This window comes from Aethalodelphis obliquidens, unplaced genomic scaffold, assembly GCF_003676395.1.
Source record: "Aethalodelphis obliquidens isolate GAN/ISIS:26980383/991018 unplaced genomic scaffold, ASM367639v1 scaffold6, whole genome shotgun sequence".
NCBI classification, from domain to species: Eukaryota; Metazoa; Chordata; class Mammalia; order Artiodactyla; family Delphinidae; genus Aethalodelphis; species Aethalodelphis obliquidens.
Window position 1 is genome coordinate 3529146 of NW_020837950.1, and position 288358 is coordinate 3817503.

At 44.0% G+C, this 288358-nt stretch overlaps 3 protein-coding genes, 3 long non-coding RNA genes and 2 other non-coding genes across 15 annotated transcripts in view; 5 read left to right on the top strand and 3 right to left on the bottom strand.

The window, feature by feature from the left end:
* Window positions 1-14523, top strand: part of SCFD2 (sec1 family domain containing 2) — a 411631-nt gene extending 397108 nt beyond the window's left edge. Inside the window, exons 9-10 of one of the 2 annotated variants that reach the window (XM_027102958.1) lie at window positions 7638-7892; window positions 14372-14523. In XM_027102958.1, the coding sequence (XP_026958759.1) occupies window positions 7638-7892; window positions 14372-14461 (345 nt within the window). In that variant the 3' untranslated portion in view covers window positions 14462-14523. Of the gene's footprint in view, window positions 1-7637; window positions 7893-10363; window positions 10491-14371 lie in introns of those variants that run through there. The other variant, XM_027102959.1, reaches the window with a different exon arrangement.
* On the bottom strand, window positions 3739-8631 carry RASL11B (RAS like family 11 member B). Its single transcript, XM_027102963.1, has 4 exons — window positions 7927-8631; window positions 7259-7315; window positions 6014-6090; window positions 3739-5222 (listed from the first exon to the last, which is right to left on the bottom strand). Exons 1-4 carry the CDS (start codon window positions 8066-8068, stop codon window positions 4752-4754), a joined length of 747 nt encoding a protein of 248 aa, XP_026958764.1. The 5' UTR covers window positions 8069-8631; the 3' UTR covers window positions 3739-4751.
* A 2102-nt stretch (window positions 14524-16625) lies between the features above and the next one.
* Window positions 16626-38920, top strand: LOC113618784 (uncharacterized). Its single transcript, XR_003432122.1, has 5 exons — window positions 16626-16881; window positions 25374-25490; window positions 32744-32819; window positions 33644-33691; window positions 36562-38920. It is a non-coding gene; the product is annotated as an uncharacterized LOC113618784 (long non-coding RNA).
* A 41141-nt stretch (window positions 38921-80061) lies between these two features.
* On the top strand, window positions 80062-202875 carry USP46 (ubiquitin specific peptidase 46). 7 transcript variants are annotated; one of them, XM_027102969.1, is made up of 13 exons: window positions 80062-80242; window positions 81329-81440; window positions 86215-86279; window positions 89669-89806; window positions 94949-95005; window positions 167196-167276; window positions 169771-169984; window positions 171396-171625; window positions 185415-185491; window positions 193045-193128; window positions 195232-195429; window positions 198593-198671; window positions 199511-202875. In XM_027102969.1, exons 8-13 carry the CDS (start codon window positions 171413-171415, stop codon window positions 199610-199612), a joined length of 753 nt encoding a protein of 250 aa, XP_026958770.1. In that variant the 5' UTR covers window positions 80062-80242; window positions 81329-81440; window positions 86215-86279; window positions 89669-89806; window positions 94949-95005; window positions 167196-167276; window positions 169771-169984; window positions 171396-171412; the 3' UTR covers window positions 199613-202875. The 7 variants fall into 7 exon arrangements, with proteins under 7 accessions (XP_026958770.1, XP_026958772.1, XP_026958769.1 ...); XM_027102968.1 differs by lacking the exon at window positions 80062-80242 and having other exon boundaries at window positions 80597-81440; XM_027102971.1 differs by lacking the exons at window positions 81329-81440; window positions 86215-86279.
* LOC113619340 (small nucleolar RNA SNORA26) lies at window positions 90058-90179 on the top strand. The gene has a single exon (XR_003432366.1). It is a non-coding gene; the product is annotated as a small nucleolar RNA SNORA26 (small nucleolar RNA).
* Window positions 117847-119832, bottom strand: LOC113618786 (uncharacterized). Its single transcript, XR_003432123.1, has 3 exons — window positions 119763-119832; window positions 119326-119462; window positions 117847-118620 (listed from the first exon to the last, which is right to left on the bottom strand). It is a non-coding gene; the product is annotated as an uncharacterized LOC113618786 (long non-coding RNA).
* On the bottom strand, window positions 118938-119059 carry LOC113619337 (small nucleolar RNA SNORA26). The gene has a single exon (XR_003432365.1). It is a non-coding gene; the product is annotated as a small nucleolar RNA SNORA26 (small nucleolar RNA).
* A 55642-nt stretch (window positions 202876-258517) lies between the features above and the next one.
* Window positions 258518-285407, top strand: LOC113619297 (uncharacterized). The gene is made up of 3 exons (XR_003432336.1): window positions 258518-258639; window positions 260122-260123; window positions 285368-285407. It is a non-coding gene; the product is annotated as an uncharacterized LOC113619297 (long non-coding RNA).
* The last annotated feature ends 2951 nt before the right edge of the window (window positions 285408-288358 follow it).

Here is a 288358-nt window from a genome sequence, read left to right on the forward strand (position 1 = left end):
ACCAGTTCTAAAGGGATTCCCCCCCCCTCCCCCCCGGCAGATGTCAGCCACCTGAAGGTGGCTTAAAAGGCCGAGCTGGGTGTTTACTGTGGTTTCTCCTCTCTCCGCCTGGGTCTGAGTGTTCACCCCCTAAACCCTGGCTGGTCAGAGCCAAAACAAGCACAGACAAGTGCAAGCCTTCTGCCAAGGACCTCATCAGCCACTCTTCATAGACACAATTGATAGAGGTGTACATACTCCTTAGCGATTGACTTCCACTTTTGTAAACCCTCCTTCTGGAGTCTGCTTCCCAGCAAACATAGCGGGCACGACAGGTGTTTGGAGGTACGGCAGCCAGGGGTTGTCCCCAGAGGGCTGGGGCCTATGGATAACGGCTCCGTCAACCCCAGACCCCTCCATTACAGCGTTACCCAATAACAAAGACTTCCATCAGGCTCGCCCCAAGACGACTATTATTTATTAAACCCCGGTCACCAGAAACAGAATCCCAACAACAAATAATCCAGGATTACAAAGATCGTCTGCCACTGCTGCCCAGGAAACATTAAGAGAAACTCCATCTCTATTTTAAGAGACAAAACCAGACGACGGGGGGTATGTGAGAGCAGAGGCGTGAGGGGTACTTGTCGGGATCTTTGCCACAATCAGCGATAACCCCCATCCTGTGCTCTTCTCACCGAATTAGGAGAGTCATGAGGACAATAAGAACTTTATGGAAGTTTCTCCTTTTAGACTCTGAAGGGAGTGCAGAAAACACCAGTTCTCCTGGGTTATTTATTGTAATAAATAAAGCCCTGTCATTGGTCGTGGCCACTGCCAGGCGCCCTGTCTTGAGTTACCGGCAGAGACTTGGCCGGGCAGCCCGTCCCCCGCTGGTGCAGCCCTGGAGTTACCCAACTGCTCGCCCCTGAGGGATCTGCCCAGAGGCTTGTGCGTTTGTCCAGAAAGCACATCTGCTTTCTCCCCTGCAGGGTGTAACATGAATGTCGGAATCCCGCTTTTCACCAGAACGAGGGGCTCACTCTAGGCAGGCCCGCAGCTCTCAAACCTGGGGCTCAGGGCAGCCCGGTGGCCGGGCGCTGACAGGGAGCCATCGTGGTCCCCGGCGCAGCGCCAGGCCCGCCGCAGAGTGTTCGGATGGTTTTGATTTGCGGCAGGGAGGAAGCTCGAAAGCCAGACATCTCGACGGACAAGGATCCGTTGCTGAGGCAGACGGGCTGTGGGCTGTGCTGGCCCCCGCCCCAGCCTGGACGTCTTTATTACTGAGCTGGGACTGCAGGCCAGTGTGCAGCAGGCTGATAGCAAGAGCAGATGTGGCCACGGCAGCCAGGCGGGGCCACGAGCCCAGGGTAGCAGCAAGGAGGTGGAGGGAAGCCCGACAGGGACCACGGGCTGGGCAGGGAGGGCCAGCGTCTGCAAGCAGAGGAGGGGAGAGCTCCGTGCGCTGGGGGCTTTGCTTAGAGGAGCCGGGGCTGGGCAGCGGAGGGCCGGCTGCCTGGCGTCTAGGCCGTGGCATCAGGCAGACGTGGCGGAGTCCTGGATCTGAATCTGCCACTTAGGAGCTCGTTCTTCTGAGCCTCCCTTCTCCGCATCTGTAGCAGGGACTGAAAATGGACTGTGGGGTTGGTGTGGAGAATGGAAGTTATTTCAAGTACCCCTACAGTGCCTGGCACAGAGGTTTTCAGAAACAGTGAATGTTACTGCCTGTGTGACCCCAGCTTTCATCTCTCTGAGCCTCAGTTTCCTCATCTTTAAACTGGCGGTGGAATTATTACCTTCCTTGCAGGATTCTTCAGAAGATTAAAGGAGATGGGTTATAATCTGGGCACACTGTAAATGCTCAGTAAATTCTGATTCCTTTCTCCATGCCCCTGCACACACTCACACAACCCTCCCTTCCCCTACCCAGCTGGGAGAAGGCCATTTCTCAGGGCCGTATGATTATAGAACAGAAATTAAAACCAAAGAGGAATTCAGAGTATGACGAAAGGGATGAACAAAGGTAAAGAAATATGAAGCTAAATTCATGAGAAGAAGACATGGTGTGTTCTGGAACTATAAATAGTCAAGTCAGCCTGAGACAGTGGACAGAACTGGGACTTGGGTGGTTTCCAGCCGGGAGTCAATCTCTCTCTCCCAGAATGGCCTCCAACAAACCACTTTATCCCCAGGGTAGACTGGAGCCCTGAGACCCTTTCAACGTGAATTTCTAAAATGAAACATAAGAGACCGAGTCCAGTGCTGTGGGGATGTGAGGGGCAACGGGGAAGTGCCAGGAGGTCAGGAAGGGCAGCTCACAAAGGAGGAGAGGCCTGCTGTGAGGTCTGCAGGCTCTTGGAGCAGGTGGAAAGGAGAGGAGGAAGCAGGGCACCTCTCATAGACAGAGGACGTCTGGCGCCGCTCAGCACCTTTGCAAGATAAAGCCCCCGGGACAATTCATCTTCTTTAATTCCAGAACATGGGTAGAAGAGCATTGGTAAGTATCTAAAGATGAACCTCTCACTCACCGGACATTACTAATATAGCCACACAGAATGAATGAAAACAAACGTGAACAGAATCTAGTCAGAGATCCTTGTCTCACTGCCTTTGAAATGAGACGTTTCTAGAATCTCATGTGAGCGCTGTTCCCTCCCTCACCCCCCCTCACCCCAACACCTTCTCAGCGGTTCGGTTAGGCTTGAAGTGTAGAAAATTGCTCTCCACGTAAGGAAGGTTCGGGACATCACCAGAAGCGCCGTCAAGAGCAGGCAGGACACTTACCCTGTGGGAAAACAGATTTGAAAATCTGGTACCATTCCGTAGTAGGCCCTCAACTATTCATTATGGCTGCTTCTCCTGGTCCCAAGGCCCCCTATATGTGGCAGTGGCCCATATATGAAATATTATAAAGGACTAAGAAAACTGAATATAGTCAGAAGACATTGATTCATGCCCTTTGTGTGAACTCGAGGACATCACTCGAAACTCAGAGCGTTTTTCTCATCTGTAAAATGGTCGTATTACCTCCCCCGCCCTCCCCACTTGTTTATCCTGAGGGTTAAATGAGATCAGGTGCGTGAAAGCACTACACAGACAAATATAAGGTGTGACTATTTGCCCGTAAAGGTGGTGACTCACTTAGCTTGTATGAAAGGTCTCCCAGGCTCGGATGGAAGCCGATGAGAGGCCTGGCAGTTTTAGCACATCACCTGGGGCAGGTGCTACGTGGGAGGGGTTCCTGAACAGCCCCGGATCAACTGCTATGAGCTTCTGCAGAATGAGAACAAAGTGCACTTTCTGAAAGCAGCATACCCAAGGAAGGTTCGCCGAATAGAGCACATGTGGAGAAACAGTGGTCTTGTGTAGAAGCGTGATCTTCACGGCTTAGCCAAGCAATCTCTGATCAACATAAAATATAGGGCCAGACATTTGTCTTAGGTTTACCTGGAGGATCAGGAAGGAAATGAATAGGAGATGTGCTATACTCTTGACTAGAAAGCAGCAAATTACAATTTACAACTCTCGCAGGCCGGGGCCTTTGACAAGTTATTTAACTTGTTTTCAAGCCTGTTTCCTCATCTGTAAAATGGGGATAAGAAGAGCATGCGCTTCAGTGGCTTGTTGTGAGACTTAAGTGCTCACCCCAGGAAGGTATCATGCCCGACTCGACGTGCCCAAGAAGTACAAGGTGCCGAGTAATACTTTGTCTGAAGGACAGAAGGTGAACGTTTCAATTAAGACCAAGTCAGGCGTCTCCTCTTTTAAAATGAGCTTTATTGTACATAAAATAAATTAATTACAGTTTAAGCCAAAAGCATGAGTGGCTTTTTAAAGTGCATCTGTGTAGGAGATTTGACGGTCACCCCTGCATCTGTTCACTCGCTTTAAGATAGTGTTTCCGTAGTTAAGCCACAACTCGGCCAGGTCTAGAAACAACCCAGCGTCATTGCTGTGTTTACACAAATCAGACCAAAATAAATGGACACACTTTGTTTTTCTGTACCTGATGCAACGATTAAAAAAAAAAAATTATACAGTCTCACAATTACTCAAAGTCTGGGGCTGAAGAGTTTGTGTTCTCAACCACTCAACACGTACCCAACTCAGCATACTCACCCCATGGCAGGAGGATGCAGGCCCATAAGCTTACACACGTCTGTATATATAACATTCGGCCCATAAACTCCACCCTTTTTAGTGGGGTGGGGTAGTATTTTCTCCTTGTTCATTAAAAGAAAAAGAAATCTGGGTATCCTTCAGGTTAGAAGGGCATTCTATAAGGAAGCGTATTCCAGAGACACATATACTCGCGTAAGAAAAGCAATTCTTCCTCTTGGGAGGAGGGAAAAAAAAAAAAAAAAGGAAAAGAAAGAAAGAAGAAAAAAAAAAGGAGGAAAGCCTGTGAATGCTTAATCCATTCTTTCATTCCCAACGTAAATCACATCAATATATTGGCTGAAATTACAACTGACTGTCATTTACAAGGTAGTTAACAAAATCCCCAGCGATCGTGCCCCGTCCCCACTCCGGAGGAAAAGACATGGAGGATGTTTCACGTATTCGGAGGGTGGCAGTGGGCTCGTTCAAGCTGCATCAGTTCCTTCCCCCTGCTCAGGACAACGCTTCCTCGTCTGCAGCAGTTCCATGGGCCCTCCTGGCCCCTCTGCTCCAGCCCTTCCTGGAACCATGAATAACGGCCAGCATCCAACATTCCTGCAGAACCTCGGGCCTCTTCCCGGGAAGACCAAACCCCCTCGAGCAGCTCGGCGTCAGACAGAGGTGACAGTCCTGACTTTGGCAGAGAGCGCTTGCTTGAACCTCCTCTTCAGGTCCTGCATGTTGGGGGACTTGGGCCTGGGGATGAGGGAGGTCCGTCGCTTCTCTGGCGTGCCACTGGGCTGCTGTTTGTGACTCACTTCCTTGCACAGCACGTGGAAAGCGCTGTAGACGTCGTTGTCGTTCTCGCTGACGGACACCTCGTAGAAGGAGCAGCCCAGCATGCTGGCCAGCTGCAGTCCAAGCTGAGGGTCCACCTGCCTGATGTGCAGCAGGTCGGCCTTGTTGGCCACGACGACCACAGGCAGCCGAGTGCCCGGGTGCAGCTGCTGCACGTGCTGGTGGAGCGGGCCGGTGAGTTCGTAGCTCTTGTAGTCGGTGATGGAGAAGACGATCACCACAGCGTCTGCCCAGCGGATGCATCTATTCAGCTGCTCAGTGCAGCTCAGGCCGTTCTCGTGGACCTGAAAGAGAGGGATGACGGCAAGGTGAAGGGTGAGGGCCGGAGAGAGCCCTGGCTCAGCTGGAGAGAGAATTCAAAAAGCCCTTAGCGGGAACACCAGATTGCAGGCCGTAAACAAGTTCTATCCCCCCCACGCTTCAGCTTTCTCGACAATATGTTGATCCAGCTGCATGGAGCTGGAATAAATAACAGAGCAGCTCACCACACTCGAGTGGAAAATTGACCTGCAGAGAACTCCATGCAGAGAGACTTTGTAGTTGCATAAAATGGGAAATTAACTGGCTAGACAGTAAGTCTGGGGAAGTAAAGATAGGAGCTGGAAGCATTTAAACCTGGATAACTGCCCAGTTCAAGAGGGAAAAAAAAAAAATACACACGCGCGCATGGCTCTTTGTCTACAGCGTAACTTTCCACCATATAAAAATGATTCCAAGTGTTTGGAGACTATACCTAGATGTTTGATTTCTAATGCCAAAAACACAAATGTAAAAACTGACCTTTTTAACCATAGCAAGGGCATTTTGCCAAATCCAAGTGTGTTTGGTTTGGTCTTTCCTGCTGGGTAGAATCCTCCTACGAGAAGATTTCTGCCCCTTAGCCAAGTCTCCCAAATTAAGCCAGGCTAAGACTGACCAACAGCCAGATACAACTGAAGTGTCAAACAACATATAAAAGCCTAGTGACTCCCCAAGTCTCTCTCCTCCTTCAGCAAGAGGTACTTTGGAAACAATCGAACAATTCCACGGCCAAGCAGACTCCCCTTTGATCTAGTCACATATCTCAGATACTCACCTGAATACCTGGAGTGTCTTGAACCTGAATAGCCAGGGTTTCACCTTCTATTTGGACTTGTCTGGTATAGAGATTACCTATAAAGGCAAAATTTCAAAAAACAAAAAGATTATGTCCTTCCTTCTTGTACAACTTTTAAAACATTGTGGGATATTTTTTTAACTTAGAAATTATAACCTGAACCAATGCACAAAAATATGCTGTAGTTTATTCTGTTTAATGGGCTTAGTTCAGATTTTTTTTTAAACAACTGCAATTTTAACCCCGTTTTAGCAGGTTTATTAAAACTAGGACAAAGCTTGTACATTTTTGGAACCTTAGCTGTCGAATTTTAAACGAAGGTTCCATGTTTAGAGAATTTCCGTGAAAAAAATTTTTCTTGTTCAGCATGTGTGGAATTTGTTTTATTTTAGTACTTATCGCTCTTTGGCATAAATTTATATTCTAGCTATTAGATATAATGGTTTGGTGGGCAAATATTGTTAGTAAATTCACAACCAACATAATCAGTTGGAATACAAGTGTAACATAACATAGCTGACTCGACATCAAAGCACAAGGCTGCCATGCCTTATCTTGGGATGGTTTATATAGTGCGTTCCAAATAATCCCCTGTAGGTACTTCATATGGTCTAAGGAATTAAACAATTTGCTAACAGAGCATAGGTAGAAAGTCCTTAAGCCTCCCCAGTGGACATTCTTAATCACAGGGATTGAAAAAGTGTTCTATCATTTATTCAGGAACTCTCCTCCTAAAATTTTACCATTTAGTTATTTTTCTTTGTTAAGAAAAGAGAACTTTAGGTTTACAACTGCTCTCCTTTGGCCTTTGCTTTAAAAGGTCACCTCTGAAAGGCAGCCAGCAGAGAGGGCGAGGGGTAGGGGGAGGAGCTGGCCATCTTTTTTTTTTTTTTTTTTATGACTTTTGCAGGAGTGTTTTGAAGGGAGAGGCTCTTGAGTACAAAGGGTGCTTCCAACTGGGGTCCCTATAGTTAAAACATACCAACGGGAATACTTTCAGGCACTTGATAAAATGATGAATGGGCTTGGAATGGAATGAGGCCAGATGGCAGTTATGGGAAGCGGGGGAGCACGGGACGGGGACAAGGGAAGTTGCAAGTGGCAGGATCCCAGTGCTCAGACTGTCACTCTGAAGGAACCTGCCTGGTAGACACTGAAAAAAAAAAAAGGGAACAGCAGTACTGGTGCAAGCTGACAGCATTTTCCTCAAATACATTTCCTCACCTGCATTTCTTTCATAGTCACCGATGAATCGTTTGGTGAGGAACCGGACCACCAGAGCTGCAGGTCAGAAAAGAGAAGGGAAAGAGAGTTAACCTTGGCACAAGAAGTTAGGTTGGTCTCCACCCCTCCCCCAACCTAAAAAGCAACTCTCAGAGAAAGCCAGCCGACCACCACGTGAAATTCCTACCCTGCAGCGACGGGGAGGGGGCTGGAAGGCGTCGTGAATTATGGCTCTGTCCAGCTGGATGGGTCATTTGGTCCACCACCATCCTCGGAGCCCGGCTGAGCCACACCTAAGCCTTCCCGCAGACAAATGTCTTTCCTAACCTTAAAGAACTCCAGGAGAGGTTACGTTCACTAACTCCCCTTTCTGTGCCAGGGACTGCCAGAGGCTCAAGAACCCCAGAATTCGAATCCCCGTTGTGTCGGTGGTGTAGAGGGTCGTCTGGCCCTCAGCAGTTTGTTTCCCTCATCTGATGAAGGAGGAGAGTGGAAACGAAGATGGCTGAGGTCCCTCCCGAGGGGCAGCGGATCAGTAGGAGAGGGTGGGCGATCCGGCTGCAGCTCCCACCTCTCCCCCACGCCTCGTTTAACCGCAACCCTCAGTGGGGGCCGCCCAACTCCAGCCCCAGAGGTAAGCGGGTTCTCGCCGGAGCGCTAAGACTCACCTGTCTTGCCCACGCCACTGGCGCCCACCACAGCGATCTTGACCAGGCGGCGGCCCGCCGCCCCCAGGCAGCAATCGGCGGCGGCTACGCTGCCCGGGGCGGGGTATTCGGCGATAGTGCACATGTTCTGAATGAGGCGCATCGCCGCTTCGGCAGGGGCTTCAGCGCGCGGGACGGGACCTGCGAGACAGGAAGAGGCTCGCGCTACGCAGGAGCGGGCTGGTGGACCGGGCAGGGGGCTCCGCGGTATTAAAAAAAAAAAGAAAGAAAGAAAAAGAAAAAAAGCCCCGGAGCGGGCGCGGCGGGAGACTCCGGCTGTCTCGGGTTCCAGGCTGGGACTGCAGCAGGGCTGCGCGCGCGCTGTTTTCTCCGGGGCCGGCCCCACCCCTTGTTTCCCGCGGCCAATCCCTGGGCGCCCTGCGCGAGGCCCCGCCCCCGGCGCCGCTCTGCGCGCGCCACGCCCCTGGGGTCGCCCAGAGCCAGTGCGGGGCCCCGTGAGGCTCGGAGAAAATGGGGCAGCCGGCAACAGGAGGCAACGGGTGGGCCGGAGCCGACGGCGCAGCCAATGGCGGCCGCCCAGGAGGGCGGCGCCGGGCACGGGCCGGGGTTCCGCTGCGCCGGGATGGGGCACGTGCTGTGGCTGCGGGGTTGGGGGCGCCTCGGTCCCGGGAAGCGGGGCTCGGTCTGGGGGCGGCTGTGGGGGATGCCTCTTGGCCTGTCTGCCTGCCGTCCCCGAAGAGCGCGGCCTTGGACCCCCATTAGCATTCCCAGGCATCTGCACCCGCCCGGATGCCCAGCCCGCCCGCCTGCCCACCCACCCACCCACTCCCCGCAGCCAACTGATCGGCCAGCTCCGCCCACCCTCAGGGAACCTGCGCCCGGGAGGCCGGGGCCTCGAGGGTGTGAGCGCTCGGGGTCGCCCGTCTGGCTGCCCGGCTTCGTGCCTGTCTCCTTAATTTGGGTCGTGATTGTACTGACTTGGGTGCATCCGGAGTGGCATCCTGGATCATAGATTTGGCTACAGTGGCAATCAGTAACAAAGACCCCCGTACCCGCTCCCCTGAAATGTGACTTTAACTTTGGGGAAAAATAAAGTCACCCAGTTTGCTCTAGCTCTTGTTGGCAGGGTGGCGGATCACTCACCCTCCGACAAGCTCACGTGAACACACATACGGTCGAGTGCATGTACAGCCTACCCAGAGGCAAATCTAGAAGTAATTATAGAACAAGCTTTCTAGCGCCTCACACGCACTCACACCTCCACCAAGAGCTGTGAAAAGGAAAGCAACAGTTATCCCAGCTGTCTCTGGATACTGACTAGATTGGGAGGCAGATATCAGAAAGGGTCTGCACTTAGTCTCTGGTTATGAGGAATGGCAAGTTTACTTAAGTGACTTGATGCCAATTTGCGCTCATAAAATCCCAAGCTCCACCCCTTACATTCTCACCACAGAAAGGCATCTTCAGTGGTAGGCTGAATTCCCCATCCAAGCAACATTATGTTGCTGGAACTGCTGTAAAATGTCACCAAACACTCAGGCTGACCACCTCCCCATTCCCTCCATCTCGCCCCCTCTCCTTCCCACCCTCCTAACCTGGTGGGCCCCCAAATGTTCCAGAGGCTTTTATCCTAAAGACAAATGACAGCAAACACTGTGGCACTGGGTCCACACCCACGTTAAAGGTTGAAACGTAAAAGTAAAGTAAACCAATTCCCTTATCTACACATGCCAGGCATCTAGTTTGACTCCTCCTTGCAACCTTGACTTAATTGACCAGGTATTTGACAGAATTTATGATGCAGACCCAGTTCAGACGTTGAGATGAACCCTCGGGCCTATCACGGTTTAGATGTTTGCAGGAATTCAAAGACGAAATAGGAGAGTAATCTCAAATGGCTCAGCAGCAAGTCTTCTAGGATGGGCAACATAATTAGCAAGGTGCACAACCTTAATAAACACGAGAAAAGGTTGACTTCTGGGGAGGTCACAGGAATGAAAGAAATTCAGCCATTTGAGTCAGAAGGGAAAAGAGTATATCCAAAATGCACTATGTTTTTCTGCATGGTTTAAATCAAACTTGAATTTTGCTCTTCATAAAAATTGCAAAAATGCACTATGTTTTTTGCCATAAAATCAAACTTAGCAAGACTATAATTACAGGTAACCATGTACTTTTCAACGCACCCCCCCAAGGAAAAAAAGCCTGTAATTCTGTCATGCTTATGTGGTAAAATAATTATGTCGTCTAAAGTTTTTGTTTAACTGCTTTTTACACACACACACCACACACAGAGACATGACGAAAGTTGTCAAGGGGAATTTTGCTTTGAATCATTTTAGCTTCTGGGGCTTGATTTTCAGTACCGTGAGCCTGTACCAAGCCTGTGATTCTTCCGTCTGAAACACGAAGGCTGAATTTGGTATTCTTATTTTAGGTCTAAGAGATCTGGCTGTGCTTTAAAGAACACAGAAAAGAAAGAAAGAAGAGAAAGATGGAGAAAATCTCTTCAAATTCCAAACGTCTAGCAAATAGCCCACCTCCATGCCACTCTGCCTCAGTGGACGACACGAGAGCTACCCCTTCTAAGAAATTCATAGAATTAATAAAAAGGAAGGGGAAGGGGCAGGAGAACTGATATACATTGAAGGCTTGTTTTATTTCAGGCTGTGGGCTAGGGATTCAGCAAACAAAAATCTTCTTTTACCTTTTACCTCTTCCTAAGAGGTAGGTGTCGTCATTACGTCCTGTTGCAGTTTTCTGTTGCTGCTTTAGATGTCCAAGATGCCTTCTTCGGTGACATGTCTGCATTTCAGTTGGAATGGCTGGAACAGCTGGGACTGGCCAGTATCTCTCCCTGCCTGCCTCCCACTTTGGTTAGCTCAGGCCCCCTCCCAGCATGGCAGGTGGCTTCCCTTAGAAGGAGTATTCTAAGAAAGGAAGCGGGAGCTGTCAATCTCTTAAGGCCAGTGCATGGAAACTGGCACAGCATCACTTCAGCTATATTCTGATGGTCAGTCCCAGAGCCCACCCAGATGAAAGGGCAAGGGGCATAGATCCCACCTTTAGAGGGGAGTAATGTCAAAGAATTTGTGGCCATCTGTAATTAACCACCCTTCCATTTTATAAATGAGGAAACAAAGTCTTGCTTTAAAACTCCTTCAGGGTCATATATCCTATAAAAAAACAGAGCCAAATCTGAAAAGGATGAGTAACACAGAAAATATCCGGGATGTTCACAATGAGATGGTCTCCTGTGATGCCATGCTATAGTGGTTAAACTGTTCTCTCTCTCTCGGCACCCACCTCTGGTTAACCTAACACACTAGAAGTGGAAAGGAAGGTGGGTGTGAACCCACCATTTCCTCCACACTTTTCTCAGCATCCCAAAGAACATAGGGGCCCAACAAAGGAGAGTTTGGGTCCTACCTTACATTTAATTTTCAATTATAAAAGAGTATAATGAGATTCTTTTTCAACTGATGGCTTTGAGACCACTGTTCAAGGCCACTGTTTTCGTTGCTTTTATGTACTCTGTATTGACACCCCTCTCCGCTTTTTTGAACTGTTTTCCTACAGCCTGGCACAGGGATTATTTACTGATGTCACTTGCTCAGATCGTTTTCCATTCTTTAGTGAGAGCACCTCAATTTTCCTTTGGAAAACTCCCCTGCCCCATTCTCATGTTGCTCTGATGATGGCAATGGGGTGATACCAATCCCTAATTGCAGGAGTAGATACCAATAAGCCTCAGGGATTCGTTCAGGGCTGGGCCAGTGAAATATCTCCCTGAGAGTTTTGTTTGTTTGTTTTTTGCGCTACGCGGGCCTCTCACTGTTGTGGCCTCTCCCGTTGCAGAGCGCGCAGGCTCAGCGGCCATGGCTCAGGGGCCCAGCCGCTCCGCGGCATGTGGGATCTTCCCGGACCGGGGCACGAACCCGTGTCCCCTGCATCGGCAGGCGGACTCTCAACCACTGCGCCACCAGGGAAGCCCCTGCCTGAGGGTTTTGCTGGGGGAAGGGGTGCTTCATTTGCACTGATGTTAATCAGCTGGTAGAAAGTGAGCCTGGAGCTCCAGGTAACCATCCTGCCACCATGTGGGGAAGTCTGCCTCAGAATGAAGCCAACCCACAAGAAAGCAAAGTTGACAGGCAGAGAGGCAGGACCCTGATGGCATCTTTTCTAGCTCTGCATTCAGCCATACCTCAAAACCCAGACTCACTCCTTGAAATTCCCAGTTACAGGGGTCAACACAGTTGCTTTCGAGATTAGGCTAGTTTGAGTTGGATCTCTGTCACCTGCACTGAACACGGCTTCACACACCCTGTTTGTGTGCAATTGTGGTCTCTGCACAAGCATCAGCAACATCCCTCATTCAGAAATCTGAGCTCAGCCATACCCTGCAATCTATAGAAATACGCACACAACTGAAAGGATATTAGTACATCCAGACAATGGAATATTCAGCACTAGACAGAAACGAGCTATCAAGCCACAAAAAGCCATGGAGGAAGCTTACATGCATATGACTGAGTAAAAGAAGCCAATCTGAAAAGGCTACATACTGTATGATCCCAACTTTATGACATCCTCCAAAAGGCAAAACTAAGAAGAGAGCAAAAAGATCAGTGGTTGCCATGGGGACCAGGGATGGAGGGATGAACAGGTGAAACACAGAGGCTTTTTAGGGCAGTGAAACTACTCTGTATGATACTACAGTGGTGGTTACATGTCTTTATACAATTGTCCAAACCCAGTTGTACAACACCAAGAACGAACCCTAATGTAAACTATGGGCTTTGGGTGATGGTGACGTGTCAATGTAAGTTCATCAGTTGAAACAAATGTACCACTCTGGTGAGGGATGTTGATAACTGGGGGAGGCTCTGTGTCTGGGGGACGGGGCACGGGCTACATATGGGAAGTCTGTACCTTCTGCTCAATGTTGCTGTGAATCTAAAACTGCTCGAAAAATAATCTATTAAAAATATATATATATATATATGAAAGGACATCTAGTCCAACTTTCTCCTGCAATATCCCTGCTAAGAGATTGTCCAACCTAATCTAGAATTCTTCCAGTGATGGGAAGTACTCACCATCCACAGCAGCACATTTATACTGAGCTGTTATCTTTTCTCCTAGAGCCCCCTTCCTGAAAGGCAGACATTGGCATCCTCACCAGCTTTCCAAACACCTGATCCATTGCTCCTTTGCCTTCCATAGTAGTTTGGAAAGGACTAAAGGACCGATAAGGGAAAAGGAAAGGTGCTTGCCTATGCATGGATGTGTAAAGGAACAGGAAACACCGGAGATGTGTCGCCTGCATCTTCACTAAGGATGACTTGTGATAGAGTTTTTATCATTCAATTTTAAAAATGAAAAAGAACCATGGCTCAGAAGCAGCATCTGGATGAAAGAGGGGAGAGAATTCATTTTGAGCTGCTCATTTTCTAAGAGCTCTGTAAGCGTGGAAATAGAAAGAGATAGAAGTAAGCGTAATGGAAGGTTTTCACCCAATGGCTCTGTGCACCATGTGTCGGATGTCTTGCAGTTCTGTGGATTCCGCTACAGAGAGCTATGCCTGGTACACAGTGGGGATGTGATGATTTTTTTAAATTGTCAACCTTCTTTTTAGTAGAGGCTGGGATGAAAAGTAGAATCACTAAGTTCAAAAGGCAAAGGAGGGAAGGCAGATTGGAACTCAAATAAAAAGAACACAACACACACACACACAAACACACACACACACACACACCTCTTGCCATTAGAAAGATCACCAACTGACCAGAACACTTTAACTTTGAAAAAAGTAAGATCTTTAAGTTCCTCGAATGGGCCTTCCCTCCCCTCCACATACCTTGGTAGGTTTCTATGGTAGCAAATGGCCCACACTCCCCCCTCCCTTTCCACGCTCAGGGAGAAAGAAGGACTAGTGTTCTACAGTTATATTCCCTTGCTACTCTATCAGGTTTTATCTTTCTTATTCTGGAAGGTTTCCTCCACCCTCTTTCTCTATTTCAATGTAATATATAAACTGAAGGTAAAAGAAAAAGTGGAAATAATTCTCCTTTTCATTCAGGGCAAAATCTGAGATTTTCTTCCCCTCTCAATGATTTAAGTCTTAATAGCCGAAGTCGTTTTTCTGGCAACACAGAAGACCTATTTGATAAGTAATCTGGTGGCAAGAACTCAGAATATATTCAAGTTTTAAACATTACCTGGAACAGCTAGTGAATTTTCACTGTGTTTTCACGGAGAGTAGGAAAACTCACAGGGCTCGTTTTCCCAAAGCCTTTTAAAACGTTGAGCATTAGGAACTGACGGGACTGCATTACTGATAAAGCCATGGTTAGGAGTTCTCGTCATTAAATGAAAGGTCTTAAAATATTGGAGCTAGACAGTGCTGACTTTCTCTGAGATCATTTCTTCTTCTTTTCTCCAGTGGAAGGAACCCTTCAAGCATACAAGGATCCTGCCGCTTCTCTCTCCAACCCATCATTTGTACAGAAGACTAAGGAGCCGAGAGGCATAAGTATCGGTCCCCCAGAAATGATTGCTCTTGGGACACTTGACGGGCTACTGGCATCAGGTGATACGCACAAACAGAAATGGTTCAGAAAGATTCAGACAACTGAGCCAATTGTTTAGCAGAATCTTTGGTTCCAAATTCCTCCGTAGATTGGACACATCTAATATTTGCCCTCCGACTTTCCCTTGGGGTGCTAGAAAGTTCACCTAAGGACACTTCAGGCCTCCTTATTTGTCTTTGCAGAGAAGACAAAGCCTCTCCTCACAGCCTCCACTCCTTAGCATAATGTTCGAAGCTAAAAGGAAATCAAAACTTCATACCTATCCACCTATGTTATGAGAGAACAAGCTTCACTTCCCTCCATTGCCTGAATCACCTGGATGGTGGAATGAAACCTTGTTTGGGGCCAAAGCCACTGATTCTCGTTGCTTTGTCCGGCTCTCAAAAATCACAGGAACCATCAAATCCTTTCTAAGCTCTCATCAGCCTCCCTGGCTCAGGGTATTCAGGAGTATCGAAAATATCATGGGTCATAGTGTGAACTATAGAAATGGGGCCCCAAGGTAGCAGAGATATGTGAGTTACTTGGTTTGTGAACGTGGAAATGGTGATGTGATCATTTCTTTAACAAGCATGAAATTCAGTCACTGCCTAAAAGCATTTTCATTCGAACGGTATTCTGTGAGAGTTTAGGATTTTCACCAAGACATCCGCATTGTTAATGCACCTCCCTTCTGATTGAAAAAGAAAATGGACAGCAGATGAGAAAAATTGGATGCGATCGTTTTTAGGAAATGCACAAATGACTCACGTACTCACTTGATTTGACAGGAGTACTGGTTTCTATATAAAGAAGCAACCTAGTCCCAAAATAGAGCTGCACATAGCAGAAAGTAGCTTGCAGAAGAATGACACATTCCAAGCCTGAGGAACATGCAGTTTGGTATGCCGGGGCATCTCTGCTGGGAATGTTCTGTGAGGTCCATTATTAATTCATTTGGAATGTAAAGTTAGCTGCTCCAGGATCTTAACTGTTTTTCAAGACAGGAAAACTCCCGTGTATTTTGAGACAATTCTTAACTGGCTTTAAAAGCAAACAACAACAACTTAACTTTTTTGCAAAGAATGTGTACCCCCATTCTAACTAAAAAATATATGTAGCTCAATGGTAAATAAATTATAACAGATTTTGTGCCATACATATGTTGAATGTCCATTGAGATTAGGCACATGAAAGGACCTGGTCAATTGTAAACGTTTAATCCTTTTATATCTTCGTTATGAAAATGAAGTGGAGTTCTTTTTCCAGCCTGGATTGTCCCGTGATCAATTGTTGGGAAGTCGTCTATTAACAGCTCAGTCAAATCCTCTCCCAAATCCCTCCTTACCTGGACCTGGATGAGGAGATAGGGTGAAAAGAGCCAGGCTGAAGCCTTTCTTGTGTTTATTTGCCATAACAGCCGAAAAGAGCCAGGAGCCAAGGCATTCCTCTCTTCCTATCTGCAGGCAAGAGATGGAACCATGTCTTCTGGATGAGCTAGTGCACTGCTTATCAACCAGACCCGCTGTGATTCTAGGGCAGAATGTGGCAGGCTCCCTGAGGTAACAGCGCACACCCAGCCCAAGAACATTGTGGAGAACAATTTCCAGACAGTTGTGCTGGACAGCAGCCGGCTCAAGAAATTCCTCATATTGGCCAAGCGGCATCTTAAGGGAGCCCTTCACAGCTTCTCCCTCATCATTATGAAATAGCCTGACCCACAGGAGGCCCTTCTGTGGCACGACCTGTCCCCCTGTCCCTCCATCCCTCCTTCCCAGTTCAGCCCCAGGCCCGGGGCCACTGGGCTGTGCTTCAACTCGCCGTATCCTTCACCCTTCACGCTACACTATTTGCTTGTTTATGGTCCAGCTCTGTACACTGCAGTGTAAACTCCACAGGAGTAGAGATGCTGTGTGCTTCGTTGCTTCGTCTCCAGAACCTAGAAGGGTAAATGCAGCACTTCTAGGTGTCGTGAAAAAGTCAACACATGAAAGAATCTGTGCATTTTCTAAGCACTGAGAAAAGAGGCAGTGGAGAGAGCCCGGGGAAGCTAGACCTGTGGACGGGGATGGCAGGGGAGTCAGGACCGGAGGGGGCACAGGGAGTGTGGGCATGAGAACACAGATGGAGAAGGGCTGTGGACGTGAGGCAGGCTCCCGGGCTGCACCACGCACTGGCTCAGTCTTTTCACTGATTCCAGGAGACGAACGAAGAGGATGGCTTTGCAGTCGGAGGCCACTGCCAGGGGCAGAAGATGGAGAGGGTGCTGTGGCTGGCCGGCTGGTGTCTTGGGAAGCAGAATTGAGGCCAACGGCCCAAACTGGGGGATAAGACGAGGAAACGACAGGGCGATGGTGAGGACGGCGCAAGGAGAACAGAACAGGTAGGTCACATCCACTGAAAATGCTTCGGGAACCAGAGGACCAGCTAAAATGAGATGGGAATAGGGAGGGTGTGGCTCAGGGAAGCAGAAGCAGAGGAAGGGGTGTGGCGTCTCAGGGAACCAAGGGGGTGAGTTTATCTGGGATTTGGATGGGTGGCTGATTCTGGAATCTACGTGGGAAGGATGTCGACAAGGAGGGAGAGTGACGGGGAGGGACTCCTGGACCTTCCTGGGGGCTGGCCACCATGCTGCACAGCCAGCGTCCAGTCTGTGCAGGTACAGACAGGCTGGCCCGTAAGCTCACGAGAGCAGGGACTGTATTCTCTGTGCCTTGCCCATACTAGGTCTCAGTAAATAGTAAAATGAATGAATAGAGCAGATTTTGTGCAGGAACAGGTCGGACTGTTTCCTGTTGTTCGCTGTCTCGTGTGGGTCTTATCCTGGTACCGAGGGGACTCACGTGCCTTCCCTGACAATGATACTACCGATTAGGCACATACCATGTCCCAGGCACTATTCCAAGAGCTCCATATGTATTGACTCAGTTCACTGTCACCACAAACACACAAGACACGGCTAATACTGTTGTCCCGCTATTTACAGACAGACCCAGAAAAGCTCAGTGGTTTGTTCAAGATGATACAGGTGGGAAGTGGGAAAGGCAATGTTTGAACCCAGACAGTCTGGCTCTAGAGCCCTACCACCCACAGCCTGCCGCCTGCCTCTCAGGATGCTCTACCGTCCCGCCTCTCCAGGGCCAAGTGCCTCTATCCTCAGCCTTCCTCTTGCTTTTTCATCTTCTATGCAACTTGCAGGCGGAGGGGCTTTATGTTTGGAAAGGAATGTGTGAAATGCAAGGATGAAGAAAGCAGCAGGTTGGGGAAAGACTGGAGTCCCAAGCTCTGTGTGTGTGTGTGTGTGTGTGTGTGTGTGTGTGTGTGTGTGGGCGCGCGCGGTGTGTGGTAGGAGCTACAGTTGTTAAAAATGTCTTCATATATATATATATATATATATATATTTTTTTTTTTTTTTTTTTTTTTTTTTTTTTTTTTGCGGTACGCGGGCCTCTCACTGTTGTGGCCTCTCCTGTTGCGGAGCACAGGCTCTGGACGCACAGGCTCAACGGCCATGGCTCACGGGCCCTGGCTCACGGGCCCAGCTGCTCCGCGGCATGTGGGATCCTCCCGGACCGGGGCACAAACCCATGTCCCCTGCATCGGCAGGCGGACTCTCAACCACTGCGCCACCAGGGAAACCCCTCATATATATTTTTAAAAATTACTTCTCATCTAACCCACCAGGGTAAGAGCACCCGACCACAGCTACAGGGCTGGGATTTGATCAGGATGTGAGTATGTCAGTTTAGGGTCAGAGCATAGGAAGTTGAGGACTGGCTAATCGGAAAAGCGAGAACAAAATGAAGACTTGCAGCTTATTCCCAGGGTGGGAAGAGGAAAGACTATCGCTTCTTGAACTTAACTTAAGCATTCAGTTCAACCACCTCTGCATTTTGCCCAGAAGTCTCAAGACCTGAAAAAGAAACCACAGTCAGCCCTCCATACCCAGGGATGCAAAACCCACAGAAGAGGAAGCCAGGCTGTATACAATATTTTATATAAGAGACTTGAGCATCGGCAGATATGGGCAACTGAGGGGCCTCCCGGGTACCGAGGGACTGTGTACTTAGAACTGGGTCGGTGGAGTGAAATTCAATTTAACTCCAACGATAAGCCAGGTACTCTGAAAGCTGCTTTAAAAAAGGAAAAGTGGCATTCATCTATTTCTTGGTGTTCTGCTTTTTCCACCTTCTGTCCTTCTATTACATAACATCAGCCCCATTCAGAGCAGAGATAATGCTTTACAATAGTCCCGGTGCTCAGTGACCAGAAGCACATTTGCTGAACACTGGTGGCTGTTGTCAAATGCCACAGCCCCACTTGAGCATTAAATCATCCGCAGAACCTTGGTTGCTTCGTGTGTCCTTCCCATGTGACCATTATGTGTAGGTAACAGGCTCCAGCAGGGGTTTAGAGGAGAGTATTCTAGTTTGTTCTGCAGCCCTGGCAAACATATGTTCACTTGTCCTCATCAACGTGATGCTGAAAAGTTGAAAAAGCCAGTGCTTTTAAAATGGTTTAAAAAGTAGGGGACTTCCATGTTGGCGCAGTGGTTAAGAATCCGCCTGCCAGTGCAGGGGACACGGGTTCAAGCCCTGGTCCAGGAAGATCCCACATGCCATGGAGCAACTAAGCCCATGAGCCACAACTACTGAGCCTGCACTCTAGAGCCCACAAGCCACAACTACTGAGCCCGCACGCCACAACTACTGAAGCCTGTGCACCTAGAGCCCGTGCTCTGCAACAAGAGAAGCCACTGCAATGAGAAGCCCGCGCACCGCAACGAAGAGTAGCCCCTGCTCGCCTCAGCTAGAGAAAGCCTGTGTGCAGCAACAAAGACCCAACACAGCCAAAAATAAAAGATAAATAAATTTATAAAAAATAAAAGAAGATACACCAGAAATATTAGGTATTTAACCATGAAGTAGGATTAGTCAAATTTATTTGCTTACATTATCATGTGTGTGAGGCCATGTGAAGGTCAATGAAATCATCTGGCATGATCCCTGCTCCCAGGGAATGTACAGGCTAGTTAGGAAGGCAAGATTTACAGAGGAAGGAATGGATGATATATTGTGATGCATACAAAGCGTGTCAAGTTGTACTTAAGGAGAAAGAGGAAGATCAATAGGGCTGGAGTGGCCATAGGAGACTTCTTAAAAGAGCTGGAAGTTGAGCTGGACTTTGAGGGATGAGTGAGATTTGGATGAGAGGGTGCATTTGAAGGAGGAATGAATGTGGCATCTTGGAGAGGGGTGGAAAAGGCTGCACTGACAGAAGGAATTGTGCCAGGATTGAGTGGGAACTTGGGTTGGATGAGTAAGATGCTGCCAGATGATGGAAGGATTTGGAAGCTGGAAGCCAGGGCGTTTAGACTTGTATTTGAACTTGCTAGTGCCCAAACCTAGTGGGGAACCTCAAGGTTCCAATAGGCACGAGGTGCTCTCACAGTAGGGTTTGAGGAACCAAAGGAAATAAGAGAAGAAACATTGCGACCATAGTTAACGTCAGAAATGGACCACAACTTAATGACCGACTTGAATGATTGTCCATTTCTGACATGTGTTTTTCTACAAAAAACAAAGAAGCTAAAACCACTGACCCTGGTGCCTTGACATTCTAGGAGCAAAAGTCCACATGCAGGATCAAGCAGGAGTGAAAGAGAGATAGGGGAGAGGGGGTAAAGGGAACCACAAATCTGCAGGAGGATGGTGAGGGACCCTAAATAATTGGCTGCTGGAGCAGAACGTGTCCGGAAGCTAAAGTAGGCAATCAGATTGCTTAAATGGAAAGCGGATTGGCGTGGGAACAGGATTCATCCAGAGGCTGATGCCATCCAGTCAAGATTTGTGAATAGAATGTAAAGGCAAGGTAGTGGAAAGGAGAACCTTGGGTGTTCAAGGAGAGAAGCCAAAGCGTGACCAACCAGGAGTGCATTCATCCATCCATTCGTCTATTCAGCAGCAAAATATTGGGTTGGCCAAAAAGTACGTTCGGGCAACGAACAAACGTTTCGGCCCACCCAATATATTGCGTGCAGTCGTTGAGTTGCCCAATTCCAGGGAGCCCCATTCACATTGTTTCTTGTATAAATGGCACCGCTGGAGCACCTTGTAGAATAAATCTGAATGGGGCCTTTGGAGCTGTGCCTCCACTTAGCCTGGATTGCGTGGCCATTATGTGTCAGGCACTGCTGTAGGTGCAGAAGTATTAGGTTCAGGGTCAAGTCCAAGAATAGGAACCAGCCAACCAGATCCTGCCAGACTCCAGGGACTGGGCCAGTTCTTATTTGTGCCCACTCATTCCTGTCCTCCCAATAGAATAGATCTGAAGAAGGCTGCAGGTGGAGAGGTGCCAAAGAGGCAGAGGTGAAAATTAAAGCACATTTATAGACAGATGCTACATTTACAAACTAGCCTCTACAAAGCCCCCAGGGGGTTGCCTTCCTTCCACGATGAAAGGTCAGCATGAGTACAAACAGATTCAGCCCCTCTGGAGACAGACCAGACACCTGAAATGGTTTGATTCTCCAGCCTGTGCTGTGGAATAAATAGCTTTACTCCCTCTGGAAGGCCAGTGGCGGAGAATAATTCCAAACCTGTGATGATACCTTTCTCTCTACCTCATTAAACACTTACTTGAGTGAGAAAAGTGAAGTCAGTAAAAATTTATGGACTGCTCTGCCCTAGTTTCTGCAAAACTTCAACTTTTCCTTCTCATCAGCTGTGTGATTTACTGAACATCAGCTAACAGTCACAAGCCTGGTATCTGGTGAGTGCAGGGAATAAATGAATGAAACCCTGGCTTTGGGGAAGTGGATACTACTGTCATGTTGATGGCTTATATAGTGGGAAGCTGGCTTCATGTCACAGCTGATGTCTAATTGCTTAAAACGATGAAGAGAGATTTCCATAGAAAGCCTGAGTCAGCAAAGCAATAGAAAGGCTGAGTCTTTTCCATAGAAAGCCTCTGCTCACAGCTGTCTCCCATTCCAACTGAAATCCCTCAGTCCTGAGGTCATTGTTGGAGATGGGGTCATCACAGTGTCAGCCTGTGATGCTGAAGAATAAGCCATGATGCCTTTAGCTGAGAGAGCAGAACTGGTCTCAGCTAAGGAGCAGAAGAACAACAAGGCTAGTGGAGTGGTCGTCATCTTATCTAGGGAAGATAGGAAAAGAATCTCTCTCTTCAAAGCATTCAGGATACTTCCTGCAGATAAAAATGACAGAAACTCAATTCAAACTGGCTTAAGGATCACAATGGAATTTCTGGGCTTGTGTAACTGGAAAATCCACAGGTAGACTTGGTGGGTTCAGGTATGGCTGGGCTCGTAGGCTCCAATAGCATCCATAGGTCCACAGGTCCCAGGCCAGCCTCTCCTCTCTTGCCCATCTTTGTTCTCAGGCAGGCTCTGGCCAGGTGGTTGTCCTTGGAAGCTCCAGGCTTACCTCAGCCACATAGCTCGCAACTCTCAGCTCAAAGGACAAACCTCTTTCCCAGCATCTCCAGTAAAAGTTCCAGGATTGAGTCTCATTGGCCTGGCTTGGGTTACATTCCCAACCCAAAGGCAATCATCTTGGCCAAGAGGATAGAAAATCATCAAAAAATCTACAAACAATAAATGCTGGAGAGGGTGTGGAGAAAAGGGAACCCTCTTGCACTGTTGGTGAGAATGTAGATTGATACAGCCACTATTGGAGAACAGTATGGAGGTTCCTTAAAAAACTAAAAATAGAACTACCATATGACCCAGCAATCCCACTACTGAGCATATACCCTGAGAAAACCATAATTCAAAAAGATACATGCACCCCAATGTTCATTGCAGCTCTATTTACGATAGCCAGGTCATAGAAGCAGCCTAAATATCCATCAACAGATGAATGGATAAAGAAGATGTGGCACATATATACAATGGAATATTACTCAGCCATAAGAAGGAATGAAATTGAATTATTTGTAGTGAGGTGGATGGACCTAGAATCTGTCATACAGAGTGAGGTAAGTCAGAAACAGAAAAACAAATACCGTATGCTAACGCATATATATGGAATTTTAAAAACCGGTACTGATGAACCTAGTGGCAGGGCAGGACTAAAGACGCAGACGTAGAGAACGGACTTGAGGGCATGGGGGACAGGGAAGGGGAAGCTGGGACGAAGTGAGAGGGTAGCATTGACATATATACACTACCAAATGTAAAATAGATAGCTAGTGGGAAGCAGCCGCACAGCACAGGGAGATCAGCTCGGTGCTTTGTGACCACCTAGAGGGGTGGGATAGGGAGGGTGGGAGGGAGACGCAACAGGGAGAGGATATGGGGATATATGTACACGTATAGCTGATTCACTTTGTTATACAGCAGAAACTAAGAAAACATTGTAAAGCATTTATACTCCAATAAAGGTGTGGGGGGAAAAAAAAGAACAAAATTCAACTGAGTAAAATTTAAAGATCTAAAATTAATTAATTAATAATAAACTGGTCCAGCCAGTTTTTATTTGAACCCAAAGAATAATTCTCTCTGTACTTCAGTTTTCCCTTCTGTAAAATAAGGTTGTTTAGAACATTTCTGAGGTCTCCTCAGGACTCTGAGGTTCCCTGATTCTGCAGCTACCTCTGGGGACCCTATAAGACATTGAGTCCAAGTGAAGATGAGGCCCCACAGGAGGAGCACTTGGGGTTGTTTCAGAGGCCTTGGCCTAAGGGTACATACTGTCAGATTGGGCTTAGAGGGCTAAGTACTGCTTGGCTGAATTCACAAGCCTGCTTTATTGAGGCATGACGTTGGAAATATTCATCAGTCTTAGGGCACAAAACCTGAGCAATAAGAACTGCCCATCAGCAGGGACCCGGGGTGCCACACGGTGCACGTAGGATGGCTGTCAGCCCTGACTGAAGTGCAGCTGCCCTGTCACTTTTCCCTCTTGCCACCCCTGCCAAGGCTTATCTCCCAGCGGCGATATCGGTCCCCACCCCGGCACCTGCCACAGCCTGGAGCCACCAAAGCCACCTGGGGCTTGTGGTTTGCCAGAAGGGTGACCTCTACCACCATAAGAGCCAGGGTTTCCGCCTCCAACATTTTGGTTCTTTCCTGAAACGAAATTTGAAGGTTAATTGTGATTGCCTAAGGGCATTGTAGCTTCTGCCACCTCCCTCATTCCCACATCATTCACCTTCTCTGCCACGGCTGCCACCATAACCACTGAAGTTTTTGCCCATCAAGAAAGTGGATTCTGTCAAAATCAACTCTTAGGCACCACCAAAGAGTCCACAGTGGGCTGGATGAAAAGTTGGCCAACACTCAGTCATACAATGCTCACCTCACTTCACAGCAGTGGGACTTCCGTGGTCATCCACAGTGTGGCCTTCCTGGATAATAACTGGTTGCACAGAACCATGGTCACTGAAGGTTACCAAAACCATGCCTCTCTCTCATGACCTTCTTTACTGTTCAAATAACCTCTTTTTTTTTTTAATTTTATTTATTTTTGGCTGTGTTGGGTCTTTGCTGCTGCGTGCAGGCTTTCTCTAGTTGCAACAAGCGGGGGCCATTCTTTGCTGCTGTGCATGGGCTTCTCACTGCGGCGGCCTCTCCTGTTGCAGAACATGGGCTCCAGGCACACGGGCCCCAGTAGTTGTGGCATACAGGCTCAGTAGTTGTGGCTCACGGGCTCTAGAGTGCAGGCTCAGTAGTTGTGGCGCAAGGGCCCAGGCGCTCCGCGGCATGTGGGATCTTCCCGGACCAGGACACGAACCGTGTCCCCTGCATCGGCAGGCAGACTCCCAACCACTGTGCCACCAGGGAAGCCTTTAAGGAAATTTTAAAATATTTTTCCTTGTGATGGGAACTCTTAAGGTTTACTCTCTTAACACCTTTCATATAGAACATACAGCAGTTAAATCATATTTAACATGTGGTACACGACATCCCTAGTATTTATTTATCTTATAACTGGAAGTTTGTACCTTTTGACCGTCTTCATCCAATCCCCTCTCTCCCCACCCCTGACACCCTTTCACTCTTTCGTGGCTACCACACACTATTTTGTCTCCTAAGAAGCTCAGACATGAGATTTGCACTTAACTGGATGCATTTTCCTCATCCTGAACACCCTGGTGTAACTATTCCACAACTTCATTGCTAAGCCTTCATTGTTTTAATCGGTTTAGAGTTTCATTGTATCTCTGTCTTTTTTTAATAAAGCAAGCTCAATTCCCAGCATAAATAAGTGGTTGAGGGAATATGAAGGAGTGGCTACCAATCCCTAAGAAAGAAGCATAAACAAAACAGAACCCCCATGCTCAAGTTTAGGTTGTAGGGATTGCATCCCATAGATTGAATAAGGTAGTTGATTAAGGTTGAGGGGGAAATAGGAAGTCAAAAGGCCTGGAAGAGCTATCCCCTTCCTCTTAGCCCGGCTGAGGACCCTCCTCCACCTAGGACGACAGTGTCCATGGGCGGCCCCCCACTTTGAGAAGGGAGGGAGCCTCTGGGAGAACATCAGATAATACAGGAAACCACTTCGCTGCCGTGAATGAGTCTTAGAGAATGAGACTGTATTTGTGGCAGACACTGCAACAGCCAGTCGCAACCCCCTGGCCCTCGCTCCTTTTGCTACAGAAGCAGAAAAGGGCAACCTCTACTTTCTCAGTCTCCTTTGCAGCAAGGAGGATGCAACACAGTTCTGGCCAGTGAAATGAAAGGAAGTGGAGGTTTGTTGAGTTTCAGGAAAATCTTTGGCTTTGATGCAGCTGGCACTGGCCTCTCTCCTAACTGGCAGAAGTCAGGATATGGGAGCGAAGCAGGTGGGGCGGGGGCAGGGGGAGGGGGGCACGTGGGAGTCTCTTCCCATCACTCTGTTCCCATTCTAGCAGTGAAACAGAAAGCAAGGCCATCAGCTGTGAGTGAGGACGTGGAAGGAGAGGTCGGGACACATACGAGGATCAGTGAGCAGACTCAGGACTGACCTGAGGTTCGTGGTCAAAGAGGTAAAGTGAGACCGGCCAGCATGGGAGGTGTTCTCCTCTAGCCTTGTTCATCGGCCTGCACACCGACGTGGACTAACATTTAAGTAGGGTTCATGTTTTGCCAGGGAACTACAACAAAAAGAGAGAGGCAAAGGGGTTGAGGGTTCTTGCAAGGAAGTGACCATAGACGTGGACCACGGGCACCAAATGGGGGATAGAGGCAACTGAGGAAGGGACGTGTGGTAGGGGGTACACTGCCTGTAGACTTAAGGGAGTCTCTGCCCCCCAAGGCCAGTGAATGGTGTGAGACAAGCCGTGGGGAAAGGGAGCTGGAAAAGTGGGAGGTGGTGGTCAGGGGGATGCTTGAAACTGAGCTGAAGGAGGAGGTGCAGTTGTTGGTCAACTGTTGATGATAAAGATGCGGTGTCCAGAGTGGAAATGCAGGCAGAAGAGATTATGCTCCCTCCTCCCTTGAAGTTAGATACGCAGACCTAAGGCCTGAAACCTCAAAATGCTAGCCTTCCAGGGACTTCCCTCGTGGTCCAGCGGTTAAGAATCTGCCTGTCAATGTGGGGGACATGGGTTTGATCCCTGGTCAGGGATCTAAGATCCCACATGCCGTGGAGCAACTGAGCCTGTGCGCTAGAGAGAAGCCCGCACACTGCAACAAAAGATCCCACGTGCCGCAACTAAGACCCAAGGCAGCCAAAATAAATAATAAATTAAAAAAAAAAAAAGAACTGAAAAAGTAAGAGAAATCTTAAAAAAAAAAAGTACTAGCCTTCTATTTCCCACCAAACTGACCCCTTAGAGCCAGTAATCGGAAGCTTTTCTCCAGAGCTTCACAGACTCTCTCCTTCCCTCCCTGTATCCCTATTAGCAAACTCCCAGCAGGAGCCCAGTTCAGGGGGCCCCCCAGCACCAGACAGGCAGCAAGATGGGTAAGGAGGACCCTGGCGGGCAGGGGGGCGTCATGGTAGAAATGGCAGCTTCGTCTCAGAACAAGGCGGGGACTCAGGAATTAGAAGAGGTTGCAAGAGCAGGTGGAGACATGCTCCCCTGGGCCGAGGGGGAGGGAAGCCAGGGCTGGGAAGCCCTCTCCTCCCTTAGCCAGGGGAAGGCCCCCAGTCTGAGGTGGAGGGGAAAGTAGAGGAATGGGTAAAGCTCTGCATGGCTCCAAAGGTTAGAAGGTGAAGGGCTGAGAGCCAAGCTGGACATTGTGTTCATAGTCAGGATTCCAGAATGGGAAGGAATCTTGGAGGCATTAAAGTTAGATGCACTGCACATAACGGAAGTCTTAGGGTGGACATTTCGGGTGGTCCACGGTACATGGTAATGGTCACTCCTCAATTGTAGGGTCCTGGGTTCACTTTCTGCCCACCATCCTACCTGTGGCCTCCATGCTAGTGATGGTATTTTGGCCAAGTTGCTTTATTTTTCTGAGCCTCAGTTTGTTCAGCTGAAGAATGGGACTAATTACAGTCTCCACTTCCTGAGGCTAAGGAGCAGACCAGTTAAGATAACGCATGAAAAGTGCTTTGTACCCATGCCAACACAATAAAGTTTCACCATTACTTGTTTTGTTCCCCTCTAGTCCAGTGCCGGGTATACAGTTGGAGCTCAGTAAATATGGAGCTCAACACATATTGCTTGAATTATCATTATTATCGTTATTATCGATGAGGCTTCACACAGTACTCACACACTATATCCAGAACCCACTCCATTACCCAGCACCTAGGAAGGGTCTCATTTCCTTGAGCCATCTTTATTTCTGGATGACCAGTTGCCAGAATTGGAACTGACCCAAGGAGCAATTGTCACAGAGCAGCTGCCGGAGGGTCCAGCCCACGTCAGCCCAGCAGAGCCCAAGGACCTCCTCGGCCAGACCAGACGCTGCTCGTGGCTTTTGTTCGCCTGTCAAATTCCCCCACCCGTCCTCCTCTGGGAAGAAAGAGCAGACACAGTTGAGTCCTTGGGAGGCCAACGCAGGCTAGAGGCTGGGAGCCTGGGAAGGAGAGCCAGGGGAGAGTCGCTGCAGGGGACCATTCTGGGGTGTTCGGCGCAGGCCTGGGAGGTGTTTTCCTTCCTTGTGCCATCGGCTGCGCGTCTGTGTGCAGCTCTCACTGGAGATGGCCTCCCTCCCTCTCTCCCAGAGTCACAGAGGGATTGTGGTGAGAAAGCTCAGGAAAGTCAAAACAAGCCTGGTGATGTGAAAACCATATGAGAACTTTCTGGGGCCCTAGGTCAGCCTAACGGGCCTCCCAGCTGTCACCGAGCCCACAGACGCTGGCCCTGTGTGAGGTGGGGGGCCCTGGCCCCGTCGCTCAAATTCAACAGAGACCAAATTTAAAAGGAAAGAGAGATGAGGAAGGCTGCCGGTCGGTCTCTCTTCTATCATCTCTGTGCTTCCAAGGGCTTAGCAACACAGTGATGCCAGGCCCTTTAAGTGATGCATAGTTATTGAGCGCTTCCTACCTGCCAGGCGCATCCACGGTGGGCCTCATTTCTCCTCTCGTTCCTTTCACTCATCTCAGGGTTTACCTGATTCCCGCGTCAAAGCTCAGGTCTCTGAGGTTTATGGAGGTCAAGTCACCAAGGTGACACGGCTAATAAGTGGTGGAACAGCCCGCGGGGGTTCGAATGCAGGCCCATCTGGCTGAAAACCTTGACCTTTGATTATCCGAGCTGCCTCCCTGGTGACCTTTTGGTTATTTCAAACAAATTTACCAACGTTCAAAATCTTGCGTCAAGGCGTAGCTTTCGGAATGTTCCCCATCCTAGAGAGAAATGGAGACATATTTTTCCCTTCCGGTCATATTATCTAATCTTTGGACAATACTCTAACGTACCAATTGTTATTTGTACCTGAAGTTACTGCACAGCAAAGCCTGTCAGGGTGGGAGGGGGATTATTTTCCAGAGCTCTCATTATTGTGATGTTAAAATTAAATGTTCTCTTAGAGCAACTAAAAAAAAAAAAAAAACCTAATTCAGAAAGTGAGATAAATGGCTGTGCAAGTATAATGGCTTGTTTTTCGGGTTCCCAAAGACCAGAAAAACGAGCTTGATGTACAAATACATGTGCAGACTTTCACCTGTCTATGATCTGCAATTATTTATACATCCAACATCTATCTTCTTGGGATGGTTTCTTGAAAATCATTCAAATCCATTTCAAAACTCAGCAAACTTTTGGAAGGCTGACCAGACCCAAGTGTTCTGAATTTTTTTTAATTGAAGTATAGTTGATTTACAATGTCATGTTAGTTTCAGGTGTACAGCACAGTGATTCAGTTGTGTGTGTATATATATATATATATATATATATATATATATATATATTCTTTTTCAGCTTCTTTTCCATAGGTTATTGCAAGATATTGAATATAGTTCCCTGTGCTATACAGTAGGTCCTTATTGTTTGACTATTTTATACATAGTAATGTGCATATGTTAACTCCAGACTCCTAATTTATCCCTCCCACCTCCATTCCTCTTTGGTAACCATACGTTTGTTTTCAATGTCTGTGAATTTCTTCCTCGTGGACTTTAGGGCTGGCAACCTGGAGATGGAGTTGCTTCCAGAAGCTGCCTGGCTCCCCTCTGGAGTCAGCTTGAGGCCTAATTATTTCAGGAGAAGCAAGGGTCTGCTTCAACTTCCTCACGAAAAGACTCATGAAGAGTCCTCCCACTTAACTAACATGAGGGAACGGAAGGAGCATCAGGGTAGGAACCAAAGCAATCCAGGCAGAGGACATGAAACAACCTAAATGCCATAAGGCTGGTTAAAGGTGTCCCTACACATCCAGACAGAGGGGCCCAGGCAGCTGTTGAGAATGAGCTGGATCTGTAGGGATTAATAAGGAACAATCTTTTGATTGTTTTCTGATTTGCAACAAACCTTTTTCTTGTACTCTTTTTTTAAAATGCAAACCAGTATATAATATCTACTTTTTTCTTTTAATTGGGAGTTATCTGTAGCTATAACTTTCTCTCTCTCCATTGTGTGTATACCTATATAAATAACTATATCTGTGCATGAATACGCTTTGAATAGCTCTTGACGGATAACTGGTAACAGTGATTGTTTCTGGAGAGGAAAACTAGGAGGCTTCAGATCAAGTTGAAAAGAACATTTACTTTTCACTCTACCCATTTATAGTGTTTGAATTTTAAAACTTTTTAAAAAGTATGGTTACCATTGCTAACATGGATTTGACACATATTACACACCACGTACTGTTGTAGCACTTCACATGTTTAAACACATTTAATCCTCACCATACCCTAAGAGGTAGGAACTCTTATTATGACCATTTTACAGATGAGAAAACTGAGGCACAGAGAGTGTATACCTCTAGTACGTGACAGAGCAGGCATTTGATTGCAAATAGAGAGGCTCCAAATATGCTATGCACGTACTGTGTTCAAAAATAATAAAGATGCTGGGGTTTTTTTTTTATGTCAAGTGAAGTTGTTGCAGCCATCTCAGACCTTGAGGGTGACACCACCCCTGGGTCCAGTTCTCAAAGAATAAGGGGTGGGTTGGGTGGGGTTTGGAGGGAGGTGGTGGTGGGGAGGACTGTGAGCCCAGTGCCTAGGTCCCCCAGCTTCTTTTTTTTTGTTTTTAATGTCTCTCTTTGGCATGAGGAGATATATATATATATATATATAGATATAGATATATATATATATATATATATATTTTTTTTTTTTTTTTGGATGTCGGGTTTCTGCTCACGGGCTTTCTCTAGTTGCAGCAAGCGGGGGCTACTCTTCATTGTGGTGCACAGCCTTCTCACTGTGGTGGCTTCTCTTGTTGCAGAGTATGGGCTCTAGGCGCATGGGCTTCAGTAGTTGTGGCATGCGGGCTTCAGTAGTTGTGGCACACAGGCTTAGCTGCTTCGCGGTATGTGGGATCTTCCCAGACCAGGGCTCGAACCCATGTCCCCTGCATTGGCAGGCAGATTCTTAATCACTGCACCACCAGGGAAGTCTCCCGCCCCAGCTTCTTATTTGAGAAGCTGGGGTTGATTCTCTAGCAGGCCTTGATCCCTACTATCCTATTGCTAATTTTAAAATACATAAATAGATCTTGCTTTCAGCCTTCATTATGTGAGCATACGAAGGGGGAGAAATTAACTGAGAGCCTCTCCTGGTCTCCAGTGGATGGATGGAAATTGAAACCCCTCTCCCCCGTTTTCCTCACCGCATTAAAGAAGCACATTGTGTTCTCTGAACCCGTCAGGGCTGCAGTGAGAATGGCACCCTCTCCAGAGTCACCGTAACCCTGAATCAAGTTGATTCACAGGCCGTCTGGCTGTGAACCCCACAGTACTCTATACTTATGCTCAAAGAGTACTAATTGCCTTGTTAGCAGACCTCCTCTCAAGAGAATGAAACTTAAGCAGAGGAATATCAGAGCGTGATTTCCAGAGAAGTGAGCTGATCCAGAAACTAATAGCATTTCCAGCAACCAAGTCGCCGAAGGCCCGCAGAGCAAATAAAAGAGCATTTTAATGGTATTGTCAAGAGGATACGACTTGTCAAGGCAGATTTGCAAACCGGAAAGGGGGCAGAGACCGCTCTTGTCTAGACATCTGATTAGCGAGAAACTGTAGGATTATGAGGAGTGTGGATTTTTCTGGCTGCCGTGTCTGAGGCGGTCAGGCTTTCTGCACACAGGGCCGGATGAGAGAAACCTTTGTCCCCAGTGGAAAACGCTGGCTGGTCTTCATCCTCCCTTGGGCTCTAACAGCCAGTTCGGGACCAAGAGACTGTACAGTAGGTCCCCTACCTACGAACCTTCAAGTTGTGAACTTTCAAAGATGCGAACGTGTGTCCACATGTCCAATCACATAAATTAGTTCACGTGTCTGGTGTACCTGGTCACCTGCGTGCATCCTCTACAAGTGGTTGTGCTTTTGTGTACTTTACAGTACTGTACAGAGTCCTGTTATTTGTGTGAAAAGTATTATAAACCTCTTACAGTACAGTACTGTGTAGCCGATTGTGTTAGTTGGGTGCTAACTTTGCGGGACTTAGGGACAAATTGGACTTACGCACACACTCTCGGATCGGAACTCGTTCATATGTAGGGGACTTACTTTGTTAGTTGATTTTAACCTGCTGCCGCTCGGGGCACTGGGCACTTGCCTGGGAGGGTCTGGGGTTCGGAGACGAGAGAATCACTGACGGGCACGTCACCGCTTCCTGCCCTTCCATCGGCAGTCCCAGCTTGCTGTCTGATCACGCTGCAGGCTGATCCCCTGGACTTGGGGCCTCTGTTCTGCTTAAATAACTGTCCAACCCCCTCACCCCAGGACACCATGGAAACCACAGCACTTCCGGGTGGGAATTATGGGTTGTGGGCTCAGACAAATAATCCTCGCTTGGATGGAAATGAAGTCAGGTGAATCGGGGGGTGAGTGTGTAAGGACTGCAGGGCCTTGGGTAATGGTGGGACCCTGGAGGTGACAGGTGGGTTCCTAAAGGAAAGGGGCTGGGAATCAGGAAACGTGAGGTTCTAGAACAGGTTCCTCACCTCCTCTAAAGGGAGGAAATTAATATCAATATCACGATTCCAGTCCCTGTGCCACCCGAGTGCTTTCTGCACAGCGCTGTGGGCCATCCCTGCCCGCAGCCCAGGGCTGCCTGCTTGTTCATGAAAAGTCACAGCCCAGCCCCGCATCAGCAGCAGGGACTACAGCAAGTGCGAGAGACGGGGCTGAAAATACAGTCGTTCCATCAGTCTGAGTCCAGCTAGGCAAAGAAAAGCCACTGTGGATTTCAAACAGGGAGTGCGTGCCGAGGAATTTGTTACAGGGGTGAGACAGTCCTGAATTGGCAACAATAGGAAGCAGCTACCACCTGAAGGCTGGGGAGGTGTGGGGTGAAGGGAGATGGGAGAACCAGAGCCGAGGCGGGAGCCCCCAGACAGGAGCGAAAACCAAAGCAGGCCTGCCTGGTGGGAGTTAGAATCATAGAGCAGCTACCACCCAGGCGGGGAGGGAAAGGGTATAAAAGTATCTTAGAGTTTCTCCCTGTGCCCTCGCCTCCGACCTTCTCCTGGCGTACGGTCTTCAGGGGTCTGGCAGGGAGAGTGGAACAAGGCAGCGCAAGTTGGGGCAGAGGAAGGGGGTCAGATATTCTGTGAACCAGTCTCCTCACCTCCTGTGCTCTGCCCTCTGCAACCACCAGAGTGAAACGACAGAATTAAATATTTGCGTAATTATTAGTTTAATATCTTTTTCACCTCCTCCACACCATCAGCACTGCAAACCCTGAGCTCCATGAACGCAGGGACGGCGTCGGCCTTATTCACTGCTGTAACACAGCACCCAGCATGGTAAGTGATTCCTAGCTGATTCTTTAGTGCACTTGTTAAGAATAATTGAATGAATGAATGGTTGTGTACTGCCCATCGTGCAAGCAATGGATTCTCAGAGTAGAGCCTGCAGGATTTAAAATCTAAAAACAGTAGCACTTAAACTCACCACACACTCCATAAAGTCTAGGAGATCACCCAGCCCCTAGGGCCGACCTTCCAAGAGCTCAACGTCATGCAACTTCAGTGGGATATTAGAATTTAAACAGCTCTTACTGTGTTACCAGGACAGAATTTTGCCCCTTGGTGAATATGAAATTATTTTGTAAATCACAAAATAATGCATTTATCTTAGAGAGTATAGTAACGTTCATTACGTTTTACACGAGTAAGCCCCGCTTCTGCATCTACTGAGAGTGCCACGGAAGGATTTTAGGGTTCCTCTTTTCTAAGACCTATTAACATCTAGTACAGATAGAAATTCCAGGGGATAACTTACACCAGTTACTCACAGGGAGAAATGATTAAGGGGAAGATGAGAAATTGGGTAGAGAGAAGGATTCAAAGAGAGAAAAGGAAAGGTAGCCTGAGTCGCTCACACATTCTCAGGAAGGAGGAGGTGACGTGGACCAGGTGACAGGAGGGCAGCAGGACAGTTGCCATGGTTGCAGCGGGTGCTGAGGGCCGAGGGGCCAGAAAATGAGAAGTGAAGGTAGCAGATGCCAATTAGGGCAAAAGCACAGCTGAAACTTGACAGGGTGGATTCAATCAGGGCAGAAAGGGACTAGCAAATTGATAACTATAACAAACAACTACAACAACTAACATCTGTTTATTGCTTTCAGCGTGCCAAGCAACCAGCTCCACAGTAATTCTCAGGACAGCCCTGCAAGGTAGATACAAGTATTTCCCCATTTTACTGGTAGGAAACCAGTAGATATCTGGTCTGTGTGTGTGTGTGCGTGTGCGCGCGCGTGTGTGTGTGTGTGTGTGGTGTTCTGTTTGGGGTTTGCAGCATCTAATCCTCCTTCCTAACCACACACTGGTTTCCTTGCGAGGAACATGGCAACTGGTCTCCCAGATGGTCCCATGAGCCTCCCCTTCTGGTATTCACACCCTTTAGGGTCCCCCCACCCCCATATTAAATAAGGCTGACCAATTCTGAGTGTTGCTGTATATTAACTTATTAAATCCTCCCAGTAATCCTATAAGGTAGGTACTAGTATGTCCGGTTGTACACATTCTTACAGAGGAGGAAATAGAGGTACAGAGAGCTTAAGCAACTTGCCCAAGATTGTGGAACTAGCTAGTGGTGGAACTGGGATTTGAATCCAGTTTTCTCACTCCAGAGTTTGTGCTTAACTGAAGCAAAAGTAAATGTGTTGAAGGAAACTAGGTTTACCCAGAACTGATGGAGAACCAGGCTGCAGTGGTTTCTTAACTCCCAGAAGGAAGGCATAGTCTTGCTGGATGCCCAGGTGCCCTGTGGTTTGCCCCCTCCCTCCCCATTCCATCACAGACCTCCTCGCCTGCCCCCCACCCAGCGCTGCTCTGCTCCAGCCTCCTTCCTCTGCCTGTAGCGCCGGGACCACATCAGAGCCCCGGCACTGACACTGCCTCCTGGAACCGCCCCCGATGCCCTCCCCACCTTGTCCACCCCCAGCTCCCTCTCCTCCTTCAGGTACTTTCTCAGCGAGCTCTCCCTGACCAGCCTCTCTAGGATTTTACCTTCTGCTTGCACTTTATTCCCCTTTCCCCGCCAAGGTAGACACTGTTGTCGCCGCACCCAGATTGTTTCCTGGGCCAGTGCACTCACCCCAAGCTGCTGTGAGTGTGGCCGCCAATGGCTCTGAGATGCCCTGCTTCTCTGGGGAATTGTCCTCTACCAACAGGCTCTGCCTTGGCTGAAAAGTTACAGCCCCTTCCTCACCCAACCCAGGGCAGCCCACAGCCAGGAAATGCCCTCACAGAAAACAGTGTTGTTTGCTATTACTGAAACCAAAGAACATATACTGCCCAGAAACCAAGCCCAGGAAGGTAACTAGGTCGCTGACGAGTCAATAGCACAGAAACTTCAAGATCTGAGCCCCACCTGACTGATTCCGCATCTCCAGTTCCTTAGTCACTCCTGGCTGGCAGCAATGCAGCCTTGCTGGAACACAGCCCTAAGACACCCCTGTGAAATGTGCCAGAATTAACCTCTAGAATGAGTTAGGCAATGGCCCTCAGCTGGCTTTGGCAGGGCTCCAGCTCAGGAAAAAAGGAGCTTTCCCCCTTGCCCGTGGCCGTTCCTATCTCCGCCACGCGTTCTGATCCCTCACCCCAATGAGGAAGCACAGCTGCACCTGGGTGCCTTCTACCGAGTACCTTTCTTCATCCACCTAGTTTTCAGATCCCATCTGGAGGCAGATGAATAGACTTCCCTTGTTTACCTTATCATTTGACTGAGACCTGAGTGGGCAGACTGTGGGAGGCCAGTAGTCCCAAGAGGAGCTGACAGATGCCTTTGGACAAACAAGCAAGTAAGCTGGGTTACTGGCAGATCATCCAAGATAGGGAGGAATAGCACACTGGGATCAGAAGCCAGCTTTCATAGGCTGGAGAAATTAGATGAGAAGGTGGAATGAGCTTGTGGGCGACAGCATTAGCAGTTCAAGACTCCTGGCTTGACCACCAAGGTCAGGATTTGTGCAAGTCCTGGGATGCATAGAGGCCTGAGGACTCATTTATTCCTTCAACATACATTTGCTGAGCACCTACTATATACCAGGTGCTGTTTTATCTACTGAGGATGCAGCAGGGGACAAAGCAGACAGAGTGACTTCCCTCCTGGATGGACATCTTAGTGAGAGAGAGATGGACAAAGTTAAATATATGTTATGTTAAGTGAGCACTAAGAAGAAGAAAAAAACAACAGGAAGGTCTTAGGTTGGGTTCCCTAGAAGCAGAGCCTGAGACAGGGATTTGGTGAAGGTGGGTTTTTTTGTTTTGTTTGTTCATTTATTTTGAGCGAGAGTTCTTAGATGAAAGGGAGTGAAGGAAGCAGATAATGAATGGAAAAAAGTCAAGAAGAATGTGGGCTTAGGTCTGATCCACGAGAGACTCTGGAGTATTCATATAACTCTTACACAATTGTCCCCACCTTGAAGCATGAAAGCCAGCACCTTGGGTCCCCTTATCTTTCAGTCATTGGCTGTGGGCTGCCCTGGGTTGGGTGAGGAAGGGGCTGTAACTTTTCAGCCAAGGCAGAGCCTGTTGGTAGAGGACAATTCCCCAGAGAAGCAGGGCATCTCGGAGCCATTGGCGGCCACACTCACAGCAGCTTGGGGTGAGTGCACTGGCCCAGGAAACAATCTGGGTGCGGCGACAACAGTGTCTACCTTGGCGGGGGAAGGGGGAATAAAGTGCAAGCAGAAGGTAAAATCCTAGAGAGGCTGGTCAGGGAGAGCTCGCTGAGAAAGTACCTGAAGGAGGTGAGGGAGCTGGGGGTGGACAAGGTGGGGAGAGCGTCGGGGGCGGTTCCAGGAGGCAGCGTCAGTGCCGGGGCTCTGATGTGGTCCCGGCGCTACAGGAGGAAGGAGGCTGGAGCAGAGCAGCGCTGGGTGGGGGGCAGGCGAGGAGGTCTGTGATGGAATGGGGAGGGAGGGAGCAAACCACAGGGCACCTGGACATCCAGCAAGACTATGCCTTCCTTCTGGGAGTTAAGAAACCACTGGAAGGTTCTGAGCAGAGGCCTGACATGATCTCACTTTCGTTTTAACAGGTTTGTTCTGGCGGCCATGTTGAGAGTAGACGAAGAGACCAAGAGTGGAAGCTGGGAGGCCAACCAGAGGCCACTGCAATAATCCAAGTGAGAGAAGAGAGAGGCTTGGACCAGGGCAGTAGCAGGGAGTGTGGTGAGAGTGGTCAGATCCTGGAAATATTTTGAAATTCAAACCAGTGGGATTTTCTGAGAATCTGAATATCAGGTTTGAGAGAGAGAAAGTCAAGGTTGGCTGCAAGGATTTTGGCTTGAAATCTTGAAAGATGGTTGCCATTAACTGACATGGGGAAGCTGTGGGTAAGGCATTTTCGTTTTCATGTTCAATGGGAGCTCCGTTTGGACATGTTGGTGTGTAATGTCCACTGGACACTGGACATCCAAGTGGAAGTGTTGAGTGACTTGGATATAATTTTGGGAGTCATGGGTGAAAAGATGTCACTCAAGCTATGAGATCATACAGGGAGTGGGTCGAGATGCAAAAGAGAAGGGGTTCAGTAATATTTGTCAAACAAAGCACGCTGGGCATGGGCCTCCCCACTGGACGTAGGGGTGTCTCCCTAATGGCCTGGGCCAGATCCATTCTTACATTCCCCGAGCACTCACCTGTTGCAGGGAATGTCACTGATCTCCAGAAGCCCCCCACCCTTGGTGTTTCAGAATCATAAATACAGGGATACTCAAATTTAAACAATCACATCAAAAACCTACATTTTCAAGAGAGATAAAGTAGGGGGTGATAATAGGTTGTATGAATGAGTCCCCACAGACCTGCTATCAGTCAAGCTTCACACACAGCCCTCTCGGGCATTTCAAACAGGATCCTGTCTGTAAAAATAAGGCCCCAGCTTTTATCAGTGCCCCTGTTGTTCAAAGGGTCACCGGTCCCCAAGCGGAGATATGCAAAGGTCACCTGCTCACACCACCCCGTGGGAATGTTACCTGCCAAGCTGCCCATCCAGGCGCTCTGTGCCGCAGAAGAGGATGAGAGCAGAGCAGGGAGGGAGGAAGCAAAGCTTTCTCTGCTTCTGGGCCCTGTCCCCCTGCACCACTTGTGAGTCCCGCCTGTCACTGAATTCTCTCCCTCTCCCAGTCCTATGCAGACGGAGGCATGCCATCACAGGAAGACACTAAAAGAGTTTGCCTTTTCAGAAATTACTCTAGTTTGGAGGCCTTTTTTAAAAGCACCTGTGCTGTGGTAGAAGGAACACTGGAGTGAGAGGCCCTCCATCCTGGTTCTGCCAGGAACCAGCAGGTTGGCTTCGGGAGCAAGTTTTACCTACTTGTGCCTCAGTCTCCTCATCTGTGAAATGGGTATCTGAGTGCCCCATGAGGTCATTCTGAGGGTTAAAGGAGTTGAAATGGGTAAAGTACACAGAAGAACGTCTGTCACAAATTAAGGTATATTTTATTTCATGTTGTGTTAGCAATAATATAGCTCTTGGTTGCTGTTATTATTGTTGTTGTTGAATTGACCCTGCCAATTAGCTTTGTGATCTTGGGCAAGTCGCCCCACTTCTCAAAGCCCTCAGGCTCCTGTCCTCGGAGGTGCTCTCACAGTAGTCCGTGAACAGCCCTCCCTTCCAGGCTCTGAGAGTGGGGAAAACTCCACAGCCGCACATTTGAGAGGCCCGGTGACCGCTGAGGCCCTTACAGGAAGTGTGATGGCACTGTCAGAAGGGGGGGTATCCGCACAGGAGGTGAAGGGGCTGGGAGGTGGCAAGGCTGCCCTCGCTCCCCTTACTCTGTTTCCCTTTCCCACTGGAACACGGGTATCTTCTCCAGTCCCCCCACTTCTCCTTTACACCCTGAGTCCCTGCAAGAGCTGTACAGAGTGCTCTGAACAGCCTATCCTGGTGGTGTTCTTTGTCTACAATTTCAAGAAAACAATCACATGTCATCTGTTTATTCCAGGAAACAGGTTCCGTAGTGACGAGAAGCCCCAAACTTCTGAGAAAGAGTCTTTGTTTACAACATTTGTAGAGTCTTGCTTATGTTTGCATTTCCCCTACTAGTAATAGTTTTGGCACTCCATCTCCTGCTGCATGCAAGTGCACTACCTGAGCCCGGGTGCACCTTGCCAAGTTGGAAGGGAATTGCTTATAGGCAGCCCGTAGGAATCGTTGGGTTCCTGGGGCTGTGCCAGCACGGGAAGAGGGAAGTAAAGGAAGAAAAAGTAAGAGAGCCTTGGGCTGGGAATCAGGAGCACACCCAACTGAGGCACCCCAGGCAAGCTAACCATTTGGCTCCTGACTCAATTAGAAAGAGTGCTTAGGGCTTCCCTGGTGGCGCAGTGGTTGAGAGTCCGCCTGCCGATGCAGGGGACACGGGTTCATGCCCCGGTCCGGGAAGATCCCACATGCCGCGGAGCGGCTGGGCCCGTGAGCCATGGCCGCTGAGCCTGCGCGTCCGGAGCCTGTCCACCGCAGGGGGAGGGGCCGGGGGAGAGAGGCCCCCGCACAAAAAAAAAAAAAAAAAAAGAAATAGCGCTTAATTGCTCATCTTAGCGGTACCTTCAAGAAGAGGTTTATTCCTCTCTTACATAAAAGAAGTCTAGAGGGCTTCTGTCGTAGCTCCACAAACTCTTTAGCTCTCTGCTCCACCATCCTAGTTCATTGCTTTTATCCTTCAAGTTTGCTCCATGATCCAACATGGCTGCTAGGAGCTCCAGCCATTACATCCACATGCCAGGCAACAGGAAGGAGGAACCAAGGAAGGGCAAAAAGAGCATTCACACGCTCTACCTTTTACAGAGCCTTCCCAGAAGTCCCATACAACAGCTCTGCTTACATCTCAATAGCCAGAGCTCAGCCACACAGCTGTTCCTGACTGCAGAGGACGCTGTGTTACCTACGGAGACACTGAGAGTGGTTTGAGGGAAAGGGGAGAATGAGGACTGTTAGTAGCAGCACAGCCTCCAGTTTTCTGTCCTGAGCAATTCTGCTCTGGCCCCAAACTTGCACACCCACGTAGCAAAAAAAAAACACTTCATAAAGCACCGTATTTACTTGTTGCTCAAATATTCCCCCAGAGAATGTTAAGATTTCTCCCATCTTTGTTATACTATACTCTCCTACAGAGGAATTCTAATAGAGTTTGTTCCATGTCAGAACATGTCTAAGGATGCTTTAGCTTAACAGCCATGTTTAAACTCCCCTCAACTCTTGGTCTGAGAAGTTACCTGGCTCTGACAAGAGACCTAGGACCTAGTCTTAGCAAAGACACCATCAGTCTGGATCCTTTATTCATTCAACAAATATTTGTTTAACATCTAACCTGCCCAAGACATTGCGCTAGGTATTGTGGACCTGGGAACCAACACATGCAATGTCAGTGCCCTCGCAGTGCTCACAGTATAGGAAATTCACAGGCACTGGTAATACATGATGGAGAGGTGCTGGGGGCCAAGTGTGTGAGGCTCCCTGGCAGTTCCTCGGCAGGTTTTTGACCCTATCCAGGAGTGTCAGGAAGGCTTCCACAGGGGTGACCTCCAAGTTGAGAGCTGAAGTTCAAGCAGGGGTTATTCAGACTGTGAATAACAAAGAAGTCACAAGATCAGAGGATGAAAGATCCTTGTGGCCACAGTGCAGAGGAGGAATTGGAGAGGGGCAAGTGTGGGGGCAGGGAAACCGGCAACGAGCCTGTTCCTCCATCCAGGAGAGCAGGAGAGGCAGAGGCAGCTTGGATGGTGAGAAGGGAGGCATACGAGAGGCATCCTGGAGGTGGCGTCCAGAGAACGTGGTGACTGGTTGGTGACGATCGTCTGTTTGGAACAGGAGGAGGGATCCAGACCTGAGGCGGGTTTCTGGCTCAGGGTTCCCGGCTTCAGAAGCTGGCTGGTGGTGTATCCCAGGGCTGGATAACACAGCGGAACAGGCCAGGGCCCGTGGCTGAAGCCTGCCCCTTCCCCCGCATCATGAGGAGTCAGGCATGTGGACACTCCGGCCCACGCAGCCCCTGCACACCACCGGTCACACGAACAGCTTCTCCTGAAGCAGAAAGCATCCTCTGGGGGACTGACCCGGCCCAGAGGCCTTCGCAGACTCGGGGAGAAGCGTGACGCTGTTTGAGCGGGGAATTCTAGGGCCTGGGAACATAAGGTGGTTTGGGGGTCAGCACGTCCCAGTGGGAAGGGGCACAGCCAAAAGTCAGCAGGAGAGGGGGGCCTCCAAGTGCCCTGGGGCAGAGGTCCCAGGACCCCGGGTGTAAGGGCAGGACCGGCCGGAGAAAGTAGGGTGCGAGGAGATACTGACTTTAGTGCTGGGGAGCTTGTGTTTGAAGGGTCTGTGGCGCTAACCAGGAGGTAGTCAGAGCTGTCATTCGGGGGCACAGAAGGAAGATTTTGAAGTCATATATCTGTCTTCGCACACTGGCTACCCTCAGCATCATGTATAAAACAGGGCTATGCTGGGCTATGGGACCTGCTCCCGGAGCCTCCTTCCTCCTCCGAGCGTCTCCAGGCCATAAATCAGCCTCCCCATTCCACTGCCCTGCCCCAGGGCTGGCGGGCCTCGTTGGGGCAAAGCCTGAGGAAGCCTGTCCGAGGGGCCCAGCCTCGCCCGATTCACCAGATTCCTGTAATCAGTTTGGTTACACAACAAAATTCAGATCAGAGTGAGGATTAGCAGAGGAAATTCGTGCACGGCGCTTTGAACTTCACAGATGAAAGCCCCCTCCCCCATTCGCACAAAGAAAGCCAGAGGTACGAAACGGGACGGGACGTGAACACATCTCCCCTACCCTCACCGGCCTCACTGCCGCCCGCTGCAGCCGGCCGGGTGAGCCATTGGCATCCCAGACGGCCTTCCCCCCGTGGCATTCCACCCAGGTCTCCCGGACGGGGGGAGAATGGATTCTTTCCTCAGCCCGCTGCTCCTGGAATTGCAGGCATTCGGTGAGCCGGCCCCCAGCCCTGCCTTCTCCGGGACTCCCGCGTGCAGCCGGTCCCGCAGAGTAACGGGGACATTCGCGTCCTCCCCACCTCCCCACCCCACTCGGAGTCCACAGCCCACGGCTGCACAGGGAGGGAAGGAAGAGGGCCTGGTAGGGGGAGGGGGCGTGCAGCCAGGGCAGCCCTCCCGGCGGATCGGCCTGCCGCTGGCGGGTGATTGTTCCCAGATGGAGACTGTTAAACCCTGTCGGCCTCAGATACACACTGAGCGCTACGTCCGCATTCCTGGGATGTGTAACTGCCCGGCTTCACCTTCTGCGGCCCTCGATTCAATAACATGTCAAGTTCCCTCAATCTCACCCAGAGCTAAAACCCTTTCACCTACTCCCAGTCTCTGCATTTGGAACGCATATTCGCTGTGGCTGTCTAAATATTTAAGCTGGGCTAAGGGGGAGATGTATGTAATTGGATTGATTACACTGAGTTGTCGGAGCTGAGTGGGTCTCACCTGTTAGTGCTGGCTTCATGATGAGCTTTGGAAGCCCAGAGTCATGGACTGTGCTCTCTGGGCTCTAGGACTGATGATCATGGATGCTGTCCCGGCGGTTAGCAGCCCTGGGTACCTGAGGGAGGAGCATGGCAATTCTGCTGATGATTCTTTACTTGAGGGCCTGGCTGCTGGAGGGATCCTGTGCCCTTGATTCCGCACTCGAGGTACCAGATCTGCCATGCTAGGAAGTGCATTCCACAGCCCTCTCCACCCTGACTTGGCATTGCCTCTCAGAGCTGTGATACTGCTCCCACCCTGGCAGACCCTTTCCACAGTGAGTCCTTTCTCTTTTACCAATCTGCAATAAATTAGGCTTTTATTCATACTGCATTGAATCTGCAGGCAGCAAGGATACCTGTGGCATCTGGGGCCCAGAGATGGTAAGTGACTTGCTCGAGATCACACAGCAATTGGCAATGAAGCTGCATCTATAACCCCAGACCTTTGACTTTCTATCTGTTATGGGTTGAATTGTATCCCCCGAAAGAAATGTTGAGGTCCTAACCTCCGGTGCCTGTGAATGTGACCTTATTGGGAAATAGAATCTCGGCAGATGGAATCAAGTGGAGATGTGGTCATTACGGGGACCCTGATCCAATATGATGGTTTCCTATAAGAGGAGGGAAATGTAGATAGAGGGCCACACATAGAGGAAAGTCAGCCACTTGAAGATGAGGCAGGCATTAGAATTACACAGCCACAACCCAAGGAACAGCCGGAAGAAGCCACTAAAACGGGAAGAGGCAAGGAATTGTCCTCCTGTAGGGGCTTGGAGGGAACATGGCCCTGCCAACACCTGGATTTCAAACTTCTAACCTCCAGAACTGTGAGAGAATACACTTCTGTTGTTTAAAGTCATCCAGCTTATGGTATTTTGTTACAGCAGCCCTGGGAAACTAATACATCATCCAATAGCATTTCTGATGTGAGAGGTGAGTGAAATTCTGGGTGAAATCGCAGCTCCTTGGAAGTGATGAGAGATGGCTCATTATGGGTCTGGACTCCTGATTACCTACCAGACCATGTTTAGTGTGCAAGTCGCCTTTGAGTAGGGCCTGGCACTCTGTACCTCCTCCTATCCGGAGGAGTGCCCTCCAGAGACGCCCTGGGTTCCTTATCAACTTCTGAACTTTAATTTACGGATTGATGTAATATTGGAGGACTTTTCCTTCTAATCCTTCTTTAGGCTGCCCAACATAATTCTGATCATTTGCATGTAAGTGGACTTCCCCTCTGAGGGATTTCAAGGCACTTATCAAATTCTGTGACCCATGGGAGTGGCCTCTGGGGTTAGGAATTCCTGGTTTACATCTACTCTCTGAGCTCACCCTGTCCCAATGACTTCATTAAACTGAGGCCTTTCATTTAGTGGACTTAGTACAGAAGATAAGAGCTGGCATAAAAGTACTGTGGCTCGGGCTTCCCTGGTGGCGCAGTGGTTGAGAGTCTGCCTGCCGATGCAGGGGACGCGGGTTCGTGCCCCGGTCCGGGAAGATCCCACGTGCCGCGGAGCGGCTGGGCCCGTGAGCCGTGGCCGCTGAGCCTGTGCGTCTGGAGCCTGTGCTCCGCAACGGGAGAGGCCACGACAGTGAGAGGTCCGCATACTGCAAAAAAAAAAAAAAAAAGTACTGTGGCTTAAGCTTGGCCTGACTGTGAGCTGGGGGTTTGGGCAAATGGATGCTTTGCAATTAACCTTAATGTTTTTCTTAATTCTCAAGCGCTGGCAATTTTCCAAGAATCCATGGGCCAGCTCCCGAGTCTGTGGGGTTTCTTACAGTCAGTTGGTGGTTTGCATCCAGGGGTGGCTGTGTTCGTGCACTAACACCCACAATACTGGTCCATGAGAACCCCTGAGCCCACTGCTTTCTGTCAGCCTCACACATTGGCTGAGGTCAGTCGCCCAAACCCCAAATCTCCTGGTCGCGTAACTTTGGGAGTAACTGTTCTCATAGACGTGTTCTATTTTCTTGCCTCACTCCTCTTCACCAAAGCTTCTTGTTTACTGTGGAATTGCTAGGAATCTAAATACATCAAGGGACAATGCTCCCTTCCCCATAGGCATGAGTTGAACTAAATGGAACCATACCTTTGCTTTCTTCCCAAACCAATGGGTAGAACCAATTTAAAACGTCATGATCATTCAGTGTGTGTGCAGAGACTCCCCTGTGTGTTTTAATGTTCCTCCTGAGAAGGACATAATGTTCTTGCCTGTGTTTTATCTACCAAAGGCAGGCACTGCACTGCAAAGGCAATAGGTCTAAACAACTGGCCACTGCTTAAACCAATTACAGTACAGCCACACAGCGTACCCCTAGGCAGCCACAGAACATCACGCTTTGGAAGCAAATTTAATGACATGAGAAAATGTTTGTGGTCTTCTATTAAGTGAAAAAAGCTGCTTACAAAACAGAATGTACAGTATGAAAACAATTATGCAAAAGTAGGTATATATCCATTGAAAATCTGGAAAGCTATACTCCAAAATGTAGACATCGATGAAATACTCAGGGCCATGAACACACAATGGCCAGTTTGTGCACCGTGCAAGAGCATCTCCTTGGGAGAACAGCAGTGGCTGACACCCTGGCACAGGGCTGGCCCTGCCGGGAAGGGCCATCTTTTTCTAATCATACATGGTACCATAGAGACTGGCGTTAGCTCTGGGAACATGAGTCCAAATTGTTTTCTATGTGCTTTTTCATGATTTCCCAAAGTTCTTCAATGAGTATGTGCTACTTCTGTGTCAACTAAAAACCATGATATATAATATAATCAATCTTAAAAAGATAATCGGTGGAAATTTGAACACTGACAGAATATTTGATGGTATTAAGGAACTATCTTTAAGTGTACTAATGATATTGTGGTTATATTTTTTAAAGACTCATTAGCTTTTAGAGATGCGTACTGACATGTATATAGATGAAATGATATGTGTGGGATTTGCTTCAAAAGAATACGGGAAGGGGATTCCCTGGTGGTCCAGCAGTTAGGACTCGGCACTCACCTCCAGGAGCCCGGGTTCAGTCCCTGGTCGGGGAACTAAGATCCCATAAGCCTCGAGGCATGGCTAAAATTTTAATTTAAAAAAAAAAAGAAGAATATGGGAAATAGTTAAGTGGGGAGGTGTATAGTATAAAAAAGAAAGGTCATGATTTAATAATCGTTGAAGCTGAATGCTAGGTACGTGAGGGTGTGTAATACATTTCTATTTTTGTATATGTTGCAAATTGCCATAACTTAAAGTTAAAATAAAGGTAGAAAACTATTTTAGGTTTTCTAAATGGTTTAGGTCACTGTGGCTGAGATTAACCTGGGTTTTCCCTTACCTTTGCTTCTGGAGAATTGTGCAGACCTTCTGCGTGCCTTCCTGAGTGTGCCTACTTGTACGGGGGTGTAGTGGCCAGTGAGGGCATGATGCCATCCTGCTTGGGGAAGCCAAGATGAAAGGCAACAGGACACATGCCACCTACCCACTTCTACCAAAGCCTCCAGGAGTTTTACATAGTAGTGACATTATCACCACCACAGCTGAAGATAGACAAATAGGTCCCATAAACTGGATTGTAACTAAAGTTTAACCCTTGACAAGAGCCATTACATATCTAACAGGTTTAACAATGCAAAGATGGATTACCAGCAAGTCCTTGTCTCCGCTGAGACAAAATAAGAGGAAAAGGATTAATTTACAAGTGCGAGAAATTGGATTTAGCTACGTGGAAAAAAATTAGTACAGGTAATGGAATGTTAAATACCCACAGGATTATTGTATCAGCTAGGAATGCTTTCAGCTGCAAGTAATAAAAAAATCTTACAGTGGTTTAAGCCGTAAGTATCAATACATTTGTCAGTTAACAAGGAGTGAACAGGTAGAAAATCTCAGGGTTGTTTCGCAACTATTGGTGATACCAAGATATGGAGAAGCCAGGTGCTTTCCATCCTTCTGTTCTTTTATTTCTTAAGCAGACATTTTTTTAATCTATAGACTTATTGCCTCATGGTTACAAGATGGGTACTGGAGCTTCAAACATCCCAATCTTAAATAACCACATCCGAAGCCAGGAAGCATGGGGAGGAGAGCAAGAGAAAGTTCTCCTGTGTAGCTCTTTTTTTCTTTTCTGTTTTTCCAGAAAGGAAAACTGTTGCTCAAAAGCCCTTCAGCAGTCTTGCCTTTGTATCTTATTGGATAATACTTGGTTGCCTGGTCACCTCAAGCTGCAAGGGAGACTAGGAAAGTGAGTACCTGTCTCTTTAAGGCCCTACAGGAAAGAAGAAAAGGATTGGGAGTGGCTGCCGTAATTATGGAAGAGAGCTATGGCATATCTGCCCTCATTATTGAAGCAATTTTTGCTAATTCTAGAAAAATTGAAAAATGCAGGCAATTACCTATAACCACATCTTCCAGAGAAATCCACTGATAATATTTTGGTGTCAGAGCAGTAGCTTTTAACGAAGTTAGATCTCCTTTATTGGGTACATGAAGATAAGTGGAGACAGAGCGGGTCAGCCCAGGCCTTCCAGGTCTTTCGCAGGTTTGTGAGTCAGGGTAAAAGGCTCAATCTTGACTTCTTCCATTCCTCAGGAATAGAAAGAGGGGATTCGGATAGACTTTATCAGTTATGTGTTGCTGTATAACAAACCACCCAAAATGTAATGGTTTAAAACAACCACCATTTATTATTGTTCATGTTTCTGTGGTAAGGAATTTGGGCAGGGCTCTGTGTGAAGACTCTACTTCATGTGGCATTGGCTCCTTCACTCCACCAGCTGCATTCAGCTGACAGGTCAGCTGGGCTGGAAGATCCGAGATGGCTTCACCCATCTGTCTGGAATGCTCCGTGCTTCTCCCTGTGGCCTCTCTGGATTCATTCTGTCTGGTCCTCCAAGGCCTCTCTCTCCAGGCGTCCTCTCTCTTTAGCAGAATAGCCTCGAGTTCTCTCCATGGTGGCTGCTCTTCCTAGGTGAAAGCAGAAACTAAAAGCGGCTTAAGGAATGCCTTGGAAGTTCCCGAATGTCATTTCCACCATTTTCTAATTAGCTGGAGCAAGATCCACGGGAAGGGAAATAGACTCTATCTCTTTTTTTTCCTCGTAGAAATGTGTTTTTTTGCGGTACGCGGGCCTCTCACTGTCGTGGCCTCTCCCGTTGCGGAGCACAGGCTCCGGACGCGCAGGCTCAGCGGCCACGGCTCACGGGCCCAGCCGCTCCGCGGCATGTGGGATCTTCCCAGACGGGGGCACGAACCCGCGTCCCCTGCATCGGCAGGCGGACTCTCAACCACTGCGCCACCAGGGAAGCCCTGTAGAAATGTTTTAAATTACGAATTCACATCATTTAATAGATATAGAGCTATTCCAGTTTTATATTTCTTCTTAAATGAACTTTGGTCGATTGTATCTTTCAAGGAATTTGTCCCTTTCATTGAAGATTTTGAATTTATGGATATAAGATTTTTTATAACAGTTCCTTATTATTCTTTTGATTCTGTATAACTTTTAGTGATGGTCCCTCTTTTATTTTTTTTTAATGAAGTATAGTTGATTTACAGTGTTGTGTTAGTTTCTGCTGTACAGCAAAGTAATTCAGTTATACATACATATGTATATATATGTATTTTATGTATATACATTCTTTTCATATTCTTGTCCTTGGAGGAGAGGCAAAGGGCTTGCCAGATATTGTCATAACCATCTTGGAAACAGTCTGCTCCATATTGCAACACATCTGCTCAGGGTTAGGGAAGTTAAAACACACACATAAGCAAATGCACTAAAATTCAAAACTCAACACTGTTTCACCTTTGGCAGCTCTGTGCCATGTGTGTATGTATATATGCACCAACTGTGACACTGTAATTCTTTGCAAATAGGAGCTTTCAGGTTTGTTGAGGAATCACTGTCCACCACTGATGAGAATGTAGGACTTTATAGCCTTAGCCTCAGAGCCAGAATGTCCGGATTCAAATCCAGCCACACCTCTTTTTTGTACGAGATTAGCATTTGAATCAGTAGAGTGAGTAAAGCAGAGGACCCTCCCCAACAGGAGCGTGCCACTACCCACCGCGCTGTCAAGAACCCGAATAGAACAAAAAGGTGGAGGAAGGGCAAATTTGCTTTCTCTCTCCTTGAGCTAAGACATCCATCGTCTCCTGCCCTCGGACATTAGCGCTCCTGGTTCTTGGGCTTTCAGACTCGGATCGGTCTTAAGACATCAGCCCCTTGATTCTCAGGCCTTCAGGCTCAGACTGAATTATACCATTGGCTTTCCTGGCTCCCCAGCTTGCAGACGGCCGATCATGGAACATCTTAGCCTCCATAACTGTGTAAGCTAATTCCTATAATAAATCTCTTCTTATCTACAACTCCTATCTCCATCTCCATCTATATACCTATATCTATTTCTATTTCTATTTCTATCCTGTTGGTTCTGTTTCTCTAGAGAACTCGAATGCAAGACCCTTAGTTGAATTACATCTGCAAAGACCCTTTTCCCAAATATGGTTGGTCACTTTCACAGGTTCCAGGGGTTAGGATTCAGACATTTCTTTCAGACATTATTCAACCCACTACACCACCCTATTTAATAACTGCAAAACTATAAACTCTCGTGCACACACACACACACACACACACACACACCAGGTCCTTCTGATACCCCTTATCCTGTTACTATTCCCTTATTTTCCACAGTACTTGCCACCTTCTAATGTACTCTATCATTTGCTTATGTATAAGGTTTATAGTTCTTCTCCCCTCCCACTGGAATGTAAGCTCACCAGGGCAGGGATTTATGTCTGTCTTATTCATTGATGTAACACAAGAATCTAGGCGTAGAGCAATGCTTGACACAGAATAGGTGCTGACTAACTTCTTACAGAATGAGTGAATGAATGAATAAATGAATACCATGTGTTACCGGGAGCCAGTCGCCCAACTAGCTCCAGGCGTAACAAGCAAGAGTCAATACATGTCTTTTGAATAAAATGAGGTTAAACAGTCTTGAACTTGCCCTTAGGAGAATCCTGGGAGATCCTATTGAAAAGACAGTGATTCCCTTCCCAAGCTAATTTGTCAAGTTTTTTGTTGTTGTTGCTTTTGGGTTTTCTTACTCATCAGATTTAGCTGCCCACTTTAGGAGCAGTGATTCTCTGTTGGTGATTCAGTATTAACGTGCTTCCTGAGCTGGCTGTGCTGAAAATTACTCCCCCCAAATTAGAAAAGGTTACATTTCTAGAGAATATATGTTAGTCTCTTAATAAGGTATAATTAATCACACCAAGGAGCATCATGACGAAACTAGTTTCCAAAGAGCAACGTAAAGCTGGATAATTATAAATCAGGGAGCTTGATGACTCCAGGATGCTGCTAGATGGGGCACTGATGGCCCAAGCTGAGCAAACCGAATCTTCCACGAAAGAATAAAGACGGGGGCATGCTCTGTACCTGGTTTCCAGGCTGCCGCCTCCCCCTTTGCACCCCGCTCTGACGCTCACTCTTGTTTGTCCTTTATAAGCTATGTTGGGGTATGTTTATTTCTTTATTTCCTGAAATAATGGCCTTTAAGACTAGAAAACAATTGGCTGCTGAGAATGAAGTTTTGGGGCCTGAGTTCTGTGTAGCTGTTTTGTCTTATCTCAGTTTGGTTTGGTTGTTTTCACCTTCTGCAAAGTTCAGAGCACAAATGAAGTCTTTAAATACAAATATATTTCTTATTTTTAGTAAAACAGTAAGAGCTGTTTTGAAGGGTATTTGGGAAATGCAGATGAGCAAAAAGAAGAAGTATTTGAAACAGCCTATAACCCCACTGCCCAGAGACAGCCGTGGCCATCGTTCACGCTGAGTCTCACCACCACCTCTTGGTATCTCATGAACTTCCCGCCCATCTCACCCCTTGTTCAGATATTTTAGGTGTGTTTAGGGCGGTTTAAAGATGGCATGTGCCGCAGGAGGCAAGGAGGCCGGTGACAACCAGCTGACACCCCCAGTGTTTTCTCCCACGTGTGTCCTCAACTCTTGGACCCACTCCTGCGGAGAAATCATCCTCCTGCATTAGTCTCGCAAGGATCAAATCACGGGCCTCCAGGAAGGGTGTGGCCCAGAGCCAGAGCTCCACCCTAGAAGACACACCGGTTCTAGATCTGTCTCAGCATTACTGTGGACCTTTAGCTTCCAGAAATCAAAGAATGAAAAGAACAAATCTATCCGTCATTCATTTGACAAATATTTACCAGTTGCCTACTCTGTGCCTAGGTTCACATTATCTATCGCTGCCTAACAAACCACCCCGAAAGAAAATGGCTTTACACAACTATTTATCATTACTTCTTATAAACGTGTCCTTTGGCTGGGCTCAGCTCAGGGGTCCTTGCTTTGGGTCTCACGTGGCTGCCATCAGGTCGTGGCTGGGGCTAGAGTTATCCAAAGGCTCATCTGGGCTAGACGACCAGGGCGGCTCCCTCGCACAGCAGGTGCCCCATGGACTTTCCCTCTCCCCTCACGTGGTATTTCACCCTCCAGGCCTTCTCCACTTGGCGTGAGCTTCACACAGCATGGTGGTCTCAGGGTACTTGCTCTTCTTACATGGCAACTGGCTTCCAAAGGTGGAAGCTGCCAGCCCAGTTAAGGCCACACCTAGAACAGGTACAGTGTCACTTCTGCCATAGCCTATGAGTGAAAGCTGTCACAGGGCCTACCCAGATTGAAGGAGGTGGAGAAATAGCTTCCACTCCTTGATGGGAGAGTGGAAAATCACACTGCAGAAGCGTACGTGGGATGGGAAATATTGTTACCAGCATCGTTGGAAACTACGATCTGCCACAGGTGGGCATGTACAGCCAGGGTATACAGCGTTGGGTCCCTTAGTCCTTAGAGCTAATATCTAGTAGTTAAGACAGACATTAAACAATTAACCATGCAATAAAAAATATATTTCCACATTGGAAAGCCAGGTGCCAGAAAGGAAGAGCATAAAAGAAGCTTGGTCAAAGAATGCCTCTCTGAATATGGGGCACATAGACTGAGACCCCAATGATGAGCAGGAGTTATCCAGGTGAATAGCATTCCACCCAGAAGAAACAGCGCATGAGAAAAAAGGAGAGTGGGGTTAAAATGTACGGATGAGAGAGGGATGCAAGACGAAACTGAAAAAGTAAGCCAGGACTGGGTCACGCAGGGCATGGCAGCCCTCATTGAGTATCTAAGATTTTTTTTCTTAGTGCAGTAGAAACCACTTGTTTTGTTTAGGTTAGGTTCAGCTGCAAGTGACAGAAACCCCAAATAGCAATCTATTAAACAAGGCAGAAATATATCACTTCCCCACATGAACTAAGGTTTGCATGATCCCTCAGAGGCTAGGATGACTGTCCACGGTATCAGGGACTAGCACCTTCAACCTTTCATCTGCCATCCTCAGGACAGAGTTTACCCCTACCTCATGGTTCAAAATGGCTGCTTGAGTGCCAGCTATCATATCTACATGGCAGTCAGCAGAAAGGAGGAGGGACGATATGTTTTCTCCCTTTGGGGATACACATCATTTCCACTTACTCTCATTGCCAGAACTTAATCATGTAGCCACATCTATCGGCGAGGGAAGCTGGGAAATAGTCTTTCTCCCGTTGCCCGCGTGCCTGGTTAAAAATTGGATGCGTTATTACTAAGAAAGAGGGGAAAATGGATATAGCAGTCTCTGCTATAGTACTGAAAGGTTTTAAGGAAGGGAATATTTCTAACATTGCCAAAACATGTTATAAAATAAGACACTGGTTTCTTTGTCCAGAGTCCTGAGTTCTACAGTGCCCCTCCCCCCCACTACTGTTCTCAAGGTGACCTTGAGAATTCCCTTAACTTCTCTGGGCCTTTGATTTCTCATCCACAAAAGGGAGGCTAGCCTGCCCATCGCATAAAATTGTTCTGTGAGCTGGTGAGGTAATAATTAATGGGCTTAGCAGGGGGTAGGGGTGAGTAATGGAGGATGTTAATTTTGAGAAATTCCCCATCTGTGATGTATTTAGAGATTTGGAAGCACCAAGGAAGCAAACAACACTCCATCTGTCTGATGTTCATCCTGTAACCCAGCAGCCAGCAAGAAGTCCTTAAGTGCACAGAAGTGCGATAACGTCCACTGTCCTTAAGTGGACAGAATTAGGCTGATATCGTCAGCTTCCTTGGAAATGCCAAAGTTAAACTGACTGGCTCCCTGAGCACTGAGCAGTCACGAGCCTTGGTCACAGAGCTCAGATTGCTGGTAAGTGACTAGAATGTCGTTTCCAGGAAAGCTGGACCACGCCACACAGAAACAGGATTTAGGATGAGGCGGTCTCTAAAACCTGGTTTAGAGGTAAAGTAGGGACAGAACTAGAGTTCATTGGTTCTTGTCCTGAAAGTTCCCCCCCACCTAACAATACAGGAAGATTAGCTGTTATTTATGGACTGCCTACTAAGCTAAGTGGCAGACTCTGGGCTAAGCTCTTGAAATAATTACCTCATTCAACACTCAATAGTCCAAAGAAGCAGGTGTCAGTCATGCCCCCATGTTAAAGATGAGGCAATTAAGGTCTAAGAGTCCACAGTTCCTACAGGCTAAGAGCGTTATTTGTTCCAAGAAGTCTGGCTCCAGAGCAATTGAATATAAACCACTAATTACCCTGCATCCAGCTACCTAAAGTCTTAAGATGCCTCACTTCCAAGCACACAGGTCTTGAAGGCCTAGTGTGTGCCAGGTCCTGGACTAGGTGTTGTACCGTGAAGACAAAAAACCAAAAACCAAAACCAGCGCTGGTCCTCAGGAAGTTTACAGCTGGAGAAGTACACCAGGTAAAGGCGCTGCTGGGTATGCTGAGTGGTTGCTGCCTACAGGGGAGGAAGTCCTAATCCATCCTGGAGACTGTGCTGGGGGCAGTCAGGGAAGGCTTCCCGGAGGAGGCAATGCATGAGCCACGTCTGAGGTCCCTGATCCAAACACACTTGACGTATCTGAAATAGTAGGCTTCATACTCACACACGTGTACACAGATATTACGGCTTTACACTTCACCCTTCTGATCCATTAGTCCTATTTTCCTAATTTATTTATAAACAGAGCTCCAGGGACCATTGGTAAGGACAGCTGGGTGGGCTTTCCTGAAACTCAGCCCCCAGGAAAGACTCAGCCCCCAGGAAAGGCTGAGCCTTTCCTGGGTCAGCCCATTTATTTTATCACGTTTCTTCTTAGGTTCCAGAAGATTTTGGAGCAAAAGGCAGCCTCACATAAGCATCCAGAGAACAGAGGCAGGCCCACACCTGGGCCCAGCCGGGCCCCTCTGGGCCTCCCTGCCCGGCCAGGCCCCGCACCCCGCTCCCTGCTTCCCGCCCATCTGAAGAGCCTGGGCCCCAGGTGTGAACCAGATTGTTCTTTCTGCTATTCACGTTTCTTCACCACAAGCTTGTTCTGACCTTCACTCCCATATTTTATCCCAGTAGTTGTTTCCATGGAGAATATTTTCTTCTGTTGGAAAACACAAGGCTTGAAATGGAAAAAAATTAAAGCATGTGTTCAATTTTCAATTATTTTCTGGGGGAATCCTACATGGAAGGGTCCATGTCCTGCATCCACCCATCTGAACATTCTTTCTCTTTTTGTTTCTCAGCAGGGGAAGGAAAAATGAGAAGCCTGGGATTTTAACCCGTTGCAAGCAAGAAAGATCCAGAAAGGGCACAGCAGGAATAGTGCAGGCAGCCTGGGTGATGTGCCTTGCTTCCTGAGAGGCACAGTATTCCGGATACTCTGAAAGCAGGTAATAGGTGCACAGAAATGTGGGCCTGGCACAGAACTTCTACAAACATGGGGTTGGCCAGCCAGGCTGATAGAGGGTGTACGGGGAGGGGAAGGGCTCTGAGGCCGCACCTTATATAGGAGGCAGAAAACTTCAGCTGTCCATATCAGAGATGGAAGGCTGGATATTAAGAGCTGTGGGCTAAAGCTGCCCCTTCAGATTAGAAAAAAGAAAAGATAAAGGGAGAGAGAAGACTAGAAGGAGGGAGAGGATGAATGGACAGAAGGGGGGAAAGAAAAAGCACAACCAGAATTTCTAAAACCAGCTTCTGTCAGAAATTCTTGCCACCATTTGTTAAGGATTTGCCATTAGGACTAGAACTCCGATGTGGCATCATGGGGTGATTAAAAGCACCTGAGTTTTAGAGGAAAGCAAAACTGATTTTTTTAAAAAAAATAAATTTATTTATTTATTTATTTTGGCTGTGTTGGGTCTCCGTTGCTGCGCGTGGGCTTTCTCTAGTTGCAGCGAGCGGGGGCTGCTCTTTGCTGGGGTGCATGGGCTTCTCATTGCGGTGGCTTCTCTTGTTGTGGAGTACGGGCTCTAGGCACACGGGCCCCAGTAGTTGTGTCTCGTGGGCTCTAGAGCGCAGGCTCAGTAGTTTTGGCGCATGGGTGTAGTTGCTCTGCGGCATGTGGTATCTTCCTGGACCAGGGCTCAAACCCGTGTCCCCTGCATTGGCAGGCAGATTCTTAACCACTGCGCCACCAGGGAAGCCCCGGAACTGATTTTAAGTCCTGACGCTGCTGCTTGTCAGCTGAATGAGCTAGGATAGGCCTCGTTTCCTCGAGAGTAAAAACAGGTGTGATAGTACCTGGTGGACAGGCTGTGTGCCCCACAGCGTGGGCTGTTCCGAGAGGACGCAGGTGGGCCTTTCCTCCCCTTGCCGGATTAGGAAGCCTGATGGCCTGGCCCGATGTTCCCTACTCCTCCCCGGGGAGAGGGGTCTCCTAGGAAGGCGTTTCTACCTCTGCTGGAGGGTCGGAAGGGGGCCTGAGGTGAGAAGGGCAGTGGCCCTGATGGCACCCGAAAAGGTAAGACTGTGCTGAGCGCGTGTGAGTGAAAACAGAGCTGGGGGAGGTGGGCGGCTATTAGGCTCCAGCCCTGCCCGGGCGTTTGCTGAAAACCACTGGCCCACTAGGTTCTCCCAAGCGAATTAGTTTTCTTCTCTTATCCCTGTTTATAGCCGCGTGATATGCTGGCAGTCACCTCTCCATTCATTTATAGCCTCTATTCCAGCCGTGGCATTCAGGCCGAAGCCCCTGTCTTCCGTTTCAAGGTTGATGGTGCTTCTGTTCTCTCTTCAGTAGCTGTCCCCTTCTGTTGGGCTACGTTGACGTGTGCTGAACACACTCTTTTGAGCAGGCGTTTAGCTCATATTCAGGTCTCAGAAGTGAGGCCAGTTTGCTGGGGGCCCGTGTGCACAGTCGGGTGTGTGCGTGCGTACACATGTGTGTGTGCCTCTGTGTCCTTCTCCAGCGTGGCCCCTCCTGTCAGCCCCTCCACTCTCTTCGCAGCCTCTCTTTTAATAAATTCATCCCAGTCCTTTGAAACATTTTATCTTTAAACCCACAAGAATGTTAAGATTCTATCTGGGCTTCAGGAATTATCTATTTTAAAAGTCACTTCCAATTGCATGACCATTAATGTAGAAACATTAACCTGTCTGAATCTTTCCAGTTGTTCAGCAAGCAAACCTAAATGTGTCCTTCTCCTTCTTTGTTTAGTAAGTTAACTAATCATTCTGGCATTGTCCTCATTTTCGATGTTAAGAAACCCCACAGTATCTTTCACACTATATCGGTTTCTGAAAGCTTTTAAAATGGCTTGTGAGCAGAAAAAATAAAAAAAACAAAAAAACCCACAAGTGACATTTTCCAAGATGGGCTTTAAAGATTATTCTCCAGGAATGGAGTTAAAAGAGAAAACTTATATGTAAGTAATTGCTTAGGAATGTGCCTTAATACAGCGATTTCTTAATGTGATGACACAGTCTAAATGTTCTGTTTGCAATTTCTTGAAACAACTTGCGGTACTTTTGTGCTGTGGAATGAGATACTTCTCTCCAATTAAGAGATTCTAGCTCCAAAGAGAAAAAGAATATAACGCCTATTTGGGGGATATCTCCAAAAGAAAGGAAAAGAAGAACTAAACCTTATTAAAACTTGGAAAATCTAGTGGGCTTAAATGAAATGGTTGAGTACAGTTTACCTAGATAAGAATATTGCGGTACAATGAAACTATTTTAGTCTTGGCTACATGAAGTACAGCTGTAACAATCTAACTTCTTAGAACCCTTGAGTACTTCACAGGGGTCTAGTATTTCATTTCACCTATTCAGGTATGCTGAATTTTTTTCATAACACTTATTAATGTAGCATATAAATAGGAAGGCATATTTTAATGTTGAGGCAGAGATTCCTTTTAAAAATGATGTTTTCTTATTATAAAAAGATACACAGAAAGTGACAGAGAAAATAAAAATCACCCATAATCAGACCATTAGGAAGAACTATTATTAACATTTTGGTATATTCCTTCTAGTCATTTTTCTGTGCGTGTGCATAAATAATGTAATTTTTCAAAATTGGGGAATGATGATGTGTATACAATTTTGTATCCTGCTTTGTCGTCTTTGTTGTTTATATTTAACATATGCTGGGAAGGTTTTTCCGTTTCATTATTCGTTCTTCTATACCATTAGTGCTGACTACGTAGTTTTCCGTTGTGTGAATGCACCATGATTTTTAAAAAAAATCAGTTCCCTGCTATGCATCACTTGGCTTCTTTCCTGGTTGTTTGTTTGCTTCTTTGCCATTACAAACAATGGTTTTGATAGGTCTTTGTGCACCTCCGTGATCAGTTCTCTAAAATAAAGGGTATGAACATTTGTAAAGCTGTTTATCCATAGGCAGAATTACCCTCCAGAAGAGCTGCACCAATTAACACTCACTCCAGGAATGGATAAGGATAGTGGGGAAGTCAAACGTGCAGACTGGGCTCGAACCTGGGCTCTGCCTCCCTCCCGTCATGCGATCTTGGGCAAATGATAGAAATTTTCTGTGCCTCAGACTTCTCATCTGAAAAATGGGGGAAACACATACATTTATGTCATGTGGCTATTTTGAGGATTAAATGAGAGAAAGTGCTTGGGCCTGGGATGATGGTTCTTCCACTCATCGATTCAATTCACTTACAAATCCTTAGTGAGTGCCCACCATGTGGCAGGCTCTGTTCTCGGCACTCGGGGTACATCGGTGAGCAAAACAGACCAAGATCGTGGCCTGAGTGGGAGCTCACATCCTCGTGGCAGGGAGGAGGAGATAGACAATAAATAATAGAGCTGAAAGAGAAATAAGTGTACGGTACTTTAGAAGATAATGAGCGCGCTATGGAAAAAGACAAGGCAGGGCAGCGGAAGGATTTTCAGGAATTTGGGGGCTCAGGTTGGAATTTTAAGAAGGGTAATCAGAAGAGGCGCCAGTGAGAAAGTGACAGTTGAGCAAAGATGTGAAGGGGGTGAGAGAGCAGACAAGCAGATAACGGGAGAAAGGCTCAGAGCAGGAGTGTGCTGGAGCCTCGGAGGCTGGCAAGGGGCAGTGTTGGTGGGGACAGAGGCGCGAGGGGGGAGGTGACAGAAGAGAGGTGGGGGGCAGATCACGTGGAACCTTATAGGACCTCTTCCCCTGCATGGAGTGGGGAGCTACTGCGGGCTTCTGAGCAGGGTAGCAGCATGAGGTGGCTTCCGTGTTGTAAGAATCACTGGCTGCTGTGTTGGAATAGACTGTATCGGTCAAGGGTAGAAACAGGGAGTCTGTTAAGGGGCCTTCACAGTGAGAGAGTATAGTGACTCCGATTATGTGGAAGTAGTGAAGGTGGCCCAACGTGGGCAGGTTCTGGACCTGTTGTGGAGGTAACACCAGCAGGATTTCCCACGGGTGTGAATTGGTTGTGGGGTGTGAGAAGAATAAGAGTCAGGGATTTATTCCATGGCTTTGACCTGAGCACCTGGAAGAAAGGAGTTGCCTTTCATTGAGAGAGAGAGATCAGGCGTGGGGTTTGGAAAGTGCTAAGTTTGAGGAATCAGTCAGACATCCAAGTGGAGACATGGAGAAGGCAGTTAGAAAGATGAACATTCGGAGCTTGGGAGACAGGGCTAGGGTGAAGATGTAACTTCCGGAGTCACAGGTATAATTTTTAAACTACAAGATGAAGTAAAATCGCCACGAAAACGCATTTGCCTAGAAAAGAGGAAAAGGTCAATGACTGAACTCTGATGATAACCCACCTTCAAAAGATTGGAGAAAGAGGAAAAAACAGCAAAGGAGAGTGAGAAGAGCCAGCATCAAGGTAGAGAGAAAACTAGAGGGTCTGACGTCCTGGAATCCAAGTGAAGAGAAAGGCTCAGGGAAGAAGGAGCGATCCAATGGGTCAAAGGCTACAAAGAGGTCAAGTTAGGAGGAGGACGGAGAACTGATGGGTTCATATGGATTCTGCAGCCTCTCCAGATGACAGCAGACTTGATGGAGTGGGCAGAACAAAAAGCCTGATGAGAGCAGGTTAAGAATCTTGAGTAGGCAAGAGTGAATGGGCTCCAGTGCGAAGTGGAAGAACTGGCTTTAGACGGGAGCGTAGGAAATTCCCCTATATTAAGATGTGGCTTCAGATGCCGTCAGTGGGCAGATGTGGTAAAAGGAGGCTGTGAACCTTCTCTTCTGATTGCCACATTTTCTCATGTACTTATTGAGTGTCTACTGCACTTGGCTGCCCATCAGATCATTTTGTCAGGTTCCCCACAGCTTTGACATGCCTTCACCTCTCTGGAATAACTCAGGAATGTTTAGAGGACTTATTAGGTTTCAAGGGACAGGGGTAGGGGTACCCAAAGAAGCCTGGAGGGATGGGCACGTTTCCAAATGCCTCCCTGAATACCTGGGCTTTTCCTGGGGTCAAGAATTTGAAGCAGTTACCCTATCATCCATTACTAAACATTGATAGACGCTTGTGCTAAAAATAGCTGTGCTAAAAATAAAAAGTCCCAGCACGTATCTGAATTTTGTCAACTAAACTGTCGACATCAGCATCTACATATTTGGAAACATCTGTACAAACGCTTGGATCTTTGGAAACATCAGAAACCTTGGCATCATTTGGCATTTTTAAAGCTTTATACTCCTGATCTAGATATTCTGGTTTCATGCAGACATAGCCAGGCAGTGTGAAGGATCCATTTAAAATCAAGTCTCTGTCTACAAAGGTCTGTTTCCATCCCCATACAGATACTAAGGGAGAGAACACAGTAATCACGGAACTATGAGAAACCAAATGTCATTGCCATTTTACCTTGATACTGTCCATGAAAATAAATATTCTCTTATATTTAGAGCTAAACCCGCTCACAAAATTTTCATTTCGTGCGTTAATTCTCATTCTAAACAGTTAAACTAGTTTGATGTCTTCTGTTACCTCAAGCAATTCCAAACCTTTCCTTCATCTTCTTTTTAATGTTTCATGAAATCTTAAACCTATTAAAATGCTTCCAGTGTGTACTCTTCATGGTTCTTGTCAAACCTCATGGTTAAGCCAGCTTTGTTTGTAATTGCCTTTGGATTATGTTACTGCAATTCATATGAGCTGTTGGATAAGACGCTGCAGCATAACTGACTGGAAATTAAATCCAAGGCGCTGCCCAACTTTTCAAAAACCTGTGATTCTTTGCAGTCAGTTAGGTATTAAACTCAGCTTCCTTTATTTATTTATTTATTTTTGCGGTACGCAGGCCTCTCACTGTTGCGGCCTCTCCCGCTGCGGAGCTGCGGAGCACAGGCTCCGGACGCGCAGGCTCAGCGGCCATGGCTCACGGGCCCAGCCGCTCCGCGGCATGTGGGATCTTCCTGGACCGGGGCACGAACTCGTGTCCCCTGCATCGGCAGGCGGACTCTCAACCACTGCGCCACCAGGGAAGCCCAGCTTCCTTTATTTATACAAGGTCTAATGTTAAAGGATAGGCAAATCTTTTATCCATTCTTCTTTATGACTTAAGAGCACTTTGCAAACTGTTGTCCCGTGTTTATACATACTTATTGTGTATAAGGTGCCACTCAGTGCAACGAAAAACAAATTTTTGGTAGTTGATTCAGAATCCTTGACACCTCTTTGTCCCTTTGGATGTTGAACTCAAGGATGTTTAAATGACTTTCTATATATGGTCTGATTCTATGTAAAAGGAAAGAGGCAGCTGGTCACCCTGCCAGCTTTTTACTCCTTCTTCTGTGGATCTCTCCAATATATTTTAGATGATGGGAGTCTTGAGAGTTAAAAACCAGTGAGGATGCTCATTGCTATAACTAGAGCATTGAAGCCCGTAAATGTTATTGTTATTTTTTTAAATCACACATTTATAAAAAGAAGAAAATAAAGATTATAATTATTAATCAGTCTGTATAGCTTGTATTAGGTAGGGTGCTATAACAACCCCCAAATTTCCACAAGACAGCACAACAGAAGCTTGTTTCTTGCTCATGTGACAGTAGGTGTTCTTCCCCACGGTCATTCAGGGATCTTGGCACCTTCCAAGTCAAATAGCCCCCGTTTCCTTGGAGTCCTCTGCACCTGGCTGACAGATGGAAGAGGGGAGCAAAAAAAAGGCACAGCCCATTACTTAAAACCCAACCCAGAAGTGACACAGCACTTCTGTTCACATCCCATTGGTGAGAATTAGCCATATGTCCTGATCTGGATGCAAAGGAGGCTGGGATATGTAATCCTTCATTGGGCAGCTGTGTCCAAGTAATAACTCTGAGCTAAGGAAGGGTTAGCCAGCCATCTATGCCACACTGTGTAATATAATCACATTTTAAAAATATATTCTGCAATGCCTCCTACTGTTAACATTTGGAATATAGCTAGCAAATTGGATCATACTATATACACTTACTATTTTATGACCTGGATCTTTCTTTGTTAACAATACATCAAATCACACATCTGTCACATGTATTGTAGATGTACATCACTGGTGTAAACAGAGCATCGTTGCAAGTAGCAGCCAGGCATTTGTCTGGTGTGTCTATTTGGTAGCCAGTGTCACAAAGACAGAGAACACCATGAGACTATATAGCATAATGGAGCGATTCAGGCTTTGGGGTCAAGCATATCTGGGCTCAGGTCCCAGTGCTTGCATTTGCTAACTTGTAATGATAAGGAAGCCCTTTCCTTAACCTGTAAAATGGGAATAGGAGACTTCTTTTACTAGGTTTCTGTGAGGGTTAGTGAAATAACTTATGCAAAGAACTCAAATACCAAGATGGGTGATAACCTTATTTTTTTAAACCTTATAAGTGACTTTAAAGATTTTCAAGTTTTTTAAGAAAACTTCTATATTGTTGGCATTTTGTGGCCTGGTGACATGGAGAAACATGTAAAGCAAGTTACAGACTGCATACGAGTCACCTGGGGATCTTGATGCTGATTCAGTAGGGCATAGGTTGGGCCAATGAAACTGAATTTTTAGCAGTTCCCCAAGGTGATTCTGATGCATGTTGTCCTTGGGACCAAAACTGAGAAACACGGATGTAAAGTCTCTGTCTAGGCAGTCAAAGGGAGACCAGCGGATGGCAAAGAATAGGAAAGCAGAAATCAAGAGAAAGGAATAAATGACCCAGAGTCAGAAGAGAAGTAAGAGATAAGAGGAGTATCTAGCACAGTATCTCAAGAGGCATTTTGGGTGAGACAAATTTTCATTGTATTGGATCATCCCAAGCATTGTAGATATTTGGCATCCCTGTTCCCTGCCCACTCAATGTCAGCAGTGTCTCTACATTTATTGTGATAATGAAAAATGCCCCACATTTCCCCAAATATCTCATGGGAGCAGAGCCACCCATGATTGAGGACCACTGAACTAGTCCAAAAGCCTCACCTTTTCAGATGAGGAAGTTGAGTTTCAGAGAGGTGAAGTGACTTGCTTATGGTCACACAGCTAATTGGTGGCAAGGCTTGGAATAGAACCAAGTACTCTCCTCCAGCTGAGGGTTTATTACCACCGTGTGGCCATATTACTTTAAAATGCTTTTTGCACAGCAAAGGAAACCATAAACTAGATGAAAAGACAACCCTCAGAATGGGAGAAAATATTTGCAAATGAAACAACTGACAAAGGATTAATCTTCAAGATATACAAACAGCTCATGCAGCTCAATAACAAGAAAACAAACAACCCAATCAGAAAATGGGCAGAAGACCTAAATAGACATTTCTCCAAAGAAGACAAACAGATGGCCAAGAAGCACATGAAAAGCTGCTCAACATCACTAATTATTAGAAAAATGCAAATCAAAACTACAATAAGATATCACCTCACACCGGTAAGAATGGCCGTAATCAAAAAATCTACAAACAATAAATAATGGAGAGGGTGTGGAGAAAAGGGAACCCTCTTGCACTGTTGGTGGGAATGTAAACTGACACAGCCACTGTGGAGAACAGTATGGAGGTTCCTTAAAAAACTAAAAATAGAGCTACCATATGACCCATGAATCCCTCTATTGGGCATATAAGCAGAGAAAACCATAATTCAAAAAGACACATGCACCCCAATGTTCAGTGCAGCACTATTTCCAATAGCCAGGACATGGAAGCAACATAAATGTCCATCAACAGAGGAATGGATAAAGAGGATGTAGTACATATATACAATGGAATATTACTCGGCCATAAAAAGGAACAAAATTGGGTCATTTGTAGAGACAAATGAATGGACTAGAGGCTGTCATATAGCGTGAAGTAAGTCAGAAAGAGAAAAATACTGTATATTAACGCAGATATGTGGAATCTGAGTAATGGTACAGATGAACCGGTTTGCAGGGAAGAAATAGAGACACAGATGTAGAGAACAAACGTATGGATACCAAGTGGGGAAAGTGGTGGGTGGGATGAATTGGGAGATTGGGATTGACATATGTACACTGTTGATACTATGTATAAAATAGATAACTAATGAGAACATACTGTATAGCTCAGAGAACTCTACTCCATGCTTTGTGGTGACCTAAATGGAAGGAAATCCCCAGAAAAGGGGATATATGTATACATATAGCTGATTCACTTTGCTGTACAATAGAAACTAACACAACATTGTACAGCAACTATACTCCAATAAAAATTAATTTTAAAAAAAGGTTAAAAAAATTTACAATTAAGAAACAACAGCAACAAAAATGCTTTTAACTGCAAGTCATAGAAAACCCAATTTTATCTTCCCTCAATAACAGGGAAGTTGATTGGCTCCCTTCACTGAAAGGCCAGAGATAGAACCCACTTTGGATGATCCAAATTCTGAGCAGAGATTCTGAGCAGAGATGTGGCATAACACTTAGTTCCCCAGACCTTCCCTAGAGTGGGGGTGAAGTTTGCTTATCCCAGGTTGTGTTGAACAGGAGTGAGTAGGTACCTGAACAAAATTAAGTTTCTGTTAGAAGAATGGACCCTCTGGGGCTTCCCTGGTGGCGCAGTAGTTAAGAATCCACCTGCCAACGCAGGGGACATGGGTTCAAGCCCTGGTCCAGGAAGACCCCACATGCCGTGGAGCAACTAAGCCCATGTGCCACAACTACTGAGCCTGTGCTCTACAGTCCGCGAGTCACAACTACTAGAGCCCGCGTGCCACAACTACTGAAATGCCTAGAGCCCGTGCTCCGCAACAAGAAAAGCCACCGCAATGAGTAGCCTGCGCACTGCAACAAAGAGTAGCCCCTGCTCATCGCAACTAGAGAAAGCCCGCGCGCAGCAACGAAGACCCAACGCAACCAAGTATAAAAAATAAAAATAAATTAAAAAAAAAAAAAAGAAGAATGGACTCTCCTGCTGGTTAGACCACCATCAGTGTTAATGATAATAACCTTGGCTCCTTTGCAGCTTATACTCTTAAGTAGCTATCTAGTCTATAACTATGATGCCATGTTTTTTTGGGTTCCCAGTGATTAAAGAATGTGCATTAAAAACAAAATTAGAGAGTAATTTTTTGACACATCAAACAATATATGGTTACATATCTGGTACATGTATCATTTCAGATTAGCTTTGGCTGTGTGTGACGAAAGACCCAAATAACAGTAGCTTAAAAGACAGAAATGTATTTCTCTTTTGACACATGTATGCAGCCCATAGTGCGGCAGGCCAGCCTGATAGGGTGTCTCCGCAGTCATCAAGGATCCAGATGTCTATCCCATTTATCCACCATCCTAAATGGGAGGCTCTGTGCTTCATGGTCCAAGTCGGCTGTTTGGCTCCAATCACTGTGCCACACTTCAACCTGCAGAAAGACAGGAAGGCCTGTAGAAGGGTGTGCTCTCCTTTTAAAGACATTTCCTGGGACAATATTAACTTCCACTCAAATTCCTTTGCCACACCTAGCTGCAACAGAGGCTGGGCAATGTGGTCCTTATTCTGGAGAGCTAAGACATTGGGAATTTTATTATTAAGGCAAAAAGGGAAAAGGATACTGGGGATAATTAGGAATTAATGCTACATATACATAAATAAAAAAACAATGAAATATAAGTTCTGAAAATTCCCATGACACTGATAAAATACATTTCAAGAATTACTCAACAATAGTCAACTACAGTAGTTAGAATTCTTGAGCCTCACTGGAAAGTTCATCCAAATAAAAATTAAAAAGTTCCAGCCAAGTAAGGAGGAGCCAGTCTACTCTCGGCTCCTTAAAGGTGCTTCCCTACCCCCTAATACTGGGCAGCTCCCCGCTGGGTGAGAAGAATCAACTAGTCAGAGATAAGAGTCAATGACCCGAACAAATAAAGGGGGTGGTTATCCAATTGTAACCTGGATGTAAGGTGGGGCTCATATTGCTAAATTAAACATTAAGCACATTCGAAGGAAAAAGTCTGAAGACCAGAAATAGTTAAAAAGTAACTCTAGTCATTGATAGTATTTTCAAAGATCAGTAACAGAGTCTGAGTCATATCCCACAGCAACACTTCCTTGTCATTAAGGGATTTTGTTTGCTCACATGCTGACACTGCTTCAGAATCTTGATGCTCTCCTCTTTCTTGGAAGCTTCATTCTCTTTTGTGTTTCCTCCCTCCTCTCCTGCCCTGTCACCCATACGCACTCTCTCCATGTAGAATCCCAAAGACCCAGAAATCAACAAATCAAGACACGACTCTCCTCAATGTGGGGCAGGGGAGAAGTTGAGGCAACAAAGCTAGACCAGGGTAGGAGAAGGGAACACAGAGCGTGGGGACACTCCCGCTGTATTAATCCTGTGTGTGACCACCACTCTTGAATCATACAGTCATAAGGACAGTCCTCCACCTGGACACCCTCGTCTCCTCCCAGAATGGAATAATTTTCTAGAAAAATATGAATACTAAAATTTATTCAGTGTGAAAAAGAAGATCTGAAGAGAATACTTTGTTAGTCATGGTTCCTATGTTCAAACAACAGAAAATAATTTAGCTTTGTTAAAATAAAAAATGAAAAAAGGATAGTGCAAGGAAAGTTACCAGCCAATATCTCTTATGAACATACCTACAAATAGCCAAAATGAGATATTAGTTCACTGAATGCAGCAATGAATTTTTTTAAAAAAGGATCCAAAGGTAAATCATGCCATAATTGGAAAGGACACCATGATACCACTAGGCACTGTTGTTCCTAAACATTCGATGCTATTTCTCATACCATTGCCACATGCAAACAAACAAACAAACAAACAAAACAAAAAAAAACCTCTCTAGAATGTCCTTGATTCTCTGTTCATTGGCTCCAGACTTAAAATCCTGGGCACGATGGTCCCCGAGCTGAGCCAAAAACACATTCCCAGGTCCTAGATGCTAGAGGGCAGAGGAAAGTGTATATCTGATTGTTTCAACTCTTACAATGGAATACAGGTCCTGCCTTTAGCCAAGATTCAAACAATAGGGAGTTCCCCAAAAGGAAGGTATTTCAGATGCTGGATGGCAAAAAAAAAAAAAAAAAAAAAAAAAAAAAATCCACCAGAACCAATAAATATTAAAGAAAATTTAAAAATTTCTTCCTCTCCCCAAAAGACAGCATGTTCAAATGGTTTTTATGGGTAACTTTTGCCAAATCATCAATTATACAATTGTTCCAAATATTTCAATTCTCCCACATTAAGCTATACATTCACTGCAATCCCAATCCAATTTCCTGTTAGATTTTCTGGGGAATTTGAAAAACTGATAATAATATTTATATGGAACAATAAATGTTTGAGAAGAGCCAAGATAACTCTGAGATAGTTGGGAGAATCACTCTTCAGGACATGAAGATGTATTTTAAACCTATAATAGTATTAGACACAATATCCATGGAAAAAGAAGGCAGCTCCAAAGAGACCAATGCTTTTGTAGGAACTTGGAATATGATAGGGTGGCTCTGTCTTCCCCTAATTACTCTGCGAAGGCTCCCTGAAGATGAGAGAGGGAAGATTTCAGGAGGCATTTGGTAGTTATGGGGAATTAAAAGTAATGAGGAAACTGGACACATTTTCTACAATTTCCAGTTCAAAAATCACCATGAGGATTTCCTTAAACCTTTATTGCAAATTCTTTCCTTAGTAGATAGATAGATACATAGATAGATATAGATAGATAGATAGATAGATAATTTAAAAGAATAACTCTTTTGACCCACTTCCCATTAAATAGCTAGAGTTTTATGCTGTGCTAGAGACTAAAAAATAATGAATGTATTTAAATAGGCTCTACTACATTGAGAAATGAAAAGTACCCAAGCAAAATGAATAGTGACCAAATGAAAACCTTGGTACAAGTCATAGATACTTCATTGATTTATTATATCACCAGAAAAACACTAAGTACTTGGGGGCATTTTTTTTTTTATCATTTTAGAGTAGAGAGAATTAACTGCTACAGATACAACAAGGAAACCAAAGGGAATATGAGTGCCAACTTCTTAAAACACAGAAAAGAAACACAGTATGTAGATCAGAGCTCTGATATTATCAGGAACACATCTAGCGACTGCATGGGAAAACCCTATTAAAGGAAGGATTGTCTTTGACTTTGGAAACTATTGGGTAAATGATAGTTATTATTTCTCGGAGAGTGGAACCAAGCTTACCACACCACAACAAAAGGCATCTCTTAGCTTTGATGTTCACGTATTTTACCTTGATAGATACAACAGCAAAAATCTTTCCATTTTCATGTTAGCCCAATCTGATTACAGAGGTCAGTCATCCCTTCTTACACCTTATTATTTTGTTTGTGTCTAAATTAATATTTTACTAAATCATGCGTTACAAAAAAATTAACAAAGTCAATAAAGATGAGTGTATCCAAAATTATCAAACAAACATTGATGTTCTGAAGATAGCTGGGAATATTAAACCTATGTAATCTTATTCCCAAAAGTCCTTAGTTCTTAGTTTCCCACAGCTCCGCCCACCGCCCCTCATTAAACCAACAGTATTCATTGGCTCCTGGAAAAGGCAAAACCCAATCTAGTACAGAAGAGACATTCTCAGCTTTTTCCTTCAAATTAGATTTTAAAAAGTTAACACTTGGATAATAATTTTCCAAGGGCTTGACATAACGTATCTAAGGGTAGTACTTCTGATAACATTAATAACAAAAATGTATTCATTGATACTTATGTCCCATACCCTGTTCCAAGTGCTTTACACATTTAATCTCTACCATAACTTTCTTATTTTTCTCTCCCATTTTAAAGGTGAGGAAACAGAGACCCAGAGGGATGCAGTAACTTGCCCTGGGTCATGCAGCTACGATCTAGTAGAGCTAGGATTAGAGCCCAGGCAATCTGACTACCGAGCTAATGCAGACCCCACTCCAAAATACAAAGACATAGATATGGTGGATAAACATAAAAAGAGCACTTTAAAATGGCCATCCTCAAAAGAAAGAAAGTTCCAAAAACAGAGGGAGCTTGGAGCTAGAACAGTGACCACAGCTTTGCCTGTCACTTCAGCCATGCATTTAATTGACTTCGCACAACCCACCAGGAGCCTTTTTTTCCCCTCTGACACCAGAACTAACAATGTTCTAGATCAGTCTACTGAGCAGCTCTGTCTGCATATTCTTTGTTACCAGTGGAGAAATTGAGTAAGCGCTAAGAAACTTTATAGCAATTTGACGTTGCTGCTACCTCTAGGTGTGTGACTTGTGGACGTATCTCAGTGAGCATGGTCTAGACCTGTCAGGAGCTGTCAGATTTCCGCCACATGTGAGGGAGCCGAGTATTAGGCATGCGCAGTAGAACCATATGACAATATGTGACATTTTGAGGCTAGGTTGTCAAGGGTAACACAAATGTGTATAAAAATCCGATAAAATGTAAGCATTTACTTACTTTTATAATTCATTATTTTTATAATCATTTTAATTTTTAATCAAGGTTGTTTTTTAACTTATTTGTTATTAACTAAATTAGGGAATTAAAATCTGTATTTTAAAAAATGTTAACCATTATTGATAAATGATGAAACAAGCTTTTCTGGACTTCTTTGTCAGGAAATGACACTGCTGTTCCAAATCCACTGGTAGTGGGCAGCCAAATGATGATGATGGAAATGATTCTGAAGAAATGAACACCATAGGATGTAACCAATGAGGGAAACTAGTAAACGGTACAAGAGACCTCTCTGTACTATCTGTGCAACTTCCTGTGGATCTATAATCATTTCAAATTAAAAATTTGCCTTTTTTTTGGCTGTGTTGGGTCCTCGTTGCTGTGCGCGGGCTTTTCTCTAATTGCAGCGACCAGGGGCTGCTCCTTGTTGCGGTGCACAGGCTTCTCATTGCGGTGGCTTCTCTTTTTGCAGAGCACAGGCCCTAGAGTGCACAGGCTTCAGTAGTTGTGGTGTGCAGGCTCAGTAGTTGTGGCGCATGGGCTTAGTTGTTCCACAGCATGTGGGATCTTCCCGGACCAGGGATTGAACCCTGGTCCCTGATTGTTCCCTGCATTGGCAGATGGATTCTTAACCACTGTGCCACCAGGGAAGTCCCCTAAAATTTTTTTTTAAAAACGAGCTTGAGTCCAGACAAGAGACTAGGAGACTACCCTTTCTGTCTCTCCCTCTCTCCACATATATACAAAGACAAAGTACACTAATCAACATTGAACAACTTGCTAAAATTTTAACATATGTATATATCCTTGTGAACATCACCCAGACCACAATATAGAACATTTCATTCACTAGAAAAGATCTTCATGTCCCTTCCCAGTCCATAGCCCTTTTCAAAGGGTATTCCAAGAACATTCTGTCCCAACTTCCGTCACCATAAATCACTTTTCTCTATTTTGAACCTCATATAGGTAGAATCATACAGTATGTTCTCTTTGTTGTTTGGCTTCTTTCACTCGGCATTTGTCTGCTAGATTTATCCATGTTGCTGAGGATATTAGTAATTCTTTTTGTTGCTAAGTAGCATCTCGTTCTATGAATAAAATATACATTATTTGCCCTTCCTACTACTGATGGATGCTTGAGCTATTTTCAGTTTGAGGCTATCACAAATCAAGCTGCTAAAAACATTCTCATTTTAAAAAAGAAGAAGAAGAAGGAAAAGGAAATGAACACCAAAGAAATAAGGTTTATTTCAGCTTTGGGGGCATATATTGGTCAGGGAAGCAAAGCCACTGTAGGTGTTATAGAATAGGGGATTTATTATAGGATTTAGATCTTAATGATTGGGGAGAGAGTCTAAAAGGTGGAGTTAGTGGATTAGAGAAAAAGGCACAAGCAGTTGCTCTGTGCCCTGGTGTAAGTAGACAAGTCTGTAATTCTTGAGAAGCTAAACATGCCGGCTATTGCAATGGGATCATAAAGAAGGAGCTTGTGGACAGGTCTGTGGGAAGCTGCTGTCTTTATGTAGCTATCCCTGCTGTGAGTCCACCACCAAGCATTTGCGGTGGGTCTGGGGGCTACTGCCAGCTAGCAGGACTAGCTCTGAAAGAGCTAGAGGCATACAAATGAACTTACTTACAAAACACTAATAGATTCACAGACACAGAAAACAAACTTATGGTTACCAAAGAGGATAGTGGGGATAAATAAGGAGTTTGGGATTAAACAGATACACACTGCTATATGTAAAACAGGTAAAAAACAAGGACCTACTATATAGCACAGGGAACCATATTCAATATCTTGTAATAACCTATAATGGAAAAGTATCTGAAAAAGAAAGAATGGATAGATAGATAGGTAGATTTAGGTATATATGTGAATCACTTTGCTGTACACTCTAAACTAACATGACATTGTAAATTAACTATACTTCAATTAAAAAAAAAAAAAAAAAAACAGCCGTAAGCAGAGCAAAGGAGAGCAAGGGCCTGCTGGAATCTGTGGACGACCTCTGAGTCTGTTTGTCACTGTATCTGACTGTGAAGACCAACATGAATGTCCATAGCAGCTTTATTTACAATGGGTGAAAAACTGGAAAAAAACCAAAGATCCACTGGCAGGTAAGTGGATAAACAAATGATGCTATATACGTACAATGAAATGCAACTCAGCAACTGAAAGAAATGAACACTAAGAGGTGAGGATACTGGAAGTATTGCCTGCATGGATACTGACATGCCATGAATTAAGATAGGAGTAGTGCTGGAGAGAGTATCAAGGAAGCAGGAGCTAAAATAGTTTTTAACTGAAGGGGGGAAACCTATGAATCAGTAGAAGATACCAACCGCAAACGGTAGCAGGTGGTAAAATCTGGGGAAGAGGGAGAAAGAGTGGCAGTGATACTCAGACACATGGGAGAGGTATGGGAGAAACAACAGCCAGCTCTGGAGAAGGCTGTAGGGCAGTGCCTTGGGGAAGATACCAATTGCATTAGATAAAGAAGGAGAAGGAAGTCTTCAAAGAGGATGGGCGTAATTTCAATGGTTATATGTATACATATATATATATATAGTTTTTAATTTCTGGAAGTTCTATTTGATTCTTCCTCGAACAGAGTTTAATTTTTAAAACTTTCTCTTCCTTTCTCAATTTTCACTTCATCTTTTATCTTTAAATGTTTATGCATCATGTATGTTCTGTAGCTAATAATGCCAATATCTTAAATTCTGGGAAGTCTATTTTTTTGTTAGCATTTTTGCTGCCTCTCGTTCTGAGGAGTCAGTTTTTGTGCTGGGTGATGTTTTATTGTGAGCCTCTATTTTATTGCACTTGATCTGGGGGAAACCCTGAGCCCAGTGGGAGGTGCTTTCCTCTACAGAGGCTTGGCCACACGCCTGGAGTCCTTTGCAAACTGTGAGCCGCATAACGTCAGTTCTGAGTTTGGGGTTCCCCCTGACTGCACTAGCAATACAAATTTACATCCCACAGCCGCGTGTTGGAGGTGCTGTCACTTTTCACGTGAAATAATTTTTTTTATTTTTTCTACCCAGAATAATGATAGAAACAAATGGTTCTCCTCATAACCTCAAGTGGCAGCAGCAGCAAGCAGGTGAGTCCTCATTCTCACTGAATGACAGCCTATCAAGCTCCCAGCTTTACCACAGGTTTTACTCTTGGAAAGTTTGGGAGAAGCAGGTTAGGGACTTGAGGAACTTAGCCATCAGGAAAAAGGAGCTTTAAAAAATGTATAGGGCTTCCCTGGTGGCGCAGTGGTTGAGAGTCCGCCTGCCGAGGCAGGGGACGTGGGTTCGTGTCCCGGTCCGGGAAGATCCCACAGGCCGCGGAGCGGCTGGGCCCGTGAGCCATGGCCGCCGAGCCTGCGCGTCCAGAGCCTGTGCTCCGCAACAGGAGAGGCCACAACAGTGAGAGGCCACGACAGTGAGAGGCCCGCGTACCGCAAAATAAATAAATAAATAAGAAATAAAAAATAAAAAAATAAAAAATGTATAATAAGGGAAATTTTATCATGGTAAGTTACTTGCCTCACCAAGTAGGATGTAGTCATGATAATCACATTGTAACTCAGCATGTAATTAGGCATATAAATAGGTAATTATAATAAAATAAACACTGACTATTCACTTAAACAAAAATTGTGATAGAACTTTACTGGGAGAGGACGTGAGAGCATGGGGATAGAAAAGTATTTGATGGTATCCCATCATCCATCATAGAATATCAATAGATAACGCCTAAAATGTATACCCTGGAAATAGTAATGGAAGCACACTGTTTAAAGGTATGGATGTAAGCCAGAAAGAGTTTCAGAAGAGGAATTCAGGAGTGGGCTGTGGTGTGCTAGAGCTGACTTAATTCTGGCTTGAGAAGCCAGCTGGGCACATCTCTTCCCAATTCCCTATTCAGTGGTATCACAGTGGGACCTTGAAATCAGTCATGGTGGGAGTATTTATATCACTGGAACAGAAAACACTATACATCAAAGCTTTTTTTTCTTTTTCCAGTCAGTCAGGTGCTAAACATTCACAAGCATGCCACTAAGGGCCAAAGAGAGACTCCTTTTTCAGTTATAAGCTTTATGGTACTATTTGGTTTTTCCAACTGTATACATGTATCATGATATTTTTCAAGGAGTAACCCATGGGGGAAGAAAGAAGAACAGAGCGGGGAGTTGCCTTATCAAACATCAAAACATACCATAAAACCAGTATAATCTAATCAGTGTTGTATAGACATAGTAATAAACAGAAGAGAAGAACAGACTAGAGAATCCATAAATTGACCCCTTTATATATATATAAAGTTATACATGATACAATGGTATTTCAGTTCAATGAGGGAAAGCTGATTAAGTAATAAGTAATGTTGATACAATTGTCTATCCACCTATACTAGTTTGCTAAGACTTCCATAACAAAATACCAAGCAGCTTAAACAACAGAAGTTTATCTTTTCACAGTTCTGGGGGCTGGAAGTCCAAGACCCAGGTGGCAGCAGCTTTGATTTCTCTTAAGGTCTCTCCTTGGCTTGAAGATGGCCATCTTCCTGTGTCCTCACATGGCCTTTTCTCTGTATACACAAATCTCTGGTATTTTTTCCTCTTCTTATAAGGACACCAGTTATATTGGATTAGGACCCACATTGTGACCTGATTTAATCTTAACTACCTCCTTAAAGGCCCTATTTCTAAATGCAGTCACATGTGGGGCTTAGAGCTTCAATATATGCCTTTGAGGTGGACACAGTTCAGTCCATAACACCACCTTAAAAAGTAAATCTCAACCCTTATCTTACAGAATAAGATAGAAAAACTTAATTATAAAAATCAAATCATAAAAATCTTAAATGATAATCCAGGAGACTCCATGTAATCTAGGGTCATGGATGTTTCTTAACCAAGTCAGGAATCTCATAAACTTTCATAAAATAAAAGTAGTAGACATATTGACTACATAAAAATTTTAAACTTCTCAAGGTAAAAGATATCTTAAAGTGTATCAGTCAGGAAACAGTGCAGGAAACACAACAACCTCAGGGTATTTCAAGAAGAGAGGCATTTAATATAGGGAATTAGTTGTTTATAAAAGTATTGAGAGAGCCAGGAGAACCAGTGAGCGTAAGGTGGCTGCCACCGTATGACTGATTTCAAGGGCACATTAACAGAGTTACAATCCAGATGTGAGAAATTTGTTGCTGCTACCACTACTGCCTCCTCAACTCTCATGATCAGGAAGCTGGTGATCAGACAACAGAATGCTAAGTAAGGCCACAAATATTCATGTCTCTCCAACTTGCTTTCCAGCAAAAATAGCACTTCTATCTTCCAGACCTTGCATGAGTACGTCTCATTGGTGCAATCTAATTCACATCACATTCCTAGCTGCAAGGGAGTCTGTGAAATGTGTTTTTCTCTTTCCAGCCCCTGTGATCAGGAAGTATTTAGAAAGGGTTAGGAATGTACTACTGTACATCAAATGACCTGACTATATCTAGGAAACAAAGTCAATTTAAAAAGCAATAGATTGAGGGTGGATATTACTGTTGATAAAGACAAAGACTTAGAATTTAATATATTATTAAGAGCTCTTCAAGATGGATAAGAAAAAGTTAAACAACCCAAAAGAAAAATGGCAAAGGATATGAATAGGCAATTCACACAAATGGCAAAGATAAAGAAAGAAAAAAAATGCTTAGACTCATATCCAAAATTAAGCAATACCAAGATATCACTAATACCCATCATACTGGCAAGAATTTTAAAGAGCAGTGACATATATTAATCATGGGATTTGGCAGAAGAGTATTTGAATAAGGCCAGGATTCATGTGAAGAAAAGAGGCACCATTCTAGCTGCTTTAATTAGAAACTTAATACCAGAAGTTATTATTGAAAGAACTAAGACAGTTGGCTCTAAGCTGGACCTCCAGTAATGATTCCCAGAAAACCCTGCTGAACTCACCACCAGAGGCACTGCTTTCTTTTTTCTTTCTTTTATGTGGCAGTGAATATAATGAGATAGCATTTCTGTAAAATTACAAGATTGTGTGTGCACACGTGCACGTGCATATGTCTGCGTAAATGTGTATCTGATTACGTGAGCTTGAGGAAAAACATGGAAGGATGGGTTACCGGCATAGGTGGAGGCATGGAAATGGGGTGGAGGGTTTGAAATGATATGAGTAAGAAGAGTAAGAAAAACGTCCATTGTTTTCAGCATGGTTCATTCAAAGTCACCCTCTCAAAACCTATAATTTAAAAGGCTTGTGTCCAAACATTGACCCGTAAGAAGACACCGTCATTCAGCCAAATATGGCATTGTGATTGATATGCATGACAGCAAACACTGAGCTAAACGATTTTTAAAATTTCCAGATGTTCTAGAATGGAATCTTTTCTATTCTGGAAAGCTATTTGGCAAAAGACATAAAACTTTCATATCCATTGACCCAGAAATTACACTTCTAGCGATCTAAGGGGAAATCCTAAGGAGATTTGGGTACAATTTTTGGTTTAAAGATGTTATTTTAGTATTAATTAAAAGCCAAAAAAAAAAAAGGGAAAAACGAACAATCTAAATGTTTAGGAAAAATTAATTTAATAGATCTATAGAACGGAACATCAAGCAACTACTAAAAGTAATATTTTTAAGTTTTACACAGGAAATTTGCTCATGATATAATGTTAAGCGAATAATAAAACAAGACGTAAAATTATGTACTGCATTATTTCACTATTGTTACAAACACAGAAGACCTTAAGGAGATACACCAAAATGTTAATGGAAATACACCAAAATGTTAATGGTTAACTAACTCCCTATATTAAATGCCTCTCTTCTCGAAATACCCTAAGGTTGTTGTGTTTCCTGCACTGTTGCTCAACGGCTGCTGCTGTAGCCTTCCAAGATTCTTGAACCATGATTAGCTCTAGGAAATAGATTAAAGATGATCATCACGGGCTTCCCTGGTGGCGCAGTGGTTGAGAATCGGTCTGCCAATGCAACGGACGTGGGTTCGTGCCTCGGTCCGGGAAGATCCCACATGCCGCGGAGTGGCTGGGCCCGTGAGCCATGGCCACTGAGCCTGTGCGCCGCAAAGGGAGAGGTCACAACAGTGAGAGGCCCGTGTACCGCAAAAAAAAAAAAAAAAAAAAAAAAAAAAGAACAAAACAATGACATTTGCAGGAACACAGATGGACCTAGAGGTTGTCATACTGAGCGAAGTAAGTCAGACAGAGAAAGACAAATATCATATGATATTGCTTATATGTGGGATATTAAAAAAGGCTACAAATGAACTTATCTACAAAACAGAAATAGAGTTACAGATGTAGAAGATAACAAATGTAACAAATGCATCGTTGCATTTTTCCTTGAGTTTCCCCAATACAAAGTGAAATTACCTTCGTATACTTTGTAGTCATCTTCTTCTGACCAGGAATCCCACCCCAGGCTAGTCTGATTAAAGTTGAGGGTATAGTTACAAAAGGAGTCATTTAACCAGCCCAAGATGTGTCCCCATCCCTCCAGGTTCTGAAGAGTCTGGGCCTCAGTAACCTGTGTCAAGGAGACCACTGCATACCCTGCCCTTCTACATCCTTCGGAAACAAAACTACTTCCATCAGTGAACCAAACTTCCTCAGGGTTTTGTAGTGGAGTATCGGTTAGATCGGGTCGGGGCAACAAGGAATGAAATATTATATCTTCACATTGATGAACTGGTAGACCTTCCTCAGGGAAGAGGAACAGTGTAGCTGGATTTAAAGAGAAATAGATCATGACACGTAGGTCTGGATTCTGCAACAGTAATGCCTGACGTTTGAGGATCCTGCGATCTGTGAGCCAGAAATGGCCTTTCCTTTCCAAGAGAGAGGTAACCTGATGGGAGGTATATACTGTCAGGGGTTGCCCCAAAATAAGCTTGGAGGCTTCTTCCTCCAATAAGGCCAAAGCAGCAACTACCCTAAGACAGCTGGGCCATCCAGTGACCACCGGGTCCAGTCTCTTTGACAGATATCCTACAGGTCTCCGGACAGGGAGAAGTTCCCGAGTTAAGACTCCTAAAGCCATCCCTTGTTTTCCTGCCACAAGTAGTTGAAAAGGTCTATCAGTTCTTGGGATTTCCAAGGCTGGGGCCTGAGACAGTAATGTCTTTAGCTGCTGGAAAGCTCGGGTTTGGTTAGGGCCCCAGAGCAGAAGTTCAGAGTCAGATTTTCCTTTCAGGGCCTCATAAAGAGGTTGTGCTTTTAGTCCATAATTAGGAATCCATAATCTGCAATACCTGTGAGGCCTAAAAAGGCTCGGAGCTGTTTTTGGGTAGCTGGCTCTGGCAGATCTAAAATCCCTTGTATTCTCTCAGGGGACATCCTGCGTTGCCCTGGGGAGGGGATTATTCCCAGATATTTGACTTCCTGCTGTGCCAATTGGACCTTGGACTTAGAGACTTTATAGCCTCATTTGGCCAAAAAGTTAAGGGTCTGGGTAGCATGAGTTAAGGCTCTCTCGTGGTCTGGGGAGCAAATAAGAAGGTCATCCACATACTGGATGACAGTCCCTTCTTCCAGGCGTAGATCTTGGAGGTCCTAGGCCAGGGCCTAGCCAAAAAGGTGAGGGCTGTCTCGGAACCCTTGGGGTAGGGCTGTCCAGGTGAGTTGTTGTTCTCTATTCCCTTCCCCACGTCACTCAAAGGCAAAGAGGTAGTAGGACCGTGGGTCCAGAGGTATGGAAAAGAAGGCATCCTTTAGGTCTAACACAGTGAACCAGAAGGCTGTGCCTGGGATGGTCCCCAACAAGTTGTACAGGTTGGGGACTACTGGATGGAGTGGGACAACTGCCTCACTGATAGCTCTTAAGTCTTGGACCAGTCTGTATTCTCTGTTTGGCTTCTTTTTTTTTTTTTTTTTTTTTTTCTGTTTGGCTTCTTAACAGGTAAGATAGGGGTGTTGCAGGGAGAACTGTAAGGAATAAGTAGCCCATGTTGTAAAAATTTGGATATGAGATGCTGCAGTCCCCTTGGGGCTTCTGGGCGAATTGGATATTGTTTCTGACTGGGGAAAGAGTTTGGCTCCTTTAAGGTGATAAGCACTGGGGAGGCAGTTATAGCTCCCCCTGGCATTCCATCGGCCCAGACCTGGGGGCCTACTGGCAACTCAGCTAAGGCTGGTGTGCCAGTCCTCAGAGGGGGCTGTGTCTCTAAGACTAAGAACTGGAGGGGTGTTACTGCAGTGGTTCCCCCAAGTAGCAGTCTGGTTCCCAGATTGTTCATGATGCCCCTACCTAACAGTGGGTGGGGGCATTCAGGTGTGACCAGGAAGGAGAGAATGTATATCCTTCCCAGTAACAATACAAAGGGAGAGTGAAAGGCCTAGTAGTAAGTTTACCCGAGACGCCTATAACCTGACAGGAGTCGGAGGAGAAGGGTCCAGAGAAGGAAACTAGGACAGAGTAGGCAGCCCCCGTATCCAATAAGAAAGATATGGTCCTACCTGCCACATCCAGGTTTGCCCTTGGCTCCAGTCCAGTAATACTGACATTAAACAGGGGGTCCATCTGGAGTGGAAGGCCCCTGTCAATCTAGGGCCATCCAAGGGGCTGCCCCTGGCCCCTCGGCCTTTCAGCCCAAGGGCTGTTGGCTACCCAATGGCCACTTCTTTGGCATTTTGGGCAGGGTATCTTAGGAGGCTTGTCCTTGTTGGGGCATTCCCTCGCCCAGTGGCCAGGCTTTTTGCAGACTCGGCACCGGTCTTGGCTTCCGTTGGGACGGGTCCGGGCTTCTCCGGATGAGGTTTGCCCCTGTAGGGCTGCCAATAATTGGGCCTGCCTATTTTTTTTTCTCTTTTCCCTCTCCCGAGCCTTGACCTCCTTCTCCTGGTCCCAGTTATAAAAGGTAGTGGTGGCTGTAGCTAGAAATTCATCTAGATTAACACTGAGCTCCTGCGTAAGCTTTCGGAGCTTCCTCCTGATGGCCGGTGCAGACTGGGTAAGGAACCTATCCTTTAAAATGGTTTTTCCTTCAAGGGAGTCCAGGTCTAGGTTGCTATATTTAATTATTGCCTCCCTGAGCCTTTCCAGGAAGGCTGTAGGGTTTTCATTGGGTTCCTGGCTGATGGCAGAAAACTTTGAGGAATTAATGGGTTTCCTTCTTCTTGTTTTGAGTCCAGCTTTTATACAGATTATAAGATGTTCCTTTTCCCATTGTCCATTGGGGTTATTGTAATCCCAGTAAGGGTCCTTATGGGGAATGGTGGTATCCCCCACAGGATATTTTGAGCTGGATAAATGGAGGCTGTCCACAAAGTTGCAGGCCTCCTTTAGGACCTTTACTTTCTCAGTATCTGATAGAGTTTGCTCTGAGATTATCATGACATCCTTCCAGGCTAAGTCAAAAGCCGAAGTTGTCAACGTAGTGGTCAGGATCATCAGAAAATTTACCTAGTTTCTGTCTGATGTGCTTTAACTCTAGAAGAGTAAAAGTCTTCTGAATGAGTTGGGGTCCAAATTCACCCGTTGTCTCCACCAAAGGGCAAATTCTAGGGGGAGGCCTTGTGGGAGTCAGATCTCCCAGGTAAGGCGTTAAGGGGGCTATCGGTGGCAAAGGGGGATATAGATGGAGAATGGGGTGGGTTTAGTGCTATCCCCAGGTTTAAAGATTTTCTCCCTATGGCTCTTATCTGGTTCAGGTTCCCTTTTAGCATGGCCCCGCTCAGATGAATCCTCTCGAGGAGAGGATGGGGGCTGTCTCATCAGGACTAGCACAGCAGAGTCAATTTTACAAGTCTTGCAGAGTTCTTCCTTATCTCTAAGAGCGAAATAGGCTTGAACATAGGGAATCTCACTCCATTTTCCTTGCCGTTACTGGCAGTGAGGACACGCAACATTCAGGGAGAGGAACAGACCATGTGCCAATGGTTCTGTCACCTACAGAGATTCTTTCACCTGGATGAGCAACTGGTTTTTAGGTAGAGGGAACACACCGCATTGAGGCTGTGTCACCAAGAGAGATTCCCTCTCCTTAACGAGCCGTTTGTTTGTACTCTCTGGCTCCTGAATCTCATAATAGCGTGGCTATTCCTTCTTTCCCATTGCCAGTGGGCCAAGGCTCCTATGCAGGTGATCAGGACCGTAAAGGCAAGTCCCTGGAGATTCCTGACAGGCTGGCGATTGGCAAGGTCTGGTAAGTGATGGAAACTGTTCTGGGTGGCTGAGGGGAGGAGGAGTTGGTTTTCCTTAGGGACCATGTAAAACAGATGTTTGAGACGACAAGGAAAAGAATGAGGGGATCCCAAATTAGAGCAGTCTGGCCAAAAAGTGGTGTATGGAACTGCTGGAAGTCCTCACAAATATAACAGATTGGGTGTTTGGGGCGGCCATCAGCCTGACCTATCCACAGAAGAAAGCTCCTTCGAGTCTCAGAAGAGGAAAAAAGGGCCCCGAAATGAAAGTGGGAAAAAGACCTCCCTGAGTCCCACTGTTGATCTCGGTTCTAGTCAGTGACAGAAAAAATGATTAGGAGGTCTAGTAAGCTGATCCAGAGAAAGGTGTGAAGCCTTCTCTATAGCCGTGATTCAAGGAAGCTCATCAGGGAGGTCGGTTTGACAGGAGAGGTGTAAACACTTAACAGAGTCAGAAGGTGGCAATTCGTCCACCGTTGCTGCCGGCAGTGGTGAAGGACGCAAGCGAGAGGCCGGGAAGGAGAGTTGTAGGAAAATAAAACAGCATTAGGGCCATTTCACGTTAGCAGCGACAGAGCAGTCCCTTCTCAGGTGAATGAGGCAAGGAGCAGAGGCATGTAAGACAGGCGGGGCAACTGTCATGCAAATGGACGAAACCCCGGGAAGGTGCTACTCAGCCGGCGGGCGTAATCCTACCTTTAGCGAACGTGAACGCGGGGAAAGCCGTAAAGCAGGCTGCGGGAAGCTGCAAAGCAGGCGCGGGGAAGCCGCAAAGTAGGCGTCGCAAACATACCTCTGATCAGGAAGCCGGCGGAGCTACTAGGCCGTGGCCCAAACGTACCGTTGCGGATTCGACTCACGGTAAGAGCAGTGTCACGGCGTGGACGGTAAGAGCAGTGTCACGGGGTGGACGTACGTTATAACAAAATAGCTTGAACCGAGGAGGTCAACGGAAGGCCCGGACCAGCAATCTCGGTTCACGATAGTAAGCAGAGAATTGCAAACTACCCCGTTAAGCTTAAGCACAAAGCAAAGTTTATTTAAGCATAGGTACACTCTGGGAGGGGGAGAGAGAAGGCGGGGGGAGGGGGAGGGGGAGGAGGGGAAGCGGGGGGGAGAGAGGGAGGGAGAGAGAGAGAGAGAGAGAGAGAGGGAGAGAGAGAGAGAGAGAGAGAGAGAGAGAGAGAGAGAGAGAGAGAGAGAGTGAGAGTGAGTGAGTAGGCTGTTTCTGAGAGCGGGCTGTTTCAGCGAAGTGAAGCAAGGCCAAAGCAAATTTTATCGACCCAGAGGTACACTCTAAGAGGGAGAGAGAGCGGGCTGTTTCTGCGAATGGAAAACAGCATTCCTATACACGCTTAAGGGTGCTTTTAAGGAGCATTTTGCAGGGAGGCGGGGGTGAGTGACAGGGGATCATTATTTGATTGACAGTCCCGAGCTATGTAACAAGTTTACTGCTGCGCATGCTCTCACCCTTGAATCGCTAAGAAACGCCCACGGGGTGGGGGTGGGGCGGCAAAACCACATGTAGATTTTTTTATAATTATGGTATAATGAGTTTGGGTTTACTATAGGTTATACGCCTGTCTGGTCTGGGCATGCGCAGCCGGGGGACCTCCCCTTGTGTTACCGTGCCCCTCTATTATCAGGATAAACTGCCCACCACACGACCATAGTTTTACCTGTCTGGGTGGTGTCAAGGGAGAGTCCCCAGATGACTGCGTGTGTGACTTGATTTCGTCTTGGTTTTCTCACCACTGTCACCTCCTTGCTGCTAATGTCTAACTACCTAACAAAAGTACTACTTCCACCTAGGTATATCAGGTTATAAATTAAGCAGAGGATAATATTTGTAAGAGACAGCCAGATATAACCAGAACTCATCGATGCTTGTGTTAATACAACATATGGAATAATTGTAGTTATGTGTGTGAATAAATTGGTCCTCAGGTTCTCTACCAGGTTTCATCCGTATCCTTTGATGAATCCTCTCTGGCATCTTCAGCATCCATGGCAACAATGAAACACATAAGCCAATATCATACCATGAAGAGCTGGCAAGGTAGGGCATTTGGGGGCATTTAGTACACTTAAAATTCATACCATATCCTTTAAGACATCAGTTAAAATTTTGTGAACTGACTGTTTTGCTCAAGATCAACATATCTACCATTTTGAGCATGTACTTATATATTAGGCACCTTAACTATGTAATTGCAGTGAATCCTAACAGCAATATTATTATCTCCATTTTATTTATGAGGAAGCTGAGAAGATGTAATTTGCTTGAAGGCACACAGCTAGCAAATAACAGAGCCAGGATTCAAAGCTGAGCCTGTCCGGCTCCAAAACTCAATCAGACTCACATCCTTATACACTCCCACTCCGACTGTACTAAAGCAAGTGTCCCCCCCATCCCCCCACCAACCTTTTTATTTTTTCTTTGCCATTTTGATACATTCATTTGCAGTGTGTTAAACTGGCTTTTTACCTAGACTTTGTTTGTTAATGGATGTTAATACTTCTGTTCTAGAAGTAGCTTTCCCTCCGGGGGCCCAGGAACATTTCAAAGCCACATTGAGCAGTAACAAATATTTTCCTTAACAAATTTCTCACCTAGTCATAAAGTGATTGTGGATGTTGCCAGTGTATATTTGTGTTTACATCCTGACTGTGAGCATTAGGGCAGGAAAACATCAAAGTTTTGTGGGTGACAAAGAATCACCTCTGATCTTCACTTCAAAGACAACCAAACAAACAAAAAAAGCCCTTCCCATCAACACCTTTGGGATTAATGTCAATTAAGCTTTCTCCTCAACTTGTCTATACAAGTATGCACGTTATAATGAATGAAGCTTGTTAAGAAACCATAAACCTCCTCTAAAATGGCAGTAAAATACCTACAGCACACACATAATTTTTCCTGATTATAAGAATTTTAGTAAATGGACCCTTTTTATGCCTTAGCCCTGATTCTCTAACCCCAATTTTAAAAAAGTGCCAATAAGGCCCCATCAAAAAGAGGGATGAGTGCTGTTTCTAAGCCCCAAATCTAAACTGACATTTTCTGTAACGTCTGCAGAACTTTCCTTCCTCTGCTGAGCCCACATCTAACTATTCCTCTTCGCCTGAGCACAAACTCAGCTTCACAAAGCCTTTTGTTCTGGATCTGGAACTTGTTCAAAATTCTCAAGTCTCAAGTCAGAATGGCCATCATCAAAAAATCTACAAACAATAAATGCTGAAGAGGGTGTGGAGAAAAGGGAACCCTCCTACACTATTGGTAGGAATGTAAATTGATACAGCCACTATGGAGAACAGTATGGAGGTTCCTTAAAGAACTAAAAATAGAGCTACCATATGACCCAGCAATACCACTCCTGGGCATATATCCAGAGAAAACCATGGTTCAAAAGGATACATGCACCCCAATGTTCATTGCAGCACTGTTTACAATAGCCAACGCATGGAAGCAACCTAAATGTCCATTGACAGAGGAATGGATAAAGAAGATGTGGTACATATATACAATGGAATACTACTCAGCCATTAAAAAGAATGAAATAATGCCATTTGCAGCAACATAGATGGATCTGGAGATTATCATACTAAATGAAGCAAATCAGAGAAAGACAAAGATCATATGATATTGCTAATATGTGAAATCTTAAAAAAAAATTATACAAGTGAACTTATTTACAAAATAGAAGCAGACTTAGAGAACCAACTTATGGTTACTTATGGTTACCGGGGTGGGGAGGGAATAGTGGGGGGGAGGGATAGTTAGGGAGCATGGAACTGACATGTACACACTGCTATTTTTTTTTTTTTTTTTTTTTTTCGGTACGTGAGCCTCTCACTTTTGTGGCCTCTCCCGTTGCGGAGCACAGGCTCCGGACGCGCAGGCTCAGCGGCCATGGCTCACGGGCCCAGCCGTTCCACGGCATGTGGGATCTTCCCGGACCGGGGCACGAACCCGTATCCCCTGCATCGGCAGGCGGGCTCTCAACCACTGCGCCACCAGGGAAGCCCCACACTGCTATTTTTAAAATAGATAACCAACAAGGACCTACTGTAAAAAAAAATAGAAATTTAAAAGTTAAAAAAAATTCTCAAGCCTACCTCCACCTCCATCTCTTCTGGGACATGGCAACCTGAGGAAGGAGGCCCTGCTCCTGGAACTCTTCTGGGGCTGGTTTTGTGTCTCATTTCTGTCTCCACAGTGCCCGGTGCTACCTCGACCACATCACTTACTGTCTGACCATCATCCATGAACTCTTGGAGAACCAGGACTATGTTTGGATCATCTTTGTATCCCAGGCACGTAGCCCAGTGCTCAACACAGCTGGTGCTCAGTTAGTGCCTGTTGCCCAATTAAGTGCATAAATGGAAGTGAGACCACCCTTCACCCATGAGGCTGAAATGAGAGTCCCCAGGAGTCTGGGGAAGGAGAAAGAGAACCCCTAGCGGTATATGTCATCTGGAGCAAGGACAGGCAGTTGGAGGATGTGATGCAGAAAGGTCAGAGGGAGGCAGAGGAAGTACACTTAGTAAGTAGAAAGGGGCTCATGAGGCACAGGCTAAGTTGAGGTAGATGATGAATGACAGCCGTTACTGGGCACACGCTAGAGCTTCAGGCCCCAGAGGGCTGATATCATTTTCCTTGTAATCAGTGTCGATGATAGATGCTATCCTTTTTAACTCTTCCCATCCAGAAGTGTTTGGCTGGGATTCTGTATTTCTGTATTATATATTTATGTGAGGTCTATGCTAATGTGGTAGTTCCCTCCTTTGTGTGATAAATGCTTAAAAGCTTCCTCAGTTGTGTACACTCATGACCTTCATGATGGGTCTGCCCAAAAAGGAGCTTGGTAAGACCCTCAGGCTGGATCAGATTACCTGTAAGTAGTCTATTATTGAATTTGATTAAAGGCATTATGAAATACCTTAAAATGGTTTTTAAACATTTTCAATTAAAATGCCCTGAATTTAATAATTCATTCAGTCAACAAATATGTGTTGAGCTTCAAGTGTGTGTTAGCTACTATGTTAGATCTAAGGAGATGGCCTCGTACAGCCCACAGTCTTAGTTAAAATTAAAGTAGGAAAAGTATATGTAAAAATGTTGCACTTTTCCCATTCCCTCTATACTTCTACAGCCACTGCCATGAAGAATACGGAAGACTGTGAACACAAGCAAAAGACAGAATATCCATTATTTTACATTTCGTCTGGGTTCTGGCATCTATAAAACGGGTGATTTCTCCTCTGAGTTTCTGAAATAAGATAAGACTTGATATGGGAGAATTTTATGAATATGGATTCATTTCCTTCATTGTGTAAAATTCATCTCAGAGTCCACATAACAAACATTAATAATAGCATGGCCAGAAGCACAAAGCAAATATGTTACATGGACTCAGTTGCAGTAAACAGAATTCACATCAGCAGCTGCAGCTCAGCTGGTCTCAGAGCCCTGGAGGTAGGGAGAGGCTGCCCCTTCCTGCTCTGCTCCTCCTTCAAACTCATCCAGGAGAGAAGCCCTTCCTTCCCTGGGGAAGAGGAAGGAAGGGAGCAGAGACAGACAAGCATGTTATTCTACTAGAAATACCTCCACCTGGAACCTATAGGCATAGGGAATTAAGCACTTCCCACTAACCAGCTATGTATTTTGAAATAGTTGATTTCGTTCCTTATGATTCTGACCTAGATTCTGTCTTTCAGAAACAAGTAAATCATAATGTGTATCTGACCTAATTGCTGAAATAAGGACTGCGTTCTCCTACAGTGATGTAGACCAGTAACCATTGCCTAGGATGGAAAAGATACTTTCTGACTAGTCAGAGCTCTGCAAAAGCACCACGTTTAAGAATTTTTCTTCCTTCATGTACCATCAATCCCAGGCCTGCGGCATCATATTGGGATTGATGGAAAGATCTCAGAGTGATCAACAATCATTCTAAAGCACATTATCACAAACTTCTCAACTGGCTTGACATGTAAACACGTGGACCATATCCTGACACGCCAACTTACTTCTGGCATGTTTTTTCCAGCAAGCTAGCCTCATTCAACATGGCTTTAATAATGTATTTCAGTCTTACTAATCTTACTGAAAATAACAGTTTTGAAAAAACAAATCGACCTCAATTTATAAGGCAACCCTTTCACTTCCTACTGTTTTGATTATCACTTGAAAGATTTATCTTATTCTCCTTTTGTTTAAATTTGGATACTGGAATTTTAAAGAGCAGCTGATAAAGTACATATTCCAGACTTTAAAGTTTTAGCCTAATATTAACTCGTCAGAAAAAAAAATCCAGCAGATTTTCATTTTTCATGAAAATATAGCAATAAAAAGGTATCTGCAGTTACAAAACAGGTCAAGGTCATTTGTGGCTCTCATTAATCTGCCCCTCCTGTGAAAAAGGCTAAAAGCATTGCCTACATTTTGCAGATGGAAAAAAAGCAGGTTCCATCTTGCTCTGGGTATAATAGCAAAGCCTGTGTGTGGTAGAGCCAGAAATAGAAGCTGGAGGGATTTGTGTTCCTTTTCTGATGTAGAACAGGACTCATCTGAAGCAGTCTCATTAAATTGTGCTACTGAAGAAGCAGGTCTGGCTCTTCACTCCATTTTCTTTAATAGAATTAAATAGTCCATTTTTTGCTGTACTTTCAATTGGATACCTTATGCTAATTAGTTTAACTGGCCAAATATAATTTATATACTACTTTCATAGAGTACATTGGATGCTAAGCATAATGGATGTTGACTAAAAATATATATTCACAACCTAAAAGTTGAGAGTTATGTATTATTTGGTGGAAATTTTTAGGACTTCAAGCCCGGAAGGTAGCAGCATCTCAAGTAACCCTGAGAGAACTGCTCCAAGGAGGCGAGGTAAGGGCCAGGACATATAGGAGTTTTGCAACAAAGGGCAGGTAGTCTGAATGTCAAAAGATTATTGTAAATTAAAGAAAACCAGATGTCTCAAGTTAAGGAATTTAGCGCTTTTCTATGCATAGGAAGATGCAAGAATCTGGGCTCACTGAAATCATTCCTTTGATATGCACCTCAACTCTCCGGGCCAGTATCCAGTGTTTTCACATCGGTGTTTCCTCAGGACTCACCATAGGGAGTGGCTGCAGTCTGATGGCTGCTAGATGGCAGGTATTCTTTTCCTTCTTGAGTTCCCTTGGGGCTCACCAGGTTACCTTCGGCTGCGGCTGCAATCGCTGATGACTGTGACATCCTTTATTTACTGACATGGCAGGCAATACTCCATTTCTCATGGATAACATGTAATTATTTTAAAGAGCACTTTTTTTTTTTTAAAGAAAAAGCAATATTTAAAATCCAGTATAATCAAATACTATAGGACAGCAAGTACCATTGTTCAGGTTCAGCTGGTCAACGTGCAACTTCTAATATGGCTATCAACATAATTCTAGATTTTCTCAAGAGTTCTAATTGAAATTCCACAATCAATCTTAGGGAAAAGCACCTTCAAAGTTACAGAAATTGAGAATTCCATGCTGCCATCCTGTGTCCACCATTTGGCCATTGCAGCTATGATTTCAGTTTCCTTCCCTAAGGTTATGTTTGTGTACACGTGTTGGGGAGGAACCTGACCCACTGTTTGGATGTGCTCACAATTCCTAATATGTTTACCAGCCACCTAAACTATTAGAGTGGCAGGAGAACAGCTCTCAAAAAATATTAGCAATATGTGGGTCCTCTGGTACAAAATGAGAAATCGTGTACCCAGTAGGTGGCTGAAAGGAGTAAATAAGCTAATCTGTGTAGAGCAGTTTAAGGAGTTCAGAGCATGTAGTGAGTGGGCAATAAAGGTTAGCTCTTATTGTCTTCAACATGCTGGCCTGAACACATGCCAGCCTTGCAAACATCAACTTTTACTGATCTGCATGTATACAACACATTGTTAATGAGCATTAATATATGGGCAATTTTGTGGTCTACAAGTTCTGGCAGCCACCAGCATCTCCAGATAACCCCGCCCTCCACACCCCAGTCCCCTACCCCCAAGCCCAGTTTATATCATGCCTATCCTGCATCTCTCTCCATCCCCATCCCTTGGCTTTTTGTGCGGAAATCACAGCAGCCTTCGTACATTCCCATCAATGCACTGAGCTCCTTCCTGGAGCCCACACTCTGCCCATGCTCTTCCCTCTACGTGGAACTAAACCCCAGGCTCCTCTGCTTTGCCTCATAAACTCATCTTCAATTTTCTGCTTAATCACCCCTTCCTCAACCTCACAGCTGAGTCTCTGACCTCCATCTTAGCTCTTAAGTGGTAATTTCACATTTTAAAAATGTGATTCTTGTATTAATATGTTTTACCCACTAGACTAAAAGTTCCACATGGGCAAGGTCCATGATTTGTTCTGTTTGTTTTTCTTTTTCTTACTATCTGTGTACCTCTAGGTCTACCACAGGGCTTGGCATATGGTAGTTCTCAATACACATGAGTTCTATAAATGAATAAACACAGCCCAACAGGAGGCAATTCCTTCCAAGGACTGCATTTCTCTCTTTCCACTTTATTTCACAATCACTGTTCCCCTCACCCCTGGCTTTACTCAGCTGTACTGTGAAAACACTCATGTTTTGGAAGGTAAAAATAGCTTGGGGAAAATAAAAGGTAATTTAGAAGGGAGAGGGAGGAAAAGAGACATCAATGAAATAAACAGAGTTATAAATGGGGCAGTGAATCAGCATAAGCAAAGGGCAGTGTGAATAGTGGTTACACCCATTTCTTGAGCCAGACTGAAGAGCAAAAGAGAGAAATTTGAAGAGGCAGGAGATAAAAAATAAATAGCCTGGGAGGGCTGAGGAAGCCAATAGGACTGGAGCCCAGACCAGAGCAGTGGGACTGGTGCTGCTCTGGGGGAAGGGTTCCCCCCAGCTGAGAGAACACTGGGAAGGATAAAGCAGGCTGCAGGCCTATTCAGGGCTGGGAGAGGAGACCTGGGAATCTGAAGGGTTTGAAGACCACTATCCCATCCCCATGACAGTTAGCCTCCTTCCCAAGCAGCCTCTCACTAGTGACTGCCACCAGGACTGTGGACCATGTGTCCTGCAGCCCAGGGCCATTGTCCTTGCCCATCTTGGTCCCCTCTGCAATATGGATCCAAATAGGACCCTACTCGGGATCTCTGGTAAAGAGCCTTCCATCATATTTAGTTATTTCTACAGTGAAATATATTTTCCAAAGCAGCACAGTAACGCTAGTCATGATAAGTTTTGCTTCTTTGTTTCTTAGTGCCATAAGGGGCATTTGTTCACAGCAAAGACTACTGTCTCTATCTTTAGTTTTCCAAGTTGTAATAAAATACTTAGGTTTTTCTCCTTATCACTTACTACCCTACGACATTTTATTTTTACATCTTGATTCTGTTTTTGTTCTCCACTAGAATGTCAAAGGCCTTTGTTTCGCCTTTTTAAAGACTAGAAGGGTGCATGGCACGTAGTAGGCACTCAAAATAAATTAAACTGTGGCATAGGAACGAGCAGCTCAGCATTCTAGGGGGTTGTGTGACCGGGAGCCCTGGACCAGGCGCTAACCTGAGGAGAGGATACAGGAGAAGGCCTCGCTAGGAGAGTTCTTGTGGAAGGAACGTTGGCCTGGGAGAACCAGATGCACGAGGGCTAAGGCCTGGGCAAGGGCCAGATAAATCCGGTTTCCGCGCGCGGACTTCCTGAGGCTCTAAAAAGCACGCTCGGCTCACAGTCAGCTAGCTCTCTCGCCGCAGCCAAAGTCGAAAGGCCGGGGGCCCCGCCCCTCTCGGCCAGAAACTTCCCTGGGATTGGTTGCCTACCCCACGGCCCTCCTCCCGTCCTGCCCCCTCCCCAACCGTCCCGGGGGTTGGCTGCCCGCCCCGCAGCCCTCCTCCAGGTCCCGCCCCACCTGCTGGGTCTCCGCGGGTCGTGGGTCTCTTTGTCCCATGGAGTTGGGTGGTGAGTGTTACCCTAGTGTGCGGTCTCTTGGCCTCTTGCGGCGGGGAGGGTTCCCGGCCGGTCCGCGGGCCCGGGTGGGGCTGGGCTCGCCTCGCGTCCCCTCGAGCTTTGCCCACCCGGAGCTCCGCTGCTCCCGGCGGCCAGAACGCAGGAGTAGAGCAGCCCTCGGCGGTCCGGGGAGGGGTGGGAGGGAGGGGACGGCAGTGCCCGTCCCGGGGCCGCGCGAAGCACACACACTGCGCCCAGCCTCCCGGAGGCTTCCCGGCCTGCTGGCCCGCGCGTGGTAACAAGTTTAGGCTTTGCTTCCCCAGGGCGCAGCCGCGGCTACTTTGCAGCGGGTTCGGGCGAGGCCCAGCCAGCGGCGGCAACAGCGGGTCTCGGACCGACCGTGAGCCTGGGGAGTTTGTCTCCAACGACTGCAGGTGCAGCGGCCTGAGTTCTAAGCGCAGGTATGTGCCTGTCTTTGAGTGAAATGAAATGACGCGGGCTCGAGCACGTGGTCAGTGACTACTGGAGGATTCCCAAGCACGTGTTTCCGCCTCTCCTTTAACAAAGGAAACGGACGTTCACAAGCAGAACAGCTGCTTCTAGTGGGTTTTCAGACTCGGTTAAAGAAACTGCTGAGGTCCACGGACGTTGACGAGAGAGGAATGCAGGAAATTGTAGAGAACCCTGTGAAAAACCCAAATCACCCTTTCTTGTGCCCTTTTAAGGTTGACGCAGTGCCTTAAGAGGCTAGTACAGAAGGGTAAAGAAAGTCTCCATAAAACCCAGAGAAGAGATTGTAGAACTCCTCTTTGGATCCTGTCTGGAGTCACAGCTGAACCAGAAGAAAATTTCCTTTCATTGTGAGCACCTTTGTGATATTTTTACACAGCTCCGAGCAGAAGCGATGGATTCAAACTTAACCTTAGCATTGATAGTACAAGTGTTGGTATTTGTCACTGAAGGCAGGGACAACCCACTAGAATGATATAAAGACTATAAATTGAGAACATCTAAATGCACCAGCTGACAAAGGTCATAAAGCCTCCAGAGTCACACTTCACTGGGTGGAAACAAGAGTTACCTCCTCCTGTCATGAAATATCTCAGGGTATGCAAAAACTCACCCCAAATGCTTTGACTCAATTTTGTCCATCCCTCTCCCAAAGATGAACGATTATGCAAATCTTTGTGGGTAGCTGGCTCTTGCCACCAGTGGATTACCAACTTCGCTGCCCCTGCCAAACCCTTATATGCCTTCCTCCCAGATACACCACAGAATCCTTTACTGAAGCATTGAAATTCACATTGTCCATCTCCTAGCCCTCAGATTACTCAGTTTTGACAAACCTTTCCACCTATATTGCCATGAGAAGAGTGGGATAGATGCAGGTATTCCAGGACCACCTTTTCCTTTTCACATACACCCCATAGAATATTTCTCATGTCAGTTGGACCCTATGGGATCAGACATGCCCCTGTGCCTAAGTACATTAACTTGGCTGCCACCCTGATTCACAAGCCAGTAGCCTTACACAAGTTTCCCCTTTTCACCTTTTTGTTCCCATGCTGTATCAGTTCTTACAAGTCCGTAAAACAACACCTCTCTACTCAATGACAGACCACCTATGAACAAGCCTGTTAATTACCCGTCCATCATCTTGTACCTCACCTTGTACCTAATACTCTTAAACCCCTCATGATAAAGAGCCATTCCACATGGTTACCTTACAACCATCGAGATGATTTCTAAACCACAAGAAGACCTCTTGGACATGTCCTTTAGCAAGCCAGACATGCTCTTCTATGTGATGGCTCTTGTAAACAAAATTTTCAGGGAAGCTGACTATCCCAGAGCAAACGTTTGCCGCATGCTGCCCACTAGAAAATCAGCCCAAGCTACAAAACTCATAGCTCTTCCTAGGGCTGATACACTGGCAAAAGGGAAAGCTACAAACATTTATACCGACTAGATAAGCCTTTAGAGTCTGTCAGGCTGTTAGCACACTTTGGCAGTTCCACAGATTCTTGACCTATGCAGGTACTGGTACTTATTATTTCCCAGTGTACCACCTATAAATCTTACCAAGTTTCTGGAGGGAACCACTGTAGCTCAGGGAGTCTTCCAAAACCCACACTGTCCTTTCTGGCACTCCAGGTGGACTTTTAGACTTACCTCCAGCCCTAGGCTCTTTTCACTGTTTAGTTATTGTCAGCATGTTTAGTGGATGGTCTGTGCTAGCCAGCTAGACATACTGATGCCACAACAGTTGTAACAAACTAGTACCTTGGCTTATTCCTTGTTTTGGCATTTCTTTATGAACTGAATCTGACGAAGGAACTTTTTTTTTTAATTTTTAAATTTTGCATACAATTTTTAAAGGTTACAGTCCATTTACAGTTGTTGCAAAATATTGGCTGTATTCCCCGTGTTGTGCAGTATATCCTTGTAGCCTACAAACCCAATAGTTTGTACCCTCCAGTCCTCCACCCCTATATTGCCTCCCTGCCGCCTCCACTGGTAACCATTAGTTTGTCCAAGGAACTCACTTTACAGCAGAAACAAATCACTTACTCACAAAGACTCTGAGAGGATATTCGTTAACATTTCATACTCCCTACCATCCCTTTTCCTCAGGGGAAGGAAGACCTTAAAATGTAGACATAAAAAAGAATGCCAGAGGGGGGAAAAAATCTATCTAGAAACTAGACTTACATGGCTAGAAGCATTATCCCTGGCCCTTATATAGATCCAGGATACTCCAAATGGATCCCTTTTGAAATAGTTTTTAGTCACCCCAGTGCCAGCTGGCATCTCTAAACCTTCCATTCCTGGATTGGGCAAGCAACATGGGGACTTGAGTGAACAATTCAGCACTCTAACTAGTTATATACAAGAACGTCTATACTTGGTGCGTCTCATCAACAGGTGAAAAAAAGCATGGTCCTCACTGACAGGCCTTGCCATCCCTTTCTTCCAGGAGATGAGTATACATCAACATTTTTAGAGGAAAATGTACATTGTCACCTTGCTGGGAGAGGCCTTAGGAAGTACCGCTAACCATCTACCCTGTCATCAGAATAAAAGTCCTCCTGGATTCACATGCGATACCAAGCTAGTTCCATGTCATCACCCCCCCCCACCCAGGACAATTTGAAGGCCATCCCTATGCGTGACCTCAAATTGAGGATTTCAAGAGCTTACTCAGGCTCCAGAAGCAGACGACACCACAGAGTAGACAGCTTTACCCAAGATCTCTGATCAAGAATTTTGTCTCCGTTTATCTTCCCTTGCAACCTCTGCCTGACCTGCAAAATTTTCTGACATAGAAATTTAAACAAAACCCTTCCTCTTTCAGTTACAGAAGGACTGACTGGAGGTTGCTTGTCTAAACCTATCCTCCCTCTGTTCCCCCACTACGGGCTCCCTTTCGGACTATGTCTTGCTTCAGCGAATTCTTACTGCTTTTTCAACAGTTTTAGCATGGCCACAACACCCAGTCACACCAGTCTTTCAGACCCTGGCCATCTTAACTAATCAGTCTAATTGCTGGTTATGTCAGCGTCTAAATAACGCACCAGAAGCTGAACTAGGTTTTGTCCCTGCCAGTGCAAGCACCTGGTGGACCCATTCTGGACAGTGGGTGTATGGAAGGCACTCTGCTTCCTCCTGCAGCAGAGTGACTTGGCATTGGGGAACCCCCATGGAGGCTTGAGGTCTGTCCTTCACTCAGGTGAGGGTATTGGAGGGAAAATTTTCTCTTTGCATTGAAAATAAAAACGGCACTGGACCCTTCCTAGGTAACATACCAAAACAATACTGTAATCAAACACTGGTTTGATTCCACAGATGACACCTTCAAATCCTCCAAAGACGTTATAAATGAGTTCCAGACTGATTATTATAATGATACAAATGTTTGCGTAGTCACTGGACAGTATTCCTGGCCTGCAGGCCACACAAATAGGACCTGGAACAGCTCAGCTGTTCCCCTGGTTGGTCTGCCTGATACCCCAGGCCACAAATGGGTCGACCAAAATTCTGGAATGACCTTTCTCGGTAGCTGCTAGAACCAAACTGAAGGTCTCCTCTTACCCGATATTTTGTAGCCTGTTTTGTTCTTACAGCCTGACAGAGGCACATGGGAAATGGAGATATACAGATGCCAACATAACTAATGACAAAGGCCACCATGGACACCGAACTCCATCCTGGTGGGTCACAGGTTCCACTCTGACCTTGTTTGTGAACACCTCTCGTCTGTTTATTTTGTGTGGCAATAAGGTATATAAAGGGTTCCCACCTAAATGGTCAGGGCGTTGTGGACTCGGCTACCTGGCACCTTCCCTCACTAGTTATCCCACTTTAAATGCTAGCCGGATTATAAACCTGGGCTCCTTCAGGCATGAAGTAGCACCGCATAGACGCATCCAACCAGACATTGTAGGCAAGCCACTCATGTATCGCAATACTGATTCAGTAAGGACCCTTTTTCCAAGCTTGAAAACTTCTGATCTAGAAGAAGCCATTCTGAACGTTTCCAAAGTCATGGAACAAGGATTCACTGGCACCCCGCAGACCTTGAAAGCACGTCCGTCAGGGGTTAGCAGTTTCACCTCTGTGCTCTGAACTCGCCGTCTCCTGGCTACACAGGCTGCCCAACAGGGAACACTGTGCCGTCATTGGCAGACAGTGCTGCTTGTATGTAAATAAATCAAAAGAAGTACAGGATAGTTTGAACCGTATAAAAGAACGGGTTGACATCGTACATAAAATGAGTGAAGCAAGAATTAATGGGACTGACCTCGAGAATAAGAGACTGGTTCAGTGAAAGATGGGGCTATGTGTTGGGATTTGCCCTTTTATGCTTATTCATCCTTGTTATCTGTGTTTTTGTTCGCAGACCTCTTACCTCCCGACATCTAATCCATGTGTCTCCACGGCAATCTCCCCAGCTCCTTGCCTGTGAAACTTCATGATAGGTTATAACAGGGAAATGAAGGGACTAACCTCACCAAAATGGCATAATGACTATTGAAACTGAGACCATCTGAACAAACAGCAGCTGCTGGGAAAAAAAAAACCACTAAAAAACCAAAAAATTTTCTCTGAACTTCCCTTTGATAAGTAAAGCAGGTCTTTCTAAGTATTCAGCTGCTGTAAGCCCTCTCTTGCATCAGGACCTGCCAAGGAACTGCGTAAATACATCCTGGGAGAACCTTCCATACTTTCCCACTGAGGCCTTAATACCGTTCCCCACCCCACCCCCATCCTATTAAGCTGGTATATAAATCCTTACTCCCTACAGCATGCTCTTGCCTACATGTATAATAATCTTGGCTCCTATTAATCTGTTAATTCACAGGCCCCCAAGTACTTCACCCTAAGTTGGTAAAGAAAAAGTTTTCGTCCCAGTAACACTTTTTAGACTTTTCTGGATACACCAGAGAATGTGTTCAAATACATAGGGGAATTTGGAAACCTTAATTTTGTTGGAAGGTGAAAGAATCCAGTGTACATGTACACAGGCTCTGTGGAAATCCTTTTAAATTTGACTCAAACTGTGTTTAATAACTGACTGAAAACTTTCTTTTTATTTCCCTTAGGGAGAAAGCTGTAGACCATTTAATCTGGGATGATCTGCTGTACTCTCCTGATTTTCCGTGAGCATTTAATCTACGGTCTAAAGGGTCGTTTGTCTGGTAATAGTTGTAGCTGTCTTATGATTATGGGCAGCAGCAGCGAGGGGGGCTGTAGGGACCAAGTGGAGGTAGCATTTATCGTATTGCACGTGTCACTCTGTTGCTCCTGTCCTTACATTATTCCGTTTAATTCTCACACAGTGTTCTTCCCGTTTTACAGATGAATAAATTGTAAGGGTAGATAACTTGCTAAAGATTATGCCATTACTGGGACTTCCTGGTGGTCCAGTGGTTAAGACTCCGCACTCCCAATACAGGGGGCATGGGTTCAATCCCTGGTTGGGGAACTAAGATCCCACGTGCCGTGCAGCGCAGCCAAAAAAAAAAAAAAGACTATACCATTACTGAAAATAAGAGCAAGATGCAGAACTGGTACCGAGTGTGCAACCTTTCATAGAGCAGAGGAAAGAAGAAAAAATACACAGTCATTCCTTGGAGATATTGCGGGTTTGGTTCCAGACCACTGCAATAAAGGGAGTCGCACAAATATTTTGGTCTCCCTGTGTAAATAAAAGTTATGTTTCCACTATACTGTAGTTTATTAAGTATGCAGTAGCAACATATCTAAACAACAATGCACATCCCTTTATTAAAAATAGTTTCTTGCTAGAAAATGCTAACCATCACCTGAGCCTTCATCAAGTCAATCTTTTTTGCAATAGTGACTTCACAGATCACCATAAGAAATATAATAATAATGAAAACGTTTGAAATATTGCGAGAGTTGCCAAAATGTGACACAGATGCAAAGTGAGCAAATGCTGTTGGAAAAATAGAACCAGCAGACTTGCTCCACACAGGGTTGCCACAAACCGTCAATTTGTAAAATATGCAGTATCTGCAAAGTGCAATAAAGTGAAGCAATAAAACGAGGTATGCCTGTATGTATACATACATATACTTAGCTTTGCAAAAAGACAACTGAAAGTTGAATATAAACGAACTAATGAACATTATAGCAAATTGACAACTTCACATAGAGAAAATTACTTCAAAAGTTATTTCAAGCTGTGCCGAAAAATGAACAGTATTCTGGGTACATCCTTAGAGGTGGGTTTATTGTTCATAGTGATATTGGTATCAAAAGAACATAAAATATGAAAACTGTTCCAGTGGTACAGGGCATAGTAAGAGGGGGGGCTCCTGAGCAGAAGTCCTCTATTGTTCCTTTCCTGTGTGTGTAAGCAAACAGTAGTTAAACTCTTGCAGTGAAACTAGAGAAACCATTAAAAGATGAGCGTTCTGCTTTCAGTATTGGGTATTTTGTGGTACCTGGATAGATGAGGGTCATGGGATGCTGAATTAGAGTGGCAGGAGTGTTCTAAGCAATTGGGGGAAGTGATCGGAAAAGAAATCTAGATTCTTGACACAATCTCAATTTTCTTCTGTAAAATGGAGAAAAACAGTAAAGGGTAGGTAGGCCACCACTACTTTCTCCGTGGCCTTTTTGACAAAAACTGATACAAAGTTTATTGTTAACGAATTTCCTTTCAGGAGAGGATTGGTAGCTACTGACCCTTGGAATTCAGTGCTCAAGGGTCACTTTTAAAGAGGTTTGAGACACACTAGATTATAAACTTATTTGTATACCTATTGTCTGTTCCCTGGTAGAATATAAGCTTCACGAGGACAGGCATATTTGTTGAATCACAATGAAGAGGGTTGTGGTGAGGATTAAGTAATGCATGTAAAGCTGACCTTGGGCATTGCTTAACTAAACGTAAGATAGAGCTCACTTACAGCCAATATGAGTAGCAGGTTTGAACTTTGGCACTGGTTGTTGTCAGATGTAAATTTCCAAAAACTTATGAATAAAGTTGATTATATGCCATTTTGGAGTTCTGATCATGGCTTACTTTGTTTCCCTTTTCAAGTGTTCGGGTACATTAGAAACCTTAATGCATATATGCAAATCTACTTATTCAGCCCTTGTTTCACACCATTGAGTTCTAACAAAGTTAGGAGGAAAAGTTGTGAAATGAGAGTGTAGTAATTGGAATGTTAGAAAATGTCTCTTGGAAGGATACGGTCTTATTCTGTCAACTGGCATGAGTGATTTTGAGGTGTGTTTAGCCACACAATATTGCATTAAAGGATATGCACCTTTTCTGCTTCCTTATGTAAAGTTTGTAGGGCATGAAAAGTTACAGAAAATAGTTTCAAAATTATTAATTAATTATTAAAATAATTAATTATTATTAATTATTAATTAATTATTAACATTTTTGATACTTGGGTCTTAAGTTATTTTGTAGGAGGGATACTCTCTTTCCATCATTTTGTAACAGATGGAGCACAAGATACATTAGTTGGCAAAAGAGTTTATTAGCCAACTGAAAATCCTCAGATGTTTTAACATTTCATTGAATTATTTATCAACATTTACCAAGACTCAATGAAAGATGCCAGAAAGCAGGGGCCATTGTAATCAATTCTGTTAGAATTAACAGTAATCCTTTGAATGATATTTGTTACAATGATAAATGATTTGAACACCTTAATCTACAAATAGAATTAAGATGGGAGACAGCTTCAAGAAGCACTTGAATTGTGTTTCACCAGACTACCAAATAGGGGAGACTTATGAAGGCAAAAACGGCAAGGTTACAGTTGTTACATAACTTGTTTATCAAGAATTATAGTGGGAGCTGGCAGGAAGTAAGGGTGCTTGTTAAATAAGGATTGATTGGGTTCTGAAATGGTTGCATGGTTACACGGGGGAACAACCTTGAGATAAGGTTGCAGCTAGCAGATGGTTTAAAAATGGCTGGTGGGAAAGAAGATATACAGATTGCCAACAAACAGATGGAAGGATGCTCAACATCACTAATCATTAGAGAAATGCAAATCAAAACTACAATGAGGACTTCCCTGGTGGCATAGTGGTTAAGAATCCGCCTGCCGAGGCAGGGGACATGGGTTCGAGCCCTGGTCCGGGAAGGTCCCACATGCTGCGGAGCAACTAAGCCTGTGCACCACAACTACTGAGCCTGAACCCTAGAGCCGGAGAGCCACAACTACTGAAGCCCGCGCACCTAGAGCCCGTGCTTCACAGCAAGAGAAACCACCGCAGAGAGAAGCTCGCGCAGCACAACAAAGAGTAGCCCCCACTCGCTGCAACTGGAGAAAGCCTGTGCACAGCAACGAAGACCCAATGCAACTAAAAATAAATAAATAAAAATAAAAAAACCCAAAACTACAATGAGGTATCACCTCACACCAGTCAGAATGGCCATCAAAAAATCTACAAACAATAAATGCCGGAGAGGGTGTGGAGAAAAGGGAACCCTCCTGCACTGCTGGTGGGAATGTAAATGGATACAGCCACTATGGAGAGCAGTATGGAGGTTCCTTAGAAAACTAAAAATAGAACTACCATACGACCCAGCAATCCCACTACTGGGCATATACCCTGAGAAGACCATAATTCAAAAAGAGTCATGTACTACAATGTTCATTGCAGCTCTATTTACAATAGCCAGGACATGGAAGCAACCTAAGTGTCTATCAACAGATGAATGGATAAAGAAGATGTGGCACATATATACAATGGAATATTACTCAGCCATAAAAAGAAACGAAATTGAGTTATTGGTAGTGAGGTAGATGCACCTAGAGTCTGTCATACAGAGTGAAGTAAGTCAGAAAAACAAATACCAGATGCTAACACATATATATGGAATCTAAAAAAAAAGAATCTAGGGGCAGGACAGGAATAAAGACACAGATGTAGAGAATGGACTTGACATGGGGAGGGGGAAGGGTAAGCTGGGACGAAGTGAGAGAGTGGCATGGACATATATACACTACCAATTGTAAAACAGATAGCTAGTGGGAAGCAGCTGCATAGCACAGGGAGATCAGCTCCGGTGCTTTGTGACCACCTAGAGGTGTGGGTTAGGGAGGGTGGGAGGGAGGGAGACACAAGAGGGAGGAGATGTGGGGACATATGTATATGTATAACTGACTTACTTTGTTATAAAGCAGAAACTAACACATTGTAAAGCAATTATACTCCAATAAAGATGTTGGGGAAAAAAAAGAAGAATAAAAGTGACCCTTTGGTTCTCCTGGTCTTTTTTTTTTTTTTCTTATCAAGTTGATTTCTTAATTATTCCCTTATGTACTCATCCATTTGTTCAACAGTCAGGAAACATTAGTTGAGTATTTCCCATGTGCCTGCCATTGTTCTAGGAGCTGAACATACCCCAGTGAACAAGGCAGACATAGGTTTACATTCTGTCAAGAGGAGACAGAATGTAATGTAATGTGTGTGTTTGTTTGTTTTTATAGTTTGCATGAAAACACACCTTCTGTAGGCAGGGTTTATTACCTTCTCACTGGCTAAAAGCATGAAGTTTTATAGTCTTCATGGACATTTTTCTTCCCCTTTTAGACATTTCTGAGAAATTAAAAGAGAATTTACAGAAAGGTACAGAAGTTTCTCCAGATGTTTGATGAAAACCAGCACATTTAGTGTTAGTGACAGAGCAAGTCTGGAGCCCACACAAAATTACACTTTGGAAAGTGCTGTAGTGATATGATTGTGAGTAGCTGGCACTACTACTCTGGTAAGCTACTTCTTGCAGTATATTGGGATTTACATACCTTTGCTGGGATTCAGTTTCCTTACTGTAAAATGGGAATGATAATAATAGTCTGTCTCATTGGGTTCTCATGAGAGTGCTTGAATTTTGCATGCAAAGTGTCAGAAAGTGCCTGACATACAGAAAAACACTTCCCAAATGTTAGTTTTTTATTTTTACCTTAAACTGGGGACTCATAAAGTTTCTTGGAGGAAGACATATTTAAGCTGGACCTAAAGGACAAGAAGGACCCAGCCTCGTGAAGATGGGCTGGAGAGAGTGATCTAGGCAGAGGAAACAACTGGTACAAGACTCAGGTGGGGCCGTTCAAGAGCAGAGACTGGGGGGAGGTGAGTGATCACGTGCCGCCATGGGAGCCTGACGAGGGATTTAAATGTTAAGAGCCAGAGAAGAGCAAGGGAGAGTGTTAAGCGTGAGAGTTGACCAGGTCTTCTTAAGATCTTTAAAAAGGATCACTCAGCTTGTCATGCAGAGAATGGATTTTTAGGAAGGCAAGGGTGGAACCAGAGAGACAAGTTAGCGGCAAGGCTATTTCAGAGGTCAAGGTAAGAGAGACTCTGAGCCAGGATCGCTCAGATGTCTTTTTTCTGTTGAGTTCTTCAAAGGAGAAATTGACTTTTCTTCCACTGATGTGTTTCAAAAAATCATTCTCTAATAATTCTCCATTAATTTAAGCTTTTACATTTAAATTCTTATTCTTCAGATTTCTATCCAGTTATCAAAATGTATTCATGGGTTTCCTTTATCCCTTTGATTTTGAAAACTCTTACACAGCCAGGTTTTCTGGTTTTTTCTTCTTTAAACTTCTTGGGGTTGTGCCTGTTTCTGAATTCTTCTAAATTGAAGTAGAGTTCTACTATACCATTACTAGTCTGTAATTGCTGCATAATAGGCTATAAAAGCTGGTAATAGCCCTTTTCTTTCCCATATATTATGTATAATATATATTATATTTGAATCCATTTATTTTTCCATTTAAATAATTTTATATTTAGTATTCTCTCTATATTTAATTAGAATTACATTAAAATCTAAATGCTATAATTTACACATTTATGCAATTATAAATTAAATAGGGTAAACAGACATATAAATACTTAGTCTCAAGTTTCAGATTTCATTTCTTATGCACCCAGTGATTCATTATTTTCTGTCTCCCTCCATCCTTTATGCTTGTAAACTCACTCTGTTCAAGAATATGCTATAGTTCTCCTGCTGTCCAATTCCTTTTTCAAAAGACTGCCAGTAATAAAGTTAAAAGCTAGCACAGAAATGGTACTTACTATGTAGCAGGGACTGTTTAAGCACTTTACATTTTCAAATCGTGTAACCTGTTCAACTCTATGAGGTAGATACTGTTATCATCTCCATTTTACAGATGGTTAGACTAAGACTCAGGTTAAATAACTTGCCAATTTCCACAACTACTAAGGGTGGAAGCCAGGGTGGGCACCAAGCAGCCTGCTCCAGAGGCTGTTCTCTGTAGCACTACCCAGTATACTTGATGACTAAACAAATATATACTTTATCTTTTGTTGTTTTAAGTATTATATATTTTTGTGACTGTTTTCAATTGGATCTCTTATTTTTCAGCTGGTTATGACTGGTTATACAAGGATCCTATTGACTTTCTTTTTTTTTCTCACCATTAACCTATTTTTATACCTCCAGGATTTTTTTTTTAAACCTAATTCCTTTGGATTTTCTAGGATTATCAATTGCATCACCAGCAAATAATGGTGCTTTTCTCTTTTCATGTGTAATTACATTAGCATGGGATTTCCAAAGCAATATTAAATAATTGTGTAAGTGGGAGCTAATTTTTATGCCTGAAATGAAAGAAAATGTGTCTAGTTTTATTATTAGATCTAATTGCATAAAAGTTAATTTTTGTATTCGTGAACGTATTCATTTTGTCTGATAGGAGCACACATTTCTGTACTAATGGTACGTATATCTGAGATTTCCCCCCGCCCACCGCCCTGCCAAACTTAAATTATAAGTGTAAGTGCTCTGGCTAGAAGACCTTAAAAGACCCTAAAAATATAAAGATGAATTTAATTCAGCTAAATTGGATTTGAAAGTATGGGAAATCTAAGTGTGATTTAGATATTGTAGGGAAAGGAAGAATACTTTAGATGAAACAGTGTTTACTAGCTCACTGTTTAGGGCACTAGTTCTCAAACTGGGCTACACATTGGGATCAACTACTAAGATTTACAAAAAATACTGATGCCTGTGTCCCACTCCCAGGTAATCTGATGTAATTGGTCTGGGCTGCAGTATGGGCACTGGAAAGTTTTTAAAACACCCCAGATGATTCTAATGTATGGCCAAATTTTATAACCACTAATTAGGGAAGACTTTAAACCTGTTTCTCACCCTGCACAAATTCTGGTTAAATAGGTTTGCATAGCCTAGTAGTAAGATATGCCGCTGTTGTATACCAATGTTCATAGCAGTGTTAGTCACAAGAGCCCAAAGATGGAAACAATCCGATACCCACAGATGGATGTGAATGGATAAACAAAATGTGGTATATACATATAATGGAGTATTATTCAGCCTTAAAAATGAATGAAATTCTGATAGATGCTGCAACATGCATGGACCCTGAAAACATCATGCCGAGTTAAATAAGCCAGATCTTGCATGATTCCACTTATATGAAGTTCCTAGAAGAGTCAAATTCATAGAGACAGAGAGTGGAATAGAGGTTACCAGGGGCTGGGAGAAGGGTGCGTGGGGAGCTATTGTTTAAGGGGTATAGCGTTTCAGTTTGGGGATGATGAAAAATTTCTGGAAATGGATAGTGGTGAGGACTGCACAACGCTGTGAATGTTCTTTTCTTAATGCCACTGAATTGTACACTTAAAAATGGTTAAAATGGTAAATTTTTTCTTATTGTGTGTGTTTTTTGTTTTGTGTTGTTTTATACAAATTTTATTTATTTATTTTTGGCTGCCTTGGGTCTTCGTTGCTGCACGTGGGCTTTCTTTAGATGCAGTGAGCAGGTGCTACTCTTCGTTGTGTGCGCAGGCTTCTCATTGAGGTGGCTTCTCTTGTTGCAGAGCACGGGCTCTAGGCGCACGGGCTTCAGTAGTTATGGCACACGGGCTCAGTAGTTGAGGCTCGCGGGCTCTAGAGTGCAGGCTCAGTAGTTGTGGTGCACGGGCTTAGTTGCTCCACGGCATGTGGGATGTTTCTGGACCAGGGCTCCAACCCGTGTCCCCTGCATTGGCAGGTGGATTCCTAACCACTGCGCCACCAGGGAAGCCCTAAAATGGTAAATTTTATGTTATGTATATTTCAGTACAATAAAAAAATTTTTTTAAAGTTGCCGGTGGTGGGCTATGGGCCACCTTTTCCAGCTGATTTTAGAGTGTTGATGGTAAGGAATGTGATACAGAGTGATTTGGTAATGGCCTTAATAGTTTGTTTGGTGGTGGTTTTCTCTCCACACCATTTTTGAAGAAGGTAGCTCTTTTACTTTCCTAACAATTGTTAACTGTTACAAAACCTCCGCACGTGTGCAGACAGGTAGAGGCAGTAAAACTGTAATCCGCAGTGCAATGCCGTGAAGACTATTGTGTGAGGATCCTTCTGAAGCAAACATCAGAAGAGTCTCTTTCACCCTCACACCTTTGATGTACTCCTGCCTGCACGTGTACACAGCAAACAAAGAGACATCGAGATCACTATTATGTGAGGCATTGAGCAAGAGAATATAATTTGTACTGGACTTGACGATGTTTCTGGTGTTCCAGAGAGAAAGGTGAATTGAAGTAAGTCTCTTTGGTATCTACTTTCATGACAAAAATGAGGCCATTTATAAACTGTCTTGACTGTTTGAAAGAGATGGATCACGATGTCAAAGAAAGGCCTTGATTTATGAGTCTGATAATCTGCCTGAGCAGAAGACAGGTGAGCTTTCTTAGCTTGGTTTTCCTATGCAAAGTAATGGTATCATAAATTCATCGTGGGTGCCAGGAGCATATTCAGAGTTTCTAAATTCTGAAAGATGTATTGTCCAGGAGATATGCTTCCTCACCAGGCAGAGGATTCTAGAACTGCACTGTCTAGAAGTGTGCTCTTGAAATGAGGCTAGTGCTACTGAGTATAGTAATTTCCTGTGGCTGCGGTAACAAATTTCACAAACTTGTTGGCTTAAAGCACACGTTTATTATCTTACTTTTCTGGAGGTCAGAGTTGGAAGTCAGTTTCACTGGGCCAACATCAAGGTGTCTGTAGGGCCACGCTCCTCTGGAAGGCTGTAGGGAACACTGTTTCTGTCCCTCTCCCAGCTTCTAGAGCTCCATTCCGTGCATAGGTTGGCTCAAGGCCCCTCCCTCCATCTTCAAAGCCAGCAGCATAGCATCTTGCTTCAGCTGTCACATTGTCTTTTTCTTCTGTTCTGCAGTCAAATCTCTCTCTTCCCTTCTTATAAGGACACCTGTAATTACATTTAGGGTCCACGTGAATAATCCAGGATAATTTCTCCATCTCAAGATCTTTAGTGTAATCGCATCTGCAAAGTCCATTTTGTTATATAAGGTACAACTAATAGGTGCTGGAAACTAGGATTTGGGTCTATTTGGAGGCCATTGTTCAACCTACCATACTGAGGACTGAATTTTTAATTTAGTTAAATTTAAATATCCGTGTGGGTAGTGGCCACCATATTGTATATATGAAACATGACATATGAAACATAAAACATTTCATCCTCACAGGAAGTTCTGTATACAGCATTGCTTTAGAAGACATCTAGCAGCCAATTCTAGATGCTTCATTTCATAGCTACAGGCCATCTTTTTTTTTTTCCAATAAATTTATTTATTTATTTAGGCTGCGTTGGGTCTTCGTTGCTGTGCGCGGGCTTTCTCTAGTTATGGTGAGCGAGGGCTACTGTTCGTTGCAGTGTGCGGGCTTCTCATTGCAGTGGCTTCTCTTGTTGTGGAGCACGGGCTCTAGGCATGTGGGCTTCAGTAGTTGTGGCCCACGGGCTCAGTAGTTGTGGCTCGTGGGCTCTAGAGTGCAGGTCAGGGTTGAGTTGCTCCGCAGCATGTGGGATCTTCCTGGACCAGGGCTCGAACCCATGTCCCCTGCATTGGCAGGTGGATTCTCAACTACTGCACTACCAGGGAAGTCCTACAGGCCATCTTAAGTTAATTGTTGGGCTGCTCTTCAAAAAACAAACAAACGAACAAAATCTATGTACATCTTTTTTTAAATTTTTTAGGAATTCAGAACACACCTTCCCATAGGTGGGCCAAGGAAAATCCCTGGCGATGCTTCATCGTTGAGCAAAGATGTAATGAGTATTTATGATGGGTCAGGCACTGAACTCTAAAAGTAGTTCATCATCTACAACATAATTAATAAATATTGCGATAGCAGGAAGCACTGGGAGCCTGGGATCAGAAGCCAGTCCCAGGGAGGTCAGGGAAGGATTCTGGAGAATGCAAAAACCTAAGTTAAGAAGTTGCCAGGCCAAGAAGGGTGAGAAAGAACACAGGCAGAGTGTAAGAAAGATGTTACCGGCGGAGGGAGAAGCATGCACAGAGGAAAGAGCTTAAGAGAGGGCTTTGGGAGCTAAGTAGTGCCATGTGACTGAGTATGTGGGCTCTAAGGGGGAAGGCGGAAAAGAAGGCAGGGGACACGTCTTACTGGGCCTAGTATGTCATCCTAAGGAGTTTGATCTTTACCCTTAGTATCAGGATTGGTTTTAATGCAAATAACAGAGGTCCAGTAATAGTGCCTAAGGTTCTGATCACCAATTAAGATGTGGGGGGATTTCCCACACACATCCAAGTAATGCTTGGATACCAGCTAGCTGTCCTGCAGTTCAGCTCTATTCTGACACTGTCTGCCTGGAGGGAGCATCAGATCCCACAGCTGAAGGACTCAGTCCCTCAAGACTGCCCCCACCCCACATCCAGTGCCAACTGTGAGTCTAGGTTGTTACCTGTGCTTTTGACCAGCTGGCTTAAATCAAATGTTCTCACGATCCTAGCCTGGGGTTCGACTGATTAAAGTGGCTCACAGACCTCAGAGAAACATTTTACTTACTAGATTACCAGTTTATTATAAAAGGATATAACTCAGGAACAGCCAGATGGAAGAGATGCAGAGGGCAACATATTAAGAAGGGGGTGGAGTCTCCATGCCCTCGTTGAGGCATTCTCCCAGAATCTCCACGCACTCACCAACCCAGAGCTCTCTGAACCCCGTCCTTTTGGGTTTTTATGGAGGCTTCATTACTTAGGCATGATTGATTAAATCAGTGGCCTTTAGTGATTGAGTCCACCGCTGGCCCCCTTTCCTTCCCCCGTGTGTGTGTCGGGGCGGGGGAGGGACTAAAAGCTCCAACCCTCTAACCACAGGGTTGGGTCCTCAGGCAACCAGCCCCCATCCTTAGGTGCTTTCCAAAAGTCGCTTCATTAACATAACAAAAGACACTTTTTATTGATCTCACACTTAAGAAATCCCAAGGGTTTTAGGAGCTCTGTGCCAGAAACAGGGACAAAGGCCTGATGTATGTTTCTTATTATAAATCACAGTATCACAGGGCCTTGAACAAGGCAGATGTTTACCAGGACCAAGGCTGATGCGGAAGTTGTGGTCCATAACAGTTCTCAGGGGCTCAGATTCCTTATACCTCATTTTTCTGCGGTCTTTAGTGTATTAGTTTCTTAGAGCTGCTGTAACAAAGTACCACAAACTGGATGGCTTAAAGAACAGAAAAGTATTGTCTCCCAGTTCCGGGGGCTGGAAGTCTGGGATGAAGGAGCCGACAGGGTTGGTTCTTTCTGGGGGCTGGAAGAATGCATGTGGTCCAGGCTTCTCCCCTAGTTTCTGGTGGTTTTCTGGCAACCTTGGGCATTCCTTGGCTTGTGGAGTATCTCTTCCTTCCTCTTCATATTCATATAGTGTTCTCTGGGTGTGTGTCTCTTTGCCCACATTTCCCCTTTTCATAAGGACACCAGTCATATTGGATTAGGGGCTCCCTCTACTTTAGTATGACCTTCTTACCTAATTACATCTGCAATGACCCTATAACATCACATTCCAAATAAGGTCACGTTCTGAGGGGGTTAGGACTTGGACATGTGAATTTAGGGGAGACACAATCCAACCCATAACATCGAGGGTATGGTCAAAGATAGCAGCTAGAGATCCAGCCATCACATTTACATTCAGGGTCTTCTTAAAGGGCCCATCCTTGCAGGTCCTTTTGCACATTAATTTGAATATTTGCTCTGGAGGGTGTCTCAAAGCAGCCTAGCACAAACAGATTCTGGTTCTGAGGTGGTCATTGGAGAGTTGTTCTCCTAAAGAGGACACTGGCCACTTGTTAGCAATGCCGCCTCTTCAGAAGTGGGGGTCAGAGAAAAGCCTCGCTGAGGACTGAGGAGAGGGAGAGGGAAGCTTGTTGCTTCTCCTCAGATCATTCCAGAAGGACTTCATGGAGGAGAAAGGATTTCAGGAGGCATTTACAAGACCAAGTTGCTAGGGCCATCTGGCTCATTTCCCACAGGTTAGTTTCAACTATGACATCCTACAGACCTGCCAGCAGGATTCATTGCCACCTTTCATTTCTTCTGTGCTTTCACCCCCTCTCCCTTTTGTAGTATCTGTTCTGCTGGGGGTTGTGGTTATTGTGGGCTTGCCTCCTCTATTAGACAATGTGTTCCTCAAGAGGAAACAAAGCGCCTTTGAAGTCTGATAGCTCTCGTAGAGGTGGTGGTGGTGGGATTCATAGCTTCAATCTCAGCTCCAGCACTTATTAGCCCCAGAACCTTAGTTTTATCATCTGAAAAGTGTGGTAACAGTATTTACCTTACAGTGTCATTATGATCATTAAAAATAACAAATGCAAGTGCTTGGGTTAGAGCAGATGCTCAACGGTAACTATTGGGTTGGGCCAAAAGTTCATTCGGGTTTTCCTGTTACATCTTATGGAAAAACCCAAACGAACTTTTTGGCCAACCCAGTATTATTGGTTGTCAGAGTTTATCTCCAGGGCCCAGCACAGGGCATCTTGTAGAGTAAGCGCTCAATAAATATTTGTTGCCCCAGTGGAAACTTAGATCATGACTATAGCCCTGTGCTATCCTCAGATCTGGAAACGATAATTTAAAAAGCCATCACAGTAACTATAAAACACAAGACGTTGGAAAAGAAAGGTATCAAATGTGGGGAGAAATAAATACATTTAATGTAAAAAGAAACACCCGAAGGACATAATAAGTACACATGTATCATTTACAAGTCAAAAGACTCTAGTGTCACTGATGGAATAAACAGGACAATATGGCTTGAGGAATCCCTGACACACAGGAGCCAGATCTGACTCAGACCTCTGATTGCAGGTCTGAGGGCAAACCCTCAAACACAGCTCGTGACAGCCCAGGAAAGCCCTCTGAAAGAGAATTATTAAGTGTGACCTTGGATGACAGCAGATAATAAACTACAGGTAATGGTACTAGAGTAAGGATCTTTCCGTGTGATTTGGGGCTACAGATTTTATGGTGTCTGATCACAGGAAATGTCTCCCAAAGCATTAAACTCTCCCACACTTGAAATAATATTTTCATTGCTAAAAGTGCAAGATCAAAAGAGCTGGACACCTTACCTATCTTTGGGAAGATGCATTTTGAATTTCTTTCAAAAAGATATTACACAGATATTTTTGAAGAGCAGCCCAGCCATAACTCAAGATGGCCTGTGGCTATAAAATGAACTATCTGGTATTGGCCTCTAGATGTCTTCTAAAGCAGTGCTGTCAACAGAACTTCCTATGAGGATGTTCTATATCTGCTCTGTCCAGTATGGTAGCCACTAGCCACATAGCTATTTAAATTTAAATTAAATTAAAAATTCAGTTCACTGGTACACTATCAAGAATAATTATAAAGCTGTAGTAATGAAGACCATGTGGTATTGGTGCAAAGATAGACAATACCAACCTATCAAACAGAATAGAGTGGGAAATAGGTCTACACATATGTGGTCACCTGACTTACGATAACTGCAAATGGAGGGAAGTGATCTTTTAAATAACCACGCTGGATTCATTGGATAGCCACATAGAAAAAAAGATGTGTGGACCCAGTTTTATATCCCATCACTCACAACAATCAGTTCAAAATGGATTACAATTCTAAATGGGCAAACTAAAGCTTTTGGAGGAAAACAGAGAAGGAATATTCATAACCTGGAGTAGGCAGAGATTTCTTAAATAAAACCAGTCACCATCAAAAGTTGATACATTGGAGTGTTAAAACTAACAACTTTTGGGGGGCTTCCCTGGTGGCACAGAGGTTAAGAAACCACCTGCCAATTCAGGGGACACGGGTTCGAACCCTGGTCTGGGAAGATCCCACATGCCACGGAGCAACTAAGCCTGTGCGCCACAACTACTGAGCCTGTGCTCTAGAGCCACGAGCCACAACTACGGAGCCCACGTGCCACAACTACTGAAGCCCATGCGCCTAGAGCCCATGTTCCACAACAAGAGAAGCCACTGCAATGAGAAGCCTGCGCAATGCAACAAAGAGTAGCCCCCGCTCGCAGCAACTAGAGAAAAGCCTGCGTGCAGCAACGAAGACCCGACGCAGCCAAAAATAAATAAAATTAAAAAAAATACGACTAAGAACTTTTCCCCTCAAAGGACATCCTTAAAAGAATGAAAAGGAACTCAGAATTGGAGGAGATATTTGCAACACATACACTTGATAAAGGATGCATACAGAAAAAGTCCTCTTATAATGGATAAACTGGTATACTTATCCAGCGGAATACTACTCAGCAGTAAAAAGAAATGAATTACTGACACATGCAACAACATGGAGGAGTACAGTATGCTGAGTGAAAGAAGTCACAAAAGAGCACATACTGTATGATTCTAGTTATATGAAATTCTGAAACAGGGTAAAGCTAATCTACAGCAGGGAAAAAAATAAATCAGAACTGTCATTGCCCCCAGGAAAGTGGAAATGGAGAATGACTTGGGAGGTGGCATTGAAAAACTCCTTTGCTCAAAACTCAGCAAATCTACACTGAAGATTTGTGCATTTAATGTAAGTTTTACATTACACTAATTTGATGTAAGTTTTACATCAAAACAAACCTTAAATACTGAATTCTAATTAATTACATATATGCTGAAGTATTTAGAGGACATGTATTGCTATCTGCAATTAACTGAAATGCAACAACATGAAGATGGATAAAGAGAAGGATAGAAATGTAATAAAGCAGGTTCTATAGAATACTAATGGTAGAATCTGTGTGGTAGGTTTACTTGTGTTTACTGTAAAATTCCTTAAACTTTGCTAAATATTTGAAAATTTTTATAATCAAATGTTAGGAAAACTCAAATAAAAAACAACTCAGAAAAATGGGCAAAGAATTGAACAAATTTCATAAAGGTATTTCTAAATACCCAGTAAACATATGACTAGGTGCTCAAATTCATTAATCAGGGAGATGAAAATTAAAATCACAGGAGACATAATTATCAGCCACCAAAATGGCCAAAATGAAAAAAGATGGGAAATACCCAGAGTTAATGAGACTGTGGAACGACTGGAACTCTCAGATGTTGCTGATCGGAGTGTAAATCGGTGCCAACACTTTGGAAAACTGCTTTAAAATATCTACTAAATTTGGACCTGGCACAACTATGATCCAACAATTCCATTTCTGGGTATATACCCAACATGGCTTGCGTACTTATCTGTAGGTGTGAATACTTCAATAAATAGCACTGTCTGCCAGAGAGTGGCAATAAGGAGCCACAGACGGATTTGACATTTCAGAGACTTCAGAAGGATTTGAGGGACATGATCAGATTTGCATTAGGAAGATTAATCCTTGGCTTTGTAGAGGATGGCAAGGAGAGGAGTTAAGGGGCTGTTTGTAGAAGTAATCCAGCAATTATGAAGTCCCGAAATAAAGTAAGGGAGATAGGGGTGAAGAGGACAGAGTATAGTTCCTATTTGGAGAGCGAACACAGAACTTGGGCAGGTCACTAAATTCCCCTGTGCTTCTGGTTTCTTCACTTGAAAAATATTAACAGTACCTACTTCACTGATGATTATTTTGATGATTTAATGAGTTAAGGCACAGGAGGATTAGCGATTGTTAAAAAAAAAAAAGCAATTTAAATTTAATTCTCACTGCATACTATGCAGAGCAAGACGTAGGTATGGAGATGAGAAAGCTTTTAGAGAAATATTTTAATTTGGCAAAGTCCATGGAAGCCTGTTTTCTCCCAAGCACAGGTGAAATCAGCTCTCTGTCCAGGACTGGGTCAGTTTGGGGACACAGGGTAGAATGCTGAGCTTAGGAATGAGACAGGTCATGTCAGAATCTGGGCGTGAAATGGTCCTAAAATGCCATTTCTAGGGTGAAGAGCTGGGATTCTACTCAGGTAGCCCGAGCTCCTGCACTAGGAACTGGGGGGAAGCGTAGGCATTTCCCCTCCTGCTCCCCACCTTCTCAGCTGAGATATGGGGCCGCTAAATGGGGCGGGGATTCAAGCTGAGGAGGTGAAGTTGGGGCCGGAAAAGATGCCAACGGGACGCGAGCTTTCCCGTGTTTAGCCAATTGGGTGCGCCCAGGACCGCCTCCATCTGGTGATTGGCAGACCGCGTCCCCCAGGGCTCTCGCGGCCTGTGGGGGCTTGTCAGAACTCTCGCGAGGGTGCGGGTCTTTCTCCGGTCCTTGGGCACTTGGTTTCGCTGCCGAGGGGTTTGCCCACTTCCGGTACCTCGGACCCCCTGGTAGCGTCCGTCCGCTCCCAACCTGGGCCGAGTGGCGTCCAGGGACAGTGGGCGCGGCCAGGGAGTTTGACTAGCCGCAGGCAGGTAGCTGCCTGTCTCGAACCCCGGACCTGCGGTGCCCGAGGCGGAGGTGAGGCGGGGCCCGGGCCGTGGGCTCTCTTAGCCACCCGAGCTCGGGCTTTTCCTCGCGTTCCCATGCCTTATCCTCCGCCGGGCGGAGATTCGCGGTCCGCGCGGCTCTTCTGCCGCTTAGCAGGAGGAACCCAAGGTAGTAAAGCGCGACCTGATTGGGCCTTGCCGGGTACTGACGCTCGCTCCGTCTGTGTTGAACGGTTTGCAACCTTGGAAGGGACATTTGAATTAAAAATAGTGGGCGAGGGCTTCCCTGGTGGCGCAGTGGTTAAGAGTCCGCCTGCCGATGCAGGGGACACGGGTTCGTGCCCCGGTCCGGGAAGATCCCACGTGCCGGGGAACGGCTGGGCCCGTGAGCCATGGCCGCTGAGCCTGCGCGTCCGAAGCCTGTGCTCCACAGCGGGAGAGGCCACAACAGTGTGAGGCCCGCGTACCGCAAAAAAAAAAAAAAAATAGTGGGCGAGTTTGTGGTTCTATGGTTAACGCACTTTTGAGTGCACGCAGTACGGTGAGATACAATGCTTAGAGGAATGAATTGCCTTGCTTAAATGGTCGGTTCTTGTCCCAGCCTGTTTCTAGCTCGTGCTTATTCGGCTGCTGTACCGATAGTTAAGGGAGGATAAGGTCACATCTACATTTTGAAGTTCGTTTCTAATGCAGACACTTAAAAGCAGCCCTATTCACCTCCTAAAAAGGTAATGCAGATTCCTCCAGTAAAGGAGCGTGTCAATATGTATTGAATTCTTGCGCATGGCAAACAACAAAAAGTTATTTTAAAGTAGTTTATACTTAATATTAACTAAAAGTCTTGAGCCTGAGTCTGTATTTTCACTGAAGAAAAAGCACTGCCAAGAAGGGCGGGGGGGAAAGGCAGACGAGGATTGCGAAAATACTTAGACCTGTAGATACCTGAATTTTCATGTACCACTGTGAAACTTGGTAGAAAATAACAAGAGAAGCTGGAGAAACTGGCACGCTTGTGCGTTGCTGGTGGATGTAAAATGGTGTAGCTGCCATGGAACAGTTTGCTTGTCAAAAAAGTAGTTACCATATGATCCCGCAACTCTGCTTCTTGGTATATAACCAAAATTGAAAGCAGACTGGAGACAACAGCATCCATTCCCTTGTTATATATTTGGGAGTAAACTATTTTGGTATCTTGCATTTGGCCTATCAATTAGAAAAAAGATTTTGAACTAGCTCATTCTAAATATACAGCCAAGCCAGGTGGCAGCTTCCATAATGTCATTAGGATGTATTTTTATCTTAGGTTCTTTGCGGGGGGAGGGTAGGGGTAAATGCTCCCTGCACATCGTTAATGTATTTCAAAGATTATTTGCACTCTTCTGTTTTAATTTTGACTAAGTTTTCATGTGTGGCTTTTGACATCAGATGAGTGGTTGCTGCACGGATATTATTATAACACGTTTCAGCTGGCCACAACAGTGCTTTCAAGGTTGCCAGCTATCTTTGTGAGTAGATATGACAGGTTTTTTTTTCAACCATAAAAATGAGTGACCATAATTTAGAGCAAAGAATGCACATTACACTTTGTGTAAAGTTAAGTAAATCTGCAAGCGAGACACTTGAAATGTTAAATGTAGTTTATGGTGAAGTAATGTCAAGAGCAAGAGTCTTTGGCATAAAAGGTTCAAAGAAGGCAGAGATGATACCCACGATGATGCAAGAAGTGGCTGGCCAGTCACCACGGGACATATGCAAACTGAGAGGGTCGTAATTTGTTTTGCTCAAATAACCAACTAAGAAAAAAACGGGTGAAAACTTAGACCAACTCATTCTGAAAGAAAACTTGCACCTGAAGAAATTTTCTAGCAAGATGATCTCTCCTGCTGTTGTGGTCAGTGATCCTGTAGAGGCCAAACCAAAATAGAGCTTGCACAGGAACCTGCCACTTGGGTGCATATTCAGGGCAGGCCTACAATTTTGTTTCATTGGTTTTGGAGAAGCTAAAATGAGCTGAGCTTCTTCAGACATTTTTCATTGGCTCTGTAGGTTTAAGCCACTTAACAGTGATTTAAGCAGAGTGAAACCTGTAGAGTTGAGTGTGCAAGTAGATAGCATGGAGCTAGAAGTTTATTAGGAGGAACCTAGCAAATCATTAGCTCAGAATGAGGAACTCAACATGGGAGCATTTCTAATTTCAAGTTGAGTTCATTTGAATAATCGGGTTACCTGCAGGCTGGGAGTTAAACCTTAAACAGGGAGCTAGAGATCAATGTAACTATGTGGAAACATCTCAAAAAATCGTGGCCACTTTTAGGCAGAAATATTCAGACTTGTAATAATGAAACTTTTCTGTTGTGGGAGACGTTGGAAACAGGTATTCAAGTCTGTTAGCAAGAAAAGAATCAGAAGAGACTGCAAGGAATGGTGGGCAGTTTATGACACTTTCCTCTTCTACCCCCCCTCCCCCAAGCCCCCAGTCAGGACCTGATTTTGGTCAAAAGTTAATGAAACCTCCTATTCGTTATGTAAATTCCAATTTTAAATAAATTTTCAGATATAAACTGTTCAGGTCTGCAACTTGGTATGAAAGGTAGACAAATAGGGCTCAGTTTGATCCTAACTTCTTTCATCAGAATGAGATTCCATAGGTTGAGAAGAGTTTCAAAAGGCAATACTGTGAATAGCAACATGTAAACAACACACAATCTTTTCAACAAGGACTGAGTTTTGACCTTCAGGTTTTCCATGTTTTATTTGACTGAGTGTGATGGTCCCATAAGAACACTGAGTTCAACAAGTGTGAATTTCTTATTCAGAAACTTGGGTCTTTGCCCTAGTTTCCTTACCAGTCTCTAGCATGAAGCTGCCATTATTCAGTATCAGTACTGTTGTAACCTAGATATTCAGTACATCAAAATTCCAGTGTATGGATGACAAGTCATAGCCCTGTGGTAGTGACCCTGAGAAAACTAGTTCTATTAGTTAATACTGTTTTTGTTAAACCTCCCAGAAATTCAGTTTTACATTTTGTGGAAACATGAGACAAGTCTGTGTTACCTCTGGGACGCTGCTAGCCAAAGCTGTATGGCCTACAAGGCAAAAATTATATAACCAACATAATTTTTTCCTATTGTTTTAGTTTCGTTACCAGATTTTTACAACTTGAACTTTGGATGGTGTTTTGTACTGTGTAATGAAATTTATTAAAAGTATACATAAATGACACTCCAATAAATCATACATTGATTTCTTATACTTGTTTTGATAATCTGTATTTTATTATGAAGTATTTGCTAATCCTCCATATTTTAGCCACATGCTGATAACTCTTGTGATGCAAATCTAAGTAAATTTTAACAATTGCCATACCTCTGAAAATTTCTAAATTGACTAACAGTTAAGATCTACCCTCACCTACCCACCAGTAAGGTACTAGTGAAAACACAGCATAGGAGGTGGTGTGGTGTGGTGAGGTTCCAGCTCTGGCTGTATTTGTGATCTTAAGCTTTCCATCAGTATTGGATACCTGAGGCTGCTGTAACAGATTACCGCAAACTTGGTGGCTTACTGAGACAACAGAAATGTATTCTCTCACAATTCTGTGGGCCAGAAGTAAGAAATCAACTCCACTGGATCAAATCAAGTGTATGCTCCCCCAGGAGGCTCTGGGGGACCGGGAATCAACATGTTCCTCACACCTTCCAGCTTCTGGTGGCTGCCAGCATCCCTCAGCTAGAAACTGCATCACTCCAATCTCAAGGCCAACATTAAATCTGCTTCTTCACATGGCCTCCTCTGTTCATGGAATCTCCTGCCTGCCCACAGAGATGATCCAGGATAGTTTCCCCATCTCAAGACCCTTAATCACATCTGCAGCGACCCTCTTTCCAATACGGTAACATTTACAGGTTCGAGAATCTGATCTCTTTCGGGCCTACTACACCATCTCTCTAGGTTTTCCTTCTGTCTTCACCATATAACCTCTAGAACAGTACTGCCAATAAACTTTCTGTAGCAATGGAAATGTCCTGTATCTGCTGTCCAGTACCGTAGCCCCTAGCCACAGGTGGGCTAGGGGCTTGAAACGGGGCTAATGCAACTGGGGGCCTGATTTTTTAATTTTAGTTTTGCCTTAAATAGCCACGTGTGACTAGGAGCTGTCCTACTGGGCAGCGCAGATCTAGTGTTTCTATAGTTCTAAACTCTGGACTCCAAAGCAACTAAAGAGGTGTTTTGTCTTTCCTCCAAAGTTTTACCCCCTGGCTATAAAACTGCTCACATCTTTCACCTGCTATTGTTTAGTCTAGTGGACTTCAAGCTTTTTAGCCAAAAGCCTTGTTACTAAAAAAAAAAAAAAAAAATTATCTGGAAAATCAAAGTATGAACAAGACTGTAACTGGCTGAAGTTGGTTAGTGGGAGGGGGAGGATCTGTGGCAGACCCAGGGTCTCCACCTGTCTACCCAGCCCAAGTAACTCCTCAAGGGGCAAAGAACCAACACCAGGACTCAGTGGAGTGGAGCCATTTGTGAAACCAGTGGTCATCCTTGGGATCTTTGCTAGAGCCTTCAGACTTTTGTAGTTAGCATTTGAAGTCACTTCATCTAGGCTTTTAGCCTACCGAATACCCTCTCCACCACCACACTGCTAACTAGTCACAGCACTCAATTAAGGAAGCATCACAAGCCTTTACACTGGAGGCCTCCGTCAATGGACCAGTCGCAATCACATCCACTGATCTGCTATGTTCATGGATGTGTTCACCTAGAATAGTACCTGGCCCTAGGAGGTGCTGTATCGTTTTTTATGAACATTAAAGCCAGCATTTTAGTACCATATAAATATCAAATATCAGCATTTTCATTTTGATTCAATATTACAGTGATCATACGGTATTGTCAAAATGGCCCTATAGCACTACTAAGTGCTTACTACTCACCAGGGTATTTTTAGTAACTGTCATTATTATCAACTTACAGATAAAGAAACTGAAGTTAAGAAGTAGCTGGTCTAAGATCATACAGGGTGGGGATCTGAATCTAGGCTCTTATTATGCCACTTCTAAGTAAGCCACCCACTTGAGTGAAATTTATAATTCATTCCAACACAATTAACGATAGTACTAAACTTAATTATAAATGATACTGCTCCTTGTACTATAGTCATCATGGGTTTAGGGCTCAAGTTAAATATCTGAGAACCTATAGTATGCCAGGCACTTGGTTAGACCCCAGGAATATAGTGGGAACCAAGAGGGACTTTATGGGCAGGGGCAATTAGGCAAGCTCACAGGCAACTACAAAATGTGCTTCCAAGTACGATAAGGCCATTACAGGGTGCTACAGAAATCCATAACAAGAGCACTTGGGAGGGAAGACAGTGCTTATAGAAACGTGGGAAAGTGTATGGGTGCATTCTAGGTTAAGTTACAGCATTCAGAGGCCTGAGAGGCCAGAAAGCAAGCTGCCATCTTAGAATGGTCTAAAATATACACCTTAGCCCTGCACACAAACTGCTGTCAGATCCTCCCGTAAGGTCACTTCTCTGCATCTTCACCTTGCTTTCCCCCCAAACCTTTAAACACATCCCTCCCCAGGGCCTTTGCACTTACTTTTCCTCTGCCTGAAATGCTCTTCACCCAAATATATGCAGTTGACCTTTGCACAATGCAGGGGTTAATCTGCATAATTTATAGATGGCCCTCCATGGACTATGTAGTGCTGTAGTACTTACAAATGAAAATTATCTGTGTATGAGTGGACCCATAAAGTTCAAATCCATGTTGCTCAAGGATCAACTGTATATAACCACATTATCTCCCGCAGCTCTTTCAGGTCTTCTGTAGTTAGTCATTCTCCGACCAGCTCCATCTGAAATTATCATGTCCTCCACTCAGTGCACATACACGCCCTTCCTATTTCCCTTATCTTGTTTTCCCTCTAGCGATTACACTAACATTTGTTCAATAAATTTCCTATATTAGGAAGCTAGATTTTACAGAATAATATGGAATATAAAAAGAAATGACGGGCTTCCCTGGTGGCGCAGTGGTTGGGAGTCCGCCTGCCGATGCAGGGGACAGGGGTTCGTGCCCTGGTGCGGGAGGATCCCACGTGCCGCGGAGCCGCTGGGCCCGTGAGCCATGGCCGCTGGGCCTGCGCGTCCGGAGCCTGTGCTCCGCAATGGGAGAGGCCGCAACAGTGAGAGGCCCGCGTACAGCAAAAAAAAAAAAAAAAAAAAAAAAAAAAGAAATGACGTTTAAAAAGAGGCTAAAACAATATTTTGAAATAAGCATTAAAAATGAACCCAAGGTGAATACCTTTAAGACTTCTGGAAAATGAGGTATTTGTAAACATTCAGAGCTGATCAACAGGAGTAACTCCTAGCACACACTGGGCTGTTAATCTTGCTACACTGACACATTTCTTCCCATATGAAAACTTTCCCGTCACCTCCAATACTTTCAAATTCTAACTATCTAGCATCATTGTGTCCTTTAAATTCCTTTTTACAGCTCATTATGCTACATTCATCAGAAGCATTTAACATGCTGATGGATGCTCCTTTTGTATCAAATTTTGACTTCTTTTAGGTTCAATGTAATTATATACTATAAAGAGCTTATGTTCTCAACAGTAAGTCTCTGGTCCTTAACACTCCCCGCCCCCAAACTGACCTAATCCCCATCTGAATACTTCTACCGTTTAACCAGGACACTAAATCTCAAGAGATAAGTGACTTTTCATAGTTTACCTAGCCAAAAAGGTACATATGAGGCTCCCTGTTCAGGGCTAGGCATATGTGATGGAATCTCAATTCACTACCTGAACTACTGCTTCACCTGTAATTTTACAGTATCCACTTCACAGAGCTGTGAGAGTTAAACCACCAGCACTACCCCACTGCCCTAAACTCCCAAGCCAGGGCAGATACATGGTTGCTACAAGTTACGTGAGAATAGTTGACCTCATTGGAGGCACTTGTGTGTTGTCAACTGCAGAGTGATAGTTGGTTTAAGTCAGCTAAAATACCAGTGTCAGGGCATTCCAGCTTCACTGGCTTGTACTTGTAGTCTTCAACCTATAAAAAGAAAAGTTTTAAAATTACCTTTCTGAATAGAGAAAAACAAACAAACAAAAAAACCTTTGAGGTATTCTTTTCAGTTTGTCTCAAAGGATATCCAGAAAAAGCCTTTTGTACACCTGTTCCATCATCTAGATTTTTTTCCACCTTCAGAGATGACCACAAGATCCAAATACTCTATACTGTATGGTATCCCCAGAGGAGTCTAAAAAGCAGGCCTGAAGGTACCGTCAAACCTAAGGATAAGTTTATCACTTTGCTATTAACTGTACAAATATCACTAAGGTGCTAAAACAATGAAAACCTTCTGGTTCAGCTGTGACTCCAGACAGGATCCAAAGAGGAGTTCTACAATCTCTTCTCTGGGTTTTATGGAGACTTTCTTTACCCTTCTGTGTTAGCCTCTTAAGGCACTGCGTCAGCCTTAAAAGGGCACAAGAAAGGGCGATTTGGGTTTTTCACAGGGTTCTCTACGATTTCCTGCGTTCCTCTCGTCAGTGTCCGTGGACCTCAGCAGTTTCTTTAACCGAGTCTGAAAACCCACTAGAAGCAGCTGTTCTGCTTGTGAACGTCCGTTTCCTTTGTTAAAGGAGGGCCGGCTTCGGGCCTTTGCACCAAACACGTGCTTGGGAACCCTCCGGTCGCCATTGGCCACGTGCTCGGGCCCGGCTCATTTCACCTCACTCAAGGACGGGGACATACCTGCTTTTAGAACTCAGACCGCTGCACCCACAGTCGTTGGAGACAAACTCCCCAGGCTCACGGTCGGTCCGAGACCCGCTGTTGCCGCCGCCGCTGGGCCTGGCCCGAAACCGCTGCAAAGTAGCCGCGGCTGCGCCCTGGGGAAGCAAAGCGCAAACTTGTTACCGCGCCCGGGCCTGGCCGCCGGTAAGCCTCGGGGCGGCTCGGCGCGGCTCGGCGCGGCGCGTGTGCCTAGCGCGGCCCCGAGACGGGCACGGTCGCCCGCCCCCCCCCAGGCCGCCGAGGGCTGCTCTACCCCTGCGTTCTGGCCGCCGGGAACAGTGGAGCTCCGGGCGGGCAAAGCTCGAGGGGACACGGGGCAAGCCCAGCCCCACCCGGGCCCGGGGACCGGCCGAGTGCCACCCCCCCGCCCCTTCACTGCGCTGACCCACACTCACCGCTCAATTCAGCAAGACTGAGGGCGATGCGGGCGTGCGGCGCTGAGACATTGCAGTCGGGGCGGGGCGGGGCGGGGCGGGAAGAGGAGAAGGAGAGGGTAGGGGCGGGGCGGGAGGAGGAGAAGGAGGGGATAGGGGCGGGGCGGGAGGAGGAGAAGGAGGGGGTAGGGGCGGGGCGGGCAGCCAATCCCCGGGAAGTCTCCGGAGGCGGGTGGTGCGGGTCCGGCCATTGGTGCCCGCGGTCCCTTGCCGGCAGGGGTCTTTCTGGTCTTTCCGTGGCGGCAGCATGAGCTAAGCCTACGCGGAGCAAGCTTCTCGGAAGCTCCAGGAGTCTTGACACCTCCCCAGGCTTTGGCGCTCGTGGATCTGGTTCTCTGAGGCCAACGTGCCTTCCTCTGGACTCTCCTTAGGAGGCTCTAGCAGTTACCCCAGGGCTGAGGCAGGACCCAAGAGATTCCCCTTCTTACGACTACACAAGTTCAGTATGTGTTTAGAACCTGTCCTGCTAAACTGTAAGCTTCTTGAACACTGTCACCCCATGGTCCCTCCTAAACCTGGGAGGACCAGCCTCCTTTCTTCATGCTCTCTGTTCATTCATTCGCAGCGTTCAATAAGTATGTTGGAGGGGTGGGAGTGGCGCGGGGGGGCTATGTTGGGGGTGAGGTGGGAGGGAGGGAGGGAGGGAGGCACTATAATCCTTCCCGAGGTGACGGACTCAAACTTGGCAGACGATTAAGTGGGTTTAAATTGGAGTATGTGCTAAAGTGAGAACTTCTATTCCTGTTCTAAGAGTTTACCTTCTGTTAACAAATTTAATCCTCAAAATATTTTTAATCATCCCCACATTATAGGTGGGGAAGCCGAGACATGTCGAGTAACTTTCCAAAGTAACAGAGAAGCTAACAAGTGGTGGATTTTGGATTTGAACCCTAACAGTTTGAAGGCAGAGCCCCTCAAAATGCTATACTACATTGCTCTCCTCAGGTGGGTGGAGTCGGGAGCGAAGGGAAACAAGTGGCCTGCGTTTGATTGGCTGATCAAGGTAGGCATCTCCAGTGGAGTTGGGGGTCTACAGGCACAAAGAACAGCTTATGGTAGAGCCCGGAGGTAGACTGGAAAGCACTTGACCTGTTAAGGAACCCAGAGTGTAAATGGAACTTAAGGATGTAGTAGCAGAGTGGCCTGATAAAGAGATTGGGGCTAGACCATGCAGGAGGCCCTGGGGGGAGCTTGTGTTTTATGCTGAGAACAATGGAAAGCCGTTCAAGCATTTTATTTTATTTATTTTTTATTAATTTTTTATTGGAGTATAGTTAGTTTACAATGTTGTGTTAGTTTCTGTTGTACAGCAAAGTGAATTAGTTATACATATACATATATCCACTCTTTTTTAGATTCTTTTCCTGTATAGGTCATTACAGAGTATTACGTAGAGTTCCCTGTGCTATACAGTAGGTCCTTATTAGTTGTCTATTTTATATATAGTAGTGTGTAGATGTTCAAGCATTTTAAAATGGAGGATGATAGGACCTGATGCAAGCTGTGGTTTATTAATTTATTTATTTTTGGCTGTGTTGGGTCTTCATTTCTGTGCAAGGGCTTTCTCTAGTTGCGGCGAGCTGGGGCCACTCTTCATCGCGGTGCGCGGGCCTCTCACTGTCGCGGCCTCTCTTGTTGCAGAGCACAGGCTCCAGACGCGCAGGCTCAGTAGTTGTGGCTCACGGGCTTTGTTGCTCCGCGGCATGTGGGATCCTCCCAGACCAGGGCTTGAACCCGTGTCCCCTGCATTGGCAGGCAGATTCTCAACCACTGCGCCACCAGGGAAGCCCCCAAGCTGTGGTTTAAAAATGTGATTAAGATGATTTGACGAAAAGAAATGTAATAAAATTTATCAGTAAATCCTAGCAGCCAGTCACTACCTTGCAGATATTCATAAGATCATAGTAAAATGGGTTAAGGTGGCAGAGGGAACACCCGTTCACTGTCCCTTCATCCTTCTTCTCTCAGAGTCTTCCAAACAGAGACTCTGTAGCAGGGAGCAGGCTCTGGATTGCCAAGCTGAGAATAAACAACATGACCCTGGCTGTAGGAAGATAGATGTTCCTCTTCTTTTTTACTGCCTTGCACAGAAACACATTACTCCTAGTATCTTCCTCAGACCTTTTTTTAAAAAAAATTTTTCTGGTTGTGCTGTGTGGCATATGAGATCCTAGTTCCCTGACCAGGGATTGAACCCGCGCCCCCTACAATGGAAGCGTGGAGTCTTAACCACTGGACTTCCTGGGAAGTCCCCTTCCTCAGACCTTTTTTAATCCACTTTCTTTTTTCCAATGTAGAAAAGTCCTAATAATAAACCTGAAGCTCTCTTAGTCCCATTTTTGTGGGAAAGCCCAGCTCGTTCATAGTTGATAAATGTCAGAAGAGAGGCTGACATCCATGTATAAAGAAAGAAGTGGTACATGTGAAAAGTGAGATGGATTTAACCAGCAACATGAAAATGACTTGTAATATTTTTGTATTTGTTTTGATATTTGTAATTTTTAATAATTTATTGTTGTTCATTCATTTACTCATTGTTTATATCCCATTTTAGTCCAAAAAGAATATGAATGTAGTTTATAAGACTATATTACAATGATATTTTAAAAACAGTGAGGAAATTGGATTGCAGGAAAAATAAGATAAAAGTCTGGGGCTAGTACACAGACTATAACCCATGAAGCGCTGTACACTTGCTGAAAGAAGGCCAAAAATTTTGCTCTGAGCTGCTTAGCAGTCAATGCGAAAATCAGAAAATGGAAACAAATGAGACACTCAAGAGAAGCACAAAGATTCCGGAAGGAAATTTCCTCCACGGATCTTCATAAAGAGGGCACTGCAACCAACTTCCTCAATATCAATAACCTAAAAAAATGTTTGTAATTCACATGTCCGAGATTTCTGACACCCAGGCAGAGGATTTCCTAGTCAAGGTGATTTCACATACTTAAACTCACTTAAAACAATTTTTCCCCAAGTCCTAATTATCATGTGGCAAGATGGTTATCAGTCAGGCCAGGTGACATTTGAGAAGGAAATTGCATCTGATTATGAAGCAGATAGGCCACACTCTATAAAAATACTGAAATCAGTGATCGAAAACAAGTAGTATGCTCCCATAAGAAAGATATGGCAATTTGGGTTAATTCCCTGGTCAAAGATTCAGCATTAATTTGTGTGTGTGTGTGTGTGTGTGTGTGTGTACAGTATTAGATTTTTAAGACAACTAAATCTTTAACAAGATTATAAAATTAGGAAGTTCTCAACAATAAAATCCTAAGTCCAACACAGCACATCAAAGTACAAATTTGTTTTGATGTGAAGTTAATTCATTGCTTAGAGTAAATATCAACTGAATATTCGGTTAACAAGAATTTTATCCTCTTAGAACTTAAAGTGGCCTTTAAAAATTTTTTTTATTCATTTATTTATTGGCTGCATTGGGTCTTCGTTGCTGCGTGTGGGCTTTCTCTAGTTGCGGCAAGCGGGGGCTACTCTTCATTGCGGTGCAGGGGCTTCTCACTGCGGTGGCTTCTCTTGTTGCGGAGCACGGGCTCTAGGTGCATGGGCTCCAGTAGTTGTGTCACACGGGCTCAGTAGTTGTGGCGCGTGGGCTTAGCTGCTCCGCGGCACGTGGGATCTTCCCCGACCAGGGCTCGAACCCGTGTCCCTTGAATTGGCAGGTGGATTCTTAACCACTGCGACACCAGGGAAGTCCCGCTTTTCTCTTTTCTAAAAATGACCAAGGAACTTTGAGCTCAGTGCCTTTCTAGTCTGTCCATTAATTTCTCTGAGTTTACGGAATTATTCTCAATTCTCCCTCTGACCTTTTCCTGTTGAAAAGCTAAAAAGTAAGAACCTGCCTCTAATATTTGCCCTTCAATCTCACCCTAACACTGCAGGTACAACTGAAATTTTTGGAATCACAACACATTAAAATAATCAAGAAGCCCTGAGTTCCTTCATTCTTAAATTTTTATCATGAAAATTCCCAAATATGCCCAATGATAAAATTCAGCAAGTCCCTGTGTATTTGTCTTCCAGTCAACAGCTATCAACCAAAACCAGCATTTATTTTGCATACTTGTTTCATCTATCTACCTTTTTTCTTGAAATATTTTAAAGAAGACCCCCAGATACCATGTTATTTCACCCCTCAATATTTCAGTATTAATCTCAAAAGACATAATCGTACCTGACAACAATGCCAGCATGATTGTTAAGAAAGTACACAATAATTCCAAATTCATATTCGACTTCCCCCATTGTCTAAAAATGTCTGTTTTACAGTTTGTTTGAATCAAGATTCAAACAAGGTTTACTTATTGTATTTAGTTATGTCTTCAAAGCTTAAGCCTCTTCTGGTGAAGAAAAAAATGTCCTCCTTTTTTTCTTTTCTTTTTTTTTTTTTTTTATTCCAACACCTTTAACTTTTTAAATAACAGTTTTGGAGATATAATTCAGATACCATAAAATTCACCCTTTTAAAGTGTGCAATTCAGTATTTTTTAGTATATTCAGAGAGTTGTACAGTCATCACCATTATCTAATTTCAGAACATTTTCATCGCTCCAAAAAGAAACTCTCACCCACTAGCAGCCACTCACTACCTCTCTCCTCCCCACATCCTCTGGCAACCACTAATGTACTTCCTGTCTCGTTGGATTTGCCTATTCTGGACATTTCACATAAATGGGATCGTATAATACAAGATGTGGTCTTTTGTTTCTGGCTTCTTTTACTTAGCATAATGTTTTCAAAGCTAAACAAACAAGAGTAGTGCTATGCAGTGCTGGACTTCATTCCTTTTATGGCAGAATAATATTCCATTGATTGGACATACTAAATTTTGTTTACGTGTTTATCAGCTGGTGGACAGGTCAGTTGTGCTGTGGTGTGTTCCACATGCTGGCTGATTGCTTTTTCCTGCTGCTGTTCAACTTGTGTCTTTATCCTTCTCTCAAAGACTTGAGAGAAACCTCACATTGTTGAAAACTTGGTTGTCAGACCTTAGTGTGTGAAAGAACTACCTGCCACACTTGCTAAAGGTGCAGAATTCCAGGCTTATCAGCGGAGAGTCTGGTGTAGTCTGATTGGAGAGGGGACCCAGGAATTTGCATTTTTAACCCACCAGTTGATTCTGATGCAGGTATTCCCAGAATACACTTTGAGAAATTCTGCTAGGTGTCCCTAAACCTTGATTTTAATAGCACTTGACATTTCACAGAAAAGCCATAATAGCAACTGGTAGATTATTATTATTATTATTATTATTTTTTGCGGTATGCGGGCCTCTCACTGCTGTGGCCTCTCCCGTTGCGGACCACAGGCTCCGGACGCGCAGGCTCAGCGGCCATGGCTCACAGGCCCAGCCGCTCCGCGGCATGTGGGATCCTCCCGGACCTGGGCACGAACCCGCGTCCCCTGCATCGGCAGGCGGACTCTCAACCACTGCGCCACCAGGGAAGCCCGCAACTGGTAGATTATTGACTAAGACTTTTAAAAAACAAAGTTGGAAATATTACTATAGGCTTACTATAATAAAAAGGGCCTAAGTTAATACCCTGGCTGATGTCTTCTGGGTTGGAGTTAGACGTTTGCAGGAATGATGGCCAGGAGAATTGTGTTGTGGTTGTTAATTAGCCACCCTGGAGTGAGTGAAGTAGCCAAATTTAGTTTTAAAGGCAATGAAAGCCAAATAGCCTCTAAGAATTAAATTACTGCACCAATCTTTACAGTATTGACCTCAGCATTTACAAATGTGCTCAGATTGATTAATTAGAATACTTCTTGATTCAGGAAATTTTAATTCTTAATCTGAAGCCATTTTCTGTTAGGTAACCAAGAACAAAGTAGGTTGTAAATATTCTAAGAGGACTCCTCTTTTCCTCTAGACATAGGCTACAACAAAGTACAACCATGTTTGCTTCAACACTTTTTCACTATCTAAATAGTGCATTTTAAACACCCCAAACTCCTGAGTATGAAGAGTGGTTTTCCCTTAATTTAATGACAAGGGTTTTATTCCTTCCTTCCTCCCTCCCTCCCTTCCTTTCTTTTTTTTTTTTTAAATTTCTTTTGCTGTTGACCATTTTTAAAGTCTTCATTGAAGTTGTCCCAATATTGCTTCTGTTTTTATGCTTTGGATTTTTGGCTGCATGGCATGTGGGATCTTAGCTCCCAGACCAGGGATCGAACCCTCATCCCTTGCATTGGAAGGTGAAGTCTTAACCACTGGACTGCCAGGGAAGTCTCAAGGATTTTCTTTCACTTAATAGATGAGTGATGATTTAAAGGTCTTTTAATGGTTCTTGAGCAGCCAAAGTAGCAATAGCAAATGGAGTTCCATAATGTGGGAAAAAAACCACCAGTGCTTTTTTGGGCTGTGAGAGAAAAAAATGGATTTCAGGATATGAAAACTTAGTTCTGGGCATTTATAGGGGAGTTGCCAGTAGAAGGGAGTGCTTAATTCCTGAGTAATAATAACCTCAACTTCTTGACTCATTACCCTGACTTGTAATGGGTGAGTGCCTACAGCAAAAGTATATTTTAAAAAACTTCTTATTATGAGAAATTTCAAGCATACCCCCAAATAAGGAGAAGCTTCACATACGCAGCACCAGTCTTCAGCAATTAGCAATATTTTGCCAATCTCATTTCATCTGCCCACCCACCTTTATTTTTACTCAGTCATTTTCAAGGAAATTCCAGACATTATGTCATTTCACCAGTAAAAATTTTAGTATGCATTTCTAGATTGATAAAAACATTTTAAAACATAACTATTTGCCATTATTACACCTCATAATTTCTTTTTATTATCCTCTAATACCAGGTCTATGTTCAGATTTTCCCGATTGTCTCAAGACTCTTTCTTTACAGTTGTTTTTTTCCAATCAGAATCCAAACAAGATCCACACATAGCACTTGGCTGTGTCTTTAAGTCTCTTTTATTTGATAACGATCCTCCTCCTTCACCTGATCACTGATTTATTGTAGAATTTGGGTAATTTCTCCTGTAAAATGACCCACATTCTGGATTTGTCTGTTTCCCCTTACTGGCATTTAGTGTGTTTCTTTATCTTCATTTAACTTCTTTCTTTTTCTTTTTTTAACTTGTTTGTTTTCTATAAACTGGAGATTCAAGTTGAATTTTGGGTCGAGAAAACCTTCCATACTTCTGATGCATCACGTTGCAAGGCCCGTAATGGCACACTTGTCCCATTTTTCTAGGTTTTATTAGTGGGTTGAGGTGGTGTCCTCCACTACCAAGTTAGCCATTACCCTTTCACCGAATGGCTTTAGCTTCCACTTATGCTCATTCCTTAAACTCTTGTTTCATAGCTGTAAAATAAATTACAAATTTTAAAACATCACTCGTCTTTCTCTCAAACACTATTTGATTACCCCCAAAAAACGGGTCATATGGGAAAGGCAGGGTAAACTCTTTTTTTTTTGCCTAGGCCCCCCCCCCCCCAATTTCAGAGTTATACAACCTCGATAATTACAGGAGGGTTTCATATTATCATGAATTCAGGATTTTTATATTCAGGTTTTATATTCATCAAAAGTATGTTTTTAAAATTGATGTTGGAGATGGAACCATGAAGCGTTGGCATCAGCCTTCTGAGACAGCGTTTCTCAAAGTATGGCCACAGATCGTATATATCAGAATCCCCTGGGGCATTGGTTAATATGTAAATTCCTGGTCCCCATCAAGACCTACTTGGTCAGAGTCTCTGGGAGTAGAGCCCTAGAATCTGCATGGAATCTGCATTTCTTTTTTTTTTTTTGTGGTACGCGGGCCTCTCACTGTTGTGGCCTCTCCCGTTGCGGAGCACAGGCTCCGGACGCGCAGGCTCAGCGGCCATGGCTCACGGGCCCAGCCGGTCCGCGGCATGTGGGATCTTCCCGGACCGGGGTACGAACCTGTGTCCCCTGCATCGGCAGGCGGACTCTCAACCACTGCGCCACCAGGGAAGCCCGTAATCTGCATTTCTAACAAACTTCTCCAGGCATTTCTAAAATAGCTATGGAATGGATAGCCTTATGGGATTACCTCATCAGAGCTTGGGGACAAAACACCAAGTGGGTACACACCTGAGCAGTTACTTTAAAATAAGGTCACAAGGGCTTCCCTGGTGGCGCAGTGGTTGAGAGTCCACCTGCCGATGCAGGGGACACGGGTTTGTGCCCCGGTCCGGGAAGATCCCACATGCCGCGGAGCGGCTGGACCCGTGAGCCATGGCCGCTGAGCCTGCGCGTCCGGAGCCTGTGCTCCGCAACGGGAGAGGCCACAACAGTGAGAGGCCCAAGTACCGCAAAAAATAAATAAATGAAATAAATAAGGTCACAAGATCAATGACCACTGATAATTCAAGAAAACAGAGGATGGATACATTAACTCCTTCAAGAAGGGCCCAACAGACAAGAGTAGTACTATGCAGTCCTGGACCCCATACAGTGCTCTACCCTGGTTGAGACAATCTAGGTTCTGACTACCCATTGTTACTAGACCTCTGGGAAACTTTCACAACAGTAAATCCTGTACAGCGTGGCTGTACATGACATTGAACTAATCTCTCCTGTGGATTCCCATGGACCACTGTTGTTCGCATCTGTAGCCTCAGATCCTGCACAGCTGCTGTCCACTGGGCTCCAGAGACTCCCACTGCATGATATGTGTCATCACATCAGGTAACATGGTTCTGTATCCATTAGGACATGGGGTGCCACTTGTATTTGAAGGATCACTTAGTACTGTTCTCATATGTCCTATTTTTGAATTGCTTATCTCCTCTAGGGAACATACTTTCAATATTTTATTAAAGTCCCCGAATGCTTGACATTTTGAGCAACAGATTTGTTTAGTTGGTTTTTTATATAAGTGATGATCCATTTTTGTAATTTCATTTGCCTTTATTTATTGAATTTTAAATAGCATTGTTGAATGCACTGACTCATGGGGGTTGGGGGGTGGGGAATACAGATGCTTAGAAGAAGAGCCGAGCTTGCAGACCTTGCCAATTGAATTTTCTACAGATTAGAGAAAGCTAAACTACGTCTCTCGGCATGTTTCTACCCATGTACTTGGGAAGAGAAAATGGGAATCAGGCTCCTGGGGCATAACAGAAGTCCCAGATCTCCCTGAATGAACGCATCCCCATTGTCTGTCAGTGAAGCTCTGTATTATGCCAATATCCAGCCCATGGAAAGAGCATGGCAAAGGACAGCATTGGGCAATCCAGCAGGGCCCTGCAGGGGACCGGAATTATACGCACAGCCTATTTCGAGATTCTTCAAGTTGCTGCCAAAGCCCTGGCATGGAGCTCCAGGCAGAAACCTGGCCTTGATACTATTTGATAAGGGCAGGAGTCATAAATTCAAATGCCTATGGGGGCCAGGAAGGCAGCATAAAGGAGTGAAGAGGCCTGGACAGGAGACTGGTGGATTAGGGAAATATGTCCCCACCGAAGGAAGCCACCCATCAGCTTCTCCTGGCTGTTACCAGGAACAAGGTCCCTGAATGGCTAGAGCTTTTGATATTTCAAGAAAGGCAGATAATCTGAATTTTTATGTGAATTCTCTAGATCTCAAATGTTGGCATTAATTCAAATAGATTTTAAACACTGCAATGGTTAAACTAAATATGTCTGTGCGTCATTGTTTTGGGGCTTTTGATTTAAGGAAATACAATACCTTAAATTAATACCGCAGTGAAATAGAGGAGAGCTTGTATTTCCCAGACCAAGATGGTAAAAGTTAGAGTCTATAGATGGTTTGCTGATGCTGTTAGCAGAGACTCAAACCATGAACTTTTTTTTTTAAAGAAGACAAGAATGTCTTCTTTTCCTTCTTTTTTTAAAAATAAATTTATTTATTTTAATTTTGTCTGTGTTGGGTCTTTGTTGCTGCGCGCGGGCTTTCTCTAGTTGCAGTGAGCGGGGGCTACTCTTCGTTGTGGTGCATGGGCTTCTCGTTGTGGTGGCTTCTCTTGTTGCTGAGCACGGGTTCTGGGTGCGCAGGCTTCAGTAGTTGTAGCACACGGGCTCAGTAGTTGTGGCTTGTGTGCTGTAGAGCGCAGGCTCAGTAGTTGTGGCACCCGGGCTTAGTTGCTCCGCTGCATGTGGGATCTTCCCAGACCAGGGCTCCAACCCATGTCCCCTGCACTGGCAGGCGGATTCTTAACCACTGTGCCACCAGGGAAGCCCTCAAACCATGAACTTTATAGGGATAAATTAGCTATATTTTGGTCAGTAGCCAGAGGCTAGACATTTGTAATTGTGTGCCATTTGTCATCTAGAAGCTCTGGATCAATGTATATAGATCATTGCAGAACCATAATTCAAAGTCCATGGTCTATTGATTGTGGGTCAATGGTGACATCTTCCTACAAGAAAGCCATCACATTATAGAGCTAGCCCCCTGACCCCCTTGAGTCCTCAGAGGAAGACAGAGCAGAGTATTTACATGGATTGCTTTATAAAACTCTAAGCCTTGACTTGCTGGCAAAGAAAGTAGTGAGAATTTAGGCAGACTGCTTTGCCTTTCTGAAGAGTGATAGCCAGATAGCATGTTCTGTTGAGATTGGATTTCAGTGTTGAGTTGTCTTCTAATTAGTCAGAGAGAGAAAGCATGGCTATATAATTACAACATGTGGACAGCGTGTTCTTTCATGGTTAACTAAGTGCACTTACAAAATTAATCTGGACTCTGGGAAATTAAGTTGAGTTTAAAGAGAAATTTTAGACTTAAGAAAGCACATTGAATAAAATTTTGGGTATCCTATAGAAGCCCAGGGGTGTATGGTCTAGAATTCTAGTTCTACCTCTGTCTGCAGATGATATGGGTCTTGATCATTTAAACTCTCCTGGTTCCAAGTGGGTTGAATTAGATGAATCTAACCGTAATATTCAATTGTTCTACAACTTCATTTTTTTTTAAGCTGGTTGTTTTCTGTTACTGCTTATAGTCGTTGACTATTCATTTTTCTATCTTGTTTCATTTCGAGGAGATATTAGATGAATCCTTCTGTTTGCTAGAAAAAAAATGGATGGACCTGTCACATATCTATGTTATTATTTTTATACTAGTTGGGACATGGACTGCTCATTGAGATGGGCTTAAAAGGAAATAGGATGATGTGGAATCAGTACCAAAAATATTTTGATGAGCATTATTAAGTTATATATGGTTCCCTCTGTTCTGCTATAAAAGGAAACACAATCGTTGTTTATTAAAATACAGTATTTTAATACCACAATGAAATACACACACACACACACACTCACCAAAATGGCTAAAGTTTAAAAGTCTGATAGGTCTCCGGCCTCGCTCCCGGGATACCCATCTCGGCTAGGGGGTCACTGCCGGTGCCCGCGCGGGTTGGCGCGGCGGCCTTGGGGCCTGGGCCCGGCCACCGCCTCCTCCTCCGCCGCGAGCTCCGAGGGGCCGCGAGATGCAGCCGCGGGGCCCTCCCCCCGGCGTAGTCCCCCACTAACGGGGACTTCACCTCTGTCTCCTCAGCAGACGCGGAAGACCAGCAGCATTGGCATTACTGGGCTCTAGTAATGCAGAATCTGCCTTAATCATAATTTACATTTTGACAAGATAATCCTTCAGTGATTCATATGCACATTAAAGCTTGAGAGGCGCTGATCGAGAATATTATGAAAGATCAAGAAAAAGAGGAAAATTTTTTATAGCTAAAAGATCAGGGGCAGTTTAATATTGGTAATATTTTGCCACATTTTGAAAGATAGGTAACGTTTTGTATATGTAGGACGGAGGGAGTATGTCCATATGCAAGGGGCTGCCTATGAGGAAGTCCCTTACACCAAGAAATGGCTTAATAAGAATGGGATTTTTAAAAATTCATCATACATAATAAATGCTATGAAAAGGAGGTTCAGGGACTTCCCTGGTGGTGCAGTGGTTAAGAATCCTCCTGCCAATGCAGGAGACACGGGTTCGAGTCCTGGTTAAGAATCTGCCTGCCAATGCAGGAGACACGGGTTCGAGTCCTGGTCTGGGAAGATCCCACATGACATGCCGCAGAGCAACTAAGCCCGTGCGCCACAACTACTGAGCCTGCGCTCTAGAGCCCGTGAGCCACAACTGCTGAGCCCATGTGCCACAACTACTGAAGCTCACGCACCTAGAGCCTGTGCTCCGCAACAGAGAAGCCACCACAATGAGAAGCCTGCGCACCGCAACGAAGACCCAATGCAGCCAAAAATAAATAAATAAAATAATTAATTTAAAAAAAAAAGAGGTTCAAAGGTGGAAGTGGTTAACTGCAGGAAGGGATCTAGGAAGCCTTCAGAGACAGATGAGATACATTTTGAAGGAAAAGGAGGAGTTTTTCAGGTTGAAAGAGGGAAGAGCATTCACTTAAAAATTATGCAAATGCAATAATTGGTCGAGGCAGTCCCTGTATTTTATACTTCTCAATCTTCACAGACCTAAAACAATGCTGATTTAGACCATGAAAAAAAAAAAGTCTGATAATATTAAGTATAGGTAGGATGTGAAGCAACAGGAACTCTGACACTCTGCTAGTGCAAGTATTAGTATGACCACTTTAAAAACCGGTTTGGCATTATCACCCCATTTGAACACATGCCTACCCTATGGCCCAGCAACTTACACCTAAATGTATATCCAACAGAAATGTGTGCCCATGTTCACCAAAGGACACATATAAGAACGTCCATAGAAGCATTTTTGGTTTTGTTTTTTGCGGTATGCGGGCCTCTCACTGCCGTGGCCTCTCCCATTGCGGAGCACAGGCTCCGGACGCGCAGGCCCAGCGGCCACGGCCCACGGGCCCAGCCGCTCCGCAGCACATGGGATCCTCCCGGACCGGGGCAAGAACCCGCGTCCCCTGCATCGGCAGGCAGACTCCCAACCACTGCGCCACCAGGGAAGCCCCATAGAAGCATTTTTGGTAATAGCCTCAAGCTGGAAACAAACCAAATACCTGATGGTGTTGAATTTGTATATAAACTGTGACATCTTCATACAACACGATACTATACAGCAACAAAAACTAACAAACTGCAGCTTTTCTGAGCAACATGGCTGAATCTCATAATACTGAGCAAAAGAAGCCAGGCAAAAAAGAGTTACACACTGCATGATTTTATTTATAGCAACACAAACAGAAAACTCAGGCAAAACTAAGCTATGGATTTAGAAGTCAGTGTAGGGGTTACCTTTGGGGGAGAGAGCATAGTGGTTGAGAGGAGTGTGGGCGAGGACTTCAGGGTGCTGGTTATGTTCTATTTCTTTACCTGGGTGGTGGTGCACAGGTGTGCCTGTTTTGTGACAGTTCACTTAAGATTTATGCATGTATTTATGTTTTAATTAAAAATTAAATTTTCTGAATGTTTGTTTTAAGTTAAAATATTAAAAACACACGAAGGTTTCATGCTTTGTGCTTAGACATGATATCAACAGCTCTTTTAGTAATAACCTATAGGAATCAATAATAGCTGTTGCTGAAACATTCTTTTATAACAGTGACTTCAACTAAATGGCTCATAATTACCCACCCCCAAAAGAAGATAAGTAAGCTATCTTGAATTATCCTTTTTATTCAAAAATAAAGTCTAAACAGCAATGAGTATAGTGTGCTTCAAATGGAAACATCTACAGTATCATTGTTTCAAAGGTTCCAGTTGAACCAGAATTCCATCAAAAACAGCATAAATCACTTGTAATAATTTGAATCAATTAGTACTCTTGAAACTTTTGAATCTATTTACCTAGTTCATGCAGAGCTTGAAAGGCTTATCAAATGAGTATGTATAGCATTCAGAGCTGTCAGCTCCTCAGAGCCTCTCTCTTTTTGGTCACTGGTAACAGCGAGTGATGACTGGCATGTGTATAGTGCTTTTCAAGGTACATAGCACCACAGCCACCAGTAGGAGGATCTGCTCATGTGGCCTTATCAGTGTTACCCTTCATTTGGCTGTCTGACCCTATTTTCTGAGAAGAAATGCAAGAGTAGAACCCTAAACCTTCACTGGGGACAAAGTTGTACAGTGAGAGAGTTCAGGACAGTCTTATCTTGTTTTCGATGAACCACATGGTTGCCAGCTTTCTAGAAGGGCATGATCACAAAAGGAGAATTACAGGTGTTGCTGCCTGAGGGAAGTCTCATTCCAGGTGCCACTTGTGAATCCCTGCCCTTCCACCAGGTGGCAGTGGTGGTCGGGAGGCTGTTAAAACTATGGAAGTGATCACATATGGGCTGGGAGCATACTAGGGTATAATCTGGTGAGAAGGCATACATCTTTCCTTTATTGTAAATAGTGTTTATGGACATGGAAGGAATGTAAATGCCCCCAAAGAAAGCCTGTTCGAAATCTGATTAGGCTATTAGAACAACTATTCTCTTACCCTAGAGAGTCTTCTTCTAATCTTATCCTTTCAATCGCCCATTCAACAAATATTTATTGAGTGCCTTCGATGTGCCTTACTATTCTAAGGGGTATGGCAGTAAACAATGCAGTCAAAACCTCTAAGGAGCGATGGAGCGTCTATTCCTGTCTACTAAGAAGATGGAGGCCATCTCATGTTAATTTCCTCAATCTGGGATGTACTTCCTCCTTTCCAAAGCTCTTGGGCCCTTGACGTGACCCGTACCCTTCTAATAAGGGCACTCCACCAAGCCTTACTTGTAGATTCACTAGCTCCTCACATTTTGATGACAAATGTACTAATAATTATGGTAAAAGGGATAAATAAGATGACCAAACCCTTCCATTGATTCCCTTGCCTCCCTTAAGGTGCTGAGATCTCTCCTTATTTTATGACCAAATCTCTCTAGAAGTCTTATTTCTAAATGAGGGAAGCTCATTTGCTTCAACTTCCTTGCCACACACTTACCTTCTAAACCCTGCCCTCCTCATACCCGTGAGGGCTGTAAATTCTATATAATTCAGATCAGAACTTGGAGGAAAGAGAAAACCACCAGGAAAGCAGGGTGGTGAGTAAAATGGTTCTGACTAAGTGAGCCAAGTGTTGTAGGTAAAGAATTAATTACCTGTCAATTATCTGAGAGACTCCTGTGTGCACCTAGCATTGTGCCAGGCATTTCAGGTTTCTAAAGAAACGTCAAGGGACTTCCCTGGCAGTCCAGTGAGTGAGACTTTGCCTTCCAATCCGGGGGGGCTGGCGGGGTGTGGGTTTGCTCCCTGGCCGGAGAGCCGGAATCCCACATGCCTTGCAGCCAGGAAGCCAAGGCATGGAACAGGAGCAAAGTTGTAACAAATTCAATAAGGACTTTAAAAATGGTCCACATCAAAAAAAAAAAAAAAAAAAAATCTTAAAGAAACGTCAGAAGTGACCTCTGATAAAAACCTACCAAGAAAGGTGAAACTGGGAAGTCTTCCTCTGGAAGTGAGCTTTGAACGGAGTTTTGAGGAGTGAGTGGACTTGAAATAGAAGGAAGAATAATCATCGGAGGGTGAGGCTGCAGGCCTGGAAGCATGGAGAGTGATGTAAATATTTGATTTAAAGGAGGCACTTGCAAACAAGGCAGAGACCCATTCCATGAAGGTAATTTTGAGCTCTTCAGTTGTCTAGTTCCCTATCTCTTCTCCCCTTGAAAGCCGAACACCTTTAGTCTGCTTTCTCACCTCCCTCTTATTTATGAATCCATTCCAATATGGATTATCTAATTTCCAATATCCTAACTGTTCCATGCAAACTGCCTTTGATAGAATTCAAAGAACTTTTGAGTAATAGGTTCTGGTGAAATAATGCTTAAATGAATCTGGGCAAGTTACTTAAACTCTCTGAGCTTCAGTTTTCTCTAAAATGAGGATTATATATATGCCTTCCTCATAGGGCTGTCAGAAGGATTAAATGCACGTTAAAGTTTTGGTCAAGAATTGAACATTGTTACTATTATTAATCATCTTCTTTGATCTCTTAGCTGTTTTTGATACTTTCGACTACCTCCTCCCATCTTAAAATACTCTGGAGTTTGCGATGTTGCATGTTTGTTTGCTTTTCTTCTACCACGTTAGCAGCACTGTGTTAGTTTTCTTTGGCTGCTCTTCCTCCGTCTGATCTTGCATGGGGGAGCTCTTTCTGACTAGCCCTTTATCTATTCTCAGTCAAAGCTCCTTGGCAGGGCTTCCCTGGTGGCGCAGTGGTTGGGAGTCCGCCTGCCGATGCAGGGGACGCGGGTTCGTGCCCCGGTCCGGGAAGATCCCACATGCCGCGGAGCGGCTAGGCCCGTGAGCCATGGCCGCTGAGCCTGCGTGTCCGGAGCCTGTGCTCCTTAATGGGAGAGGTCACAACAGTAAGAGGCCCGCGTACCGCAAAAAAAACAAACAAAACTCCTTGGCAGGACTTCCCTGGTGGTGCAGTGGCTGAGAATCCGCCTGCCAACGCAGGGGACACGGGTTTGAGCCCTGGTCTGGGAAGATCCCACTTGCCGCGGAGCAAGTAAGCCTGCATGCCACAACTACTGAGCCTGTGTTCTAAGAAGACCCAATGCAGCCAAAAATAAATAAATAAATCCATAAAAAAAGAAAACCTCCTTGGCAAAACTCTTCCTAGGCAATTTCATCCATAACCACATGTCCTCTGTTATCTTCTATATATTAATTACCTTTAGGTTTATCTCCAGTCCAGACATCTCTTCTGAGCCCCAGTGGTACCTGATATAACTTTTCAGGTGTTTCATGGTTATCTCCAACTCAACACCTCTGAAACCAAGTTCACTTCTCAACCACCTACACCTGCACCTTCTCCTCCAGCATTCCCTATTATAAAAAATGACATTCCTTTTCATTCTAGTCAGAAACTTGGGTCTCATCTTTGACTTATCCTTGTCCCTCATCCCAGTAAATCACCAAATTCAGCTAACTACCTCCAAAAAAATGTCTTTCATCTATCTGCTTCTCCCCTTTCCATTGCTATTCCTTACCTAAACCCAGGCTCCCAGCAGCTCTGGGACTCCCTTTCCACAGATTTCTAACTGACCTCCCCTAGAGCCCTTTTGCTCTCCTTCAACCGTCTTTCCCCACACAGTAGCCAGCTACAGTCATCTCTTCTTTCAGTTAATCAAAATGTATTAACAAATAGAAATCGAATCATGTTCCAACCTAGCTTAAGAGTCCTTCAATGGCATTTCAGTCGGCACTTCAAAATAAGCCAATTGTTTCAAAGACTTAGGGAATCTTAACCACGCATAAATACACGCATGATTTTAGATGCAGTTTCCCCGTTGTAGGGACTCACTCCAAAGTTAGCTTATCCTTATTTTACACTAAGTACGTGCAAAAAGTAGTGAAGACATTCATAAACAGTTTCACATGAGAAATCGAGCAGTACGAGTGCCGTGACTGCCTTCTCTTATCCTCGGACCACCGGCGCCTCACACAGCAAGCATCTGGCCCAAAGCATGTCTTCAGGATTTGTTTGATACATGATGAAAAAGGGAAAAGGCTGTCATAAAGTTCCTCACAGAGTTGAAATGTAATCCTCAGAAACCAGTTTGGTTTTAAAGTACAGTCAGGAAAATGTTTTCCCCTGAGACAGCCAAATGTTTACTAGCACTTGCATCTCACATGAGCTGCAATAACCTATTTGGCAATGAGGAAAAAAAGGAAAGGAACGAATGTGCCAGGCACAGTGCCTGAGACCGGATGAGATTTTTTTTAATGCACAAGACAAGGTTCCTTCCGTCCAGGAGCTTCCAGGCCACTTGGAGAGAGGCAACTGTCCAGATATTTAATATCTGATTTCTTGGCTGCTCTTACGGACAAGGCCCCGTGTCCTTCTTAGGTGTAAAATGGTGAGCAAAAACAGACCTCTCTCTCACTTCACATCTAACGAGGGTTGGGAAGCACACATTAATCAATCAATCACATGCACAATAATGATAGCAGTGTCACTTATGTAGTGGTTAGTGCACGTCAGGCATATTTTTTGTACTCTATATAGTAACACCCTATGAAGGGGCCTCTTCTTATGGATACAGAAATTTCCACATAGAGAAGTTAAGACACTTGCCCAAGATCATACACCTATTCCAGAGAGTCTGGATCCAGGATTCGTTTTTTAACCACCCAATCTACTGCCTCCATGCTGTGTGCTAGATGGCATAAGCATATTCACAAATATAAGGTCCGTGAAGGGAAGACTGATGGTGCTGTAAGAACATACGACAAAGGCATCCCATCTTGTCTCAAGTCATCTGAAGGCTGAGTGGTGTTAACTAAGCAAAGAGGGGAAGCAGGAGGGGGCACTGACACAAAACTGGTAATGACAGAAGGGTGAGCATGGAAACACCTGGATATAGTTCATTGGTGGTGGTGGGAAGCAATCTTGGACGGCATCAAGGAGGAGGCAGATCTAGAGGAGGAAGACCTGGAAAAATCTATGGAGTGGGTAGAGAAGAGAGGAAAAGGAAACACCAGGAATTCAGAATGAACCTGATGAATTTTGGACATAGGGAGACAATGGTGTATTAGAATTGTTTCAGTTGTGAGCAGCAGACACTCAATTTGAACTACCAGAGAAAACAAGGACTTTACCACCTTGAGTTGCTGAAGAGTCCAGGATACAGATCTGGCAGCCACAGGATAAATGATGTCGTTAGGATCTCTTTTACATTTCTCAGCTTTATTTTTCTTCATTCTCAGCAAGTGGAAAGATGGCAGCTCTAGATTTTATCATATCAGCTCAGCAAACTCAGGAAGGGGAGCACTTCTTTCCCCAAAGACCCAGGGCCAACTCTCATTGGCTCAGTTTATATTACATCCTCCTAGCTGAACCAGTCATTGTGGCTGGGCCACGAGGTGCTCTCATTGGCCAGGCCTGGATCATGTGCCTTCATCTGTTTAGTGCTAGCCTATGTTCCGTCTCTCCATTTGCCCACTTTTCCCAGTTTTAACTCTATACCTTTATACCAGCTGGCCCCTATATGTGGAACACTTTTCCTCAAAGTTCTCTCATTAGCTTGTCAACATTTTCATCATTTTACCTCTTACCACCTCCAAGTAATGTTTCCTCCCTGAACAAGGCTGAGGTTACAATTATTCTTCTTCAACTGATGCCTTTTCCAATTTAGATCTGTGAATACCACCCTTGTAGTGGTGTAAAAATGTATTTAATTATTCATGAGTCTGACAAGATCTGCTGTGTTAAATTGATTTGCTGTGTTTGTAATTCACTGCCTGAGTTTCAATCTGGATGTTTGTCTATATTGAACACTTCAGTTTTAGGCTTTAGGCTGTTAAAAGGCATGCAAAGGATGCCTTGCTAACGTAGCATTCAGTAATCGAGTGATGTTCAGTTTTCATTATGTCAATGGCATTTTCAATCCTGTGGACTTTGCCATCCATTATGCCAATGTTGGCAGAAATACTGAACTCTATTATGGTATAAAATTTCCATATCATTTAAGGTTTTGGATTAATGCCTTCATAGTGGAATGTCTGTGAAATTGAGTCCCAAGGCCTGAGTTTTAGCCTTGAGGTTGCTCCTGAACTTGTTTTATGACTTTCCTCAAGTATTTAAACCTTTCCAGGTGTCAGTTACCCAACTGGCCATAAGTTGGGTGTTTTGCTGCCTTCTCCTCTCTTTAAGGTGCTTAGCCAGATTAGCACACTAACTTCAGTTGTAACATATGGTGAACATGATTGAGGTAGGATACTTGATACCCTAAGCCTTATTTTACTGATCTACAAAAGGCGATTATAATAGCATCTATTACCTGATGATTATGTTGGTGCCTGAAGATTACGAATGTAAAGAGCATCATGAATGACAATGGCAAAAAATTAAAGCGAGCTATCATCATCCTCAGGATCTGTTTGGAAATAAGATGTAGGCAGAATGACTCAACATAAGCAGGAATTTATTCCTTAAATCCATTAAGTATACAGAGCCAAGATGACCCCAAGGAAACTTTAGTCGCTGTTGTTTGTCTTATTTCCATCCCAGGTCCTAGGGATGTTAGCAATCGATGGTTCTCAAATCTTACAATGCCTAACACTAAACAGATAATGGAGGACAGGAAGCGTGCTATTTTCCCAGTATGTTCCTCTTGGTTAGATAAAAGCTATCTTCAATTATATTAACTTCTCCTCTAATTCGATTTGTCATTAAATATATTGGTTTAAGAATTATCATGCGTTGCGCTTGTACAACTTCTCTGTTGAAAGCACTGAATTGCAACCTTGTATGAGAATTGTTTCACACCTTCGGAAATGGGCTCCTCCACTTCACAGGAACATATCTGCTAAATGGTGTGGATTCGCGCTTTGAGTCAAAACCCACGACCTTTTATGCAGGAAATGTGTATAAGCCGATACAATGACCCTTCTCAAAACCTAAAGAGGTTGGGTGCCCGCATGAGAGGTAGGTATTTCTAGAAGACGCGGAAAAGTTTGGTTTTCGTTCTTTCTAGATTCAAATCGCTCCTTGGACCGTCCCTAGTCCTTGTCCAGAACCGAGACTTTCCCTTTGTACCTGCTAATGTCACAAACTGGCCGAGCGCGCCGTGGCTGGCTTCCCCTCAGACCCAGATTCCTGTCCCCTCCCGGCGCCCTCGATCAGGCAGCCGGCCCGCACTGTCCAGGGCTCTGGACACTCCCGTGTCCTGACCCCATTTATTTCTTGGGTCCCCGCGGGTGCCATTTGGCTGGAGCCCCGGAGAGAAACGAAAAGTTGGATGTAGTCACCCCTACCCCTTGCCTCCTCCACTCGCCCAAACATAAAAACCCGGGGCTGCTGGGGGCCGCGCGGCAGGAAAGAAGAACAAATGATCGAAAGCGGCCCCCTGTCCCCGGCGACGTGCCCCGCTTCCTCGGCCCGAGGGCAGCCCCTTCCGCCGGCCGACACCCCACGCGGGCGTGGTCCCTGCTTCCCGGGCGGTGCCGCGGGCCGGAGGAGGCCGCCGACGCGTCGGGGTCCGCGCGGGGGACCTGCGGCAGCCGCGCGAGCGAAGGCCTGGCTGCGCATTCCAACCCGTTCAGAGTGAAGCAGGACATCAGAAGAGAAAAAGAAAAAAGGCCGAGCCGGGGTGGCCGGGGGCGCGGGCGGGCGGAGGAGGGAGGAGGAGCCGCGGGGACCCGGGCCGGGGCCGGGTCGGGGTTGGGTCGAGGCCGGGCGCGCGGCGGGAGCGCTCGGGGCGCGGGCTGCACGCGGCGCTCGGACCGCCCCTCCTCTCGGCGCCGCCGGCCGCGGCCCAGGCTCCCTCGCTCCGCCACTCCCCGCCCCTCCGCTCTCCCTCCCGCCTCCAGCCTTCCCCGCCCTCCCCTCCTCCTCTCCTCCCTCCCGGCCTCCCTCTCCCAGCCAAACTGAAAGCCGGACCCCAGGCCGCCTCCCCGCCGCCGCCGCCGCCGCCGCCGCGCCCGGCCTCCCCGCGAGTGCTTCACCATGGCCGGTTCTGTTTTCACCTTATAAAGATGGCGGTGCGGGATCGCTGTAACCTTTAGACTAATGACTGTCCGAAACATCGCCTCCATCTGTAATATGGTGAGTGGCCGCCACCGCCGCCGCCTCGGGGGTCGCGCCCCAGGCGCGGCGAGGCGAAGAAAGGGAAACCCGAGTCGCACGCCCGCCCGGCGGCCGGTGGGGGTGGGGGCGGCGGGGGCGGCGCGGCGCCGCCAGAAGTTCCCGGCCACGGGGCAGGGCGGGCCGGTCGCGGCCCCGAGCCCCCCGCCCCCTTCTCGGCCCCGGGACCGGGGACCCCGCTTGCCGGTCCCCGGGCCGAGCTGCTGCGCCTCCGCCCTCGGGTTGCGGTGGAAGCGTCTTGGGGGGGAGGCAGAACCCGGACGTCCCGGGGGACCGGGTTGGAGGAGAAGCTGGTGGGGGGGGGCACCCATCCTGTCCTTGCCACAGATAAGCCCTGCCGGACTCCCTGACCGCCCTCATCTCATTTTTTAGTTCACTCCTTAAACTGTATTTAAGATTCACTTTGCAGAGGCAGTAGGTGTATCTGGTGAAATCTGAAATGTGATAGAGCTGTAAAAAAGTGCAAAATTGTGGTTAGGGAAGTGAACTTCTACCTGGTTTAGGAAAGCATGGCATTTGCTTTGGATGCCTCAGTTTTCCCATCTGTGAAAGGGGGACAAGGTTATAAGGCAGTAACAATTAGAGGCCCTAAGGGTGGGGCCGGCTGGGGGCGTGGAATTGGTCTCCAGGATTATCCTGCCTGATCCACTGTAGACCTAAGCGCGGACTGGTGGGCGTGGACACCGCAAGGGGACCTTGCTGGGCTCCAGTTTGGACTGGGTCCATGACGTGGTGATCACTTTAACTTGGGTTTCTCCCATTGCTTTCCCTTCGTTTTCATTTTCTGCAGGAACAGCCTCCAGCCCTTGGGTCCCCAGGGTGCATCCTGCTGGTACCTCTACTTGTCAGAGCCTTGGAGAGCACAGCTCGCCCCCTGGAGTAAGGCATTGCCTTCCTGTGCAGGATGAGAGAGTGTGTGCTTTGCCTTAGCTCTCCAGGGTTCCCCCGCCCCGCATCAAGTCTCCCCTCCCCCCAGCTGAGTGGAACACATGCTCTTTTAATGCCAGTTTGGGGGAACCTCCCTTGAAGCTAATAATACAGGCCACTAAAGGGAATCTGAGGAGGCTTGATTGAGAAGCCTGGGAGTAAGGTGATCTGGCTGCCCTTCCCCCATCACCCAGCTTTATAAATCTTCTGTCCCACATTCTGTTGCAAGATTAACACATGGGAAAGGAGCATTAGGTAGCCATGTGTTAGCTCAGGGGTGGAACCAAGACCCACTGGTGCTGGCTTCAGTTTTCAGCACCGTTAGACGCGGCTACCGCTGTGGTCGGCAGAGCAGTTGCTGGGCCCTCCCAGAGTGATAGCTGCAAAGGTACTGGTGCAGGACCAGATGTGGTGAGTGGCTCCTGGCACGTTTACATTTCCTCTCTTCCTTCCTTCTCCACACAGAGACAGGTCTTCTGCTCCTTCCTGTCGAGTGGCATTAATGTCGCTTGGTGCAGTGAAAGGATGATGCCTTTCCTCTCCATCTCTCTGTCTGCTAAGACCAGCTTCTGAGGGGAGCTCTGAAACCAGAGCATCTCCAATACTCTCTTTCGTGCCTGCTCGGGCTTACAGGGCAGTGAAGCTCTTGGTGGTGTTCCTGTCCTGCTTGTGTGTGGCGACACCTCTCTGTATTGAAGCAGGCTGGAAACTTGAGAGCTAGCACGTCCCAAGATGAAGTCAGTACCCTGCTTTTTTTTTTTTTTTTTTTTGGCCCTCAGTGCAGTTGGGGCTTCTTGGTGGCACACCTGAGTAGAATGTCACAACCTGTTTCCAGTGAAACTTGGCCAGGGAAGCAAGCTGCAGGGAGGACATGAGAGGAGCGGGCTAGCACTGTGTCTGGAAAGTTGGCATCTCATATGGAGTCCCTAAAAAGGCCCCAAATTTAGGGTCATCACCCAGGTGAGGTGAGGAACCAATAATTCATAACTAGGGAGTCTTACGTTTCTAGTTTCTATATGGACACTGTGCCTGGAGTAAGTGATATGAAGAGCTTGGGCTCTAAAGTCAGACTTCCTGGGTTCAGTGACCTGCTTCTAACATACTAGCTTTTCGTCCTTGAACAAGTTGCTCTCTCTGCTACTTTCCTTATCTATAAGAAGGGGATGATAATGGTTCCTACCTCATGGGACTGTTGTATTAAATGAGTTACTGAGCCTAGTATGTAGCAAGTACTCATTGAGTGTTAGTTGTTATCAACATCATCTTTCTCGTTATTGTCATCTTCAGTGGTTTAAAGGACAATGGGTTTGATGTCTTCTTGTACCTGATGGAAGCAGCCACTAAGATAACCCACATGTTCATTTATGCAAACCAAGCTGACTGCAGTATAGGGAGGCTGGGACGGGAATCCTTAACTCCGCCCCTTATAAAAGGCTGCTCAGGTCATCGCGGCCCCTCCCAGTCTTGCTTCCCACAGAGGAGGCTCCGTGATGAGGAGACTGCTGTCTTTTCACTTGATCAAACATACGTTTTTCATTGGACTTCTCTTTAGATTCTTCACTTGATGATGCATTGTTTCCAGGTAGGTTTTCTATGGGTCTCTCCTCACTGTTTCATTTCTCTCTGAGGCTCTTACTGATCCTTCCCACTCCCAACTCCATTTGGTCCCAGCTGGTCTGAGTCGTAGTTAGAACGAGTGGCAGGTTGTTTTTTTTTTTAAGCAGGTCATTTGGCTTATTTTAAACAGGCTGATGTGTGTCCAGAAAGAGTGTTAAAAGATATCATCCTTCTAGGTAAGACTTGTACAAACCGACCTAGCATTGAGAAGTGGATTTGTTTCATCCAGCGGACAAGAAAGGACCCAGCAGAGCAGGAAAAACCTTGTAGCAAATCCTTTGTGTGATTGAAAAATAAACACCTTCTCTTTTCCCCACGCTTCTTGTGCCAGTTTTAGATACAGGGGTTGTGGAAAATATTCACATCCCCCCACTTGTCCCCTACCCCACTGAAGTTTTACATTCCATTGGCAGTTTAATGCGAGTTCCCATTTGTTTTAATTTCACTTCGTGTGAATTCCTGCCATAGTGATTCTTGATCAACTTGCTTAGGGCTTGTCAGCTTAGCCACACAGCGTGTCTGGTTCAGAGATAGTAAAGCTTGTTTGGCTGGTGTGTTGTAATTTTTAAAATGTACTAGCCGCTACCAAGCATAAGGAAATGTTCCTTGTTGATAATCTTGTGACTTTTGTCCAGACCAATGGATTTAACTTCCTACATATTTTTATGGCCCTACAAATGGAAGGTGTTTTGGGGGTAGATTTTCTGTTTGAAGAGCCTGAGGACTTTTCTAAAGAGGAAGCATTTGTTAGGAGAAACCCAATGTGCCCTCTAGAAATGTGACTGGTACTGATGCAAATTGGCCTAAATCATCAAATCTTAATTTCACTTGTTAATAGCGCTGTAAGTTGTGCCACGGAAGAAATGCTGTGTGTCAAATAGATTACATTTTGTTCCTGAAAATGGCCATCTGTTGAGGACCTTTATGTTACTGTTGGCACATATTATGTGCAGGTACTTAATTGAATGAGGTGAGTCCCTGTCCCCAAGGAGCTCAGTGGTTTCTTATCTTGTGGGTAAAACATTGGTAAAGATGAAACAATTTCAATGCAGTGTGGTATCCACAGGGTTAAAGGTTGAACAAAATCTCAGAAGCGATTCAGTGGACTGATGAACACAGCAGGATGTTTCTGTAATATAACTTGCATTTGACTCAAGTTTGACTATTTTTTTTATTTGGTATGAGGACATGATTATGGTCAGCGTAACTTAGAACTGGAATCTGTGCCATTGAGTGTCTCTCCAGCTAAGCCTGAGTCTAATGGTGCCTCTGGACAAATTGTTATGTTTCTTGGGACCTTAGTTTTTTTCCTCAGCTTGTAAAACTGATATATATTTTTTTGGTTGTCAGAAACTTCTTAGTGAGTAGTAGTTTCTGGAGTCTTGACTTGAGTGGCTAACGACTTTGTTTAAAACTGTATTGAATTTACCAGATATTACCATTTCAGCATTCATTGAACAACCCCAGGATATTATTGGACACCACTGTGAGTGCCAGATTTGAATTCTTGTACATAGATGAAGTCACCTTGATATGAAGGGGAAGTAAAATTAGTAAACATTTGTAACAACACTAGAGGATTTTTATAGAGATCACTTTATGTTGGTAAGTCAGTTACTTATTTGAGGCAAGTGTTTTGAGAATAGTTGAAAAAAAATTTTAAAGTTATTTAAAAATATGTAAATCTCAAAATTTGGAAGAGATAACTTGATTCTTCCTCTATTACTGTTACTCCTTCCCGTTGTCACAGATAATTGGAAATCGTAAGTTGAGTTTAATATGTCAGCTCGGAGAGGTTAAGGTCATGTGTGAGCGTCTCCACTGATACTTGTCAGATTTAGAAATTGCAGCCTGAGGTGGCATGGGTTAATGTTTAAAGAAAAACTCTGTTCTTCTGGCCTCTCAGATCTAATATGGAGGAGTTTGTGTTGGGTTAGGACCTGACAATTAGGTCTACAGATTCTTCTTTGTTTTTCTTGGAATCGTAAGGGAAAACAAAGCTGAATGACAATATTTAGTTAGAATTAATGTGATACCATTTTCTGGATATCAACTATGTGTGTTCCAGTTCACCCAAACAATAAAACCTATTTATTTATTTTTCATTAATGTGGAATTTTGGTGTGTTTGGGTTGTAACTGAAAGTAATTTTCAGTTTTGATTCTCTTGAGCAATTAAGAGAAGATTGTCTAGTTCACGTCTTCCCCCTCCCTCTCCCCCCTGCCCCAGTCTGTTTAGTTAGTTTGAATGAGCTGAGGTTTTATGATGGTATTTAATTCTGTGGTATCATCAGAAAGGCATCTCTTGGTGGTTTTATCTCTGGCCTACCCACAGAGCCAGCCCAAAGCAAATCGATTGGGAGAGATGTAAAAAAAATGGTGTCTTTTAGTCTAGTTAACTTTTCTGGCCTAAGTATTTTAATGTAACTTCTTACAATAAACCTTCACTTGTGGTGGAACCAAATGCTAGTCTAAGGGTTTGAAAGGCCTTGCTGATCTTTTACGAGAATAGGCCACCCCAAAATGAACCAGCAAAAACGTTTCTTGAGGCAAATAAATTCTGTGTCAGCAACCAACCCCAGCACTAAAGGCTTTTTGGAATATTTCTGTTCTGGGATTGTGGCTTCGAATTTTGGGGATGTCGTAAGTCCTCTACATGGAATTTTACCGCAATTCTGAGAATGATTATTTGCCATGGGTAGTTTGAAGAGTGAGAGGGGAACCCTGTTGGTTCTCTGAGCTTTCCATTTGTAGGTTCAACCTTCCTCCTGCCCATCAAATTCTTCTTAAAAAAAAAAAGTATTTATTTGGCTGCGCCTGGTGTTGGTTGTGGCACGCGGGATCGAGCTCCCTGATCAGGGATTGAAGCCGGGCCCCCTGCATTGGGAGTGCGGAGTGTCAGCCACCGGGCCACCAGGGAAGTCCCCATCAAGTTCTGACTCCACTCTCAGAACCCCCAAATGCTCTCAAGTAGCTCAGACTTGGGACCCTTTTTCTAGGTGGTGATAAATTTCAGGCCTACAGAAAAATATGGAGACTGATAGGAGTGAACACCCAGTATCTTCCATCCTGTGAAGAAATAAAATATTATAAATACAAGTGAACCTTTCCCCATCTCATGCCCTTCCCAGCAGACAATGACCACTCTTCTGAATTTGGTGTTTATCACATGTTTTTATACCTTTACTAGATATGTAGGTCTTCATAAACCAGATTTGCGTTTTGCTTCCTCATGTTTGTAATGCTGAACAATTTGTTTGCTTTTGTTTAAATAATGATTTTGAGGTTTATCCATGCAAATACATGTAATTCTAGGTTATTTTAGCTGCTGTATAATATTCCATCACATGAATGTGCTACAATATATTAATTCATTTTATTGTTGGATTAGAATTGTGTGTGTGTGCCATGAACCTGTCAGTTTTGAACCTGTCTCCCTGTGCATCTGTTTAGAGTTTCTCTGTGGTGCATACCTAGAAGGGAAATGGCTGGTCAAAGGAAATGGGCATCTTTGACTCTAATATATTGCCTTATTTCTCTCCAATTTGCATTCCAGCCAGCAGGTTTGGGAGTTTCAGTTGCTCCACATGCTTGCAGACACTCAGTATTGTTAGACTTAATGTTTTGCCAGTCTGATGGGTGTGAAATTATATCTTTGTGGTTTAAAATTTGCAATTTCTTGTTTCCTAGTGAGGCTGAACATCTTTTCATGTGTTTATTTTGCTGGGTTTTTTTTTTTTAAGAAGATGTTGGGGGTTGGAGTTTATTAATTAATTTATTTATTTTTGCTGTGTTGCGTCTTCGTTTCTGTGCGAGGGCTTTCTCTAGTTGCGGCGAGCGGGGGCCACTCTTCATCGCGGTGCGCGGGCCTCTCACTGTCGCAGCCTCTCTTGTTGCGGAGCACAGGTTCCGGACGCGCAGGCTCAGTAGTTGTGGCTCACGGGCCTAGTTGGTCCGCGGCATGTGGGATCTTCCTGGACCAGGGCTCGAACCCGTGTCCCCTGCTTTGGCAGGCAGACTCTCAACCACTGCGCCACCAGGGAAGCCCTGCTGGGTTGTTTTTTTCTTTCTTTTACTATTAATTTTTTTTAACACCTTTATTGAAGTATAATTGCTTTACAGTGGTGTGTTAGTTTCTGCTGTATAACAAAGTGAATCAGCTGTATGTAGGCATATATCCCCATATCTCCTCCCTCTTGCGTCTCCCTCCCACCCTCCCTATCCCACCCCTCTAGGTGATCACAAAGCACCCAGCTGATCTCCCTGTGCTATGCGGCTGCTTCCCACTAGCTATCTGTTTTACATTTGGTAGTGTTATATATGTCCATGCCACTCTCTCCCTTCGTCCCTGCTGGGTTGTTTTTATTTTTTAATTTTATTAAAAAAAAAACTTTTTATTGAGGTATAGTTGATTTACAATGTTGTGTCAATTTCAGGTGTACAGCAAAATGATTCAGTTATACGCACACATATATATATATATATATTGTTTTTTAGATTCTTTTCCATTATAGGTTGTTACAAGATATTGAGTAGAGTTCCCTGTGCTACACGGTAGGTCCTTCTTGGTGATCTATTTTATATACAGTAGTGTGTATATGTTAACCCCAAACTCCTAATTTATCCCCACCACCACCACCCTTTGTGCTGTTTTTTTGTTTTCTCTTTTTTCTTTTTCAGCCGCACCACACGGCTTGTGGGATCTTAGTTCCCTGACCAGGGATTGAACCTGGGCTCCTGGCGGTGGGAACGCCGAGTCCTAACCACTGGACCTCGAGAGAAGTCCCTGTGCTGGGTTGTTTTATTATTATTTTTTTTTAATTTTTATTTATTTATTTTTGGCTGTGTTGGGTCCTTGTTGCTGCGCGCGGGCTTTCTCTAGTTGCTGAGAGCGGGGGCTACTTTTTGTTGTGGTGCACGGGCTTCTCATTGCGGCAGCTTCCCTTGTTGCGGAGCACGGGCTCTAGGTGTGCAGGCTTCAGTAGCTGTGGTGCTCGGGCTCAGTAGTTGTGGCACACGGGCTTAGATGCTCCATAGCATGTGGGATCTTCCCGGCCCAGGGCTCAAACCCCTGCATTGGCAGGTGGATTCTTAACCACTGTGCCCCCAGGGAAGCCCTGGGTTGTTTTAAATCCAGGGGCTCGAATCCAGGGGCTCGAGAGCAGTTTTCTAGGGCTTGAAAGTCAGGATTGCGGTGTTGGTTTTGTCTGCACGTAGGGAAAAGGAAAATGAAGGGGAGCATCAGGGAGACCAAAGAAAAAGTCAAGCAAGATAAGGATGGAATGGAAGATAGAGGCTGAGGACATGATAACAAGGTGGGGAAAATGTAGCAAAAGGATTATAGACTAGAATGGAGAAGATAGTCTTGAGTGTTGAGAGGAAATTTGGGATCTTTTACTGTGCTAGCCGGGCCTCAGTTCAAGTTACATCGTTCATGCCCTGTTTAATCGAATTTGGCTTTGGTGAAAATCGTGTCTGGGGCCTCTTCCGGTGAGAACAGCAGCAGGGCTGGACCTGTGGAGCTTTGTTCACCCAGTTGCTTTTTGAAGTTCTTTTAGAAGGGCAACGTGAAGTTAATGTTCTTCCTGAAATACATTTCTTTGTCCTTCAGGTTAGATACACTGTGCAGGAAACCAGTTTTTATCAGGATCTGCTTGAATGTACTTGTGGAATTATGATCTCAAGTGTTTAGAAAACATTCCCTGTGCTTTATTTTAATTTTCAGAGTATGATGAATGTCACCTTATTGAATGCAGACACGTATGGTTTTAAAAATATGAGTAACATTAACTTAAAGAATATACTTGAGTGGTTCTTCGGTGTACGAAAGAATTGTGCCCACAGGTGCATTCTTTTATTAAAAATTAAGCCTCTGGGCTTCTGCCCTCAGAGATTTTGATTAAGTAGGTCTAAGGCAGGAAACCTGGAATCTGCATTTTAATAAATATTCCCTCCTCTACTCACTCCCGCTTCCTTCTGTTGCAGGTGAGCTAAGGATCACAGTTTGAGAAATGTTGCTTTCCTTGGGTAATAACCTTGGCCTCCTAAAAAAAATATATAGCCTATAGAAATTATCTGCCATGTGAAAGGTTTTTTTAAATCTATATAAAATTATTTAAGGTAGTAATTTAACTTCAAGAGCTATAGATCGTTGCCATTCTGTAGATGTATTTCCTGATATTAAATAGTAGAGTTTTATTGCTTTATGTTCCTATAACAGGGATTCCCAACCCTGGCTATATATCACATCCCCTGTGAAGCTTTTGAAAGTAATTTTAAAGAAGTTAAATCACAAAACATTAGCACCCAAAAAAGTATGAAAAAAAGAATGTAATTTAATATATGTTATATACCCAAACGCCACCCCTTCAGATTTAACGGACATATACTTTAATCATATTTGGTTAAGATCATTTTTTAGATATGCTACCTTAAAAAAACCACTAACCACCCCTATCTCTTTGCTATCCCCTCCTCCTAGAACTGACCATTTTCCTGAAGATGGTATGTGTTTACCATGCATGTCTTTATACTTCTATTTTTGAATCCGTAAGCAGTATATCTGTGTGTGTACAACTGTATAGCCTTTGTGACTATCTTTTTTCACTCAGCAATTATATTCGAGAATATGTTGACATATATACATCTATTTATTTTCTATTTATTCATTCTAAGGGCTCTTTAACAGTATTTTTTGACTTCACAATGGTTTACCTATTCATTCCCTTATTTAGGGACAGTTGGGCAGTTTCCAGAATATTCTGTCTGGAAACAGTGCTGCAGTGAATGTTCTTGTTCCTGTCTTCTTTGCACACATGCCTCCATTTCTCCAGGATATAGCCCTGGAAGTGGAAATGCTACTCTTAGGATATGCTCGCCCGCAGCTTCCCTAGGTATTGTCAAACTGTTCTCCACGGTAGTTGCATGAATTGGAGCTTGTCTGAGAAGCAGCATCTAGGGCTTCAGCCTCAGTTTCTGACTGTATGGAGGTGTAGGTAGGTCTGGAGTGGGTTTTAGGCACCTGCATTTTTTCCTTAAGTGCCACCCTTGATTCTGATCAGCACCCAAGGTTGAAAAAAAACCACTGTGTTAGACTGGCAACCCCACGAGGGCAGGAGCTACGTTTATCTTATTCACTGGGGATTTCCCAGCATTCAGCACAGTGTGGTAGATTCACAGTAAATAATTATTGGATAAATGGATGAAGAGATGCAGCATGGGAGAATGGAAGGCTTGCCTTGCAGTAAAGCAGCGCTCCTCAAATTGTCTTGTCTTTTTTTTTTTTTTTTTTCCCCCGTCATGCCGTGCAGCATGCGGGATCTTAGTTCCCTGGCCAGGGATCAAACCCGTGCCCCCTGCAGTGGAAGCATGGAGTCATAACTATTGGACCGCCAGGGAAATCCCTCCTCCAATTGTCTTGTCTGCAGGAGTTACCTGGGGATCTCGTTAAAATGCAGATTCTGATTCAGTAGGTTAGGAGTGGGGCTGAGATTTTGCCTTTCTAGCATCCTCTCTCGTGACCAGATGCTCCTGGTTTGGGGAGCACACTTAAGACCCTAGGGAGAAAAGGAAAACAATTTCTTTTTTCCATACAGCTCTAAAGTGGAGCAGTTTGGGGTTTAAAATCCTGCTTGGTAAATCTCAGGGCCTGTTTCCCCGTCTCTTTACAACACAAAATGGCATGATGAAATACCCTCCTCACTGCTTTTTTTTTTTTGAGAATCAAAGGATATCTTGCCTGCGGAAGCGTTTTGTGAGCTGTGATGCCCTCACGCATATTACTTTTTCATAATTCTCTTTTAGCGAATGAACATTTTCCTTCAGTTTGTTCAAAGCACAGAGCTGTTGGTGTTGCAGGAGCCAATGGGATCCTTTCATCTTGACCTGCCATCTACATTTAGTGGGCATTTTCGGAAAAATAGGATTGGGGAAGGAGGTTGGGCAAGAGCAGAGGCAAAATTCATCAGATGGTGCGGTTCTGACTGCGGGTGCTGAGGAAGTGGGTGTCCCTTCTCACCGTTTCTTGAGTGTGAAGGGCTAGAATGAGGTCACATCTCTCCCAGTCAGCTCTCCAATTTCTTCCCCAGGTCAGACACTTAAAGTGAGAGGGGGCATGCTCAAACTAATTATTTGATACTCATTGATCTATAGGTGTAATCAGAGCTATTCAGGGCAAACTAGGCCTGTGGTCAACCCAAGGTTAAGCCACCACAGGACACTGTCATTTAGATACAAGTTTTCAGGATGTTTTGGAAACTGGGGTCCTGCCTCATCCATCTGAGAGAGGCCGGCTGGTGTGGAGAGTGGAGGGCGGATGAAAATAAAATAAATACAAGTAAAGTGACGTTTAGAACTCTTGTATAGTGTGTGCTGGGGTGTTCCCAAGCTTCTCTTCCTCTAGAGAAAAGCCATGGACTTGATCCACTTCGTTAGACCAGTGACTCTCAAGTGTCAGTTTGTTGTCCTCCACGGTTTGCATTATATCTCAGAAGCACCTGAACTTGTTTATTTAGTAGTTGTTCTTAAGTCTGTTCAGCTTCTTTTAATTTGGCCTCATTCTGTGCTATGACATCTGTGAAGTAACGGGTTTGATGAGCTGGTTATGTGCCTTTTAAATACATATCAAAAGCGTAGTTGCTAAAGTTAAAAATGTTCATATTCGTGCCACCTAAGGTTATCTCCCCTCCCTTGGGCGTTCATGGTCTGTAGTTCAGGAGACATCGGCTCAGATAAGAGGTTCTTTATGGTGGTTCGCCTAACTGGCTCTTGGAGGAGCCCTGTTAAACTGGTTTGCGGATGGCAGGCTGGTGAGCTTCCCCCCGAGGCAGGTCAGCCTGTGGATGGGATCCGGTTGGTTGGATGTGAGAGCTGGCCATCATCCACCCTCTCAGAGACTCTGCTTCTCATCCATGGCACGTGGGTGATGAGAGAACTTCCCTCCCTGGGGCATTGTGGGGCGTAAGTGGAATCATTTGTGTCTAGCGCTTAGCCCGGTGCCTGGCCATTTTATTGCAGTTTTCTTCTAGAGCCCCCTCCTTCCCACTAGCAAAGGAGTCCAAAGGCTGTAGTGGAAAGAGCCCCGATCTCGGGATCGAGGTCCCGGGTTCCAATCTCGATCCTGCCTCTTTGTCACTTTTGTGGCTTTGGGCAGGTGAGTTTAGGTCTCTGGGTCTGTATGAGAGCCATTCCTCCTGGTGAGCAGTGCTGAGAAGGTGAGCCAGCATGTTGTAAGCTCACTGTGGCTTCCAATCTGAGACAACCCCGGAGAGGGGAAGTGCGTGGAGCGGACAAAAGGAGGAAGAAGCTGTGATTTCCGACTGAGATGTTGTTGGAAGACGCAGGACTGAGGGTGTGTGGCAAAGCTTCTGTAATCATCAGTCAGGATACTGTGTTTTTCCTTTCCTGGTAATGAGGGCACATCGTGTGGTAAACGATTTTCAGTCATCTGATAAGCATAAACATACCCTCTTGGGTTATCTGGTGTACACTTAGGTATTCCTAACAAAAACACGTGAGGCGACTAAGCTCAGTTTCTTCCTTTTTTAAAAGAATTTTTAAAGAAAGTTTTTGAAAAGGTGAATATGAGTTACATGGTAGAAATTTTAGATTGTACAAAAGGATGTATGTTGCAATTATACCCACCATCCAATTCTTGTCTCTGGCATCCAGCAGTATTTGCTGTTTCTTCTGCTTCTCTTCAGAGGTATCTTATGCATACCCAAGCAAGAATGTTTATATTTCTCTCCTAGTTTTTAAAAACACAAACAGTGCTTGTAGCATATACTGAACAGTCTTGATATGCCCTTTGCTTTTTGTGTCTTGGGGTTGGGTCTGTGCTAGTAAGTACAGAGCATCCTCATTCTTTTTTTATGGCCGCAGAGTATTCAGTTGCCTGAACATATTGAATTCACTTAACTAGCCCCCAACTGATGGGCTTGAAGGTAGTGTTCCAGTCTTCGGTTTTTTACAAACAAGGCTGCAGGGAACAACTTTGTCCCTACATCATTTTGCATACTTTGGGGTGTATCTTGTCAGCTGACTTCCTAGAAATGGATCTGCATTTGTAACTTAGATGCATTTGTAACTGCCAGATTGCCCTCCACTCTCAATATGTGTGACTCTCGTAGCCCACAGCCTTGCCAAAGTCGGGTGCTCTCCAAAAGCTTTTTTATCTTTGCCAGTGGGGGAGAAAATGGTGTCTTGGTATATTTTTAGTTTGCATTTATCATATTAGGAGTGAGCTTGAGCAGCTCTTCACACATTTCAGAAAACAAGCTCAATTTCATTTAACTGTTTTGCTGTTGGCAATTATTTTCAAAGTCTGTAGGGAAGGACCAGTTTTATTTTTATTTTCAATCTGTCACAGACTAATAACTTTTGTAAAATACAATAGAACATTAATTGCAAAATGGAATAGAAACCTCAAAGTTGCTTAAAACACCGGGTCCAGTTGTTTTATTACCAAACTCTACAGGTGCAAACTTACCCGGTCCATTCATTGTAAATGTTTTCAGTTTCTGAACTTTGCTCCCGGGCAGAGCAATAATGCTTTGAGCAGTACCGCTGTGAAGACCTCCTGCTACCTCTCTTTTCTCCGCTTGCCATCCTGTCTGGGGAGGGGAGAAGAGAGCACAGAATTTTATATTTTGTTTCCTAATCAATACATTACAGGGTGGTTTCAGTACATTAGACTAAAGTATCTCTGGTAGTGCAGTACCGATGCAAGGGCAGGGATCCCACACTGTGAGGTGGGGATACTGCTGTCCTGGTTTTTCACTGATGAAGACCTTGAGCTCGAACTACAGAGGGGGATGAGGGAAGTACTTGAAATCACCCTATTAGTTAAATTTGAGGACTTGGCCTCTTTGACCTGGGGCTTTGCCAGGATCCTGTGACACCAATGCTGCCTTTCAGGGAAACGATGAGAAGGGTACCTTTGGGTAAAGTAGGAGCTTAAGATACCTCATCGTCGAGGAGGCAGCTTGGTGCCTTTGCAGAACACTGGGTTGGGAGTGAGGTTCTCGGTTCCAGGTCACTGAAGTAAATACTTCCTCCTCCAGGGACTGGGGTAAATACTTCCTCCTCCACCTTCTGCTAGAAGACAGACCCAGCTCTTTGTTCTCCTTTTTTTTTTTTTATGGTACGCGGGCCTCTCACTGTTGTGGCCTCTCCCGTTGCAGAGCACAGGCTCCGGACACGCAGGCTCAGCAGCCATGGCTCACGGGCCCAGCCGCTCCGCGGCATGTGGGATCTTCCCGGACCGGGGCACAAACCCGCGTCCCCTGCATCGGCAGGCGGACTCTCAACCACTGCGCCACCAGGGAAGTCCCTCTCCTTTTGAGTTGAAATGTCATCTCTGCCTGAGGAGTTTGTTATGCTGTCTCTTTGTGGCCACAAAGAGAGTTGTTTTACAAGCCAGAGGCTCTAGCTGCTGTTTACTGTCCTTCCTATGATGACTTCGGATCATTATGTATCCCAGGGTCATCTTTCTTCAGTTGCAGACATTTTTGCTTCTGCGTTACATCATTCAGTGAAGTCACGTTGAGGTTTTTTCCAGAGTTGTTTCTCTCTCCCCAGTATCGTATAAGGCATGGAAATGACATGCTATCCTGGCACAGAATGAAAATGCCCTTTAACTGCCTTCCTGTGGAAGCCTGGAGTGGGGCAGAGGAGCATTGTTGAGCCAGGAGTTGGAGTCGTGATGGTATTAAGATTGTGGGTTCACAGCTGACCTCTGCCTCATACTAACACTTGACCTTGGCCAGTTACTTAACCTCCATTAACTTCATTTCCCTCACTTATGAAATGGGGATAGTGAGTCTGAGTGTGTGACTTCTCTGGAGGGAGAGCATCAGTGTTGCTGGATGGGACTAGGTGATGTGTGTGCTCTCTGAGCAGGACGGGTGGCATCCATAGCCCCTCTGGGTATTGCCCGCCCGTGGTTAGGTGATGTGTGATGGCCAGCAGCCAAAGAGGACACTCTCAGAAGCTGCGGCCCTCTGCCCAGTCTCTACGTCTGCAGCTAAGGAATTACTAAAAGTATGGATGAGAAGACCATCTTCTCTGACTTGTGGTCAGGAGCTCAGGCTCTGGACCTGAATGGCCTGGGGTTGAGTCCTGGTGCTGCCTTTACTGGCTGAGTGAGCCCGAGCAGGTTCCCTCTGTTCTTGCATGAGTGGCATGGGGACAGTAAGTGGGACTGCCTTGGTTGGCGGACAGTGGAGTCGATGAATACAGAGACGTGAGGTTCTCTGAACAACGAGTGGCACATACTGCTTACCCTGTTTACCAAGTTTATTTAGTCAGCAAATTTAGTAAGTGCTTTTGTATGCCAGATGTTCTGCATGGTCCTAGGAGACCAGTCAGTCACAACCCTGTCCTCATAGAGTTTCTGTTCTAGCGTAGGGGTTGACAAGCTTGTTGGTAAAGGGCTCAATGGTAAATATTTTAGGCTTTGTGGGCCATGATATCTCTGTCGCAGCTATACAACTCTGCTGTCGTACTGTGAAAGTAGCTACCATAAGTAAATGAGTGATCGCAGCTGTGTTCCAATAAAACTTTATTTACAAAAACAGTTGGTGGGCCACATTTGGCCCATGGACTGTCATTTGCCAACCTGTGGTCCAGTGGGAAGACAGGTGTTAAATAGTCACAAATAAGTAAGTTATTACAAATAGTGATTAGTTGTATGAAGAGACACACAGGATTCTGAGAGAGGGAAGGGTCAGGGAAGGTAGCTGTGAAGAAGTGACATTGAAGGCAAATGCAGAGTAGGAGATGGGGGGAAAGAGGGGACAGCTCTGAGGGGCCAGAGAACTGGCCACACTAGTTCTGAGCCAAGAGGCTCAGAATCGCAATCTGCATTTCTGTCTCTGTAGAGGCACAACAGATGCTTTGCCAGTTTCTTTGGATAAGAAAATAATGGCGGTTTTTTCCCTGATACATAATTCATACTACTTCTCCCAACTCACCCCTCCCAAATAATCCCAACACTGAGAGATGAGCTGTATTAATATATTAGCACATTTTGTTCTGCATACTTCTGGTGGGTCCTTTCTCTTTCTGTTCTTTTCTTTTTTCTTCTATTGTCAGTATCCAAAAATTTAGAAGTTAGGGACGTGAGAGTGCACATTTTTCTAGTATTAGGTGTAAAATGGTTTACTTCTTAGAACTCATTTCTGCTTTTTGATCTTGTTTTCACTTACTCCTATTTTAAACAATATTATTTTCTTTTCCTATTTGGCTAGATAAAAATCCACAGCCTGAAACCATTTTGAAAAAAAAACCTATTTCCTCTTGACTACATCTCAAGTTTCTCCTGATTTTCAACCTCAATTTTATATTCTCTTAAACAGGTTGCAGTGTTCTGTGGTGATTTTACAGAGAAGGACACCTGTGCTCCTCATTCTAGAATATTTTGAATGGTGCCTCAGAGGCAGGGGTTTACCTGTATAACTCTGTGACCCCTTCTGTTTCCTCGGTTTTTCACTCCTGCAATTCTGGGACTCTGAGGGGACCCTGCCACCTTGAGAGTCAATATTGTGTAGTGCTTGGGAGCATACACTCTGGAGTCAGATGGTGTGAGTTCAAACCTAGTTCCAGTACTTATTAGCTGTGTGAACTTGGATAAAGTTACTTACCCTCTCTGTGCCTCAGTTTTCCTATCTTTACATCTTTTTTTTTTTTTTTTTTTTTTTTTTTGCGGTTCACGGGCCTCTCACTTTTGTGGCCTCTCCCGTTGCGGAGCACAGGCTCCGGACGCGCAGGCTCAGCGGCCATGGCTCACGGGCCCAGCCGCTCCGCGTCATGTGGGATCTTCCCGGACCGGGGCACGAACCCGTGTCCCCTGCATCGGCAGGCGGACTCTCAACCACTGTGCCACCAGGGAAGCCCTTTTTTTTTTTAGTTTTCCTATCTTTAAAATGGAGACAATAAGGACATCCACCTCACAGCATTATTGTGAGGATTAAAATGAGTAAAATATACATCAAGTCCTCAGAGCAGTGACTGGACACAGTAAGTGTTATTTTTGTGATGTCTGTTGTTATTACTCATTATGTGGAAGCCAGTGACTGTAATTCCTCCTTAACCATCCTTGAATTCTGGCAAGTGCTTCTGACTCATCCTGAAATCTTGAGCTGCATCACTTCATTTTTGCTTCACTTTCTCCTTAAGGCTCTAGGAATGACCTTTTGTCATCAGAAGTCTGGGAATGCTAGAGCTTCTGAGAATTAGTCCTCTATGTACTTTTGTACTTTGAAAACGTACTTGATAAGTGAAATAGCCGTTTTTGAATATAGACTTAAAACTGTAGTTTTAGCAACAATATTCACCTCTCCTGTCGTATATTTTAATTCATGGTTTATAATCAGTGACTGTTTCTCTGTGTACTTAGAAATCCTTACATGTTATTTCGGGCCTTTCTCCACTTTGTACAGACTTGAAAGAGATCCTGCCTGCCTTAGGATGCAGAACTGGGGGAGGAGGTTTATGTTTCTGGGTCTTGGTTTTTTTCATCTGTGGAATGGAGCTGATCTCCAAGACCCCTTCCTGGTCTCTGTTTTTGGTTTAGGCTCCTGCATATTATACAGTGTTCTCATTGGTTTTCTTTTTTTTTTTAACATCTTTATTGGAGTATAATTGCTTTACAATGTTGTGTTAGTTTCTGCTGTATAACAAAGTGAATCAGCTATATGTAGGCATATATCCCCATATCTCCTCCCTCTTGCGTCTCCCTCCCACCCTCCCTATCCCACCCCTCTAGGTGGTCACAAAGCAGGGAGCTGATCTCCCTGTGCGATGCAGCTGCTTCCCACTAGCTATCTATTTTACATTTGATAGTGTATATATGTCATTGCTACTCTCTCACTTCGTCCCAGCCTACCTTTCCCCCTCCCCGTGTCCTCAGGTCCATTCTCTACATCTGCGTCTTTATTCCTGTCCTACCCCTAGGTTCATCAGAACCATTTTTTTTTTCTTTTAGATTCCATATATATGTGTTAGCATACGGTATTTGTTTTTCTCTTTCTGAATTCCTTCACTCTGTATGACAGACTCTAGGTCCATCCACCTCACTACAAATAACTCAATTTCGTTTCTTTTTATGGCTGAGTAATATTCCATTGTATATATGTGCCACATCTTCTTTATCCAGTCATCTGTCAGTGGACACTTAGGTTGCTTCCATGTCCTGGCTGTTGTAAATAGTGCTGCAATGAACGTTGTGGTACATGACTCTTTTTGAATTATGGTTTTCTCAGGATATATGCCCAGTAGTGGGATGGCTGGGTCGTATGGTAGTTCTATTTTTAGTTTTTTAAGGAACCTCCATACTGTTCTCCATAGTGGCTGTATCAATTTACATTCCCACCAACAGTGCAAGAGGGTTCCCTTTTCTCCACACCCTCTCCAGCATTTATTGTTTGTAGATTTTTTGATGATGGCCATCCTGACCGGTGTGAGGTGATACTCTCATTGCCATCATTCTGATTATATCCTCCTGGGCAAGAATCTGTCTTCTTCCCCCCTCCCCAGAAGGAAGGCATTCTAACATGTTTTCCTATAAACTGCTTTTAAAATTGCTTTAAAAGAAATGCCTTTCTATACCCATCTTATACATTTATGACTCATCCTTCACAAGTTGTTGTTATTGTTGGTTTTGTGTTTTTGTAGCACCCCTTGGCAGTCACACAGTTGCTTTCAGAAGTGCTGTGAAGAGCTAGCATTACAGTCTTCTTGTTGGAACTTGTCCCAGCCCAGATTCTATTTTTAATAAAGTGTGGTGCATTGTTTTCAAAGGTTACCAAATTTTTTACTGACGAGAATGAGAACTGTGTTTCTTATACCTCCAGACCCTGTGATTTACTGCTCTAGATTAGTTTTTTGTTCAGCATCTGGTCAGTTATTCCCAGTGCCTCCCGTTTGCCTTATGTGTCCCAGTGCTTGGTGCCCGCGGTAGGACTGCAGGCTCTTGGGTTTGCAGCACGCCTTGCAGTCTACATAGTGCTGATAATGTTCCCCGTTTTGTTTGATCCTCTCTGCCCCCTGAGCCACAGGCAGGCCGAATATCCCACCTCTCAGCCAGGAAACTAAGGCCAAGAGAGGGGAAAGCAAATTCACACCGGCGAGGAAAATGGCCTCATAAAGCTCTGAGCTGTGTGCCGTGGGCCTTAGACAGCTGGTATGCAGGGTATTAGTTTGCTGACTTTCTTTGACATTTTTTAGGACAAAAATAATACACGCTGATGGTAAAAACTTTGCACAGTTGAGAAAACAAAAAGCCCCCGGTGGCCTGTCATCTGCCAGCCCCGCTTCCTGGACGCTGGTGACAAGTGTTAATAATTTCTCAAGTATTCATTCTGGAATTTCCATTAGAATGTAGGTGTTGAAGGCAGGCCCGGGCCGCTCTGTCCCTTTGGGTCCCTCAGAAGTAGAGTCATGCTGGACACGAAAAGGGCTCAGCGTCTGCTGCTTGAAAGGAGGACATTTCCAGTAATTGTCATGTACACACACTTACTCTCTCAGACATTTTTATTGATACTTATCGCTGTATCTTGGACAAATTTTCATAGCCATACCAATAGAGTAGCTTTACTTTCTTAAGTAGCTACATGGTATTCCATCCTGTTTATTACTGTAATTATTTGACCAGTTATTTCTAACGTTTTCCTCTTGCAAGCCTTGCCGGGGGGGACCATCCGAGATGTTGCCTGCTGCTCGTTCCTTCCGTATCCTTTTTCCATCTCTAATTTTGGCTGGTAATAGAGCCCATTTGCCAGGCTCCCCTGGCAGCTAGGTGTGGCCGTGTGGCTGGGTGAGATTCTGGCCACTGGGATCATGAGCAAAAGTGATGTATGCGACTTCCAGGAACATTCTTGGAAGAGAAGGCGCAGTCTCTCCCCGTCTTGTCTGCTTCCCCCTGGCGGAGGTTGTTTGATGATAGGGACCGGAGTGACCATGTTGGTTCCCAAGATACATTCTTGAGGATGACAGAACAACAAGATAAAAGGAGCCCGAGTCCCCGGCCCTGCAGAGCTGCTGTGTCAGGCCTGTGCTGCTTCCTCTTGAAGTAAACTTCCGTCTTGTTTAAGCCAGGCCTGGATTATTTTGGTCCTTGCTATAGTCTCTGTATCTTTTCTACCCGTGTGAGTATAGATGTGGAACAAATTGCTTAAAGAAGAATTGCAGGATTGAAGGATGTGCTCATTTAAAATTTCGATTTATACTGTCTAGTTGATCTTTAAGCTCCCACCATCTCTCATGAAACGTTCCCCATCATGTGTGTGTCCTTTTATCATACAGAGATTTACATTTAACGTAGAGAACTCCAGAATCTGTTAAAGATGCACAAAAATTCACGTTACCAATGGAAAATGCTAGCATGTGAAGCAAGAGGTTGGTTCCAAATGTCAGTATCAGTGACGTTCTGTATCCATGGGAAGGAATTCCTAGGGTGTATATTTATAAAAGGGAAGGGAGAATGGGGAAATGGAAGAGGGCACCATGTAGGCCTCACTGAACAGTAGATCGGGAGAGCTCACACACCTGTGTCCAAATGATCATGGACGTGGAAGCAACTTGCACAGCCCTAACCATCCCCATATATGCACGCATGCATCCATCCATCCAACCAACCAGCCACTCATTCGTCCATCCATCCATCCACCCACCCACCCAGCAGGCCTGTGCCTAATCTGTGCTAGCCACTGGGAGTGCCGTATTAAGCAGGTCAGACATAAGTCATTGCTCCTGTGAGACATGTAGTTGAGGGGATAGGAAACATATTAATAATTACATAAATAAGAATTGGAGTAAACACTGTAAGGGAGACAGTATGCTATGAGTGGAGAGTGGAGGTTGTTGGGGGAGGGGTGTGTTAGTTTCCTGTTGCTGCTGTAAAATAGGACCACAGACTTAGCAGCTTAAAATGACAGGAATTTATTCCCTTCGAGCTCTGGAGGTCAGAACTCCTAAAATCAAGGTGTCGCAGGGCTGCACAGCTTCTGGAGGCTCTAGGAGAGCCTTTTCCACTTTCTAGGGGCTGCCTGCAGTCCTTGGCTCTGGGCCCCTTCCATCGTCAAGGCCGGCAGTGTAGCATCTTCCGGTCTCTCTGTGAACTGTGCTTCTGTCGTCACATCTCCTCGCTGACTCTGATACTCCTGCCTCTTTCTCATGAGGACCCTTGATGACACTGGGCCCATTGAGGTCATCCAGGATAACTGCACCCCCCCCCACCTCAAGATTGTTAAATCAGTCATACCTGCAGAGTCCCTTTTGCCACATAAGTTAACATATTCACAGGTTCCAGGGATTAGGGTGGGGACATCTTTGAGGGGCCATTATTCTGTCCATTACAGAGACTACCTGAATCTAGGGGTGGCCGGTAAAGAACTCCCTGAGAAGGATGATAGGGTACAGCCAGGTGAGGAAGCAGGGAAGAGCATTCAGGTGATGGATGGGAGGGAACTTGAGGTACTTGAGGACCAGAGCAAAGGCCATCCTAGCAGGCCAAGTGTATGAGAGAATGGGTGGCAGGTGACATTGGAGACAGCCGTAGAAGTCACTGGAGCATTTTAAAGCAGATTTGTATTTAGAAAGAGCAGTTTTGCTGCCATGTTGATGGTGGGGTTAGAGGTGAGCAAGGTGGGTGTCGGAGGCCATTTAGGAGGCTGTTGTAATTCAGATGAGAGATGCTGGTGGCCTGGTCCCACTGGTGGCAGGAGGTTCAAGAGAAGCGAAGGGATTTGAGAGATTTAAGGAGAGTGAATCGGTCAGTAGTGTGCTGTGGTGGATGGCCGTCGAGTGTGGAGAAGGACGTTAGGCGTGGCCCTCAGGTTTCTAGCCGGAGCCAGGTGGAAGGTGGCATCGTCATGGACAAGTGGGGAAACACCAGGAAGAGACTGGATTTGAGGGGAAGGAGACGTGAAAGCTCTAGTTTCGGGGTAGAGTGATTTTGAGGGCCTGTGAGACAAGCAAGTGGAACTGTGTCTTCACCCCGCCTGAATGGGCTCAGAAGTGAGCTTTCTGGGATGAAGGGGAAGCGTTGGAAATGGTTGGCACGTAGCTGCTGATTGAAGCCTGGTTGTTGCCTGGACCCTACAGAAAGAGGCATGGAGGGAGGGAAGAGGGCCTTAGACGACACCTGGAGAAAGCCAACAGCTAAGTGTGTCTTCCTGAGTTGACCATGTGTGGAGCTCATCAGGGGTAGAATCCAGAAGGGAATATTTTCAGGAGAGATGGGGAGGTGAGGAAATAGAGACAGGTCTTAGCGAGTATTATGGAAAACTTCAGACATATTGTATTAGTCTATTGCTGCTGTAACAAGTTACCGTGAACTTAGCAGCTTAGACAGCACAAGTATATTACCTTATAGCCTGGAGGTCACAAGTCTGAACTAGCCCCACCCGGGCTAAAATGAAGGCAGTGTGCGGCTGTGTTCTTCCTGGAGGCTCTAGCGGAAACTGTTTTATTTTTCTTGCCTTTTAAGCTTCTAGAGACTGCCTGGTTCCTTGGCTCCTGGCCCCTTCCTCTGCCTACAGAGTCAGCGAGGGCAAGTTGAGTCCTTCACACATCATAGCGGTCCGGTCTGTTGTTCTGATCTGTCTCCCGCTTCTAAAGATGCTTGTGATTACGTTGGGCCCAGCTGGATAATCCAGGGCAGTCCCCCTATTTTAAGGTCAAATTAAGTCCTGATTAGCAAATTAAGCCCTTCTACAATCTAAATTTACCTTTGCCATGTAGGGTGACGTCATCACAAGTTCTGGGGATGAAGACCTGGGCATCTTTGGGAGACCATTACTCTGCCTGTAAACATATATGTAAAAGTATAAATGGAATAGTATAATAAGCCCCGCACACCCACCTCCCACTTCTCCCCACTGGATCATTTGAAATAAATCTTAGAAATCATCTGATTCATTTGTAAATGTGTCAGAATAGACAATTGTTTAAAGAAGTTTAGCTATGAAGGGGAGGTGAGAAAGGGGGTGGGGACTGGCAGAGGTGGGAAGAAGACGTGTATGTGTATTTTTAACATGAGAGACAAGGAGGCATGTTAAATTCCGCCGGGCAGGATCTAATAGTGCGGGAGCAATTGACCTGCACGAGAGTGAGGTCTCCATCATTGGGAGAGGTAGGCGCATAGGTTTGAAGGTTTGAGAGTGTGAAATTAAGAGAGTTCCTCTCTGCTGGTTTAATGTTTTTCTTTTTCTTCATTTTCCTGTTGAGTGGGAAGCCAGTGAGAGGGGCAGAGAGGTATATAGTTTTGAGGCGCTTGGGGAAATTTGGAAAAGGTCGCTGTGGAGTGGAGAATGAGTGCCTCAGAGAAAGGGTCTTGGAAGGTGGGGACGTGGGCCACTTGAATTTGGTGAGTTCAAGCGAATGCAATCAGCCTGAGGTGCAACTTCTCCCCCCTAGCGCTGCACATCTGTCTGGGCGTATGTTCAGAGAAGGTGAATAATTTGGTTCCCATTGGGTGGGTTTTTTGCCAGGTGGTGTGAGCAAAGCATAAGGTCAGGGGTGTTTATAAGAGCCACTGACATCATGATCCATGGACTCTAAGCTGAATGAGAGAGGAGAGGAGTGACGGGTCCTGGCGGGTGTACGAGTGGCTGTGATGGGATGAGCCAACAGACAGAGTCCAGCCTGGCTGGGTTTTGGGGTGGTGACCAGGTCCGGGGTGCGTCTTTGGGAGTGGGTAGCTGGAGTGGAGTGAAATAAAAGACAGCTAGAAAAGAGGGCATGAGTTGCTGAGAGAGCAGGGGATGGGAAGGCACCGCCACGTGGATCCTGAAGCCACCCAGCACGATGGCAGGAGACAGGGTGTAAAGGTAGGTCGTCGGGGCAGGGAGGGGTCAGGCGAGACGAGGAGAAGGGAAGGGGTTTGTACGGTGCTGGGAGGCACGGGCTGCACAGGGTGGATGTTTTGACGAGGTGGGTGACGGTGCAGGGGTCTGGAAGCAATCCTGGGGATCAGAGTGCGGTTGACCTCCCCTCCTGACCCTTCCAGACCTTGTGTGCGCGGGGGTTGTGAGAGGGGCTGAGCAGACCTGACCGGAGGGAGGGCCAGGTTTCGCTGAAGACACGGCTAGCTCACTTGCTTCTCCCCCGAGCTGTGCTGTGGGTGCTCCTGGCCTGCTACCCCCATGGTATTATCATATTATTATAATAATTATTACTAGATTATTCCTCCCACCCAGGTATTATTCCTCTTAAGCCCGGCCCCTGGGTCACCGTACTTAGCCTGAGTCACAGGCAGCCACCCCCCACCAGCTCCCTCTCCAGTGGGAAAATATTAAGGTAGAAAAAAGCGCTCCATCCAAGAATTCCCGAATAACAGAAGTCAGGGATTGAATCCTTAGATTTAATGAGATCTGTCTCCATGTGCTCTACTTTTATATCTGACATGCCTCCTGGGCTCTAAGCCATATATTCTAATGTTGTTTCAAAAATGGCTGTGGGTATATTTAATACACATTATTTACATCGATTTATGATTGAGATGTAGCTTTATTGAAAACTTTTAGTGATTTTTGTCTATACCATAAAATCCTGCTTTCATATAAGTATTATTTTAAAAATTCAGCCTGTATATGGAGTCACATTATTGTGAAGGCAATGAAACCCTGCCTCCCCCGCCCGCCCCCATGAAAAAGATAGTGAAACTGTTGTGCGCAAAGATGACCGCTAAACTCAAGGTCTCCGATGACGGGTAGAGGAGTTTAGATTGGTGGCGCAGTATCATGGACCTAGAAAACAAGTGGAAACAAAGGATATTATGATAAGGGGATGGAATGTACTATATCTGCTGAGGTTGTGTTTGCTTAGAATTGAGTTATTCTGCATTTCATGTTTGCTTGTTGACACGTGACCGTTTTAACTGGTTCTCAGCCCACCTTTTGGCCATTTCTTTCTGGGATGGGAGATTCTAGTTATATGAGCCCAGGATAAGTAGCAGCAGCAGATTTAGTTTTTACAAAACATAACAGTCTCTTTTTAGAATACCTGTCTCCCAAATCTCTGAGATTCTGTGAGCTGTGAGTCTTCCGTGATAGCCTGAGGACGTGAGAAGCTGTAGGATGATGTTAGAGCCACGGGTATACGTGGGGCCTGTGGTCCTACCCAACCCCTAACTACTCACCGGATTGGACCGAACTTTGGTCGCTTTTCCTAATCCCAGCAGACCCCTCCAGGCCTTGCGGGGGGGTGGGGCGCAGTGATAATCAGTGTGCTTTTGCCAGTGACCCCTTGGCCCTTAGCGGGGCTCAGTAAATGGTTTTGTCACAGGATCGCTCTGCATAGCCTTTGGTTAAGACCGTGGGCCCCCGAGTCTGACTCCCGGGTTCAAGTCCTAGCTCTGCCACTTACTGCCTGTGGTCTTCGGGCAGGTTCTTAACCATTCGAAGCCTTAAGTTCCTGTCTGTTAAATGGGGATTATGATAGTAAGTACTTACCTAATGGGATGTTGTGAGAATAGATAGTGCAGTTCCTGGCATATATAGTGGGAGTACCCAGGAACTTATTATCATCGTGTTGGAGTGTTGAACTTGAGTGCACATGGCTCACCAATTTGATGCATTTGGGAACTGTTAGCTTTTAAATTGTGTTCCTCCATTATTTACGATATTCCTCGGACATTCCACTTTCTCCGGAAGGCCCCCCCGACCACCCTATTTAAGCGGCAGTGATCTACCCTCCACTCCTTCCCCCTCCGTGCCTCCCCTTCACCCCCTGCTCCCTGGAGTCCCCACCCTCATTTCCTGCCTTGGTTTTCTTCACTGCACTTGTCACCTTCTGATGTGCTGTCCAGTGTACTTGCTTTTTGTTTCAGCCTGTCTTTGTCCCCTGTTCTGTTGTCAGAGCCTAGGATAGTACCTGGCACATAGTGGGTGCGCGGTAGATAAATCTTTATCAGGATGATACTGTTGACTTTGAAAGTGGTGGTACGACTCTATACACCAGTAGTATAAAAGCTACTGCAGCTGCCTGAGCTTAGAATGTTTCATTCGGAAGTTCTGACTGATGATTTGCTGATTTGCCTGTCCCAGACCTCCTTTCCTAATAGAGGAGAATTGAAGCCAGGTAGAACAGGTTTGAGGGGATGATGAAGTTGGATGAGGAGAGGAGTAGGCTGATGTCATTACCTCTTCGACGGTTTACTTCTGACACCTGTTCTTTCAGCGTGACCGTCACCAAACTCCAGGCCACCCGAGGAGATGCTGGTCTCGATAGTGGACTCTCTCAAGTATCATTTTGCTTTCTTGTCTATTCTACACACAAGAGAACTTTTGTTATTTTTCTCTTTTAGGGCACCAATGCCTCTGCTCTGGAAAAAGACATTGGTCCAGAGCAGTTTCCAATCAATGAACACTACTTCGGATTGGTCAATGTAAGTATTTTAAAATGTACTATCTTAATCAAATGTTTTAGAGTTCTTGAAGCAACTCCATTCCCATTTTCGTTATTATCAAGCTTTAAATAATCGTTCATACTCCTTGGTTACCATAAGTGGCAAATATTGGGGTGGGGGAAATTTAGTCCAGTTTTTGAAAGTATGAGCTGCCCCAGAAGAAAGTGTTTAATGAGTGCATTATCGGGTCAGATTCTCATTTTTTTCCCCTGTGCTTTAAAGGATTTCTGCTGCACCCATAACTTTCACAGTGATATTATTAGCCTTTGTAGCAGTATCTGCTTTTGTACGTTCTCCCTTCACCATCTGGGTGGGCTCCTTGGTAGCTTTGTTTCAGTATGCATCAGTTCAACCAGAGCATCGAAAGCGTTTCCAGCTCATCACCAGTAGCGATTTAACAGCACAACTTGGTATTTGAAGCATGGGTGGGGAGTCAGGGGAAAACTGGGGCCAGTTTACCTCAAAATCCCTTGGCCTCATTTGCTTGTGCTCAGCAATGGTCCCCTTGTAGATGGCCATACTTGCCAGGGCCTGTGTCCTAGACAAGTTGATTATGACCAAGTAGTGAGGCCGTATTGCCCACCACCCCCGTGCGCTTTCTTCCCCCCCTGATCCTTTCTCTCTGGGGTGGAGGATTTAAGTGACATCCGGTGTTAACTCATAAGCACCTGGTTTTCTGGAACAACTGCTCTGAGTGTGGTCTGTCAGTTCAGGTGTGATAGGTGGTAATTTCCGCTGGGACCATTCTCTGAGTGAATGCCGCCTGTGGGATAATGGAGTGGACATTGGCTTTGCGGTAGTACAGACCTAAGTCTGAATTCTGCCTATGCCGTTCACTAGCTGTGCGATCTTGGGCAAGTCACTTGGCCTCTCTGTGTCTCCATTTCCCCCTCTGTAAAATGGAGACCATAATGGTTTCTACCTCTTGGCCTATAATGAAGGATCCATGAGAGCTCCTATTGAAGGTACTGACATGAGACTGAGGCACATTTGTGGACACTCGGTCAATGTTAGTTCCTTTTCTTTCCCAGACGTTGTCCACTGGCCCAGGGCCAAGTGTTACTAAAGGGTGTCTGGCTGAAGGTGAGGTACTGAGTAACAGAGAAAAGAATGGTAGGAGGAGGCTACAGTACTGGAATATAGGACATTGTGTTGATGAAATACTGACTCCTAATTTTAATGCAGTTTTTTTAGGCATAGTGCAAAGGCCTCTTGCTTCAGCTCTGTGAGGATAGTTATTCAAGTTGCTGGAATTCTACCTTGTGCAGGGAAAAGACAAGTGCAGACTATGGAGGAAAAAAGAACTAAGGCCATCTCCTAGTCTGTGGAAGCATTGTGAGACCTAAACTTATTAATAGTTTCATTTATGTTTATTTCGAATGGTAATTCATGAAAGTTACAGCTTCTCTTTAAAAAGAGGTTTGTCTCATTGCATAATTGTGTCAAAGTAGATTAAAATATATAAAAATAGGAAGTGTTCTATCTTAACATACGTAGAAATGTCACGTTAAGGATGGTGGTGCATCTGCCTTGCTCTTGGGCAGACAACACACAAGCCAACAACCGATCTTGAAATGCTCATGTTCTATTTTAATCTTACACAGCAGTTCGTAATCTGTTATTAATCTTCTGATTTCCTTAGTTTGTTTTCCTTTTCATTTTAACGTGCATGAAAAATTCTAAAGTGAATGTCTCAGCTATGTGTTCACCCGCAGAGTTGGTTATTATATAGTCAGTTGAAAACCAGGGAGATGATGACTTACTTTTTCCCTCGTTAATCATAATCTTGAGTATCCGTGGCTTTTGAGAGGTCATGGTATTACTCTGTGGGCCCTAATCAGATTGCAGGAGACCAGGAACTGGGTGGTACTGTTGTATTGAGACAATTGCTACTTTGGCGGAAATAAGATTGCTTTGGAGAAAGTGAGGAAATGTGGTCTGAAGCCAATGGCAGGCGTGCTGGAATCTTGAAAGAGAGAAACTAAAACAAGTCCCCATTCGGTGAAGACTGTTTTAGCTGAGCAAGTGGTTCCTAGTTCCTGGATTTCTTTCTGATTGAGATTTTTATTTTCCCTGTCATAGGAGTTTTGATGTGTTGCCTTGTGACATCTTTTGTGTAGCCAGCTGCTTTTCTGCGTCTCCACATCATGTCGATTTTTTTCTTCTTCAGTATCTCTCTCTTTTTTAAGCGCCAGAAAGTTTCACTAGATTTTTTAAAATCAAGGCCGAGTGCTTCTTATCATCTTAGAGACTTTTAATGGGCTAGAGAGCTACCAGGCTTGCATATACTAGCATTCATTTCCCTGGTGATGTTCAGAGTGCCATACTGGGCTTCTACCACTGTGAGCAGGGCTGTGATACGCGGAATCTGGGCTGGTTCACATGGAGGGTGGCCCTCTCCCTCTCCCCACTTGGTTCGGAGGTGGTGCAGCCCCGGACCCTGATTTGAACCATCCCTGTTGTCCTTTGGCAGTTCGGAAACACATGCTACTGTAACTCCGTGCTTCAGGCCTTGTACTTCTGCCGGCCCTTCCGGGAGAATGTGCTGGCATACAAGGCCCAGCAAAAAAAGAAGGAAAACTTGTTGACGTGCCTGGCAGACCTTTTCCACAGCATCGCCACGCAGAAGAAGAAGGTTGGCGTGATCCCACCAAAGAAGTTCATTTCGAGGCTGAGAAAAGAAAATGGTGAGTAGCGTGGAGACGAATGGGTTTCAGGCTCTGAAATAAGGAGAATTGACAGTTCTGTATATCCTCAAAACGAAACCTTTTTTTTTTTTTAAATGGGAAAATAGTATGGCCAACTACTCAACCATCATTTGAAAAGATATTTCTCCTTTTCCACCCAGTATATAAAACAAAACTGAATTAAAGATATACTTAAAAATTCAAATTTATCATTCCATTTTGGAATGACCTTTTCTTTTTGCTCCACATTGGAAGGAGTTTTTTCTGGGTAGGATCATTGTAAGAGGAGAAATTGCCCAAGGCAGGACACTGATTGGAATACATAGGTTGATGCAATAATTGAATAAAATAGTACTATCTTATAAACTTGTCATAAGTGATTAAACTAAATGCAGATTGTCTAATCAGAGCCTCTGCTGTTTTAAAAATAATACCTTTGATTTTTATTTGCCTAGGTTGAAGGATATCAAGCTGGTATTTTTCTGTGATAAAAAATGTCCTGCTGTCACCTGATTTTCTTCTTTTTTTTCTATATTCTTTTTTGTGTGTGTGTGAGAAGCGGTGGTAGAGATGAGGTTATTCCAGAAGTTCTGCATGGGTAATTTTTATGACTATAGAAATATTTGATATGACAACTTGTGTTTAGCCTAGATTTCAGCCTTACTGCAACAGACTTGCACAGTTAATCAGATGTTTGTTTTATAAAGTCTCATTTAATTTGATTGCCGTCTTTTGAAGTTGTTGTAGTTTATACACACAGAATAGAAATAATCTGAGAAGGAAGCAGAGCCCTCCCAAGTCTCCTTGTGCACATGATTAATAATGAAGTTTCACAGCTGCATTCATCTCTTGATTGTTTGTCCTTATGGCAGGGAACAGGCTGCTGGAATCATTTGTATTTGGTTTCAGAACACTATCAGATAGATACATTCTCATATATATCCCTCATCTCCCTTATGTGTTTCATTTAAGCTGCTTCCAGGTTGGTCCAGGGTTTAATATGATCTTTGGGAAGAGACCCTGTTGCTCTGCATAAATTACGAAGTGAATAATTGATCATTGGTGGTCACATCGTATTAAATACTGATACTTTATCAGGGAGTTTATCAAGTAATTCCTGTTCCTTTCCTTTTTCTTTTTTTTTTTGTAGAACAAATGAAAATGTTTGTAGCTTTTTCTATATATGATGACTTCAGGAAGATATGGGAAATTTAGTTCTTGGTGGGTGGTAAAAAGTGGAAGTGAACAAAAATTTTTAAAAAACTTACCCATTGAAGTTGCAAAATAGAGGTGAACGTATTCCATACGTGTCCACTCTTTCAATATAAAAATGGAAGTGTGGTTTGTAAAATTAGCATTTTCTTTGCTTTTCAATAGCCAGAGATTGAAATACCGACCCTCTCCTTTCCAGATCTCTTTGATAACTACATGCAGCAGGATGCTCACGAATTTTTAAATTATTTGCTAAACACTATTGCGGACATCCTGCAGGAAGAGAAGAAACAGGAGAAACAAAATGGAAAATTAAAAAATGGCAACATGAACGAACCTGCGGAGAACAGTAAACCAGAACTCACCTGGGTCCATGAGATTTTTCAGGGAACGCTCACCAATGAAACTCGATGCTTGAACTGTGAAACTGTAAGCATCAGGAGGGCTTTCACGTAATTTGCTTGTGTATAGTTGTACTAACTGTGTTGTGCGTGAGTGTAGTGTGGTATCGTAGCACCTGGCAGTTGTCCTCAGTCTGTGCATACCGTTCTGTTTATGTGTATGAGCCTCAGATACCAACTTTTGGAAGCATGTCTCCATCTAAGACGTCTCGGCTGGCTGAAGTAGAGTGATGAGGGAAAATCTCAAAAACTAGGTTGCTGTGCCTCATGGACTAATTTTAGGGTCTACCAATTGGAAGTATTGAACTGGACCTCCACCGGTTATCTTGAAATGAGTTTGGCCACGGGGAGGTCATGTGTGACTTAGAACAGACCACCTCCCCAACATAAGGGGAATCAGCTGTGTATGGTGAACTTGAAATCAGAAGACAGGCTTGACTTTTTTTTTTTTTTGGCTGCTTTGGGTCTTCGTTGCTGTGCGCGGGCTTTCTCTAGTTGCGGCGAGCGGGGACTACCCTTCCTTGTGTTGCGTGGGCTTCTCATTGTGGTGGCTTCTCTTGTTGCAGAGCAGCACTAGGCGTGGGCTCGGTAGTTGCAACACACAGGCCCTAGAGCGCACGGGCTTCAGTAGTTGTGGCATGTGGGCTCAGTAGTTGTGGTGCACAGGCCCAGTAGTTGTGGCGCATGGGCTTAGTTGCTCCATGGCATGTGGCATCTTCCTGGACCAGGGCTCGAACCCGTGTCCCCTGCATCGGCAGGCGGATTCTTAACCACTGCGCCACCAGGGAAGCCCCCAGGCTTGGCTTCTGATTTTCTAGCAGTTAGCTGGGTGTATGGGACAAGTCCCTGACGGCACTGTTGCCAGGGCTGGGTTAGCTTATGTGTCTGGGTGAGTCTGGCACATGGTAGGTAGGCACTTAGTGTTAGTTGAATTTGAAGACATTTTCTAGGGCGTGATTCAGGATGTTGCCTTGGCTTTCTGTATTTGATTTAACTCTCTGAGTGGCCTCTTAATGTGGTAGTTAAAAGCCCAGCTTTAACTAAAAAAAAAAAAAAAAAAGCTTTTTAAAGGCTTTAGGGCCAGGCTGCTCAGTTTGTATGCTGGCTCTGCCAGTCAGCAGCTGTGGGACCTTGTGCAAATTATTCACCCTCTCTGACCTCACCTCATCTGTAAATTGGGGATGATGAGAGTGCCTATCTCGTAGGGTTGCTAGGAGGATTAAATGAGTTAGCTTTTGGAAAGCACTTAGAACCATGCTTGGCACATACCAACTGTGCAATAAAAGCCAACCATTACTATTTATGATGACTACTAATAACATAGAAAGTATGGGTTCATCTGAGGTCTCAGAGTTTCTTAATAACGTCATATGAAAAATTCTGTAGGATTATGCATCTTTCTGGGGAGAGAGACAGTAGTTGCATCAGATTCTGCCAAGGGACTGGCACCCAGAAATGGTTAAGAAATGTGGATGTAAGTGGGAGGCTCTTTGTTTTTTGGCAGTCTTCTATCCTTCTAAACAATTTTTGAAGCATTTGGAGCATTTGAAGCATTCTGGTTTGTTCATTGTAGAAACAATTAGAAAACATAGCTAAGCAAAAAGAGACTAAAAGTTACCAGTAATCTCCCCACCCAGAGATGATAAATTTGTAACACTTTCTAAAAATTGTGATCACGTTAGCCCGGAGATAACCATTTTGAAATATATCCTGCCAAAACATTTTCTACACATACTTATCTATCTAGAGCTCTCTCCTCCTTCCCTTTCTCCTTCTGTTCCAGTAAAATTCAAATGCATACAGAAATAGAATAGTATAATACATCCCATATGTGTATGACTGAGGATCAATGATTGTTAACACGCTGGCCCATCTCAGTCATTTTTCCTTTCACGCCCCCTCCCACTTCACAGAACTGGTCTATTTTTAAGCAAGTCCCAGGTAACATCATTCCATTTGTAATTTCTTCATTACTTTGTTATATATCTCCAAAAGGTAAGAAATCTTCTTTAAAAAAACATTGGTACAATGCCATTATCACACCTAAAAAGAATTCCTTTAAATCATTGTTCACTCAGTGTTCGTTTCTCTGATTATGTCACTTTTTCTTTAAAGCAGCTGGTTAATTCAAATCAGTATCCAAACGTGGTCCACACATTGCATTTGGTCAGTATGTGTCTTAATCAATGAGTTACCACCCCTCCTTTTTTTCCCTCGTAGTTTAGTTGTTGAAGAAATCAGGTTGTTTGAAAGAATTTCCCACATTCTGGAAACATCCTGTGGTGTTTAACTTGTATTGTGAAATGGCAGTACGTTTCTACCATCCTATTCTTTGTTTCTATTCAACCCACCTATTTTATATTCTTTTTTTTTTTTTTTCCTCTTGCCTTTGTATCAATGAAACGTCTGTCTTCCTTCCTATTTTGTTGTTGTTGTTGTTGTTAGTTTTAAATTCTTTTAGAGGTTACTCTAGAGACTACAATACACATCCTTAACTTGGTTTGTTTTTTTTTCCACTTTCCCAGCAATGCTAGAACCTTTGGAACCCTTCATCTTCTTTTCCTTCTTTTGCATTATAGTTTTGTGATGAACTCCTGAGTTTTAACATTTTATGTGTTTTAATCCATTGCAGTTTTTTTATTCTTTTTGATACTAAATTTATTTTTAGAGTAAATTCATGTCCTTTTTAAACATCAAAATTAGGGCTATATTGTACGTAGTATAATCTGCAGACTTGCAGTCTTTTTGCTTTCTTCCCTTCTTTTAATAAGGGAGTATCCCTTGGTACCATGCTCACCTTACTTCTTGTATCTATTCTGTCACCAGGTCCTGTCTTGTTGTGTCTCTTTAATCCTCTTCATCCCTCCTGCTCCCACCCTGGCTCAGGCCACCCATCACCACTTTCTCCTGTTAATGTCTCGTGCCCGTTTACTTTTTTAGAGCAGCCAGAAGAACCTAGAAGGGTAGAGGAACCCATCGGCTCGTGACTGGCTGTCTCAACTAAGCTACAGCAGTAACTTCCTACTGGGTTTTCTTGCTTTTCTCTTGCCCTTTTCCATGTCACTCTCCTGCCCGAGAGTGGCCTCCAGTAGAGTAGTGGCCTCCAGTTTCTTTATCTTCTTTGAGAGAGTATGTGTACGTTTTGATTTATCTGTTCTTTGAATGTTTGCTAGAACTCGAAACTTACCTGTTCATCCCTAAAATAAATAGCCGTTTGGATTTTTTTTGCTCTTTAGATGAATGGGATCATGCAGTGTGTATTCTTTAGTGTCCTGGTTTTTTTTTTTCATTTTTTTCTCACTATCCCATGTGAGATTTATTTGTGCTGTTGCATGAGGCTTAAGTTCATTCGTTTTCATTGTCATATAGTATTCCATTGCCTGAATATACCACAATTCATGAATCCATTTTACTGTTGGTGGGTATTTGGTTGTATCCAACTTGAGGCAACTATGAACAATGCTGCTGTGAACATTCTAATACATATACAATCTAGTGTACATAAATCTAGTTCCTCTAGGATATATACACAGAAGTAGATTTGTTAGGTCATTAGATGGGCTTACCATTAAACTCATTAGAAAATATCAAATTCCCCCAAGTGGTTGTACCATTTTATACACCCAGTGCATGAGCATTCTTATTCTCCACATTCTTGTCTATACCCACTGTTCTCAGATGTCTCTTCACTTTGGTAGTATAGTGGCTGTTGTATAGACAAGTATTCTTTTATTCAATAAATACTTTTTTTTTTCTTCCCACATCTGCTAACTAAAGGTATAGACACTGAGGATGCAGTGAGAGCCTGGCCTTTCTGAAACTTTGAGCATGGAAGACAGACATTAATAACAAAGTGGATAATTCATTTTGTGGTGACAATTGCAAAGTTCCGTGAAGGAGTACAGAGTATTCTGTGAGCTTAGATACAGGAACCAGAACAATGGGGCATCACATCTCTACATTTAGCCGGGAAACCTGTCCCAGACTGTACAGCTGGTCTAATTCTTTTGGTTATCTTTGAAATTAACAGTTACTACATCCGTCCTGTGATTCTCTATGTGGATTTTCAGAAAGGCTCAGTCACATTTGTAGTTTCTTTTTTTGTCTGAGAACAGGTCAGTTGATCCCAACAGATGCAAATATTGCACCCGCAGATAATTGTATCGCAGAAGCTGTCACAGAGCCTGTTTTCTCGTGGAGGGTTACCACGGATCGGAAGCCTGTGCCCAAAGATTCCTCCAAAACTTTGGGATCCACACATAGAGTTTGTTTAGCGGGATTCCAACCATTTATACTTCGTTTGTGGAAGAGAATGAGAGTGTGTGGGTGTGTCTTTGTGGAGGATGGTGCACTCTGAAAAACGTACATTTATTATCCCCTGAAATGATTACATTTGAGGCAGGAGTGCTTTCCACCTTCCCCGCTCTGGAGTTACTTGGATAATCACCTCCATTTTCTTAGATCCTTTAACTGGACGGTATCCTACGAGTCACCTAATCCTTCCTCTCCCAGTGCCCGAGTCCCTTCTGTGACGTCCTAGCCAGTTGGTCACCAGCATCTGCTGGATCCTGTCCAGAGATAGGGAACTCAATCTTCCCAGGCGATGCCTTCCATTTTTAGAAAGCTCTAATTGTTAGAAAGCCCTCTACTTTCTAAGAAAATGCATAGTCTGCGGGCTTTTTAGTTGTTACTGTAGAATGTTGAGAACTTAGTGTAAAAGAAGACCTAAGTTAAAAGTTTTCCTTCACAGGATGAGAAATATGGGGCCCCGTTTAAGTAACGTCCCCTGCCCAGGGCAAGCAGCCTTTACAGAGCGCTTCCGGCAGAATTGCCAAGACCATTAGTGAACACTCACAGTGGGATTGAACTGCACTAGATCTGGAGCAGCAAATTAGCCCCTGGGGGAGCCTCCCTGTAGGGGCGGCCTCAGCTGGTAGTTCCTCCAATTGTGCAAAACCCTTTGTGCCAGTCTTCATGCTTTCAGACGATAATTTTTTTCTTTTTCTGGGTCTCACCCTTTGTAAACGTTGCCTGTGATTGCAGTGCAGATGTCAACTGAGGGGTTTATGGAGACAAACGGTTTCATTCTGCAGTAGACTTGGAGAGACAGTTTTAAGGGGGTCATTCAGTGCTGACTGTCCCAGATAACCGTAACCAAGGCACTCCAGAACGGAGGCCTGGGGATTTTCCAGTCTAGCCTCAGTGTTCCCTTGGTTGGAGCTTAATTTTGTTGTTGTTGTTAATTCCCGCCCCCCGCCCCCACTTTCTCTTTCAACTGAGTTTGTGCTTTGCAGATCTGTGGTTCTCAGTGCTTCTCAGTGGCTTTAAGACTGAGAAGCCAAAAGGTTGTCTAAAGAGCTGCTTTATGAAGTACCAATTGTATGCCCCTTCTTGTTTTGTTTGCAGAGGTTAAAATTGACTCAGTAGAGCTTCTGAGCCCTTCACAGAAGAGGAGTGGGGGTGGGCGCTGTGGTCAGGTGGAGTCACTCGCTGAGGGGTGGTTCTGAGTTCCCAGGACTCAGGTGGGCTGTGGTTGCCACTCTTCCTGGGCCCAACAATTTGGCACCGACTCTGAGCCAGCACGTTTTCAGTCCCTGGCTGAGCAGCGTGGAGCTGCCACCTGGTCACCTTTTCGGCTAAGCCCAGCAAAGGCGGCTGGGGATTTAGAAGCACATTTGAATAGGATTTTAATTACTCAGGAACTTAGCAAAGCTCATGATTTTTTTTTTTTTTTAATTACTCAGGAACTGAGCAAAGCCCTGTATATTAATTTGTTCTATTAATTGGTTTGTAATGAATTAAAAACAAGAGCAAGTAGGGTCTCTTCCATCCTTTTAAAACTAGTTTTGGGGGAACTCCATGCCCAAAATCGGGGGAGAAGAAAGGAGAATAAGATGTAGCCTGTACCTGCCGAGAGTATCAGAGTCTTAGTGATACATATGTTTCCTTGGAGACAAGCTGTGTTTTCACTTAGACCAGAATGAGATCCTTGTGTGTGGGAAGAAAATGGTTTTATTTTCTGGCAGCTTTCTGGGAAGAGATAAAAGGAAAAAAAAAAAAATTGCTTGATCACTCATTGCTTTTGACTATGTCAGTCTGAGACAGGGGGAGAGAGAAAAGTCCAAATGGAAGGGTTTAGTGCCATGTTTTGATGTCACCGGTGGGGCCATCCACCTGAGCAGTGCTTTCTCTTAATTCTGGAAGCAGTTTGCACTGGGAATTGAGAAAGTTACAGTAACTTTCTCCAGTTCTTTAATTAGATTTGTACCTTTCTTCCCTCTCCCTGAAACAAGTACAGGGAAAGATTTGCATCTAAAGGGAGACAGTGTTTCTTTGTTTTCATCCCCCTTCAAGTACAGGACCTTTAGTAGAACTATCTAAATTATGTATGACTTCAGTTGGCTATACTCGTTTTATTATCTCTCAGAGAAAGGCCATTTAGGTTTAAAAAAAGGTTTACTAATTAAAAAATATAATACCTGTGAATTATTTTTTAAAAAACAGGCACAGGAATGTATAAAAAGAAAATCATTCATAATTCTTCCACCCAGATGCCATTATTGGCGTTTAGATATCTTTTCATTTGTTTAGTCTTTTGTTCAGTTATATATTCATTTATTTAGTAAATATTTATTGTGTACCTATTAAATACTGGAAATTGTTTTATGTACTAGAGATATAGCAGTTAAAACAAACAGAAAAGATAGTCCCTGCTCTTTTATTTACTAATATACACATTTAAAGCTATACATTTTCCTTTTAGCACTGTTTTAGCTGCATCTCTCAAATTTTGATACATTTTCTTTGTCATTAGTTCAAATTATTTTCTAATTTCTCTTGTGACTTTTTTTCTTTGACCCATGTATTACTTAGAATTGTGGTGTTTAATTTTCAAATATTTAGTGTTTTCCTAGGTATCTTAATATTTTCCAATTTCATTCTGTTTTGGTTAGGGAATATATTCTGTATGATTTCAGTCTTTTACAATTTATCGTGACATGTTCTGTATCCTAACACACGGTCTATTTTGGTAAATGTACTTGAAAACAGGGTCTCTCAACCTTAGAACTATTAACCTTTCGGATCAGATCATTCTTTTTTGTGGGGTGCTGCCCTGTGCATGTTTAGCAACATCTCTGGCTTCTACCTACTAGATTCCAGTAACATCCCCCAAAATGTGACAACAAAAATGTCTCTAGACATTGCCAAATATCCCCTGAAAGGCAGTTTCCCTTGTTAAGAACCACCGAGTTGAAAATAATTTATATTTTGTAGTTGTTGGGTATAGTGTTCTATAGTTATCAGTAGGTCATGATGGTTGGTAGAGTTATTCAGATTGTCTGTGTTTTTCTTGATTTTTTTCCCCCATAGTTTTATATTATTTGCTGAGAAAGTAGAGTTAAAATTTCTAACTATAATTGTGGGATTTGTCTTATTTCTCCCTCTAATTCTGTCAGTTTTTGCTTCATGATTTTTTTTTACTTTTTAAAAACAACTTTGTTGAGGTGCAATTTAATTACCATGAAATTCATCCATTCAGTGATTTTTTTTTGGGGGGGGGTGATTTGCTAAGTTGTGTAACTATGACCAAAATCCAGGTTTTTTGGGGGGTGGGATTCTTACAGCCATTTATTGCTTTTTCTTTTTTTAACATCTTTATTGGAATATAATTGCTTTACAATGTTGTGTTAGTTTCTGATGTATAACAAAGTGAATCGGCTATATGTGTACATATATCCCCATATCCCCTCCCTCTTGCACCTCCCTCCCACCCTCCCTGCCCCACCCTTCTAGATGGTAACAAAGGACAAGCTGATCTCCCTGTGCTATGCGGCTGCTTCCCACTAGCTATCTATTTTACATTTGGTAGTGTATATACGTTAATGTTACTCTCTCACTTCGTCCCAGCTTACCCTTCCCCCTCCCTGTGTCCTCAAGTACATTCTCTATGTCTGTGTCTTTATTCCTGTCCTCCCCTAGGTTCATCAGAACCACTTTTTATTTTTAGATTCCATATATATGTGTTAGCATACGGTATTTGTTTCTCTTTCTGACTTCCTTCACTCTTCCTTCAGTCTGTATGACAGACTCTAGGTCCATCCACCTCACTATAAATAACTCAATTTCGTTATGGCTGAGTAATATTCCATTGTATAAATGTGCCACATCTTCTTTATCCATTCATCTGTCGATGGACACTTAGGTTGCTTCCATGTCCTGGCTACTGTAAATAGAGCTGCAATGAACATTGTGGTACATGACTCCTTTCGAATTATGGTTTTCTCAGGGTATATGCCCAGTAGTGGGATTGCTGGGTCATATGGTAGTTCTATTTTTGATTTTTTAAGGAACCTCCATACTGTTCTCCATAGTGGTTGTATCAATTTACATTCCCACTAACAGTGCAAGAGGGTACCCTTTCCTTCACACCCTCTCCAGCATTTATTATTTGTAGATTTTTTGATGATGGCCATTCTGACTGGTGTGAGGTGATACCTCATTGTAGTTTTAATTTGCATTTCTCTAATGATTAGTGATGTTGAGCATCCTTTCATGTGTTTGTTGGCAATCTGTATATCTTCACTGGAGAAATGTCTGTTTAGGTCTTCTGCCCATTTTTCAATTGGGTTGTTTGGTTTTTTTTGATATTGAGCTGCATGAGCTGCTTGTATATTTTGGAGATTAATCCTTTGTCAGTTTCTTTGTTTGCAAATATTTTCTCCCATTCTGAGGGTTGTCTTTTCGTCTTGTTTATGGTTTCCTTTGCTGTGCAAAAGCTTTTAAGTTTCATTAGGTCCCATTTGTTTATTTTTGTTTTTATTTCCATTTCTCTAGGAGGTAGGTCAGAAAGGATCTTGCTGTGATTTATGTCAAAGAGTGTTCTTCCTATGTTTTCCTCTAAGAGTTTTATAGTGTCTGGCCTTCCATTTAGGTCTTTAATCCATTTTGAGTTTATTTTTGTGTATGGTGTTAGGAAGTGTTCTAATTTCATTCTTTTACATGTAGCTGTCGAGTTTTCCCAGCACCACTTATTGAAGAGGCTGTCCTTTCTCCATTGTATATTCTTGCCTCCTTTATCAAAGATAAGGTGACCATATATGCGTGGGTTTATCTCTGGCCTTTCTAGCCTGTTCCATTGATTTGTATTTCTGCTTTTGTGCCCATAACCCAGTTTTAAAACATTTCCATCACACCAATAAGATCCTTTGTATTGGGCAGTTAATCTCTGTTGCAAGCCTTAGGCCACCGCTAAGCTACTTTCTGTCTTTAGATATTTGCCTTTTTTGGACATTTCATATATATGGAATCATACAAGATCTGGTCTTTTGTGTCTGATTTCGTTCACTTACATAACATTTTTGAGATTCATGTGTGTCGTAGCATGTGGTTCATTCCATTTTGTTGGTGAATACTGCTCCAGCTTCATATATTTTTGAGGCTCTGTTATGAGGGACTTCCATATTTTTGATTATGTTTTTCTAGTAAATTGACCCAAGTATTAGGAAATACCATTTTTATTTCTCATAATTTTGTCTAAAATCTATTTTCTTATATTAAATAGCCCACTATATATGTATATTAACTCTTTACATAGTATATTTTTTTCCATCCATTTTTTTTCAGCTTATCTGTTTCTTTATATTTAAAGTATAGCTCTTGTGGGCAGTATGTAGCTGGTCTTGCTTTTTAAAAAAATTCAACTCAATTTCTGACTTTTACTTGAAAAGTTTATTACATTAGTGTTTATTATAATTATTGATATGGTTGGGTTTGAGGCTCCCATTTTATTATTTGTTTTCTGTTTATTCCCCCAGAGCTTTTTGTTTCTCTCTTCCTCCTTCTCTGCTTTTTAAATGTTTTTCCCTTTTTGGATTGTGTGTGTGTGTGTGTATATTGCATTGAACAATTCCATTTTAATTTTCCTCTTAGTATATCTTCGTACGTTGTTTTTTAGTGGCTGTTCTGGAGAGTACAGTATATTCTTCACTCTTCACGGTCCCCATCCAATTAATAATGTTCCATTTCGCATAAAACATAGTTAACTTATAACTGTGTAGGTGCATATTCCTTCCACCCCTGACCTACCTTGTCCTTTACGCTATAGTTGCTACATGTATTACATTTACGTGTGTTATAACCCCCACAGGCCAGTGTCATAATTCCCATTTTTGATGCTCTTCACTTTTTCTTGAGGATCTGGATTTCCATCTGCTAGCTTTTCCCTTTGGTTTAAAGAATTTCCTGTAACCTTTCTTGTAGTGCAAGTCTGTTAATAATGAATTCTGTTCACTTTTATCTTCATTCTTGAAGGATATATTTATGGGATGCAGGAATTCTGTTTTGATAGCTTTTTCTTTTAGCATAGTAAAGATGTTCTGTGTCTTCTGGCCTCTGTAATTTTTGATGAGAGGCCAACTTCCAACAGAATCATTCTCTTGTAATGTGTCATTTAAAAAAAAAAAAAGTTTATTTATTTATTTTTTAGCCATGCCACGCAGCTTGTGGGATCTCAGTTCCCCGACCAGGGATTGAACCCAGGCCACGGCAGTGAAAGCCTGGAATTCCAAACACTAGGGCACCAGGGAGCTTGCTGTAATGTGTCATTTTTCTCTAGATGTTTTTAAGATTTGCTTTTTTACCTTTGGCTTTCAACAGTTTGACCTTGGCTGGCCTTCTTTGTATTTATCCTGCTTGGTGTTTGTTGAGTATCTTCAATTTATAAATGTATGTCTTTCACCAAATTTAGGGAATATTCAGCCATTATTTTTCAAATCGTTTTTCTGCCCTATTCTCTCTCCTCCCTGTCTGGGACTCCAATTATGTGTATGATATCTAACAGGTTGATTGAGTATCTGTTAATTTTTATTTCAATCTTTCTTTTTTTTCCTTTATTCTTCTCCTTGGATAATTTCCATTGTTCTGTCTTCAAGTCCCCTGGTGTCTCCTCTGTCATCTCCAACTCTCTGTTAAGTCCATCCAGTGTATTAAGTTTTTAGTTCTGGAATTTCCATTTGAGTCTTTTTTTGTTTGTTTCTATTTCTCTGCCGAGATGTCTTATTTTTTGGTTCACTGTGAATGTATTTCACTTTATTGAAGATATTTATAAAAGCTTTTTAAAATCATTGTTTGTTACTTCCAACATCTGGGTCATCCCAGGATTGGTCTCAGTTGCCTCCTTTTATTTTAAGAATATCTTCCATTTTCCTGGTTCTTCACATATTGTAAGTTTGGGTCATATCTGGGACATTGAGAATGTTCAGTTTGAGAGACTCTGGGTTCTGCTGTTTTTCTTCAATTAGTTTTAGCAGGTAGTTATCTTGGTTGGACTCACTACAAACTGTTTCCTAGGCAGCAGTTTGACTCTTGGGTCATCCCTTTTGTAACCAGCCAGGTTGCTGTGAGTGTACTCTGTGCATGTGTGTGGCTCAGGGGTCAGCCAGAGATGTAGGTAGACAGAGTTGGGGATACTTTCTCAGATTCCTTCCCTTCTTCTCAGTGGACATGGTTTCCCAGATTGGTTTTTCTGGCTCCTAGACCAGAAAGACTGCATTTTCCCCCATGGATCCCACTAAAGGCTGTGAAACCATGAACTCATTATTTGTAGCTCTTTTCCTCCACGTGTGGACTCCCCATCTGCCTCCATTGCCTTCAGGTAGTTGCTGTTAGTTTATAGTTATTTGAGTTTATACTTTTCTGGAGGAGTGTTGGAAGGGCAGGATCTTAGTCATTACAGAACTTTTGAACTTTCACTTTAGTAAGGGGGAAATAGACAATAAATGAATAAAAATAAAATATACCTACAGACACACCTTGGAGATATTGTGGGTTTGGTTCCAGATCACTGCAATAAAGTGAATATCACAGTGAAGCGTGTCACACACATGTTTTGGTTTCCCAATACATATAAAAGTTATTTTTACACTATATTGTAGTCTATTAAGTGTGCAATAGTATTATGTCTAAAAAATGTACATACCTTAATTGAAAAATACTTAATGCTAAAAAATGATAACCATCATTGAAACCTTCAGTGAGTCATAGTAGTAACACCAAAGATCAGTGATTACAGAGCACCGTAAAGCATAATAATAATGAAGAAGGTTTTAAATATTGTGAAAATTACCAAAATGTGACACAGAAACACGAAGTGAGCAAATGTTGCTGCCAGTAGACTTGCTCGACACAGGGTTGCCACAAAACTCCAAATTGAAAGAAACACGCTATCTGCCAAGTTCAGTAAAAGGAGGAATGCCTGTCATGTTAGTTGTAGTTGTGTTGGTTATATTTGTTGCTTTGTTACAAACGTCCCTAAAACTCTGAGACTTAGATCCACTCTGATTCTTTTACTGTAGTTCATGCAGCCATGGGTCGGCGGGGGGTCGCCTGATCCAGCCGGCCTGGGCTGAGCCCGTACGTCTGCATTTCAGCTGTCTCACGATGTGTCTGAGGCCGGTGGGGATGGGGCTCCTCTCTGGGCCTGGCTGGGGCACCTCATAGTGAGAACAGCTCTGCTCTGTGGGTCTCTCATCTTTTTCTGGGAAGCAGTGGGCTAGCCTGGGTTACCCTTCTCATGGTGACGGTGGAAGTGCAGGAGAGCAGTCTCATGTTTCATTTAATGTTTCATTTAATATGATACTCACAGTGTAGTAACCCATTCCCAACCTTTTGACCATTTTAGGCCATTTTAAATGTTTTTTCCATCCTTGATTTGTTGAATGCTTACTTCTTAAAGCACTTTACATGGATTGTCTTATTTCATCCTTACAACAACCTTATGAAATAGATACTCTTACTGCTCCCACTTTACAGATGAGGAAGCTGAGGTACAGAGAGGCTAAGTACCTTGCCTAGTGTCATCCGCTTTATAAGCGGCAGAGACAGGATATGGAGTTGGGCAGTCTGCCAATACCCATTCTTGGGTACACAAATGAAAGTATAAAGGGTTGTGTCCACATCTCTGACTATTGGAGTGTTGGGTCATAGGATAGTTGTCTCACTTACAGGAGTATGATTTTTGTTTTGCTGCCAATTGACTGGGCATCTCAAAGTTCCTGCTGGGCTAGTTTGTCCCTCCCACTCCAAGACAGTAAAATGCCAGGCTAGCTGGTGAGCTGCTGGAAGGCAGGCACCAGTCGGTGAGCTTTGATAAGTACAGACCCACAATTGGTGTGGTGTCAGCTGTGCAGGCCAAGAAACAGCCAGGGCTGGGGATGGGTGTGGCTGAGAGCAGTCCAGTCTGCTGGGCCCGTGTGAGCCCAGGCTCCCGGCCAGCTCCAGGTCTGGCTGGTACCACAGACAGCATGGGCGTGTTCTACAAAGGACAACACTTCCTGGGCCAGAGGACAGCTCTGTGTGTCCTCCCGGACCGGGGCATGAACCCGTGTCCCCTGCATCGGCAGGCGGACTCTCAACCACTGCGCCACCAGGGAAGCCCTGAGCAGTAGGCTTTTTAAGGCTCTTGTCCTTTTTCCATTTCCATTGTTATCATTCTGCCAGGCTGAGCTATATGGGTACCTGTGTGATATTTTCTGCTTTGAAACAGTGGGGGCAATGAAAGGACAGGAAGAGAAATCTGGTTGAGTTTTAATTATGAAAAGCCTGAATCAAAGCTGGACACAGATGAGGTTAAATGGAGAATTTAGGATTTTCTCTTGTTCTGGATTGTTTTCAAGGTAACTGGTAGCTAGAGAGTATACAAAGCCATACCTGACTTTGACTGCAGTTACGGTTTTTGGTTACCTGTAAGTGTTCAAAGTTTTATCTACTTGTCTATTATGTATTTTGTGCCTAATGCTTTTTTTCTTTTTTTGCTCCAGGTTAGTAGCAAAGATGAAGATTTTCTTGACCTTTCTGTTGATGTGGAGCAGAATACATCTATTACCCACTGTCTAAGGTAACCTCATGAATTCTGACAGTGGTCTGAGCTTTTGATCAGGCTAGTAAGTACATGGGGGGAAAAATCATGTGTTTCTTCAGGACATAATCTTCCTTTCTGTTAAACGAATATAATCCTATTATTTTCTATTTCTTCTTTCCTAAGAGAGATTTAAAAATAAGTGTATGTGGTCTGGAGAAGAGTCCTGCTGAGGAGTGAGAGGATCAAGTGGAAGTCATTAGTCATTACGTTTAAAAATAAGGTTTTGATCTTTAATACAGATGTGTGCTTTGGGCTCTCATCGGCCTCTCTCCCTCTCACACACAGAGACGCACACAATCACAGAGTCACACAATTAAGTTAAAAAGTGCTACAGATGCCTACCATTACTTTCTTTTTCTAAGCTCATCTATTCTGTTATTTAAAACATTATGGGAATTCCCTGGCGGTCCAGTGGTTAGGATTTGGAGCTTTCACTGCTGCGGCCGGGGTTCAATGCCTCGTCGGGGAACTAAGAATCCCGCAAGCTGTGCAGCGCGGCCAAAAAAAAAAATTATGCACTTTCGAGCTGAGAACCAATGAGGGCATTACCTTTTCCTCCATCTTTCAGCATTGTATGGAGCTCACTTATGGAAAAAAACTTCCTCTTAATTAGGGTTGAGGAAAGGCAAGGAGCCCAGAGTATAAGAGCAACACATTAGTGTAGCTATTGTGCATTGACTCATGTGTTGAAAATGTGCTCAAAGTTGATGTAGAGGCACAATTCCCTTCTCCTGTCCTCACTGTCTTCTCCTCCTTTCGACAAGTGGTCATGAGCGCTTATAATTAGCCCAGCTCTGTTCTGGACACTGGAGGTCAAGGGTGAGCAGCAGGTATGCATCTCATGGCGCTTACAGTCTAGTGGGAATCCATGGACAGGGATCAGTGCTTTGAAGGACATTAAACACGTCTAGAGAGTGCCTGGTATTGGGGGTACCAGTGTAGACCAGGTGGTCGGGTGGGCCTTCCCATTGCTTATGATACCTCAGCTCAGAGATGTTTTATTGTGTCACTACAAGGCACTATTGATTTTTACTTTTTTGTTTATTTTTTAAAATTTATTCAAGTATAGTTGATTTACAATGTTTTGTTAATTTCCGCTGTACAGCAAGGTGATTCAGTTATACACATATATATATATATATATACATTCTTTTCCATTATGGTTTATCACAGGATATTGAATATAGTTCCCTGTGCTATACAGTAAGACCTCGTTGTTTATCCAGTCTCTCTATAATAGTTTGCATCTGCTAATCCCAAACCCGCAGTCCATCCCTCCCCTCCTCCCCTCCCTCTTGGCAACCACAAGTCTGTTCTCTATGTCTGTGAGTCTGTTTCCTAGATCAGTTCATTTGTGTCACATTTTAGATTCCACATATAAGTGATACCACATGGTATTTGTCTTTCTCTTTCAAGCCACTGTTGATCTTTATCAGTGGGAATTGTGTAACAGAATTGTTCTATCAGGAGTTCAGGTTACTTAGAACTCTTTAGACTAGATTAAAGAGACTTGCTGTGGCCATTTGGCTGTTAGAAAGTCATTTTTCAGGGCAAAGGCACCAACTCCAACCTGGAAGAGCGTCCTGGTCCATCTGAGGGTCATGTATCGTGTGAGCTGGGGGCTGATTACTCTCCAGTTCCCAGGATTCTGAGCCTACCCTCACCCCTTAGAGTTACTGCAGCACCTCCTGTTGGTCTGACGTTTCATCCCTTGTCTCCAGATGCCTTGGGTCCAGGTGTCTAGGGTACATTTGTTACCTCTTTGTTTGCAAAGCGTTTTGTGGGCCTGGATGGCCTTTCTTTCTTCTGAATGGTTAAGGTTATGGCACGGGCTCCTAAAATTCCTGTGAAAAGCAGCCGGTTTTGATTTCCTCCGGGTTTTGTGTTCACAGGGAGTCGAGAAAGGTAAGGTTGTGCCAGCGCCGGTCGTAGGTGAGGGGGAGGGAGAAAAGGTATTACTTGCACATTTGTGCTTCTTTGAGAAGGGGAGTTAGTTTGGGAGGCTGACTGTTCCCCTCCCCTCTAAGAAATTCTGGGCTGTTCAGAAGGGCAGATGGCAGTGACTATAGCTTTGAGACCAACCAGGTAAAGGGCTAACTCTAGTTAGTTATAATTCCAAACTTTGGGGAACCTTGTTATAAACAAACGTAACCCAGAATTATGTTTCCCCCCGCCCTTTTCTTTTCCTTGGAGAAGTGTATATATTGGCGATGCATACCTGATGAAGGCAGGCTAGAGGCATGTGGAGGCGTTAAAGCAGGATGGGTGGGTACGGAATAGCCTCAGAGTACCTTCTAAACAACATCAGATTCTCATCAGACTGTCCAGGCTGATATTCCTGAAGGGCCTGCCCCACCCCATCTTACCTCATCCTTAAATAGACCTTGACTGACTTACCTAGACCTGCCCTCATATATGCCTAAGGTCTCACCTCCCCAACATAAAGAGAGGCCCTGCCAGGTGTCGCCATTCACCGCTGAGAGTTCTGTGATGGGGGTGGCAGCTTTCCAGCCTTTCCCAAAAGAACCAAGTGCAGGAGAAAGTTCCAGGGAATAAATGATGCCAGCTGATGCATTAGCCTTTTCTGTTTGAGACAACAGAGGAGGAATGATCGTGATCTTTTTTGGCCCCTCTCATGGTTTAATTTGCTTTGCATTCTTTAGGGTTTCTTTCTCAAACTAGAATTAGGAGTTTTCTTCTTTAACATCATGCCTGCCTATCTCTTCTGATGTGATACTTTATCATTTGTTTTGATTTTGAGAAAAGTTAAAAATCAAGCTAACATTGTAGGATTTAAATGTAAGATCTCTGCCACCTCCTTCCTGAAGGGCTTTAGATGATCAATTACAGTGTGTTTTCAGTGAACTTTTGTCCCAGAGAAATGATGATATAAATGGTGGTTGATTCAGGATACAGGTCTAGAGGAGGCACTAAAGCCATATTGTAGCTGAGCTATGATTCTAATATTTCACATCTCAGCACCGTGTCTTAGGCAGAGCGAGCCATCTGTATCATAGGAGGATACTGAGAAAGTTTTTTTTTTTCTTTTAAAAAGTTCAGGGATGGCCTCAGGCAAAAACTTAAAATACGTGAATTTTATCTTAATTATCCCCCCCCATGTCCTTTTTGGTATTTTTTGTCTTTTGCTTCAGGGACTTAGTCCCTCCCCGTGGTTCCTGCACAGAAACGTACCGTTCTCCTCAAAGGGCTCCATGTTCTGAAACCACTCTGCTCTTCCTGTCATTAAAAATTCCCATTCCCCCAGGGCCAGGGAGGTCAGCCTTTTAGTTCTCCCAAAGCTCTATTTTTTAAATTACTCTATTTTTAAAGAAATGTCTTTTCTATTCATTTTGGAAACTTCCTCTGTGTGCTAAGTTTACACGCATCCCCATCACACATCCATTGCCATGTGCTCATCTATTAGTTTCTCTGTTTCCCTCACTTATGTCTTGGTTTTGGTTGTTATTTATATATGGTGCTTGCTAATATCTGACATGTCTTTCTTTTGGATTTCTTTTTTTGACCTTCTTTAATACTCTAGTCAGTAGTTCTCAAACTTTGGTGCATATCAGAATCACCTGGGGAAGTCGGTAAAAATTGAGGCCCAGGCCATATTCGACTTTTGTGAGCCTGGGCATCTATTTTTAATTAATTTTTCTGGGTGGTTTTGATACCACCAGAGTTTGAGAACCCCCGCTCTAGATCTGTGCCACTCAAACAGGGGTCTGTGGACTAGTGCCGTTGACATCACCTGGGATCTCATTAGTACGGCAGCATCTCAGGTCTCCTCCAAGAATGAGTGTGTGACTCAGAGCCTGCGTCTTGACAAGATTTCCCGGTGCATGAGTGCATGTTAGTATTTGCAAAGCATTGGGGACAGTGGCTCTCAGCCCACGCAGCATACTGGAACCACCTAGGGAGCTTTAAGAACAATAGTGCCTGGTTCTACCTGGAGAGATTCTGTTGTAATTAGGCTTGGGGGAGGGGGAGGGGTGATTGAGATTGTTTTTAAAGCTCCCCAGGTGATTCTGATGAGCAGCTGGGTGAACCACTGCTGCAGATTCTAGAACAAAGCTTCCCAGCTGGTGTGCCCCAGAAGATGGGTTACAGGTGTGTGTAGATCCCCTCAGCTTCTGGGAGGCTGGGCAGAGCCTGGAGCTTCCAGAGAAGCAGCCGCATCGGTGTACCCCAGCTCATTTCGACGTAGCACCATTATTTTATGTGGGTCATGACATGAAAATTATTGGGAAGCCTAGCTTGAGAATTCTTTTAAATTCAATTTTTTAGCTATTGTGTGGAGTGAAAAGTTAAGATTTTAATTAAAAATGTATCAAACATAGACATTAAACATGGACACGGTAGCTATCTTTACAACCTAGAGCCATCTTACCCAGGAACATAGTTTTTCTCCATTTTTTTCAAGTTTTCTTGTATACATTTCCATTAGGTTTCATAGTTTCCGTTTAAAGGTATGTGTTTCATATTAGATTTGTTCCCAAAGTGTATTTTTAAAAAGTGTTTCATTTCCACTTTGATTCTTTCTAAAGAACTACAAAGAGTTTTGTGCTTTCCCAGTAACCTCTCCTCTGTGCTTTGTTGTAATTTATCCCGTGTCAAAAAGACCTCTCTACTCTCTCCTCTTCTCTTTGATTTTCTCATTGAAAAGTTTCCTCAACCTTTGTCGCCTGCTTTTGTTCCCACAACTGTATAGCATCACCTGACAGATCTGCTCTGCCTCAGTTTCTTGCCAGGGCCACTCTGTTTTCCTAACTTAGCCGCATTTTCCAATTTTCAACTCACAGATGCTCCAGAAGCATCACCCTGTCTCTCCTGTGTCATTGAGCTTCCAGCCAGCTAGGGCTGGGCGGGATGGTGGTTATTTGTGAATCAGGTCTGCACATTAGGTACCAACTTCTGCTGTATTTCTACGTAGTGGGTCTACAAAAACTGCTGGTTTTTTTGGCAGGGGGCGGGGAATAAGAGAGAGTCGAAAGTGTTTAATTCCTTATTTGTTGTTGTGCTTGCCTTAGTTATTCTGATTCTTTAGTTGGATAAAGAGATTTGTCTGTGGTAGACATTCCAAAAATGTGAATCTCCACCGTCACCCGGGCTCATCCCCCCCTTCTCCTTGGTTGTTCCGTTCCGCCCCAATAAACGTGTGTGGGCCAAGAAGAGATTTCACATCAGTTACTCCGTGAAGAGCTGGCTAGTATGCATTCAGCTAAGTTTGAGTCTGTATTAGGCACCAAGCGCTTGAAATCTGGGGGTTGAGTGTAATTGCCTTCTGAATTGTTTCCTTGCTTTTCGACCCCCTCCAGTCCTTCCCCCAGAGCGCTGCCAGAAGTGATCCGAAAAGCACTGTCTCATGCTGTCGCCCCTGCAGAGACCAGTTAGAGAGCCACAGGGTCCACACAGCTTCTAAGAAGCGTGCTCTGTACCTTGCATTCATGCCTTTGGGCCTCAGCCTTCACTCTGTCTGGGACCCTGGACTCTTATTCCCCTGGCTCACTTTCCCTTTTTGCGAACCTGACTCAGATATCACCCCTCGGGGAAACGTCCTGAATAATCCCAGTTCATTTCTCTGTCCTCTGTGCTTTCCCCTGGACTTTATACACACGGTTCTCTCTTTGTTCCTTTGTTCAGCCAACACACGTTATTGAGGGCCGTTATGGGTTGGGCCTGTTCTCAGTGCTGGGGTTCTAGCAGTGAGTGAGACAGACAGGGTCACTGCTCACACAGAGGGGAGGCGGCTGATCCAACAAACAGGAGGATGCTTCAGATAGTGATAAGTGCTCAGAAGAAAACAAGACAGCAGTAGAGTAGGGGCTGGATAGGTTTGGAGAGAGTGGCTGGGGAAGTCCGCTCCAGAGGTGACTTTTAAGCTGAGCTCTGAGCAGTGAGCAGGGCCAGCCATGGAAGCATCTGGAAAGAAGCTGTCAGTGCAGGGGAAATTGCAGCAGCAAATGCCCCGAGGCAGGGAGAGCGTGGCACTCTGGAGCTACACAGAAGGCCAGCCGGCGGGGCTGGAGCAGAGTGAAGGAGATGGGGTGGGGCGGGAGGTGGGTCAGAAGAGCAGTCAGGACTCTGAGGACAGGCGGTCTGTTGGCCATGGTAAGAAATTTGGATTTTATTCCTGATTGCACCGAGAAACTATTGGAGGATTTTAGGCAGGGGAGTCAATCGTGTGAAATGATTTATGTTTAGCCTGCAGTGAACACGAAGTGTTGCAAGTGGCTTCTTGCACGTGTCTCTGGTAGACTGTGAGCTGTGTGAGGGCAGGCATTCTCTGCGGATCCCCAGCCCCTAGCCCAAGGTACTGTCAGTAGCCACTGGGGAATTTAGTGAATGAACAACCTGTGTGTTCTCTTGATAAGCTCTGTTTAAGTGGTTGAGTCATTGACACCATGTAAATACCATTTTCTATTTGATAAATCTGATCATTCTGGCGCTAGGACACTCCCTATGAATAAGGAAATGTCATAGACTTTTTCAAGACTCTGGGGTATTATGATATTCTGAATGTTACTCAGCCTTTGAAGCAGTACCACAGGAATGTTAAGTAGGATCTCAGTGACCAGAGAAGAATGAAAAGCCATGACATTTAAAAAATGAAAACCATAGGTAGTACAGTAAAACCTCATGATAAGGTGAATACAGATATAACATCCCAGTGGCATTTGTTCTCAGGAGGCAGGCTGACGTTATCTTCCGGCGTGTGGGGAGGTGGGGAGTAAGGGCTTGGTAGACATCTCCTGATCATCTGGGACTTTCTTAGTTCAATATAAGGGCCACTGAACATGCTTTAAATTTTATTATCTTTACTTTTGTGCTCTTTGAAAATACAGACCACCTGAGACAGACCATTTTTCATTAACCACGTAATAAGGACACCTTGCATTTTGTATGACTGACATTTTTGGACTCAACTTTCACTGAAATGGTTGGCTTTTACTAGAGTTAGTATTTTTCCATTGTAATTTTTTAAATTTTATTTTGTATTTATTATTTTTTTTTTTGCGGTACGCAGGCCTCTGTTGTGGCCTCTCCCGTTGCGGAGCACAGGCTCCGGACGCACAGGCCCAGCGGCCATGGCTCACAGGCCCAGCCGCTCCACGGCATGTGGGATCCTCCCGGACCGGGGCCCAAACCCGTGTCCCCTGCATCAGCAGGCAGACTCCCAACCACTGTGCCACCAGGGAAGCCCTCCATTGTAATTTTATTTCCAATTTACAGGTACTCTCTGTTAAACCCTGAGTTTTTTTTCTGAATCAGTTGGAAATCCTAATTTAGATCTATCTATGTCCCATTAAATAAAGCTATACTTGAAAATCTCTCGTGGTGAAATCATAACCCAGCCCAGTGGACATGCTCTAATGCATCATAGCACCTGCTTCTAAGAAGGATCTTTTCTCATTACTTCTTTCCCCACATTCACTTAAAAATTACCCTACAGGTAATAGGGGGTTTAAAACATGGTAAACTGAGTGCATTTTGGACTTCTTTTAAGTTGAAAATATTTTTCTCTGCAGAGACTTCAGCAACACAGAAACACTGTGTAGTGAACAGAAGTATTATTGTGAAACGTGTTGTAGCAAACAGGAAGCCCAGAAAAGGTACGTAAAGGGTTTAGCTCAGGGGGTGGCTTTGTGTCGTCAGAAGGAACCAGACGGTGGAGCCCGACAGATCTGATTTTTGAATCCCAGTTCCATGGGCTTGTAGCCAAGTAGCTTTGGAGAAGTCAGTTACCTTCCTCACTGGTAAAATAGGATAAGAATGCCTACCTGGGGAAGTTGCCCTTTCGTCTGATTGTTTGTTCATCTGTTTGTTCATTCATTCATTCAATGTGCCAGATACTTGTGCTGGGGAAACAAGTGGTGAGCAAGTATAAGCACTCTCCTCTTGGGATTAAAGACAAATTATAAAGCGGATTGGGCATAGTACATAACACATAGTGGTCACCCGATAATATTGTTAGTGTTGCCTAAATATTGGAACTCCTTATTTAGAAGACAGGCAAAAAAAAAGAAAAAAGAAAAAAATCATTTAATAAGGAATCTTGAGGAAATCAATATCATCAGTTTGTGGATAGGTGATAAGAAAGTTATCATATTCTGAGTTGATACAGGACCCAGAGTTGCCCATCTTTTTACCAGCACCAGCCAGTTCCAGCTCTTGGACAGTGTGAAATAGCCAGTCCTTCCCTGTATTCTGTCACCCAGAAGCCAAGAAACTTGACATTTTAATTATCCTGTGAAGCCTTACTGTGAGTTAAGTTTACCCTGCCCATGGTTGTGGTATATTCGGGGTAACTCACAGACGCCCATTCCTGCCGCCTAGAACCCTCAGGGGTCTAGAGCTGAGGTCGAAATAGTTTCTCTGCCCAGTCTCCCAGCCCTCCATCCTCAGACATGCACATCTTTTCCTGGTGCATCAAAACTTAAGACAGGTTAGTCACTGTGGTGGCAGGCAGGAGTTAGCACTTGCTAGTGGTCGAGGAACTCACCTCTGCTCCCACCCATGTAATCTAGGTCTTCCTATGGGGCATGAAGGTGTTTTCTGTTTAGCCCTGGAGGTTTATACATTAAAATGTCATGTTCCTGAATAATACAGGGTTCACTATAAATCTTATGTTTCTGCTGATATTGGTATTTTGCTTATTTTTATGAACAGGGTTTTTACTCCATAGATTTCTGAGTGATATTCTCTTAAAATCTGTCCTTTACAAATAATATGCATTGAAAATGTGCACAAGTTGAACAGCATTTACACTGATTCAGGACCTTCATAGAGGGGGTCCTGGAAGGCAACCAGAAAATCCTCTATTCTAGCAGAGTTATCCACGTAAAACTGTGGTCTTTGTGACTTCCTACCGAGGAATATTAATGGTCATCTAGTGAAAAAAGCTTTCCATGTTTATGTAAGTTGGGGAAATGCTGCATCAAACACAAAAGAAAATCCTTTTCTGCCGCATTTCTCAAATCCCTCAGTATGCTAATGTGCGAGGAGGAACTTCAGAATAGAAGGGAGCATTGTGCAGACTTGGCCCCAGAAACCCCACATCCGTTAACATCTCCAGGGCTCTCATGAGCCTGTTTGGGTAAATGTAGCCCTAAGCCAACCCTTGCGTTCACAAGCGAGGAACCTGAGAGCCAGAGAAGGGAAATCACTTGCCCAGAAGCACAGGGGTAGGGAGGGAGAGTGGGCCCAGCATGCCTGGTTACCTGATGGCCCGCAGTGGCAGTATCTGAGGCATCCCTGCTGGTCGGTCCTCAAAACCTGTGCGTCCAGACTGCACCTTTCCGCTTGTCCTCTCCCCAACCTCCTTCTCTCAGAAACTCTCCCCCCTCGTCTCCATTATCTCAGGGTGAGGGGGTTTGTCCAAATACTGTTCTCCCTGGGAGGCAGAGGGCAGTGATGCAGAGCAATTGCACATATTTTCATTGGTACGAAAGTTCTGGGATGTCTCCTTTGACCAAACAGAGGCACCTCCCCCGCCCCCGTTGTGCTTTTCTCTGCTGGCTAGGCTCCAGCTAGCCGAGCCTGTAGAAGTCAGCTCTGCATAAGCGAGCATCCTTTCATTCTTGCGAGTGGTTTGGCCGTTTGCTGGTTTGAATTTTGTTGGACCCCTCCTGCTCTCCATTTGTGCAGGTGGCGTTGTATTCTCTTCCTCTCATGGGGGTTGGCTACCACTGATTTTCTACGTCATGGTTTCTTAGGATGAGAGTCAAAAAGCTGCCCATGATTTTGGCCCTGCACCTCAAGCGATTCAAGTACATGGAGCAGCTCCACAGGTACACCAAGCTGTCTTACCGGGTGGTCTTCCCCCTGGAACTGCGGCTCTTCAACACCTCCAGCGACGCGGTGAACCTGGACCGCATGTACGACCTGGTCGCGGTGGTGGTCCACTGCGGCAGGTGAGGGCAGGTGGGGAGCGCGGCGTGGGAGAAGCGGGAGGGCTGTCCCCGGGCCAGGTGGACCCCGCCGCACCCTTCCCGGCTGGTGAGACTCAGCGGTAATGGTGCTTTGGGGAGTCTCCTCCAAGCTCTGGTTTATCTGTCACCTCAAAATGAATCTAAATGTACATACATAAAATAAGTTAATAAAAAATAAATTAAAAAAGTAAAAAATAAAACAGTTGCGTTATAATAAAAATAATCTAAACGTTCTCTCATAAGGGAAATACTAAGTCTCCATTGGATATAAATGACGCTTATGGAGTTTGAAATCACATGGAGAAAGAAATGTTTATGCTATGATTTTAATTAAGAAACCAGGTTACACGTATAGTATGATCTCAGAAGTGGTTTAAGATGTGTGAATAAAGACTGGAAGCAGTAGATGGAATTTAAAATTTTTTTGGCATTTTGAATGATTGAAATGTACTCTTAACAAATATTCTTTATTCAGTTTTTAGTCTTTCCCCAATATTCTATAATAAGTACATAATCAGAAAAAAAGGGAGTAAGAGAGAGGGCCCCTCGATGTAGAGAAGCAAAGTGTCTTTGCTGGAAGTCTTTTGAGGAAGTATTTTGCATTCCGTAATTTGGTGTAAAGCCTGGAAAAGTCTGCCGGAAATTCACCTCTTTGCTATCCTTTGCTCGCTGGGACGGGTTTGTGTCCCCTCCCTGGGATCGGCACGCCGTCACCCTTATAGGTTTCAGATTAGGGCCTGTCACAGAGCAGGTGTCTTCTCCTCTCCATTCTCCTGGATTGGGTTGTGGTGAACAGACCAAGAGGATGCGTGGTTCCCTGTGGAGGGATGGATGGATTGATTTCTTGCCTTGTACTGAGTGGATGGTATCAGAAACTGTGGCTTCACATCTGAAGCACCTCATGTTTTGTCCCATGCGGAGTAGCTTTAAGTCACGGGTTATTGCCTTACGTTCTCAGAAAGTTGTATTTGTCGGTCAGTTGTAAGCCATCTTTCTCTTTCCCCTGAAGAATACTTCTAGCGGTTCATTCTTTTAAAGAACATAGGGGTTCAGCGATCTGGAAACTAGCCATGAACACTGGGTCGGGAGGAGGTCTTGGGGGCAGGCAGAGCCTGGTACCTGGAGGGTCTCTGGTGGCCGAGGTGGGCAGTGTGGACAGGAGGTGGAGGTGTGTGGGGTACGCAGGGGTTTTCAGTATGTATCTCTGTGGGTGCTGACTCTGGTCCCTGGGAACGCTGGTGAGGGCAAGGCAGAGACCCACTTACGAGAACTGGGGGACAAGTAGGAGGCTGGGTTCTAGAATAGTCAGTGTCTGTAACTGGGGCACAAGGTCAGAGCAGCCCTGGCAGCAAGGCTGAGCTGGTGCCGAGTCACGCATGCTACTAATGAGGATTCTTTAAATTCCTCCCCGCTAGAGGTGGAATTGTTCCCATACACGGAGCAGGTGGCTTCTGGCCGTGGGCTCTGGAAAGCTCTGAGGTTAGGGAGCTCAGCCCTTCTTGTGCCAGGACCCCCGGCCCACAGTTGCCCCAGGTGCACAGCCTCCTTCATTGATTTCTCCTGCAAGCATTTTTAAACCCTTGTTTCCTGGGTTCCGTAGCAAGATCTGAAGTTACAGCAGTGAACGGGACACGCAGGGGCCCTACCCTCACGAAGCTGGGCATCTAGTGGGAAAGACAGATAGTTAATAAGTAAACGCACCAGGCTGCTACCACCAAAACCAAACCACTGCAAAATCACTTTATGATTTTGCTTAGTGCTATGAGGAACGATCGGGGCAATGACAGAGAGCAACGGAGACACCTCTTTAGGGAAGGTGGTCGGCAAAGATTTATCTACCGAGATGACATTTGAGCTGAGGCCTAAGGAATAAAAAGAGCAGAGAAGGCAAACATGGGTGAAGGCAGTTTCAGGCAATTTCCAGCGGGCACAGCACCGAGATGGGAACGGTGATGTGTATGAAACAGAGGAGGCCTGTGGGCTGGAGCTCGTGGGGGAGGGGAGAGAGTGGCCTGACAAAGGTGCGAACAGACCCTTTGGGGCATGCTGTATTTAAAGAAAGCAAGCTAAGGCAAATTCAGCTTTCCAATTTTGATGGTGCGTCGAAAAAACAAAACAAAACTCTAGATTTAGAGTTAAAAATTCCCTCAGTTGTGCACACCCAACTACATAGTAGCAGCTGTTTGGTGGTTCTTTCTGCTTTGTGTAATGTATCTTTTTGTTTTCGTGCTTGTCATTATACATTTTAGTGTCACATCTTTCTAAAACTTGAACCAGATCATGTCATTCCTTAAAATTCCCCAGTGTCTTCCTGGCTCACTCACAGCAGAGTCCTGAATCTTTGCCGCGATATCCCATTCCCGTCCCTCCTTCACCCCGGGCTCACTGGACTCTGGCTGCCTTGCTGTTGGGGGAACACGCCAAGAACTGTTCCCACCCCTACGCCTCCCCCAGACCTTTGCACTTGCTCTTTCCCATTCCCGACACTTCCATCACGTGGTCACATGGCTTCTCTCTCTCTCTCTCTCTCTCTCTCTCACACACACACACACACACACACACGCACGCCCCTTCCCCTTCCGTCAGGGAAATTCCTTGTGTTCAACTCTCCTGTCATCAGAGAGGCCTTCTTTCACCACGTTATATCAAATACCGCCTTCCCTCTGTCGCTCACCAGCCCATTGCTCTGCTGTATTCTTCACGGCACTTGCCACCAATTGAAATATATTTGTATTTTAGTTTGTTTATTACCTCTCCAACCCTCATCTCAAGCGAGTGGGGCTTTGTTTCCTTTTCTGCTTTTTAGCCCGACAGCCAGGATGGGTCTGGCACATAGTGGGTGTACCAAAATTATGTGTTAATATTCGTTGAATTTGAATGTCTGTTTCCCCCAGCAGATTGCGAGTCCTTAGAAGACTAAGATGAGGTTTTTCTCATCTTTCTCTTATGCCCAGCACAGCTCCGGCCCCTGGGTGTCCCTCCGTGAGTTATGGCCAAAGGAATGTGGAAATAGACATATATACCAAGTTCTCTGTCCTGAAGATAGAGGGTTTTTTCCCCTAGTAAATCACTGCATGTAGAGAGCTACATAGAGTTTTATGGAGAAATAAATGTTAACTTGGTGACTTTCTTTGTTCTTTTCCAGTGGTCCTAATCGTGGGCATTATATTACTATTGTGAAAAGTCATGGCTTCTGGCTTCTGTTTGATGATGACATTGTAGAGGTTGGTATGCAGATGATTGTATCAGAGAGAAGTGGGGCAGAGACGGTGTTTGGGGATGTGTGTGTGTGGACATTTTCTAAAGTAGGCCTGTTTTCCCATAATCTGACTTGAAAACAACTTACATTTCTCTCAAAACTAAATTCTGCTGCTCCCCATTTTCTCTGGAAGGGGAGAAGGGGTGTGATCGTGGACTCATCAATACTGCGTTCTTGTTAACTGATTAGCCGTAGACATGGGATCTCTTTGCCGCCCATGTGTAAGTCCTGTTTCCTATAGTGACTAAAGCCCTCTCTGGGACCAGATAATAAACTTCAAAGTTCTATTAAAATTCTTTTATTATACCAAATTTTTCTTGTATTGATTATTATTTTAAAATAAATATTTTTTCAATCTGTTAAACCTGGAAATCTTTATATGATACCAAAGTATTCCACATATTCATTTTGTTTTAAAGGAATACTAGCTGGAGAGAATTCCACACTCAAAGACGTGGTCTCTTTTAGCCCACTTAAGGTAGCACTAAAGGGAAGAAACTCTGATGGCCTGAAAGAATTAAGGTTATTCCCAAGAGCTCCCCCAGTTTACCATTTGAAAGATGCAAGTCCTGGCTTCTTCCAAGAGCGCCCACCTATGGTTGCTGATAGATTAAAGGGTGGCTTTCTTCCCCAACGATATGCAATGTATGTAATCATGTCCCTCTCAGGTCTGTGGAGCTATCCATTTGCTATTGAAAGTTCCCAATTTTATGATAGTGTTTCTTACATTTTCTTGTGCATTCCATTAGTGTTTCTTTCCTTCTCCCAGGAATCATGTTGTATTGTTTTCTCTTTTGCTTGCAGAAAATAGATGCCCAAGCTATTGAAGAATTCTATGGCCTGACATCAGATATATCAAAAAATTCAGAATCTGGATATATTTTATTCTATCAGTCAAGAGAATAACTTAAAGGACTGTGGGACTAATTCGAGTGGGGAAATGTTCAAAGCACTCTTACCTGGTTTCTCTGCAGACGTCCCTCTTCCCCAGCGGCCCACCAGCGGCGTGGCTCCGAGTTCAGGGGTCTGGCTGTGTGACTCTCCCCCTTCGTTTTTCTACATGCAGCACTACTCGTGGTTTTATGTTAGTCTGAGGTAGAGTTAACTGCAATCAGATTGTAGTAAGTTTTAGATGAATAACATTTGCTAATTTTAGGATCAGGTACATGCCATGCCACTGGCTGTGTCTGGCTGAATTAGAATGACATTTCCTATGAACGTCGACAGTCTTTTTGGGGTCTTTGCTCATCTTCCTAAATGGCTTCCGGGGTCTCCTTTCAATGCATTCCTTTAACTTGTCCCTGGAAACACCGCTTCCCGTTTTTAGCTTCTCTGCCTCTTTTCTGACAGAAGGACAGAAGAATGGGATAGATACTCACCTTTTAGAGCTGCAACTATAGCTTTAAGTTTTGCCAGTGAAAATGTTTAAAAGTGAGTAACCTCGAAACTGAATTCATCCTCCGGGTGGAACAGGGTGAACAGAAGCCGTTCGCGGTTGCTAGCGGCTGCCTGGGGCTGAGCTCACCCAGCCATGAGAATTCCAGAGGCTGAGGAGGTGTGGGGCTCAGGGCAGGCAAAGCCAAGAGGAGGTAGCTTTTGTGCACAGTGGAAAGTTGCTTTTCTTATCTTTCTACCAAAACCAAGTTTCAGGAAAATAGCTCTATGCTCTTTGTTTTTAGTGATGCTTTTCTTCTGTCCTGTGAGTTGTATCTCCTTTATCCGGCGCTGCTAAGCTTCCCAAGGTATCTTTCCGATCCTACTGGTGTTTCGCAGTCAGTGGTGGCAGAGCTGAGACACCACAGGGACTGCCTTGCGCCCAGCTCTCCTTAGCTAGGCAGCACCAACACCGTCCTTTCCCAGGAAGAACGAAGGCTCTGCACCTTTCCTCCCATCAGCCACATTGTACAGCTGTTCACGTTTTAGCATTTCAGTCTGTGTACTGAGGTCCTGGCAAGTTCCAGGGCTAACATGGAACCTTCCCTACAGGAGATACTGGAGTTAGCTGGGGATGCAAGTGGGTCAAAGGAAGTGTCAGTGGGCGGGTGGAGGGATGAACAAAATGGTGGCGTTTCTTTGGCTCAGACTCCCAGGATGCTTGACAAACGGAGTTTTTTGGAAGAACCTCATCTCACCGTAGTTACTTTTTGTTACATATGTATTTATTAAATCTTTTGAGTATTGGCACCTTTTATTAAAAGGGTCGATACAGTGTTTTGCTGTTGAGCTGGTTTTTGGTTTCCTACAAATGTTATGAGTTGTAGATCTTGGCTTCCTCTGGGAAGACAGTTGACTTCCATGCGCTATAATATACTGTGAACCTGTTATTTTGTTACCTAATAAATCAGCGAAGGAACATGCAAACTTGTGGCATAATGTGAACTAAAATTGAAATTGAAAATGTTACTGGCCATTTTGCGACAATTAAGAGCATAGCACTTTATCTAGATGAAAACTGGATTTCTTATCTTTGAAGTATCTTGAACTGTTTGTCGCTCACAACTTACATAAGCATGCCAACACTTCATCTGTTCATGCTTGAAGTGAAATGTTTTACTTTTCACTGGAGAAGACAAAAGCAGGGTGATCTTCATGTTATTGTTTTATAAAAGTGATGAAAATATACCTTGCCTTGTTTAGAGGTGAATTCATATTTATAAATAGTTTGTCTTTTTTTCCTCCACAAAACTTATGCAGTAATGGCGTACCTGGAAGGTGTGTTTTTATTCTCTTTTAAGGAGCGACACTTTCCAGTTGAAGGTGACTGTTAGAGGGAACTGTTTGTACTATACATAAACCATATATTTGACTGCAGGTTGCAAAGTTTAAAAAAACCCTGATTGATCCCTAATATATTTGGAACTGATACATGAGAAAAACTATGAAAATTATCTTTGAAATGACTCTTGAAGCTAATTTATTAGAAAAAAAATTTTCAGTTGGAAGTCTAAGGAAATAATATCTGAATGCTAAGTCATAGATTCATTTTTTTTTTTTGATGTGTAAAAAGTTTTTCCCAGTGACTTAACTGAAATAATGCCTTTTAGTAGAAAAGGTCAGTTAAAATTCAATATTCACGGATAAATTCTTGGACTAAAAAAATAAGTATCGAAGCTAACACAGAGACACTAAAATGGTTGTGTGTTGCAGGAAAAGAAGATTGAAAAAAAGACCAAAACACACTTATCCGCCAACACTCCATCAGTTTTTTAAACTTTAGAGCTATCTGGGAACTTCTTCCCCCTTCCTCTTTACTAAACGAAAGAAACACGAGGCAGCTACATTTCCCCCTCAGTCATTTCACTTTATGTGAAGACTAGAGCACATAAACACTTCTTTATTTTTCATCCCTCATTCATTGTGTGAAGCAGAGATGGTGTGGGATGTGTGAGACCATTCTGAGGTCAACAATAGCACAAAGGCTCAGCAATATTCCCTCAAGTGGCCAGGGTTTTTGTGTGTCGTTTTCTGGCAGGAGTGAGCAGGCCTGCTGTATTCCTTTTAACTGCTGGGTGTTTTAAAATAAGTTGCAGTGTTTTCCACCTTAAAAAGAGAAGGAATATTTGCTTTATTGGTTACTTCTTGTTTAACATCTAGATTATGTTACAGTGTGATAAAACCTTCATTTGTTTGAAAGTCCATGTTGGTAGAATGCTGACGCCCAGTCCTGTTATTCTGATGCGTTTTCCATTCCGAGGCAACACGAAGTGGGCTGGTTTGAAGAGAGCCAAGGAGCAGCCCAAGAGGGTGGTGCTTTGACTAGGAAACCAGTCATATTGGTTTTATAGCCTGGTATATTTTGGATTTCAGATGAAATGGGGAAAAAAATGACGGAAATGGTCCCTGTGCATTTATTTTCATGGATACCCTTAATTTTCATGGGCATGCCTAACAATGAAACTATGTTCTAACTGGGGCTTAGGGCTTATTTTAGATATTGGAGTGTAGCTTTATTACAGATGGATTTTATCTTTAAACATTGCATTTTGATCAACTTTGTATATTCATGTGTATTAAAATATTGTGCACTAAATGTTTTGCCCTCGTTTGCTATTATATGGTCAAGGCATTTATCAGCACTAGTGTGATTAACTCATGTAAGTGGCATGGGTCAGGGAAAATGATTTCCTATGTTTCTGCCTAATTAAATTTGTTTTTCGGTATTGCATTAATTTATTTTGCCTTCCATTTCTGTATAACCAAAAGAGTTACTGTATTTGTGTGGCATTCATTTATTTGACTTTGTTGCTAAAAATTTTTTTTTTAGTTTTTATTTAAAATAATCTGTACCTTTTTTTTTTTAATGTAACCAATTCAAGCACTTTAAGCAATAATGTCAATCTTGTGAAACTTCAATCAGTTTAACACCCTGCCTCTAAAATTGTTGGCAAAAAATAAATAAATAAAGAGGAATTCTCTTCCTAGAGAATTCTATCTCGGTAGCATTATACACATGGACTTAAAATCCTTTTCATAAAATGTGAGTCATTGGTAAGCCTCCTGTCCAGGTAATCATTACAAACCCAATTTTGAAGCATTGTAGAGAATATTCTGGTCATTGTAATAATGGACGTGTAATAATAACGTACTGTCCACGTTCATGAAGTTAGTGTTCTGGAGATACCTCACCTCTTCTTTGATTGAGAAAGATCAGCACAATTAATCCAGAAACCTTTGTCTGGGGAAGAGCAAACTGAGACTATCAGTGAGAAAAAGAATTAGGGTAGGTATATTAGGCATCACAGTGAATTGCTTAGCAGCGATTTTGCATAGAAAATACCCTTTACCAGTTACGAAATAAAAGATCCATTCCCAAAATAAGAAAGTGGCTTCCAGCTCTTTGATCCCATCAGCATTTGGTTTCTAGGAAAGGGTAGGAGTGCGGTCCGGGCCCTGGTGTACTGCCAGCAGCCCCAGGCTTCTGGGCGGGGTCTGAGCTGCAGTGACCCCGGCGGGGTGCGCACCGCTCCCTCCATTGGCCTGCCAGAAGCGGGCCAGTGCAGGCCCATGTTCTAGGGTCTCAGAGCGTGGCCCTCCCAGGGCTGAGACTCAAGCTTGCTGGTAAAATGCTTAAGGCTCTTCTTCCCCCTCAACCAGTCACTTCAAGGGGTCCGTGTGGGGACAGGAGATTGTCATTTGAATGCATTTTCCTGGGCCCAGTGATGGGAATAAAACCCCACAGACCAAGAGCGAGGCAATATGCCTTGAAGTCTCCCGGTTTGCATCCATCTTCTCCCAGGGCAGCTCAGTTGAACCTGGCTGAGCTGGGACAGGCTTGCTGGGGAAGAGCCTGCATCCACCATGACGGCCATGGGAATGGAAGACGTCAGGAAAAAGGGGTTTTCTTTTCTCGGTCTCCTGTTGTCCATCTGTCCTATAGGGCTTATAGGATAGGCCCGTCACCGCCAGCATGACACAGTTTCTGGGGAGTGAGAAGAGTTGCCCATTTCTCCAAATTTCCCTCCCTCTGTTCATTGGGACTTAAAACCCCTTGAACAGAGAACGAAGCCTTCCATTTCCATGCCTTGTATCCCCACGAAGATAAAAAAAAGCTTGCTAAGTCATTCCCCACCCCCCATCCCCGAGGGAAGACTTTGACCGTGGAGGTGGTACTCAGACCTCTTAGACTTGTCCTAGAGATGCCCCAGGTGGAGAGATTTTTAATTAAGCCATTATTTAGCACCTGTTATATGCTAGGCAAGGGGACAGGAGTTGGGGGATAAAAAGGTGAAGCAGATAGGATCCCTCTTCTAGTTTCCTCCCTCAGAGAAAAAAGGTTTGCGGTTAAGAAATTTAAATTGTGGAGATAACGTGGGCGGTGAAATTCATCACGATCTGGCTCATTTTGGTATTCAGCCTGGGTCTTCCTGAACAGATGGACACTGCTCCAGCTGGTGCTGTGGGTAAAGCAGCCCGGTTCCTTCTTGACCTTGGGTCCCCTTCTTGTGTCCCACTTTCCTCCTTGCCTGCTCTCCATGTTGCCTTAGCCTGCCTTTTAGCTTCTTCTACTAGGGACGACACAATTTTTTAAAACAATGCTTAAATCCATTAGGGTACAGTGATGGACTTGAGCATTTTGCCTCTTAATTCTCATGTTAAAAGAGCCAGAATATTGAAAGTCTTAACAGAGGATTTTATGAATACAGTATCTAAACGATCTCTTTCCATGATTACCAAATAATTAGAGCCTCTCCGAACTTAACCAAAATCAATCCAGCATGAGTTTTTAAGCTATGTGACTAATGATTTTATTGGCTTATCAACCTATGTTCCCTTTTTGGGTTCCCTTATGTTTTAATAGTGCGTTGAATAAAACACATTAGGAGCTTACAAATGAATGAAACATAGCTTCATTTTGGTTCTAAGACACCAGAGTCAGAAACATTAGATTTTGTGAAAAGGATTCCTAATTTTCTACTCATTTCCCACGTGATGATTCATAATAAAGTATTTATTAACAACCTTGGGGGTATCATACTCATGTTGTAAGTTACATGGATGTGTCTTTCACTTTTTTCTCCCTCGAGTGAGCATACAGGTTGTATCAAGGTGGTGTGGAATTCCACAGAAACTCTGCACGGGAAGGTTGGGCATTTGTGTTGTTGGTGGAAATCCTATTTTGTTCTTACCTCGTCCTGGTAGTTAGGGATCTTGGAGAAGAAAACTGAGATGCAGATTTGACTTGACAGGAAGCAAAATAATTTAATAGTTGAAACCACTATTTCTATATATTTAACCAAGTCCTCTTTCTATGATCCAACTCAACTGTATTTGTATTTCAGAGAGTGTCTCTTAATTGACCTTGCCTGAGAGAACATCCTGTGCTGAGATAACTGAAAATAAACACAAGGAAAATTGGAGAGTGAGTCTTCTGCAGAAAGCTAGGTCTCTTCACTGTAGAGCCCGTCTTGGGTTGAGAATTGCCTGTTTCCCAAGCTGAGGGGTAGAAAAATATTTTTCAGTGGGTTATAAAACCTGTGTAAAGGAGAAACTCATTCTCTTGCCACCCCCCAACCCCATAGAATAGTTTGAAAACCCTGAAAAGAAGTTGTTTCTGCATATTTTTCCATCTTTGTTACCCCAAAGCCCAGAGAACCAGAAATAAGTATAAATTAGCCTAAATATGTTGTCTTTTCCAACTTTGACTTACGAGCCTCCAGCAGAAGTAGGGGTGAAGGCTGCAGAATGGAGAGGGACCCTCCTCCTGGACATTCATTGATTGTTCTGATCTTTGTGTCATTTGAAGAGTCTGCAAAGAACAAACTCACTGCAGAATCTGCCCTCAGATGGGAACTGGTAGAGAATGTAGAAGAATGAGGAGGTGGGGTGTGAATCTCAGGGGGTAAGAGGAGGGGAATAAGGTTGAGACCCTTCTAATGTGACACAGCATAGCTCCTGGCCTCAGGTCTCACTGCAATGTCTGTCCCAATCTGTGCCTTTGCCCTGCAGAGTCAGGAGGGATTGCAGCAAGCCCCACAAGTGCCCCTATCTGATAGACAACGTACGGACTCTGTGCCCTTTCTGTCGTTGCCCTGACCTTGATCTCTAATAGGAGAATTTCAGACTCAAGTCAATAGTCTTGTGGAAAAGCCCTACTGGACTTGGAATTGCAAGTCCAGGTTCTGGCGTGGGCTGTCACTAGCTGGGGCCATCGTCACAGCGTGTGCGGAAAGCAAAGGGTCAGGAAGCAGAAGGTCTGAGTTCGAGTCCTGACTGTGGCTTCCTGGTTGGATGATGTTAGAGGTTTGTCACCTAAGTCAGACGTTGGTCATAATGTTGGGTTTGGGATGATAATGAGAGGCATTTGTCAGAAGGGCCCTTCTCAGGTCCTCAGGGAGGTAGAGACACAATTGCCAAAACAACAGAGAGCATACGAGAGCTAGTTACTTAAACAGGAAGTTGTGGGGTATTGTGCTGTACTATTTCATTTAATCTAATCCCCACGACATCTTCCAGGCATAAAAGACAAGATTAAAGAGAGCTGAGGGGTGGCGGGGGGGAAAGCAGCCCCCGATAGCCAGGAAATAGCCAGCGATAGCTACACCTGGGATGTTTTCTGGAGCTGGCCCAGCAACTCCAGCTGGACCATGGTGTTTCCTAGTAGGACGTAAACAACCTCACAGGACACCAACCTCAGACAAGGTCATGGTATGACCATGATGAAGTGAAACAATAAACAAGACCACTTTCTAATTTCACCTAAGCATGGACAAAAACAAGATCACTGCAAATTGCAAAATACCAAACACCCCTCCTGCCAAATCCCAGTCACCGCTGCTGCTGTACCAGTGACGGCTTTAGCACTGCTCCCATCTGTCCTAGATGAGATTTATTAAGATACATGATCAAAGGATTAGCCCCCCTTCCTGACAGCACCCAGTCCAGAGTGAAACTCTGTTCCTTGAACCCTCCCCCAAACCACCAAACCAAAGCCCCAATCCTGTAAATTCTAGCAGCCTCTTACTGAAATGCCCCCACGCTTCCCCACAGTGTGTGGTCTCTCTGAGCTTTATTTTGTTTATTCATTTATTTATTTTTTGCGGTACGCGGGCCTCTCACTGTTGTGGCCTCTCCCGTTGTGGAGCACAGGCTCCGGACGCGCAGGCTCAGCGGCCATGGCCCACAGGCCCAGCCGCTCCACGGCATGTGGGATCCTCCCGGACCAGGGCACGAACCCGTGTCCCCTGCATCGGCAGGCGGACTCTCAACCACTGCGCCACCAGGGAAGCGCTCTCTGAGCTTTAAACACAATTTTGTTAAACACAGTTTTATTCCTGGAGGTCTGGCTGGAGAGCACGGACAGAGGACTGTGCTGGACTGAGAGATCAGACGCTTCCTGTGGTCGGCCTGTCTGCTGATCTCATGGTTGCAAAGGAGAAAGGGCCACACATTCAAGGTTGTCATCAGTGTCCTGAGACCTAATTGATCTTCAGTGACTCCTGCCCAGAGGGGTGCTGGTGGTGGGCTGGATGCCAAGTAACTTTAGATGAATCTGGACCTCGGTTTTTCCTAACCTGTAAAATAAAGTTAGAGAGAACAGGGTTGTGATGTGTAGAAACTGCTAGAAAGCACGAGAGGTATATAATGTGATTATGAGCAGGATATGGTAAGCCTGACAAGCTTTGTTCTTTGTTTATCTATTCCTGGCACCTCCACACCTACCCTTAGAATCCCTCAGGCTCGGGAAGAGATATGGGAACATATGTATATGTATAACTGATTCACTTTGTTATAAAGCAGAAAGTAACGCACCATTGTAAAACAATTATACTCCAATAAAGATGTAAAAAAAAAAAAAAAAAAGAATCCCTCAGGCTCAGCTGTGTCTGTCTCTAGAGCCCTTGAATTCACTGCAGTTTCAGAACCCCTATTTGAGGCAGGGTCTGAAACCAATAAGATGGGGCCTGAGCTCCATCGGTAGGAAGGGTATAAAATCTATTTCAGGAATTCCAACTTTCTACAACAGGCGAGGTCCCAGTTCTGTACGGACCTTGTGTATGTGGAAAAGGTTTTTAGAATCATACAGCTTGGGTGGCATAAGGGGCAGCGAGGGGTGAAGGCAGGTGGCAGAAGAGGTGATTGAGGACTTGTGCTGGGTCTAGTGCTCTCTAGTGGGAATGGCCAAAAATACCTCCTGATTTTTCTCAAAAGAACTGCTAGACACGTCTCGCTTTTATTTTATGTACATTATTTGTCCATGGGTTTTTGTTAGAAACAAACAAACCCAAAACCTGACAACAATTACCTTGACTCCATGCCAAGTCTTAAGTTAAACAGGCCCTCACCTTTCAGCAAGATGGGGCACTGGAACACAGGAACCCAGGGTCAAAGGAGAGAAGAAAGTGACCTCTTTGAAGACAGAGAGTGTCCTGTTCACCTCTGAAGCTTCATGGCCAGAGAAGGGCATTGAGTGAAAACAAGAGCATGAGATCAGGCAGGGGCTGGCGTGGAGGAACTAAGTCAGGAGGGTAAAGGACAATTGATTTCTCGTCCTACTTAGCTTGTTAATGTCACAAAGCCGGAAGGGAAGAAAGGATAAGGAAGGAAAGAAAAATGGCAACTTTGAGAAATCGATGTAAGGGTTTAAATCAAAGATCTAAGAGCTTCTGTCTTATTTGGGGAGGTGTCAGGAGAGCTACCCACAGCAAGCCAGCTAAGGTGACAAGGCATCGTTTTACTCCCTACAGCCCAACCCAAGGGCAAATATACTGTTTTATTTTCTGTGCACATTTTGGCTAAAATTCTTTATAAGCTACTGATTTTTGTGATAAAGATTGTGAGGCCTCACAGGGACTCAGTGGTTTTAGAATTTCTGGAAAATTCGTTTGCATTTTGGAGCAGTCTTACATTGTTTTTGTATTGACCTTTATTTGTAATCATATCTGCTGACCCCGAACTTTAGGATATGTAATAGAATTTGAATTACATCAGGCTCAGGATTTTTCTCTTCTCTGTTTGGGTATATAGGGAAGTGAAGTATTGGACAGAAAGTCTCTAGTGACGTCTGAAGAGTGTGAATAAGTGAATGTTAGAAGTGTGAGAACATTCAATAAAGAAAAATTGCAAAGCAGGGCCAAAGGGAACAGAAAGAACGTGTTAGTCTTCGTAGGCGAGGCTGGTTAGTGTGTGACTTCTGTCACAGGAAGAGTTAGATGAAGCTGGCTGATAGAATCTATTTTAAAATAGATCTCAAGGAAGGCAGATACATTTTATTTTTAAAAACTTCATTATGGGAAATTTTAAACATGTACAAAAGTAGGATACAGAATAGAATACATTTCTGAACCTCCATGAACCCATGATTCAGCTTCACCAGTTAACTATGGCTATTCCTGTTTCAGACAGATAGAATTCTCATATTGTACTGGAAAGTCACCAAACTCACAAGCTTCCAACTTTTCAGAATCTGTAAACCTGTAGAGGATAACTATGCGAGGTGTAGTTCAATTCAGATTAACAACCACCTCTAAGGGATTATCTACTTAGTCATTCCTCTGACTTGAAATAATGTGTCATTCCTCTAAGTTGAAATGTTTTGGCATAAATGCAGAGTGCAGAAACGTTTTATGTGTGTGTGATATAGAGATGTTATGGTTGAAATAGGCTTACTGTGTATAGTGGCTAAATAATATGAAATATAGTGGAGCTGAAGCTGCAGTGTTTGAACGTGACCACATTTACTTGGAAAATTATAACAAAGATAATGGCACTTTACTGTAGAATATAGAATATGGTCTTACGTATATTTTCTTACGTATATTTATACAAAAGTGAAAAGGCCCACAGCTCTCCCACATGCTTTCTCTTGTAGGTTTTCACCTTTCCGTCTACCCCTTGCTTCTGGAATTTTCCCAAAGAGATGGCCAGGCTCAACGTTCCTGTTTGTCTCTACCTTTTCCTGTTGGTATTTTTCCTTATGGCATGTCATTAGCAGTTTTCACTAATCAATGGATTAAACTGAAGAATGCCAGAGAGGGAAGGAAGTTCCTGGATAAGAGTGCAAACTTTCCAGACCTGGAAGGCCTGAGATCTTAGCAAGACTGGCTTGCATTGTTTTCTAAGTCAGTATTACCTAGAGTAAGGAAGGAGGGGCTGGTGGAAGTTGCTGGGCATTGAAGCAGGGTCACTTCTGTGTAGTGGACCCGTGCAGCAGAAAAGGGTTGCAGGCTCCATTTCAGCTTTCTGAATCTCTGTCTCTTCCTGGTTCCTGCAGAGCCACAGGGCTTGGACAGGAAAGAGAAAGAGGTGGTCTTAACATTCAGGGGTAGAGCAGGAACCAGAGGGTCTTATGCATGGAACCTCACCCTCCCCGTCCCATTGTCCAAATGATCAAGGGCTGAAGTTTCCAAACTTTCCATTTAGTACCACAATCTTTGTGAAAAATAAAATCTTAGGTAGAACTTTACTACATATGTATGTAGTATTTTCTATGGTATTTTATTACTGTGCAGTTATTTTATAAGTTAATTTTATAAAGTTAATCAGAACAAAGCAGCTACTTGAAGAACATGAAAATTTGGAATTGGCAGTCTGCTATTGGTCTCGGCAACCAGTTTGTATCTGAATTTTGTTTTTGCTCACAGAGGATTAAGAAAATCCAACTTCACACAAATACATGATTGAAAGTACTGCTTTTGTTTTGTTTCTGTTGTTTTTTAAACAATTGTCTTGCATTATCCAAGATTCTTTTCAATAAAGAAAGGTAGTAGGAGAAAATTTTTATTTTATTTATTTATTTTTTTTTTTTACATCTTTATTTTTATTAATTTTTTAATCTTTATTGGAGTGTAATTGCTTTACAGTGGTGTGTTAGTTTCTGCTTTATAACAAAGTGAATCAGTTATACATATACATATGTTCCCATATCTCCTCACGCTTGCGTCTCCCTCCCTCCCACCCTCCCTATCCCACCCTTCTAGGTGGTCACAAAGCACGGAGCTGATCTCCCTGTGCCATGCGGCTGCTTCCCACTAGCTATCTACCTTACGTTTGGTAGTGTATGTATGTCCATGCCTCTCTCTCGCTTTGTCACAGCTTACCCTTCCCCCTCCCCGTATCCTCAAGTCCATTCTCTAGTAGGTCTGTGTCTTTCTTCCCGTCTTACCCCTAGGTTCTTCGTGACTTTTTTTTCTTATATTCCATATATATGTGTTAGCATATGGTATTTGTCTTTCTCTTTCTGACTTACTTCACTCTGTATGATGGACTCTAGGTCCATCCACCTCACTACAAATAACTCAATTTCATTTCTTTTATGGCTGAGTAATATTCCATTGTATATATGTGCCACATCTTCTTTATCCATTCATCCGATCATGGACACTTATGTTGTTTCCATCTCCTGGCTATTGTAAATAGAGCTGCAATGAACATTTTGGTACATGACACTTATTGAATTACAGTTTTCTCTGGGTATATGCCCAGTAGTGGGATTGCTGGGTCATATGGTAGTTCTATTTGTAGTTTTTTAAGGAACCTCCATACTGTTCTCCATTGTGGCTGAACCAATTCACATTCCCACCAGCAGTGCAAGAGTGTTCCCTTTTCTCCACACCCTCTCCAGCATTTATTGTTTCTAGATTTTTGATGATGGCCATTCTGACCAGTGTGAGATGATATCTCATTGTAGTTTTGATTTGCATTTCTCTAATGATTAATGATGTTGAGCATTCTTTCATGTGTTTGTTGGCAATCTGTATATCTTCTTTGGAGAAATGTCTATTTAGGTCTTCTGCCCATTTTTGGAGTGTGCTATTTGTTTTTTTTTTTTTTTTGTTATTGAGCTGCATGAGCTGCTTATAAATTTTGGAGATTAATCCTTTGTCAGTGGCTTCATTTGCAAATATTTTCTCCCATTCTGAGGGTTGTCTTTTGGTCTTGTTTATGGTTTCCTTTGCTGTGCAAAAGATTTGAAGTTTCATTAGGTCCCATTTGTTTATTTTTGTTTTTATTTCCATTTCTGTAGGAGGTGGGTCAAAAAGGATCTTGCTGTGATTTATGTCATAGAGTGTTCTGCCTATGTTTTCCTCTAGGAGTTTTATAGTGTCTGGCCTTACATTTAGGTCTTTAATCCATTTTGAGTTTATTTTTGTGTATGGTGTTAGGGAGTGATCTAATCTCATACTTTTACATGTAGATGTCCAGTTTTCCCAGCACCACTTATTGAAGAGGCTGTCCTTTCTCCACTGTACGTTCCTGCCTCCTTTATCAAAGATAAGGTGTCCATATGTGCGTGGGTTTATCTCTGGGCTTTCTATCCTGTTCCATTGATCTATCTTTCTGTTTTTGTGCCAGTACTATACTCTCTTGATGACTGTAGCTTTGTAGTATAGCCTGAAGTCAGGGAGCCTGATTCCTCCAGCTCCGTTTTTCTTTCTCAAGATTGCTTTGGCTATTCGGGGTCTTTTGTGTTTCCATACAAATTGTGAAATTTTTTGTCCTATTTCTGTGAAAAATGCCATTGGTAGTTTGATAGGGATTGCATTGAATCTGTAGATTGCTTTGGGTAGTAGAGTCATTTTCACAATGTCGATTCTTCCAATCCAAGAACATGGTATATCTCTCCATCTATTTGTATCATCTTTAATTTCTTTCATCAGTGTCTTATAATTTTCTGCATACAGGTCTTTTGTCTCCTTAGGTAGGTTTATTCCTAGATATTTTATTCTTTTTGTTGCAATGGTAAATGGGAGTGTTTTCTTGATTTCACTTCCAGATTTTTCATCCTTAGTGTATAGGAATGCCAGAGATTTCTGTGCATTAATTTTGTATCCTGCTACTTTACCAAATTCACTGATTAGCTCTAGTAGTTTTCTGGTGGCATCTTTAGGATTCTCTATGTATAGTATCATGTCATCTGCAAACAGTTACAGCTTTACTTCTTCTTTTCCGATTTGGATTCCTTTTATTTCCCTTTCTTCTCTGATTGCTGTGGCTAAAACCTCCAAAACTATGTTGAATAATAGTGGTGAGAGTGGGCAACCTTGTCTTGTTCCTGATCTTAGTGGAAATGGTTTCAGTTTTTCACCACTGAGGACTATGTTGGGTGTGGGTTTGTCATATATGGCCTTTATTATGTTGAGGAAAGTTCCCTCTATGCCTACTTTCTGCAGGGTTTTTATTATAAATGGGTGTTGAATTTTGTCAAAAGCTTTCTCTGCATCTACTGAGATGATCATGTGGTTTTTCTCCTTCAATTTGTTAATATGGTGTATCACACTGATTGATTTGCATATATTGAAGAATCCTTGCAATCCTGGAATAAACCCCACTTGATCATGGTGTATGATCCTTTTAATGTGCTGTTGGATTCTGTTTGCCAGTATTTTGTTGAGGATTTCTGCATCTATGTTCATCAGTGATATTGGCCTGTAGTTTTCTTTTTTTGTGACATCCTTGTCTGGTTTTGGTATCAGGGTGATGGTGGTCTCGTAGAATGAGTTTGGGAGTGTTCCTCCCTCTGCTATATTTTGGAAGAGTTTGAGAAGGATAGGTGTTAGCGCTTCTCTAAATGTTTGATAGAATTCGCCTGTGAATCCATCTGGTCCTGGGCTTTTGTTTGTTGGAAGATTTTTAATCACAGTTTCAATTTCAGTGCTTGTGATTGGTCTGTTCATATTTTCTATTTCTTCCTGAATCAGTCTTGGCAGGTTGTACATTTCTAAGAATTTGTCCATTTCTTCCAGGTTGTCCATTTTATTGGCATAGAGTTGCTTGTAGTAATCTCTCATGATCTTTTGTATTTCTGCAGTGTCAGTTGTTACTTCTCCTTTTTCATTTCTAATTCTATTGATTTGAGTCTTCTCCCTTTTTTTCTTGATGAGTCTGGCTAATGGTTTATCAATTTTGTTTATCTTCTCAAAGAACCAGCTTTTAGTTTTATTGATCTTTGCTATCATTTCCTTCATTTCTTTTTCATTTATTTCTGATCTGATCTTTATGATTTCTTTCCTTCTGCTAACTTTGGGGTTTTTTTGTTCTTCTTTCTCTAATTGCTTTAGGTGCAAGTTTAGGTTGTTTATTCGAGATGTTTCCTGTTTCTTGAGGTAGGATTGTATTGCTATAAACTTCCCTCTTAGAACTGCTTTTGCTGCATCCCATAGGTTTTGGGTCGTCGTGTCTCCACTGTCATTTGTTTCTAGGTATTTTTTTTATTTCCTCTTTGATTTCTTCAGTGATCACTTCGTTATTAAGTAGTGTATTGTTTAGCCTCCATGTGGTTGTATTTTTTACAGATCTTTTCCTGTAACTGATATCTAGTCTCATAGCATTGTGGTCGGAAAAGATACTTGATAAAATTTTAATTTTCTTAAATTTACCAAGGCTTGATTTGTGACCCAAGATATGATCTATCCTGGAGAATGTTCCATGAGCACTTGAGAAAAATGTGTATTCTGTTGTTTTTGGATGGAATATCCTATAAATATCAATTAAGTCCATCTTGTTTAATGTATCATTTAAAGCTTGTGTTTCCTTATTTATTTTCATTTTGGATGATCTGTCCATTGGTGAAAGTGGGGTGTTAAAGTCCCCTACTATGAATGTGTTACTGTTGATTTCCCCTTGTATGGCTGTTAATATTTGCCTGATGTATTGAGGTGCTCCTATATTGGGTGCATAAATATTTACAATTGTTATATCTTCTTCTTGGATTGATCCCTTGATCATTATGTAGTGTCCTTCTTTGTCTCTTGTAATCGTCTTTATTTTAAAGTCTATTTTATCTGATATGAGAATTGCTACTCCAGCTTTCTTTTGGTTTCCATTTGCATGGAATATCTTTTTCCATTCCCTCACTTTCAGTCTGTATGTGTCCCTAGGTCTGAAGTGGGTCTCTTGTAGACAGTATATATATGGGTCTTGTTTTTGTATCCATTCAGCCAGTCTGTGTCTTTTGGTGGGAGCGTTTAATCCATTTACATTTAAGGTTATTATCGATATGTATGTTCCTATTCCCATTTTCTTAATTGTTTTGGGTTTGTTATTGTAGGTCTTTTCCTTCTCTTGTGTTTCTTGCCTAGAGAAGTTCCTTTAGCATTTGTTGTAAAGCTGGTTTGGTGGTGCTGAACTCTCTCAGCTTTTGCTTATCTGTAAAGGTTTTAATTTCTCCATCAAATCTGAATGAGATCCTTGCTGGGCAGAGTAATCTTGGTTGTAGGTTTCTCTCCTTAATCACTTTAAATATGTCCTGCCAGTCCCTTCTGGCTTGCAGAGTTTCTGCTGAAAGATCAGCTGTTAACCTTATGGGTATTCCCTTGTGTGTTATTTGTTGTTTTTCCCTTGCTGCTCTTCATATGTTTTCTTTGTATTTAATTTTTGACAGTTTGATTAATATGTGTCTTGGCGTGTTTCTCCTTGGATTTATCCTGTATGGGACTCTCTGTGCTTCCTGGACTTGAGTAACTATTTCCTTTCCCATATTAGGGAAGTTTTCAACTATAATCTCTTCAAATATTTTCTCAGTCCCTTTCTTTTTCTCTTTTTCTTCTGGAACCCCTATAATTCGAATGTTGGTGCGTTTAATGTTGTCCCAGAGGTCTCTGAGACGGTCCTCAATTCTTTTCATTCTTTTTTCTTTATTTTGCTCTGCAGTAGTTATTTCCACTATTTTATCTTCCAGGTCACTTATCCGTTCTTCTGCCTCAGTTATTCTGCTATTGATCCCATCTAGAGTATTTTTAATTTCATTTATTGTGTTGTTCATCGTTGCTTGTTTCATCTTTAGTCCTTCTAGGTCCTTGTTAAATGTTTCTTGCATTTTCTCTATTCTATTTCCAAGATTTTGGGTCATCTTTACTATCATTATTCTGAATTCTTTTTCAGGTAGACTGCCTATTTCCTCTTCATTTGTTAGGTCTGGTGGGTTTTTATCTTGCTCCTTCATCTGCTGTGTGTTTCTCTGTCTTCTCATTTTGCTTATCTTACTGTGTTTGGGGTCTCCTTTTTGCAGTCTGCAGGTTCGTAGTTCCCGTTGTTTTTGGTGTCTGTCCCCAGTGGCTAAAGTTGGTTCAGTGGGTTGTGTAGGCTTCCTGGTGGAGGGGACTAGTGCCTATGTTCTGGTGGATCAGGCTGGATCTTATTTATCTGGTGGGCAGGTCCACGTTTGGTGGTGTGTTTCGGTGGACTTATTATGATTTTAGGCAGCCTCTCTGCTAATGGGTGGGGTTGTGTTCCTGTCTCGCTAGTTGTTTGGCATAGGGTGTCCAGCACTGTAGCTTGCTGGTCGTTGAGTGAAGCTGGGTGCTGGTATTGAGATGGAGATCTCTGAGAGATTTTTGCCCTTTGATATTATGTGGAACTGGGAGGTCTCTTGTGGACCAGTGTCCTGAAGTTGGCTCTCCCACCTCAGAGGCACAGCACTGACTCCTGGCTGGAGCACTTTCATCCACATGGCTCAGAATAAAAGGGAGAAAAAGAAGAAAGAAAGAAAGAAAGAAAGAAAGAAAGAAAGAAAGAAAGAAAGAAAGAAAGAAAGAAGAAAGAAAGAAAGAAAGAAAGAAAGAAAGAAAGAAAGAAAGAAAGAAAGGATAAAATAAAGTTATTAAAATAAAAAATAATTATTAAGAAAACAATTTTTTTAAAAGAAAAAAAAAAAACAACGGATGGATAGAACCCTAGGACAAATGATGAAAGCAAAGCTATACAGACAAAATCTCACACAGAAGCATACACATACACACTCACAAAAAGAGGAAAAGGGGAAAAAATAATAAATCTTGCTCTCAAAGTCCACCTCCTCAATTTGGGATGATTCGTTGTCTATTCATGTATTCCACAGATGCAGGGTAGATCAAGTTGATTGTGGAGCTTTAATCTGCTGCTTCTGAGGCTGCTGGGAGAGATTTCCCTTTTTCTTCTTTGTTCTCACAGCTCCCAGGGGCTCAGTTTTGGATTTGGCCCCGCCTGTGCGTGTAGGTCGCCTGAGGGCGTCTGTTCTTCGCTCAGACAGGACGGGTTTAAAGGAGCAGCTGATTCGGGGGCTCCGGCTCACTCAGGCTGGGGCGGGGGGCGGGGGGAGGGAGGGGCACGGAGTGCGGGTGGAGTTTGCGGCGGCAGAGGCCGGCGTGACGTTGCACCAGCCTGAGGCGCACCGTGCGTTCTCCCGGGCGAGTTGTCCCTGGATCCCAGGACCCTGGCAGTGACGGGCTGCACAGGCTCCGCGGAAGGGGTGTGTGGATAGTGCCCTGTGCTCACACACAGGCTTCTTTGTGGCTTCAGCAGCCTTAGCAATTCATGTCGGTCTCTGGTGTCCACGCTGATAGCCACAGCTCACACCTGTCTCTGGAGCTCGTTTAGGCGGTGCTCTGAATCCCCTCTCCTTGTGCACCCTGAAACAATGGTCTCTTGCCTCTTAGGCAGGTCCAGACTTTTTCCCGGACTCCTTCCCACTAGCTGTGGCTCACTAGTCCCCTCAGGCTGTGTTCACGCCGCCAAACCCAGTCCTCTCCCTGCGCTCTGACCGAAGCCCGAGCCTCAGCTCCCAGCCCCGCCCACCCCGGCGGGTGGGCAGACGAGCCTCTCGGGCTGGTGAGTGCTGGTCAGCTCTGATCCTCTGTGCGGGAATCTCTCCGCTTTGCCCTCCGCGCCCCTGTTGCTGTGCTCTCCTCCGCGGCTCCGAAGCTTCCTCCCCAGAACATTTACTTTTGAGGTCTTCATAAAAATAAGTTAACCTCCCAAGTTATCTCAGTTGGGGGTCTCTAATGAGTTTAAATTTGATTTATAATACTCTTAAGCATGTCTGTTCATTATTTAACCTAGTTATTTTTAAAAAGTGAAATCCTAATGAAAACATTTGTGGAACCCACCAAGCAGGGTTCCATGGAACACAGTTTGAAAACCTCCAATCTGATGCTAAAAAGGTAAGGCTTCCTTTTATTCCCTTACCCAAACATCTTTCAGCTTTTAATGCTGCCCTTTCATGGCTTTCCCCCCTTTTGGAGAGGGCATTGAACTAATTTATTTTTTCAGCATTACTGAGATATAATTAACATATAATATTATGTATGTTTAAGGTATACAACATAAAGATTTGACATATGTATGTACTACAAATAAATACCACTGGTAAGGTTAGTTAACACATCCATCACCTCACATAGTTACAATGTTTCGTTTTGTTTTGTGGTGAGAACTGTCTTAGCAACTTTCAAATAGCATTGAGCTCATTGTACCTCAATTTCACTAAGATAGCCCTGTTGGTGGGAGGATGGAGAGGAAGGTTCAGTAACCAGCTTGTTCTGCCTGGGTCCCTGTGTTCCCATCTCCCTTCCCTCCTCTCTGCTCCCCTGCCCAGCACCAAGGGGGTGGGTTCCAGTTCCAAGGAGCATTGCCTAGTACATGGACTTAATTCTCATGACTTCTTCAGTCCTTCCATTAAGACTTCCCCTTTCAGTATCGCATGGCTTGGACCCTGCTTTCTCTGAGGTGTTTGCTGGCTGTATTGGTAAACTAATCCAGCTGATATATTTACTGGCACGCTTTTGAAGTGTTAGTTATTTTGATCACTTATTTATTGAACAATTGCTATGTGCCAGATACTAAGCTAAGCCCTTTGTGTGAGTTTCCTCCTTGGGTTCTCACAACCCTGTGAGATAGAGTCTAGTATTACCGTTCCCATCTAGAGATGAGAAAACTGAGGCTGAGAGTCTTTTTGGAGTATTTTGTTTTGGGGCCTCTCAGGCTACCTGGTTTGAATTTCAGGTACAAATGATGAGGTAGTTTAGGACTTTTGTTCATCTGAAGAACAGATCTTTCCCCCAAATAACACAGCAGTTGAGAGCACAGGCTTTGAAATCAAATGTACACAAATTCGGATATAGGCTCTGCCACTTACCAGCTGTGTATTCTTGGTCAGTCTCAGTTTCCTCATCAGTCAAATGGGGATGATAATAATAACACCCAGGTCTAATGCTGTTGTAAGGATTAAATGAGATGAAGTATGTCAGGCACAGAACACAACACCTGCCCACGTGTTCAGTGCGTGCAATACATATCAATGCTGGACTGTAAGTGTTAGGTGTTATTTTGTCATTGTTAATTCACTAATAGGCCTAGCTGAACAAAACAGTACCCATTAAATCTTCCACTTAAGCACATATTTAAAATAGGAATAAGTGAGGTTGCCTGGATTAATTTAAGGAAAGAAGATGATGCTAAAACCATCTAGCTTAATTCTTTGATTCTTTGGAGGTATGGTCGCCTCTCTGAGAGACATCAGCTCATACTGGGTCTCTGCCATGGCCTGGTTCTAAAGTTAATGTTTGGTATCTTCCTTTTGGGCAGGTCAGAGTCTCAGGCATAGGGGGATGCTGTTTGGGCCAGCCAATAAAAAAGAGCAGAGAGAGCTGAGATCATCAAGTTGTCACTCTTGTGTTTTGTGCAAACTTCTATAAGTCACTCTGGGAGCAGTTTGGCCCCCAGGAGCAGTTCCTGCTGCTGGCATCTAATGAAGTCAGCGTTGTCCCCTCAGGTGCTGTTTCTGTCCTTGCAGAAGGACAGTGGTGCTTGCCGGCTACAGGCCTTTGATGGGCACACACCATGGGGCTCAGTGAGGGGCAGTCTGCTTACAGTGGCCCAGACTCCCAGGTACTGTTCCCTCCTGGGCCCAAAGGGACAGGGAACAGGGCCCCGGGGTGAAGGCTTCTCTATTCCTGTAGGTCCACAGAAGGTCGGCCCAGCAAACCAACTGCTCCACACTTGTAGCAACTTTGTGGCAAATTTGGAGCAAGTTTGGCAACCCTTTCCTGAACCATTTAGGGATCCCTTACTGGGCTCTTTTATTCAGAAACAGCCTGGTTTTCCCCAGCTCCAGTTACAGAATATGATTCTCTTTTCTTTTTAAAAACACTTTGTATTATTTTAAAAATAAAAGTAGTAAATGCTCATTGTCTGCAGTTAGGAGAACACAATAGAAATAGAATAATCTTCACAAAGCTTTTTTGCTATTTATTTTCTGTACATTTGACTTAGATACAAATTTTTGGAAAATTACAGAAGTGACGTACAAATCATGATTATAATTAAAAATTCAACAAGACCCAGTTAAATAGAGTAAAAATGAAAGTGTCCCCTTGCTTTCTGCCAACTCCATTTCCTTCTCCAAAGGTAAATGCTAATGAAAGTTTGTAGAAGGCCCTTCCAGACCTTTCCTTGCATTAACATACATATATATGCACAGAGATAATATTAACATGTACATATGTATTTAGTTTTGATTTTTTAAACGTAAATATTTTAAAATGTTATTCTGTATATCTTCTTTGGAGAAATGTCTATTTAGGTCTTCTGCCAATTTTTGGATTGGGTTGTTTGTTTTTTTAATATTGAGCTGCTTGTATATTTTGGAGATCAATCCTTTGTCAGTTGCTTCGTTTGCAAATATTTTCTCCCATTCTGAGGGTTGTCTTTTCATCTTGTTTATAGTTTCCTTTGCTGTGCAAAAGCTTTTAAGTTTCATTAGGTCTCATTTGTTTATTTTTGTGTTTATTTCCATTTCTCTAGGAGGTGGGTCAAAAAGGATCTTGCTGTGATTTATGTCCTAGAGTGTTCTGCCTATGTTTTCCTCTAAGAGTTTGATAGTGTCTCGCCTTACATTTAGGTCTTTAATCCATTTTGACTGTCCTACAGAGTGAAGTAAGTCAGAAAGAGAAAAACAAATACCGTATGCTAACACATATATATGGAATCTAAAAAAAAAAAATGGTTCTGAAGAACCTAGGGACAGGACAGGAATAAAGATGCAGATGTAGAGAATGGACTTGAGGACATGGGGAGGGGGAAGGGTAAGCTGGGAGGAAGTGAGAGAGTGGCATGGACATATATACACTACCAAATGTAAAACAGAAAGCTAGTGGGAAGCAGCCACATAGCACAGGGAGATCAGCTGCATGCTTTGTGTCCATCAAGAGGGGTGGGATAGGGTGAGTGGGAGGGAGACACCAGAGGGAGGAGAAATGGGGATAAATGTATATGTATAGCTGATTCACTTTGTTATACAGCAGAAACTAACACAACATTGTAAAGCAATTATACTCCAATAAAGATGTTAAAAAAAATTAAAACTGTTATTCTGCAAATCGCTTTCCCCCGCAGCCTAATAGTCTTAAAGATCTTTCTGTACCAGAGCTACTTCATTGAAAAGAAAACAAAATTACTGCATATAATTCCATAATATGGATATACCATAACTTATTTAAAGAACATTTAGGTTCTTTTTTGCTGTTATAAGCAACCTTGAAGTAAGTGTCTTTGTACATATGTCTTTGGGCAAACAGCATTTTTCATTTAAGCTTAAAACTTTTCCTCTTAAGGCAGGAAGGATTTACACTGGTAGCCTCGGAAGAGTTAGCTGTATCTATGTGCACAGGTTGAATTAGTCCAGGGAAGCACTTGGGGAAAGTAGAGGGTCTCTAAATCTCGGACAAGAATGAACACTGAACTTCAGAACTAGTTGGTTTTATGAACGCCAAAAGAGATTTCTTAGATTCACATTGATTGAATGTATGCAGAACCTAGAGCCGTCATCTAAGGAGCCATCATTACATTGTAATGGACTTGATGTCTATCCTCATCTGGTGTCTGGAATTCTTGCAAGTGCCCGAGAGCCGAGAGAGGCTTGAAAGTTGATAGTGTGTGTTTTTCCGTTGTTTTACTTTCACCAGGGCTTGGAATTTCCAGCGGGTCCAGTTGTGAAACTTGTCTTCTTGCTGCAGTGTTTTTCCTTAATTTGGAGTTGTTTTGTAACTGTTGCCAAAGTCACATGATTTAAATTGTAAATGCCACAACATGTATTCTTATTCCGCTATCCTTGAGATAAAATTTAGAAATCAGAAACTTGAGGAGCAGGACTTGGAGAGAGAATTTAAGAAGCTATTTTTGGGCTTCCCTGGTGGCTCAGTGGTTGAGAGTCCGCCTGCTGGTGCAGGGGACGCGGGTTCGTGCCTCGGTCTGGGAAGATCCCACATGCCGCAGAGCGGCTGGGCCCGTGAGCCATGGCCGCTGAGCCTGCGCGTCCGGAGCCTGTGCTCCGCAACGGGAGAGGCCACAACAGTGAGAGGCCCGCGTACCGCAAAAAAAAAAAAAAAAGAAGCTACTCTTTCAAAGTCCTTAATGAGAGTGATGATATCTTCCCCTGCTTTGACTTCAAGTTCTCTTGAATAATCTTGTTTGTCTGTTGGACAATCCCTGCAACAGTAATTAATAAATCCACTTAGCCTGAGGGTGGGCTTCCTCTGAAACACTGAGAGACAACAGGATGAGAGACTGGAATCCAAACCCAGACTAGAATGGATCTGGGTTTCTAGAGCGGTGGCTCTGTGACCTGACTACATCAGAACCGGCAGGAAGCTTTCACCATAATTTCCCGGGTCTCCCTCCAACACCAACTGGATCATAGACTTCAGCCTGTGGTTACAGTTCATCCATGAGCATATATTATCTCAATGGAAACAAATTATTAGTATGTAGTTTGTAATAATAACATTGACAATAACACTTATTACATTTATGCTTATGGTGATTTTAATGATTATTGTAACATGTTGAAAGGTAATATTTTGCTGATACACCAAGTCAGAAAGCAACTGAGGTGTAGACTTGTCACATGTCAAGTGTGAACATAATACCTCCTTCCTTTCATTCCTTCACATCCCAGATGTACGTCAACCATACGTGCATCTCTACATGTCCATTGTCAAATGCTTAGTCCAGGCCACCGTTCTGTCTTACCTGGACCAACCTTCTTTATTGCTCCCTCCAATCCACTCACGGTACAATAGCCTGAGGGATTTCCTTTCCCTTTTTATTTTGAAAAATTGCAAACCTACAGAAAAGTTGCAAGAACAGAGTAATAAGCACCTGTCTACCTTTTCCCTGGATTTACCGATTGCAATATTTTGCCATATCTGCTTTATCACTTTCAATATATGTCTTTTTTTTTTTTTTTTTTTAGTGTTACTGACTGTGTTTCTCTGTCTTTCATATATCCTGCAGGTTAGTAGTCACATCTAGAGGCTTGTGCACGTTCAGGCATGAGTTGGAGACAGGATGACTTCAATTGGTTCTTCCATTCAGAAGGACGTTCGTGTCTCTCTCCCTTGCAGTGATTACTATTATTATTTGTATATTATTTTTGCTGATCCACTTGAGGGTACACTGGAGACATCATGGCCCTTCACTTCTAAATATTTCAGCCTGTATCCTCTAAGAACAAGGGCATCCTCTTAACATAGGAACTACAGTACGATGATCGAATTCAGAAATTTGACATTGATTCAATACTATTATTTAATATACAGTCCATATTTAAATTTCACAAATTGTCCCCAAAATACCCTTTATAAAATTATTTTTTCTTCAGGGATCCAGTCCCCAGCAGACATTTAGTCGTTATGTCTTTAGCCTTTTTTAATCTCAGACTTTGTCTTTTGTAACATTAGACTCTTTTGAAGAGTGCAGACCTGTCATTTATACAACACTCCTCTGCTTGTTCGTCTGAGGTTTCCTCATGAGTAAATAAATGTGGGTGATTCATTTCGGATAGGTTCCTTCTCCGAGCATCACAACAGGGGTCAGAGGGACCATGGAAAGTCATCAGCGTGTGGTTCTGCTGGGTTAATCTCCCTCCAGAGGCATGTCATTGAATTAGCCTTGCCACATCACCTCTACTGGGCTTCCTCCAGTTCCCTGAGCCGATCAATCCCTCTCCGTGGAAAGCTCTTCCCCCCTCCATTCTCACAGTTGTCCAGTCTGCACATTCCAGGAGTTTACCCAAGGAAGAGTGTGAGGAATTGCCGTTCCCTTGAAATGGAAGTCACTGCAAGATGATTTGTGTTCAAAATATTTTTCCCTCCCTAAGTCTACCTGTCTTTTGTTTTCTTTGCTTCATTGCTTGCATGCTGCATTACTCAAAAGGCAGAATGGTCCATAATGCCCTCAGCGCACTCCGAAGTATAACCCTTCTCCTATGCGGTATGTTTAGGGTTTGGTTTTGTTTCTGAAAGCTTTTTGTAATAAGCGAATCTTAAAGGCAACACTTAAAAAAATAAACTTTTAGGGCTTCCCTGGTGGCGCAGTAGTTAAGAATCCGCCTGTCAATGCAGGGGATGAGTCCTGGTCCGGGAAGATCCCACATGCCGCAGACCAACTAAGCCCGCGCGCCACAACTACTGAGCCTGCGCACCTAGAGCCTGCGCTCCGAAACAAGAGAAGTCACCACAATGAGAAGCCCGCGCACCGCAACGAAGACCCAATGCAGCCAAAGATAAAATAAATAAATTTAAAAGTAATAATGTCAGGGCTTCCTTGGCGGCGCAGTGGTTGAGAGTCCGCCTGCCGATGCAGGGGACACGGGTTCGTGCCCCGGTCCGGGAAGATCCCACATGCTGCAGAGCGGCTGGGCCCGTGAGCCATGGCTGCTGAGCCTGCGCGTCCGGAGCCTGTGCTCCGCAACGGGAGAGGCCACAAGAGTGAGAGGCCTGCATACCGCAAAAAAAAAAAAAAAGTAATAATGTCAGTGAATGGATCTTAGGCTGTATAAACTTATGCACCTTCACATGCACTAAGACTTAGTAAAAACAGGATTTCAGGGTTAAAAAAAAATAAGCTTTTAATTTTAGAATAATTTAGATTTGCAGAAAAGTTGCAAAGATATTACAGTGAGTTCCTGTATCAGCCCTCACCCCTTTCCCCTAATGTTCACATCTTACATCACCTTGGTACATTTGTCAGAAGTAAGAAACCAAGATTGTACGTTATTATTAACTAAACTCTGGACTTTCTTCAGATTTTACCAGTCTTTACACTACTGTTCTCTTTCTGTCCCAATATCGAATCCAGGATACGACAGACATCACATTTAGTTGTCATGTGCCACACAGTCTAATGTGGGGCAGTTTTGCATTCTTTCCTTGTTTTTCATGATTTTGTTTTCATTCAGCAAACTTTTATTTTTTCTAAAGGTGTACAGTGTGATGATTTAATATACATACATATATATATATATATATATATATATATATATATATATATACACACACCGTGAAATGATTACAACGATCAAATTAATTACCATGTTTTTTCATGATCTTGACAGTTTTGTCAGATATTTTATAGAATGTCCTTCAATTTTGACTTTCTCATGATTAGATTGAGGTTGTGAATTTGGGGAAAGAATTCCACAGAGAGGAGGCATCCACCTTCTCATTGCTAGCCATCAACAGGACTTATCACTGTAGATGTTAATCTTGGTCCCTGGGTTAAGGTGGTCTCTCAGACTTGGCCACTGTAATGTTATTATTTTTCCTCTTTTGTTCCATTCTTTGGAAACAAGTCACTAAGTCCAGCCCACATTTAGGGGTGTGGTGGGGAGGGGCAAAAGGCAGCTTAAAAATTTTTAATATATTGGGAATTCCCTTGCAGTCCAGTGGTTAGGACTCTGCACTTTTACTGCTGAGGGTGTGGGTTCAATCCCAGGTTGGGGAACTAAGTTCCCGCCAGCCACAGGGCGTGGCCAAAAAAAAAAATTTTTTTTTTTTAGTATACATGTTACTTTTGCGATTTAGAGTTTAATATTTTTTTATTCAACTATTTCTGGGGACAGAGAGGCTATATTCCTCTGAAATATTTTAGTCAAACCCTGCTTCAATACCTCCCTCACACTAATTAGAAATGCCTTAATATGATGTGGTGTTTCCGAGCTGGCTCACAGCCAGAACTAGCAAGGATTTGCTAGGAAGCTTATGTTGAAAATACGTTGAATTATATAAAGAGACCCCTATATTCACTGATTCATTCAATAAATAGATATATATTGAGTGCATACCATGTGGCAGGCAGTGCTGGGGATCCATGGACACATTTCTCCATCCCTCCGTTTGGCATGGGAGAAGGAATAGAATCCCCATCATTTACTGAGTGCCTCCTAAGAGCTAGGCACTGGGCTGGGTGCTCCGTATTCATCATTAAATCCTTTTTGACAGCCCTGCAGGTAAGCTTTTACTATACCTAGTTTATATTATTTTTAAGATTAATTAATTTTTTTTAATCAGAAAGACTCAGCATCAAAAGATTTACAATGAAATACAGGAGTTCATCACCCCTCAGCCATACACCCCCTAGAAGGAACTACCCTCTCCTGTTTTAGCTGTTTCTCCTGATTACCTCTGTATTTGTAAATAATATGCTTAAATTATTCTTAAATTATAAAACCTGTTTAAGGTAAAATAAAACACAGACACAGAACACCACATAAAGCCAATGAATGGTTTAATGGGACATGGAGAGCGTATTGAACTCCCTGTAACCATCACCCACGACAAGAGATAGAACTTAGGGAGACACCCAGAAGCCCCTCCACATACCCCATCCTAATCACCACCCTGTCTTTCCCCAGAGGTAACCACTCTGCTGACCTAACTGCTATCAATTTCTTGTGTTTTTTTTTTTTTTTTTTGTGGTACGTGGGCCTCTCACTGTTGTGGCCTCTCCCGTTGCAGAGCACAGGCTCCGGACGCGCAGGCTCAGCGGCCACGGCTCACGGGCCCAGCCGCTCCGCGGCATGTGGGATCTTCCCGGACCGGGGCACGAACCCGTGTCCCCTGCATCGGCAGGCGGACTCTCAACCACTGCACCACCAGGGAAACCCACTTTCTTGTGTTTTTAAAAATAGTTTTATTACCCGGTGTGCATCTATGGACACTATGGTTTGTTTAGACTTGATCATTTAAAAAATTGTTATATCTTTTAAGTCTCTTTTAATCAGCAGGTTTCTTCTCATCCTTTTTTTTTTTTTTTTTTTAAACAAAATCCACAATCTGAGTTTTCTTGGTTTTAATCTTGGAGGGTGTCCTTTATGTGACCTTGCCCCAATGTCTGAAGTCCTTTATATCCTGGCTAGATATGCAAACAGAGACCGCCTGCCCTAAAAAACAGTTTTACACTTAACATTTTCTGTAGAAAGACATTAAATACAGTCAAATGATCATTTTGGAAGGTAGGAAGATGAAGGATGATTAGAAGTTTGGGATCTTGGTAGAGACTGGCAGGAATTTATCCAACATTTTTGCCTTAAGCAGAAAAAAAATAGTGGTTATTATATATTTTTGAAATAAAGAAGACTTTAAAAATTGCATACTGGGGCTTCCCTGGTGGCGCAGTGGTTGAGAGTCTGCCTGCCGATGCAGGGGACATGGGTTCGTGCCCCGGTCCGGGAAGATCCCACATGTCGCGGAGCGGCTGGGCCCGTGAGCCACGGCCGCTAAGCCTGCGCGTCCGGAGCCTGTGCTCCGCAACGGGAGAGGCCACAGCAGTGAGAGGCGTGTGTACCGTAAAAAAAAAAAAAAAAAAAAAAAAAAATTGCATACTGATTTAAAGTAGGTGCTCTGATGTCTCCCTGAGTCCAGATCCTGGCCTCTCTACTTCTTAGTGGCTTTGTGGCCTTGAGCAAGTTTCTTATTGCCTCAATATTCTCTTCTGCAAAATGGGGGTGATAATCGTCATAGCGTTGTTGTGAGGATCACATAAGATAATATGTGTAGAGTGCTTTGAACAGTAGTTGGCAAGCACAAAGTAAATGTTCAATATTGTAAGCTGTTGTTATTATTATTCTTTGCAATGGGGAATAGATTGGAATTGATCAGCTTAAGTCTGACGTAAATGACTAGGATTTTCAATTCATTTATTTGCTTTTCTTCCTGGCACATTTCCAGCTCTCAGCCACGTGATTGGGGATAAAATTAATTCATCCACAGCTGTTCTTTAATCTCTGGTTATTTTCTTACTCTTAGGCACACAAATTACCAACCTGAAAACTAAACAATTAGTCTTGGCTTGAAATAATTTGTATAAATCTCCAGGGCCATGTACAATGAAACAAATCCTTTGTTTCCTCTGTTTATATATAAACTGTGAGATAGAACTATGGAAATCTCGTCTCTCCTCTAAGGCACTTCGGGAAGAAGAAGAAAAAAGACTATGGTAATTAATGTTTAGCAACAAAGAGAAAACTGGTGCATTTCTATGCACATCCTTGAAACCCATAAATGTCTTTCTCCGAGTCTGTTTCCTGCAATCATATTTCCTAATATTTGTGGTTATTTCCTTGTAATGGGTTGAAGGGTATCTCCCCAAAAGGCATGTCCAAGTCCTAACTCTATGAATGTGAACTTATTCGGAAATAGGGTTTTAGCAGATGTACAGAAGTTAGGGAGCTTGAGATTAAATCATCCTGGATGTAGGGTGGGTCCTAAATCCAATGACTGGTCCTTATAAGAGACCTTATCGGGGGGAAAGCCAGTGAAGACTGAGGTCGAGAATAGAGTTTTGCGTCTGCAAGTCAGGGAAGGCCAAGGATTGCTGCTAGTGACCAGAAACTAGGAGGGGGGCACATGGGGTGGATTCCCTCTCAGAGCCTCCAGAAAGAACCAACCCTGCCAACACCTTGATTTCAGACTTCTGGCTTCTGTAACTGTGAGCAAATACGCTTCTGTTGTTTCAAGCTGCCATGTTTGTTGTCATTTGTGATGGCAGCCCTAGGAAACGATACTTCTGCCAATACAAATAACACCCCCTCCTCACACGCACCTTTCATTTATCCTAAGCTAAACATAGATGAGAAAAGTGTGAGTTCTGGTTAACTACGGTGTCCCATACCAGTGTTCACGGTTTTAGGAATCCAAATATTTACACTACCTTGCCACAAACTATTCATTCTTAGGTGATTCAGAAGGCACTGCATATCTTCGGGGACCTGGAAGTTACCTGTGATGTCTCTATCACCGTCACCCTGACAACCAGTGAATCACCAAGTGCTATAACTGTTTCCTTCTAAATGTCTCTGGAATGTGTCCACTTCTTTCTATGTCCTCTGTCACTCTCTGGGCCAAGCTGCTGTTGGCTCTCACCCTGACCACCGGGCTGCCTTCCAGATTGCCTCTGCACCCTTCACCGCACTGCCAGCAGCCCAGTCTCTCATACAGGTCTGATTTTGTTACCTCCTGCCTAAAATCCTTCCTTGGGGCTTCCAGGGCTCTGGACAAAGACCAAACTCCTTGAGAGAAGAGACTTTATTTTCTTCTCTATTTCAATGCCTAAAACAGTGCATGGCACACAGTAGGTGCTCAATACGTGTCCATGGAATGAATGACTTAAACCTATAATGCTCTGCATCGTCCAGCTCAGGATCCAGTCCAGTCCCCAAATGTCCTGGTCATGTGACCTCAGGACAGGTCATTGAAATTCTCAGGCTTCACCGGCGCCCCCATGCTCCTCACTTACGGCACCTTAGTCATAGGGGCCTCTCAGGTCTCGGCACATAGTGGGTTTCTTCCTGCTCTAGGGTTTTGCCAGGCAGTCCCCATCTCCTGCTCATACCTTAGTTAGCCTCTGCATACCAAACGCCACTTCCGCAGCAAACCTGCCCGGGAGAGGCGTCATCTCCCTACTGCAGGCCTTGTACGTGTCCTTCACCTTGCGTATGACTGTAAAGATGTATTTGTTTGGTGATTACTTGTGTACTATCTGCCTCTCCTACTAGGCTTCAAGTTCCGTGAGAGGAGAGACAGGTTCTACCTTATTTGCCACTGTCTCCCCACAGCCGGGCGCACTGCCGGCTACGTGACAGTGGCTCAGTAAAGGCTTGTGGGAGGAGTGAATCAGCCTGGGGCGTCTCAGCACTGTCATTACGACTGTCAATGCAGAGCGTGTTTCTGGCTTTGGGGGATATATGAGTGTTCACAGCAACATTCACTGGGACCCAAGATGAGTAGGAGATTCCACGTGAGGCGAGTTTTCTCATGGGAGGCGAGTTTTCGCAGTACAGCTGGGGTACTCTGCTGAGGAACAGTGCTGGGGTACATTACCAGGGTCCACTGCTGGCGTCCACTGCTGGAGTCCACTGCTGGGGTCCACTGGCGTCCACTGCTGGCATCCACTGCTGGAGTCCACTGCTGAGGTCCACTGCTGGGGTCCACTGCTGGAGTCCACTGCTGGGGTACATTGCCAGGGTCTACTGCTGGAGTCCACTGCTGGGGTCCACTGATGTCCACTGCTGGCATCCACTGCTGGCGTCCACTGCTGGCGTCCACTGCTGGGTTCCACTGCTGGGGTCCACTGCTGGCATCCACTGCTGGGGTACATTGCCAGGGTCCACTGCTGGAGTCCACTGCTGGAGTCCACTGCTGGGGTCCACTGCTGACGTCCACTGCTGGCATCCACTGCTGGGATACAATGCCAGGGTCCACTGCTGGGGTCCACTGCTGGGGTCCACTGCTGGGGTCCACTGGCATCCACTGCTGGCGTCCACTGCTGGGGTCCACTGCTGGCATCCACTGCTGGGGTCCACTGCTGGGGTCCATTGGCATCCACTGCTGGCATCCACTGCTGGCGTCCACTGCTGGGGTCCACTGCTGGGGTCCACTGCTAGGGTAAGGTGGGAGATGGGAGAGGAGGGAGGTGAGCAGAGGTGGTGCACGGCAGGCAGGACATAAAAGGAAAGGTGCAGAAAGCAGGAAGAAAACCGGAGCTTTTGCCCAACCCTTGTCCTTTGCACCCGGCAGTCCTGGGCTGAAAAACCACCAGTCCAGGTGGGAGAAGGAACCACAGGACGGAGGCAAGGGGAGGAGAGAGGGCAAGTCCACCCAATGCTTGACAGACCACAGCTAGAGAGACATTGAGCCTCTTTTTTAGGAAACACTTTTTAAACTTTATACTCTGTGGCTCGCCTGAGAAATGAAACAATATTTATCAGGGCTTAAAGGTTTCATTTTCTCCTGGTTCAGCTATTATAACGTAGTACACCACCAGGCCAAGAACCAGAAGGCAGAATGAGAACCAACACTTTTTTTTTTTTTTTTTTTGCGGTACGCGGGCCTCTCACTGTTGTGGCCTCTCCCGCTTTGGAGCACAGATTCCGGACGCGCAGGCTCAGCAGCCATGGCTCACGGGCCCAGCCGCTCTGCGGCATGTGGGATCCTCCCGGACTGGGGCACGAACCCGTGTCTCCTGCATCGGCAGGCGGACTCTCAACCACTGCGCCACCAGGGAAGCCCGAGAACCAACACTTTTTGAGAGCCTTCAGTGGGCCAGGTACTTGACATCATCCCTTTCTTCCTTCCTTCCATCCCTCCTTCCTTCCTTCTTTTTCTTTCTTTCTGTCTCTCTTTCTTTTCTCTCTCTCCACCCCTACTTTCCTTACTTCTACCTTTCCTTCCACTCATTCCTTCCTTCCTTCATTCATTCCCAAGCACTGTGTTCAATGCTGGGAATACATTGATGATTACAACACGCATGGTCCCTGCTGTCATGGGGGCTTACGCTTTAGTTTTTCTATTTTTAATCCTTCCCCAAATCCACTGCAATATATATTATCCCTATCTTACAGGTGGAGAAATGGGCTGTAAGAGGTTAAGGTGATTTACTCAAGGAAATGACAGAGCTGGATTCAATCTACATCTCTATCATCAACTATTTCCAATCCCGTCTCTCTCAGGAAACATGTGCAGCCCTTGGAAAAATCCAGTCTCCATTATGGACCCCCTGTAGAGATTGTCAGTGGGAATAGGTTGGGGGCTAAGGAGGGGACACTGGCAGGAGGTGTCTGGTCCCACACTGAACCCGGCAGATGCTGTGGGTACCCCACCCATTTCCCCTACACACCCCCCGTCCGGGCTCATGTCAGAAGTATCCTACTGCAGGCCCCAGGGTTCTCCACACAGAGACTTGCTCTGAGCCTGGGTATGAGGTAGGCTGAACGGGCCTGGGAGTTAATGTCCCTGAGACCCCTGACCAATGACAGATGGGGGTTACAGGACAAGCATCCCTGGGGTGGCATGTTCTACACCATCTTCCAGAGCTCCCCAGCAGGATGAGCTGCACAGTTGCCTACAGGGGCCACCCTGGCTCCTTCCCTTTCTTCTTTCCTTTCTTCACTTCCTGGGATGGTCTCTAAAATGAACTACTTGCCTTCAAATTCTTGTCCAGAGTCTGCATCTGAGGACTCCATACAAAAAAAGAGTCATGCTTTCTATTCTAGCAAGGTTCTAGTACTGACCCTACTATTTAATAACCATACAACCTTGGAAAGGTTATTAAAGTGAGGTTCAGTTTTCTTAGTCTTAGGAATGGCCAGTAATAACATCTTTCATGTCTCCCTCGTGGGGGAAGTGTGGGGCAGTCAAGTGGAGAATGTCTTTGTAAATTACTGAGTCTACGGAAACCTGGTGGGCTCTTGGTATCATTAGTAATTACCCATGGTGTTGAAATGAAATAGTCCAAGCGTTTGTGAGTCCCCAGTTTGAAGGCCACCTTGGGCTGGGTCCCTGGGCATGGGTCCTCGTCATGGGACCCTCAGAAGTTGTTTCCAGTCTTGGAGTCTCCCTCTCTGGGTTGAGCGCATCCTGGCAATGAATGAAGGGCTGTCATGACGGAAGCCTGGAGAGAGAATACCAACTCTGCGGGTCCCTCACCAAGAGACCAGAGGGCACCCCTCTGTGGTGATGAAAAGTGAAAATGCAGTCAGAAGGCTTTTTCTCTGCATGGAAATGAAATTTATGAAAATGTTATTCAATAGCAAAGAGTAGAGCTCTAAGCAGGGGCCCTACGAGAGTCTGGGTGTTTTCTTAGTCTCCTTCCCCTGGCTGCTGTCAGCAATCATTGAGGAGGTTTGTTAGAAGCCAGGTGCTTTGCAGGCCCCTTGGACATCACCAGCTGGAATTTCATCAGTGGCCCTATGAGGGCTGTTTTCCAATTGCCCCACGTTGTAAACTGGTGCTGGAGAGTCGACAAGTGCCATGGATCCTGTGGTCAACCAATGGCAGTGCTCAGATTGCAGCCCGGTAGTCTGGTGCCAGAGCCAGGTCCCTTGGCCACCTCGCTACCCTGTCCCCCTGCGGAAGTAGAGCAGTTGAAGCCATAAGCCCTGGGTTCCAGACCCAGCTCTGTTGCTCATTCGCTCTTGCCTCAATTTGCTCATCATTAACGTGGGGATCGATCACTGACATTAATCACCATCTCTTAAAATGGTTGGGAGGATTAGTAAAATGGTACACAGGCAAGGGCTTTACAAACTGCAAAGTATGAGGCGAATATTGTGGTTTTGATAAGAACTACATAGAAGACAGAAGAGAAGCCTGTATGCTGACTTAAAGTGTTGGGCAGAGCAGAGGTGACAGAGTCCAGCTAGAGGGCCCATGCCCTCCTCTCCCTGGGGACAGAGTGGGACTTCATTTCTCAGCCTCCCTTGCAGTTAGTAGGGACTCCTGCCCCTGAATCCTCCTGCGTGTTCCTCCTCTTCTCCCTCCTGCCATCATCTGCTGGCCAGGAGCAGAGGGTGTAGCGACAACCCCAGGGCTCAGCTGGAAGACTGTCTGTAGCCCCACTACACTGTCCACCTTACAGACAACTGAGCTTTGCATAAGCAAGAAAGAAAATTGACTAATGTTAAGTCACTAAGATTGGGGTTGTTTGTTGCAATAGTGAGTGTACTCTAATAGAGGAGATGAGAAACTCTGCCTAGTTTTCTTCTTTTTTATTTTACTTTTTGGCTTGGACCAGATGGAAATCACACTCTGGAATTTAAGGATACATCACTGGGTAGAGAATGCTTTGTTCAAGCTGACCAAAGATGGAATTTTTGCTCCATATTGTTTTAATTAACAAACAAGCCAGTGAGTAATTTGCTGTCCCTTTAACTTCATTTTCTAACAAAATGAAAAACAGGATTTAAAGAATAGTAATTCTTTGAAACTTTGGGGATACATACTCTGGTGTTCATCCTATTCCCAAATCTCATTATCCCATGGAGAATCCCTGACAGAATTTACAGGAGTTTGAGCTCTACTTAATAGACAAAAAGTGCAATCATCTTCTTAGAACGGAGGGTTCTCTGGGGGTGGTGTGATTTGTGGAATGTGGTTTAGGTTAAGCTTTTCCAGCAGGGGTCTTTCATATGAACGAGGCTTATTTTCTTGGCTAAGCCCCTTTAGCAGGTCACTATGATCCGCAGCCAAGGGCAGCATACCAATTTAGAAAACAGGGCCAAACTTGGAACTGAAGGAAGGAAGGAAAACGCGGAGAAAACCTGCTGACTCCATGAGAATGGTGCACGTTGGTTTGGGGTGCTAGGTTGAAACTGAGGGTCCGGAATCTCAGCTATCAAAATTGCCACAGCAGCCTCTGAAAAACCAGAAGGGGTTTGTAACAGTATGAAATTTAAATAGCTGCACCAGCCAGGAATCTTCTGAATATCTGCAACATCTTGGTGATTGTTATGGACTGAACATTTGTGTTCCCTGCCTCCCCTCTTCCCCTAGTTCATATGTTGAAGCCCTAACCTCCAATGTGATGGTATTAGGAGGTGGAGCCTTTGGAAGGTAATTAGGTTTTGATGAGGTCATGAGGGTGCAGCCCTCGTGTTGGGATTAGTGCCCTTATAAGAAAAGAAAGAGACACTGGAGCTTCCTCTCTCCCTGTCATGAGGGGACACAGCAAGAAGGCAGCTGTCTGCAAGCCAGGAAGAGGGTTCTCACCAGAATCTCATCATGCTGGCACCCTGATCTCAGACTTCTCAGCCTCCAGACTGAGAGAAATAAATGTCTGTTGTTTAAGCCACCTGTTTAATGTTATAGCAGCCTGAGCTAAGACAGTGGTTTACTTTGTACCTCACATTAAAAAGAGTTTCTGCGGTTTAGAATGTGGGAACTGGGTTCTTTCCTTTGACCCAGTGATCTTTTGATGAATCCATGTGTTAGAACCCTATGAGAATCATTTCCTTTCTGGAATCTGAGAGACTTAGGAAATCTACCTATGAAGCACTTTGTTATTATCCTAATTGCAATCTCTCAAATCACATGTCCTCTCCAAATTTATAGCCATATAGGCTCAGTGTTACTTGACACAAACAGTGTATCCTCTTTCCAAGCTCTCAGCAGTCCCAGGTCCTGTAGGATGACCAGGAGGGTCTGATGTGCGCACTTCTCTCCCATCAGGTCAGCTGGTCCCGGACCTGATGTCCTTCAAGTCACATCCATGAGGCATCCTTTCCTCCTCATTCTGCTGGTAGCCACACCAGCTTATCAAGTAAGCTTCTTTCTTGGCAAATGACAATCAGTGTAATGCAAATTGGTTTAAGTGGAAATAGGAGGTGATTGCTTCACATAACTGAAAAGTCCAGGGCGCTCTCTCCCAGCTCCAGCACAGGTCGATCCAGGGCTCATATAACGTCAACAGGATCCAATCTCTCTTTCCTCTTTCCTTTTATATCCTTTGTCTCCCCTATTTTCTCTCACACTTTCAGCTCTATTTCCTCAATTTTAGCTCTATTCTCAGTGTCCTCCTGGTTCAAGATGTCTGTGGCCCTAGGTCTTCCAATGTCTGAGGTTCAGGTTCATCAGGAAAGAACACTGGTTTCTATCGTAGCATTTCCACAGAAGGTCTCATTGCATTTCCATAGTTCTGATTAGAATGTGTGTTGGTACCTTAGCTCAATCACTGTGTGTGGGGAGTTTGAATGAGCGGCTTAGCTGAGTTCACATGCTTCACCCCTTGTGCTTTAGTGGGGGTGATGGTGTCACGGGGAGATGAGGGGTGGTGTACATCTGATCTACATGGTATAAGAATAAGGGAGTGTGGATTCCCCAGAGAAAATGAGAGCACGGCCTATTAGTGGAAGTAGGGTGAATGGATACTGGATGACCCCAAATCAACAAATGTCCTTTACCAGACCTGCCTAAACCTGATCTCTGCATTAAGGTAACAAAAGAAGTCGACACCCTAAACAGTCAAAGGAGACCGCAATTTTCCAAATGTTTTTTTATGGGGTGAAATGAGAAATTTTATCTAGAGCATAAACCAAGTGCTTTAAGGGAACAAAGTTTCAGATAAGAGGAGTGTGTCTGGAAACGTATGTGTACACAGTAAGACTTGAATAAGGGGTAGAAGCAGGACAGTTCATTACAGTGGCTGTAATATCAGCATTTATCCTTTGAGCATTGTGCACAACACTTTACCTGTGTTTCTGTATCCAATAGAGAAAGTGCAGATGTGAAAAATTAAAATGTTAGATCACCAGCTCAGCAATGGATGGAGACGAACATCCAGTCCAGACCTCACAGGGGTTCAGGGAACATTGCTGACTCACTGCTGACCTGCTAACCTGCCATTCTGCTCCCCTGTGGCCACCACCTTCACTCTTTGAGTTTATAAAGACCTGTGTTTCCTAAGATTTAGAAGCCTACATGCACCACTTGTATTTATTTTTCTTACCAAATTAGAATGAGTGGGTAGGTTTTTCCTAAAATTGGTCTTGCTCCCTTTAAATTTAAGCTCTCTTTCATGCCCCTAGGAATGTCAGCTCCACCAGGGCAGGATTATTTCCTATGTTCTTCCCTGTTGTATCCCTGGTATATAGAAATGTGCCTCGTATGACGTGGGAAGCCTCCCCACATTCTCCCAGCTTCCCAGAGCTTCCTGGGTTTGAGTTTGCTTGGGGGTCACCTGAGGACACTAGGACTCTCTAGAGTTGATAATCACAGAGGAGAGTAGGCACCCCTAGCAGGACCTTAGCCTGGAATCTAATCCAGAGCACCCCTTTTGAGGAAGTGGACCAGGACAGTCCTGGTGTATACACAAACCTCTCTCAATAATGGCTCCAAAGACCATGGGGTTCCTAATGATTGTGAGGCAGGAGATAGATGGGCTCCAGGCTGAGCAGCTGGAGTTTGTCCCCTGTGGACAGATAGTCCAAGATGAAGATAATGGCAGAACGATAATAGGAGAGGCTGGGCCCTGTCCAGATAAAAGAGAAACCACATATTTCTCATTCTCAAGGTCAATGAGACCTTCCCGGCTATGCATGCACAGAAAGGCTCCTTGGAGGTCAAAAAGTGAGTGATGTCAACCTACCCATAAGCCTCTTTGCTGGAACCCATCTTGGCTAAGAGATGTGCACGCACACAGGGGAGGACCCTGAGACAAACCAAATACGGACTCAGAACCAGGCAAAGCAAGATGATTGGCCAAAGGAAACCGGGAAGAAATGCCCCACATAAGTGATTCAAACTACCACAAGGGCACAACTCTCTCTCTGAGCCCACCCGTGTGAGTCTATTCACACGTACCCTTTTTTCTCCTAATAAACACTTGTTTTACTACTTTCTATCTCTTTGTGGGAATTCACTTCTACAAAGACAACAGGCCAGGGGCCTTGTCACTGGCCACTGGACTAGTGGCTAGGGTTCAGCCCTCTCACTGCTGCGGCCTGATTTCAATCTCCAGCCGAGGAACCACAATCCTGCTTCAAGTCATTGCAGGCTGAGGCCACCCCAGATCAATTGGGGATGGCTTAGAACCTACACAGCAGACAGTGTCTGGCCCTTTTCTGGAACTTTCACTGATGGATCTTTTAAGTCCCCCAGGAATATACTAGGTTAGTATGGTCCAAGGAATGGTAGGTAACCTGAAGAATAGCAGCTCTGTTTCCAAAGAGAAAGTTCAGCTGAGTGTTCTTCAGATCATACTTGATACTTGGTACGGGTCATACTTGATGTTCCTGATCATGCAATTGCTTACAGGGCCCCACCGTGCCCTGGCATCCCTGGAAGGACTTGCAATTAATCATGGTAGGTTGAAAACACATGCTTACCTCAGTCCACCACCCTTCCCCCCATCACTAATATCTAGTAAAGGGACAACCAAAGGGGGAATTCACAAGAGGACATCAACTGAACAGTGACTACCCTCTTCCCTAGTTCCCCTTCCCACTGGGTTCTGAAAGCACATGCAGACAGGGAAAGAGGCTTTAAGTCCCTCTCTACTCCTAGGCAGGAAATCAGAAGATGCCTCTCTGGTAAAACCAGTCAGCCCGAGAGTAAAGAATTAGTGGTATCTAGCCCGAGCATGCAAAGAATTAGTGATCTCTAGCCTGCTGTCCCACCAGAGAAGCCCACCAGGCAACAAGCCCTGTGTACAGAGAGTTTCCACTATTTCTGACTTTGTTCCCAAACAAATTTATGAGGACTGATAAAGATAAGGTAGACACGTAAGATAGTTCAAAAAAGAGGTTGTACACAGAAGGTAAACTCACACTTCCTAAGGGTGGACCACAGATTTGGCTCACTCAACAGCCAACTGCAAAAGGGAAATGGACAGTTACATGCTTTGCAATAGCCATAAGATAAAAGCTCAGCTGTTGTTTCCAGCTCTCTTCTCCCTTACTAACCCCACATCTCCTAACGATGGTTGCCATGGAATTTGTCTGGACTTCACTTTTGTAAATTTGAGTGTCTGTCCTTGGGGGCATCTCAGTGAAATTCTAGTACCCTCTGGTTCTTTTTGAACTGAAGTCCCCCTGACCCGTCACTTCCATGCTACACACACATTTCCGATTTCATAGCAGCTGTGAGGATGCCTCTTGGGAAAAGCTTTTCATGGCTATTGACTTCTAACCCACCAATCCATTAGGTCGCTAAAGCAGATTAAAGTGACTATAGAGATTCATTTTTAAAAAGGAAAGAAAGAAATTTCATTGTAAGGGTTGACTCCCTGGGGGGAGTCTTGTCTTGGATTGCTGTTTCCCACAGAGGTTTCCTTAAAGGGGCGAGGACATTTTCTGCACTCTCCAGGCATCATGTTTTGGAACATCAGAGTGCCCTCAATGAAGCGTCATGCCATTAAACTCAGCTCAGGGCGTAGCCTGTGTTCTGCAAATTTACTACACAGAAGCATAAAAAATATATACCTTTTCTTCTGAAAACCTGCAAAGACTCCCTTTTGAGAGCCCCCAAATATCTGAACATTATACCTACAATATAGGTACAGTCATTTTTCTTGCCCCCAAATGGCCCAGCAAAGCAGAACTTTATCCCTTTATTCAAAATGGATAAGACAAGGCATCCTGTATACAAATAAGGTATTTTTAGCTTAGATACTCTATGACACTTACTTGCAACATATATTGACTATCTATGATGTACCAGGCACTGTGCTAGGTAATGGGATACAGTAACAAATAAGACCCTGCCCTCCTCAAGGGGTTCATGGTCTAGTGTGGAAATAGACACCCACAGGAAACTTCATGATAATACATTGTGATCAGGACTCTCACATAGGTTTGTACAAAGGGCTGTGAAAGTACCTGAAGGATCAATGAATTCTTTCCAGCAGGGCTGGGGGTGGGCATGAGGAGGGACAATGTAGGGGAAGACTTTGTGGAGCCATGCTTGTCTTTTCACATTTATACAATAAAAGAAAAAGAATAGCCAAAATAGCTAAATTTGAACATCTATTGAGCCCTGGGAAGTAGATATAAAGAAAAGTAACATTCAACTGCTGGCCTTAAGAAATGTCTTACCTCTTTTGGGTCTGAAGTCTATTTGGTTTCCTATAAACAGTATTCACTAGGAAAACACATACTTCACACGTGTTGATAAGTATCCAGATGCTTGATCTAAAGAATAAAGAGAAGGAGCTTCGCCCAGTCTGGGAAGGGAGGGTGTATCTCCAAACGCTCAAGGATTGATTGATGGAATAGGTACTGGGCTTATTCTGCGTAGCTTAGGAAGGCAGCACTGGAGCCAGTGGGTGGAAACAATTACAGGAAGGCAGCTGTAAGTCCATTTTAAGGAAGACTTATTTTTCTGATACCTAGAACTTTCTAAATCTGGAGCAAGCTGTCTTGTGGGGTGGAGAGTGCCTTGTTCCCACCTAGTAAAGCAAACATGATAAAATGATGTTGGGGCATGGTAAAGGATTGGGCAAGATTCACTAAACTCAACAGTTATCTAGCATGTGCTCAGCGTTCTGCCAGGACCTAGGCATTTAATCATGAGTAAGTCATGGATATTGCTCTCAGGTATACAGGCAAGTACATGCAGTATGATGTGTGGCAGTAAAATTAACATGCTGGAGGGGATTACTTCTAAGCTAAGATCCAAAGGACAAGAATATAGTTAGGCCAAGGTAGTAGAGGGGAAAAGGGGGAGTGCTAGGAGAGTTCTTCTAAGAGCCCATGCAAATTTATTGGCCAATATACTAAAAAAATAAATAAAACTATGCTTCCCCTTTTACCTGGAATAGGAGATAAGATCATGTTGATTGGGCATCCTTTAAAAATTCTGATCATATAGCTTTAGTAACTCGAGTGCAAATTAAAAAAGAAATTCACAGAGGGTTCGATGTGCCTTTTCACTCTCCCTGACACCCAGTTTTACTACTGTCTAACAGCCGGCACCACCTACTTCCACAAAACTTTCCTTGTCCCTGAACCTCGGGAAGGGGTGGTAGGGCTGGCAGCATGGGCAACTGGAGAGGAGCTGTGAGAGGTCCAGAGCTGACTTGCACCTTCTCTGCAGTGTCCAGTGGCATCAGGTGAAATTTTTAGGTGGTGAAATTTTGCCTTATCCAGTAGAGGGTTGATAGGGACTGCTTTAATTAAGAATCTAGTTATGGGTAATTCCCTGGTGGTCCAGTGGTTAGGACTCCGCGCTTTCACTGCCGAGGGCCCCAGTTCAATCCCTGGTGGGGGAACTAAGATCCCACAAGCCTTGCGGTGCAGCCAAAAAAAAAAGATTCTAGTTATGTTCAGTGGGCTGGCCCCACTGTAGGGACGAGAGGACAGAGAGCATACAGGCCTGGACATTATAGACACAAGAATCCACAAATCTAGCAACCAATAAAGCATTGATGGAGCACCAGTTGCATGTAGAATACTCAGTGTTCACATCACAGGCACTTAACGTATAGTTCAGTGCCAACTTGAAAGGCATGAGGGTAGACCTGCCCTAATGAGATTAATGTCCTTATAAGAGGTGGAAGACACAATTTCCTCCCCACCCCCTTTCCCTCCCATGTGAGGATACAACAAGGAGACCCTCTGTAAACCAAGAAGAAGCCTCTCACCAGACATTGAATCTTCTGGCACCTTGATCTTGAACTTCGCAGCCTCCAGAACCGTGAGAAATCAATGTTCGTTATTTAAGCTCCCCAGTCTACGACATTTTGTTATAGCAACTCAAATCAGCTAAGAAACTCAGAGAAGCCTCTGATGACCAGCCAGTGAGGAACTAAGGCCTTCAACCCAACAGTTCCTTGAACTCCTTTGGGGTCTTAGTAGCAAAAAATAGACTCTGCCCTAGTTGGCTTAGGTACATGTAAAAAGGATGTATTAGAGGATTCTAACTCAAACAGAATCTCCAGAAAGGGCAGAGAAGCAGATTTGGAAGCTCATAGTGAGGGAAAATATCCACCAACACTGTCAGATTGCCCCAGGGGAGAGGAGCTGCTGAGGCTTCTAGCAGGGGCACTGCCGTTCTCATCATGATGCCAGGCATGGCTCTTATCACTGGGAACTCCATGTCTACTGCCTCTGAAAAGCCAGCGTCATGTGGTTCCCCCTTGCCTGAATCATTTCCACCCTATTCTCTTCTAAATCATAGGTTCACATGAGTGTATCTAAATGGTGAAGCCTGGGTCATAATCCTATGCTTTAGCAGTAAGGGGGGCTGAGAAAGAGGCAGCACGAGGTTCTGCCCCGTGGAGATGGAGCTAAAGGTGGGGAATCCCTCAAATGGAGGACAGTTTCCAAAGGGTATTTGGTGGCTAAAAAGCATAATAAATGTTTACCACAATACCCAGGATTAGAATTTCTGGTTCGAAGGCTTGTCTGCCCTACTAGACGTTGCCGAATTGCCCTCCAAGTGGTTGTACTTTCTTCAGCAGTGTATTAGTTATCTATTGCTGTGTAACAAATTACCCCAAAACTTAACAGCTTAAAACAACAAATATCCAGTATTTCAGTTTCTATGGGTCAGGAATTTGGGTGTCACTCAGCTGAGAGCCTCTTGCTCAGGATCTCTGATGAGGTTGCATTTAAGCTGGGGCTGCTGAAGGCTTGACTACAAGATGATCTGCTTCTAAGCTCACTCAGGTCGCCGTTGGCAGGCTACAGAATATTCATTTTCAAGCTAAGTCCTATGCCTGCTGACAAGTCTCAGAACTTCACTGGATATTGGCTGGGGATAGCAGTTCCTAGTCTAATGGGGTTCTCCGTCAGGCTGGTCATACATGGCAGCTTGCTTCCCCCCAGCATGACAGAGAGAGAGAAAAAGAGGAAAAATTGTAAGGAGTTGGTTCACACGATAGTCAACGGTGAAGGCTGGCAAGTTCAAAATCTGTAGGGTGGGCTGGCAGGCTGGACACCCAGCTTCAGTCCAAAGGAGGTCTGTTGGCGGAATTCCCTCTTCTTCAGGGGAGGTCACTCTTTGTTCTATTAAGGCCTTCAACTGATTGGATTAGGCCCACCACATTATGGAGGGTAATCTGCTTTACTCAAAATCTGCTGTCTTAAACGTTAATCTAAAAATACCTTCACAGAAACATCTGGAACAATGTTTGACCAAATATCTGAGTAGGGTGGCTTAGCCAAGCTGACGCATGAACCGTCACTATTCATACCTGTGAGAGAGGGTGGGAGGGTTAGACCTTGGGGTGGAGGAGGTGCAGTTTCTCAGTCTCCCATTTCCCTTATTCCCCAACCAAACAGGTCACTCTCTAACATGTGCCACCACCCTGCCCGGGCTGAGTGGCTCCTTCCTTCGAGGGGCATGGCTTGAATGCAGGGGATGACTGGGGAGCCTGCAGGAGGGGCAGAGTGTGGCTCCAGTGGCTTCTGCAGGACACCAAGAACCCTGGGCAGCTGGGTTGATGCTTACTTGCCTGTCTTAGGTGGGCCCCACATTGCTGTGCTGGAGTCACCCAGAGCTACACCTGGCTGGGGCAACTCAGGGACAAGAGCAGCTGTCAGGGAGATTTCACTTCTTACGTACGATCCTTCACCTCCTTCTCCACCCTCAGCAAAAAGCTGTGCCCATTCCCTTCCATCCGTATATACCCAGCACTCACACATGTTCCTTTTTCATCCCTGTAGATACTTCCAATCTCCTGGTTGAACACTGATTTGGGAGAAAAGCAAGACCTAGCAGTCAGATTCATTTTTCAGCAAAAAGGTAACTTTTCCTAGAAGAATGAGCCAGTTTACTTTTATGTTTAGTCTAGCCTTCCACTGTAATTACACTCTCAATATGCCCTTTGAACACCAACACTCAGAAGCCTTTGGGTAATTGTTTCTTATCCGCAGAAAAATGATTAGAGATCCTTTTGGCTAGAGCAATTGTGTATGCAGCTTAATTACTATTTTAGAACATCTCAGAGCCATTTCTTATTTGAACGCTTTCTATCTATCAAGCTCAGGACTGAGCTTGGTGGAGAGAAAATGTGCTTTGGCAGTTCAGTGAAAAATGAGTTGCATTTTGCCCTCCTGTGCTGGGGGAAGGTGAGCAGTTGGTACAGGAGGGGGCGGGCATCCTCTCTGGAGCTGACACTCTTTGTGTTACAAAGTTCCTTTGTTCCTTTTTAATGCACTGGAAAGTTCTTTGAATCTAAAGAAATTTACTTCTGCCTCTTTCTCTATTGCTTTGGTTATAGAAAATATTTAAATCGAAAGGAATTCTGGAGAAGGCAATTTTTATGCTTCTGTAGATCATATAATAATGAAGTAGGTTCTTCAAACTTGGCTTCAAGTTTGCTTTAAAACTAAGGTGGATTTTTTGTGTTTTTAAAAAAATTTTTATTGAAATATAGTTTATTTACAATGTTGTGTCAGTTTCAGGTGTACAGGAAAGTGATTCAGCTATACATACATATGTATATACATATATATATATGTATATTCTTTTTCAGATTCTTTTCCCTATAGGTTATTACAAGATACTGAGTATAGTTCCCTCTGCTATACAGTAGGTCCTTGTTGGTTATCTACTCCATATATAGTAGTGTGTATATTTCAATCCTAAACTCCTAATTTGTCCCTCCCCCCTTCCCCCTTTGGGGGGAAGTTTTCTTCCCCCTAAAATTTGTTTTCTATGTCTGTGAGTCTATTTCTGTCTTGTAAGTAATTTCATTTGTATCATTTTTTTGTATCTTTTTTGTTAGATTTCATATATAAGTGATATCATATGATATTTGTCTTTCTCTGTCTGACTTACTTCTCTTAGTACGATAATCTCTGTGTCCATCCATGTTGCTGCAAATGGCATCATTTGATTGTTTTCTATTGCTGAGTAATATTCCATTGTGTATCTATACCACATCTTCTTTATCCATTTCATCTGTTGATGGACATTTAGGTTGCTTCCATGTCTTGGCTATTGTAAATAGAGCTGCTATGAATATTGGGGTGCATGTATCTTTTAACATTATGGTTTTCTCCAAATATATGCTCAGGATTTGGATCACTGGATCATACGGTAACTCTATTTTTAGTTTTTTAAGGAACCTCCATACTCTTTCCCATAATGGCTACACCAATTTACATTCTTACCAGCAGTGTAGGAGGGTTCCCTTTTCTCGTCACCCTCTCCAGCAGTTACTTATAGACTTTTTAATGATAGCCATTCAGACCAGTGTGAGGTGATGCCTCATTGTAGTTTTGATTTGCATTTCTCTAATAATTAGTGATGTTGAACATCTTTTCATGTGCCTCTTGGCCATCTGTATGTCGTCTTTGGAGAAATGTCTGTTTAAGGTGGATTTTTTTTTGACAAGTCTAGTCTTCCTGCTTCTGACTTAGTCACAGCCAATCCATCTCCCATACAACACCAGAGTTTTCTAATGTGTCCTATTATTCTTATTGAATTAAATAACAATTATATGATTCTGTGTGTGTATGTTGTGTGTGTGTGTGCGTGTGTAAAAGTGACTTTTGTGAAGGTGTGATGTGGAAATTACTATACTCTGCTTCCCCTTCTTTCCCTCTCCTTTGTTTCCCACTGTGTTTCTGAAAAAAGTCAGCGTGCTGCCTGCAACCTTTCCATGTCTTTCCGTGGCTCTGCATTGCATTACCTGATGCTGCCTGCCTTGGCAACCTCTGATTTTCTCATTAAGTAAACAATAGTTCCTTAGTGTTGAAACCACTTTTTTGGAGGGGGGATTTGCAGTCAAAAGCAGTCCTCAGTGATACATGAGTTGGGTACCAGACACCATGGGCTCAATATGTATTTATTGGATGAATGAATAAGAGAATGAATGAATGAAACTCCTACCTCGAGCACAGCTTCCCACACTCCAGCTGTACCTGACTGTTAACAGCTTGCAGACTTGCTCTCTGGCTTCTGCATTTTGCACCATTGATTCTGTGTCTGGAAGAATATCCCTTTATTGTTCATCCAGGGAATTCCTTGTGCATCTTCCTTCAGGATTGAGCTCAAATGTCAGCAGCTCTGCACAATCTTATTTGACTTCCCTAAATAGAGTGAAGAATTCCATTCTCCCAGAGTGGCTGTTTCACTTAGTATATCTGTGTAACAATCTACTCCAAAACTTAGTGGTGAAAATAACCGTTTATTATATTCCCGGATTCCGTGGAATTTGTACACGGCACAGCAGGGTGGCTTGTCCTTGCCTCAGTTGGAAGGCTTGATGGTGGGGCTGGGATCATCTGATGACTTGTTCACTCATCTGGCTGGTGGTTAATGGAAAGGGCCAAACATCTGTGTGGTGGAACAGTGGGGCTTCCTTGGAATCTTTTTCTATATCTCTGCTGTTTCCCCATATTGCAACTTCAAGGTGGCTGGACTTTTTCCAAGGTGGTTCAGGGCTCCAGAGGTGTACAGAGAGAGAGAGAGAGAGAGAGCGCCAGGAAGAAGCTGTATTCTTTATATGATCTAGCAGTCTTGGAAGTCACATAGCATCACTTCTGCCATACTGTATCCTGCAGAGCAGTCATGAGCCCACCTAGGTTGGAGAGGGTGGGGAAATTGATTCTGCCTCTTGATGGGGGAGAGAGGGTTCTGGAAAGGTATGTGGAACTGAAAATACTGCTGTGGCTGTTTTTAGAAAATCCATCTGTTACAGCGCCTTATACACACCTCTATTATAATATTTACCAACTTGATACAATTAGTTTCTTTCATGTCCATTCTTCTGACTTAGATGTGAGCATCTAGAGGTTTTGGACTGTGTTTTATTCACTTTAGTGTCTCTAGCATCTTTATAAATATATGTTCAATAAATGGCTTAAACTAACCGCCCAGGGCCTCATTTATTAAAAAAAAAAAAAAGGTTTAGGAGCAGTAAGAAGAATTTCGACCTAGGTTGCCAAGGTCCTTGCCAACTGCAACATTACGAGTCTGCCTCTCTTTAGGGGGATAAGAGAATAATAGGTCAAGCTGGTATAGGTATTGACATGTATTTGCTTTTTCACTATCAAGCTCTATAGCAGTGCTGCCCTAGAGAACTTTCTGGAGTGATAGAGACTATCACTATCTGCACTGTGCTATGTCACATGTGGCAACTGAGCCCTTGAAATGTGGCTAATGTGACTGAGAAACTAAATTTTATTTCATTTCCATTAATTTTAGTTAATTCTAAATAGCACATGTGGCTGGTGGCTACCTTACTGGACTGAGCTCTAGAGGATCGGGGTTGTTATAATTCTGTCCCAGGTTTGCAGGACCACATACTACTGGCCTTTCTTCAGCAAAAGAAACAAAAGCCGCAAAGGTTTTTGTGTGTGTGTGTGTGTTCCTCTCTGCTCCCACCCTCCCACCAAAACACTCCTTTAAATTCCTGAGACAGCCCTTCGTTGCTGGTTTCAGCATCTTTCCTCTTTTACTCATATACTCTCTTTTTTTCCTCTGTTTTTCTGCCCAGTTGGTTTCCACATATAATGCTTTTTGTTCTCATTTTGTTTTCTACCTGGAAAAATACTTCCTCATGTCTAATCTGTATCACATACACTAATGTAATTATCTCTGTTGAAAGGTCATGGATGTTACTTAAGCCAGTTACCATTTTCATGGACTTTAATGAAAACCCGCCTTAAAACATGCCTGTTGTTGACATGCTCACTAAGAATCTTAATCTGGCCTCTCTTGGCCCCCTTGTTTAATTCCAGTTGTCATTCTCTGTATGCTTCCTTTTGGCATGGTCTGTTTTTTATTAAACTGTCACTGGAATGTTCTTGCCTTTAATGTGGCCTTTTGGAGAGGAACGGGCATTGTCTTTTTCATAGTTTGGAAAGGGACGGGTGATAATCTTAACTTTACTGACAAAAGAGTGTAGCTTTGTAACCCTGTTTTGAATGATTTGAGAGTAAAAACAAGCAGGTTTTCTTCCTTAAGCCCAGAAGTACTGCCACGCAGAGAGTTCGGGAAACAGGGCTGGAGCTCTGGAACATTTTACATTTGAAGGGCAAACTCTATTTTCCTAAGAACAAGTGTGAAATTAGAATCTGGAGTGACCTGGAGGATGTAGGTTTTGCAGCCAAGGCACTTAGGCTTCTCTGGAAAGGAGAAGCCACAGATTGCCTGGGGCATCTGCAGAAAACAGCAGAAAGTTCAGGACCATGTGTTAAATCCATCATTGCTAGATTAAACCCAGTGAATCGCAACTCTGTTTATGGATGGAGAGAGTGGGGCAGCCGGTTAAGTTTGCAGAAAGCAGAGAATTGTGTCTGTTTTATTCACTCTTGTACCCCCAGGCCTCGTTCTGTTCACTCACTAACTATTCAGTACCTATTATGAGCCAGGCCCTGTATCAGTGAACAAAATGGATTAAGATTCCTGCTTTCTGGAGCTGAACTTCCAGCAGGGAGTCAGGATGGGGGAGAAAGATACAAATAAAAAGCAATAGGGCTTCCCTGGTGGCGCAGTGGTTGAGAGTCCGCCTGCCGATGTAGGGGACACGGGTTCGTGCCCCGGTCCGGGAGGATCCCACGTGCCGCGGAGCGGCTGGGCCCGTGAGCCATGGCCGCTGAGCCTGCGCGTCCGGAGCCTGTGCTCCGCAACGGGAGAGGCCACAACAGTGAGAGGCCCGCGTACCACCAAAAAAAAAAAAAAAGCTATAAAGATGTAAATTATAAGGGGAGAAGGAGGAGGGGGAGGGATAGATTGGGAGTTTGGGATTGACATGTACACACTGCTGTATTTAAAACAGATAACCAACAAGGACCTACTGTATAGCACAGGGAACTCTGATCAATATTCTGTAATAACCTCAATGGAAAAAGAACTTGAAAAAGAATTGATACATGGATATGTATAACTGAATCACTTGGCTGTACACCTGAAACTAACACAACATTGTTAGTCAACCATAGTCCAATACAAAATTTAAAAAGAGTAAATTATAGTATGTTAGCAGGTAGCACATGTTATGAAACAAGAAAGCATAGAGCAGAGTAAAAGATACAAGAAATCTGCAATTTAAATTGCAATTTAAAATATAACGGTCAGACTAGTCTTCACTGAAAGGAGATTTGAGCAAAGACTGGAAGTGAGAGTAACCTGGCACCTAGAACAATATGTGGCTCAGAGAAGATTTGTTAAATGAACAGATAAGTAAACTCTATCTTTCCACTCAATGCATGTGTTCTTCAAGTGAGCTTGAGATGGGGTGCGGGAATCTGCTGCACCTTAGGGAGATCTAGACATTGATTATCTCCCCACGATGAACTTTCCTAGTGTTAAGGATTTCCATATGCCCCAACTCCTAGTTGTAGGCCAATAATTTTATCAGATGCTCAACTTTGACTGAGCGATGTGTTTCAAAGCCAGGGGAAGAATTGGTCTTATTGAATTTACTAAAATGTGCAGTGATATAGTAGTATGATTTTTAACTGGTTCTTCCTCAAGCAAACCCTGCAAAATACATGTCTGTCCACGGAGCTGGATATTGCATGTGTTACTTAGGTAATGGTTGTGGGTGGAGGGTTTGTGGAGATTTGTAGAATTGGGGTAGAAAAGCCAAGTTCCTCTCGCTTCACAATTTTGCCTGGGGCTGGCCCCGTGGGAGAATTTTAATAGTGAACATTCTTCGTGACTCTAAAATTATTTAATTTCATAGTGATTTTACAACCCCCGTTTTAAGACTTGAGACACAATGAAAGCAGATCATTTGAGCTCCTCCAGGGTGAAAACACAAAAGCCAATAAAAAGTCTCATGCTGCCAGAAGCCTGAGCTCTCATGCTAAACACTAGATCCAAATGGACTGAGTTTAGAGGACTTGGAGATGATTAAATCATTCATTAATTTATTTGAAAAATATATTTGAACACTGTGTTTCAGTCTCCGAGACGGCTGTCCTGTTATTTATGTTCTTAGGTGGTAGTTTCCTTCTATAATCCTTGGGGCCAGCCTGGGTGACCAAGAGGACTTTGTGGAAATGACAGGGTATGACTTAGGAGGCTAAGACAGAAAACACATGATATCTTTCATCTTGTTTCTTGGGGTGCATTTGCTGTGGGGGAAGCCATCATGTCCTGAGCAGCCCCCAGGAGAGGCCCCAGAGGTGAGGAACCAAGTCCTCCTGGCCACAGCCAGCACCAACTTGGCAGTCATGTGAGTGGGCTACTTTGGAAGTAAATCTTCCTGGCCCACTCACTCAAGCCTTCTGATGACGGTAGCCTTCCGAGACTTCTTGACTGCAACCTCCCAGAAAGACTCTAACCTAGAACCGTCCAGTGAAGCTGCTCCCAAATTCCTTATTCACAGAAACTGTGAGATAATAAAATTTGCTAGAATAGCTCACAGAACAGAGGAAACACTTGACGTCTCTTTACCAGTGTTTTGCAAAGAATACAACTCAGGAGCAGCCAGATGGAAGAGCTGCACAGGGCAAGATATGGAAAAAGCGGGTGGAGCTTCCATGCCCTCACTGGGAGCACCACCCTCCCAGCATCTTGATGTGTTCACCAAGCCAGAACCTTTCTGAACCTCGTTGTTTAGGATTTTGACAAAGGTGACATTACATAAGAATGCTGGATCAAATCATTTATTGTTAGTGATTGAACTCAACCTCCAGCCCCTCTCCCCTCTGAGGGCCAGGGAGGGGCTGAGAAATGATTGAGGGGGTGGGGCTGAAATTTCCAATCCTCTAACCATGCCTTGGTCTTTCTGGCCACCAGCCCCACCCTGAAGCTACGTAGGGGTCCCAGGCCACCAGTCATCTCATTAGCATATAAAAGACACTCTTGGGGAATTACCTGTCGGTCCAGACTTGGTGCCCTCACTGCGGTCGCCCAGGTTCAATACCTGGTCGGAGAACTAAGATCCCGAAAGCAGAAAAAAAAAAAAAAGAAAAAAAAATAGACACATCCTTGTAGAAATTCCAAGGGTCTTAGAAGCTGTGTGCCAGGAACTGTGGATAAAGATGACTCTATATATTTTCTATTGTTCCACAATTGTTTTAAGCCAAACTAAACTCTGAGGTATTATTTTACTCAGTAGTTGATAACTAATCCAGATGTGGGGTGCTGCCAAAACAAAATCCTGAACCTACAAGTGTGACATTGAAACGGGGTAATGGACAGAAGGACTTTGAGAAGCATGAGAGTGAAAGCCTAAACAATACTTCAGCAAAGATACCTGAAGTCAAGCTCTACCGAACTGGGTTGTAACTTTATATTTTATTTATTTATTTGTTTTTATTTTTAACATCTTTATTGGAGTATAATTGCTTTACAATGGTGTGTTAGTTTCTGCTTTATAACAAAGTGAATCAGCTATACATATACATATATCCCCATATCTCCTCCCTCTTACTGTCTCTCTCCCAGCCTCCCTATCCCACCCCTCTAGGTGGTCACAAAGCACCGAGCTGATCTCCGTGCTATGCAGCTGCTTCCCACTAGCTATCTATTTTACATTTTGTAGTGTATATATGTCCATGCCACTCTCTCACTTCGTCCCAGCTTACCCTTCCCCCTCCCCACGTCCTCAAGTCCATTCACTACGTCTGTGTCTTTATTCCTGCCCTGCCCCTACGTTCCTCAGAACCTTTTTTTTTGTTTTTTTAGATTCCATATATATGTGTTAGCATATGGTATTTGTTTTTCTCTTTGCGACTTACTTCACTCCGTATGACAGACTCTAAGTCCATTCACCTCACAAAAATAACTCAATTCCATTTCTTTTTATGGCTGAATAATATTCCAGCCACATCTTCTTTATCCATTCATTTGTTGATGGACACTTAGTTTGCTTCCATGTCCTGGTTACTAGAAATAGTGCTGCAATGAACATTGTGGTACATGACTCTTTTTGAATTATGGTTTTCTCAGGGTGTATGCCCAGTAGTGGGATTGCTGGGTCAAATTCTAGTTCTATTTTTAGTTTTTTAAGGAACCTCCATACTGTTCTCCATAGTGGCTGTATCCATTTACATTCCCAGCAACAGTGCAAGAGGGTTCCCTTTTCTCCACACCCTCTCCAGCATTTATTGTTTGTAGATTTTTTGATGATGGCCATTCTGACTGGTGTGAGGTGATACCTCATTGTAGTTTTGATTCGCATTTCTCTGATTAGTGATGTTGAGCACCTTTCATGTGTTTGTTGGCAATCTGTATATCTTCTTTGGAGAAATGTCTGTTTAGGTCTTCTGCCCATTTTTGGATTGGGTTGTTTGTTTTTTTGATATTGAGCTGCATGAGCTGCTTGTATATTTTGGAGATTAATCTTTGTCAGTTGCTTCATTTGCAAATATTTTCTCCTATTCTGAGTGTTGTATTTTCGTCTCGTTTATGGTTTCCTTTGTTGTGCAATAGCTTTTAAGTTTCAGTAGGTCCCATTTGTTTATTTTTGTTTTTATTTCCATTTCTCTAAGAAGTGGGTCAAAAAGGATCTTGCTGTGATTTATGTCATAGAGTGTTCTGCCTATGTTTTCCTCTAAGAGTTTTATAGTGCCTGGCCTTACATGTAGGTCTTTAATCCATTCTGAGTTTATTTTCGTATATGGTGTTAAGGAGTGTTCTAATTTCATTCTTTACATGCAGCTGTCCAGTTTTCCCAGTACCACTTATTGAAGAGGCTGTGTTTTCTCCATTGTATATTCTTGCCTCCTTTATCAAAGATAAGATGACAATATGTGTGTGGGTTTATCTCTGGGCTTTCTGTCCTGTTTCATTGATATATATTTCTATTTTGGGGCCAGTACCATGCTGTCTTGATTACTGTAGCTTTGTAGTATAGTCTGAAGTCTGGGCACCTGATTCCCCCAGCTCCATTTTTCTTTCTCAATATTGCTTTGTCTTTTCGGGGTCCTTTGTGTTTCCATACAAACTGTGAAATTTTTTGTTCTAGTTCTGTGAAAAATGCCAGTGGTAGTTTGATAGGGATTGCATTGAATCTGTAGATTGCTTTGGGTATTATAGTCATTTTCACAATGTTGATTCTTCCAATCTAAGAACATGGTATATCTCTCCATCTGTTGTATCACCTTTAATTTCTTTCATCAGTCTCTTCTAGTTTTCTGCATACAGGTTTTTTGTCTCCTTAGGTAGGTTTATTCCTTGGTATTTTTTTCTTTTTGTTCCAGTGGTAAATGGGAGTGTTTCCTTAATTTCTCTTTCAGATTTTTCATTGTTATGTATAGGAATGCAAGAGAATTCTGTGCATTAATTTTGTATCCTGCTACTTTACCAAATTCATTGATTAGTCCTAGTAGTTTTCTGAGAGCATCTTTAGGATTCTCTATGAATAGTGTCATGTCATCTGCAAACAGTGACACTTTTACATCTTCTTTTCCAATTTGGAATCCTTTTATTTCTATAGTAGTGAAAGTGGGCAACCTTGTCTTGTTCCTGATCTTAGTGGAAATTTTTTCAGTTTTTCAGCATTGAGAACAATGTTGACTGTCAGTTTGTCATATATGGCCTTTATTATGTTGAGGTAAGTTTCCTCTATGCCTACCTTCTGGAGGGCTTTTATCATAAATGGGTGTTGAATTTTGTCGAAAGCTTTTTCTGCATCTATTGAGATGATCATATGGTTTTTATCCTTCAATTTGTTAATATGGTGTATCACACTGATTGATTTGCATATGTTGAAGAATCCTTGCATTCCTGGGATAAACCCCACTCGATCATGGTGTATGATCCTTTTAATGTGCTGTTGGATTCTGTTTGCTAATATTTTGTTGAGGATTTTTGCATCTATGTTCATCAGTGATATTGCATATTTTTGCATCTATGTTCATCAGTGATATTTGCATCTATGTTCATCAGATAATTTTCTTTTTGTGTGACGTTTTTGTCTGGTTTTGGTATCAGGGTGATGGTAGCCTCATAGAATGAGTTTGGGAGTGTTCCTCCTTCGGCTTTAGTTTGGAAGAGTTGGAGAAGGATAGGTGTTAACTCTTCTCTAAATGTTTGATAGAATTTGCCTGTGAAGGCATCTGGTCCTGGGCTTTCGTTTGTTGGAAGATTTTTAATCACAGTTTCAATTTCAGGGCTTGAGATTGGTCTGTTTATATTTTCTATTTCTTCCTGGTTCAGTCTCAGAAGGTTGTGCTTTTCTAAGAATTTGTCCATTTCTTCCAGGTTGTCCATTTTATTGGCATATAGTTGCTTGTAATCTCTCATGATCCTTTGTATTTCTGCAGTGTCAGTTGTTACTTCTCCTTTTTCATTTCTAATTCTATTGATTTGAGTCTTCTCCCTTTTTTTCTTGATGAGTCTAGCTAATGGTTGACCAATTTTGTTTGGCTTCTCAAAGAACCAGCTTTTAGTTTTATTAATCTTTGCTACTGTTTCCTTCATTTCTTTTTCATTTATTTCTGATCTGATCTTTATGATTTCTTTCCTTCTGCTAACTTTGGGTATTTTTTTGTTCTTCTTTCTCTAATTGTTTCAGGTGTAAGGTTAGGTTGTTTTTTTTCTATTAAATTAAATTAAATTAATTATATTATATTATACAGCAGTTCTTATTAGTTACCTATTTTATACATATTAGTGTATATATGTCAATCCCAATCTCCCAATTCATCCCACAACCACCACTCCCCCTACAAGTTTCCCCCCTTGGCGTCCATACATTTGTTCTCTACACCTGTGTCTCTATTTCTGCCCTGCAAACTGGTTCATCTGTACCATTTTTCTAGGTTTCACATATATGTGTTAATATACAATATTTGTTTTTCTCTTTCTGACTTACTTCACTCTGTATGACAGTCTCTAGATCCATCCACGCCTCTACAAATAATCCAATATTGTTCCTTTTTATGGTTGAGTAATATTGCATTGTATATATGTACTACATCTTCTTTATCCATTCGTCTGTCGATGGGCTAGGTTGTTTATTGGAGATTTTTCTTGTTTCTTGAGGTGAGATTGAATTGCTATAAACTTCCTTCTTAGAACTGCTTTTGCTGCATCCCATAGGTTTTGGGTCATCGTGTTTTCATTGTCATTTGTTCCTAGATAATTTTTGATCTCCTCTTTGATTTCTTCAGTGATGTCTTGGTTATTTAGTAGGTATTGTTTATCCTCCATGTATTTGTATTTTTTACAGTTTTTTTCCTGGAGTTGATGTCTAGTCTCATAGCATTGTGGTCGGAAAAGATACTTGATACAATTTCAATTTTCTCAAATTTACCAAGCCTTGATTTGTGACCCAAGATATGATCTATTCTGGAGAATATTCCACGAGCACTTGAGAAGAAAGTGCATTCTGTTGTTTTTGGATGGAATGTCCTATAAATATCAATTAAGTCCATCTTATTTAATATTTCATTTAAAGCTTGTGTTTCCTTATTTATTTTCATTTTGGATGATCTGTCCATTGGTGAAAATGGGGTGTTAAAGTCCCCTACCCTGACTGTGTTACTGTCGATTTCCCCTTTTATGGCTGTTAGTATTTGCCTTATGTATTGAGGTGTTCCTATGTTGGATGCATAAATATTTACAATTGTTGTATCTTCTTCTTGGTTGATGCCTTGATCATTATGTAGTGTCCTTCTTTATCTCTTGTAATAGTCTTTATTTTAAAGTCTATTTTGTCTGATGTGAGAATTGCTACTCCAGCTTTCTTGTGATTTCCATTTGCCTGGAATATCTTTAAGCAACCCCTCACTTTCAGTCTGTATGTGTCCCTAGGTCTGAATTGGGTCTCTTGTAGACAGCATATATATGGGTCTTGTTTTTGTATCCATTCAGCCAGTCTATGTCTTTTGGTTGGAGCATTTAATCCATTTACATTTAAGGTTATTATCGATATGTATGTTCCTATTCCCATTTTCTTAATTGTTTTGGGTTTGTTATTGTAGGTCTTTTCCTTCCGTTGTGTTTCCTGCCTAGAGAAGTTCCTTTAGCATTTGTTGTAAAGCTGGTTTGGTGGTGCTGAATTCTCTTAACTTTTTCTTGTCTGTAAAGGTTTTAATTTCTCTGTTGAATCTGAATGAGGTCCTTGCTGGGTAGAGTAATCTTGGTTGTAGTTTTTTCCCTTTTATCACTTTAAATATGTCCTGCCAGTCCCTTCTGACTTGCAGAGTTTCTGTTGAAAGATCAGCTGTTTACTTTATGGGGATTCCCTTGTGTGTTATTTGTTGTTTTTCCCTTGCTGCTCTTAATATTTTTTCTTTGTATTTAATTTTTGATAGTTTGATTAATATGTCTTGGTGTGTTTCTCCTTGGATTTATCCTGTATGGGACTCTCTGTGCTTCCTGGACTTGACTAACTATTTCCTTTCCCATATTAGGGAAGTCTTCAACTATAGTCTCTTCAAATATTCCTCAGTCCCTTTCTTTTTCTCTTATTCTTCTCGTACCCCTATTATTCAAATGTTGGTTCATTTAATATTGTCCCATAGGTCTCTGAGACTGTCCTCAATTCTTTTCATTCTTTTTTCTTTATTGTGCTCTGTGGTAGTTATTTCCACTATTTTATCTTCCAGGTCACTTATCCATTCTTCTGCCCCAGTTATTCTGCTATTGATCCCTTCTAGAGATTTTCAAATTTCATTTATTGTGTTGTTCATCCTTGTTTCCTCTTTAGTTCTTCTAGGTTCTTGTTAAATGTTTCTTGTATTTTCTCCATTCTATTTCCAAGATTTTAGATCATCTTTACTATCATTACTCTGAATTCTTTTTCAGGTAGACTGCCTATTTCCTCTTCAGTTGTTTGGTCTGGTGGGGTTTTACCTTACTCCTTCATCTGCTGTGTATTTCTCTGTCTTCTCATTTTGCTTAACTTACTGTGTTTGCGGTCTCCTTTTCGCAGGCTGCAGGTTCATAGTTCCCGTTGTTTTTAGTATCTGCCCCCAGTGGGTAAGGTTGGTTCAGCGGATTGTGTAGGCTTCCTGGTGGAGGGGACTGGTGCCTGTGTTCTGGTGGGTGGGGCTGGATCTTGTCTTTGTGGTTGGCAGGACCACGTCCGGTGTGTGTTTTGGGGTATCTGTGAACTTATTATGATTTTAGACAGCCTCTCTGCTAATGTGTGGTATTGTGTTGTTGTCTTGCTAGTTTTTTGGCATAGCGTGTCCAGCACTGTAGCTTGCTGGTCGTTGAGTGGAGCTGGGTCTTAGCATTGAGATAGAGATCTCTGGAAGAGATTTCACCGATTGATATTATGTGGAGCCAGGAGGTCTCTGGTGGACCAATATCCTGAACTCACCTTTCCCACCTCAGAGGCTCAGGTCTGACACCTGGCCGGAGCACCAAGACCCTGTCAGCCACATGGCTGATAGCACAGGGAACTCTCCTCAACAGTCTGTAATAACCTACCTGGGTGTATGACTGTTATCTCCTTTTCTTCACATCCCAGGGCTCTTTGCTCAAAAAAGGTGACCAGGTTCAGCTTAGAGACAGCAACTCCATTTCTTCCCCTTCCTCCTCCACTTCCAGTTTTCTTTCTCAGGCAATATTATGTAGCTATGTCACACCTGTACATCTTTGAAGACATCAGCACAGCACCTTCACCTGCTACCCCTACACTCAGAGGCAGGAGGCCCTTGAAATCAAACTTTACATTTTAAGAGAGAGTTTTCCACTGAAACCCAGGTGGCTGTTCCTTTCTCAATGACCCTCTTGTCTGTATGGAAAAAGCATTCTTAGGTAATTTCCAGAAGCATTTCCAAAATGAATGACTCCTAAACACCAGGAATGGTATGAAGCCGAAAGTCACCTTCATTTTGTTTTATTTATTCATGTATTCAACAAATAACCATTGAGCATCTACCACAGGCCAGGACCTATTTTAGGCACTGGAGATACAGCTGTGAACAAGAAAGGTGAAGGTCCTGCTCTCATGGGGTGTACATTCCAGTGGGAGGAGATGGAGAATAAATAAACTAATGGGCATGAACATTTCAGGAGGTGATGTAAGTGCTCTGAAGAAACTCAAGTCTATGATCAGAGTAACTCTAATAAGGGGTCCCCTTTGATCTCTGATGACCCATTCATCTCACACTGTTGCCACTTCTAGATTCCAAGACTTCTGCCTATATCCTACTTTCTATCCTACAATACTGTAATTGCCAAAACTTGGAAGCAACCAAGATGTCCTTGGACATAAAAGAAAACTTTGACCCTGCCATCTGGGAACGGAGCTCTTGCATTAGCTGATTCTTACAGAAGTGGTACACTTCTGCAGAGAGAAAAATGTGGCCCTAGGTCATGAAGTTGATGGATAGGTGGGCGCCAGGGACAAATCACCTAAATGATTTTACAAGTAGCCAGTTGTGCTGAACCCCAATGTTATTGCAAAGGCTACCTCATTAAAAACAAATTTAAATGTGTTGATTTTTTTAAAAAGGTTTTATTTTTTTTGCAGCTGTAAGTTCACAGCAGAAGTGAGCAGAAGGTACAGAGATTTCCCACATACCTCCTGCCCCACACATGCAGAGCCTCCCCCATTATCTGCATCCCCCACCAGAGCGGTATGTGTGTTATAATTGATAAACCCACACAGACATCATTTCCATGCAAAGTCCATAGCTGTGCATTCTATGGTTTTGACAAATATATAATTCCACGTATTCACCATGATAGTATCAGATGGAGTGGTTTTATCACTGCCCTAAAAACCCTCTGTGCTCTGCCTATTCATCCCCCCACTCACCCCTTCCGCCACAACCCCTGGCAACCACTGACCTTTTTATTGTCTCCATAGCATTGCCTTTTCCAGAATGTCAAATAGTTGGAATCATATAGTATGTAGCCTTTTCAGATTGGCTTCTTTCACTTAGAAATATGCATTTAAGTTTCCTCTATTCCTTTCCATGGCTTGATAGCTCATTTCATTTTAGTGCTGAATAATATTCCCTTATCTGGATGTAACACAGTTTATTTATCCATTCACCTACTGAAGGACATCTTGGGGGCTTTCAAATTCTGACAATTATGAATAAAGTTGCTATAGACATCTGTGTGCAGGTTTTTGTATGGACATAAGTTCTCATCTCCTTTGGGTAAATACCAAAAGTACGATTGACGGATTGTATGGTAAGAATATGTTTAGTTTTATAATGCCAAGCTGTCTTCCAAAGTGGCTGTACTGTTCTGCATTCCCACCAGCAATGAATGAGAGTTCCTATTGCTCCTCAACCTCATCAGCACTTGGTGTTGTCCGTGTTCAGGATTTTGGCCACTCTAGTAAGTGTGTAGTGGTATCTCATTGTTGTTTTAATCACCTTAACTTAAAAAAAATTAATATAAGCTACTTTTTAGTAGACCTTAACTTTTAATTCACCCCCTACACATTTGAATGCCTATAATGTGTAAGTCACTCATGTTTAGCTTCGTAGGAAGATAAAAGGATTCCACAGGGCAAAATAGACATTTAAAAATTTAACTGGTTCTGTATGTAGGCTATTGTGTGGGCCATCTCACTTAAAAACAGAACAAAGAGGGGCTGTGTCACATACCATGCATGCCCTGCCCAGTGGGTTTAATTCATGCTGGATGATGGCTGCTTCCTGGGATTAGTACACTAATGCACGGATGGAGAGCTGCTTTTTTCTGCTTAGAACTCTTTCATTAAACGAATCCTGCCTCCTGCCCCTCTGTTGACAATATCTAGTGTATATGAATAAGTTTCAAGAAAAAAAAGCAACATGCAGAACAGTATATATGGCAAGTTACCACATGTTTAAAATGGGAGAAAATATTTATACATAGCTCTTTGTTCATTATTATTATTATTGAATACTACTAAGTAATAGGCACTTTGCTAGGTGCTCAGGATACAGAAGTAAACAAAACAGATGAAATCAATGCCCTTGGGGAGCTTTTACACTAAGGGTGTAAATAAATTTGATTTATTTTAGACACTACTATTTAGAGTATGGTGTCTTGTTTGTAAGAACTAAATAAAGGACACTTCTTTAAATTGGGAGATGATCTTTTAGAATCAATGAAATAAAAGGTAGTGATATGACTTTTATGAGTATACAGGACTCAAGCCAAGCATACTGAAAAGACAACTCAAGCACTCTTCAGTAACAATTACAAGTAGCCGTGTTGGGCGAGGGGAATTCAATGGATTCCTCTCAGAATTCAAGGAGTTGAACAGCCAGTCCTGAGGGCCATGTGGACCCCAACTGTGACATTAATGATACTCAGCTCTCAACTCCTAGTTTCTGTGTCTCTTCACTTATTTTTTTAGAGAAAAATCATTACAGTATGACTCAGAGCAAGACTGGTTTGCTTGGTCAGGAGCCAGGCTCCCCCATTTCTTCATAAGTGAGTAAGATGAGACCCGCTTACTTCCAGGAATGAAGAAGGAATAAGGGGAGATCTGTGGGACTCTTTCAGCAACCCAAATCCTTTTACTCCCCGTCCCACTTTTATTTTAACCAAAGCAGCCCAGAATGGCCCTGTCCATCCTCTTCCTGTTCCATGGCAGAGCCTGAGGTGGTTCAGGGCAGTGCTGGGAGAGGGACTCAAGCACTTGCAAACCTCCAAGGTCCCTTTACCCTTTCTTGATACTCACCTGGTTCCACTGGTACAAAATATCATCATGGTTCCTTTCCAAGCACTAATATGATATATAACCACCCACACCAAAACATTATGCAGACTTTGGAAAGTGTGAAATGGTAAACTAGCCTTTCCTGAGTTCTGGGAAGTCTTATTTTATTTTAGAGAAGTTGTATAGCTGAGTGGTCAACAACTTGGATACTGGAGCCAAGTAGCAGTGGGTTCAAGTTCCAGCTATACCAATGAATAGCTGTAACCTGGGGTGGGATTTGTGACCCTTGCAGGCTTTTGTTTCCTCAAGGGTTAAGTTCAAGATGGTAAGAACAGTACTTATCTCAGGGTTGTACACATATCATGTGACCTTGGCAAGTCATTTCCTCTCTCTGTGCTTCAGGTGTCCTCCTCTGCAAATGGGGGAGAAACTATCAAAGAACATGTCTCAGAGGGCCGTTGAGAAGACTAAATGAGTTAATGTATGAGTTATAGGTTGGATTGTGCCCCTAAATAAGATATGTTGAAGTCCTAACACCTAGTACCTCAGAAATTGACCTTATTAGGAAATAGGGTCATTGTAGATGTAATTAGTTAAGATGAGGTCCTTAGGGTGGGCCCTAATCTAGGATGACTGGTATCCTTATAAAAAGGGGAAATTTGGACCCAGATATACACAGGGACAATGGCATGTGGAGATGAAGGCAGAGATTGGGGCGATGCTTCTACAAGCTAAGGAACATGAAAGATTGTCAGCAAACATCCAGAAACTGGGGGACAGGCATGGAACTGACTCTCTCTCAAAACCCAGCAATCCCACTACTGGGCATATACCCTGAGAAAACCGTAATTCAAAAAGAGTCATGGACCAAAATGTTCATTGCAGCTCTATTTACAATAGCCAGGACATGGAAGCAACCTAAGTGTCCATCAACAGATGAATGGATAAAGAAGATGTGGCACATATATACAATGGAATATTAGGCATAAAAAGGAATGAAACTGAGTTATTTGTAGTGAGGTGGATGGACCTAGAGACTGTCATACAGAGTGAAGTAAGTCAGAAAGAGGAAAACAAATACCGTATGCTAACACATATATATGGAATCTAAAAAAAAAATGGTCAGAAGAACCTAGGGGCAAGATGGGAATAAAGATGCAGAGTTCCTAGAGAATAGACTTGAGGATATGGGGAGGGGGAAGGGTAAGCTGGAACAAAGTGAGAGAGTGACATGGACATGTATACACTACCAAGCGTAAGATAGATAGCTAGTGGGAAGCAGCTGCATAGCACAGGGAGATCAGCTCAGTGCTTTGTGACCACCTAGAGGGGTGGGATAGGGAGGGGGGGGGGGAGGGAGACTCAAGAGGGAAGAGATATGGGGACATACATATATATATAACTGATGCACTTTGTTATAAAGCAGAAACTAACACACCATTGTAAAGCAATTATACTTCAATAAAGATGTTAAAAAATACACTTGAAGATAAAGTAATCTTTTATATTACATTTTTAGGAGCTAAAAATATGAAAAATAGTGGGTAGAAAGTAAGTTTTTGGCTATCAGAGTAAATAAAATATCTAAAAAGATTTTCAAAAATCCAAAAACAAAACAAAACAAAACAAAACAAAAAACAAAAAAAAACCGCTTAGGCGGAATCAGGCCTGCCAACACCTTGATCTTGGACTTCTAGCCTTCAGAACAATGAGAAAACAAATCCCTGTTTAGTCTGCCCAGCCTGTGGTACATTGTTACAGCAGCCCTAGCGGTTTGTAAAGCACTTAGATTGAGTTGGAATTAGTATTATTAGAAAGGGCATTAAATGAGTTGCTACAAGAAACCAGTGTGGAATGTAGTTAGTGGTCAGTAGCTGTCAGTCATTATTTTTAGAACAAAAGACTGAGAGGCTCTGAATGACAAATACCCTCATCACGGACTTCTGGGGGAGGGCGCGCGCACTCCCTATAAAGGGAGGACTCTGCCTCCTTTTAGGACAGATGCTTATTTTACTTCAATGCAGTGAGGATGAGCCCGGGTCAAGGTTGCCTGAAGCTCTGCTCACTGGTTGGTGAGAAACCCTCAATCTCAGAGGCCACTGCAAGGATGACAGAAATGCAGCCGCCTCTAGGGGAGATGGTTAGGGGGTGCGCAGACGTGGGCCCTGTGACCGGGCCAGGCAACAGTAACAACAAACCTCCAAGTCTGCTGAGGACAGCAGAGTGCAAACCGCCCATTCCCCCCAAAAGACACTGACGTGCACCCCCATCCCCACTGGGGAAGGCGGGGCTCAGAGTCCTCTTTTTTTTTTTTTTTTTTTTGCGGTACACGGGCCTCTCACTGTTGTGGCCTCTCCCGTTGTGGAGCACAGGCTCCGGACGCGCAGGCTCAGCGGCCATGGCTCACGGGTCCAGCCACTCCACGGTATGTGGGATCTTCCGGACCGGGGCACGAACCCGCGTCCCCTGCATCGGCAGGCGGACTCTCAACCACTGCGCCACCAGGGAAGCCCTCGAGGGCCTCTTAACCCACTCCTTGCTGGCATCCAGGTTGGCCTTGACTCTTCTCCATTTTGACGCTGGGTTTGGAACCGCTATCCATTCCTGAGCATGTGAAAGTGTCTGGAAATCCTGAAAGCTAGTTTGCTTATTTGGCTTTTGTCAAAAGGAGCAATCTGCCCGAGGTATTCTGTTTGTCCTCATAACACACTCTGATGACAGCTTCCTCTCCCACCACCCCCTATAAAGAAAGGGCGGCTCTGTGAAAGTTGCCCCTGGTGTTTTCAGCACATTTGTTCTCAGCAGGCTTGCTGATTGCGTGTGAATCCCTCCTGTGGCATGGAGTGTGGCGTCCCTCTGGGAGAGAGCAGGACAGCCTCTTCCATCCAACTCCCGTGGACATTGACCTGACCGTGTCCACTCTAGCTCATTGTTGAAGAATAACAAGGATGAGATTATCATGTGTCCTTCTGGACTTTATCTGAGGAGGAGAGGTGGAGTTAAAAGTAGGTTATTTTGAAACAGGAAGCTCCTTTTGATCAAAGGTTATCAGTCCCTTATACTCCATTTAGATAAAACATTTCTCAGAAGGGCTCTGGGTAAGCACAGGTGTCTGCACAGTGTGTCCTGAAGGCTTTGCAAGGTCTGGAATGAACCTGGTGTTCAATCCTGCACAGTCCAATACAGGAACCACCAGCACGTGGCTACTGAGTATTTGAAATGTGACTGGTCCAAACTGAGAGGTGCTCTGAGGGTAAAATACACACCAGCTTTCAAAGACTCAGTACAGAAAAAAACTGCAAAAGATCCCATTCATAATGTTTTATTGATTACGTGGTGAAATAATATATTTGATATGTGGGTTAAATATTAAAGTATTATTAAAATTAATTTCACCTGTTTCTTTTTACCTTTCAAAATTTTTCTGGCAGCCACTTTAAAATTATGTCTATGGGGCTTACCTGGTGGCGCAGTGGTTGAGAGTCCGCCTGCCGATGCGGGGGACACGGGTTCGTGCCCCAGTCTGGGAAGATCCCACATGCCGCGGAGCGGCTGGGCCCGTGAGCCATGGCCACTGAGCCTGCACGTCCGGAGCCTGTGCTCTGCAAGGGGAGAGGCCACAACAGTGAGAGGCCCGCGTACCACACACACACACACACACACAAAAATTATGTCTATGACTTAACCTTTGTGGCTCAAATGATATTTCTAGTGCACAGTGCTTGTCCAAATTATTGTACAAGTGTTTCTTCTTCAAGGTTACTTGGGTGCTTTTTATAAGTTGTCTTTCTATTAAAAGTTTAGTTCCTACCTTCTAGAAACTGAGAACCGATACCTCATTTAGCTATTTTTCTCTCTCCTTGATTGCTTTATGTTTGGTTCAGATGACTTAGAAATTTGCTACCAGATACTAAAATATATATTTGAATCTCTTTGCCTCTCTTCGTGTATTTCTATTTCTTTATTTTTTCTATTTCTTCATCTTTAAACCAGAGTGTTGGAAGTGATATAATTCCAAAGGCTCCTTCTGTTTTATGATTCCATTTTAAAATTTGAGACCTTAGAAGGAGGAGGGAAATCTAGATTACTCTTGGAGAGTCTTGACATTTGAGGGGTGAGAGAGTTTTCTGAAGATAAAATCTTCTTTTCCAATTCCATTCCTGCTGAGACGGAACCCTGGAATCACAGCCTGTGGAGAGGCCCGGGCTGAGCAGACAAGGAGAGGCAGTGCTGCCTCCTACTGGGATAGAGGGAAGCTGCAAGTCTACAGTGGGGTGTCCCTGGCAGTGGCGGCTATGCTGGTCACATCCAGAGCCAGGCCCACAACTCACGTGGCAGACACTCTGTGTGTGTGTGGATCCCAGCAACTCCCCTATCGTGCTTGCCCGGTCTGCCCCAAACCTTTTTCAAGGCTCTCACGTGTGATGCAAATAGGACAGCTCCATTCTGGTTACAGTGCTCACTCTAAGGGTCTCTGTGGTCTGGGCAGGTGAAGCTGCAAGGATGTGGATGCAGGAGCCGCCCCCTCATGGTCCCAGCCCCAAGGAGACAGCAGGTCCGTGGGAAGGTGACTGACAGGCCAGGAGAAGCCAGAGGTTGGTCCGAACTGGGCTTCTTCCCCCTTTGAACAGGAGTCCTGACCAATATGGTCTACAAAGCAGCTCTTTAGAAGATGAGCTGACTTTCTGAGTAAATGCGACGATGGATCAGTAATGTAAATAGAAGGGATATGTACCCTCTTCTCTGCCTATGTGATATATTTAAGAGAAAGGGAATCTGAGTGCTTGGGTGCTTTTTATAAGTTGTCTTTGTAAAAGGATGAAAGCCACGGAAGGAAGCCACGGCTCTGGAAGCCAGACAAATGTGTCAAGAAGCCGGAATGATGAGTTTGTCCATTTCCGTTACTCCGTTGGCCAGACTCTCCTACTCTATCACCTCTCAGTCCTCCCAATCTCATCACCGCTTTGCTGCCCTCTATGCCTTTTCACTTCTCACCTCATCTTTCCAACACAGGACACACTCTACAAGCACACCCCCCACCCTTGGTAGTAAAGAACACAAAGGAGTACACTTACCTGTGTTACTTCAAGTAAGGCGGGTTTTGCTAGTATGTATATGGAGATAAGGAAAACATAATCTCAAGCTCTTGGCCAGGCCCCCTTGGAATCAGGGGAAAGCCACACAACCTCCAGAGAAGAATAAAAACCACAGGACAGCAGAGCAGCTCAGAGTCCAGAATGAATTCTGGCCCGAGGAGGGTCATTTTGCATCCGCGCTGGCCTAGAGACGGGTTATCTATCTTGTTGCCTTGCCTGATTTCCTGTCTTCCCTTCCTCCCAGATGCTGGAATGTGTTGATCTTCAAGGGGTTGACCCTTAAGGGACACCTTTCCTTTTTGTGTGTGTCTCTAACACACTCCAAACAACAGCTTCCGGGAATTCCCCGGTGGTCCAGCGGTTAGGACTGGGTGCTTTCACTTCCAGGGCCTGGGGTTCAATCCCTGGTCGGGGAACTAAGACCCCGCAAGCCAAAAAACAAACAGAACCCACCCCACCCCCCCAAAAAAACGCAACAACTTCATTCTCTACTTGCCACGACTTTCACTGCTACCTGCCCACACAATACATACATTGATGTCGCTCTCTGCCCAGCCTTGATTCCTTATCTGAGTTCCGGATTTATATTTCCAACTAGCTATTTACTATGTCACCTTAGATGTCCTGCCGGTCCCCAACCAGAGCCCGCTATCCTCCTCCTCTAATCCATCTCACCTCCTTTCTTCCCAAGCACACTTGGGGTAACTCTCCCAAGGCAGAAGCTATAAAGATACCCACAGTCCCTCATACCCCCTCTCCAAGCCCTAGGATCCACAGATGTGTCCTGGCTCCAGCCCTGGCCCGGTGCCTGCCACGGCCTTGGTCCTGGTCCTCCTGAGTGCACCTGGGAAGAAGGAAACAGCCTCCTGTCTGCTGCCTGTTTGCCTCACATGCTGTCTCCCATAACCAGTCATCTCTTGTCCCCATTCAACGGATCTGCTTCAAAAGCAAACCTAAGGTTACAGAGATACTCTCTGAATGTGGGAGAAAGGGGACATCTCCACAGATACTTAACAGTAAAACATTGGGATTCTAGACATCAAGTTCAAGAAGCAAAAAAAGATACCTAATAATATCATGATTATTCAACACGGTTCTGGTTTTTCTTATTTAACGTGGTTAAACCACTCCCCCAATAGAATTAGTTGCTCTGTCGTCTAGGCCCCTACAGGCCGTCCTCCACGCTCCACAGAGACCTGGAAAGCCTCGTGCTAAACCTGTCAGAGCCACGAGGTGAAGAAGACTGTATCCTCAGATTTCTGCTTAGATGAGGCATCCACTTGTGAGCAATGCCCACTGTGAACTGTATGTGAAGGAGAAATCAACATCCGTCACGTTTGGGCCATTGCACGTGCTTGAGTTTGTTACACGTTCTAGAATTCCCTTAACAAATACATTTGTCTTGAATATTAGGAACCTATGGTTCCTATAGCAGTGCTTGGAGCGTGGTAGGAACTTATGCCCTCGGAACCCTGGATTTTACTAGAAAACAGAGCCTGGTGTTTAAACAGTAGAGCGAGGGTCACCCCTGACACGCAGGAGTCAGACTCTGGAACTTTGCAGAGAAGTGTAGTTGTCCACATCACTGGAATAATGAGAATGCTACCAAGAGGAGGAAAATGTAAGGCTGAAAAGAGTCTTTGCACAATCCCTGACAGCTATTTAAAGCAAATGGAAGATTGAGACTATAAGTCAGGGTGGGAGGTGTAGGGAGGGATCTTAGGTCTGTGCTCAAGGACTAAATAAAAAGGCTGACTGAGTCATGTGGTCCCCATGGCTGGCACTGTCCCAGGATGTGAAGTCTGGACAGTTGGAGGACCAGCAGTCTTGAAGGAAAAAAGACAGTGATGCCTGAGGTTACTCTCCAAGCACCTCCCACCTCACCCTGCCTCTCCTCCTTCCTGGGAAACTCTTCCCAAGGAAAGAGTCCCCACCGACTGCATTTGCACGAGGCGTGTGTGCTGTTACACATCACCATGAAACACTGCCTTCTCCTCGAGGTCTCTTTTGATTGAAGAAGCCAAATTATACTGGCTCTCCCCCCTCTCATTTTTACTCTCAACTAGAGAGGAAAGACTAGTCCTCTGTCCAAGTAGGGCAGGGGGCAACCTACAACATGGGATCTTTGATCAAGACAATGGGCAGTTGACAAGAAAAGCCATTGTAGGTGGGCGTTGGAGGAGGTCAGCAGATGTACACGGGATAGGAGAGGCCTCGGAACTCACCACCCCCATCCACTCCCATAAAGGGCTATAGTCAGGGTTATGCACTGCACTAAGCTTCTGGGTCCCTGCACAGAAATAGCCAGGGCTCCACCGCCTCCAGGGCCACAGCTTGTTGAACAGAGACGGAGTCCAACCCAAGGGTAGCTAATTTAGGCTTGTGCTGCCAGCTTAAGGATCAGCAGGCTGGACACTCCATCTGTCCTGCTCCTATGGTTGGGCCTCCATCTCTGGGAGAAACCCGGGACAAAGCCCCATGAGGAGCGCGGCCAGGTTGTATCATCAGGTGGTCGCATAAGGGAGGCTGTCAAAAATACCGACATTTTTCCATAGCTGCTACCTGGGCCCCTCAATGTCCTTCTGCTGCCCCCAGCTACCCAGACCACCTTCCTCAGGAACCCTATGAACCGGCAACCAAATGAGTAGTACCTGTACGTCTGGGGCCCCCGAGAACTTGCTCCAGTACCTGGCACAGACAGTTTGGTGCCCATGAGCAGGGCAGAAAAGGCTGGGGTGCTGAGACTTGTCCCAGGTCAGGGAGGTGCTTGGACAGGGAACAGGGGGCTGACACTGCCCAGCTGTGCTGTGGACAGTTGTTAGCAGGCAGGGGTGGAATCAACACTCCTCCAGGTGGCCTCCCTCCTCTGCCCCTCACTGAGTCTCTCAGGCCCGGACCGCACTCACGGCAGAGACGGTCCGCTCCCTGGGATCCGGTCACCTCCGCAAACCAGAATGGGAGCTTTTTATGTTACTTTTCTGCTGCTGCCAGTAACAAAGTACCACAGACTTAGTGGCTTAAAATAATACAAATGTATTATCTCACAGGGCTGGGGTTCAGCAGTCTAAAATCAAGGTGTTGGCACGGTTGTGTTCTTTCCAGAGGCTTCAGGGAAGAATCCGTTTGCTTGGCTGTTCTCAACTTGCTTAAGCTACCTGCATCCCTTGGCTTGCGGCCCCTTTTTCACACGACTCCTAATTTTTGCCTCCATCATCACATCTCCTACACCTCACTCTCACCCGCCTGCTCCCTTCTTTTAAGGACGCCTAGGAGGACATTGTACCCACCTGGATAATCTCCCTAGTTCCAGATCCTTAATTAATCACACCTGCAAGATCCCTTTTACCATATTTATAGGAATTAGGACATGGACGTCTTTGAGGGACCGTTACACCCCAGGCCTGCCAGGTATTAGAGGCACCCCCATGCGTGGCTTCTCTGTGGGAGCCTCATACCTGCTACAGGAAGGGAGACCAGAGTATGAATCAAAACTTATACAGAGGACTGGCGAAGATTTCTCCCTCCATATTCATAGAGTTGTTCATACTCATGTGGAAGTATGAAGATGACGCATGTTAGCTGTGCATTAAATATTTTTACTGAACACAGCAAATATTATGTGGAACGGGGGCACTGCTGAAAAATAGCAACATATTTGTGCGGTGTGGTTTGTGCATGACAAAAGCTTCTTTTGCCCAAGTGTTTCCTTCCTGTATTAGTTGACTACGGCTACTATAACAAAATCCCACAGACTGGGTGGCTTAAAGAGCACAATTTATTTTCTCACAGTTCTCGAGGCTGGAAGTCCAAGATCAAGGTGTCAACAATATTGGTATCTGCAGAGACCTCTCTCCTTAGCTTGCAGAGGGCAGTCTTCTCTATGCGCTCTCACATGGCCGTACTTCTGTGCACGCACCACTGGTATCTCTTCTTCTTCTTATGAGGACACCAGTCATGTTGGATTAGGGTCCCACCCATAAGGCCTCATTTTAATTTAATACCGCCTCTGCCCAAATTCCCATCATTGATCCCTCTTAATGGTCTTTTCAGGAGATTCATGATTTTTTTTTGTTTTTTTAAACATCTTTATTAGAGTATAATTGCTTTACAATGGTGTGTCAGTTTCTGCTTTATAACAAAGTGCATCAGTTATACATATACATATATGTCCCCATATCTCTTCCCTCTTGCTTCTCCCTCCCTCCCACCCTCTCTATCCCACCCCTCTAGGTGGTCACAAAGCACCGAGCTGATCTGCCTGTGCTGTGCGGCTGCTTCCCACTAGCTATCTATTTTACGTTTGGTAGCGTATATATGTCCATGCCACTCTCTCACTTTGTCCCAGCTTACCCTTCCCCCTCCCCATATCCTCAAGTCCATCCTCTAGTAGGTCTGCATCTTTATTCCCATCTTGCCCCTAGGTTCTTCTGACCATTTTTTTTTTTTAGATTCCATATATATATATATATGTTAGCCTACGGTATTTGTTTTTCTCTTTCTGACTTACTTCACTCTGTATGACAGTCTCTAGGTCCATCTGCCTCACTACAAATAACTCAGTTTTGTTCCTTTTTATGGCTGAGTAATATTCCATTGTATATATGTGCCACATCTTCTTTATCCATTCATCTGTCGATGGACACTTAGGTTGCTTCCATGTCCTGGCTATTGTAAATAGAGCTGCAATGAACATTGTGGTACATGACTCATTTTGAATTATGGTTTTCTCAGGGTATATGCCCAGTAGTGGGATTGCTGGGTCATATGGTAGTTCTAGTTTTAGTTTTTTAAGGAACCTCCATATTGTTCTCCATAGTGGCTGTATCAATTTACATTCCCACCAACAGTGCAAGAGGGTTCCCTTTTCTCCACACCCTCTCCAGCATTTATTGTTTGTAGATTTTTTGATGATGGCCATTCTGATTGGTGTGAGATGATAAGGAGATTCATGTTTTAATTGAGTTTAGGCATTAGGTAAACCCAGGGAAGGTTATCACATTAGGAGCAAGGATTCATTAATCTGATTAATGAATGTATTACATATTTTCTTTAAAAAATAGAGTGCACTAAAATACCTGTAGTAGTGAAATAAACAATAATACACATTATCTTAACTAACATTTAACAAATATATTACGTGCCTTGCATTGCACAGTGTCTGATTTAATTCTCCTAACAACTCCTTGAGACAGGTTTATCGTACAGATGAAGAAACCAAAGCCCCGAGAGATTAAGGGATTCATTCAAAGTCCCACAACTGGAAAGCTGAACTTTGGAGCCTGATGGAGTTCTCCATCATCCATACTCATGCTGCACTTTGTAGCTCAGAGTGTTTTTACTTTTCTTCTCATCTGATTCTCCCAACAGCTCAGAGGATTAGGCATCAGGAGTGTACCCATTTTACAGATGAAGAAACTGAGGCACAGGTTATTAAGTTTTCTGCCCAACGTCATACACAAGAAATAGGTGGTGAAAGTGGGACATGAAGCCAAAACTGATAACCCCCAAGTGCTAATCACTATTTTTAGAATACTGTCAACACCTGGAAGGGCTGTTCCCAAGTCAACTACCATAACGTTCCAGATGCAGACATGTTGACAAGAGGCTTTACTGGTTAACAGAATGCCAGAGACCAGATCCCTTAGTATGAGACGGATGCACAGGTCCAGAGCGGATCTCAAAGTTCTACACCCTTCCTGCTCAAAGTGTGGTCCACGAATCACCAGCACCAGCATCACCCAGGAACTCGCGGGAACTGTAGAACATGACGACCCACCTTAGATCCACTGAATCAGAATCTGTATTTTAACCAGATCCTCGGGTGAGACTTGAGCACATAAAAAACACTTTAAAAAATGATACCCCATATTATAGAACCAAAGCTATGATGATTTAAACTTCTAACCTCCCACCTCCCATCTTTTTTTTTAGTTGCTGTTAAAATTTAACAGTGAAGCCTCAGTTTTGTTCAGGCTGGGAAGCTGTATAAATGGTTCTCAAATTCACCGTGTTTTAGAATCACTCAGGATGTTTGTCAAAAGCACACAGTGCCAGGCCCCATATTCACAGTTTCTGACTCAGAAACTCTGGGCCTAGGCCCAGGAATCTGCGTGTTCACGAGGACCGCATCCCCCACCTCCCCACCCAGTGGTTTTGTGATGCTGGCTGTCCATGGATCATGTTTGGGGGGAATCATATTTTTTTAAATGCTGTTTTGTGACTGTGGTTGAGGATTTTAAATACAAATTCCAGAAGCAGACAAAGGTTAAAAGATAAGAGCAGAGTGTCAGATATAGAAGTGTTAGAAGAGAGTGTGAGGTTGAATCTGCCCTTCTCCTTCATATTGATGAGCTCTGTTGAAGGTTGTGATCATTGGCCATTACGACCAGCCACCACCTTCAAGGTCAACTGTGGTCAAAACATTTAACCTTATGTCTTCCTGCTGGTCCCCAGCTAAAACAAAGAAGGAGTTATGATGGAAAGATTTTTTTAAAACTTACTCAGCCTAGCAGATTGTGTCAAATGGTTTCCTGGCCTAGTTGAATCATGAAGTACAGCTAGTGGTACTATCTTCAGCTGAGTTGTCTAGGAGAAAAGGCAATTTCATCCAAAAAAAAAATATATGTATATATATATATATATATATATATCTTGAGTCAGAAACTTGGTGGATTTATCCAAAGTTAAATACCTTTTGTATTGAATTCACAAAATGTGAATTGTTTCTGTTTCAGAGACGTTTTACAGATTTGATCTAAACTTTAGGGCAGCAAAGGCTCTTGAGGTCCAGAAAAGTTGGGGGACTCACACAAGGCCATATAACCCATTCATGGTAGAACCAGGCCTTCAGGAAATATTTGGAAAGTTCTTTCTATTTCATCCTGCCACTCTATTCTTTTCCTCTTTATAGTCTTATTATTTTCTTATCTAATACTATTTAAAAAATAAATTATGGCTAAGGAAACTTATGCGGACTTTTCCCTCAGATGCAAATCGAATTTTCTGGGAGGTTAGCACGAGGGCACTAAGGATGAAGGCAAGCTGTCATTCAGACCCAAGTGTTTCCACTTGCTCCAGTTTATTTCTGCTTTTCTGTACATTGCTTTCAGATATAGCCTCATGCTTCCTAGACTTTATCTCAATGTATACAACACCCCTCGTCTCCCATTCAGTCTGGTGGCTGCTTCTATTGCCATTTTGTCTGGAGCAGCGTTCCGTGCAAGATTTATCTTCCTAATGTCAACGTTGTTTCCTGTTTTCCTAGCAAACAGGAGGCCAAGTGTGGGAAGTGTTTGTATTATGGTTGCTTTGCCCTCCAGAGGCGGATTGCAAACAAGCCTAACTATATATCGATAGCATTAACAATTCCTTTATGTTCTTTATAGAAATCCATTGGTCTGTCTTTTTCAGATTAGATAAGATAAAAACTGTTTCCCTGCTTCACTTTTCCTGATCTAACTGATTTCCAGAATGTTTTAAGGGTAGAGAGTGTGCTGTGTGTTTAATTGTTAAAACCAGTATATTGTGAAGAAAATTAAGACCCCGGAACACTGAAAAAGGAACAGTATTTTCCATTTCTCTATGAGAGAATATATGGATTTTTGTACATGTGGTTGTCAATGCCACCATTATTTTAAAGACTATTCATGATTCATTACTGTATCAATACTATTAATTTCTACCCCCTTATTTCATTATGGCTTCAAACACAGTCTAGAAAAGACAAACAATAAGAAGAATCACTGTTTCCACCATTTAGTCTTTTACTTAGAATTTATGTATTTTCTTATTGAGGTACCAAATTTAAGTTAACATCAAAGTGCACAAAATATACAATCCTAAGTGTAAAGCTCAGTACTTTTTACTTACATGTATGCACTCATGTAACTACCATTCAGATCAAGATATAAAAATCTACAGCACCTCAGAAAGTTCCTTCACCCCTTGCCTGTCCATACCTGGCCCTCTACTGGAGTTTACCACTAATATGATTTTTTACCACAATTCAGTTTTGCGTCCTTATGGACCTCATATCAATGGAATCAAACGCTATTTCTCTTTTGTGTGTAGCTTCTTCTACTCCACATGGTTGTGAGATTTATTCATGTTGTTGCCTGCATCAGTAGATTTTTCTTTTTTAAATTGGGTATAGAGTTCCTTATGTGACTATATCAGAATGGATCCATTCTCTAGTTGATGGACATGTGGGTTGTCTTCAATACTGGGTCATTATAAATAAAGCTACTAGGAACACATTGGCATTTATCTTTTAGTTGCCACAAGCACTCCCTTGTCTTCGTTATATACCCAGGAGTGGAATTGCTGTCTTCTAGGGTAGGTGTAAGTTTAACTTCAGTGGTTATTGCCAGTCGTCTAAAATGGCTGAGATTCCATCAGCCATGTGTAAGAGTTCCAGTTGTTCAATATCCTTACCAGTGCTTGGTGTCTCAGTCTTTAATTTTAGCCATTCTGGTGGGTATATAGTGGTAACTCATTGTGGTTTTTATTTTTTCTTTTCCATTATAGTTTATTACAAGATACTGAATATAGTTCCCTGTGCTATATGGTAGGACCTTGTTGCTTATTTATTTTATTTATAGTAGTTTGTATCTGCTAATCCCAAAGTCCTAATTTATCCTCCCTTTCCCCTTTGGTAACCACAAATGTGTTTTCTAAGTCTGTGAGTCTGTTTCTGCTTTGTAAATAAGTTCATTTGTATAATTGTTTTTAGATTCCACAAATAAATTATATCATATGATATTTGTCTTTCTCTTTATGATCATTGTGGTTTTAATTTGCATTTCCTTGGTGAATAATATTGTTGACCAAGCTTTTCATAAGCTTATAGGACAACTGAATACTTTTTTTTTGAGGAGTATCTTTTTTTTTTTTTTTTTTTGTGGTACGTGGGCCTCTCACTGTTGTGGCCTCTCCCATTGAGGAGCACAGGCTCTGGATGCGCAGGCTCAGCGGCCATGGCTCACGGGCCCAGCCGCTCCGCGGCATGTGGGATCTTCCCAGACTGGGGCACGAACCCGTGTCCCCTGCATCGGCAGGCGGACTCTCAACCACTGCGCCACCAGGGAAGCCCGAGAAGTACCTTTCTTTTACCCATTTTTATTTTGGGTTGATTGTCTTTTTCTTACCGATTTGTAGGAGTTCTTTATATATTCTTGATATGAGTCCTTCATTATATTATGTATTACAAATATTTTCTCCCATTCTATGGCTTGTCTATTTTCTATATTGATGGTGAAAAACAGAAGTTCTTAATTTATTGAGACCCAAATTATCAAACAAATTTTTTTTAACTTTCACATTTTGTGCTTTTTTGTGTACTGTTGAAGAAATCTTTGCCTAGCGTAAGTCAAGAAAATATTCTCCTACGTGTCTTCTAGAAGCGTCATCATTGTACCTTTCACATTTATATCTATGACATGTCTCAAATTAGCTTTTAAGTGTGATATGCGGAAGTGGTCAAGGTTTATCCTCCCCCTCCCTGCCCCCAATATGGATATCCAATTGCTCCAGTACTGTTTATTGGAAAGGCCATCCTTTCCCACTGCAGTAGGGCGACACCTCTGTTGTAAATGAAATGACAGCATATATGTGGATCTATTTCTGGATGGAGAAACTCTACTTTTAGTACACTCACTATAAATATTCCAGTGGATGTGGCATTGGATTGGGCATCAGAAGCCCTGGCTTTCAGGGCTGTTTTTTTTCAGGGGCGTTGGGAGACTTAGGAGCAGAGGACATATTGATCTCTTGCTGCCATGTCCAACACTCCCTCCTGGCTTCTTGTGTCTCATCCTCTACAGCTAGCTAGTGGTCACCTTCTTTCTTCAGTCACTGCTGATCACATCATGGGTGGATGCCTGACCCAGACCTACTCAGCAGCTGGGTGGCCTGCAACCAATTAGATTCTCCCTCATGGGAGAATCTTCACCTGAGATTTACAGAGACTGCTAATGTGCACTGAAAGATCATATGGAATAAATATTGAGGCTAAATAAATGGATGCTACAGCCATGTGCCAAGTTAAACTTAAAGAAGACTGTGCAGTTGAGAACGCAAGCTGGTGGAGACAGTGTGTGAGGGAAAAGCATGGCCAAGAGGCACAGAGAGGATAGAGATGAAAGACCAGAGGAGAGCAACGTAGACCTGGAGAGAGAGACTCCTTGCATGAGCTCTCAAGAGACTCTTAGGAATCCATCTGCCAACAGCTATTTGAAAAAGAGCAGGAGACATGAACAGAGGGGGGTCTATGCAGTCAAACATACTCCTTCACCCGGAGACAAAGCAGAGTGCTTTTTATAATTTAAAAAATAGTCACATAAAATACATATTTTAACAATTTTCTTTTCTCCTTAGGCCGCCAAGTAACTTTGAAGTTTGTTTTACACAAGCTCTCACAGAAGGTGTGGTCTATCAGCTGCAGTCCTGGGAGAGCCCCTGCTTGTCTCATCATTCTCCACTCCTCCCTCTGGGACACTGGAGCCAAACTGGGGCTGCTTTGCCCGGGTGAGCTTTGGGTCTAATACCTTCAAGTTCCCGAAGGCTGCGTAGCTATGTAAGAAGTCCTATTTTTATTCGAGCTAGTTTGGGTATTTCTGGCAACCAAGCAAATCCTGACCAGAGCACCTGGAGTTTCTGTGACTTCTATTGCCCTGTGCGCTAAGAGGGATGCGGAGTGCCATGAGTGGAACTTGCCCCAGAAGCAGAGCACAGACACGACTGGGCATGGAAGTTAAAGAGCAGCAAGGGGCAGCCTCAGCTTGGGAATTATTGAAGGGGATACAATAGACAATGGTGCGTAGGACATTTTTTTTTTCCCTACTGAAAACCAGGTATTATTGTCCATTCATGAGATCCTAGTAATGTGCTCCCTAAACCCTGGAAAAATGGCTGTCCTCAGTGTTCATCTAATAAAATCCATATCCGATCGGTACGATTGATGTCTTCACGAGTAAAGCAAGAAACTCTGTGTAAACGAGGGCTCCAAGAATTTGGGAACAGCTAAAACTCCAACCCGAACGTGATTTGTCGTTAGAAAAAGAAAGTCTAATCAACTGAATTGTCTCCTTTTTGGATAAAGAGCAGGCGAACAGAAAGAGCAGGGTCAACTTGGAGCATGCAAAGTGGGAAGTGTATACCTGGCACTCTCCAGGTGAGAGAGGTGCTTCTCTGGAGAGCATAAGTTTTCTGGGGCCTGGTGAGGAACGCTCTGCTGGCACAGAGACCACGCCCTGGAAAAACACCTCTACTACTGTCCATCCACCACTCTCCTCTGATCTGATGCCCCACTCCCAAGTCTGATCGCCTGTTGCCAGTACGTCTTCCCCGGTATTTGTGAGTGGAAAGAGAATGCTTCATAAAGGACTAGCAGTATTTTAGCCACTAGAAAGAAGTAACTCTCACTGTAAAGTAATGTATTTGTGCTTTGCTTTATATATTTCAATGAGCTTAAATGACAAGAATCAGCGTTCTTGGTTTTCAACCAACTTTGTACACTAACAAATTAAGAGCAAGATTCTGATCAGATTTCTCCTGCAAATCAATTTCATGGTTTTCCCTACTCACCATGGAAGTTATTTATTTATTTTGCGGTACGCGGACCTCTCACTGCTGTGGCCTCTCCCGTTGCGCAGCACAGGCTCCGGACGCGCAGGCTCAGTGGCCATGGCTCACGGGCCCAGCCACTCTGCGTCATGTGGGATCTTGCCGGACGGGGGCACGAACCCGCGTCCCCTGCATCGGCAGGCGGACTCTCAACCACTGCGCCACCAGGGAAGCCCGGAAGTTTATTTTTAAGACCATCTCATCATTGCCATAGGAATTGGTTGTGGGCTGTTATTTTTATTTATTTATTTATTTATTTTTCTTTGCGGTACGCGGGCCTCTCACTGTTGTGGCCTCTCCCGTTGCGGAGCACAGGCTCCGGACGCGCAGGCTCAGCGGCCATGGCTCACGGGCCCAGCCGCTCTGCGGCATGTGGGATCTTCCAAGACCGGGGCACGAACCCGCGTCCCCTGCATCAGCAGGCGGACTCTCAACCACTGCAGGGAAGCCCGTGGGCTGTTATTTATCAAGGCATTTACAAGAACTTTGCAGCAGGTACTTAAGAAGGGCTTTTGCATAGGAAGGCACACACATCTTCAGAATGTTCAACATTTCATGATGTGTGGTAAAGCAGATAGGAACAGAAATAGAACAGGAGACATAATTCATGTATTCATTTGCTAGGGCTGCCATAATAAAATCACATTGACTGGGTGGCTTTAACAACAGAAATTAATTTTCTCACTGTTCTAGAGGATGGAAGTCCAAGATCAAGGTGCCTGCAGGGTTGGTTCCCTCTGAGACCTCTCTTCTTGGCTTGCAGACCGTCTCTTTCTCCCTGCGTCCCCACGTGGTTATCTCTCTGTGCACTCACCCCTTCTTCTTCTTACAAAGACACCAGTCATATTGGATTAGGTGCTCCATCTTAGGCACCTATTTAAGGACCCTATCTCCAAATACAGTTACATTTTGGGATATTGGTATTGGGACTTCAACAGATGAATCTGAGGGGTTACAATTCAGTTTGTAACAGGTAGTGAGATCTGTCGAGGCAGCAAGGCTTCTTGCCTAATCTTCCTATTGTTTGGGTGAGTCAGAGTAAAGAAGAGTTGCTGGGGATTGGGTTGGTTCCCCCAGTGTTAGCACCCAGATTGGGCAGGCAAGGTTAGCTTACCCATTGCAGAATGCCCCCCACGGAGACCATTTCTACAGAAAGCATTACAAAAAGCCAAGTTATAATTATAGTGTTTCATGGACAGAGGCAAGGCCAGTCTAAAATATCATGGTTTTAATCTCAAAACCGAAGGATAAGCAATGAACATAAATAGCCCAAGCAATGCAGGGACATTGGTCTGGTTTTGGCATAAAGGTTGTTGCTGTTTATGGAGACGGACTTTTCTGTGGGGAAAGGCCAGTTAGCAGGCCCAGAAGAAGAGGATTTGTGCTTCCTGTGTTGAGGCAGAGCTTCCCAGAATTCTGGGGGGTTTGCCAGAGTCCAGTTGGTTTTCAGATAGGGTCATTGGACTCCTCAGGGGGACCTATCAAAGGCCCCTTCTAACTGCTGCGCAGCCTGGGTCAACTTGTTCTCTGCCAGTCTCTGCTCTAGATTTATGAATGATGAGAGGAAACTAGCTAAAAACATACTCTCTGTTGCCCTAGCAATGCCTCTAGGGCTTCTGAGAGGGACTGTGTTTTTCCAGGCACAATTTACTTCACATGTCACTATCTGCTTCCAGGATAGGGCTGGTGTTAAGAGGGTTATACATAAATTGAGATGTGCAAGGAACAATGGCCTCAGATCAGAGTTAGAATGACCAATGCATTAATTCATTTATTTATTGAGCACCTACTACAGGGTCAGGTACTGTTAGTGGAGCTAGGGATACACTTCTGATAAACTAGACAAAAATCCCTGCTCCCATGAGGCTTTCACTCTATTGGGCAGAGACAGACAATAAATAAAACCACTAAGTGAAATACACCTTGTGTCAGACAGTGATGTCTATTTAGAGAAAAATGAGGCAGGGAAGAAGAATAGGAAGTGTCCCAGGAGGTGGGCAGTTTTGCAGTTGTAAAGGGTGGCCAGAGAAGCCTTCACGGAGAAATTGACAATTGAGCAGAGTATCGAGGAAAGCGAGGGAGCAGGCCACGCATCTCTTTGGAGGAAGAATGTTCCAGGCAGCAGGAATGTCTAGTGTAATGTCCTGAGTTGCAGCAAGAAAAGCCAGGAAGCCAGTGTGGCTGAAGGGAAGAGAGCAGTGGGACCATAGTAGGAGATAAGGTGAATGGACAGGGGGAGGGTAGGCACATTACTTAGGGCTTTGTAAGCCATAAAGGACTTTATTGAGGTATAATTGACAAAATCATAAGATATTTAAAGTGTACAGGGTGATGATTTGCTATACGTATACACTGTGAAAAGATTTCCCCCACTGAGTTAATTAACACATCCATCAACGTCAACTGGTACAGCCACTGTGGAAAACAGTATGGGGGCCCCCCTCAAGAAATGAAAAATAGAAATATCATACGATTCAGCAATCCCACGTCTAGATATATATCCAAAGGAAACAAATCATTATCTCAAAGAGATATCTACACTCCCGTATTCATAGCAGCATTATTTACAATAGCTAAGGTATAGAAACAACTGGTAAAGGTTTTGAGCGGGAGTGGCATGACCTAACAACTTTTAGAAGAGTTGAGAAGATTCCAAGAAAGGCAAGTGTGGAAGCAGGGAGACCAGTGAAGAGGCTCCAGTAATAACCCAGCAGAGATAGTGGTGGCTTGGACTAGGGGGTTAGCAGTGGGCTGGTGAGAAGTGGTTAGATTCCAGATATGTTTGTTTGTTTTTTGGTTTTTTGGCCGCACGGCATGGATCTTAGTTCTTCCAACCAGGGATCGAACCTGGGCCCACGGCAGTGAAAGTGCCATGTCCTAACCACTGGACCGCCAGGGAATTCCCTCTAGATATGTTCTGAAGGCAGACTCATTAGGATCTACAGACAGCTTGGAGGCAGGTTGTGAGAGCAAGAGAGGAGACAAGGTTGACCTCAATGTTTCAGGCTCATAATAACTAGAAATCTAGGGCTAAAGTACAAGAAGTACTCTCAAGATGTATTTCTAGTAAAATGGGGAGACTTTGGAGTATCTGATACTCAGACATCACTCTTCTAGACTATTCTATAAGAATTGAAGTATATAAAATTCTAAAATTCTCCAGTCTAGCTTCATAGAACCTGATGCCGTCATTCATTCATTCATTCATTCATTCCCTCTTTCCCTCATTCGTTCCATTCATTCAGTGTTATCTCAGATGTCAGCCGGGAACTCCCCATTCTTTGAGGTCTAAATGAGATTTATTTGAACACCACCATTCCACGGTATGTGAATGTCCAAAGATCTTCCAGGGATTTCCATCAAATGTCAGGGGAACTCAGGTTCTTCTGGCCTCCTCTGTATCCTGGACACCAGCTACCGGCAATGCTGCCGTGGTTGTGCCCTCATCACCAAGCATCCATGGGTACTGGGCACTCTACTGATGATTTGGGATGCAGCACCTATTTCTTCACTCTTCTCCTCCGTCTTATCTAGGAGTCCGTTAATTCCCCTCATTTGTCCTCTGCATAGCAGTCTAGTGTACATGTTTGTGACTTAAGCTTGGTCTCCATCACAAGATCTTACCATAGATAAACTGTGTCCTTATAGCAATCTGAAGGGTTCTAGGCAGAGGTTGTTTGATTGTTTTGTAAAGTTTCCTCTGGCTGCTGGTTGGAGAACCGACTGAAGGTAAGGGAAAGTGGATGGAGACCCATGCCCTTCCACCACCTCTCACTATGTGGTTGTCTGTACTTCCGTCGTGCCACACTCTGTTAATGGTGCCCTGTACTAGTGCTGCTTAGGCTCCAATCACATAGCTTAGCCAAATAGCTATTACAGTTTTTACTGTCCTCTTCTTAACCCTAGGACCCAGCTATGGGGTTGGACCAGAGAGGGAGCCGAGTTACAATCACCATGCTTGAAACAGAGCCACACCTCCTCTCCAGTCACTACAGATGCTTTATTGAACTTAGCTGTTTTTTTTGTTTTTGTTTTTGTTTTTTTTGCGGTACGCGGGCCTCTCACTGTTGTGGCCTCTCCCGCTGCAGAGCACAGGCTCCGGACGCGCAGGCTCAGCGGCCATGGCTCACGAGCCCAGCCGCCCCGCGGCACGTGGGATCTTCCCGGACCGGGGCACGAACCCGTGTCCCCTGCGTCGGCAGGCGGACTCTCAACCACTGCGCCACCAGGGAAATCCCCAAAACTTAGCTGTTTTTATCCAGCATCTTCTTTTCCCAGAACGAGCTCTCCTGGGAGGCCTCCCATTCTCCTGCCCGTCAGTACTTGGCAGACGCCCCCAGCCAATTTACCAGATGTGCCCAGGCGTGTCTGGCTCTCATTTAGACTACAGCTGGAACCTATAGATCTGGTGAATAAGTTTCTTCATTACACTTTGACCTCAGTCAATGACATTTGTGTTGGTCGTGAGTCAAACTACTTCTGCATGGAAAAGATATCCATACTCTAAGATGGGTATGGTCATAGTTAAATAAAGCATGTGTGATAATTGGTCTGTTTATTTAGTCTCCATACTCAAATCAATATCCTTTGAAAAATAGTTTCTGAGTGTCCTGGCATTGCCTGTAAAAGAAGCCAAGATATCCCTGTGACTGTGCAGTACTCAGTATTAATTTAGGGGCGCCTGAATATAAGGCCCTGATACAGTCACTGCCCTGTGGTTTGTGGACCATGTGGAGAGTCTGAAGTATGCTCTGGTTAGAGTACCCTGAGATCCAGCAACAACTTTGTCAGGTTTTTTTGGTCAGACAAGCGCTCTTTGTTAAAACACTAGGGGAAAGGTTCTGTTCATGTTACTAAAACAGAAATTTTTTCCCGTGAAAAACATTTTTTCACTTATAAAATTTAATAGGGGTAAGAGTGATACATGAGTAACAAAAACTTGCAAACTGAAAAAGAAATGTAGTGCTGTATTTTTATGTCAAGTAACACATAATACTTGATTAACGTGATGTCTTGATTGATCATAAGATTTTTCTGGCTCACATCTCTGAAAATTCATTTATTAGTTCATTTGATATAATTGAAAGAGGTATCAGTTGCTCTTGGCAAATGCAAGATTGAAAACATATATATGGTTTTTTTTTTTTGGCGACGCCATGCAGCTTGCAGGATCTTAGTTCCCCGACCAGGGATTGAACCCGGGCCCCAGCAGTGAAAGTGCCTAACCACTGGACCTCCAGGGAATTCCTGCAAATAATTTTTGATCATCTTTAATTTTGAAAATGATCTTACTGCTGACACAACTGTTACTGGATTTAGTAAGATTATTTTATAGTTTGTAACAAAACTGGGATACATTTTGATAAGTTATTTCAAAATATAAATTTTCATACATCTAGAGTTGATGATTCTCACAGAACAATTTTTCTAAAAAGATTTAACTCTTCAAAGAAGTCTACTTCGTGTAATCCTGAATTTAATTTTAAGTATAAATTTATACAATAACATTTTAATGTTTCCTCTGACAGTTCTTGTAACTTGTAGAAATAGTACAAGAAACTGAACATGGCTTCATGATATGTTTATAATTCAAAATGCCTGTTTATGTACTTTATTGCTGTATTTTTAACACAAGGAAATTAATTTTAAAATCTTCCTTATTAATGAGTGGTTCATCTGAAGTTTCATGTGAAAATAGTGCTCTTTTCCACCAAAGGTGATGGTGGTAAAATTTTAATTCCTAAACTTGTAGATATTTGCTGTGCAATGCTGCATCAGTTTTCAAAACTGGACATTCTTCTTCAAAGAATTATACAGTATTAACTCCCCGATTCTTTACTGCCATGCCCATGTGTATGCTTCCATTTTGTAATAATTTACGGCACAGTTAGCTCTTTCACTTCTTTTAGGATTTAACGCAGATATCCTATCAGTGAGGCTTTCCCTGACACCCTATTCAAAAAAGCCGCCCTCCACTCCCTAAATGTGTTTACTTTTTCTACATAACACTTGTCACCATCAGGCATCCTAAATATTTACTTTTTGCTTATTCTTGTTACTTTTTTGTTTGTTGTCTTTCGCTTTTAGAATGTAAGAGCTAAGGGAGTGAGTCTTAGGTTGCATTCGCTATTCTCAGCACCTAGGATAGGACCTGGCCCAGAGAAAGCACTCAGTAAATTCTTAAGCGATGAGTGAGGCAGGCTTCTTCAAGCTTGGCTAGTCTTGTTAAGGGCGCACTGATTTCTAGGAAGGATGATGTGGGTCAAGCACAAACAGTTGTGTTTTCAGGCTAAGGCAGCATTTTTTAAAGTGTGGTCTCTGGACCCAAGAGGGTCCTAGAGACTTTTTTTTTTCACTTTGTTACTATTTGGACTGAGAAGTTCAAAACAATGCTGAGTAAAACTGCTGATGATGTAGCAAAAATTAATGCAGTGGCACCAGACTGTACCATTAGCATTGCACCCAATGTCTAATTTACCATCATACGCTTGTAGGAGAAAGAATTACCAGTTTCACTTAAGAATGTTCTTGATGTAAAAACTAACTATATTAAATCTCAACCCTTAAGTAAATAACTTTTTGACATTTGGTGTTAGGAAATGAGAAGTATGTTTGCTGCATACCAAGGTATAATGATTGTCTCAAGGAAAAGCCTCTGTGAGATTGTCCAAGTTGCAGGCTGAACTAGCCACTTTCTTTAAGGGAAACCATCTTTTAAAGGAATGACTGACATAGAAATTGTGGTTATTTAGATTTGAGTGTTCAGTAGACATTTTCTAGAAAATAAATGAGACTGTTATTTCAAGAAAAACAGCTAACAGCATCTGTTGCCATTTACAAAATTTGAGTTTTCAAGTGAAAATTAGAATTTGACAGCTTTCCAATACTTGAAGACTTTGTGATAAGATCAGTGGTATGTTATTGAAATAGATACACACACACACACACACACACACAGATCTTTCAGATGTTGATACATTTCATTTTATATATAATATTGATTAAAATGATATTATATATAAAATGAATTGTCAACATCTGAAAGAGCTGCATAACTCAGTGAACCAATATTTTCTAAGTGACCAACGCCTGCTGTTGTACAACCATGCATGGGAAAAGATCCATCCAAACTATAAAATGGATCAAAAGATTTTAATATAACAGAGTATGGAAAATTCATTCATCTGGTTTAATCCACACTGACGTTAACACTTAAGAAACTACCACTTGTCAAGTTTTGATGTGGTATCAAGGACAATTATCTGAAAAATCTCTCCCTTTTCCAACCATATATTTGTATGAAGATGGGTTTTCTTTATATATGTAAACTGAAACAACGTAATGCAACATACTGAATGCAGCAAGCATGTATGAGAATCCAGCTGTCTTTTATTAAGCATGACATAAAACAGATGTGCAAAACTGTCAAGCAGTGACACTTTTCTCACTAATTTGTTTTGGAAAATATAGTTATTTCTTTAAACAGCTTTATTAAGGCATAATTGAAATACAATAAACTACCCATGTTTAAGTGTACAATTTGATAAATTTTGACATACAAACACATGAATGACACCATCACCCCCGACCAAGATAATGAACATATCCATCACTGTCAAAAGTTTCCTTGTGTTCCTTTTTAATTCCTCCCTCCCTCCCTGTCTTGCCTCTCTCATTTCTAGGCAACCACTGGTCTTCTGTCATTCTGTTTACATTTGCATTTTTCTAGAATTTTATATAAATGGAATCATAGAGTATGTACACTTTTCTTCGCCTTGAGGTTCACCTGTGTTTTTGCATGTATCAAAAGCTCATTCATTTTTTTTTGAATTTATTGATTGATTGATTTTATTATTTTTTTGTTTAACATTTTTATTGGAGTATAATTGCTTTACATTGTTGTGTTAGTTTCTGCTGTATAACAAAGTGAATCAGCTATGCGTATACATATATCCCCATATCCCCTCCCTCTTGCCTTTCCCTCCCACCCTCCCTATCCCACCCCTCTAGGTGGTCACAAGGCACCGAGGTGATCTCCCTGTGCTATGCGGCTGCTTCCCACTAGCTATCTATTTTACATTTGGGAGTATATATATGTCCGTGCTACTCTTTCACTTCGTCCCAGCTTTCCCTTCCCCCTCCCCATGTCCTAAAGTCCATTCACTACGTCTGCGTGTTTATTCCTGCCCTGCCCCTACGTTCATCAGAACCTTTTTTTTTTCAGATTCCATGTATATGTGTTAGCATACGGTATTTGTTTTTCTCTTTCTGACTTACTTCAGGCTGTATGACAGACTCTAAGTCCATCCACCTCACACAAATAACTCAATTTCATTTCTTTTTATGGCTGAGTAATATTCCACTGTATATATGTACTACATCTTTTTTATCGATTCATTTGTCGATACACACTTAGGTTGCTTCCATGTCATGGCTACTATAAATAGTGCTGCAATGAATATTGTGGTACATGACTCTATTTGAATGATGACTTTCTCAGGGTACATGCCCAGTAGTGGGATTGCTGGGTCATATGGTAGTTCTATTTTTAGTTTTTTAAGGAAATTCCATACAGTTCACCCTAGCAGCTGTATCAGTTTACATTCCCACCAACAGTGCAAGAGGGTTCCCTTTTCTCCACACCCTCTCCAGCACTTATTGTTTGTAGATTTTTTGATGATGGCCATTCTGACTGGTGTGAGGGGATACCTCATTGTAGTTTTAATTTGCATTTCTCTAATGATTAGTGATGTTGAGCATCCTTTCATGTGTTTGTTGGAAATCTGTATATCTTCTTTGGAGAAATGTCTATTTAGGTCTTCTGCCCATTTTTGGATTGGGTTGTTTGTTTTTTGATATTGAGCTGCATGGGCTGATTGTATACTTTGGAGATTAATCCTTTGCCAGTTGCTTCATTTACAAATATTTTCTCCCATTCTGAGGGTTGTCTTTTCGTCTTCTTTATGTTTTCCTTTGCTGTGCAAAAGCTTTTAAGTTTCACTAGGTCCCATTTGTTTATTTTTGTTTTTATTTCCATTTCTCTAGGAGGTGGGTCAAAAAGGATCTTGCTGTGATTTATGTCATAGAGTGTTCTGCCCATGTTTTCCTCTAAGAGTTTGATAGTATCTCGCCTTACATTTAGGTCTTTAATTGATTTTGAGTTTATTTTTGTGTATGGTGTTAGGGAGTGTTCTAGTTTCATTCTTTTACATGTAGCTGTCCAGTTTTCCCAGCACCCCCTATTGAAGAGGCTGTCATTTCTCCATTGAATATTCTTGCCTCCTTTATCAAAGATAAGGTGACCATAGGTTCATGGGTTTATCTCTGGGCTTTCTGTCCTGTTCCAATAATCTATATTTCTGTTTTTCTGCCAGTACCATACTGTCTTGATTACTGTAGCTTTGTAGTATAGTCTGAAGTCAGGGAGCCTGATTCCTCCAACTGCATTTTTCCTTCTCAAGATTGCTTTGGCTATTCAGGGTCTTTTGTGTTTCCATACAAATAGTGAAATTTTTTGTTGTAGTTCTGTGAAAAAAGCCATTGGTAGTTTGAGAGGGATTGCATTGAATCTATAGATTGCTTTGGGTAGTAGAGTCGTTTTCACAATGTTGATTCTTCCAATCCGAGAACATGGTATATCTCTCTATCTGTTGGTATCATCTTTAATTTCTTTCATTAGTGTCTTATAGTTTTCTGCATACAGATCTTTTGTCTCCTTAGGTAGGTTTATTCGTAGGTATTTTATTCTTTTTGTTGCAGTGGTAAATGGGAGTGTTTCCTTAATTTCTCTTTCAGATTTTTCATCATTAGTGTATAGGAATGCAAGAGATTTCTGTGCATTAATTTTGTATCCTGCTACTCTACCAAATTCATTGATTAGCTCTAGTAGTTTTCTGGTAGCATCTTAGGATTCTCTGTGTATAGTATTATGTCATCTGCAAACAGTGACAGTTTTACCTCTTCTTTTCCGATTTGGATTCCTTTCATTTCTTTTCTTCTCTGATTGCTGTGGCTAAAACTTCCAAAACTACGTTGAATAATAGTGGTAAGAGTGGGCAACCTTGTCTTGTTCCTGATCTTAGAGGAGATAGTTTCAGTTTTTCACCATTGAGAATGATGTTTGCTGCGGGTTTGTCATATATGGCCTTTATTATGTTGAGGTAGGTTCCCTCTATGCCCACTTTCTTGAGAGTTTTTATCATAAATGAGTTTTGAATTTTGTGAAAAGCTTTTTCTGCCTCTATTGAGATGATCATATGGTTTTCTTCTTCAATTACTCAATATGGTATATCACATTGATTGATTTGCATATATTGAAGAATCCTTGCTTCACTGGGATAAACCCCACTGATCATGGTGTATGACCCTTGTAATGTGTTGTTGGATTCTGTTTGCTAGTATTTGTTGAGGATTTTTGCATCTGTATTCATCAGTGATATTGGTCTGTAATTTTCTTTTTTTGGAGTATCTTTGTCTGCTTTTGGTATCAGGGTGATGGTGGCCTCATAGAATGAGTTTGGGAGTTTTCCTTTCTCTGCAATTTTTTGGAAGAGTTTGAGAAGGATGGATGTTAGCTCTTCTCTAAATGTTTGATAGAAGTCACCTGTGAAGCCATCTGGTCCTGGACTTTTGTTTGTTGGACGATTTTTAATCACAGTTTCAATTTCATTACTTGTGATTGATCTGTTCATATTTTCTATTTCTTCCTGGTTCAGTCTTGGAAGGTTATACCTTTCTAAGAATTTGTCCATTTCTTCCAGGTTGTCCACTTTATTGGCATAGAGTTGCTTGTAGTAGTCTCTTAGGATGCTTTGCATTTCTGCTGTGTCAGTTTTAATCTCTCCTTTTTCATTTCTAATTTTATTGATTTGAGTCCTCTCCCTCTTTTTCTTGATGAGTCTAGCTAATGGTTTATCAATTTTGTTTATCTTCTCAAAGAACCAGCTTTTAGTTTTATTGATCTTTGCTATTGTTTTCTTCGTTTCTATTTCATTTATTTCTGCTCTGATCTTTATGATTTCTTTCCTTCTGCTAACTTTAGGTTTTGTTTGTTCTTCTTTCTCCAGTTCCTTTAGATGTAGTGTTAGGTTTTTATTTGAGATTTTTCTTGTTTCTTGAGGTAGGATTGTATAGCTGTAAACTTCCCTCTTAGAACTGCTTTTGCTGCATCCCATAGGTTTTGGATTGTCGTGTTTTCATTGTCATTTGTCTAGGTATTTTTTGATTTCCTCTTTGATTTCTTTAGTGATCTCTTGGTTATTTAGTAATGTATTGTTTAGCCTCTATGTGTTGGTGTTTTTTACTTTTTTTCCCCCTGTAATTGATTTCTAATCTCATAGCATTGTGGCCAGAAAAGATGCTTGATATGATTTCAATTTTCTTATGTTTACTGAGGCTTGTTTTGTGACCCAAGATGGGATATATCCTGGAGAATGTTCCATGCTCACTTGAGAAGAAAGTGTAATCTGTTGTTTTTGGATGGAATGTTCTATAAATATCAATTAAATCTATCTGGTCTATTGTGTCATTAAAGCTTGTGTTTCCTTATTAATTTTCTGTTTCGCTGATCTGTCCATTGGTGTAAGTGAGGTGTTAAAGTCCCCCACTATTATTGTGTTACTGTCAATTTCCTCTTTTATAGCTGTTAGCAGTTGCCTTATGTATTGAGGTGTTCCTATGTTGGGTGCACATATATTTATAATTGTTATAT

Bases quoted from the DNA above. Each gene is read 5' to 3' on its own strand.
- RASL11B (XM_027102963.1), bottom strand. From the start codon at position 8,068: ATGCGCCTCATTCAGAACATGTGCACTATCGCCGAATACCCCGCCCCG. The intron at 7,316-7,926 runs GTGAGTCTTAGC...TCTGACCTGCAG, and splicing joins CAGTGGCGTGGGCAAGACAG to CTCTGGTGGTCCGGTTCCTC. The intron at 5,223-6,013 runs GTGAGTATCTGA...CCTCTCTTTCAG, and splicing joins AAGACACTCCAGGTATTCAG to GTCCACGAGAACGGCCTGAG.
- USP46 (XM_027102965.1), top strand. From the start codon at position 141,273: ATGACTGTCCGAAACATCGCCTCCATCTGTAATATG. The intron at 167,277-169,770 runs GTAAGTATTTTA...GTCCTTTGGCAG, and splicing joins ACTACTTCGGATTGGTCAAT to TTCGGAAACACATGCTACTG. The intron at 193,129-195,231 runs GTACGTAAAGGG...ATGGTTTCTTAG, and splicing joins AAACAGGAAGCCCAGAAAAG to GATGAGAGTCAAAAAGCTGC.